Source organism: Canis aureus, chromosome 36 (genome assembly GCF_053574225.1).
Source record: "Canis aureus isolate CA01 chromosome 36, VMU_Caureus_v.1.0, whole genome shotgun sequence".
Classification (NCBI taxonomy): Eukaryota; Metazoa; Chordata; class Mammalia; order Carnivora; family Canidae; genus Canis; species Canis aureus.
In genome coordinates this window covers 4790296-5062815 of record NC_135646.1, presented here as the reverse complement: position 1 = coordinate 5062815, position 272520 = coordinate 4790296, and the positions used below count along the sequence as shown (strand labels likewise).

General features: G+C 56.9%; 13 protein-coding genes, 2 long non-coding RNA genes and 2 pseudogenes across 54 annotated transcripts; 9 read left to right on the top strand and 8 right to left on the bottom strand.

Annotated features, from left to right (window-relative positions):
- Window positions 1–9326: 9326 nt before the first annotated feature.
- Window positions 9327–13934, bottom strand: LOC144305795 (uncharacterized). Its single transcript, XM_077884885.1, has 7 exons — window positions 13919–13934; window positions 12437–12795; window positions 11537–11587; window positions 11261–11365; window positions 10124–10256; window positions 9844–9896; window positions 9327–9730 (listed from the first exon to the last, which is right to left on the bottom strand). The coding sequence occupies exons 1-5, from the start codon at window positions 13932–13934 to the stop codon at window positions 10221–10223; spliced, it is 567 nt and encodes a 188-aa protein (XP_077741011.1). The 3' UTR covers window positions 9327–9730; window positions 9844–9896; window positions 10124–10220.
- Window positions 13935–22145: 8211 nt separating this feature from the next.
- DNPEP (aspartyl aminopeptidase) lies at window positions 22146–41774 on the bottom strand. 9 transcript variants are annotated; one of them, XM_077885677.1, is made up of 16 exons: window positions 41631–41774; window positions 33381–33428; window positions 32321–32414; window positions 32145–32233; window positions 31915–32028; window positions 31546–31764; window positions 31201–31331; window positions 30839–30914; window positions 30611–30718; window positions 29799–29876; window positions 28729–28812; window positions 27344–27504; window positions 26915–26954; window positions 26715–26816; window positions 22613–22780; window positions 22146–22284 (listed from the first exon to the last, which is right to left on the bottom strand). In XM_077885677.1, exons 3-16 carry the CDS (start codon window positions 32406–32408, stop codon window positions 22234–22236), a joined length of 1509 nt encoding a protein of 502 aa, XP_077741803.1. In that variant the 5' UTR covers window positions 32409–32414; window positions 33381–33428; window positions 41631–41774; the 3' UTR covers window positions 22146–22233. The 9 variants fall into 9 exon arrangements, with proteins under 9 accessions (XP_077741803.1, XP_077741799.1, XP_077741800.1 ...); XM_077885673.1 differs by having other exon boundaries at window positions 41557–41772; XM_077885674.1 differs by having other exon boundaries at window positions 31546–31761; window positions 41557–41772.
- A 15255-nt stretch (window positions 41775–57029) lies between these two features.
- Window positions 57030–64185, top strand: DES (desmin). The gene is made up of 9 exons (XM_077885465.1): window positions 57030–57619; window positions 58584–58644; window positions 58759–58854; window positions 59010–59171; window positions 59327–59452; window positions 59853–60073; window positions 61367–61410; window positions 63094–63176; window positions 63383–64185. The coding sequence occupies exons 1-9, from the start codon at window positions 57045–57047 to the stop codon at window positions 63422–63424; spliced, it is 1410 nt and encodes a 469-aa protein (XP_077741591.1). The 5' UTR covers window positions 57030–57044; the 3' UTR covers window positions 63425–64185.
- On the bottom strand, window positions 63543–67421 carry LOC144306138 (uncharacterized). Its single transcript, XR_013373166.1, has 2 exons — window positions 67201–67421; window positions 63543–65696 (listed from the first exon to the last, which is right to left on the bottom strand). It is a non-coding gene; the product is annotated as an uncharacterized LOC144306138 (long non-coding RNA).
- Window positions 67422–71207: 3786 nt separating this feature from the next.
- On the top strand, window positions 71208–129084 carry SPEG (striated muscle enriched protein kinase). 22 transcript variants are annotated; one of them, XM_077885299.1, is made up of 43 exons: window positions 71228–71828; window positions 79715–79757; window positions 80637–80707; window positions 81276–81365; window positions 81449–81785; window positions 84639–85957; window positions 87803–87946; window positions 88271–88453; window positions 97889–98064; window positions 98287–98375; window positions 99203–99378; window positions 101888–102148; window positions 103208–103366; window positions 103468–103657; window positions 104443–104666; window positions 107132–107251; window positions 107470–107574; window positions 108147–108353; window positions 108761–108884; window positions 109004–109179; window positions 111506–111618; window positions 112067–112235; window positions 112494–112590; window positions 112734–112934; window positions 114258–114315; window positions 114787–114864; window positions 114971–115149; window positions 115654–115680; window positions 116304–116456; window positions 116676–116718; window positions 117715–117783; window positions 118048–120022; window positions 120260–120391; window positions 123678–123794; window positions 123946–124113; window positions 124225–124347; window positions 124496–124663; window positions 124770–125388; window positions 125851–126090; window positions 126194–126417; window positions 127242–127317; window positions 127515–127664; window positions 127992–129084. In XM_077885299.1, exons 1-43 carry the CDS (start codon window positions 71450–71452, stop codon window positions 128182–128184), a joined length of 9945 nt encoding a protein of 3314 aa, XP_077741425.1. In that variant the 5' UTR covers window positions 71228–71449; the 3' UTR covers window positions 128185–129084. The 22 variants fall into 22 exon arrangements, with proteins under 22 accessions (XP_077741431.1, XP_077741428.1, XP_077741425.1 ...); XM_077885300.1 differs by having other exon boundaries at window positions 71229–71828; window positions 80673–80707; XM_077885303.1 differs by having other exon boundaries at window positions 71229–71828; window positions 81449–81608.
- Window positions 129085–131495: 2411 nt separating this feature from the next.
- SPEGNB (SPEG neighbor) lies at window positions 131496–133496 on the top strand. Its single transcript, XM_077885321.1, is given in 5 exon segments — window positions 131496–131514; window positions 131517–131622; window positions 132092–132399; window positions 132946–133087; window positions 133257–133496. Coding segments are annotated over 5 exon segments (714 nt in total). The 3' UTR covers window positions 133396–133496.
- Window positions 133497–134071: 575 nt separating this feature from the next.
- GMPPA (GDP-mannose pyrophosphorylase A) lies at window positions 134072–141280 on the top strand. Of its 2 annotated transcripts, XM_077885569.1 has the most exons (14): window positions 134072–134294; window positions 134964–135018; window positions 135119–135216; window positions 136158–136261; window positions 136514–136700; window positions 137054–137113; window positions 138369–138499; window positions 139593–139727; window positions 139836–139933; window positions 140091–140137; window positions 140347–140439; window positions 140529–140697; window positions 140811–140850; window positions 140979–141280. In XM_077885569.1, exons 1-14 carry the CDS (start codon window positions 134262–134264, stop codon window positions 141001–141003), a joined length of 1275 nt encoding a protein of 424 aa, XP_077741695.1. In that variant the 5' UTR covers window positions 134072–134261; the 3' UTR covers window positions 141004–141280. The 2 variants fall into 2 exon arrangements, with proteins under 2 accessions (XP_077741695.1, XP_077741694.1); XM_077885568.1 differs by lacking the exon at window positions 140811–140850 and having other exon boundaries at window positions 134073–134294.
- A 7158-nt stretch (window positions 141281–148438) lies between these two features.
- Window positions 148439–171114, top strand: ASIC4 (acid sensing ion channel subunit family member 4). 2 transcript variants are annotated; one of them, XM_077885728.1, is made up of 10 exons: window positions 148439–149353; window positions 164483–164627; window positions 164972–165099; window positions 165294–165456; window positions 166181–166237; window positions 166621–166717; window positions 169925–170016; window positions 170097–170176; window positions 170488–170592; window positions 170759–171114. In XM_077885728.1, exons 1-10 carry the CDS (start codon window positions 148772–148774, stop codon window positions 170840–170842), a joined length of 1533 nt encoding a protein of 510 aa, XP_077741854.1. In that variant the 5' UTR covers window positions 148439–148771; the 3' UTR covers window positions 170843–171114. The 2 variants fall into 2 exon arrangements, with proteins under 2 accessions (XP_077741854.1, XP_077741853.1); XM_077885727.1 differs by lacking the exon at window positions 166621–166717 and adding an exon at window positions 168448–168601 and having other exon boundaries at window positions 148441–149353; window positions 170759–171113.
- Window positions 171115–171762: 648 nt separating this feature from the next.
- On the bottom strand, window positions 171763–176336 carry CHPF (chondroitin polymerizing factor). Its single transcript, XM_077885726.1, has 4 exons — window positions 176003–176336; window positions 174508–175081; window positions 173796–173975; window positions 171763–173467 (listed from the first exon to the last, which is right to left on the bottom strand). The coding sequence occupies exons 1-4, from the start codon at window positions 176308–176310 to the stop codon at window positions 172208–172210; spliced, it is 2322 nt and encodes a 773-aa protein (XP_077741852.1). The 5' UTR covers window positions 176311–176336; the 3' UTR covers window positions 171763–172207.
- Window positions 176337–176662: 326 nt separating this feature from the next.
- Window positions 176663–183066, top strand: TMEM198 (transmembrane protein 198). The gene is made up of 5 exons (XM_077885730.1): window positions 176663–177109; window positions 177425–177629; window positions 179951–180526; window positions 181611–181813; window positions 182161–183066. Exons 2-5 carry the CDS (start codon window positions 177464–177466, stop codon window positions 182296–182298), a joined length of 1083 nt encoding a protein of 360 aa, XP_077741856.1. The 5' UTR covers window positions 176663–177109; window positions 177425–177463; the 3' UTR covers window positions 182299–183066.
- A 906-nt stretch (window positions 183067–183972) lies between these two features.
- On the bottom strand, window positions 183973–203042 carry OBSL1 (obscurin like cytoskeletal adaptor 1). Of its 3 annotated transcripts, XM_077885731.1 has the most exons (21): window positions 202653–203042; window positions 201894–202544; window positions 199030–199299; window positions 198693–198944; window positions 198221–198523; window positions 197766–198062; window positions 196501–196773; window positions 195154–195426; window positions 194279–194551; window positions 191207–191479; window positions 190196–190471; window positions 189832–190119; window positions 189364–189639; window positions 188502–188771; window positions 188103–188375; window positions 186821–187087; window positions 185868–185980; window positions 185274–185430; window positions 184981–185142; window positions 184586–184690; window positions 183973–184250 (listed from the first exon to the last, which is right to left on the bottom strand). In XM_077885731.1, exons 1-21 carry the CDS (start codon window positions 203017–203019, stop codon window positions 183973–183975), a joined length of 5697 nt encoding a protein of 1898 aa, XP_077741857.1. In that variant the 5' UTR covers window positions 203020–203042. The 3 variants fall into 3 exon arrangements, with proteins under 3 accessions (XP_077741857.1, XP_077741858.1, XP_077741859.1); XM_077885732.1 differs by lacking the exons at window positions 183973–184250; window positions 184586–184690; window positions 184981–185142; ... (1 more) ...; window positions 185868–185980; window positions 186821–187087 and having other exon boundaries at window positions 187499–188375; window positions 202659–203037; XM_077885733.1 differs by lacking the exons at window positions 183973–184250; window positions 184586–184690; window positions 184981–185142; ... (7 more) ...; window positions 190196–190471; window positions 191207–191479 and adding an exon at window positions 193598–193900 and having other exon boundaries at window positions 202659–203034.
- Window positions 203043–204019: 977 nt separating this feature from the next.
- On the top strand, window positions 204020–207119 carry INHA (inhibin subunit alpha). Its single transcript, XM_077885729.1, has 2 exons — window positions 204020–204383; window positions 206108–207119. The coding sequence occupies exons 1-2, from the start codon at window positions 204110–204112 to the stop codon at window positions 206938–206940; spliced, it is 1107 nt and encodes a 368-aa protein (XP_077741855.1). The 5' UTR covers window positions 204020–204109; the 3' UTR covers window positions 206941–207119.
- An 8689-nt stretch (window positions 207120–215808) lies between these two features.
- On the bottom strand, window positions 215809–218317 carry LOC144305794 (UBX domain-containing protein 2B-like; annotated as a pseudogene).
- Window positions 218318–227715: 9398 nt separating this feature from the next.
- On the bottom strand, window positions 227716–228217 carry LOC144305813 (ATP synthase F(0) complex subunit C1, mitochondrial pseudogene; annotated as a pseudogene).
- A 1879-nt stretch (window positions 228218–230096) lies between these two features.
- On the top strand, window positions 230097–245743 carry STK11IP (serine/threonine kinase 11 interacting protein). 4 transcript variants are annotated; one of them, XM_077884716.1, is made up of 25 exons: window positions 230097–230191; window positions 230360–230445; window positions 233150–233355; window positions 233533–233607; window positions 233863–233958; window positions 234330–234437; window positions 234553–234624; window positions 235884–236010; window positions 236260–236363; window positions 236467–236583; window positions 236789–236830; window positions 237022–237168; window positions 237357–237441; window positions 238018–238347; window positions 238521–238726; window positions 239063–239179; window positions 239272–239449; window positions 241767–241997; window positions 242115–242218; window positions 243099–243196; window positions 243289–243467; window positions 243607–243775; window positions 243981–244051; window positions 244522–244769; window positions 245351–245743. In XM_077884716.1, exons 2-25 carry the CDS (start codon window positions 230385–230387, stop codon window positions 245498–245500), a joined length of 3321 nt encoding a protein of 1106 aa, XP_077740842.1. In that variant the 5' UTR covers window positions 230097–230191; window positions 230360–230384; the 3' UTR covers window positions 245501–245743. The 4 variants fall into 4 exon arrangements, with proteins under 4 accessions (XP_077740842.1, XP_077740843.1, XP_077740844.1 ...); XM_077884717.1 differs by having other exon boundaries at window positions 230099–230191; window positions 236488–236583; XM_077884718.1 differs by having other exon boundaries at window positions 230110–230191; window positions 243694–243775.
- A 9527-nt stretch (window positions 245744–255270) lies between these two features.
- LOC144305671 (uncharacterized) lies at window positions 255271–262289 on the bottom strand. The gene is made up of 5 exons (XR_013372679.1): window positions 261769–262289; window positions 261350–261592; window positions 260166–261173; window positions 256287–257182; window positions 255271–255876 (listed from the first exon to the last, which is right to left on the bottom strand). It is a non-coding gene; the product is annotated as an uncharacterized LOC144305671 (long non-coding RNA).
- On the top strand, window positions 259513–272167 carry SLC4A3 (solute carrier family 4 member 3). 4 transcript variants are annotated; one of them, XM_077884712.1, is made up of 22 exons: window positions 259513–259638; window positions 259834–259996; window positions 260589–260869; window positions 261002–261117; window positions 261409–261608; window positions 263130–263278; window positions 263419–263599; window positions 264069–264204; window positions 264600–264783; window positions 265212–265311; window positions 265792–265976; window positions 266657–266882; window positions 267045–267263; window positions 267614–267762; window positions 267943–268137; window positions 268606–268824; window positions 269066–269155; window positions 269619–269785; window positions 270243–270496; window positions 270758–270927; window positions 271090–271263; window positions 271879–272167. In XM_077884712.1, the coding sequence occupies exons 1-22, from the start codon at window positions 259588–259590 to the stop codon at window positions 271954–271956; spliced, it is 3687 nt and encodes a 1228-aa protein (XP_077740838.1). In that variant the 5' UTR covers window positions 259513–259587; the 3' UTR covers window positions 271957–272167. The 4 variants fall into 4 exon arrangements, with proteins under 4 accessions (XP_077740838.1, XP_077740837.1, XP_077740840.1 ...); XM_077884711.1 differs by having other exon boundaries at window positions 261382–261608; XM_077884714.1 differs by lacking the exon at window positions 259513–259638 and having other exon boundaries at window positions 259858–260141; window positions 261382–261608.
- The last annotated feature ends 353 nt before the right edge of the window (window positions 272168–272520 follow it).

Here is a 272520-nt window from a genome sequence, read left to right as displayed (position 1 = left end):
ATTTCTACTTCTTTGTTGATTCCTCAATCGTTTATCTTTTCTGGTAAATTATTTAAGATATTTATAATAGCTGCTTTTTAAAATATTTTATTTGTTTATGAGAGAGAGAGAGAGAGAGGAAGGCAGAGACACAGGCAGAGGGAGAAGTAGGCTCCGTGCAGGAGCCTGATGTGGGACTCAATCCCGGGACTCCAGGATCATGCCCTAGGCTGAAGGCAGGCACTAAACTGCTGAGCCACCCAGGGATCTCCAATAGCTGCTTTCAATTCTGTGCTAACATCTGGCTCACCTCTAGGTCTGCTTCTATTGACGATTTTTCTCTTGATTACAGTTTACATTTTCCTACTTCTTTGCCAACTAACATTTTGTTGTATGTTGGATATTTTGGATTGATGCATAGTAGAGATGCTGAATTATGTTATCTTCCTTTAAAGGGTGTTGAGTTTGTTCTGGCAAACAATTTTTTTTAAAGATTTTATGTATTTATTCATGAGAATACACAGAGAGGAGAGAGAGACAGAGGCGCAGAGACACAGGCAGAGGGAGAAGCAGGCTCCATACAGAGAGCCCGACGTGGGACTCGATCCCGGGTCTCCAGGATCATGCCCCCGGCTATAGGCGGCACTAAACCGTTGAGCCATCGAGGCTGCCCTCTGGCAAACAACTAAATTTTTGGCAGAAAACTTTGAAGCCTAGTTAGGACAGGAGTATTTTGGTTCTGCTCTTTTTTAAAATAATTTTTTAAAGATTTTATTTATTCATTCATGAGAGACATAGAGAAAGAGGCAGAGACACAGGCAGAGGGAGAAGCAGGCTCCATGCAGGGAGCCTGATGCGAGACTCGATCCTAGGACCCTAGGACCCCAGGATCCCAGGATCCCACCCTGGGCTGAAGGCACCAAACCACTGAGCCACTGGGGCTGACCTTGGTTCTGCTCTTAATCCTAGGCTGTAACTGTCAGTCCTGGGACATTGTACTTATACCTAGGGTTTGGTCCTTTTGGGATTTCAATGAAAAACCCAAAGTGTTTACCAATACCTTCTAATTTTATGGGTCCTGAACCCCACACTTGGTCTCCTTAACACACTGTGAACTGTGAAGTGTCCTTAGGAGGAAAGCCTGTTAACTGTAGGACTCACCTGTGGACTTCCTTTTATTTTCAAGGATTATAGTCCTTGTTTTTCTTGCTTTTGGTTGGTCTCCATGCTTTCAGCTATTTTTATTTTATATTTTATATTTATATATTTTATATATATATAAATGTATATATTCAATGTTAAAAGGAGACTAAAACAAGCTCATTTGTCACACCAAAACCTGGAGTTTTACCTAATTATCATTGGTTTGTGTTTTACACATTTGAAAATTATTTATTTTTATTTTATTTTTTTTTAAATTTATGATAGTCACAGAGACTATCCCTGGGTGGCTCAGCGGTTTGGTGCCTGCCTTTGGCCCAGGGTGCGATCCTGGAGTCTTGGGATCGAGTTCCATGTCGGGCTCCCGGCATGGAGCCTGCTTCTCCCTCTGCCTGTGTCTCTGCCTCTCTCTCTCTCTGTGTCTATCATAAATAAATATTTTTTTTTAAAAGGAGGAAGTTCCTTTCCCAAGGGCAAAAGACCACCAGAAAGTGTAGTGAGGGGCAGGGAATGGGTGAGGAAGGATTGCAATTCAGTTGTGGTCTTACCCTGCCTTGCATTCATTTTATGAACGATGTCTGAAAGGAGAAAGGGATAAGAAACCAGGCTTCCATCTGCACCATCACCACCCGAAGTGTCTTCTCTGTTCTGGCCCTACGTATTTTATTCCAGAGGATCTGGATGGAGCCCACTTGTCCTGCCCACAAGAAGAGTTTTGACAAAAACACACTTTAAAAATCCAGAAACAGGTTTTTCTAGAACCGCCCCTCTAGACAGCAATGCAGGGTGTGGGGAATAGGGATGCCTCAATCAGCTACAAAATTTTGCTCAGAGAAGGAAACAGTTTAAAAAGCTCTAATGTGTGGGACACCTGGGTGGCTCAGTGGTTGAACATCTGCCTTCGGTTCAGGGTGCGATCCTGGGGTGCTGGGATCGAGTCCTGCATTGGGCTCCCTGCATTCCATTTCAGATACTTCTTTCTGCTTCTCCCCCTGCATTCCCCCCTGCCTGTGTCTCTGTCTTTCTGTGTCTCTCATGAATGAATAAATAAAATCTTTAAAAAAAAAAAACAAAACAAACTCTAATGTGTAAAGTAACATGGGATTTGGAATTTGTAGGTATATGTGCTAGAGGATTCCCCATCTATAACATAAACCACCTCTCCTCCAATAAGTAATAGACTCTAATAGCAGTCCTGATTTGGGCAAGTTCTGAGGCATAGTGACTTAGCAAATGCCTGACTGCTGGCATCCCCTTGGGTCTGGTATCTGATCTTCTCTTCCCTCCTTGATTTCTCCATAATTTTAGAGCTAGTCAAGGACCCTGACTTGGAGAAGAGTGGCAGATTCTTTTATACATACTTTAGCACCATGACAACCAGTTCTCATTGTGGGGATCAGTCACTTAGTGCAGCTGATGTCACCAGAGCGACCAATCTGGGCAGATGAAGTGCAGTTACCATGGTGACAGGAGGCAGAAATTGTTTCCTTGAAAGCATGAGGGTCTGGATTCCCCCTGAGGTTCAGGCTGTCTCTGGGTAAAGTGCATGGCCAGCTGGAGGTACTCAGTTCTATGCAATTGTCCAGTTCAAGCTATCACAGTGTTCCCTAGACCAAAACAATACTTCTCAACAGGCCTGTCTGTTCCACTCTGGCCCTCTATCAATACATTATCCAGCAGTGCTAGGGTGGTCTTTTAAAATTGTACATTACATCATTCTATCCATTTCCTTATAATCCTTAGTGATTTTCTTCTGCCCTTTGTATAAGATCTAGACTCTTTACTACTAACTGCAAGGCTCCAAGTGGTCAGTTCTGGGCCTACTTTTGTTTTTGTTTTTGTTTTTTTGGGCCTACTTTTGTAACTGCATTTCCTACCACTGGCTGTTCTGTTTGTTCCTCTAATGTGCTATTTTATTCATTCATTCATTCATTCATTCATTCACTTATTTAATGTGCTATTTTAGAACCACAAATACAATAACCAAAATAAAAACCAAAAGTAAATATTGGATGAGCTCAATAACAGAATAGGAATACAGAAAAAAAGTATTAGTTAACTTGAAGATGGAATAATAGAAGTGATCCAATCAGAACAACAGAGAGGAAAACATTGAGGGAAAAAGTAAACAGTCTCGGGGACCTGTGGGACAATACTAAACATCTAACATGCATGTCACTGGAATCCCAGAAGAAGAAGAGAAAAGGGGGTAGTACATTAAAAATATTTGAAGAAATAATGGCTGAAAATTTCCCAAATTGTCAAAAGCCACAAACTTACAGATCCAATAAGTTCAGTGAACTCCACACGAAACCAGGAACCAAAAATAAAAAAATTAAAATTAAAAAAGGGACCCCTGGGTGGCTCAATGGTTGAGTGACTGTCTTGATCCTGGAGACCCGGGGATCTCTGCTTCTCTCTGTGTCTCTCATAAATAAATTTTTAAAATCTAAAAAAAAGAAACCAGGAACCAAAGGGCTAATGGGGCAGGTAAACAGAGCTGCAGTTTTGTTTTTTTTTAAGATTTTATTGATTTTTTCATGAGAGACACAGAGATAGAGAGAGAGAGAGAGAGAGGCAGAGACACAGGCAGAGGGAGAAGCAGGTTCCATGCAGGGAGCCTGATGTGGGATTTGATCCCGGGTCTCCAGGATCATACCCTGGGCTGAAGGCAGCGCTAAACCGCTGAGCCACCCAGGATACCCCAGAGCTTCAATTTTTAACCCAAATCTGATTGTTCTGGGAATGCTGTCTGCCACCATGTTTCTATAAGATCATATCCTTGCCTGACAATATGATCACCAACTGTTGATTTAGTTTTGCAGAGACTCAAGGTTTCAGTAAGAAGCTGGCCAGAACCAGTCAGGACCAATGGCCACCTCTTTGAAATGAAAGAGCAAAATGAAATTAACTGTCTCCTACTTAGTAATTTCCTTTGTCTTTTTCCAAGTTTTAATTTAAATTCATTAGTTAGTGTACAGTGTAACATTAGTTTCAGGTGTAGAAGTTAGTGATCTAGCACTTAATATACAACACCTAGTACTCATCACAAGTGCCCTCCTTAATGCCCATCATCCAGTTAGCCCATCCCCCCACCACGGCCCCTGCAGCCCTCAGTTTGTTTCTATAGTTAAGAGCCTGTTTTCTGGTTTGCTTCTCTCCACCCCCACCCATATGTTCATTTGTTTTGTTTCTTAAATCCCACATATGAGTGAAGTCATGGTATTTGTCTTTCTCTGACTTATTTTGTTTCACATAATACCCTCTGACTTCCTTTGGGGTCATGAAGCTTCTCTTTCCTTTACCCAGACCCTTTCTGCTCGCCTTTAAAAACTCTGGACTCTCCAGAATTTTGGGGAGGCAAATATGAGGCTTGCTCTTCCCTCTCCTCACTTCTCTGCCTCTTGAGTCAACCCTCTCCTTGCTGCATACTCAACATCTCAGTGATTGGCATTTACCTTGTGTCAAACAGATGAACTTGACTTTGGTTACACAAACAGGAGAAACTTGAGAAATCCATGCCCTGATGCATCCTACTCAAACTTCTAAAAACTAAAGACAAGAACAAAACCTTGAAAATAGCCAGAGAAAAACAATAAATATATCACAGGAGAACAATAATCCAAATGACTGTGGATTTTTCATCATGAACCACCAGGGGCAGAAGGGAATGGAATAATATTTTTAAAGCAGTGAAAGAGAAATCTTTTAAAAGGGGGCAGGGAGCACCTGGTGGCTCAGTGGTTGAGTGTCTGCCTTTAGCTCAGGTTGTGATCCCGAGGTCCTGGGATCCAGTCCTGCATCAGGCTCCCTGCAAGGAGCCTGCTTCCACCTCTGCCTATGTCTCTGCCTCTCTCTCTGTGTCTCTCATGAATAAATAAATAAAATATTTTAAAAAAATAAAGCAGTGAAAGAAAAGAGCTGTCAGCCCAGCATTCTATATCCAGCAAAATATACTTCAGGAACAAAGGTAAAACAAAGTTGGAGGAAAAATTAACTTGTGACCCACAGACCTGCTCTTTCTTTTCTTTTCTTTTTTCTCTATTTGGGACCTTGGTGGATTGGATGATGCACACTCACATTAGTGATTAGTGATTACTAATTCAAATGCGGATCTCTTCCAGAGACATCTGCACAGACATATTTAGATATAATGTTTTACCATCTATCTGGGCATCCCTTCACCAAGTCACACTGACACATAAAATTAACCATCACAATGGGCAACTGGGAATGAACTCTGCTGGGGACCCCTGAGGATCTGTGTAGAACTTGTCTCAGATTTACCATCCCCTCCCCAGGGACGGATCTGTTGGAATATTTATCCACTAAACTCAGTCCTTAACTGGTTGAGAGCTGCCTCTGGGGGTGTTAAGTCCCAGACCCTCAAAGCTGTCTTGAGCACAGGTAGGCAAGACCCCTTTGCATTCCAGAAAACCCACCCAACAAGAAGCATAGTCCCAGCTTGAGATGGGAAGCTGTCAGCATGTACAGACACAGTCTACCTGCAGCTACAGGTGAATCCCAGAGATGGGATATGAAGCAGGGAATCGACATGGTCTGCTATACAGATGTTCAATAAACATCTATCACATGACTATATTATACGGATAACTTACTTCCCTGACTAGGCCTCAATTGCCTCGAGGAGGCAAGACCTATGTATTGTGGTGACCAGACACCGTGAATGGATGATGGGGAAAAGTAGAGTAGGTGGTAGGGGTCAACCGAACTAATAAAAACAAGGTAGAGATAAATATGACAAGTTGAGCATTGTATTTAGCTGTGTCCTTAGGCGCACAGATACAGGGTTTAGGACATGCACTGGCAGCATGATCAGGCCTGTATTACCAGAGGAGAGTCTCTTAATTTCTCTGGGTTCTGTAAGTAAGTAGGTGCTATGATCTGAATATTTGTATTCCCCCCCCCCCGCAAAACTCATATGTTGAAATCCTAACCCTCAAGGTGATAAGATAGTATTTGCAAGTGGGGCCTTTGTGAGGTGATTAGGTCAGAAGGGTGGGCTCCTCATGAATGGGATTAGTGCCCTTATGAAAAAAGATCCCAGGGGGATCTGTTGCTTCTTCCTCCATGTGAGGACACAGTGGAAAGACAAATATCTATGAACTAGAAAGCAGGTCCTTACCAGACACCACTTCTGCCAGAGACTCATATTGGCTTCCTAACTTCTAGAACTGTGAGAAATAAATTTCTGTTGTTTATAAGCCGCCCAGTTTATAGTATTTTGTTACAGCAGCCTGAACAGACAGTAGGCTTGGTACTTTCCCACGTGTTCTCACTTGTGAGGATCAAATGAGCTAAGTGCTTTGAGAAATATAAAGCTTGAGGCATGGGATGTCTGGAGTTGGGTTGGGTTGAACAATGGTGGCTGGTTCCCCTCTCCCAGGGGCAAGGTGACCACAGGTATCAGAATGTGAAATGTACAAAGCCTTCAGTCACAGAATTCTCTGTGGGGTTCTTGGGTTTGGGGCTGGCATGACTGCTCTGTAGGGGACCCTAAAGTTTAGAGGGTACTGTGAACTTCAAGGGCAGAATGAGGTCCCAGGCCTGCCAGACCCGAGGTCTGGAGGGAAGACTTTCCTTCCACAGTTGGAAGAGAGACCAAGAAGACCATTTGAAGCCCGTGGGTGGGGATGGCGGCCCCTCCAGCTGTGATTCCATCTTGCCTTCATCTGCCTTAGGAATGATTTGTGAGGGCAGCCCGGGTGGCTCAGCAGTTTAGCGCTGCCTTCAGCCCAGGGCCTGATCCTGGAGACCTGGGATTGAGTCCTGCATCGGGCTCCCTGCATGGAGCCTGCTTATCTCTGCCTCTCTCTCTCTCTCTCTCTCTCATTAGTAAGTAAATAAAATCTTAAAAAAAAAATGATTTGTGAAGGGAGGAAGTGGTCAGAACCCAGGTGTTGGGCACAACTAGGGCTGTGCTCTCTGAATCCCATACTCAACCTTCCCTGTGTTCCCATCCCACCTCTCTCACCTCAGACATTCCAGTCAGGTCCAAACCCCACCTGTCCTGCCTCCAGACAAGTCTGTAGAAAGATTTTGCTTGAAAATCAGCTTTAATGATCCAAATTTGGGTCAGCCTGAAATGGTCCTTCTTGAGAGCATCAAGAAGGTGTGGGAGATGAGAGGCTTCCCCTGAGGACTCAATCAGCTGCGAGGTTGTGACTTGTGACTCAGACTAAGGAATGGCTCAAAGATACTCTACAAGGGAAAGAAATAGGAATTTTCAACGAATGCTCTGAAGCAGGGATTGTGACTCCTTTCCTCACCCCCCTACCCCCACCCCCGCCCAATTCAGAACAAGTTTCCCATAGCAATCTTGATGTGAATAAGTCCTGAGACAAGGGGCTCAGGCACTGTCAGACTATAGGTCTTTCCCTGGTCCCCATCTCTAATCTTCTCTCCTTCCAGGGATTTTCCATTAGACACAGGGCTGGTTGGCCGGTCCCCTGAGCCTGAAGGAGGATGGTAGCTCCTTGTTTGCACACTTGATAGAACCATGGCAACCAGTCCCCATCATGGGGTCAGTCATAGGACCAGTGATGTGGTCCAGCAACCAATCCAAGCTAAGGAGGCCTGGCTGCCATGGTGACAGAGATGACGACCAGTTTCTTTGAAAGGGGTAAAAGGCTGGAGCACCTCTGAGGAGCAGGCTGCCTCTGGATGGAGTCCAGCTGAGAGCCTCCCAGCAACACTGCCTTGGTCTTGATCCAGGGGACCACCAGGTCTCACCTGGATAACTTGGAAGCCCCGAACACTGTTCTACTTGGTCTTACTCTCGTCCATTTTATGGTCCATTTTCCTACAGCATCGCTATATCTTTATAAAATATGTATCAGATTGCTTTTCTTTTGTATATTTTTTATTAGAGTTTGATTTGCCAACATATAGTATAACACCCTCAAATTGCCTTTCCTTTGCTGATCATTCCCACTTTGAATAAAACCCAAATCCTGTCTTACAGACTATGAGCCCTGAGTAGTCCTGGCTGTTCCCCTGTCACCAGCCGTGTTGGCCCTGCAATCTCACCTAAGGGCAATTAAAAAAAAAATTTTTTATTTAGGGCAGCCCAGGTGGCTCAGCAGTTTAGCGCTGCCTGAAGCCCAGGCTGTGATCCAGGATCGAGTCCCACGTCAGGCTCCCTGCATGGGGTCTGCTTCTCCCTCTGCCTGTGTCTCTGCCTCTGTGTGTGTGTGTGTGTGTGTGTGTGTCATGAATAAATAAATAAAATCTTTAAAATTTTTTAAATTTAAATTCAATTTGCCAACATACAGTATAATATCCAGTGCTCCTCCCATCCCATGCCCTCCTTAGTGCCACTGCATCTGTACTTTTGTCTGCCTTGGGGATTCTTCCTTCAGATCTTTCCAGGGCTGCTTCCTGGTATCATTTAGGTCAAAGTTCAAGTGTCACCTCCTCCGGCTATCATTAGTGTGGAGAAGTCGATGTGTGAAGCAGCCCAACCTCTCCTGGGGCCCTGGAGAGGAAGGGTGGGGCTGGGTGGGTGCAAGTTGGGTCAGGAGACCAGGTCTGGCCCTGCTCCCTGCCTGCCCACTCAGCTTCTCAGCTCTAAAGACGGATGATACCTAATAGGTGAGTAGCCTTCGCCCCGGGCTTCCAAGAGCTCAAGTGCCCAAGGGGATGCCCGAGAGCTTTCCCCAGGTGACTTGCCCTCCACACCACAGAGAAGAGCAAGGGGGAGGCTGAATTCAAGGGCTTCTGGAAACTCCTCCCCCATTTAAGGATAGTAGCTTTAGAGCTATAGAGAGAGCTAGATATGTGTGTAGATATGTATGTGTGCGTGTGCATAGAGAAAGAGAAACTTATATAGATATGGATGGGTGGAGGGGCAAGGTAAGAATTAGCGTCATGTCACACTCAAGATTTCCTTAGAAAAACAGAGAGTTCATATTTAAGTTGTGAAGCCTCCCAAGTAGATTTCCGCAGGCCCTTCAAGCTCTGGGCCTGTGCTTGATCTTACAGAGCCAGAGGCTCCTGGAGGCCCCTAGCCCCTGCACCCTGCAGTTGCTGAAATATATGAAAAGTTGTCTGTGAGAGAGGAAGTAGGGGCGCACCCCCCCCTCCCCAGTGAGGAAAGGAAGAATTTCCCCTTACCCAGCAACCACTGGCCTTTTTCATATATTGTCTTTAAGCCACACAGCAACACCAGAGGGGTCGCCTTTATTACCATTACCATTTCACAGGTGTGGAAGAAGGGATTTGAAGGGCCTAGGCAATGTGTCCAAGGTCACAGCTGGGCAGTGGCAGAGCCAGGACTGAGCTGGCTCTGAATTAAAAGCTCTGTTCTCTTCCATCCTCCAGGCCCTCTCTTCCAGAAGGTTCTCCATCAGCCTCAGTGAAGTCTTGTCATTTATTTATCAACCAATGTATATTCCCTCCTTCACCCTGCGTCCCTCTATAAACAGGCCCTGGGTGGGCTCAGCCTTCCTGGACAAGCCAGGTCCTCACCTGCAGTGGGGCCTTGCCATGGTTGGTCATCTCTTGGTTCGGGACCTCTGAAACCATTTCAGAGTTCAAGCATTGTTCCCTGTTCACCTTGGTCACTGGGCTGTGATGGGAAGGAAGGCAGGAGTCAAAGGTGAAGAGAAAATGGTGAGAAGGCCCAGAGGAGAAGAGATGGGATCCAAATGAGGAATTTCAAAATCCCTGAGGGAGTCTCACCTTAGGGAACAACAGTCAGAGTTCCTCTTTGCACTTGTCCCTAGAAGACAAATCTTAAGCCAGGGATATCAATTAGTAGCCAAGTATCCCAATCCCCTCCCTCTGCAGACATCACCAAGGTATCATGGGATTGCTTCTGGCTGGAATCAGACAGGTGCTCTCTTCATTCTATTTACTGGACTTCAGACAGCTCCTACCTGCTGCCCTGACACTCCTTCCTTTCCCAATTGTTCTGTCTACCGGTCATGGGCAGTGTGGACAGATCACAGGCCTCACACACCTGGGCGTGGTGGTTTTGGTGGAAAAGGCTGTCTACCCATCCCTCATGCTGGTCTCTGAGGCATGGAGCCTGGGCATGTGCTCTATCTTCTGGGTCTTCATATCTTGAGTGACATCATCCTTCCAGAACAGTCCTGCAGGGAGAGAGGGAGGAGCGTAAGGTCACTTGGGACAATGGGATTGGCCCACCCCGGAAACCAGAGTGTGATATTAGAATTTCTGCTTTCCCCAAAGTGCATAAGGCACCGGGCATTGGAGGGATCCAGAGACTGGCTGGGGTATAGGAGTTTGCCTTCTGCCCTCCTCAGCATTGGAATCCCTGCCCTTACGAGTTCTGTGACCCTGGGAAACTTAATTAAGTTGGCCGAGCTTCAGTCTTCTCATCCATGAAATGATGAACCATTGTTGGGAGAATTACAGGAGATAATCCAGGTAAGTCTCTTAGCATAGTGCTTCGCGTTGCAGTAAGTGGTCAAATGTGAATTTAACAATGGTGCTATTATGAGAACCGAATGAAGTTGAGGATGTACACAGTGTTTTTAGAACTCTGAGGCACTACTTGCACATTAGACACGATGATCATTAGTAGCAGTAATTTGAACTCCAAGCAGATCTCCCCTCTGGACCCTGCAACCATGAAACCCTGCTTTCAAGGAGGGTTGGATGCTTTTCCCCCAAGGAATCCCCTCCCATTCTCCACCCCCATCCAACATGCTTCTATTTGCCATTCGCTTCTATTTGCCCCAGTTCAGAATCTGGAATATGTGGCGGGGGGAGGGAGAGGGTCTGACTGGGGATCCCAGAATTCCTGGCTCTGAGCACCTGGATAGCATGGTGGGGAGGGGTATGGGGCTAGTCCCAAGGAGATGGACTCTGGCCTCTTCCAGGGACTTCTAGTCATCTCTACTGTGCCCCTCTAAAGAAGGCAAGTGAGAACAGCTTCCCCACCAAGGCTGGGAGGCCACCACCCTTGTCTCGCTCAGGGTCTGGGCAGGTGAGGCTCCAAAGGTGAGTATGATGAGAAAGTTTCAGACAGAGGAATTTGTGGAAAATGCTTTTCATGTCAGGTTGGGCAACCCCCGCCCCTGCCTTTACATCTAACAGCCCAGCCTGTCTCTTTCAGCTCTTCTGCTCTCACCTTGAGGCACAAGCCACCGGAGCACAGCTTGCCAGTATTCGAAGACCAGGTTGATGACATCTTTCTGGGACCTGGCTGGCTGCATTCCCACCTGGCTCTGTCCCTCTAAGGGCACAGAACGGCATTAGCAGGGACTTTGGCCAAAAGCCTTCAACAGGTCCTGGTTGCAGAGAAGCAGCCCCCTCTCCACCATCACTCTCAGATCCCTCCCCTTCCCAGTTATCAGCTGTCCCTTCATCTCCACCCTTTGCTCTTTATCCTCGGGGTCTCACTCACCCTTGGCACAGACTTCCAGGTAAGAGCAGAGTCTTCAGGCAAAGAGACAGCCTATAGGTGGACAGGTGAGCAGAGCCTCAGAGGGCTACACAAGGTGAATGGACAGGCGGACAGGCTAGGGATGGGGGAAGCAGTCTGGCCGCTTCCTGGGTGGAGAGCTGCAAAGAGTTCTGGAATCCTTGGAAGCATAAACCTGGAACCTGGGTTCATACCGTTAGGGCTGGCGAGCCCAGGTTCTTACCCTGGAAACCACAGTATAACCAGCTACACGATGTGGGGAAAAACCTTTCCATCATGCAGACTCTCCTCAGTCTGGGTAAAGGGGGCGGGGTGGAGTGGGGTGCGGTGGGGTGCGGTGGGCGGCGCGGCGTGGGGGAGAAGCCAGAAGGTTAAAGGGTTCAGGCCTCTGCACCGCCGCCGCGTCGCGCCCGTCCAGCAGTCCGCAGAGTCCTCTGCACCGACCTGGGGGTTCAGGGACCCGCGGAGGACAAGGCGAAGGGGGCGGGCAGGAGTGCGGGCAAGGCCAGGCTGCCTCCCACCGCCGCCCGACCTGCCCCCCGGGGAGGGGGGAAGCCCAGGCCCCTGCTGGGCGCAGTCACCTCCCCGAGGTCGGGGGCTGGATGCCCGGGGCCTCCCGCCTGCCCCCCAGCTCCGGGCCCCTCCGCCCCGCCCTCCGCCCTCCGCCCTCGGCGCCTGCTGCGTCCCGGGCCTCTGGGCGCCCTGGCCGGCTCGGGGTCCCTGCATCCTCCTGCTGACCCGCCTCTCTTCCGCCCTACCACCCCCTGCCGACCTTTACCCGCCCCCCCCGCCCTCCGACTGGCCCCGCCCGCACGGCCCCCAGCTCGGTGCCCCCGCCGCCCCCGCAGCGCGTTCCCGGCCTTTCCCCCGCTTCCTCCCGACCTGGGGACTCGCGGCGGCCCAGCCCCGGGGGGCGGCCCAGCAGCGGGGAGCAGAGAATCCGACGCCTCCCGGGTCCCCGGGCCCCGCGCCCGCCGCGCCGCCTGCTGCACGGTCGCCCCGCGCCTGCCCGCGAACCCGCACCGCGGCCCAGGCCCGACCCGGCGGCTGCGGCGAGCGCCCCCCTCCGGCAGCTCGGCCGCGGCCCGGGCGGGTCACCAGGCCGCAACCCCGGCGCTTGGGGCCGTGGCGTCGGAGTCCTGCTTGGAAGAGGGGCTGCTCCCCAACACAGGCGACCCTCTGTTCCCTCTGCTCCCCTGCGGGCACCCCCCTCACGCACACGGGAGCATCGCCTCCGTCTCCTTATCTCCAAGGATTAGAGATGGGGCGGGGGGGGGGGGGGGGGAGTAGCACGTGCAATTGAAAACCTGCAAACAGCCCTGGGCATGGTTCTTGAGAAGTAGGATCCCTATTAGGTACTCCTTAAGATGCGCTGGGTAAGCTTGCCTGGGGTCAGACCCAAGCCACCGCAGGCAGCAGCCCTTTCACTTCCCAGGGGGCCTCAGTTCACCTCTAAGATGAGGAAGACAATACTATCTAGCTCTAGCTCACGGTGTTTCTAGAAGGACTAATTAGTATAATAGCCGGTGAAGCATTTAGAAGTAACACGGGACTGGCACATGGTAAGTGCTCGGTTAACACTGGCCATGCCTGTCCCCTGACCCTGCCTTTCTATCACCATCCCCCACGCCCACCCCCTGCTGCCCCAGGCCTTGATAAGGTATATTTCTCCCCGCAAAAATGTGCCCGTCAATCGGTCGTATCTTTTCCAAACCCCAAAACCGCGGCCCTTGTTCAAACTACCATCATCTCTTACCTGCTACTGAGATTGCGTCTCATCCGGTTGCTTGGAGTGACTGATAAATTGGGGTGTGCTCCAGGAGCCTAGATTTGGTGTTGTTCCACTCTCGCCTCCCAATAATCTTTTTTTTATTAATTAATTAATTAGTTTATGATAGTCACACACAGAGAGAGAGAGGGGCAGAGACACAGGCAGAGGGAGAAGCAGGCTCCATGCAGGGAGCCGGATGTGGGACTGGATCCCGGGACCCCGGGATCACACCCTGGGCCAAAGACAGCGCTAAACCACTAAGCCACCCAGGGAGCCCCCCAAAATGGCAATTTCATATGGTTTAATCTAATCTAAACTAAAACCATGGTAAGTTGGGGTACCTGGCTGGCTCAGTGGTTTAGCACCTGCCTTTGACCCAGGGCACAGTCCTGGATTCCCGAGATCGAGTCCCACATCCGGCTCCCTGCATGGAGCCTGCTTCTCCCTCTGCCTGTGTCTCTGCCTCTCTCTCTCTCTCTCTCTCTTTCTATCATGAATAAATAAATAAAATCTAAAAAAAAATTTGAAGCATGTTTCTTCTTTGCTTACTCCTCTCCCATGGCTTTCCTTTGTGCTTCAGACTAATCACTGACCTGTAAGGCGCAGCATGACCTAGCCTCCCTCCCTCTCCAAGTTCCAGCCGCACCAGCTTCCTCTCCACTCATGAACCCCTGAACTCTTCTTGCAGACTCTTTCCTCCTCTCCCCGACCTCACGGTTGTCCCTCGGTTTTGGCATAAATACCACCCTCTCAGAGATGTGCTTCTTCTCCCCATGCATCCTTACCACCTCACTTCTATCCCTTGTCTCCTTCACACTTACCACTATTTATAGCCACTTGTCCCTTTCTGCCTTGGAGTATAAGTTTCGAGAGGGTCGAGGGACACGTCAGTGTCTGGCTCCAGGCCCATCTCAGCGTGGACCCTCAGTATATGTTTTTTGAGCAACTGAAAGAGACTCTGGGTCCAGACACAGGCATGAAAGGTCTCGGCCTCAGTGTTCTCATCCATTAGATGGGCACCCTATGAGGGAGCCTTGAGAATGGAATGGTGATGATGGCCGTGAGAACAGTGCATGCTATACAAACACGGAGGGGCAGCGAGTGGAGTTCTGCTCCACCCCAGCGTCAGCCTTCCTGGGATGCTCAGACCACAGCCCAGCCCCATGGGTGGGTGGGAGACCTTGAAACCCAGAAGGGCAGGCCTGGTCTGGAGGAGTATGGGGGAAGGGATCCCAGCTGGCCTCGGAGCCCAGGAGCTGCCCACCCCGAGGGGGAGAGAGGGAGCTATGAGGCACCCTGGATAGGAGGCTCCCTAGGAGCTTCTTGTCTGCGCCTTATTTTGGGAAGCAGGGTCAGGCACAGAGCAAGGCGTGGGCCTCCATGACTGGGCCTCCTCGGGGATATCCAGGGAAGCAGATAAGAGCATTGTGTTGAGGTCTGCAGGACCCTTCGTCGGGGGACAGGTCTTCCCTGGTGGAAATCTGGAAAAGAGGCTGTGTGCTGAGGGAGCAGAGGAGGGATGGTCTGTGGCAGGAAGGTGAGTTCAGCGGAGAGCAGCGCCCCCTCGCGGAAGCAAGGGGAGCCGGGCCGGGGGGCAGGGGCTTTTACCCCCCCAGCCCCAGGGACCGTCTCATCTACTCTCTGCCCAGGGCCTAGCCTGAGCTGCTCTGGTGTATTAGGCAGGAAGGGGGCATCTCTTTACATCTGATATGAAGCCCAATCATCCTAGAGGAACTCTTCTCCTCTTTCCATTTAGAATGTGTCTAAGGCCAACTGTTGTGTTTGGAGGACTTTATGATCCACCCCTGTCCCCGCTTTTTTTTTTTTAAGTGGGCTCCATGTCCAGTGTGGAGCCCAACAGAGGACTTAAACCTACAACCCTGAGATCAAGATCTGAGCTGAGATCAAGAGTTGGATGCATAAGTGACTGAGCCACCCAGGTGTCCTATTCCCCTCCCCCCTTTTTAATGAGTATTTTTACCTGATGATTGTGAAAAATGATACAGATAAAAGTGGATAAGACATACAGGTGCAGCTCAACAGATTATTAGAGTGTAAACAACCATGTCGTGCTCTCTGGGCCACAGAATACTGCCAGTACCCCTAGAAACATCCCCTCGTTCTAGCCAGGTTACATCTCCCCTCCTTCCCCCACAAATTAATCACTCTCTTGACTTTGTGGGCATAACTCCCCTTCCTTATCTTGGTCGTTGCAAAACATAAGTAAAAACATATTTCTAAGGAGTAGTGTTTAGAAATGTAATTATCTGGTGTACTAGCTTCCTAGGGCTCCTGTAACAAATTACAAGCTTGGTGACTTAAAACAAATGTCCTGAGCACGCTATGAAGGCGCATAACTGAGTTGTGTCGTTCCGCAATGTCAGCTTTATTCGGTCATAAAGCAAAGTTAAATCATGATTATGAAGCAGGGAAGCAAACGCTAAGTCCATCTGTGAGCGTGCAGTTGAGACAAGGCCTGGGGCAGGTCTCTCGGCACTTATTGCTTCTTATGTTCAAGCAAGGAAGGATTTTGGTTCTGTTTGGAGATCAATCGAGCAGAGACTTTGGTGGCAGTTGCCTTTTTTAAGTGGTCAGGCATAGAGGGGTCAGATCTGAAGAGTCTGACATTTTGCTGCCCAAATCCTTCCCCACCCTTTTTTTTTAAATTTTTATTTATTTATGATAGTCACACACAGAGAGAGAGAGAGAGGCAGAGACACAGGAGGAGGGAGAAGCAGGCTCCATGCACCGGGAGCCCGACGTGGGATTCGATCTCGGGTCTCCAGGATCGCGCCCTGGGCCAAAGGCAGGCGCTAAACCGCTGCGCCACCCAGGGATCCCAATCCTTCCCTTTTTAAAGGTATTTAATTGATTTTGGGTCCCTGCAGACCTCCTCTGGTTCTGCTCATTACTGGTTCTGGGGTGTCACCTGACGTTGGTCCTCATGATATGTCCTAGTGGCAGTACCTTATCTGCTTGTGTCATGGCTTGACACAGGCCCCTGCTTAACACAAGAGGCTCCATTTTGCTCTCCACAAGAGAAAACGTATTCTCTCACCCTGCTGGAGGCCACAAGTCCAAAATCAAGGAGTTGGCAGAGCCATGTTCCCTCCAAAGGCTCTACAGAGTATCTGCTTATCTCTGCGTCTGTGTGTCCACATCTCCCTTTCCTTTCTCTTGTAAAGACACTAATGATTAGAGCCCACCCTCATCCAGAACGATTTCATCTGGAGTAGTTTAACCAATTACATCTGCAAGACCCTACTTCCAAATCAGGACACATTCCAAGGTTCCAGGGAGAGAGCAATTTTGGGGAGACATCATTCAACTCACTAAATTACAACATGTATTTTTTTTGTGCGGCCTGCTTTTTTTCAACATATATTTTTTAAAGATTTTGTTTGAGAGAGAGAGTGAGTGAGCATGAACAGGGGAATAGGCAGCAGCAGACTCCCTGCTGAGCAGGGAACCCCCCCCTCCCCACTAAACATGGGGCTTGATCCCAGGACCGAGTATCATGACTGGAGCCAAAGGCAGGTTCTTAACTGACTGATCCACCCAGGCACCCTATATTTTATTTTTCTTAAGTAATCTCTATGCCCATTGTGGGACTCAAATTCATGACCCTAAGATCAAGTGTCACATGTTCTGCTAACTGAGCCAGCCCGGTGTCCCAACACTGTATTTTCTTTATTTTGTTTTATTTATTTGAGAGAAGGCATGCAGTGTGCATGAGTGGGGTGGGGGTGCAGAGGGAGAGGGAGAAGCAGACTCCTTGCTGAACGGGGAGCCTGATGTGGGGCTTGACCCCAGGACCCCGGGACCATGACCTGAGCTGAAATCAGATGTTTAACCAACTGAGCCACCCAGGTGCCTCCCCGCAACATTAAAGACTTACCCATGACATTGAATAAAACAGTATTGTATTCATTTTCATTGCTTTATAGTCTTCCACTGTGTGATAACGTTAACACTAGGATTCAGAGTATGGATTTGGAGAATGGCTTGCTATGAAGTTGAGGAACCTCTAGCTTTGGGGATCCTTGTCTTCACAAATCCCTTCCAAGGCTCTGGGAGGAGCCCTAGCAATGTGTTCACATGATCAAATACTTTTATATGATTTGCAAAAGTAATTTGTTATAATACTCTATTTTCTCATATTAGTTATACCTTTTTCTTGCCTGATGGCCCGGGATAGAAGCTCCGGTCTAATGTTGACTAAAATTGATGAGAGCAGACATCCCTGCTTGTTTCTGATCCTTAAGGGAATAGCTTTAGGCTTTCAGTCATGAAAGCCTAAAAGCTTGTATGATATTTATCTGTGGGTTTTTCATGGATACCCTTTATCAGATTAAGGAAGTTCCCTTCTCCTTCTGGGTATTAATCAGGAAAAGACGTTGGATTTTTGTCAAATGCTTTTCTGCATCTATTGAGATGAACATGTGGTTTTTGCATATAATTCTTCCTTATGTCCTCATTCCTTTTTTTTCTTAAGATTTTATTTGTCCATTTGACAGAGAGAGAGCGAGAGAGAACGCACAAGCAGGGGGGAGCTGCAGGCAGAGGGAGAGGGAGAAGCAGGCTCCCAACCAAGCATGGGACCCCGGGATAATGACCCAAGGCTGAGACAGATGCTTAACCAACTGAGCGACGAAGGCGCCCTTTGTCCTCATTCTTAGGAGATATCTCCTTTTATTCTAAATTTTTGTTTGTAATTTTGTATTCTTCTACGTGAAGAGAGTCCCCAGATTGTATGTTTCAGCCCCAACAAAATTGTCTCTCCCAGCACCTACTCTATTTTGTATGGGCCGTTGGGTTGTTTCCAGTTTGGGAATCTTAGGAACAATTGCTATTAATATTCTTGCACATGTCTCCTGGTAGACATGCAAATGCTTTAGATGCCAGAAGGCTGGGGCCAGGGACCCAGAAGGGTTCCATAGGATGAGCCAAGAGGGTTCCTGGCTGTGCGCAGGATAGAAATCAAATGCGAGCCAGCAGGAGATGAAAGCTTATTGAAAGGAGAGAGAGAGAGAATGCGGGTACAGAGTATCTGGGAGACTCAGAAAGGAAAGGAGAGAGAGTCTCATCTTTGCTTGGGATCTGGGGTTTTTATCGAGAACTGTGGTCTGGTGTACCTGTTGTCTCAGGCATCCAGGAACCAATTAGAACAAAGACAAGGGCCCCAATATTATTCCTTGGAGCCAGGGGGTCTTGGTGTCGAGGTGTCTAGCCTGAGTTGTCTGGAATATGCATATGAGGGTTTTGTCCAAGTCGTTCTCATCTGGTCCTTCTTTAGATGTTATCTATTCCAGAAAAATCGTTAACTCTTTGTCCCCTACAAGGAGGGCATATGCTATTTGCATTATGAGGCATGTGTAGACTAAGTGTGCAGTTGTAGCAAGAAGAGAAGCAGGAGAAGGAGCAAAAAGCAATTTTTACACCATCCTTCAGTTTCCCTATCTCACTTCTACTGAGGGGTCTACAGGTATATGATAGCTGGGTCACTGAGGCTAATGCCAAGCTGATGTCCTAAACTGTTGTCACCTTACATTGTCACTAATGTTGTATAAAAGTTCTTGTTGCTCCACATCCTTGCAACACTTGGTATTGTCAGATTTAAAATATTTTTGTATCATAATGGGTGTGTAGCAGTGACTTGTCATATTTTTTTAAAGATTTTATTTATTTATGAGAGACCCAGAGAGGGAACCAGAGACACATGCAGAGGGAGAAGCAGGCTCCCCATAGGGAGCCTGATGTGGAACTTGATCCCAGGACCCCGGGATCGCGCCTGAGCCAAAGGCAGACGCTCAACCACTGAGACACCCAGGTACCCCAACTTACCATGGTTTTAGTTTAGATTAGATTAAACCATATGAAATTGCCATTTTGGGGGATCCCTGGGTGGCTCAGCAGTTTATCACCTGCCTTTGGCCCAGGGCGCGATTCTGGAGTCCCGGATCGAGTCCCACGTCCGGCTCCCGGCATGGAGCCTGCTTCTCCCTCCTCCTGTGTCTCTGCCTCTCTCTCTCTCTCTCTATGTCTATCATAAACAAATAAATAAATCTTAAAAAAAAAAAAGAAATTGCCATTTTGTAGGTCAAAATAGTCAAACAATTTCATAACTCAACCTAATATTTCTCTGATAGCTAATGAAGTAGAACATATTTTCATATATTTACTGGCTTTTTATTATGAAGTACCCATTTAAGTATTTTGCTCATTCTTTTATTCATGTCTGACTTTTATTTTTTTTCTTTTGACTTTTCTTACTGACCGTCTTATGTACTCTGAATATGAGCCCTCTGTAAATTACATGTGTTGCAAATAAGCCTTCTAATCCTCTTAATGTCTTAATTTCAATGAGGTCAAATGTCAATATTTTCCTCTATGCATAGTGTTCTTTGTATCCTGTCTAAACCTTCCCCTAACCAAGATCATAAAGATATTCTCCTTTAATAGTTCCTAAAAGCTTTATGATTTTGCTATCTATATTTAGATCTAAAATCCATTTGTAATTGATTTTGTATATTGTGGGAGGGAGGGCTCCAACCTAATTTTCCCATATGAATATCCAATTTTCAAAGCACAGTTTATGGAAAAGATCATCTGAGTTGCTTTCATCAGATACTCACTTCCCTCTGTTGATGCTACTGGTCAAGTCAAACCTTGAACCAATCACATCCTGTCTTAATCAGTTTTATAATAAGCTTTGATAATTGGTAAAGCGATTGTCTTCTTCAAAGTGTTTTAGCTATTTCTATAAATATTATAGAATCCACTTGTCAGGGACGCCGGAGTGGCTCAGCAGTTGACTATGTGCCTTGGGCTCAGGGTATGATCCCAGGGTCCTGGGATCAAGTCCCGCATCAGGCTCCCCATGGGGAGCCTGCTTCTCCCCCTGAATGTGTCTCTGCCTCTCTCTGTGTCTCTCATAAATAAAATGTTTTAAAAAAAAGAATCTACTTGTCAATTTCCACTATTTATGAAAAAAGCAGAAAGGAGCAAACCTATTACATTTTTATGAGGATTGCACTGAATCTATATATCAATTTGGAGGCTAACTAGTATTTTTACAATATGGAGTTTCACATCCTACAAACAACACCTATCTTCCCAATTATTTGGACCTTCTTTCATATAATTTTTTTCTGTAGAAATCTTTTAATATTTATTCATAGGTACTTGATTATTATGCATTGTAGTTGTCCTTTTAAAATTTTCATTTTCTAAGTATTCATTGCTGGTCTAAAGAAATTGAATTAATTTTGGTATATTGGTTTTTCAGCCAGCCACCTTGATAAAACTCTCTTATTAATTCAAATAAGAGAGCTTTTGGATTTCCTGTGTAACAAATCCTATCAAATGGAAGCTCACCTCCCCTTTTGGTATACCTTTTATCCTCTATCTCACCTTATCACCCAAGCTAGGGACCCACAGTATGATGTTGACTGGAAATAGAAAACCCGGCATCCTTGTCTTATTCTCACTCTCAAAAGAGCACTGGCTTGGTTTAGGCTTCCCCAGCAGCAGACCTGAGATCAGGATCCAGGTGCAAGTTTGAGAAATGGAGGAAAACACTGGTAGGGGCATGGGGATGTGAGACAAAGAAGGGAGGGTGGCCAGTAAAGAAAGCGGTGTGTTATCAGGCTTAATTCTGGAGTTTAATTCTGCTGGGGTCAAAGAGCCAGTGTCAACTACCCATGTCAGGGTGATCTCCCTGAGGGAGCTGGAGTCTAATTCTTAGAGTCCTGGCAGTCTCTGGTTGGAGCATTAGATCCCTAGCAGGAGTGGGAAACCAGTCAGGCAGCAAGACACCCCCAGGCAAAGAAGTGCTACTATTGGCAGGTGAAGTTGGGCCAAGTCTAGGAACTGATCACAGTGAGGGACGGAGGTGGGTTCCTAACATGTCTTCTACCAACACCTTCCACTCTTACGAACAGCCCCGGCAGTCCCCATAGGATGGCAGCAGCTGCCTGAGTCCAGCTCTCTCCAAATGTCCTCCAAACATCACTCAGTTCAACCGAAGGACAAGGAAGGAAATAAAAACACTTGTATCTCGTGCTTCCAGCAAACTGAGAAAATACTACAGACTTTGGCGATCAAGCACCGTCACCTGGTCTCTGCTATTCAGAAATCCTAGGACCACATCAACCCCGGGGAGCTTAGACCCACAGCAGTGGCTCCCGGCAACCTGGCCTCCAAGGGACCACACGGTGCAGCACGCTTAGCACTGATGAGACTACTGGGCTGGGGGTGCACAAAATAGGCAAACTGTAAGACAAAGAAGGGGGATGAACGAACACAAGAGAAGGGGCAGGAGGAGGAGGAAGAGGAAGAAGGAAGGAAGGAAGGGAAGGAAGGAAGGAGATAAAAGAGAAAAAGAGATAATGGATGGGGGAAGTTATTAACCAGAGGAAAAAATATTTAATAATAAGGGCTGGCTTATAAAAGTTAATGAGATGGGGAGGGGAGGTGGGGACACAGCCCGGGGCTGCCCAGGTCTTGTGCTGAGCATGGAGACCTCATGGCACTGAGATGGACTCAGGGACTGTTCTGGTAACAGAGGAGCATTGAGGCCGCTTCCTGGAAGGGAGGACCGGGGATGGAAGGGGGCCTTCCAACTGTGGGCCCATTTACCCGACGCCCACCTCAGGCATGGGCTTAAGGGAAAGAGGTTTGAGGTCTGGCCTGCATCAGCTCCCAGGAGCTGTGGCTACTCTAACTGACCCCACTACCTGCTCCGCTGCTCTGGTTCCAGAGGTCAAGCCAGGTTCAACTCCCACCCACCTCTCCAGTCTCCAAATAAACACAACAGAATGAGGCTGAGTGAAAAATCCACTTTAATAATCCAGCTTCAGCTCAGCTGACAACTTCTCAAGTGTAAGAGAAGTCTTTCCAAGAGGCCTCAATCCACTAAAAGGTTACGGCTCAGAGAAGGGAACAGCTCAAAGAAGCCCTAAAATAGAAAGCAACATGAGATCCGGCATCAGTGGACACCCGCTGCACGCCTCCCGCCCACACAGGGCCCAGCCGGAGGGGCACAGGTGCGTCACCCACACTTGACAAATGCCCTGGTCTTCTCATCTCTCATCTCCTCTCTGTCCTCTTATTATCCTCTGGGGACTAGTCAGGGGCCCCTGTGCCTCAAGAAGAATGGGGACCCTTCCTTTCCTACATGGTAGCACCCAGACAGCCAGATCCCATCACCCAAGCCAGCCACCTAGCGATGGTAATGTTGCCCCAGCATCCAACCCCGGCACCAGGGGAGGAAGGAGCCCAGTCACCTTGAAGAGGGTGATGGTCTGGAGGACTCCTGAGGTGCAGGCGGTCTCCCGGATGGAGTGCATGGCCAGCTGGGGGCTGCCTAAATCCAGAACCCGCAGGCCCAGCCGAGAAGCCAAGATAGGTCCGATGGTGGTCCCACAGGGCGAGTCATTCCGCACCATGAGATCCTAGCGGGCAGGAGGAGAGGCTCGTGAACAACATGTGGTGTCTGCTCATCAAACCCGAAGAGGAAGTCACCTAAGAACTGCAGGCCTAAAGGGGACCACTTCTGCCCCTCAGAGAGTGGATGGGACCAGAATGAAAATGGAAAGCCCACATTAAATAGCAGGCCCCAAGGACAGCAGATGCTGGACTGGTCCCATTCCCTCTGTCTGAACTGTTGTCACCCTAATTCCGGCTGCCGCTATCTTGCCTGCCATTAAGAATCCCTTCTCCACCATAGCAGGCAAGGGAATTAAAAACAATAAAATGTGCCGTTTATATTAACCTCTCACTTACACACACTGTGTTCCCATGTCCCCACTCCCCCAACACACAAAGAACGATCATTCAGCAGTGTTAGTGCTTTCAGAAATATTGCTATTGGCATTTTCTTTATATCCTGTTAAAAAAATAAATAAGAAAACCATGACATTCAATATTAAGATTTTCAGTGAAGGGAAAACACATTCATAGAATCAGATAAATCAAGGACGCCTGGGTGGCTCAGTCGGTTAAGCATCTGCCTTTGGCTCAGGTCATGGTCCCAGGGTCCCACGGATGGAGATGGAGTCCCACGGCAGGCTCGCTCAGCAGGGAGTCTGCTTCTCCCTCTCCCTCTGCCCCTCCCCCTCTGCTCATGCTCTCTTTCTCATATGCTCTCTAAAAAAAACCTTTAAAATCAGATCAGTAGTAACTATTATTTTTAGAATAAGAATTATAGTATTAACTCATGGTTTTTAAAAAATATATAGTATTTTCTAAGTATGTCATCAGAGATGACCCCAAAGCACTGTCCCCCCGTGATAACAATGGTGTCATGGCGCCAGACTCTGGTCTCTAAAATCACCATCCATCCAAAGCTGCCACATCTGGGTAGGACAATGAACAAGATGAGCCTGCAATTTCCTGTTATATAGAAAAAAAGAGAACTTTTGAGTCCTGTCAAAAGGACTCCCACTGGTCAAAGTTATGACAATCTGAGAATGAAATAAAGTGACTACAGCGGGAGCCTGCATGGCTCAGTCAGTTAACCACCTGACTCTTGATTTCAATTCAGGCCATGCTGTCAATTCAGGTCATGGGGTCAAGTCCCATGTCAGGTTCTGTGCTCAGTGGGGAGTCTGCTTAGTATTCTCTCCCTCTCCCCACTCTCGCAAATAAATAAAATCTTTAAAAAAATAATTATACTGCATCAGATCACACTAAACCAATGAAAATCTGACTCCATGTCAGAAGAGGAAAAGAAAATCCTATGTGTCACCATTTGAAGTGGCTGTTAATATGCTTCACCTTAAAAACTGATTATTTAAGGGAAAGAATTAGCACTTATCTGGTCTTTCCAGTAGAAACCATATTTCATGTTAACCAAATAGCCTTAGTAGATGAGAAGAAAGTTCTGCTTCCCAGAATAGCAGCTAATTCATGCAGAAGAGATGACACGTAGAAGGGATGAATGAAATTACTGATTTCAGCAAGGATTATTATTTTTTTTTAAGATTTTATTTATTTATTCATAGAGACACACACACATACACAGAGGCAGAGACAGAGGCAGAGGGACAAGCAGGCTCCATGCAGAGAGCCTGACGTGGGACTCGATCCAGGGTCTCCAGGATCATACCCTGGGCTGCAGGCGGCGCTAAACCGCTGCGCCACCGGGGCTGCCCTCAGCAAGGATTATTAACATGGTGTCAGAACCATAAGGTGTTTGCCTGGTAGGAAACTCGTCACTCTCACAGGTTACTGTCCAGCCAAAGGAGGAAACCCCCCATATGATGGAAGGATTGGAGGAAACCCCAATCAGGTGCTCAATCTTACCATTATTGAGGGCAGATTGCCCAGATAATATGAGTATGATGCAAAATTAAGGACATATCAGTCAAAATGTCTTCTGGTCAAAAAAGTTTAACTTGAATCTAACAAACTTTTATGTATGAATTCCAATTTACAGAAAACACAGGGCCTTGAGGCACCAGTTACACACCACCACGAGGAAGCAACCAGATGCATCCAGAAAGTGAGATACTGTATGAGACAATGGGCCTCATTTCTTCCAACATGTCAATGTTAGTTTATTTTTTAAAACATTTATTTATTTGAGAGAGAGAGAGAGAGCGCAAGCAAGTGCACCAGCGGGAAGTAGAGGGAGAAGGAGAGAGAATCCTAAGGAGACTATGCTGAGCACAGAGCCCGACATAGAGCTCAATCTCACAATCCTAAGATCAGGACCTGAGCTGAAACCAAGAGTCTGATGCTTCACTGGCCGCACCACCCAGGAGCCCCAAGTCAATGTATTTTGGGTTTTTTTTAAGGTTTTATTTATTTACTTGAGAGAGAGAGCACGAGCAGATGGAGGGGCAGAGGGACAAGCAGACTCCCTGAAGCGGGACTCGATATCAAGGCCCAGAGACCATGACCCAAGCCGGTCAGATGCTCAACCGACCAAGCCACCCAGGCGCCCCATCAAGGTTACTTTAAAAGGGGGGAGGATGAGGGCTGCACTACATTATGAGGCATTTAAGCAATGCATCAACCAGATGTAACATGTGGCCCTGAACCGATACTATGGTGGGACAAACCTCCATAAAGAGTATTTTGGGAATAACTAGGGAAAACTGAAAATGCTCTGGAGGGTGCCTGGCTGGCTCAGGTGGTAGAAGATGAGACTTGATCTTGGGGTCGTGGGTTCGAGCCCCACGCCGGGCATAGAGATTACTTAAAAAAAAAAAAACATTAGTGTGTTAGATTGGATACAAATTTACTATGACAAAAATGTACTGAAATGAAAAGGTAGAGAATTCAGAGTGAAGAGAAAGCAAAAAATATAACCAAAATGATTCCATTTTTAATAAAATACATGTTAAGTACACGCACAGAAAAAAATCTGGACAAATATACACAAACGCCTGCAAGTTAATGTTTTCTTATTTCTATTTTTGTTTCCTTACTTTTGTGAAGAACGCAGGTCCTGCTTCTGCTGTGAGTTACTGAAAACTCCCCCACTGTCTTCTCACGGCCTCAGAACAAAATGCAAACCCCCTGCCTCGGCCCTGCACGACTGGCCTGGGCAGGCTTCTCCCCGTCCACTCCTGCTCTCACCCCACCTCTGCCCCCCAGGCTCCATCTCCAGACAGCGCAGCACACTCCTGCGCCCCTGCGGCCTCTGCCCTCGTCCCTCTGCTGGGATGCTCTCCCTGCAGACTCACCCACGGCTGCCTCTTTCTCAACAGTGAAGTCTCAGCTCAAAGCATCACTTCTTCCACAGAGGCCTCCCCAAGAACAGAACTACTCGGGTCTACAGGGGGCGGGTTGGGGCCATGCAGCAGAGAGAGCCCTGAGCCAGGAGACAGGATGCGGGGGTCCCAGTCCTGACTCACCAGGACCCAAGTGCTATTTGTCACTGGACCACCGGGACCCAGTCCCTTAGAGCTCCACCTCTATCTATTTCTGCCCAGACGGGCCATTGCCCTGGGGAGGATGCAAATGAGCAGTTGGGAGTTCCCATCTCCCCAGCCTTGAACTTCACTTATGGAAGCCCCCAGGCTGCGTAAGAGAGCGCGTGGGAAACAGGCAGGACTAACCCACATGCCGCAAGCACACTGTACCTTCAGTTCTCACAGAAACCCAGCAGGAGAGGCCTCACTCTCAGCCCCATTTTACAGGTGTGGAAACTGAGTCAGAGAAACGAAGAGCCTAGTCGGCAGTCACGGGACTAGCCCCACAGCACAACCAGCGCTGATGCCAGCCCTGCCTAGATCCAAAACCCGTCCTCACACTACTGGAGGTGAGGGTTCACCAAGGGCTCACTACCAGGTGCCCCCCCTTCACTGGGGGCCCATCCGCTTATGCCCCCGACCCCACTCCCTCTAGCACATCCTCCCAGGCAGGACCCGGCCTCACCTGCAGGGGCACCCCGACATTATTGGCCACCTCTCGGATCAGGGCCTCGGAAACCGCATTCGAGGCATAGCGCTGCTTGCTGTTCACCTTGATCACAGGGCCCTGGGGAGACGGAGACCAGGAAGCGGGGTGAGGCGCACATGGGAGACGGGGCCCAGAGCCAGCCCTCAAGTCCCTCAGGAGAAACAGGGGCACCTCACCTTGTGGAAGAGGGGCCGGTGGTTCTCCTCATGCTTGTCCCTGTAAGAGACGATCAAAGGCCGGGATGGCAAACAGGAGGCAGGCCTGTCAGCAGCCGCTGCCGCCCCTGCGAACATCACTAAGGCAGCGCAGCATTGCCTCCCACCCCGCCCCGGAGGACCCCGGAGGACCCCGGAGGCGTGCCACACAGGGCTCCAGGCAGCCGCTAGGGGTAGGAGGGAATCAGCCTGCAGACAGAGTCTCCTTGACACACCCGGGCGGGGTATTACACGACTCTGACCGGTTGGGCCTAGGCTCCGTCTAAAGGAGGCCACCACCGACCTTCCCGCCAGGATGAGGAAGAAGGGGCAGGGGGAGAGGCTGGGGGCCCCGGGCTAGGCTCCGCTCGGGTCTCCAGCTGTGAGGACCGCCCGGCCCGGCAGACTCACAGGTAGTTGGGGTGCACGGCGTGGGCCATGTCTGCGCTGATCATGTAGGATTTGGGGATGGCTTCCTCGAAGGCCGTCAGGTGCTGGGAGGAGGCCGAGATGCGGCGCAGCACCAGCTCTGTCAGCAGTGACTGTGCCCCCTGGGCGCTCTCGGAGCCCACCTGGTGAGAGCAGACACTGGCTCTGGGGTCTGGGTCAGGGGCCTGAGCTGGAAGCCAGGGATGGGGGCCCAACACCCAGGACCCCGCTGACTCTGGATGAGGAATGCAGGGTGTTGTCAGTAACTTCCCTGACCCGGTGCCACTGAAAACCTGATGGTGGGCTGGGGCCCAACTGATCCTAAGTCCTCTCTGGGGCAGAAGGAGTACTTCCTGTGGGCTTCCTACACTGCCTCCCCTCCTCCTCCCCTGACCCTCAGCTCTGGGGCTCAGCACAGGTGCCCGACCATGCTGGCCAAGCGTCTTTTTTTTTTTTTTTTCGTCTTTTTTTTTTTAAGATTTTATTTATTTATTCATGAGAGACAGAAAGAGAGAGAGGCAGAGACACAGGCAGAGGGAGAAGCAGGCTCCATGCAGGGAGCCCAACGTGGGACTTGATCTCGGGACCCCAGGATCACGCCCTGGGCTGAAGGCGGCGCTAAACCACCGAGCCACCTGGGCTGCCCCCAAATGTCTTTTATGCAGGTAAAAGAGATGCTAACTATCCACGCCACCTTGTACGACAAAACATCCAACTGTAGCTAAGCACAGAATTGCCCAGTTAGAGAGGGCGCTCCTAGCTTCCTCCTAAACACGGCCACGCCGAGTTCCATGGACCAGGCAGTGAGGAATGCCACCTTCCAGTCCTGCCTTAAAAGGAGGGGGCGCGCACCCTCCCTCTGTCCTTCCCTCTCCTCCTGTTAACTCGGTATCCACACGATGGCAGGAGCTGGACCAGGCAGCCTGGACCCTGAGTCAGAAGCCGGGTACTCAGGATGGCAGAGTCCTGTCCTGAATTGCTACCCCTGACCCGTGCAGTTTCAGGAAAGAGAATGCCCCATGTTCAGGCTGTTACAGCATCTTAGAGCACCTAACACCAGCCCACGGTGAGGCCCCACCACGCATAGAGCCCTGGGACTACAGATGAAGGGCAAAGGCCGTGTCCTCGAGGAGCTCACTGTGTGGCACACACTGCGCTATGCGAGGCAAAGTCATGCTCCGGAAGCCAGATAAATGCTGAGCCAGCAGGGCGACCATGTGCTAAGGGAGCACAAGCAGGGCCTTCCCATCTTTGGGGCTCCCAGAACCGCCCTGGCTTATGGTGGGTGCCTGGTACAAGTTGGCTGCGGGAAGCTTCACAGAGGGGACCCTCCACCGAAGAGACCCTCCACACAGCCCTCTACGTACCTCTTCGTTGTCATAGAGAGCGATCATGCGCACATGGGGCTCCGAGGACAAAGAGGCAGGGGCCGCACAGGAGTCGATCAAAGCCTGTTTGGAGGGGGGAGACCAAGAGCATCCTCCTCACTCCTCCTCCCTCCATAACGCTGCTCACCAACACCTCAACCTCATCAGAGGGATCGTGCTCCCCTCCTGCCTCCTGTCGGCCGGAGTGAAGTGGGCTGGGGCTCTGATTGGCCGTCATCTCTCAGGGCACTGCCTGGCATGCGGGAGACCTTTTTACCTGGGCTGGGAGAACCACCCTTTGGGCCTGCTCCTATACCTTCTTTTTTTTTTTTAAAAAAAAAGATTTTATTTATTTATTCATGAGACACACACACACACACACACACAGAGAGAGAGAGAGAGAGAGAGAAAGAGAGGCAGAGACACAGGCAGAGGGAGAAGCAGGCTCCATGCAGGGAGCCTGATGTGGGACTCGATCCCAGGTCTCCAGGATCACACCCTGGGCTGAAGGCAGTGCTAAACTGCTGGTCCACCTGGGCTGTGCCTCCTATACCTTCCTGCATGAGAGGCAGGAGGAGGAGCAAGATGGGGCGGGGCGGGGGGGGGGAGCGGAGAATACTGGAAAGGCAAAAAGCCACACAATGCACATAAATTAATTGGCCCCCGTGAAAAGATTGAGGTCCCCAGAGGTCACTGGGACTCCAACAAGGTGACACAGCTGGCTGGCTGCAGAAGCTGATACAGGTCCCAGGTATGGCCCTGGTCTCTGTGGCAGCCCAAAGCCTGTCTCCAAGAACAGGATGGGGCAGGAAGGAGAGGTATGAAAAGAAGAGATGGCAAGAGGGAAGAAAGAAATAGAACTGACTAGCGTAGAAAGAAGGAAGGGACACCAAGGTGACTGGGAAGAAGAGAGACAGCCCCACTGAGACCCCAAGGCACAGAGAGAGGGCTAGGTGGGCATAAGCCTGGAGGGCAAGGGGAGCAGAGGGAAGTGGATGAGGCTGCATTAGGAGGAGCTAAGGCCCCTCCCTGAAGTGGTGTGTGCTGCCCGGGGTGCCCCAGCTGCCTACCTGCAGGGCACAGAAGCAGCTGTGCAGATTGTCCAGCCGAGGGGCAAAGATGAACTCCTCATAGGCACCACCCAGGACCTAGAAAGACACGGCAGTCAGCCCAACCTTCAACCCTCTGCCCCAACTCACCTGCTGCTCCCAAAGGCCTGGGTTCGAGCGAGCCTCGGTGGATCTGTGTATAGTGCCCCATGCCCCTCCTGCAGCTTAGGGCGCTGTGCTCCTGTTATGTGGGGCTGAGTGGACAACGAGGAATGGAGCTGGGCAGGAGCAGAGGGATAGGGGGGTGACGCTCCTACCAGTTCCTGTGGGATGGGGGAAAGGAGGGGAGCCAAACGGACAGGAAAAAAGCTAAAAAAATGAAGAGAAGAGGAGACCAGCCCAGAAACAGTGCGTATTCAAACAAGACCGAACATCCAGAAGCTTCATAATCTCCTACTTTGGGCAACTGGGAGGGACACAAGGGCAGGTTCCAGAGAAAGGGGGGCCACATCCAGGCCTTCTGCCCTCAGAGGTGCAGGGCCAGTGTGAGTCAGGGTACACAGCGACCACCTATAGCAGAAACTCCTAGGGAATCTGTGGAGGGGCTGATTCCCAGGGCCACTGCAGGTGTCCAAGTAGGCAGGTCTGGAGTGTGAAAGTGCCCTTTTGAGAACCTCTGGCCCGGAGGCAGAGGGACATGGTGTCTATTGGGAAGAAGAGGGAAGAGAGTAAATGGGGGACTGGCCGAGGAGGTGAGCGGCTTTGGGGGATACACTGGGGTAGGCTAGGATGTGGGCGATCCCCACCCATGAGTCCCTGCAGCCATTCCTCACCGCAGGCTGGGTGTCAGCAAGGCACAGCTCCATCTCCAAGATATCCTCAGGGCTCAGTCCCAGATGGGCACACAGAAGGGACATGAGAACTGAGTGGTGGCGGTCATCCTGCAGGACAGAAGCATGCTTGGAGGAAGGTCTGCTTGTTCTGTCCTCCCCCTTCTCAGAGAATCAGTCCCTTCCCCCCTCCTCTGCCCCCCACTTCTCGAGAGCAGAGGACTCTCTTACTGCAGCATTGAGAGGCCCAGGCTCAGGAGTCCCCTTCTCCAGCTCCTCCTGGACTGCTGTGGCAAGAATGGGAACTCTGTGGGGAGACACGTGAGGGAAGTGTGGGGAGAGCTGGGGGGGCAGGGCACCCCCCCACGCTCAAGCATCTCCCAATGGAAACTGTCCTTGTCCTTGGAGTCCCAACTTGCTTCCCAAATGGCAGAGCCATGAGGTTTCCTCAGATACCATCAGCTGGGTTCCAAGAGTATAACGGGGCTGCGGCTACCATTAGGTAGCAGGGTTCCAGGTCCCAGCGGGCCCCTTCCATCCCTGGGCGCCCCAGCCATCCCTCCCAGTCACCACAGCCCTGACCCCAGGCTTACAAGTGCATCTCCATGTTGGGCCCAAAGTTCTCGTTGACATTTCGCTGCAGATGGATGGCCAGGTGGGGGATGCGGAGAATGGGCCGGTCCACATGCACCAGCCGCTGTTCCAGCCGGCCTGAGGTAGGGCACTGTGGCCCCCCGGGCCAGGTCAGACCACGGTGCTTCCCTACCGCGGCTGGTTAAAACCCCCACTTCACCCAGACTAACCAACATGATCCTGGAGCCCAGACTGGCCCACTCGGCCCCTTCCCTGGGGGGGTTCTCCACAGGTCCCCTGAAGGAAGGTCACAATCGTCTGGAGCTGGAAGGTGAGAACCTCCCAGGTCCTACCCCAGTTCCCACCTTGACAATGACGCGTCCAGCCAAGGTCAGGTCCCGGTCGAACCAGGTGCTCCAGATCCCACCACCATAGGTCTCCACGCCAACCTGCTGGAATCCCACCTGGCTGCGGCGGGACCGCCGTTTCACCTGAGCGTGACGATGGGGAGTGAGCAGTAGAGAAGGTCGAGTAGCATGATTTGGAGGTGAGACAGATGAAGCAAGAGCTAAGGAAGGACACTGCTGACAGAGAAGGGCCCAAAGAATGGAAGAAGGGGGTGGCAAGTCTTCTTGCTCCAGAAATAGACACCCGCTCTGTCCCTGCCCACTCCCTTTTGCCCTGTGTTCCCCTGATGCCTCCCCTACCCCGGGGCCGCAGCCCCAGGTCCTCACCCGGAGGCAGGGGCTGTCCGTGTGGGCCCCAATGAGGCTGAAACCATTGCCAGGAACATACTGGCCTCCCACAGCAAAAGCGATGATCGTGGAGGAGTTCCTGGTCAGAAAGTACTGGGGGAAGGGGGGAGTTGGATTAGCTAGCCAGCTGGCACAAAGGACTTTGTGCCCTGGCCTAGGGATCTGCTGGTCTGCCCCCACCCCACCCCACCCCACCCCACCCCACGTACCTTGCTCTCCGGCTTGATATCCCAGCTCTCCGTCTCTTTGAGTTCATGGAAGCCAGCCTGGAGGAGGCGGCTGCGGCACTCGGCCACAGCTGCAGAAAAAGAGCCCTTTCAGAGCGATGGAAGCGGGTTAGGGGGCACAGGGGCCACCACCCTGCCCCTCTGTCCTGGTCACTTACCGTGGAAAGGAGAGGGGCTCCGGTTCACGAACTTGAGGAGTTCCCGGGCCGCGGCCTGCACCGCCTCTTTGCGGGCCCTCCCGGTCATGGCCACCTGGGGGTGGGGGGGGGGCGGTGCTGCTTAGATTTCCACGAGGTTTGGGACCCCTGATTGTTATTTTCCAGGCCCCGGGAACCGCCTGCCCCCCACAAGCCCCGTTCCCGCGAAGTGACCGACCCAAGGCGCAGACCTCCGCTCCCGCCCCGAAGCCGAGCCCTAGCCCGGCCCCTAAACCCCAGCCCCACGAGCCCGCCCAGAAACCCCGGGCGGTTCCGAGCTCCCAGCTCGCTAGCGGGCCCCCGGCTCGGAGCCGGCCTGCTCCAAGGAGCCGAAGCCCTATTGTCCGGCGAACACCCCACCTCCCCTCCACGCCCCTGCTTTCGGAGGCCACCGTGCCCAACCCCGGGAAGATCGGGTCACCGAGGCCGGGCTTTCGGTTTCGCTTTGGGTCGGGCTCAGCCCTCAGCTCGGCGCGCTGCTGCGCTTAGGCCCGGGAGGGCGCCGAGCCGGGCCCGGGATCCGAGTTAGAGCTGGGCTGGCCGTGGACGCCTACCTGCATGACCCCGCGCGTGTGCCCGCGTCCTCTAGCCCTGCCCCGGGCTCGGCCCCGCCCCCGCCGCCGGCCCCGCCCCCGCCGCCGGCCCCGCCCCCGCCGCGCCGCCAGCCCCGCCCCTCGCTGGGCCCAGCTGCCAGCCCCGCCCCCTGCTTGTCCGCGCCGCCAGCCCCGCCCCCACCGTCCGCGGAGGGCCCCGCCCCCGCCGCCGGCCCCGCCCCCGCCGCCAGCCCCGCCCCTCGCTAGTTCCCTCCGCCAGCCCCGCCCCTCGCTGGGCCCAGCTGCCAGCCCCGCCCCCGCCGCCAGCCCCGCCCCCTGCTAGTCCGCGCCGCCAGCCCCGCCCCCACCGTCCGCGGCGGTGGCGGGGGCCCTCTGCTGCCCGGGAGGTGCTACGACAGCTGGAGCCGCGCGCCCCCGGACCTGCCCCAGGTCAGAGTACGAGGGAAAACCCGCCCCAGCCCGCTCACCTGGTCCGACGAGTGCTGTACAGAGTTCTCTCTCTCCCCACAGGCACCCTTGTGATAATAAAAGCAACATGACTAGTGTTCATGGAGCGCTCACGGTGAGATAAGGCTTAACGTGTTATCTGTTTAATCTTCACACCTGCTCTATCAACTTTGTACTTTTACTGTCCCTTTTTTACACATGAACAAAACGCGCTTCAGAGAGGAATAACCTCCCCAGCGCATTAAGCGGCAAAGGTGCGGTTTGGACCCTAATTGGATTCCTGTGTTCCCCTGATGCCTCCCCTACCCTCGGGCAACAGCCCCAGGTCCTCACCCGAAGGCAGTGCCTTGTTCCAAGCCATTCTTAGATCTTTTCTGGGCCTTTTACTATGCACCTTGGTAAGTGTTCTGTTACCTGAAATGTCCCTGAGGACAGAGAAGTTAATGACTTGTCCAAGATCACACAGCCATTTGGACGCATCTAGAATTTGACTCCTATCTGCATTCTTTCTACTTCTTAAAAGGACAAAATAAAACAAACTCCACATGTTCTTGGAGGCTCCCACTATTCATATGTCGAGAGTGGTGAGTAGCAATTTAAAAAACCAAGGTACCTGCCTAGTCATAGATCAAGACTCTTAAAGGCCCCAGGGTACAAAAGAGGGCCCAAGCAACATTCCAGGGATTACAGGTCAACAGAGCAATCTGCCCTTTCTATACTGGGGTAGGAATGTTGGGTAGGGGGTAGTCAGAAAGACCCAGCAGCCCTCAATTCATAGGAGTGGGTATTGCACTGTTCAAGAATATACAGATGGTGGGGTGAATTCATGGCATTCCCTAATCGTTTACTGAAATGTCATTATGTATAAAGTTTCAGTGCTGAGTGGGTCATGGAGAGAACATTCTTTTCCTGAGAGCCAGAGGCTGGCTGGTGGGGAAGGGACACCGTTCACAGACATGACCAGAGCTGAAACAGGAGATTTAGCCTAAAATTTTTTTTTTAATAAAGATTTTATTTATTTATTCATGAGAGACACAGAGAGAGGGAAGCAGAGACACAGGCAGAGGGAGAAGCAGGCTCCATGCAGGGAGCCTGACGTGGGACCTGATCCAAGGTCTCCAGAATCAGGCCCTGGACTGAAGGCGGCACCAAACCACTGAGCCACTGGGGCTGCCCAGCCTAAAAAAATTTTAATGCTCTTCTGAGTACCAAAAAAAGAGTACATGCTAATGTGAGAAATTCAAATATCACCAAAATAGGTAACTTAAAAAGTGAAGGTAAATATTTGCTAAATTGAACATCCATTCTTGATAAAACAAAACAAAACAGAACAAAACAAAATCCTCTTAAGAAACCAGAAAGACGGGGATCCCTGGGTGGCTCAGCGGTTTGGCGCCTGCCTTTGGCCCAGGGCGTGATCCTGGGGTCCCGGGATGGAACCAGCTTCTCCCTCTGCCTGTGTCTCTGCCTCTCTCTCTCTCTCTCTCTCTCTCTCTATCTCTATGTCTATCATGAATGAATAAATAAAATCTTTGGAAAAAAAAAAAGAAAGAAACCAGAAAGAGAAAAAATAAAGGCTAACTGCCAGAAATCTACAGCAAAATAGAGTGAGGAAATGGAGAAGTGCTCCTTTCAAGTCAAGTAAGACCCTGGGGAGTTTTACGGCAAGTAGTCAACAGTCAACTTGGCAGTAACAGCCAGTGCCACAAAGCAAAATAAACTATATATATATATATATATATATATATATATATATAGAGAGAGAGAGAGAGAGAGAGAGAAATTTTACTCATTTATATATAAATTGTGTGTATATATATATATATATATATATGTAATGAGAAATTTTACTTTTCCATATATATATGGAAAGCGATTAGGGAATTCCCATTAGGGAATTCCATATATATATGGAAAAGTAAAATTTCTCATTACTTATAGGTTATTTGATTATCTAAAACCTTCAAGAATTTAAAGTGACAGCCTATTTGAATTGGTTAGGAGGAGTGACTTGATTTTAAAAATCATCAGTTTTCCCATGCAATAATCAACTAGAAAATATACTAGTAAGAGGAGTCTGGGTGGCTTAGTCGGTTAAGTGTCTGCCTTTGGCTTGACTTGAGACAAAGGGGTCTAAGATTGATGATCTCGGGGTCCTAGGATTGAGCCCTGCGCTGAGCTCCCTGCTCAGCCGGGAGCTGAGAACCTGCTTCTCCCTCTCCCTCTGCCTGCTGCTCCCCCTGCTTGTGCTCTCTTTCCTTGTCAAATAAATAAATAGAATCTAGAAAAAAAAAAAAAAAAAAAGAGAGAGAGAGAGAGAGAGAGAGAGAGAAAGAAAATGCACTAGTAAAAGAGTCCTATTTATAAGAACAAGAAATACTATTAAATTCCTAGAAATGAGTATAAGAGAGACTGGGTCTCACTATAATCAAGGAAATGCAGGTTAAAAATGAGGTACCATTTTTGATTGGTCAGATTAACAAAAATGAAAAAGACTGGTAATATGAAATGTGGGAGAAGGCCTGGGTAAAGGCATGCCTTTATATTCAATTTATGTGGTGTAAACACTCCCTGTGGCTGGTTCCAAGCTGCCAACATGAATTGAGTGTGGAGTTGGGAAGAGATGTACAAAAGCCTGCCATTGTGTACATTTGTACCATACAGCTATTATACACATAAATAACCTAAAGAGCATAGATTGAAAGTGCTAGATTTCTTAGTATTTTTATCTGCTTGTAATGTAATTTATTTTAAATTTACATAATTGAATTTTTAAATTATGGCTCCATTTAGTGACAGGATCACAAAATTCCTAGAAATCTGACAGTTCTCATGGGCTGGTCCGTGTCAGTTCTAACACACAACTTCACCACTCATACTCTACATCTTTGCTCCTCACAGTGTGATTCGTTGACTAGCAGCATCTACACTAGGCAGCTTTCTAGAAATGCAGAACCTCAGGGCTTACCCCAAACCTATCAGATCCTAATCTGCATGTTAACAAGATCCCTAGATGATCTGAATGCAAGTTCAAGTTGAGACACAGCATTTCATAGTGCCATGTAAAAAACGAGGTCGATTTTTATGTATTATCATAGAAAAAAGTGGTGAATATACTGAGTGAAAAGAAGCAATTTCCAGAATCATACTTACAGGCAAGAGCATTTAGGTAGAACTCACATAGTGAGTTAAATGTCTAGATTTTATGTATATGTATGTATGTAAAAGCATGGAGACAGGTTTGGAAGGAGAGCGGAATGGTGTTGGTTATGAAGTGGGAGGCTCAAGGCGGGATCCTAGCTATCCAAAAAGCATTTCTGAGAATCATTCTTGCCCTCAGCCTGCTGAGAAAATCTTCCCCACCAGTGTAGCCGATGTTTACGATGCTACCATCACTCATTTCTGTTTGGCTGAACAACTATTAAAGTGCAAATGCCTGTAAGTTACCATAGCAGTTGGTCACACATACTTCAGTGTGAGTTCATTTGGTATACATGCCCTTTCCGATCCCTCACTTGGAGAGAAAAGCTTCCTAAGTAGTAATTTGCCACATCGTCAAGAGTGATTTGAGGTACAGAAGACCAAAGCAATGCTGTAAGGAAGAGGAGGTGTGTGGGGTGTGTACGTGTACTGTCCCTGTCTGCTAAAATGATCTTGATTTCCTGATGCCAAGACAGTCCTGAGTATCTTGGTTGTTTAAACCATAAATAGTTTGCTTCTGGGCATCATGATAGGAGCATGCATAGGATACAATGTGTCCTACACCGTTGCTGGAAGGGCACTTTCGTTTCCAACACACGTCTTCTGCTCAAGTGTTCTTTTCCAAGCAAGATTCAACTGATTAAGAACTGCAAATCCCGGGATGCCTTGAGGTGAGCAGCTTCTGCAAGATTGTAATTTTCAACCAATTGTGTTCTAGGAGGGAGGCTTTAGGGGCGCCTGTGTGGCTCAGTCGGTTAAGCTTGACTCCTAATTTGGGCTCAGGTCATGATCTCAGGATCCTAAAATCGAGTGAGCCCTGCATGGGGCTCTGTGCTTACCGTGGAGTTGGCTTGTCCCTCTCCCTCTGCTCCTCCCACTGGTCTCTCTCTCGCCACCATAAAATCTTTTTAAAAATAATGTCCTTTGTATGGTTAAAAAGAATGTGGCACTTTTATAGGTACTGATAGGGAACAATTTCCAAGATATACTAAATGAAAAAACAAGGTGCAACTGGAGGGTATTATGCTGAGTACTGGAGGGTATTATGCTGAGTGAAGTAAGTCAGTCGGAGAAGGACAAACATTATATGTTCTCATTCATTTGGGGAATATAAATAATAGTGAAAGGGAATATAAGGGAAGGGAGAAGAAATGTCTGGGAAATATCAGAAAGGGAGACAGAACGTAAAGACTGCTAACTCTGGGAAACGAACTAGGGGTGGTAGAAGGGGAGGAGGGCGGGGGGTGGGAGTGAATGGGTGACGGGCACTGGGGGTTATTCTGTATGTTAGTAAATTGAACACCAATAAAAATAAATAAAAAAAAAAAAACAACAAGGTGCAGAATAACAGTTATGGTGTGCTCTGTTTGTGTATAAACACAGACACACACATATTCTCATATGTTTAAAAGCAGTCACAAGGAAATAGTAACTGACTCTAGGAAGGAGAAATTTTGGCCAAGGGCCTATCATAGGAGGAACCCTTCTCTTTTCCTATAAACCCTTTTGCACTTTTTGAATGTTTGTCTATATCCACGTACCACCTACTTTTAAAACTAAATAAGCAAATTTAAAAAGTATCAGGTGGATAGATGATCTTTAGGTACTTCCTGTGATCAAAATTTTTTCTTCTGTACCCTGATTGAATTACTAAGCAATTTGTTGGTTAGCATCGATCCCTAAAAACTTCAGTTTAAAAATCCCCGTGTAGGGACACCTGGGTGGCTCAGTGGTTGAGTGTCTGCCTTCGGCTCAGGGTGTGATCCCCGGGGTCCTGAGATCGAGTCCTGTATTGGGCTCCCCTCAGGGGGCCTGCTTCAGCCTCTGCCTGTGTCTCTGCCTCTCTCTGTGTCTTTCATGAATAAATAAATAAAATCTTTTTTAAAAATGCCCATGTAAAACTGTATTACTTCTGATATGGAAATTGTGTCTACATGTGGAAAGGAAAGTGGAGGGAATGTTCCTTTTGATGTTGATATTTAAACAAAAAATAAGCTGGGGTTGAGATAGGGAACCCTCTGAGAAAGGTACCCAACTCCATTAGTTCTTCACCTACATGGAACTGTGAACTACTGATCCTGTTTTCTCCCTGGTGACCCCCCCCTTTAGGATCTGCTTCCCTCTCACCCACCATAAGTCATCTGTTCCCTTGTCTTAATCATCCCTGTGCCTTGCCACTCTGCATTTTCTTGCTTGCCCGGCAGAAACCCAACCCTGACTGCAGCCCCTCCTCACCTGCTCCATGTCTGCACCTGGCACATAGTAGAGATACAATGTTTATCCAACGAATGAGATTTTAAAAAAAATTCTTTATGAAAATTTGCCCTCAGGGAATACTCCCCAGCAATAAAAAGGAACAAAATATTGAAAACTGCAACAACTTGGATGGATCTCATGGACATTAGGCTAAGTGCGAAAAAAATGACAAAATTATAGACATAGAGAGTGAATTAGTGGTTGCCGTGGGCTAGGGAGGGTGGGGGGATAGGGGTGACTCTAAAGAAGTATCACAAGGAACATCTGTGTGGCAGCGGAATAGTTCTGTATCTTGATTAGGGTAGTGGTTGCCTGACTCTACACATGTATGTGATAAAGTGAGAGTTGCTGGCTAACATGCAGGATGCTCAATTAAATTTGCATTTCAGGTAAAGAATAATTTCTTAGTATAACTATGTTCCAAATGTTGCATGGGGTATACTTCCACTGAAAACAAAACAAAAAAACCCAAAAAGACAAAATTTAACTGAGCCTCCTGAATTTTTATGTGCTGAATCTGGCAATCCTACATAACAGGGCACAGAACTATACGCACACCTTTCACCAATGTCACTTGCCTTGATGTAACATTGTCCTGTAGTTATGTAACATGTGACCATTGAGGGAAAGTGGGTGAAAGGTACACAGGACCTCTCCATACTATTTTTGCAACCTCCTGTGAATGATAATTATTTCAAAATTAAAAGTTTTTTAAGTGGCTCTCAAAAGAAAACCAGCTGCCCCTGTTGGTGATAAAAACAGAGATGAAGTACAGGCTATTAACCAGCCAAGAATTTTTATGGAGGATTGTAAAATTGGCACTTCATAACGGTCTCAAGATGTATCCCTTTCAAATGATCTCCTGTAGGATATTGATAGTACACCAAAGTGGTCATGCGTGGGGGCTCCATCAAGTGCTAGCTTCTCCACAGTTTAGCTGGGAGCCTTATTTGCAATGGGGTGCCTGAGCCAGCTCACACCCCTGTCTCTTTCCAATGCCACAGTCAGTGACAGCAGGCTGGTGGCTTGAAACCAGCCTGGGAGTATTTACACTACCGAGATTGGCAAACACTACAAATCAGGCCTTTTTTTTTTTAAATTTCTTTCAGAGAGCTAGTTGTTACCCATGTATCATCACACCATAGACGTTGAGTCTCAGTTTACACATCAATAAAATGGGGAGGATAACAGTAGTAACTGCATGATGTTAGGAAGAGTAAATGAGACCCTTAATGGTATGGGGATTAAAAAGTGCCTCGTGGGGGCTTGTCATTAAGTTTGTCAAATCGTGAATGATCAATGCTACCATTTATGATCATTTCTTTCATATTAAGCTGTGAGCAATTTGAGGTCACCGTTATGCTTATCTTGATAACTTTAGTGACTGGCTCAGGGCCAAAGAACAGCAAGTGCTAAATAAATAGTCGCTACATTAAGGAATGAATGGCATGTCATAGTGACTTGAGGTTCTACACCTCCAGGAAGTGTGCATTGTATCAGAGGCTTTTTAGGGCACACTCCTTGATCTATAAACATGATCTTCAGGCCCTGTGGCAGGCTGGCAGGGAGGGCTAGGAAGCACCCATACCCCCTAGGGTGTCTATTGTTGCAGGCCTGGCTCTGATCCCCGGGGCAGTGATCTTGGCACATGCCCCCAGATGATGGAGACGGGTCCTCAGGTCTCCTTCCCCCCGGAGCCAGGATGGAGCGTTTCTGGCTCTGAGCCTGTCTGACTAGAGGTCATTTAATCCTCGCTGGATTTGTCCTGTTTATTTTAGTGAACAGGGCTGTTTACTTTCAGTTTGTATTTCTAAGGGTGCTTGCTCATTTTGCTTCCCTTTTATTTACTTTTTGCAAGCACTGGGGTTTGAGTAAATATGTCTATAAAGTTCCAGGGACTGGGTTATTCTGTGTCTGGTATTTTAATGGCCTTTAAACAGTGTCTGCTCAGGTAAGCATTTTACAGATGGATCGAAAAGATAGAGAATTCTGTTCTCAGTGGCCTCTGATTCTTTCCAAGCTGACAGCCTATGAATCATGGCTTTTCATCAGTAATAAAAATATCAAAGCCAATACCCATTTCAGACTGAGAAACTGCCCCACCCTGGTCAGCCAGACTTGGGAACTGTAGGAGGTATTTAAACACCACAGCCAGAAACAAACAAACAAACAACACCCCAAACCACCAAAAGCCAAAAACTGAAAAACATCAGGGCAATGCTTAGGGTAAGAGTTACCTAGAGTGTTTTTTCAAATGCGGATTCATGAGCCCCATACTCGACAATTCTACTTTGGAAGGTTTGGGCTGTGGCTCAGGAAGGTGTATTTTTAACCTATGCTGCAAATTCTATCCTTAGAGCACCCTGAGAAACACTAGATTCTCAAAAACACTAGGGCCAATGGGTGAGCTGCCTTTGAGGCCTGCGCCTTGTGGGGCAACAGAGTAAGAAGCGGGGGGACCGGACAGGGTTGCTTGGAATTATTCCATCAACAATTAGCACATGGCTCCTCCGAAGTTCCTCCAAAGTTAGCCAAGAGAGGATGATGAGTATTGAGCCGGTAAAACTCAAAGGTCTTGGTCAAGGTCTAATTTGTTTGCAACTTGAGGGCAACTATCTCCCTCATCTTATCATCCCCCCGATGCTCTAGGACAACGCCGGCCTTACAGGTTGGCACTCTGCTCTGGCTCTGGCTGGGACACTCCCACTCAAGACAGACCTAGAAGACAGGCCTGGTTACCTCGGGGTAGCCTGGGAGCCAGTTGTTGGGAATGGATGTGGCGGAGAGGCTGAGCGCCATGGTCACCTGCTCACCTCCTCCCGAGCCGGACTGGGTCTGTCAGAGGCTGAATAGACACGTCGCGGGGGGGCCTTACTGCCTTTTCAGCCAGCTCCTCCCCCTACCTCTGCCCCTCTGCTCCAACTGGCAGGGTCCTCAGTCCCTGTCCCCATAGGCCTATTGTGACATCATCAATGCAATTGGAAACAGTAACGCCCTCTTAGTGCTGGGCCTCAGGCTGGCCTCTATTGGCCAATGTCTACACGATGACCCCTGACCTGGGGTTGGGAGGCTCCCCGTATCCTAGGAAGCCGCAGACAGGCTTTCTTCTTCACTTGATGAATTCCACCCTTGTTCTCTATCTGGGCCCTTTTGTTTCCATCCCTGGGACAGTGTTCATTTGCGAGGGTTTATTATTTATCCTCTCCCCTGCCCCCCATCAGAAGGTAAGCTCCAGAAAGGCTTGGCCCCCATCTGCTTTTCACAGCTGAATCCTTAATGCCTAGCACAGAGCCTGATACATAGCAAATGCTCAATGAACATTTTTTTGGGGGATGTAAAAATACATGAATGAGAGGCTTCACTGGCTCCAGCCAGACAGTCATTTATTCACTCGACAAACATGCTTGTACATCTGTTTTGGGTCTGGCTCTGGTCGACCTGAATAACTTCTTTTCTGCCCCCAGGAGCTCCCAGCCGGTGGTGGGATGCTGGAGCCTCATCCTCTGTGTAACAAGCCCCTGCAAGGGCCATATCCCAGGTCTACCAAGATGGGGCTGCAGGCAGGTTTGCGCTGTGCCCACAACAAGCTCTTAAGCCAGAGAAATGGTCTGTGGTCTGGCAGGATTTCCCCTGCCTGGTTCAGGGAGTCCTATCTGCCCTGAGGCCTCTGCCGCTGCCTCTGCTGACAAGCACTGCTGCTTGTTTCTGCTAATATTGCAGCGGGGTGCATCTACAGAAGCAATCCATAAAACACCATTTACAGCCATAACTAAACCACAAAATCAATCCCCAATGCTCACTCCCATCAACAAACATGCTTGGAGGGCCTCCTGAGGAGGCACACTGCTATAAGGTGCCATGGGAAATACAGGGATGAATGAAATGAGGACTCTGGCCCAGGAGGCTTCTAATGTCCCTCGAGAGACAGGACACATGGGGATGAGACACTGAGCCACACATAATAAAAGCATGTATGCCAAGTAGTAAACGAATGCTCTAGAATTGCCACTGCCCAGTATAGTAGCCACCAGCCAATGTGGCTACCGGGCACTTAAAAGTGTGGCTAGTCTGAACTGAGAGGTGCTACACGTTTAAAATAATATAGGCATCAGCTTATGAAAAAATATGTATCTAAATTTTAAAATACTGATTACATGTTGAAATGATAAATTTTGGATACATTGGCTTAAAATACTATGTTATTAAAATTAATCTCATCATAGGGTGCCTGGGTGGTACAGTTGGTTAAGCATCTGACTCTTGGTTTTGGCTCAGGTCATGATCTCGGGGTCATAAGATCAAGGCCCCCACCCCCCCACTCCTGCCTCGCTCTGTGCTCAGTGTGGAGTTAGCTTGAGGTTTTCTCTCCCTTTCCATCCCTCCCCCACCATGCATGTGTGAGCTCTCTCTCTCTCTCTCAAAAATAAATAAGTAAATCTTTAAAAATAAACCTCAGGGGCGCCTAGATGGCTCAGTCAGTGAAATGTCCCAGTCTTGATTTCAGCTCAGGTCGTGATCTCAGGGTCCTGAGATTGAGCCCTTGGCTCCAAGCTCAGTGGGGAGTTTGCTTGTCCCTCTCTGTTCCTCCCCACTGCTCATGCATGCTCTCTCTCTCTCAAATAAATAAATAAAATCTCAAAAAATAAAAATTAATCTCAGCTATTTCTTTTACCTTTTAAAAATGCGGCTGCTAGAACATTTAAAGTGACATATATGTGGCTCCTAATGACACTGCTGTTAGATGGGTGAGAAGTGGAGGGGACCTAACAATGGACCAGTAGCCTGTGCTAAGGCATCTGGGAAGCTAGAAATGGAGAAGTTGGGAGCAAGCAAGGTGGTGGGAAGAGATGGGAAGACATTTGAGAAGTTTGATCATGAAGGGAAGGAGGGAGGATGACAGCTCAGGGAGGAAACAGAGTCCCTGGAACAATACACACATCACCCATCAGCTCTTCCTCCTCCTCCTGTCATCTTCCCAAAAGACAAACCTTGGGCGCCTCCAGTCACCCCCCCATCCCATGCAATGACTCTAGAGTAAGGCTCCTTTCTCTCAATGCTGGACAGTGGGGAGTTGGCCACACATGGCCAGCAATCTGGGTTTGGATGCTAAGTACCAGGTAAGAAAAATCCCTAGCCTGGCCATCCATTGTAAAGGTAGCTCCCATCATCCCTCCCTGACGCCTAGAACTGGGCCCTGGGCAAAGGGGAACGGTGGGGGAAGGAGGGGAGATCCGGGACCGAGGCCCGGGGAGCTGGGGTCAATGTTTGAGACAGGGGAGGATTTCTCAGAGGAGCAGTGTGGCCCAGGAGGCACAAGTCAGCCCCCAAACCGGCCAGACAAGGCTTCCACTATGGATATATTTCATCAAGGGAAATCAAGCAGCCTGGATCTAATATTCCTGCCTCTGCCCTCCCACTCAGCCCCACAGAGAAGCTGTAAACACTCGAATGCAGGGATTAACTCTGCATGTGGTGTCTGGGACATTGTGAACAACTCTTGGCGGCTGTGTTTGTGTCTGTGTTGGATTGATCTTTTAAACCCCCAGCACCCAGGATGTGAAGCTTGGTACACAGTAAATGCTGATGGAGGGAAGGAAGGGTACATGGGTGAACAAATGACCAATCCATCAACGCATAGAAGCAGGTAGTTGGAATGGGCTAAACTTGGTCTGTGCTGGATTTCTGGGCATGGGCAGCAAGAAGGGGTATCTCACAGGCCAATAGCAGTGTCCCAGTCAGGAGAACCGATGCCCAGTGCACAGCTTTGCACCATCCTACCTCCTTGCCACCGGGCTCTGGGCCGCAGGTTTTGAGAGACACTGAACGTCCAGGCTGTAGCCCTTCCCGGGCGAAAGCTCTGCCCCTGGTCTCTTATCCTATTAAGTACTTCTTTAAAACCCCTAAGGCCTCTGTAAAAGGAAAGATAATGTGAAGAATTCCAGAAGGGTTGGCTAAGCCTGGCTGGGAGGTGGAAGGTGGGGCCGCGCTCTTTCCCGGATCCGCGGAGGAGGAAGGGCACTCCAAACTCCTCAGGAAGCCCACACTTTTCTCTTTTGGCCACTGGAGGGCACTTCGACCCCGAAATACCAGCTCCCAGCCACCGTTCCGTCTTTGGGGAGAAAAAAAAGGTTTTTAAATCATTCACAGCCATGGTTTGCCTGGGCGGAACATCCCATACAGCTCTAATGCCTTAAAAAATATAGAATCGCATTTAACATTCACTACACGTGTGAGTTATCTTAAAGCTTGTTTAAGAAAAACAGTTTGCTCAGCTAGATACCATTTGGGAGGAGGAACTTGAACCCAAGCCCTTGTGCACCGACCGACGGTAATCAAGGAGTGCACAGGGGCGCCTGGCTGGCTCATTGGGCAGAGCAGGGAACTCTTGATCTCAGGGTCTTGAGTTCAGGCGCCACTTTGGGCATTTGGGCAAAAAAAAAAAAAACCACCACCACCACCACCAACCAGGGACCAGTGAATGCTCATGGAACTGAAAAGCAGCCCGGCTACATAGATTCGTAGAGAGGAGTATGCTCCACAAATATCCTTTCTGAGCAATTTGCACACATATGAAATTGGAAGATGGCTTCCAATTTGTACATTTCATAGGTGATGTTTTTTCCTCCTGAAATGATGCTATTAAATAAATGAAGTGTTTCACAGTTCATGTCTGTCTTAACTTGGAGGTAATGGTCATTGTAATAGAAGGCAGAAAAAGATAATTTTCATTTAATACTTCAATAGCGCTCGCAATCTACCCAGAACTGTCCTAAGCCCTTACATAAGGTAACTCCATTAGTCCTCATACCTGCCCTAAGAGGGGTGCACTGGTATGAGCCCCATTTATAGGTGAGGAAAGAAGAGCCTCAGAGAGGACAGCAATGTGCCCAAGGTCGCAGGGCTAGTGAGCAGCAGAGCGGGGATGAGGCAGTCTGGTCCCAGAGTCTATAATCTAGAATTTGGGGGGTGAGGCTGGAGCTGGCCTGGAGAAGAGAGAGGTTAGAGTTCCACGGGAGGAAATGCACTTTGGAGCGGAGGGTGCTCCTGGCAGCCCCCAGGACGTTAACAAGGGCCTAGAGGTGGGGAAAGGAGGTGAGGAGTCAGGCCAGAGGGCAGGGCAGAGGCCTGCGGCTAGAGTTCACTGGGGCCTCCTAGGGGTGGGAAGAAGAGAGGCTACCGCAGGGGTGCTGGGTTGGGATGGGGGTGCTCCAGGGCAGGGAGGGGCTGAGGCCACCCTGCCCCCACTCCTGTCCAGGGACTAGTGTTTGGGAAGTGCAGTGTGTGCTCAGGAAATGGTCGGATTGGATTACAGGGAAGATTAAAGGAGCTAAATTGGGCCTGGGGCTGGGGGAGGTGTCGGAGAAGGGGACTGCTAAGGGCCAGCAGCTGGCCAGCCCCGGGAGGCTGCTGGGAGCTAGGGGTGGGGGCAGGGATCCCTGGGCAGGCAGGAAGCCCTTCTGACCCCAGCAAGGCCGGAATGTGGGGTCAGCAAGCAAGGGCATCCACACTCAGATGGAGCTGAGGGAGAGGGAGGGGCTGAGACCCAGAGAGCAGAGGGCTGGGGTGGGGGGGGAGTAGAGACAATGGGGGAAGTGGAGAGAGACTAGAAGGGAGGGGTGAGTGGGTGAGAGGGGGGTGGTTAGGAGGACCGGCCTGGAGAGGACAGGAAGGGGGCAGAGACCAGACAAGGGGAAGAAGCTGGGAGTGGAGACAGTCTGAGGCTCATCCTGAGAGGGTATCTGGCACTCCAAACCTTGCCCTGTCTGGGAAGTGGGGGGCACTGTTGCTTGTAGGGTGTTGGTAGAGAACTCTTTGCACAGAACAGAAAAGCACCCTCCCACAGTTCCAGGGTCCTCCCCCCTCCTTCCAGCCCCCTCCCCCAGCCTGATTGGCAGCACCAGCTGCAGCCCCTCCCAGTTCCCAAGGCAATTGGTCAGTGGTCTATTCTGGGGCCCAGGATGGCTGGGGAGCCCAGGGAAGGGCAGAGGGAGATCCATCTCTTTGAGGTTGGATGGGGAGGGGGCATGAGGGAGCCTCTTTGGGGCAGTTGGGGGATAGGGTTCTGACTGCCGTGGGTGGGGAGAAAAAATCCAGTGCTCTGTTTTCAACAAATTGTTATCTCTCAGGATCTTTAAAGCTGGGAATGGGGAATGGTATCTGGGACACCTCTGGGTGGCCCTGGGGCCGGAGAGCTGTGGCAGTGGGAATCCCCAACAGCTGATTTTGGACCCCAGGATCAAGTCCAGCCCCCAGGCCCAGTCCTCTAGGCAGCCTCTCTAAGACAGCACTGTGCCTGCTGTTGCCCAGGCTGCTCCCAGACCAGCTGGGGGCAGTCTGGGGCCAAGGTGCACTCAGGGGATCCTCTCCGGCTGGGGAGAGTGAGGCTGAGGGTGGCACAGAGCTTAGTGGCCCCACTGACCCCTCTATTCCCCAGATGGGAAATCTTCCGTGCCCCCAGGTCCTGTGGGCAGGAGGAGGGTCTCCTCCTCTGCTGATGGAGTCTGGCCCCTTAAAACCTGCCCCCAACAAGCCCAGTTGCTTTCAGAGGACAGTGGGGTGGGGGAGCAGAGTAGGGTGGAAGGTTGGAAAGGTTTGCCTGCTATACAAGGGACTTCTCAGTGGCGATCCCTGGATAGGACTGAGCTAAAAAAGGACCTAGAGCTGAGAATGCCAAGTCAATCGGTGGCAAGGCCTTAGAGACACAGAGAAATGAGCTGGGTTTCTAGGAGCCATCAAGGAAGGTTCAAATCCAGACTTTGGTTTTACCTGCGACGCAAACTTAGAGAACTTCCCTAACCTCTCTGAGCCTAGTATCCATTATTGTAAAATGAGGATAAGAGTTACTTCCCAATATGTGAGGCTTAGAGATACGGTGGTTTCATGTGGCAGGTGTCTGGAAAAAAATACCATGCCCAACAGAACTACCAGTTACGGAGCACCTACTGTATACTAGGCATGGTATTCCAGACACCTATCATATATCCTCACAACACTGGGAGTAACTCTTATCCTCATTTTACAGATGAGTAAACTGAGGCTCAGAAAGGTGAAGTTACTCCCCCAAGAGTGATAGATCCAGTTTGAATCCAGACAGTAGTCCAGTAGCTGCTTCCCAAATCAGCGCCCCCGCCCCGGCCCCCTCACCCATCCCTCTGCAGGGTCAAATGGAATTTTGGCCATTGGCTGGCTATCTGGACAGATGTAAGAAGATGGAAGGATGACAGCCTGGGGCTGTAAAAACACTTAGGGTCCAAGAAGGGGTATCTTCTGGAACCCGAGACTCATTTTCATTGTGTACTTGGATGGTCTGAAGAATAAAGCATGACACTCAGTAGCTAGAACGTCCCCGAGTGCTGTGGTGGGGTGTGGTCTGGACTGGCAGAAAAAGCCCTGGGGTCTGAGTGGACCCCAAGATAACTGTGACTCAGCTGGTTGGAGGAAGAGGAGGATGATCCTATAAGGCTATAGATAGCAACTGTGCATAGTGGCCATGTGAGGTCATTGCCAGCCTGCTTAGGCCCTGTTTGAAGCACTCCACAGCCTCAGAGTGATGTAGGAAACCTGGAAAGTGCCCAGGACAGCAGAGATATGACCAAACTGGAGGGGCTGAAACCAAAAAAGCCTATGAGGAAAGATGAAAGGAATGGGGATGATCAGGGAAAGAGGCTGAGTGATGGTACTAAGAACATGACAGGCTTCCAGGGAAGACAGGAAGCCGACTTTCTCTGGGTTAAGTTCTAAGAAAGAAAGACAGGGCTTGCATTTCAGCAGAGGGATTAGAGTTAGGCCTTAGGAGTCTATCTAGGGTATGAATCCGTGGGGAGGCGAGGGAGCCTATGACATCTCCTTGCGGGGAGGTTGGAGCAGGGCCGAGTGCCACCCGATCCCATCTCAGGGGCTCCCGACTCACCCCAACACCCTGCACCCTGCTTCTCAGACCCCTTCCCCTCTTCCACCCACATACACCCAAATCTGGTCAAAGAGTGTTTCCCCGATTCTGTGTGGGGGTTTGGGTTGGGAGTGGGGGTGCACGTCTGTGCGGGGACAGGGGGCTCCTCTGCCTCGGATCTCTGTCTCTTTAGGACATGGCTCAGGACTAGGTACCGTTTGGAGAAGTTCAGAGGTATCCCCTACAAAGGGCTGGGAGTTGTGCAGGGTGGCTGGTGTGCTGAGGAGAGAGATGTGCAGGGACAGCTGAGATGCTGAGCGGGTGCAGGACGTGCGGGCTGCATTTGTTTTGTTGAGCAGAACACAGGGATGGTGACAGTGACAAGGTGGGGGGGAGGACAGGAGGCCAGGGCAGGTGGGAGGAGCAGGAGGGGATGGAGAACATATGTTCAAGGAGGAAGCCGATCCCATTTGTGCTGGCTGGTGTAGCCACGTCTCATCATGGGATAGGGGCCCTTCTGGGGCTGTGCCAGAGATCTGGGTCCCACTTGATGGCGAGTCTGTGATGAGCAGAGAGGCTCCAGCAAGGCCCGGAAGCTTTGATTCAGAAGAAAAAGGCCTCTCCGACTCCTCTTCTCTGGTCGGAGCAGGGAAGAATGTCTAAGGATATTTCACTTGAAGCAAAGAGAAACTGAGACCCCGGGGAGGGACACGAGCAATCCCATCACACAGCTTATCCGGAGCTGGCCCAGGCCTCTGGCCCCCCAGATGCGGCTTGGCATGTGGATGCCTTCCCGGGGTGGGGGGGGTCTCCTAGTGCTACTGAGGCCCCTTCCCCTTCCCTGGAATTGACTTTGGCCTGGTCCTCTGCTCCTGCGTCTCCTACTGATGAAGCCTCCAGGAGGCTGAGAGTCCACAGGGCACCTCCACCTGCAGCATCTCAGTAGCCACCCCCCACCCCCCGGCCCCTCGCCCTGGAAGCTCAGCCCTACCCCCCACCCCGCACCCCCTCCGGCCTCCACAGTCGAGGTGTCCTAGTTGGTAGAATTGGGGGCTGGGAGGAGGTGAGCTTGGCCTCAGACTTCTCCTACTTTGGCAGAAACCCCGCAGCGTTCCATGGCTGTAAAAGGAGCGTGGGGCAGGCTGGGTTTGGAGCCGGGCTACGAGGCCTCCCCGGGGAAGAAGCTGGGTCAGGGGTGTGGGGGCCTCGAGGTGGGGGGGGACAGATGGGGATGGGGTGGGGATGCCCGGTGAAGCCAGGGGCCTGGAAAGGGGTCTGGGGTTACATGGAGAGGGGGCGTGGGGCCTGGAGGTCTTAAACCAGGGAGAGACGAGGGGTGCATGGCTAGCCCCGCCTGGGGCAGGGGGCGAGCAGCGCAGCATAAGGGAGAGGAGTTTCTGGGAGAATCCTGCTGCCACCGTGCAGCTGGGCCCCCCACTCCAACCTCCCCCTGGTGATATCAGGAAGAAACAATTGCCTCTGGACATTCCTTCCCTTTTACAGTCACCCCAGGCTCCTCCTCAGCAGCCTGTGGAGGTTTTGCAGCCACTAGAGCTGAGAGGAATGGGGGGGCAGTGGGGAAGGGGGCTGTTGGGGGAGGATGATGGGGGAGGGGCCTTTGGGGGGAGGGGAGTGGGGAAGGGGGCTGCTGGGGGGAGGATGATGGGGGAGGAGGAGGGGGCCTCTTGGGAGAGGGTGGTGGGGAAGGGGTCTGTTGGGGGAGGATGATGGGGGAGGGGCCTTTGGGGGGAGGGCTCTGGAAGCCCTAAGCCACGGAGGCACCAGGGACCAAGGGCTCAGCTGGGGACGACTCGCTGTTCCCACTGTTCCCACTCCTTTGGTCCTGGAGACTCAGGATGTCAGAGGCTGAGAGCACCACAGGGGTGACCTGGCCTGAGCCCCCTTCACACCTTGGCCTGATGGGTGGCAGAGGAAACCAGACTTGCCTGGGTCACACAGATGGCTGGTTGCCGAACCCCCAGGATGAGCATCACCCTCTGCGCCCACCCCCCTGCCTGAGCCCCCCTCCTCCCTCACCAGGTGCTGGAGCCGGGGCAAGAACAGGGCTCACAGCTGCACAGTCTCCAAGGCTCTTGGCAGTGGCTGCCTCCTGGCCCAAGGCAGCTCCGGGGAGCACAGGGTGCTCGGCGGGGTGGGCCCTGGAGAAAGGGACAAAGGACTCCCTGGGGGGGTCGGTGGGCGGAGGGAGGTGCCTCCCACCTGGGATCCAGGTACACCTGGGGGAGGCAAGGCGCTCCCGGTTCCTCCTTTCTGACTTCTTGCAGTTTCTCCTCAATCCAAATGCCCAATGCCGGCCAGGTCAGTGTCCCCACCCCAGCCAGTCTGTGCCAGTGCCAGTCACCTGCTGTCCCCCATCTCCGCCACCTGCAAGATCGGGGAAGCCCTATGGGTAGCTGGGCCTTTGGGTTCCAGGGAGGCCTCTGCGAGGTTCTGAGGTCGGTCTGGGCATCCCTGAGCCCTCCAGACACCGAGCTCAGGGGAAGGCAGGGGACAGCAAATGCAAAGGTCTGGAGGCTGGGAAGCGTTTGGCAGTGTCATCCAACAGAAAAGAGGACAGTGTGGCTGAAGTGAGGTGAGCCTCCAACAGGCAAAGTGTCTGAGAGGAGTGAGTTCTGCCCCCAAATATCTGAACTGTGGAAGTGGGGTTCTTTTTCCCTGCTTGGCTTCCAGGTTAGAACGAGTGGCATAGCAGAGACACATCTTCTGGTCTCAAATATAAGGACATGTTTTCATATGTATGTGTGTGTGTGTGTTTATATATATATATATATATATATATATATAGTTTTTTTTTTTTTTTTTAAGTAGGCTCCATGCCCAATGTGGGGCTTGAACTCAAGTCTCCGAGATCAAGAGCTGCATGCTCTACTGACTGAGCCGCCAGGCACCCTTAAGGAAATGTTTTCTAATACCAGAGCTGTCCACTGTCCCGTGACAAAGATGTGTGAGGTACTCAATGACTCTTAATGGAATGGAATGGGCTGCCTGGAGACACCGAGTTCCCAGCTGGACCCATGCTTGCTACAGTCACCAGAGAGATTCCAATCCTTTTTTTTTTTAAGATTTTATTTTTTTTGTCCAACAGAGAGCAAGCACAAGCAGGGGGAGCAGCAGGCAGAGGGAGAAGGAGAAGCAGGCTCCCCACTGAGCAGAGAGCCTGACATGGGGCTGGATCCCAAGACCCTGGGATCATTACCCAAGCTGAAGGCAGACACCTAACCAACTAAGCCATCCAGGCGCCCCGAGAGATTTCAACCTTAACTGAGAAGTAAGGACATCAGACTGCGGGGGGGGCCTCACGACCTTTGAAGTCATCTTCAACTTCAAGTTCTCAAGACTCTCCAAGGTCAGGGTAATCTGGGAGGATTTCAAGCAAAATTAGGACTGATTTTCTTCTTTAACTGATTCGACAAAATGTATTGATAACACCTGGTGTGCAAGACGCTGTACCACATATACAAGTTTATAAACTGTCCCATTTCTTCTGAAAAATGCTGAATGAAATGGTCTTAGTGGACCTTCCCATTTCCAACATCAATTAGCTCAAGAAAGAGTGTGACCATAAGATAATGTGATGATTTTTTCAAAATATTTTATTTATTTATTCATGAGAGACACACAGAGAGAGGCAGAGACACAGACAGAGGGAGAAGCAAGCTCCCTGCAGGGAGCCTGATGTGGGACTTGATCCTGGGACTCCAGGATAAAGCCCTGGACTGAAGGCAGACGCTCAACCACTGAACCACCCAGGCATCCCAGAATGTGACTATTTAAAAAAAATAGTTTATCAAAATTTATATATTCAAAAGTCTGTCCTCAGGGTGTTCATAGCAGCACTGTTTACTATAGCAAAAGAATGGAAACAGTATAAATGTCCGTACATTAAAAATTGGCTAAATTAATTACGGCAAATCCATACAGTGAGATGAGGATATTAAGAAGAATGACTCAAAACCTCCCAACCAAGAAAAAAGCAGGACCAGATGGCTTCACTGGTGAGTTGTACCAAACATTTCTGAAGTAACATTAATCGTTCTCAAACTCTTTCCAAAATTTGAGGAGGAGGGCATACTTCCTAACCCATTCTATGAGGCCAGCATTCCTCTGATACCAAAACCAGCAAAGACACACAAGAAAATAAATCTGCAGACCCATATCCCTTATGAATATTGGTGTAAAAAAATTCTCAACAAAACACTACAAACCAAATTCAGCAGCATATTAAAAGGATTATACACCATGACCAAATGGGATTTATTTCTGGAATGCAAGGATGTTCAAGATATGAAAATCAATCAGTTTAATATACCACATGTACAGAATGAAGGGAAAACCCCACATGATCAATTTCATTTACAATAGCATCAAACCAATAAAATACTTAGGAATAAACATAACCAATGAGGCATAAGACTGGCTTATGAAAACTAGAAAACATTGCTAAAATAAATTAAAGAAGACACAAATAAATGGAAAGACATCCCATATTCATTGACTGTAAGACTTAATGTTGTTAAGTTGTCAATACTGCCCAAAGTGACGTACAGTGGGGTATCTATCAAAATCCCACAGATATTTTTTTGAAGAAATGGGAAAAATCCATCCTAAAATTCACATGGAATCTCAAGGCACTCTAAATAGCCAAACATATTAAAAAGAACAAAGTTGAAGGCTTCACACTTCCTGATTTCAAAATGATTACAAAGCTACAGTAATCAAAACAGCGTGGTACTGTCGTAAGGACAGATATACAGGCCCACGCAATACAACAGGGAGCCCAGAAATAAATCCTTGCCCATACCACTAAATGTTTTTCAGCAAGGGTGCCAAGACCATGCACTGGGGAAAGGACAGTCTTCAACAAATGGTGCTGGGAAAACTAGATATTCCCACATAAAAGAATGACGCTGGACCCTTACTTTACACCATATACAAACATGAACTCAAAATGGATTAAGGACATGAAACTGTAAAACTTTTAGAAGAAAACATAGGGGGTAGAATTTGTGGCATCGAGTTTGGCAGTGATTTCTTGGATATGACCCCAAAGTACAGGCCATGAAAGAAAAAAATAGATTAACTGGACTCATCAGGATGGAAACTTTTTGTGCATCATCAACAGAGTGAAAAGGCAACTCACAGAATGGAACCCCTTGAACTTTGTGCCAAGTACATTATCCATCCAGATGAATTATTGATATTTTCAGTGTGTCCAATTCTCAGTATTCCCCTGGGGAGGCTACATTCTTACTCCAGAGGTGCTGCCCAGTTCAGAACGTGGTTTGGAGCACTCCTCTTTCACCTGCTGTCCAAGCCTTGGAGTGTTGTTTTGCTGCCCTCCATGGTAGCAGATTCTCAGGGTTGGAACTGAAGTTTGGAAAAAGCCCCAAGTGGTTCAGAGCCAAGTCTGGTAGATGTTGATTCTGACTAGAGAATAAGTGACATTATTTATTTATTTGTTTTCTGCTTCATTTAACCAAGGAACTGAGGCGTTGGGCTGGTCCGAAGGGCAATTTCCTTATGTGGTGTTTTCACTGTTCACAGAGAGGACTCCCAAAAATGTTCTGTCCTCCTTGGTATTGTGGAAATGGGTGCGCAGTCTCCTACAATAGATTAGTCAGGAATGTTTTGGGTGCAAGTGACAGACGCCAGCACCAAGTGCTTTAAGTGGGGGAAAAAAAAAAAGGAAAAATGTATTGGCCCCAAAGTCAGGAAGGTCACTGGGGGAGCTCACAAAATCAAGGGAAGAGTTGCAGGACCAGGGTCCCAGGGGCTGGAATTTAGGAATTCCTGCCTGGCATTCTCCTCTTGAGGTGTCTCTGCTTCTCCTTGAGTGTTAACCTCCCTTTCCCCCTGGTGTAGGAATGACCCCACTGGGCAGGAAACACGGTTGCCACAGGCTCCAGTTTACGAATTGCTGTTCCAGCTATAAATCTCAGGAAGGTCTCTGACTAGCCCTTTTCAGGCCCGGGTCACTCCTTGAGCCAATCACTGCAGTCAGAGGGATACAGTTGTTAAGACCGGCTGGGAGCTGAGTCACCTGTCCACCCACTGTGTGCACTCTGTGTGTGTGTGTGTGTGTAGCATTTGTTACCAAAATAAGGAGACAGGACAGAAAGCTTGCCGGCTACTTGGAACTATAACAAGGAAGGTTGTTGCCTGGGATATGCTAAGGATCCACATGGTCCCTAAAATTCTCCAGGAGCCTACAATCTAGTTTGGGAGACGAGACACGAAAATAACCAGAACGCAACAGCTTGCACTGACTCGAAGCCTGGATAAGAATATCTGGAACTCCCCACCCACCTCATAAGCCTGTCTCTTGGATAAAAATTAGATACTTAGTGTGGAAAGGCTTTGAGAAGACAGCAGTAACCAAGCCCTTCACAATTCACCTAGCACATTCACATTCTTTCTGGGGACAAAGCACAGCTCTGGAGTCAGACTGCCTCAACTTCCTGAGCTACACAATGGGAATGATACTAGTTCCCACCTTGTAGGGTTGTTAGAGGATTGGGGGTGCTCAGCAGAGTGGCACACAGTGGGTGTTCAGTTTACATAAGGTGTTGTGTAGTGTTATTATTATTTTTTTAAGAGGGGGACCAGGGCAAGGGCAGAGGGAAAGGGAGAGAGAGAGAATCTTAAGCAGACTCCACGCTCAGCGTGGGCTCGATCTCACAACCCTGAGGTCATGACCTGAGCCAAAGTGAAAAGTCCGACGCTTAACCGACTGAGACACCCAGGTGGCCCTATAGATCATTATTTGAGCCTCTTCAAAGCCCCGTAGGGTAGACATGGCAAGGCTGACCATTTCCGCTGTATAGTGGAGGACACAGAGATGTGAAGGACGTGGCTGCTAGTAATTGGGCCTGTGGGTGATGGCATAGCTCGGGTACAACCAGCACTCTATTTCAGAAGTTTGCATTCCGAAAGAGTCAGGTCCAAGAGAGGCCTGTACAGTGCCAGGTGGAGGTGTAGGGAGACAGCCAATGTTCATGGAGAAGTGGGGATGTCCTCAGGGGTCAGCTAGTGCCTTGTCCCCAGGAGGAGGAGGAAGGCTTGAAGGGCGGGACAAGCCCTCTGTGGGACTCATCCTGGCTGGGGGCTTGGAGCATTGCAGGGGTGAGAAGTGATTGGGGCTTATCCCTCCAAACCTTCCTGGGCCATCTGACGCCCACGCCTCCTCAGGTACAGGGTCCCCACCCCCCAGAGCGCCTCTCCTGCGCTTGTTTCCCAGATTGATGCATTCTCCTCTATAAATACCAGCTCTGGTATGCTGGGCTGGCAGCTGTTGCTGCCAGGGAGATGGCTGGGTTGACACACGGCTCCTGACAAAATACAAACCCCTGGTGTGTGTGGGTGTGTGGGTGGTGTGATAGGGGGATGAATCAGAGGAGGGGTGGGGGTGGGCACACGGGGGGCAGAAGCCAGGAGAGGTTGGTGTGTGGGGGTGAGAGTACATGGTAACTGGAAACTGAGAGAGCGCTGGACTCTTTCTGGAAATCACCCTGTTGTTTATAAACTGGAGGCTCCGCCCTGCTCCGGGGAGGGGGAGGGAATGGGCCTACTGTAGCCCAGAGGGAAACTGAGGCTCAGCGCTAGAACCTGGGTACCAGCGGACATATCCGAGTAGGCCGGCTGTCCCAGGACTGCTCTCTGCGCCCCCCCCCCCCCCGGGCTCCTCGCTCACCCTCCCTGCCCGCCTGGAGACCCTCGCCCTCTCCCCCTGCGGCGGGATGCCTGTCTTTGCCCACACCTCTCCCACTTCTAGAGAATCTTTAGGGGGGAGAAAAGGTGATTTTGAGCCTTTCCTGGGAATACACCTTGCTCTTTCGGGAAGTGACCCAAAGTCTCTCCTCAGAGCCAAAGGCACGGCCTCAAACTCTGGAAACTTCTCTCCCACTCCCTCCCCTGCCGACCCCCAGGAGGAGGGGGGGGCGGGACCCCGGGATCGCAGACTGGCCCCCCCCCCTCGGGCGCAGGGATTCCGATGCGGGCTGCCCGGTTGGGGGGGACAGGCCTGCCCACCTGCCACCCCGCCCCGGGTCCCGCCCGCGCCTCCTGGGGCCCTTGCCACCGCCGAGGGGCGCAGGGCTCTGCGGGGGAGCTGGGCTCCCCGCCCCCACGCCGGCGGCCGCCCTTCCTGGCAGGACAGCGGGATCCTGCAGCTGTCAGGGGAGGGGCGGCGGGGGCTGATGTCAGGAGGGATACAAATAGTGCGGGCGGCCGAGGGGCCCCGTCTCCCCTCGACGCCTCCGCCCTCGGCCGGCCGCCGCCCGCCGCCTCCTCCGCGCCGCCCGCCGCCCGCGCCGCCAGCATGAGCCAGGCCTACTCGTCCAGCCAGCGCGTGTCCTCGTACCGCCGCACCTTCGGCGGCGCGGGGGGCTTCCCGCTCGGCTCCCCGCTCGGCTCGCCCGTGTTCCCGCGCGCCGGCTTCGGCACCAAGGGCTCCTCGAGCTCCGTGACGTCCCGCGTGTACCAGGTGTCGCGCACGTCGGGCGGCGCCGGGGGGCTGGGGGCGCTGCGGGCAGGCCGGCTGGGCACGGGCCGCGCGCCCTCCTACGGCGCCGGCGAGCTGCTGGACTTCTCGCTGGCCGACGCCGTGAACCAGGAGTTCCTGACCACGCGCACCAACGAGAAGGTGGAGCTGCAGGAGCTCAACGACCGCTTCGCCAACTACATCGAGAAGGTGCGCTTCCTGGAGCAGCAGAACGCGGCGCTCGCCGCCGAGGTGAACCGGCTCAAGGGCCGCGAGCCCACCCGGGTCGCCGAGATCTACGAGGAGGAGCTGCGCGAGCTGCGGCGCCAGGTGGAGGTGCTCACCAACCAGCGCGCCCGCGTGGACGTCGAGCGGGACAACCTGCTGGACGACCTGCAGCGGCTCAAGGCCAAGTGAGGACCCGCAGGCGCTCCCAGGACCCGTCCCCAGGGCGCCAGGAAGCCCCCCTCCCCCCGCCCCTCCCGTGGGGACAGAGTCATCTACCGGTGTCCCCCGGCTCTCCCTCCTGCTCTCGCTCTGCAAAGGGGAAGTTTTCTGCGGGATGGGGGATGGAAACGGGGTGGAAATGAGAGCCCCGGGGACCTGTGGACAGCCCCCTGAAAAGCATCTTAAGATGCTGAGGTGGTGTCGCTGGGGGATAAGCAGATGAGCAAAGGGCGGATGCCCTGGCACAGTCAGGGGTGGGTGGGTGGGGGGCTGTTAGGAGACCAGGAAAATCTGAGGCAGGCTGCAGAGAGCCCCGGTGGGGAATCCAAGGGGTGGCTCTCAGCTCATCTGTGGTGAGGCCCAGGGGAGGTGGGTAGAGAGCAGGTCTTGGTCCCTGGGCTGGGGTGAGGCTGTGCCATTTCACAGAGGGAACGGATGAGCTAGAGGAAGCGGAGGGGGCTAGCTGCAGCCCCCCGAAACCTTGGAGGACCTAATGGTGGGCTTTACCAGGCTTCTGGCAGGAAAAGGCAACAAGAATAGAGCAAAAGTGCTCACGGGACCTGCTTCTGACAGTCCGAGTGAGCAGAAGCACCGTCCTACCACCCAGGGCACAAACAATAATTGAGTCCCTACGAGGCCTAGGGCTGGGGCTGCAAACCAGGAACAGGGGTGGATAGAACAGACATGGTTGCTAATCCCAGGGAGGTCACAATCTGGTGGGGACATAGACTTCCGGGGTGTGGCTCTGGGGAAGAAACTGGGCCACTTCCTGTCCCCTCCCTGGGTGGGCAGGGCCTCTTGTCTGCACCCTTGTAGTCAGCCCTCCTCACCGTGTCCTGAGTCCCAGTCCCTGGGCAGCCCCACCAGGCCATCCCCACTGCCGGTTTTATCCCCACCAACCGTCTCTTTCCGTCCGTCTGTTGTGGCCAGGCTGCAAGAGGAGATCCAATTGAAAGAAGAAGCAGAGAACAATTTGGCTGCCTTCCGAGCGGTGAGCCCTCTTTGGTCCCCAAGCAGTGTTACCCCTTTGACCCCTTGTGGCCCCTGGTCTCCCTCTGCCCTGGGTTATCAGTGACCCTGTCCCCTCTTGCTTGACCACTACCAGGACGTGGATGCAGCTACTCTAGCCCGAATTGACTTGGAGCGCAGGATTGAATCTCTCAACGAGGAAATCGCGTTCCTTAAGAAAGTGCACGAAGAGGTATGCCCTCAGCCTTCCTCCTCAGGGTCCTTAGGCCCTGGTGAGGACAGCCGGAAAGGGGGAGGGGCAGTGCAAGGCTCTGGGAACAGGGGCGTGAGGGGGTGCTGCGTGTGTGGGGCCGGGTAGAGCACTGAAGCCCCATCGTGCCCCCGCAGGAGATCCGAGAGCTACAGGCCCAGCTTCAGGAACAACAGGTACAGGTGGAGATGGACATGTCCAAGCCAGACCTCACCGCCGCCCTCAGGGACATCCGGGCCCAGTACGAGACCATCGCGGCTAAGAACATCTCAGAAGCTGAGGAGTGGTACAAGTCGAAGGTGGGCAACCTGGTCCAGGGCCTCCATCCCCGTTTGGAGGTGCTCCCTGGGGCTCTGTCCGTGGGGAGGACGGTGAGCCAGGGTCTCCACGCTCCCTTGCCGTCCTGACCTGCCTCCCGTAAACTCCGCATCTCACTACTCCTCCCTGCCCTTAGGTGTCCGACCTGACCCAGGCAGCCAACAAGAACAACGACGCGCTGCGCCAGGCCAAGCAGGAAATGATGGAGTACAGACACCAGATCCAGTCCTACACCTGTGAGATCGACGCCCTCAAGGGCACCGTGAGTCCCCGCCCACCTCCCCAGGCCTGATCCTTGATCCTCCGCCTGCTATGACCTTGGCTCTCATCACATCACCCAGAGAGGGCTCTGGGTCTCTTTCTCTTCAAATATCCCCCACGCATGAACACAGACAGGTGGATTCTCAGCTGAACTCTCAGGAATCATGGGGGGCTGGAGAGAAAGGACATGGATGTTTCCTTTGATCACTTCTATTCTCTGGGTTTCCACATCAGACTTCACTTGAGTTCGGGGTTCCCCTAGCTCAGACCAGTTTGCCAGCTCCCGGACCTGGCCCTCTGGGGCTGTGACCCAGCTCCAAGGCTACGACCCTCCCGATCCTGGGCCCCTAGTGCTCACCCCTCCGAGCCCTCTCCGTGACCTGGGTGTCCCTCTCCTGCAGAATGATTCCCTGATGAGGCAGATGCGGGAGATGGAGGACCGCTTTGCTAGCGAGGCCAGCGGCTACCAGGACAACATCGCGCGCCTGGAGGAAGAGATCCGGCACCTCAAGGATGAGATGGCCCGCCACCTGCGCGAGTACCAGGACCTGCTCAATGTCAAGATGGCCCTGGATGTGGAGATTGCCACCTACCGGAAGCTGCTGGAGGGCGAGGAAAGCCGGTGAGGGGCTGGTGGTGGGAGTCAGGGGAGTGCTGAGGGGCCCATTCCTGCCTCCGGGGGCGGTGGGGGGTGGTGTGTGAGACGCTGAGGATTCCCTTAGCAAGATCTGGAAATGATTTTATACAAGAGGCCACCACACCACTAATTGTAGAGAATTAATGAAGGCCACCTGGGGAAAAAGTGATTTAATTAATAGCTTTTATAAAAAGAGAAATATAAGTATTCCCTCATCTACCTTCAGAATTAAGAGCCAGCAGCATAAAACCATGTTCAGCAACCAGTAATAAAATATTACTGCTAGTCAAGGGAGAGATGAAAGCAGAGTGGGGAATGGTGAGGAAGGAAAGGGAGGGGGCAGATAGAGACAAAGAGAGAGCCTGGGACCCAGCCTAAGAAGGAGTGTGCAGAGACTTGTACCCAAGGGTACACTGCACACGCGCGCGCACACACGCACACACCTACCCTCATAGGGAAAGACAGCGTGATATGCTCAGAGCAACTCACCTCTAGATACCAAAAATGACATGACTCGAAGGCAATGCGAGGGAACTTTCTGGGGCGATGGAGACGTTATGTATCTTGACTTAGACTGGAAGTTACATGGGTGTAGACACTGATCGAAACTCATTGAAGTGCATACAAAAGATCGTGCATATCACCGTGGGTAAACCTAACCTCAGTTTAAAACAGGTCAATTACTCAAAAAACAATGATGCTCATAAAAATGATAATACCTTAAAGTTTAAAAAAATCAGCAGACGTGTAAGTACAGACCTGCACATAGAGAGGTGTCAGATTTCATAGTTACATCTCCATGTAAGGTGGCTCCAGATGTGTAGCATTTTCCCTGCACTAGGCATGTGAGGATGGCGTCTACCCTAGGACTTGCCCTCCCGTGCGTAGGCCAGAGGTTCCCAGCCTGGCTGGAGGGTGGGCATACACATGATGGATGTGGCCTACAGTTGTTATCGATACATCCTGCGGTGCCTGAGGAAGGAGATCCTGGTGAACTGGGTGGGGGGGGGAGACTAGGAGGTCGGGGTATTCACGTCAAGCCAGCAGGTCAGAGATGGAATGGGATGATCCAGAAGGGACAGTTCCTGGGATAGCTGGAGTTGCCCTTTGCCCTGTGACCCTATGCCCTTAGCAGTGTGAAAGTGGGAATGTTAGGGTCAGTAGAGCAGGGACAGCTGACGATGGCATTTAGTGAGAACCGGAGCAAGCTTTGATGGGTGGTCACAGAGAGAGATAGAGGGCCCTAACCCTTCGGGGGCTTGATCTCTCCCCTTTCAGGATCAACCTCCCCATCCAGACCTACTCTGCTCTCAACTTCCGAGGTGAGTGCATGTTGGCAGGTGGATGCTGGGGTGGCAGGGGCAGGAGTCCAGCTTGGGTACTGCCCAAGGCCAGCCAGGGAGGGGGTTTGGAACCATGGGGACAGGGCTGGGGTCCAGGAAAGAGAAAAGGAGCTGCTGCAGGTGGGTGGGGAAATTTAGGTAGAGGTACCTTCTAACAGAGAGGGGTTTTTATTTTATTTCATGGCATTATATTGACTGTGTCCCCTGGACCTTCTGAGAGTCTTGAACATCAGCACATGGCTTCTATTCCCAATATACCCCAAATCTCAAGGTACCAAGGGTGTCCTTGGGGATCTGACAACAGAAGCATCTAGAACCATACACCCTGAGCTACAAGGCACCCTCCAGCCACTGTGTGCTTGGCAAACTGTCAAGCACCCCCCACCTCCCCCTAGCTGCTTGTTGAACACCTCCAGTTTGCTGGAGCAAGATGTTGGATGCATGTTTAAAAAAAAAATGAAGCCAAACCTTAGCAAAGCCAAACAATTAAAAGAACGAGCTCCTGGGGCATTTTGCCATCCTGACATTAGTTATATGCAGATCGAGTGGCTTTCCAACCCCAGAGAGCAGAAAAACACGCTATAATGATACATTAGGAAAGCAAGTCGGAGTCCTTGGCAGCGTCGCCTTTCCTAGATCAAACCTTTTTTGTCTTCGATGTTCATTTCCATCGGGAAAAATACATGCTGTGCTCCACCGAGTTACAGCGTTCATCACAGGCTGGTTGCTCGCTGAGGAGATTCATGGGCACCAAACTCCTAATACCTGGGACCCAAATTTGACCCTCCCTATGAAACTCAGAACGTCTTTCTGCCATTTGTGGTTTTTGCAGACACCCAAGTGGGAGCCTTGCAACTGAAATTGCTTAAATGCATTTTCAAATCAATGGCTCTGCGGCCACGAGAGTGCAAGTATCATTGCTAATGTTTGATGGTGAAGAAACTGAGGCACAGAGAGTCAGGTGCCTGGCCACCTGCACAATGAATCAGTAACTGACTCCCATCTGTTTCCCTCTCATTAAGACATGGTTTACTCATCTGGATTCTTAAAAGAAAAATCGTTTATTTATTTGGGAGACAGAGAGAGCGAGGAGGGGGGCCCAGAGGGAGAGAGAGCCTTAAACAGATTCTGAGCTGAGCATGGAGCTCCATGTGTGGCTCGATCTCGTGACCCTGAGATCATGACCTGAGCTGAAGCCAAGAGTTGGACCCTTAACTGACTGAGCCAGCCAGGCACCCCTTATCTGGACTCTTAAAGGGGGCTGGGTGCCATGAGGTCCTCCAAAAGAGTATGTTGGGACAGGGTTCAGGGTTCTGTTAGGAGACAAATTCATGTAGGGCTGTGTTGGAGCCCAGGAGTGGAGAGGGAGTGAGGAAGCCTGGAGAGGGAATGTTGGGTGGCCTGGGGCCTCAGGGGTCCCCTACCCTCCTGAATCAGTCATAGCTGGAGGACATGTGTGGGCTCCCGAGCCCATCTCAGCCATGGGACTGGCCCCAGTGTCTATAGAGCCACCTGCTGGGTGCTGGCCTCAAGGACAGGTTCTAAAGTCTTGCTGAAGAAGTAATAGGCTCATCTTGAGGGGATAGGAGTCTTCTGGGCTCTACCCCACGGGACCAGTGGCCAGACTTGGTCAGGCTGAGTGTGTGGATGGATCCGTTACAGAAACAAGCCCAGAGCAAAGGGGTTCTGAGGTCCATACCAAGAAGACGGTGATGATCAAGACCATCGAGACCCGGGATGGGGAGGTGAGCCACCTGCCTGGTTCCCTTACCCTTGTGGGGGTTGTGACGCTGTCAGCCAGGTGCCTTCCACCAGCTATGCTGGTTCAAGGCCCTGCCTGGAGGGAGAGGGGGTCCTGCTACCCTGGTGTTGGGGAGTGTGGAGCAGCCCCTGGCTGGGGCTCCATTCTCCTGCCAGCACTGGTTTGGACTGGGCCTCTCTTTCTCCCCAGGTTGTCAGTGAGGCCACACAACAGCAACATGAGGTGCTCTAAAGCCAGAGACCCCTCTGCCAGCAGAGACCATCCTCGCCCCTGTCCTCACTGCCTCCTGATGCCAGCCTCCTTCCATCCCAGGGCACCACACCCAGCCACAGTGCTCCCCCTCACAGCCTCTGACCCCTGCTCACCGACCACAACTCATGGCCCCCCCGGGGGGGCATGGCCCACCCCTGCCCAGGCACAGGGAGCCCCAGCTGTGTGAGTCCTGGATGTTGGAAATGAGGGAGCCTGGCTCTTCGCTGCCCTCGGGGGTGCTGGGCAGGGCCCAGATGGAATCAGTGCCCCTGCCCCTCCCACCTCTGTGGCCCCTGTGACCTCAGGCTCTCGCCTCTGCCTTTGGAGAGGGCCCCAGAGCAGGGTGTTGGGACCCCGTGGGATGAGGATAGAACCCATAGACCTCCCACTCCCTTCTCCGTAGCATGGGTCAGAAAGAAAGGGCAGCCTCCCCAGCAAGCCGGGCAGGTGACTGAGGGACTGGCCCCCGTGGGAATGGGGGCTTGAAACTGACCCCATGGCCCCTTCCTTTCCCAGGGTGGGCTTAGAAAGCAGGGCTGCAAGAGGGAACCCCCGAAGGTGCCAGATGTGGGAGCAGGAGATTCAGAAGGAGAGAGGGTGGACGAGATGCTGGAGAGGAGAGGAGAGGAAAGAGGCAGAGAGTGGTCTCAGGCAGGGGGAGGGGTGCCCCCCTCCATGCCTGCCCCTCCCCTGCAGCAGGGGCTCTGGACAGAAACAATAAAAAGCAAAGTACTAGCCTAGCACGTCCCTGGCTGTGTTGACTGCCTGGTCTCCTCTGGGGGCCCTTCTGAGCACCCCTTGAGGTGGAGTGTGTGCTGCCTTTCTGCCCGATCAGACCGTCCCCCAGGGCCTGTCACCCTACTGTTCCCACAACCTCCCAGCCTTGCTGTGTGTCTGTGGCACACGGCTGGGGGGGGGGGCAGGGGGCTTTTGTTTAGGGAACCTTGAATACCTCCTGTTAGACCCCAATTCCTGGGCTGCCTGCCTTGGGCCCCCTACTCAACCTTCAGATCATCAGGGCCCCAGGGACACCACCTGCTGTTCTTGGAAGGACATAGACTGGCTCTGGAGTAGGGCTCCCCTATCCCTTCCCCAAAGGAGCTCACAGCCTCTTCCCATTAAAGCTGCCTGAATGCCTTCTATGGGCAAGGGCCGATTCAGGAAAAATAACAATGTTAAGAAAAATAGAAAGCTCTATCTTGTTTTTGGAGAAGAAGACTCAAACACTCTAAAGATGCCAATTCATGCTACATTAACCAGTACTTCCAACGCAATGCAGTCTCAAGGAAAATACCAAAGGGAAATTTGGGGAGCATTTGGTAAGCACAGGGGAGGGGAGTGTAGGACATATGAAAAAAAAAAAAGGAAATCCTAGAACAAAATATTAACCCAGATATATTAAAGGCTTCTGTGGGGAAAACTTAATGATTCAATATAGGCTTGGGGGCCATTGGGCAGCCACGAGGGGCAGGAATGAAGCCTGTCTCTTTTCACTCCTTCCAAAAGATAAATTCCAGATAGATCCAAGACTTAGGAAGCTTGATGGATCCATATAGGCTTCAGCCTTCAAGTTAGTCCTCACAGACTTAAGGATTGTTCTGTAAAGGAGGGGGGAAGAGGGTAGAGATCACAAACATGGTAAATTCAGACATTCTGTAGGGAAAACAAACAAACCCAAAACATAACAGGGCTTTAGTCTTAGGTTCCCTAGTCTGACATTCCTAACTGGCTTTTTCCAGAAACTTCCAAAGCCTTTCTGGTGTCTCTAGCTTTCTCCCTCTCCTTGGATGTCACCCTTGCTCACAAATTGCTCCTTACCTCTGGGTTATGGGTTACGTAGCTCCTCCCTATAAGAATGCCCCCTTCTCTGTGGTAGTCTTCATCTTTGCCCGGGGAGCATCGTGGGCACACCCCAGGTCCCCACTGTCTATACCGGTGAGTCGTGGTCGTTTCTACCCCCCTCCAGTGGGATGAATGCTGTGAGCCCCAGAAAAACTCCCAGTCAATCCCTAGTGGAATTGCAAGTGAAATTAGAAGTAACATTTGCAGTGTCTTCACCCCGGGATACAGGAGGCTGAGCGGGTGAGGGCCCCCTTGTGGGGGCTCATAATCTGAGCTCATCTCTCTGTGAGAGAAACACGCTTGGGTGAGGCTGGGCTCAGGTAGACAAGAGGTAGTGCATGTACCTGTGAGCAATTTCAGGAGCCTCTCAGCAATTTCTTCTTTCCCCTAAATGAGTATGCTCGCTCATCTAGGCCACAAAGGATAAAGGGACACCAAGGTCAGGGAAGGTCTTAGAGGCATCCTACCCTCCAAAAAAGCTTAGGTGTAGACCAGTCACTAGAGTGGAATCTAGGAATCGCAGATTCTCAGAGTCAGATGTCAAGGCCCCCAGGCGGTGATGCCCACGATCCAGAAGTCCCCTCCTGGCCTTGCGCAAACATCTTGATGAGCAGTCATCAAGCTCTGCCTGAATGTGTCAGAGAACACACTACGTCCATGGTGACCCCTTGTAGCTGGGGCCAGAAAGCTCTCCTCTTTGGCACACGTCTGTCTCCTGTGATGACTACCCACTTGTTCAGACAAAGGAGGAGACCCAGACCCACCCTGTGTCCCCAGTGGGGAAGCGTTCTCTCGGCAGAGCCTTCCTGGGAGCAGAAGTCCTCTGGTTTTTTGGGGGGGGGCCTGGCTGGCTCATTTGGTAGAGCGCCTTGACTCTTGACCTTGGGGTTGTGAGTTCAAGCCTCACATTGGGTGTTGAGATTACTTAAACATAAGTAATGGGCGCCTGGGTGACTCAGTGGTTGAGTGCCTGTCTTCAGCTCAGGGAATGATCCCAGGGTCCTGGGATCGAGTCCTGCATCAGGTTCCCTGCAGGGAGCCTGCTTCTCCCTCTACTTATGCCTCTACCTCTCTCTCTGTGTCTTCATGAATAAATAAAATCTTTAAAAAATAATAAAAATATTTTTAAAAAACCAACCCCCCCCCCCCAAAAAAAAACCTAAGTAGAAATCCTCTGGTTCCAAATGCTCTGCTTTGCTTATCTCCTTGGGAGCTGGAGAATGAGGCAGGGAATGTAGGGCAGGGGACATGGATATGGCGGTGCTCCCAAGGAACGGACAAAATAAGCCAAGAAATATTTGGGTTCCATGTGGTCATACATGTGCACCCCATCACCTCCACGGCAAAGCCTCTCTCTGTTCCTTGGGACACTCTGTTGTCTTCTCTTACAAGACTCTGAACGTCAGGGAGAAGTAAGAGAGCTCACGGATAGCAGACTAGCGTCTCATTGGGCCCGGGGGACCCATTCTAGACCATCTCAGACCCCGCCTGACGGGTGAAGTAGGAAGGATTATGGAGACAAAACGTGTCCCTAAGCTGGGAACCGAGGGCTCAAGGGACACCGTCCTGCCCTCTCCACTCTGACTACCCTCCTCCCCTCCCACCCACTCACCCTTCCCCCTTCCTCCTCTTACCAGCTTGTCTTGGAGCCTTATGCAAATATACATCTCGGACCTCTGGTTCAGCGCCTGAATGTCAGCTAATTAAGGGGAAGGTCTTCATTCTTTCACTCACCACGGGTTTCCCGGTGCCCGGGAGAGTACTTGCTCCGTAGAAGGTGCTCATGAAATATTTAAGTACTTGTTGAATGAATACCCACTGAGCACTTTTATTTACTTTTCTCCAAATTAAATATTTACTGGGAAGGCTGATGACCCCCACTTCACTCACTGATCCAACCAACATTTACTGACCTTTTACCATGTGCCAGGTCCATGGTGCACGTTATGACCCACAGGAAACTCCCCACGGCCCAGAGAGGTGGGGGGAACTGCCAAGGTCGCACAGCATTATCTGTGGCAGAGGAGGACCAGGCCCCGGGCTCTTTGGCCTCCGGAGCCCAGATCTCTTTCCATGACACCATAGGCTTGTGATCTCGAGGCGGGACAGAGTGACAACACACTCCAGGCCTGGCGCCAGGCCGCGGGGCACTATGGGGCCCATTCTGAGGGACAGATGAGCCCCTAGCTGCCAGCTGCCCTGGGTGGCGGGCCTGGCCAGAGCCCGTGGCTTTCCCTGTCACAGCCCTGGCAGGCTCCTCCAGGAGAGGGCGCCCCCGATTCACACGGGCCGGAGCCCGCCCTTCCCGGGCCCTACACCGCGAGCGCGCATCAGTGAATGCCCCCAGGCCAGACATTTGGCCAGGAGATACATAAGCCATGTTCCAGGCCCTGTGCCAGGCCCTTTTAAATAGTTAATACTCGTTTTAATATTTAATATAATAACTTAAAGCCATCACAGAAACCCAAGTCAGATCATGTGATTCCTGAACTCAAGATCCTCTGAGAGGACTTCCCGTTTTCACCAGGAATAAAAGTGCCTCGGCCTACAAGATGCTAGGCTATCTGACCCCTGCTCCCCATCTGACCTCACGTCTCTATCCTCCCCACTGGGCCCCTGGTTCTTCTTGGAGCCCTACCAGGCGCATCATCCCCTCTGCCTGAAGCAGTCCTGTCCAGACACCTGTACCATCTGCTTCCTAACTCCTTTAGAATTGACTCCGTCATTCCCAGTGAGGCTCCAGCCACCCTATCGGAAAGCTCAAGCCTCACCACACTCCCATCTCCCTTGCCCTGCTCCATTTTTCCCACAGGGGCGGGAATCCTTGTCTATTTTGTTCACTGCTACATCCCTACTGCTTAGAACAGGGACAGGCACAGAGTAGGGACTCAAAAAATGTTTGTTGAATGAATGAATGAATCAATCCTGAGTTGGGCTACCCCATTTTATAGATGAAGAGACGAAGCTTGATGATGTTAAGTGACTTGCTTAAGACCACACAGTTTGGGCACCTGGGTGGCTCAGTGGTTGAGCATCTGCCTTTGGCTCAGGTTGTGATCCCGGGATCCTGGGATGGAGTCCCGCATCGGGCTCCCCACAGGGAGCCTGCTTCTCCCTCTGCCTATGTCTCTGCCTCTGTGTCTCTCATGAATAAACAAATTAAGAAAAAAAAAAAAAAGACCACACAGTTCATGTATTCAACCAGCCAACCAACCAGCCAACCAACCAGCCAACATTTACAGACCACTTACTACATGCATTCTGAGCAAACTGGTGAGGCCCAGTGCTAGATGGCTTTGGGTTATTTTTTGTTTTAAATAGTCTCAGGGCGCCTGGGTGGCTGAGTCGGTTGGGGGTCAGACTCTGGGTTTTGGCTCAGGTCATGATCTCGGGGGTCCTGAGATTGGGCTCTGTGCTCAACAGGAGGTGTGCTTGAAGATTCTCACTTTCTGGCTCTCCTCTGCTTCACTCTTTGCATGCACATGTACATGCACTCTCACTCTCTCTCCAGTAAATAAATAAATCTTTTAAAAAAATAAAATAGTCTCTTCCTTTGTTCTTGATGTTCCATCCTCTTGCAAAGCCTTCCCCCACATTTTTACCTTTTAGAATTACATTCATGTTTAAGATTTCAATTCATCACCAGTGGTTGCCGGGGTTGGTGGAGGGGGTGTGGTTGACCACAAAGAGGATGTTCAGGCAAATATTTAGGGTGATGTTCTGTATGGTCCTGAGGTAGAAGATGCACGATTCTCTGCATTTGTCAAAACCCGAAGAACTGAACAGCACAAAGAGTAAGCTCGAATGCATGCAAACAACAAAGAAATTTCATTCCTCAAGGCTTTTAATCCCCATGATATAATTCAGTGCTTAAGCGGTCTCTTCTGTACCCTCTGTGCTCACACACACAGGCACACTTTGACTTTGGTGCCCGTGAATGAGGGTGGGGGATGAGGTGACATTGACAGTACCTTTCTCTATCTCAGGATGACTCAGGGCTCCTTCTTTGGCTTCCTCTCTGCCGTCCCAGGCTTCACCCCTCTGGGCTCAAGGTCAGGCCTAAGTCTCTTACCTGAACTTTTGTTTAACTTTTCATTTTGAGATAACTATAGATTGGCATGGGGTTATAAGAAACAATACGGGAGTACCTGGGTGGCTGAGTCGGTTAAGCATCTGCCTTCAGCTCAGGCCATGATCTCAGGGTTCTGGGATCAAGCCCTGCATCAGGCTCTCCGCTCAGTGAGGAGCCTGCTTCACCCTCTCCTCTCTGCTGCTCCCCCTGCTTGTGTTCTCTCTCTCACTGTCAAATAAATAATGTTTTTTGTTTTTTGTTTTTTTTTTTATTCATGAGAGACACACGAAGAGAGGCAGAGACATAGGCAGAGGGAGAAGTGGACTCCCCACGAGGAGGTCAATGTGGGACTCGATCCCAGGACCCCGGAATCACGACCTGAGCCAAAGGCAGACGTTCAACCACTGAACCACCCAGATGTCCCAATAAATAAAATCTTAAAAAAAAAGAAATACAATTACCTTCACTTGGCTTTCCCTAATGGTACCACCTTGTGTAAACTCCAGTACAATATCATAACCCGGAAATTGCTATTAGTCTACCCACGTTCTTGAGATTTCACCAGTTTTACATGCATTCATTAGTGGGTGTGTGTTTGTGTGTGTGTGTATGTAGTTCTATCTGTGCAATTTTATCACATATGTAGATTCATGTGACCACCACTAGTTAGGGCATGGAACTGCTCTATCAGAAGTCTCACTTGAGATTTTATTTTATTTTATTTTATTTTATTTTATTTTATTTTATTTTATTTTATTTTATTTTTTTAAGGTTGTTCCATGCCCAGTATGGAGCCCAAAATGGGGCTTTAACTCATGACTCTGGTCAAGTCCTGAGCTGAGATCAAGAGTCAGACACTTAACGAACTGAGCCATCCAGGAGCCCCACACTTGAACTTTTAAAAGCAGTAAAGTCCTATCTTGATGTTTGTCAAAGTGCAACCCTAAGAAGCATCACCATCTCCTGGACCACTTGTGAAATGTGCCGATTCCTGGGCCCTCCCAGCATCCCCCATGCACCTGCGTCTCTGGGGGTGGGGCCTGAGTGTCTGCGCTTCCAGCAGGCACCGTCCTCGGAGAACCATGCTGTAAATGGCCTCAGTCTGTCCCATCATCTCCAGTTCACCTTCTGCACCATAGCTGTCAAGAGGGAGCCTTCTAAAACACAGTTCTGACCATGTTAGCCTGCTGCTTAACACCCTGCAGCAGCGCCTCACTGCCATCAAGATACAGACCTTAGCGAGCAAAACTTCCACCTCCAGCTCAATCCCTACTCCTCTGACCCTAGAACACGTCATCTCCTGTCATCATGCTCTGATTTAGGTCATGCTGTTCCCTCTGCCCGGAACGTCTTCCCCCCCGCCCCCCTTCTCTGCCTGTTGTAACCCTTGTTCAACTACCCATTTTTACGGAGGAGGGCTTGGAGGTTGAGAGAGGTTCCCTATTACCCAGCAAGTGAGGGTGGGACCAGCTGAGAGTCTGAATCCGCTCAACTCCCTGCTCCTGGGCTTAGGGTTCACGGAGGGGGCATGGAGGCTCAGGGACACCACTGGGACACCACTGGTCCTTCTTCCTGGTTCTCTGCTTATCTCCACGGGGGCCTGTTTCCCCATCTGCCTCTCAGACTCAGGTCCAGGACCTCCTCTCCCTCTGCCCCAGCTGGGACTCAGGAGCCTGAGGAGAGGGTGGAAGGGCAGTGGGATCGAGTCCCGGGCGTAACCCGACTCCAGACTCCTGGGTGGGCAGGGGGCAGGCCTGAGCTGCAGGGGAAGGGACCTGGAACAAGCCTTCGGACCCGCTGGAGCAGGGTTTGGAGATAGGGGCTCCCGGAGAGAGGGAAGGAGGCACTGGAGTCCAAGTCCCCTCCTCTGCTGCCCCCTCCCTCCACTGCTCCCTCGCAACCCGAGCCGGGGGGCCTAAAAATAGCCCCCGAGGCGCAAACGCCGGCCGCCCTGGTGACCTTCTGGGTAACACAGGCCGAGGGCGGGCGGGCAGCAGGAAGGCAGGGCGCCGGCCCCCCAGGACCCGTCTCCCAGGGCGCCATCCCCCCGGAGTTCCAGAGACAACCCCGCAGCCCAGCTCGCAGAGGCCATGCAGAAAGCCCGGGGCACGCGAGGCGGGGACGCGGGCACGCGGGCGCCCCCCAGCCCCGGGGTGCCCCCCAAGCGAGCCAAGGTGGGCGCCGGCGGAGGGGCGGTGGCGGGGGCGCCCGCCTTCCTGCGGCCCCTGAAGGACGCGGCGGTGCTGGCGGGCGGCGACGTGCGGCTGCGGGTGGCGGTGAGCGGGACGCCCCAGCCCAGCCTCAGCTGGTTCCGGGACGGGCAGCCCCTGCCCCCGCCGGCCCCCGAGCCCAGCTGCCTGTGGCTGCGGAGCTGCGGGGCGCGGGACGCCGGCGTGTACAGCTGCAGGGCCCGGAACGAGCGGGGCCAGGCCTCCTGCGAGGCTGTGCTCACGGTGCTGGAGGTCGGAGGTAATGGGGCGGCGGGGGCGGGGGGCCGGGGGCTGGGGGGCTGGGGGCCACGTGGGCCGGTGCGTGCATCCCGCCCTCTTCCCGGGTGCTCCGGCTTCTCCGCTGCAAGGACCCAGCGGTGCCCGTCCAGAGGAAAGTGGGCATGGGGGGAGGGGAGTCAAAGTAGGAAGGTTAGAGGTCAAGGGTCAGCATTTGGTAAGCAAAACCCGAGCCCCACTCGGGCCTCTCCGGGAACTGCCCAGTGAAAGGCCTCCTGGCTTCCCTGTAGGGAGAGAAAATCGCTTGGGGGGAAATCGTCTTTATCAACTCCGATAGTTAAACGGGAGACACTTTACAGGTGTGCGTGTGTCAGAAAGAGGGGCAAGCTCCCCCGGTCAGGCTGCAATGTTGAGGGATGGGTCAGAGCTCCTGGCAGGCCATCGCTGGGGCAGGTTGGTGTGATCCACACTGGGCTAGTTGGAAGAAGCAAGCTGGTGGACTAGTATGAATAGGGTGCAGAGCATCAGGAGGTGGAGCTGGGGCTGGGGGCTCCCCAGGGTGTGTGAGAATCCATAAGCGTGTGTGTGTGTGTGTGTGTGTGTGTGTGTGTATGTACCTGTGTAGGCTGTGGAAGGGTTTGGTAGTACAAACAGCTGAGGGATGGGGGTTTGTGGAGTTGCTATGGAAAGCCAATGGGCCACTCTACCTGAGACTCAGAGGGCATGGAAGGGGGGAGGTGCTCAGGCTGGTACTTGGGCCCCTTCGTATGTGGATACAGAGTGCCAGGCTCATGTGCAAAGGGACAGATGATGATCCGAGGCAGAAGAGAGTGGACCAAGATTGGGCCTGGTACCCCTGGTCCTGCTGGGGCCAGGCCCAGGCAGATTTGCCTTGGATCAGTGTCTGGGTTTCCTTTTTAATTTTCTCATCCTCTAAACCAGCCAGTTGTTCTCTAGGGCCTTCGATAGAGCCTTGGGCTGAGTCTTGAGAACCAGAATTCTGGAGAAGTAGGCTGTAGCCGGGGAGGTAGCAAAAAGCTTGGGCATCACTGAGGGTGTCCCAGGCATTTTCAAGTGGGAACTCTCACTCCAGCTGGGTGGTGTTGTGTCAGGGTACATCCTTGGGGGCTGAGAAGGAAGCACAAGGATGGAGGACCTCAGCAGCTGGAGGGGAAAGGAGGCTCGGAGTGGCAGCATGTGAGGAGATGGAGCAGGGGCTCAGCCTCCCTCTGTCAGCACCTTGCCCTACCCTGCCCACCCTCCTACAGTCTTGAGCACTGGTTCCTTGGACTCTCTGTGGCCAAGCCTGGGGCAGAGAGGGTCAAGGCTGGCTTCTCTTGATTGGCCTTGTGCTTGGCCAGGTACAGGTTATCCCAGCCTGGAGTCAGGGGAAGGGACCCATCCTGGCAGTGCTCTGAGCTGGGGAAGGATCAGACTTCTTGGGGATCTTAGCTCTGGTCCCTTGGGCCAAAGGGGACTGAAAACAGAATATAAATCAAATCAAAGGGCATGATAGATCTGTAAGAATATGGTCTGGGAGAGAGATTTTATTTTATTTTTTAAAAAACTATTTTATTTTTAAAAGATTTTATTTACTTACTGGAGAGAAAGAGACCCAGAGCTCATTAGCCAGGGGGAGCAGCAGAGAGAAGTAGGGTCCCCATTGAGCAAGGAGCCCTACTGTGGAGTTCAGCTCCATTCCAACCCTCGGACTCTGGGATCCTGGCCTGAACCGAAGGCAGATGCTTAACCCATTGAGCCACCAGGTGCCCTGGGGAGAGAGGTTTCAGGGAAGGATAAGGAAGCTCTGAGGAGTGCCACGTTGGTTTTGAGTTGAAATGACAACAGAGAACCTCAGGTCCGAATGCTTCCTTTTGCAGGCAAGGACACGGTAGTCCAGAACAGAGGAAGATCTGCCGGAAAATGCGTTACTAGTTATGGCCACCCAGAATTAAGAACCCATTCCTCCTGGTTTCCACTCTGGGGGCTTTTTAACTACTCAAGGAATTCTGGAGGGAGGAGAGAGAAAAAGAAAGGGAGGGGAGCTGTCCATTGTATGGAGAGTAGCCCAGGCCTTCATTCTGAGAGGAGAGCACCCTGGCCTGCTTGGGTCCCCCAAAGTGGGGAGAGTGACGAGGTGCTAGATAGACACCCTCTCACCCCCCTCAAGCAGCACTGTGTTTCCCTGCAAGATGGGTTTCCTCTGTCCCTCTGTAAGCTGGCTAGCAGGTCGGCAGGACTGAATGCTGGCTGGGCATAGCTAGACAGAGGCCAGGAGGACTGCCTCCAGGCTGCTCCAGTGGAACAGCATGTTTGAGAGGCCTAGGGTAAGGAAAGGACCCTGGGTGCCACGAGGACTGGACCTGGGCCTTTTGACAGTCATGTTTAAATCGGAAGACTGAGCTGCGGCAAGTCACAGTTGAGAACTTTTCCCTGCTGATGAAATCTTTACCCCAAGCCCAATCTTATAATTATTATTAACTGGTAATAATTCTTAGTAATAATTTATAATGTTATGAAGAGCTCCATGTGTGGCAGGTGCTACACCATCACATCTTTTGACGTATCAGTGAAGTCCCATAGCAACCCTGGGGAAGCCGGTACAAAGGATGAAGTGATATTTCTTGTACAGATAGAAGGTGGGAATGGAAGCAGGGATGGAAGGAGGTCTGTTCTCCTGCAAAGAGCTATGTGCTTGACTACTACGCCCCTTCCACAGGAAAGGGAGGGCAGGGCTTTGCTCTGGAGATGGTGGGGGACTGACTGCCAGCCTGGCTGCCTCCTCCTCCGATTGCCCCTCCCCCCCATCAGTACCTGCCCAGTTACTATGGGTCTTAGTCAGGGGCAGCTGGGCAAGCTGCTCAGCAGTGCTCAGACTTACGTATGGAAAACTTTCTCAGTTGGGATCAACAGCAGGAGGACTTCAGCGTTCTCGAGGAAGCCCAGCCAGGACCTGGCTGCAGAAGGAGGCAGTTTCCTGGCTGGGATTGCCATCTGGCTCGGCAAGAGACGGTGATGCTCAGGTTCCTGGCACTCCTGAAGCCTGAGATGTTAGCTCAAGGATGGAGGGCTATCGGCATGGCTTGGGGAGGCCGGGGCCTTGAGAAGACAAGTGGGCTGCAGACTGGAGAATCTGGAAGAATGGACACAGGAGGGTGGGGTTTGGGGTGTAGAAATGAGGAAAGAATGGGAATACTGAGAATGACAGACATGCAGGCTACTTGTAGAATCTTTAACATGGGTACAGCACCCCATCTCCTGTCATTATTTAATCTTCTATGCCTAGATTCCTGTGGTGATGGTTATACCTATAAGAAAACTAGATTTCCGGGATCCCTGGGTGGCGCAGCGGTTTGGCGCCTGCCTTTGGCCCAGGGCGCAATCCTGGAGACCCGGGATCGAATCCCACATCGGGCTCCCGGTGCATGGAGCCTGCTTCTCCCTCTGCCTGTGTCTCTGCCACTCTCTCTTTCTCTCTCTGTGACTATCATAAATAAAAAAAAAAAAAAAAAAAAAAAAAAAGAAAACTAGATTTCCAAGGGTGAGTTTCCCTGAGGTCACATGGCTAATGAGGTAACAGAGCCAGATATGTTAGGGGGTTCAGGTCCACGTTGCCTGTCCTCATAAAAAGAAGCAAGGGAAGACTAAGGCCAGGACCTGCCATCATTAACCATCCTTCTCCCAATCATATCCCCGAAGTCATCTTCTGGAAAGTCTCCAAGATAGGTGGGCATTCTTCTTCAAAACATCAGGCTCCCACCTGTGTGGGCTGAGGAGCTATATGCAAACCAAAGGACCAGAACAAGTACCACCTTCAACCCTTGGGACATGTGTGGCTGAAGGGAGAGGCCTAAAGGGCAGGGAGTAAGGAGGAGAGGGCACAGCCGAGAGGAGGGGCAAGCTGACAGTGCTTACGGTGTTCACTGGCTGTTTTATAGCCAGAGTCCAGGAGACTGGTTTCAATCAGAAGGGCCAAAGGTCTACAGATAGGAGTGAACCATGTTGGGAACTTGAGGGCATGGAGACGCGAGGTTAGAGACGGGGGAGAGGGCTTCTTCAGGCAAGGAAAAGATGGGGAATGCACCAGAACCTGTGTTGAGGGATATTCTGCAGTTATCTTTTTCACCAGGAATTTGGAATGTCTGGATGAAAAGCCAGGAGGAAACTAGTAGGGGGTTGGGGATGAGTAGGGAGAGTGTTGCCATCCATTCATGCCCAGTCCTCATCAGGGAGGGGAGGAGGAGCCAGAGTAGGAGCAGTGAGGAGCCCTGGGAAGAGAGAGAGGCAGGAGCAGAGAAGCCTCCAAGAGACCTTTCCTGAAGGCAGGGCAGGCTCTCCCGGGAAGATCCTGAGTGGCACTCGAGATGGCCACTTCTCCAGCTATGTCTTAGAAAAGGCTCTGGTTCAGGACAGAGGAGGGAGAAAGCCTGGATGAATGAGCTGTACGGGAAGACTTACTACCCCTATTCCAGCCACCCCCAGCTGTGCCACTCCCTCCCATTTTATCTATGTCTATTGTGGACCAGTCACTGTTCTAGTGGCTTGGGATACATGATGGGGGTGGGGAGGGGGAGAGGAATCCCCCAAATTCCTGTCCCCCTAGAGATCATCACATCCTAGTGCATAGACAACAGGCAATAAACACGTCAAATAAGTAAACATGGTATAGTATGTCAGCAATGTAGAGCAGGGTAAGCGAAAGGAGGGAAGGGAGAAATTGGACCTTTCAGGCAGGAAAGAAAGAAAGCAGAGAGGAGGGGAGTGGGTTCATGTGGCTCAGAGCAGGGTCTGTGTGAGGGGTCAGGCCTGTCATGATGAGTCGGGTTTTCTCTGAAAGGGGAGAGGCTGGCAGTGCAGAAATTGGAAGTCTGGGGTTTGGGGAAATAGCAGAGAGGCACAGCTGCCCAGCCACGGAGGGAAAAATAGGGCAATCTAGGGCCAGCTGGGGGTGGCCCACCCTGCAAGCATGCCCCAGGCCAGCCCTGCGGGGGCGAGCAGTGCAGACCCAGAGCAGGAACACAGAATCCCACAGGCCTGTCCTCGGCCCAGCTGTCCCGTCACTCATGCCCGCTGCCCATTGGTTATTTTTGCTATGGAATGTGCCAGCCCCTCGGATTCTCCTGGAGAACAGGGGTTCAAGTTACTCCCTCTCCTCACTCAGCTCCCCCATCTGTGACTGTGTGTATTTGGGGGTGGGCAGGGAAAGTGCCTATGGGTGTCCAGGGTCCTCTAGCTGGAACCGATAATATCACACACACACGGAGGCTCTCAGCACACATCCCATTCATGCATCTGCACAGATGACATCGGTCTTTGGGGGTTTGGGAAACAGGGCCACCTGTATGCACCCAGAATGTACAAGACATGACTTTGAACCTCAAAAAAAATAAAGAAAAAGAGTCCCGCAAGCTCAAATAACTTCAGAAGCCAAGTAGAAACAGTAACGGCGAGATATTGTTGTTAGCGGCTGAACTTGAACATGCTTGTCCCACTGAAAATTTGTGTAGGCTGAGCAAAACTCATGAGTTGGCTCTGTATTTATTTTGGACTCATGTTTTAAAGAAACAAAGTTCGGGAACATACTGACCTATTAGCCTGGGAGGCTTTATGGCAGAGTGGTCAATGACTGTCACAGTAGAATCCCAGCTCTCCCAATTATTGGTTATGTGACCTTGGGCAAATAACCTCTCTGCCTCAGTCTCGCCCCTTGTTGTGACGATTGATTGAATTTTTCAATTGAACTGAGTTGATACGAATTGAATTCATATAAAAGTGCTTAGCGCAATGCTCAGTAGATACCAAGCACGCCATACGTGTTAACGAAAGTGACTGTAGTCACAGCTCAGAAACCGGGAGTGGCACCCCTTGTGTTTGCCCGGGTGGGCATTTGGATCCACAGGACAGCGGAGACACAAAACCTGCGTGGCTTTGGCTATGTGGTGGGACTTCTCTGAGCCTTAGTCACTTGTCAGTTAAATGGAGCCAGTTCCGTGTTCCTAAGGGGTTGTCGTGAACGAGGAAAACTTATAAAGCGCCTGGCACTTAGTAAATGCTTAAGAAACTTGTTTTATAATGATTGTTGGGGCGGGAGGGGCGGGGAGGCTTGAGCTTCTCTATGAAGGCAAAGTGTGCACAGGGCTGAATGGGAGGAGGACAGGGCAAGTCTGGGGAGATGCTCACCCACGAGGGAGAAGGCGGGTCCTATGGGTGCCGAGGAGGATATCGCTGGGCCCGTCGCTGGGGGGGTGGGGTGTACGCAGGGGGCAGGGACGGAGGACCCGGCATCAGAAAACGCCAGGGCCCCCTCTGGCTGTCCTCACGGTCTCTGGATCCGGGTGGCACGGAGCCCGCACCCACCAGGGCCCTTGCCCAGGGTGTGACCTAGGCGCCCCCACGGCGCCCAGGCCCCCCGCTGTGTCGGGGCCACCGCGAGCTCCGAGTTCCGCGCTGCCTGGCACCGCGGCGCGTGCGCGTGTTTGTGGGGTGAGCAAGTCGGCCGCGGCTGACCTTCCAGAGCCGCCCCGCGGGAGGCCGGGGGGTGGCGTGGAGGCCGCGGCCGGCTGCCCGGGAGAAGGCGGCCCCCACCCCACAGGGGCCGCCGCGCGCTCTTCTGTGCCTCAGTTTCCCCATGTGCCCAGGGCCCAGGAGGCAGGTGCGGGGTGGGGGGCACCCGGAGGCAGGTGAGCGCCGCCCGGGGGAGCCGGCCAGGGAGGGGGCGCCAGGTGGGGCGCAGGCCGGCGGGGGAGGGGCGGGCCCAGGGCGCGGGCGCCGCCGCCGCCGCCGCCGCCGCCCTCCCCCCGCCCGGGCTCGGCGGCCCCGCGGCTCCTCCCGCCACCGGCGCCGGCTCCCGCCCGCTCCCCCTCGCCCCCGGCCCCGCCTCCGACTCCGCCCCGCCCCCGCCCGTCCCCTCCTCGCCCGGCCGCCGGCGCGGCCCCCTCCCCCGCCATGAAGAAGCTGTGGGTGAAGAAGCGTTTCCAGGTGAGGGCTCCGGGGGCGGGCGGCGCCGGGAGGGCCCGGGGGGGGCCGGCGCCCCGGGGAGGGCGGGTCACCGCGGCCGGGCCGGGGGAGGGGGCGCCGGGGCCGCGGCCGCCGCACCCCGCCGCCGAGGGCCGCGGCCGGGCTCGGGGGCTCCGGGGCTCCGGGGGGCCGCGCCTCCGCCCTCCCCGCGCCCCGCAGCGCCCGGGCCCGCGGCCCCCGGCGACCCCCGCAGCCCCCGCAGCCCCCGCGCCGAGCGCCCGCGGGCTCCCTGCCGCCCGGCGCCCCCAGGTCCCGAGGCTTCCATCTTCCCCGGCTCCTGGAAGCCGCGCGCGGACACCGGCGCCGAGCTCAGTCCGTCCCCAAGCCCTGCCCTGTCCTCCGCGCGCCCAGGCCTCTTCCCCGCTCCTGAGGCTCTGGCCCTCGGGGGACCTCGCCCTCCGCTCCCCCATCACCCTCCCTGCCCACCTGACACCTATGTCAGGTATCCGTCCCCCCCCCCCCCGCAGGAATCTGTGTCCTCGTCCCTCCATCTCCCAGTCATCCAAGCTCCCCCCACCCCCATCTCTTCCTTCATGTCAGCCTCCCGTCTTGTGTCCTGGCTCCTAGCTCTGGGGTGTAGCTCAGGTCCCCAGTCCTGTGAGCCTCTGTGGGACTCGCAGCGTGTGCTCCACAGCTTGGCGGCCCTGGCTTCCTCCTCTGCTCCTCCCCAGGGCCCAGCTGGGTAGCCCCGAGCTCTTGCTGGGAGGGCTGAAGGGCCGGGGAGAGTGGGGACATTCCCTCCAGGGGAAGCTGCAGTTCTGTGCTTTACCTCCCCAGCTCCCCCCAGGCCCTGGAATGAGTTTCTGTTTAATAGAGGTTTGGATGGGAGGTAAGGGACAGCGCGGGAGCCAGCCTTCCCCTCAACAACTCATTCTGGCTTTTCTCTTGCAGAAAACCGGCCACTCCCGCCGGGCCTTTGGCCGACTCACCCATGGTGCGTGGACCACAGGCTCCCTGCTCTAGCCCATGCCCACTCCTTCTCTTGGTCCATGTCCCTCCACGAGGCACCCAGGCCCCAAAGACAGCCCATGAGATGTGGGATCCCCCGATACGCATCCATACCCACTCAAGGAGGTGCCCTGTACCCTGCAGCTGTGGGGTGAGGGGGGGTGGGGGGGACTCACTAGCACACCCCACCATGGGCCTGGGCTCAGGGGGCTCCATCTGTGGGGCCAAGCGGGAGGGATGAGCTCACTGCCATACGTCAGCATCCAGCACACAGCTCCTGGTTGTCATGGCACTCAGAGAAACTGAGGCACAGAACCTGCTAGAATCTGGGAAAGTTAAAAATATGCCCAGGAAACTTTGCTTATAGCCTAATCCCTGGGCATTTTTGAGGACCATTCAGCAGTAGAAGAAAAGGATTGGGAAGAGGGTACCTGTCACATCATGATGCAGAACAGGTCGGGGTGGGGGGGATTGGTTTATGAGGAAGGGTCAAGGCACAATGCAAATATTTTACGAGAGGGTGGGCCTGACCCCTGATGGGGAGCCTGGGTCTGAGACCTGGCTGAGCACAAGCAGATGTGTGTGTGTGTATGCGTGTGTGCGCGTGGCCAGTGGCAGCACCAGTGCGAGTGCCAAGGGTACAGAATCGCTGGGGCAGTTGGAATAACCAGCCAAAGCATGTGCGCTCCCCAGCTGGGCACAGTGGGAGCCTGCAGGCTGTCAGGATGAGAGATGCTTTGCCCATTCCAGGTGTCTCCCTTCCCCTGGCCCATCCCCACAGGGCCTTCCTGGGCACTGGGTACCCTCATGGCCCCTCTGTCCTGCCTTCCCACCATGCCCTGCCCCACAAACGCTCTGATAACAGTCTGTCCATGTCTCTCTCCTGCTGCTCCTATGGAAGCGAAGTTTTCCGCTCCTGCAGAAAGCAAAGTTACGGTAGGAAACTGGCTCCTGCCCTAGCCCCCTTCCTCCCTGCCCGACCCTGGCCTCTCCTCACCCCACCTCAGCTGCGCCCCGATGTGTTCCGGCTGGTTTGGGGTGGAGGACAGGCTGGCCCTGCGGTTGGTCAAGTGCCCTGACAGTACGACTCTGAGGTGACACTCCTTTGTTCCTGGGGTACCGGAACCCGAAATTTAGAGCCTTGGAACCTAGGATCTTGTTATGTGGGGGCTGCACAGGAACCTATGCTATCATCGACAGGGGAGGATGCGGAGGGCGGAGACCCTGATAATCCACTGAGTGGCTGGGAGGGGCAGTGGCAGGTGGCTTTGAGGGCCAAGGAGGCCAGGATGAGTAGCCAGGGGTCCAGAGGTGAGCCACCGGACTGGCCTGAGCAGCCCAGGATGGGCCAGGGGATGTGGGGGTAAAAGAGAAGAGAAAACAGGTGTGGAAGCCCTGCCGGTGGGAAGAGGGAGCCTGCTGCGGGGGAGGCGGGAGGAGACACAGGGAAGAGTTGGAGTCAGAGGGAGGAGGGCCCTGCCCACACAGACCCCTTCTTCTCCAGACTCGGAGACGGGCGAGGATGACATCAGCGATGTGCAGGGGACCCAGCGCCTGGAGCTTCGGGATGACGGGGACTTCAGCACCCCCACGGGTGAGCTCTCTGGGCTGCTCCAGGAGCAGGCAGGCGGGCTTCCCACAGGAGGTGCCTGGGCTTCACCGTGCTGCTTTCTCTAGGGGGCTCCGACACCCTGGTGGGCACCTCCCTGGACACACCCCCGACCTCCGTGACAGGCACCTCCGAGGAGCAAGTGAGCTGGTGGGGCAGCGGGCAGACGGTCTTGGAGCAGGAAGCGGGCAGCAGGGGTGGCACCCGCCGCCTCCCGGGCAGCCCAAGGCAAGCACAGGCGGCCGGGGCCGGGCCACGGCACCTGGGGGTGGAGCCGCTGGTACGGGCGTCTCGTGCTAATCTGGTGGGCGCAAGCTGGGGGTCAGAGGATAGCCTTTCGGTGGCCAGTGACCTGTATGGCAGCGCATTCAGTCTGTACAGAGGACGGGCGCTCTCCATTCACGTGTAAGTAACGGCCTCCCCCAGGCCGCCCTGTCCCACCTCACCATGTGTCCTGCACTGCCCCTCACCACTCCGTGGCCTCACCCCTCCCTTGCACCATCCGTCCCTCTGTGCACTTCACCGCCCCGGCTGCCACCCTGGCCCCGGCTACCTACTCTGTCCTCCCACACGGCATCCTCCCTCCTGTGCCATCACCACCCACAGCCTCCTGCTCCCACCTGTCCTGGCTCCCTGTGCCATCTCCATGGTCTCGTGGACCCCTCCATCCTTTCCTCATCCCCTCCAAGATGTCCACTTTCCCAGGGGCCCTCTCCCACCTCGCCCATTCAGGCTCCAGTTGTCCCCAGGATCCCCCCCGCCCCAGGGCCCCCTCCGTGCCTGCTGTCTCAGCAGCTGCTGCCTTTTCTTCTCCCTGCACATTCCTGTTCCCATGTGGGCCTTTTTCTGGGAGGAACGGAACCTTTTTGCCAAGCAGCTCCCGAGAGAGCAGGAGAGCCAGGGAGCAAGAGCACGGCCGGGAGAAAGAGAGTGAGGTGGTCAGGGAGCTGATGGGGCCAAGGGCCAGGAGGATGTGGGCTGTGTGGGAGGCAGGGAGGGCTGGACTCAGGGGGCTGGGGTGGAGACAGAGGGCTGGGAATGATGGAGGCCGGGAGCTCGTGAGGGCCTGGTGGGAAATGCCTGTGCAGAGTGTGGGGGGGGGGGGGTGCTGGGGGGGTGAGGGTTGTCCTGGCAGGGGATGGTGAGGAGCAGGAGCGGAGGTGTTGGAGTGAGGCGTCAGAGCCATTTTTGGAGGTTTGGGGGCTGGCAGATACAGGAGGGAGTCTATAGTAGAAGAGGGGAGTGGCTGATGATGCAGGTATTGGGAGACCTTTGGGGAGCGAGAGGGACCTAACCTGTGCCGGGTATGGGTGTGTGGGGGAGGGACCATCATGAAGCAGAAAGCAGGAGCCTGGTGGGGGAGGCTATTTGGAAGGTGGTTGGAGTGCTAGTGGTAGGCAGGGGAGAGGTCTGGGGCAGGGGCGGCTCCCTTGCTTTATCTGGTTGGCATGAACCAGCGCTCCCGAGCCCTGGACTTGCCTTTTCCTTCCCTGCCTTCCTTTGCCAGGCCTCAGCCTGAGCCTGGAGTTGCTATGGCAACTTCTGAGGAACCCATTTCCTTAGCGATGTCTATGGTACAGAGGCTGGCCTAGAGCTCAGAACTGCAGGAGAGAGGCCTCCTCTGCTGTCCCCAATTTCTCTCCCAGCCTTACCCAGTTCCCAGAGGCTATCCCTCCCCTTGGGGACTCTGCTGTCCCTCCCCCAGAGTAGACTCTGGCTCCCCGGAGGTGGCAGGCAGAGGCTCTGTTCCCTCGGGCACCGGGCACCATGGATTGCCATTCTACCCCTCACCCCTCTGCCCCTGGTCAGAGATGGGGTCTGCAGTGGGGGTGGCTGGCCCAGGTAGTCTGAGACAGCATTCCTCTCAGGCACCCCTAGAACTTCTGCTGTGGCCAGTACCCTATTTCGTGTCCGTTCTGTGCCCTCAGAATCCTAGACATTTGGGAGGGAATAGGGCTCAGGAGTCAGACTGCCTTGGTTCCAATCCTGGCACCAGCCATTTCCTAGCTGTGTCACCTTGGTGAGGTACTGTATCTCTTATGCCTCAGTGTCTTCATCTGTAAATGGAGGCGGTAACAGCTCTTAGCTCAGAGGGTTGTCCTGAGGGTTGTCGGTTGTGTTGTTGTGAGGGTTACAAGCGTGAATGCATTTTAACCCTTTTGTACAGTCCTGGCCCCCAGTAAGGATTCAGTGAGCCGTTTCCTGAGTTTTTATTAAGCTCTCTCTAATGTGTCAGGCATGGTGTTAATATTTCGGGTTCCTTTCCTTGCTCGTCGTTCTGTTTGATGTGTCCCCCAAGAGTCCAGGTGGGGGAAACTGAGGCTCAGCTCTTGGGCAGCGAAGCTCTGTGGGTGAGAGGGGTACTCTGAGCTGACCAGCTCCCTCCCTCTTCCTCTTCTGCCACACCCCCTCTTCAGGCCCACGCAGTAGTTATTTCTGAGTGGAGTTATTTCTGAGCATACCCCTTTGGGGAGCTTCTGTGCTGGGGGGTGGGTGGAGGCAGGGGGAGGGTAGGTTTAAAAAGACTCAAGGTATCTTATTTTCCCAGAGTCAGGACAAAGTCAAAGGCCTATCGTGGGGGCAGACTGATCAAAGGGAAGGGGACCCTGGCAGTTCTAGTCTCCCACCCAGGGACCTCAGGTGCCACCTGCTGTTAATGTCAGCAGCTGGTGAGGGGCTCAGGTCTGGTGAGGCAGCCCAGGTGCCAGGTAGTCCCTGAGATAGAGGCGTTGTGCCCAGGAGACTGGTGCCTGTTCTTCTAGGGGCCACTGGGAAAGGGCTGTGTCCTGCTGAGGATGGGCAGGGCTGTGGGGGCCAGCTGGGGGCAGGAATGAGTGGGAGGCTGCATTCCTGAGAGGGCCCCTCCCCATCCAACCCTCCTGCCTCTCCTCACCACTTCATCCTTTGGGTCCTAAGCTCATTCTTTTCTCCCCGCTCCGTTCTGTTTCTGCTGTTTCCCAGCTTCCGGGGCTGGGGGGAGGGGGCTGGCCAGAGCCCCGGGGTGGGGTTGGGGGGGGGGCTGAGTGTGTACCCGGGCCCCCGCCACCAGCCCAGTCTTCTGGTGCCAGGGCTGCCAGCCTCTCCCCAGCACCTGCTCTGGCTGTTCCTTCCTCCCGGGCGGGAGGGGGCAGAGGGCCTGACCCATGTCACCTCCAAGCCTTCCCAGCATGCCCCACCCTCCAATTCCTATCACTGCGCTGAAGGTCTAGGAGGGGAGACCCCTAAATCCTCCACCCCTCTTCCGTCTTGGTTCTGCAGCAGTGTCCCCCAGAGCGGCTTGCACAGGGAGGAGCCCGACCTTCAGCCTCCGCCGGCCAGCGAAGCCCCGCGGCGCCCCGCCCTGCCGCCCCCCTCCAAGTCCGCGCTGCTGCCCCCGCCGTCGCCCCGCGTGGGTAAGCGGCCTCCGCCGGGACCCAGCGCCCAGCCCCCGGCCACCCCCACGCCGCCCCACCGGCGCCCTCAGGAGCCCGCGCCCCCCGACGACGCCGAGGAGAAGCGAGGGAAGAAGTCCAAGCCGTCGGGGCCGTCGTCGCCGGCGGGCACGGCCGAGTCCCGACCGCAGACGCCCCTGAGCGAGGCGTCGGGCCGCCTGTCTGCGCCGGGCCGCTCGCCCAGGCTGGTGCGCGCCGGCTCCCGCATCCTGGACAAGCTGCAGTTCTTCGAGGAGCGACGGCGCAGCCTGGAGCGCAGCGACTCGCCGCCGGCGCCCCTGCGGCCATGGGTGCCGCTGCGCAAGGCCCGCTCGCTGGAGCAGCCCAAGTCCGAGCGCGGGGCGCCCTGGGGCACCCCCGGGGCCTCGCAGGAGGAGCTGCGGGCCCCCGGCAGCGGCAGCGTGGCCGAGCGGCGCCGCCTGTTCCAGCAGAAGGCCGCCTCGCTGGACGAGCGCACGCGGCAGCGCAGCCCCGCCTCCGACCTGGAGCTGCGCTTCGCCCAGGAGCTGGGCCGCATCCGCCGCTCCGCGTCGCGGGACGAGCTGGTGCGCTCGCACGAGTCCCTGCGCGCCACGCTGCAGCGCGCCCCGTCCCCTCGGGAGCCCGGCGAGCCCCCGCTCTTCCCCCGGCCCTCCACCCCCAGGAGCCCTCGGGCCGACAGCCCCGCCGCCGCCGCCGCCGCCGCCGCCCAGCCGCCCCCTCCGAGCGCCGCGGGGAAGCCCGGGGACGAGCCGGCGAGGCCCAGGAGCCGCGGGCCGGCGGGCAGGACGGAGCCCGGGGAAGGCCCGCAGCAGGAGGTTAGGCGCCGGGACCAGTTCCCGCTGACCCGCGGCAGAGCCATCCAGGAGTGCCGGAGCCCCGTGCCGCCCCCCGCCGCCCCCGAGCCCCCCGAGGCCAGGACCAGAGCACCCCCGGGGCGGAAGCGGGAGCCCCCGGCGCAGGCCGTGCGCTTTCTGCCCTGGGCCACGCCCGGCCAGGAGGGCGCTGCTGTGCCTCAGGCCTTGGAGAAGAACAGGGCGGGGCCTGAGGCTGAGAAGAGGCTGCGCAGAGGGCCCGAGGAGGACGGTCCCTGGGGGGCCTGGGACCGCAGAGGTGCCCGCGGCCAGGGCAGAGGTCGTCGGGCCCGGCCCACCTCTCCTGAGCTCGGTAAGGCCTCGGGGAGGGCCGAGAAGGTGCTGAGACCGGGGTGGGAGGGCGCTCGGGGAGGGGGCAGCTGCCGGGCAGGTGCGGGCTGCGGTTTCACAGGGAAGGCACAGACCCAGTTTCCCGTTTGAGTGAAGGATTGTGAAGGCCCTTGTGCTAGAGCCCGTCTGCTGGTGAGGCAGCGTGCGTTTTGGTGGAGGCTGAGTGGAGCTGAGATGTGAGCCAAGGAAGGTGCCCGGATGCCTGCCGTAGGTGCCCTGGGTCCACTGGGCTGCTGGGTCAGGGATTTAGCTACGGTGGGAGGCATTGGTGGGGACCCCACCCCTCTGTGGGGGAAGAGATGGAAAACCACCTCAATAAATAATGCTTGGTCCTGCCCAGAGGCAAGCTTTGGTCCAGCCAAGTCAGTCCCCATCCCACTTCTGTCCCCTGACCCACCATGGCTGCCAAGATTGGACCCAGTCTCTCAGCTAGCTTCTCTCTCCCGTCCTTGAATCCTTGTATGGCTGAGCTGACTGGGCACATGCCAGCCTGTGTCACCTCCTAGTCTTCCTCTGGATGGTGGCCAACTGCCACAATGCCCCTGCTCCTAAGTCTGCCCACCCTGAACATCATATAGGGGTCCACTCCTGGACGATGGCCGAGGAAGCCATCCTTGGTTTGCTCTCGGCCAGGCCGGATGCCTCCGCTCGCTGCTCCCAGCACGCCTTGTTGGGGCGGGGGGTGGCGGGGGGGGAGGTGTCTCTCTCATTGTGCTTACCACCCATTTCGAGTTTTCTTTTTTGAAATCACTCTATTTTTCATTTAAGGATTACTGTCTCAAGGTTCCTAAAGATAATTAGGTACCTCTCCATCATCCTATCAGCCACATGATTGCATACCACGACACAGGCGCCGTGTGAGCTGGGCGCTCAGGGGTGTTGTTTTATTTTAATTTGTATGCCAGCTCTGCAAGAGGTTGGGTGCGATTTATCAGCTCCATCTTACAGATAACAAAACAGAGGCGCAGAGAGGTTATCTAATTTGTCCAAGGTTATGGAGCTAGAAAAACAGCATAATTGGGATTCTCACTGTTTTTCTGACTACTACCAGACCATACCTTGTCTAGCTTTTAGAACGTCAGTTGGGAAGTACCGAGAGGGATGCAGTGCACTGGAAGTGTGTGATACCTTTGTGTGTACAAGCTTCCTGTAAGCAGAGAGCACTGCTTGTGTCTCGCATCCCTGCTACTCACACGGAGCTGGGCGTGCAGTCGGTGCGGCCCTACTGTTTGGTGGATGGACGGAATCAAAGCTGATTCCGGAGGCCTCTCAGAGGCTACTGGACCCACCTGCTGCTCCCTCTTTTGAATCCAGCGGCATTACTAATTTGACAATTTACCACATGTTGCCCTGTGACAGCAGTATTACTGCTTAGGGCTCGGGTTGCTGTTAGCTGGTACTGCCTGTTTGGAAGCTGGTAACGTCTTGTGCTGCTGCGAAGAGCACTTGCGTAGAACAGGGCCTGATCTACCAGCCCCAGTGACTGGTTTGTATAAAGACTCGCACGACACAGTCCCCGCCTTCCTCCAGAAACCATGGTGACTGTGACTGAAGTTGAGAAGCCAAGCGAATGCAGAGTGCTGGCTGCCCTGTCCTGTTTGAGAACCGCCCCCTCCCCTTCTGTCCATCTTCCCTGTCTCAGGATATTTGGGAGAGAGACCCTTTGTTCCCCAACCTGCACCTTCTGGAAGCCCTTCTCTCTGGGTTTGGCATTCTAAGATACAAGGATGCCATAATCCCCTCTCCCCCTGAGTCATCCCCACAGGGACCATGCACCCCCTTACCCTGTCACTCATGTCTCTGGCAGAGTCCTCAGATGACTCGTATGTGTCCGCCGGAGAAGAGCCCCTTGAGGCTCCTGTGTTTGAGATCCCCCTGCAGAATGTGGTGGCGGCCCTGGGGGCAGATGTGCTGCTCAAGTGTATCATCACTGCCAATCCCCCACCCCAAGGTGAGCTCCAGGGCTGGGCCAGGCTAAGGTTGAGACAGAGAGGGGGAGGTCCCCCTCAGTCCTCAGAGGCAGGGATAGGGGAGGAGGGACATCTGCTCCTTGGGGCTGGCCTCACTCCTGTGTGTGTGTGTGTTAGGGGAGCGTTCCCAGAATCCCCTGGGAGTGGGGAGGGCAGGCCTAGGCTTCTGTGAATGAAGGGGGGCATCCTCAGGATTCCCTAGGATGGGGAGTGGGGTGGTTTGGGCTCTGTGTGGGATGAAGGGGGATTTGCCCCAGTGGGCGACCATGGACGTGGCAACCAGTCACACCGCTCCTTTCCCACAGTGTCCTGGCAGAAGGATGGGTCTGCCCTGCGCAGTGATGGGCGCCTTCTCATCCGGGCTGAAGGCGAGCGGCATACCCTGCTGCTCCGGGAGGCCCGGGCGGCTGATGCCGGGAGCTACACAGCCACCGCCACCAACGAGCTGGGTCAGGCCAGCTGTGCTGCCGCGCTGGCCGTGAGACCTGGTAGGGAGCCTGTGGGCCCCGGGGCCCCGGGTGGGATGAGCAGTGACCCCACTCTAGACCAGTGTGCACAGTCTGTTCTCACAGGTCGACTCTCAGTGGAAGCATTCTCAGTGGCCTGGCCTCAGAGCAGCGGGGGCCAGATTCCCAAAGGCACACACACACCAGGCTGGCCAATTCATGAAGTCACTGAGATTTGTCTTTATGTATCCTCTAAATGCCATCCTCCCCTGGCATTTCCCTGAAAATGATCCTGTGGGGAAAGCAAATTATCCGTGAGTCTTGGAGAAAAAGTATCTCCCAGCTCAAAGCCATCAGGAGGCTTCTGAGGTCATTTCTTCTAGAACAGTACCCCTCCCCTGAGTAAAAAGGATGCATTTAAGTGCCACAACCCTTCCCCACTCCCTTGCTCCTTCTGTTGAACCCAAAGCACTCAAGAGAGGGTAGCCTAGAGCACCTCTCTGGAGATGGCTGTGGCTGAGGCCACCTTTTCTATTTTTACGAAAGCCCTCACTTGGTGTTGGACTACTTCCTTTGGGTGTAAGCCCAGTTTCTTTCAGGTCCAGGGCAGGGCTGGACTGGTGTCAGTGTGCATGGCCAGTTCTACCCATTCAGGTTGCTGGGCCTGAGAGTGTGCTGATCCTGGGCAGCAAGAGGTGGGGGAGGGGAGGATGGGTGGGGTGGGAGTGGCGGTTCGGAAGGAAAAGACACAGACTCGACCCTCAAGGCTGTTAGCCTCGGGTCATCAAGCTGGATCAGAGGACCCAGGGTGGAGGACAGTGCAGGGCAGAGGAGCCTCAAGCAGTGCGTTAGTGTTACGGGGTGCCAGATTGAGGGGCACAGGACCTGGAAGGACTTTGGGAAGTAGAGAGGCAGCAGGAGGGGCTGGGCGTGCCTGGGGGGTCCTGGGGGGGGTACGGCACCCGCTGTTCCGCTGTTCCATCCCTTTCCTTGGACACGATAGGAGACAGGTTACAGAGCCTGTCTTGCTGTGGGTCTGGGACTTGTGTGCCTTCACGATAAGGGTGGTTTTGGTGGCATGTGCCCTGAGCCCAGCCCTGCATTCGATCCTTTTCTTTGCACCCCTCCAGCTTTGCAGAACAGCCGGCCTTCATCTTCCCTAGCTCACCTACCCTTCCCAGGAGCCTGCGTTTTAGTCTTTCTCCTCCTCGCCCCTCCCAGCACGCTGAATCATGCCATCCCTCCAACAGCATGCTTCCGTCCTTCCATCACCTCTGGGATCTGGCTTGTGACTCAGCTCCCAGCTCTCCTCAGGGGGCCTGGGGCTGGCTCCAGAACTCTGGTCAATACCTGGCTTAGGCTGAGATTTGGCAAGGGGTACAGGGGGGTGCCCTGATACTGGCCTGTGGCCATTTGGGAGCCTTTTAAGGTTGGGAAGGAGGCTTGGGGCAAGGCAGCTGTCAGCACTTGACTGGGAGCTCTGTGTTCCTCGTTCTGAACCTCCCTGCCGTTCAGTTTCCTCGTTTGTAAGCCGGAGAGTTCTCCCATCCTCACGGTCAAAAGCCAATGTGTGAACGAGCTTTCTAAACTGTCAAGCTGTAGATGAATGTTAGCTGCTAGCGTACTTAAGGGGTGCTGCTGTGTGCGGGCTTCCACGAGGCCCCAGAATGCTGCCTTTTCCTTTTCTGCCCATTTTTCAGACTGTGCATTGGGGACTCCTCTGCTGCCCTTGCCAGGCCTGCAGCCCCCGCTCCTCTGTTTCCCAGCCTCTGGGTTCCTCAGTCCATCATGGCATGGCCGTGACCCCCTCCCCACACCCCGCCCTGGGGAGCTGGAAAGGCTTCATCGCATTAGTCAGTGACACTGGGCTTTGCCCCCAGAGAACAGCCCCCATAAGTCATGCTGACTCGGCCCCAGGGCTCCCTTGGTGGAAGCAGACTTTCTTCCCCTACAAGGCACTGTTTGGTCCAGAGTGGTTGGACGGGGGCCAGTGGACCTGGAGAGCAGCAGCGTGGGTGGAACTGGGGTGGGGGTGGCACAGACATTTGGCAAGGGCGGGGGGTCTCAGGCCTGGGCTGTGTGTGGAGTGAGGGGGTGGGGCTGAGAAAGCGTGTCAGGCAGTGTGGCTGCAGGTGGGGTGCAGGCAGGGTGGTGGGGGGAGCCAGCTGAGGGAGGGAGTAAGGAGTGTCTGATAGGAATAGGCCTCCTGGAACCTCCTCCCTCTCTTGTCCCTTAACCCCCCACCCTAGGACCCTGGCAGCCAGGGCTGGCTGCGCAGTGCCCCTGTGGGGTGCCCACCCCAAAAGGGCCTGCTTTGGAGAGCCCACAGATCTCAGTTCCTGGTTGGGAACGGCGGGAATAGGGAATGGGTAACCAGACAACTAGTGGCTCAGGCCCTGTGGTTTGAGGGGCAGGGTCTGGTTCTCACCTGCTCCGGCAGCCCCGCCCCAGCGCCGGGCCCCTCCCAGCCTGCCCCAGCCAGCCCACAGAGTACCCTTCCTGAGACCACGGTTGTACTCCCAAAGTGTGTGTGTGTGTGTGTGTGTGTGTGTGTGTGTATATTGGGGCGGGTGGCTGGGGAGTGTGAGAAGTATGCTTACGTGAAGCTAAGCTGCCCACCTCTATCACACAAGCACTTATTGAGTGCCAACTGGGTACCAAGTGCTACATCTCTCTGAGAGTGTCCTTTCACGCCTCTTCTCTTATTTGGGCTACATCACCCCATATGTATCCCTTGGAGAGGGACGTGATAGGCGGTGATATTCTCATTTTACAGATAAGAAGACAAAAACATAGAGAACAAGGTGACCTAGAGCTAGGTCAAGGCCAGCAGCCTTTATTGAGCACCTGTAATCTGCCTAGGAATATTGTAAGCAACAGGTGATTGGGGTGATGGAAATGCCCATTTGTGAAGCACATAGGTTTAGGGGTGACAGATGAAAAGAACATGAGTAGTTAGCATCTCCTGAGTGCTTCCTGCATACCAAGCCCTGTATTAACTTTTGTGGTAGGTTCTGTTATGATGCCCACATTACGCATGAGGGAGCTGAGCCTTGGAAAGCTTTAGCAAACTGTTCTAGAGAAATGCTGACCAGTAGAACTTTCTGTGATGAGGGAAGCGTTCCACACGTGCACCATCCAGTAGGGTGGCCATGAGCCATGTGTGGCTGTTGAGCTCTTGAAATGTGGCTAGTGCCACCAAGGAACTGGGTTTTTCTTCTCTTTCCATTTTAATCCCCAGGTACATCATCTCAGGTGGCTAGTGCCTGCTCTGTGGGGGTGCTCAGCTCTAGGAGCAGAGGGCCAATTGGGGGCTGATTATGGTTTGAAGCCCTGCCCCTGGATCTCCCAGGCCTACACTCCTTACTACCCCCTTCCCTGCCACTCCGAAGAGGTTCAGGGTTAAGGGAGAATTGTGCTCATGCCTGGGGGAGTGGGGAGGGAGGCAGAGACTGCTGATGCCCTCTATGGGTGGGCCTGATGGGCGGGTTTCTCTCCTTTCTCTCTTGACTCCCCACTCCACCATGGCTGTGGTCCTCCTTTGTTTCCCTGCATCATTTGGCTCACCTCCGCCTTGAGCTCTGACAGGAGGCTGGTCAGGAGGACGGGGGATTTGGGGGCTCCATCCTAATGCCTCCAGTCCTCCCCTCAAGGCACAGGTCTTGTATATTTGAGCCCAAGGCTCTACCATTTTCCAGCTGAGACCTCGGCTTCTCCACATTTCCTTAGCTGGCCACAGTTTTGTCATCTGTGAGGTGAGGGTCTGTATACCCTCTGTGGCTCTGTGGGGATGAGGATGTAGCTAAGGACATTTGGGCCTGACGACGTGGCTTTTCTTTTTTTTTTTAATTTTTTTTTTTAAATTTATTTATGATAGTCATACAGAGAGAGAGAGAGAGGCAGAGACATAGGCAGAGGGAGAAGCAGGCTCCATGCACCGGGAGCCTGATGTGGGATTCGATCCCGGGTCTCCAGGATCGCGCCCTGGGCCAAAGGCAGGCGCCAAACCGCTGCGCCACCCAGGGATCCCTGACGACGTGGCTTTTCAAAGCCCATTCTGGTCCCACCACATGACTGATACCGTCATAACAGAAGAGTTTGGTTGTAAGGGGTCAGGAGTCTAAAAGGGAAGGCACTAGTGTCTGCCCCGGCCCCTTCTCCTGGCCGCAGCTTCTGTAGAGTTACAGATTCGAACCCTGTGAAGGTAGTAGCTGCCGATGGAGGGGATCATGGAATGCCACATGACCCCGTTGCCCATCCCGGAAGGGGGTTTGGGCGGCATCTGAAAAAGCAGCGTGGTCTGTTGACCACACTCAGCCCTTCCTCCCCACTCCTGATCACTGGAAGCAGGTTGGCCCCGAGGGGTATCTGCTGAGGCTGCTACCCCAGAGTGGGGGTTAGCACACTCAGCCTGTCAGAAGAATGGGGACCTCCTCTACTGTGGGTGCCAGTGCTTCATGGAACACGGAGCAACCCTAAGCAATCACATGTGGGGAATTAATGGTTTGTAGGGCTAGGTCAGGCCGACTGTGGGAAGTTCTCTCTGCTTGCCTGTCCACTTGAACCCAAAACCTTAGCCCTGCTCTTCTACTCTGGAAGAGGCAGTACCCGTGACAGCACCTGTGCATTCCCAGCTGTAGGCTGGCCTGTCTCCCTTTGCCCTGGGCCTCGCTGCCTTCCACGGTGGCATGGTCACAGCGGACGTTTAAAGGAATCACCTGCGGAGGAAACTGCCGAGACAGTGCCTGCGGAGGACCGGTTGGGAATGGCCGGGCCACGTATGTGTGGTTGTCACAACTCCAGTGTGTCACCCCCACCCCCCTCAGAAACCCCAAGGAGCTCTCATTGGCCTGCAGAGTGAAGGCCACACTCCTGAAGCTGGCCTCTGCTGTCTGGCCCTGAGGCTGGCCCTGAGGGTGTCTGGAGGCAGCTGAGGCTGTGGGAGGCTGTGCTGCTTCAGCTTTGCCAGGCCCCACTTCCAGCTTTACCCAGTTCAGTAGCCAGTGGGTTGAGCTACAGTTGTCTGCATGTTCTTTTTTTTTTTTTTTTTTTTTAGAATTCACTTATTTATTCATGAGACACACACAGAGAGAGGCAGAGACACAGGCAGAGGGAGAAGCAGGCTCCATGTAGGGAGCCTGATGCAGGACTTGATCCCAGGTCTCTGGGATCACGCCCTGGGCCGAAGGCAGCGCCAAACCGCTGAGCCACCCAGGCTGCCCTGCATGTTCTTTTTGTCTCCGAATATTTGCTCATGCAGTTTCCTCCTCTGGAAAGACTTTTTCCCTTTTTCCTGCTTCAACCAAACTCTTAATTCCTATACAACCCTTTCCGTCTGTTACTCTGTCTTCCCTGAGCCCAAAGGAATCTGCTCTCTGCACTCTCATGGCCCTCATCTGCCCTTCTCTTGCCCCCTTATAGGAATAAGGGGCTCACTATTCTAGAGGTGTCTGGATTGGCCCTGTCTGGATTGGGGTTGTCATCCCTACCAGCCGGCAGTCCCCTGAGATCATGACTGTGCTTTGGCCACTTCTTAGCCCTTATAGCCATACCTGGAGGCCTTCTTGGATAGTCTGGGGCTATGTGGACTGCAAAGATTGTGTGTGAGGTCGTGATGTGGGAGGATAGAGATCTGTGGGCTTTCCCAGCCCCCGAAACAACCTGGGTGACCTGCAGAGGCTGGGCGAGACACACATCTGCAAAGGGTGCTAATGAAGATCTGCCTGAGAGTGGAGGTTGGGTGAGCACAGAAGTCCCCGGGACAGTGGTCTTGCAGGTGTGGTCCCCAGACCAGCAGCGTCCGCATCACCGTGGGAATGTGTTAGAGACGCCCATTCACATACCCAGCCTGTCACAAACTCTGGGGGTGGGGCTCAGCAGTCTGTGGTTCAAGCTCCATTCTTATACACCAGGAACGTTTTAGAACCCCTGCCCTAGAGTCAGGGACCTTGCTGAGGTCGGGGGGCCAGGTGGTGCAGTGGGAAGCACATGAGCTCTGGAGTCAGGCCTCAGGTTCAGACCCCTGCCCTGAAGTTTAGCCACCAAATGAGACAGAACTCACCTCTTAGGGTTGTCCTCCCAAGAGGATCACAGGGGTCCCTAAACTTTCATGCACATAAGAATCACCTGGACTGCTTTCTAAAAATGTAGTTTCCTGACCTCTGTTCTAGGAAATCTAATTCTTGAGTCAGAGTGAGTAAGGCCCAGAAGCTATGGTTTAAACGGGCTCCCAGGTGGTCCTGTTGTGGGCAGTGCAGAAGCCCTGGTGTAGAAGGTCTTTCATTTGGTGGCTGGAACTATATTTATCCTTAGAATGTCTCCAGGAATGTTGGGATGGGTATTGAGCTAGATGCTCTGGTCTGGGGAAGGAGGGCCTCCCCCTCTCCTCCAACCTCTAACCTTGAGGGCTCCCTCATGTATTTTCATCAAGCAAATCTAACCTGGGAACAGTGTTGAAAGGCCAAGGCCACACACGTGGACAGAGCCAGCATGTTTTGGGGGTGGTGGGGTGTGTAGGGGCAGCACTCATATGGGGGGCATATGTGCATGGTAGGTTTGGGGGACACCCTCTCCCTGCTTCCTGGCTGGTCCCACAGTGTTTCCCACAGTAAGTCAGGCCTGTTGGTGGAGCAGGGCTGAGATACAGGGACTGCTTACAAAGATGGTTTTGGTGGTGGGGCTTGTACAAAGTGGGGTGGCACCAGAGCCTGGTGTGGAACCCCAGAAGTTCTGGGAGCTGGAGACCAGTCTCTGAGGGGCCTGAAGACCTGGATTTGCCCCTGGGTGCCCCTCGGTGCCCCAGAGTGCAGTTCCCCTGATCACCACCAGGGGTCTCCAAGGCTCCCTGCAAACCGGCTCTACTCTGCTCTCCCTCCCCGGGTGGGTGAGTGCCCCAGGTGAGTCCCCCAGCGCTGTCCAGCCTCCGGGTGACCCTGGAGGTCACCTCCCTCCCCTGGCGGGTGAGTGCCCCAGGTGAGTCCTCCAGCGCTGTCCAGCCTCCCGGTGACCCTGGAGGTCATGTCCCTTCCCAGGCAGGTGAGTGCCCCCAGCGCCATCCAGCCTTATGGTGACCTTGGAGGTCACCAGGCTCCATGGTGGGAGGGGGCTCTTGCCTCCAGGGGCCATGCCTGTGGTCTCAGCATCAGCTGGTGGCCAAGCCCCAGGCACATGTTTACCAAATGCCATTCTGACTTGCTTCCCCAAGACGGCCAGCCTGAATGGTGGACCCCCCTCCCCTGCACCCCCCTCCCCTGCACCCCCCTTCACTGGGAAATACAGGTCATAGCTTGGGAATGTGGCCTTGTGTTGTGGGGGTGATAAAAGGAGAGAGAAGAGGATGGCACCTGGGTGGCTCAGTTGGCTGGGCGTCCACTTGATTGTGGTCTCAGAGTCGTGGGGTCGAGCCCCATGTCAGGCTCCGCACTTGGTGGGGAGTCGGCTTAGGATTCTCTTTCCTTCTCTTGCCTGCCCCCCCATAGTGTGCATGCAAGCTCTCTCTCTAAAATAATAGATGAATAAATCTTAAAAAAAAAAACACGGGGGTGGGGTGGGTAGAGAAGGACATATGACCTCTTCTCAACAGCTTCCCTGTTCTACTGGTCTCTAAGCCCCTGCCCCAGCCCAAGTCCAGATGGGTGCTAGTTGTGGGGGGTTACTAGAAGCAGCCCCTGCTTCATGACCCTTGGCCCGGTGGGGTGAGAGGTTGAGGGACAACTGCCAACTCAGAGTCGGGAGGAGGAGAGGTAGGTGCCACCCCAAGGCCCCCGGGGGGTCCTGAGCCAAACCTGCCATGGCAGTAGTGGGGAGGCAGAGGCAGGATTCTGGGCCCCCGCAGGTGGAGGGGGTGTTTCTGGGAAGGAGACCAAAGGTCCTGACCCCTCTCTGATTCTCAGCACCAGAGAACACACAGGGCATAGCCAGGCCTGGCTCCAATATTCGAGGCTTGTCAGCACATTGCCACATGCGGACCTTGGTTTGGTCAGAACAGGGGGCATCCTAAGGGCCATTTGCCATCAGGACCTCATCTGGTGGATGTGTCGAAGTGAGTGGCTCAGGGCAGGCATCCCGGGGGCAGCATTGTAGTGCCTCTCCCATCCTCCCCCGGGGACTGAGGCCCCAGCACTTTGAGTTGAGGCGCCACCGAGGGGGCTTCGCTCTTGTCAGGGTCCCGAAACTGTAAAGAGAGAAAAGGCAGATCCGGCTGCTTGGGAATGAGCAGGGTGGCTAAATACAGCCAGGCGGCCTCGCTCTGCCCCTCCCTTCTCCTCCCCCTCCACTCACTGCAGGGCCCGGGCTGCCTGTGGTCTCAGCAGGCACCACCTTCCCAGCCAGCTGCCTGCCTGCCACCCAGCCTGTCCCTGCCTGGCCAGCCCCCACCGCCTCCTTCCCCTCCCCCAGGCCCTCGCGCACAGCCTCCGCAGGGTCAGCCGAGTGAGTGGGGCTGGGCAGGCTGGGCTTCTGCTCCCTGGGGAGCCGGGTGGGGTGGGCAGTGGGCAGGCAGCAGGAGGGCCTGGTGCCAGGGCAGAGCCTTCAGGACAGGCGCCGCCTGGGGTCTGTGTGCAGAGTCTCGGGTGAGTTGGGGTGCAGCCTTGTGGGGGGCCGGGCCACAGGGGCTTGGGGTGGGGGAACCAGGGGGAGGGGCCAGGGGGCTGTGGCGGATTCATGTCTGTATTTGGTAGTCGGATAGGAGCCAGCTCAGTGAGGCTGGGCCCCTGGCCAGTTGCAGGGGAGGGCGTCAGGGCCCTGGGGACACCCCTCCCCCAAAACGGACACCGGTGCCCCCCCTCCTCTTCCCCAGTCTGAGTCGCCCTTCTCTGCGGATGACTCAAACCGCTTTTCCATCCTCTGAGAGTTTGGGGGTCCATGTTGTAGGGCTGGGGCCAACAGGTGCCCCTGGGGTATGTGGGGCAGGAAGCTGAGAAGGCAGAGGGGGAAGGGCAGGCTGGACAGTGCCGCCTCATTGGCCCTGGCACCGTCCGGATGGGGCTTGTCTGAGGTGTGTGTTCCTCTGCACCAGGCCCAGCTCACCCGAGAAGCGGGTGCCCTGTGTCTACCACGCTGGGGACCACCTGCATAGGGGCCTGCAGTTCCATGCCAGGAATGTGGGTTCTCTGCTCCAGTGGAATTTCATGTCTCCCATGAGGCCCAGGGCAGCCCCTCTGTTGCCCGAATCCCTTGTCCCAGCTACTCCCTAGGGTTCCCCCAGGACCCGTGTTAGGAGAGTCTATGGCAGAGTAGGATTCAGGGGCTCAGCGACAGGAAACACCTGAGCAAGGTCACACTGCAAGCAAGTAGGAGCCCGTGAAGCCAAGTCAGGGCAGGGCTGGTCTGTCCCTGGGGCTGTGTGGAACATTCCAGACCTTATCAGGCCCTTGATCTTGGGCAGATCTGATCTAGCCAGCTCTCCCATTCTCTCTGACCCCCCTTCCTGCCCTGGCGTCTCTCTGTGCCACTGTCTTTCCTCTGTCTCTTTTCTAGGCGAGTCCACATCACCTTTCAGCAGCCCCATCACCTCTGACGAGGAATACCTGAGTCCACCAGAGGAGTTTCCGGAGCCTGGAGAGACCTGGCCCCGAGCCCCCACCATGAAGCTCAGTCCCACCCAGAACCGCCGCTCCTCTGACACCGGCTCTAAGGCACCCCCCACGTTCAAGGTCAGAGCCCTGTGGCCAGCACCGAGCCCTGGGCACCCCCATTCCTTCACGTGTGCCCTTGTTCTTGGGGCCACACCAGGTTCTAGCAAGACCTAGCGCTTGGCCCCATTCACCCTTCTTATTTGGAGCCAGCCTCAGTCGGCCTGGCATGGGAAAGAGGCCTCTAGCCCAGAATCCTCTGGGCCCTGGATGTCTCCCCTGACACTTTGGGGTCGCCTTCAGGTCTCGCTTATGGACCAGTCAGTAAGAGAAGGCCAAGACGTCACCATGAGCATCCGTGTGCAGGGGGAGCCCAAACCGGTGGTTTCCTGGTGAGTAGCAGCCACAGGCCACCACCTGCCAGCTCCTCCACTGCCCCCTTTCAGCTCTAGGCTTGGCCCTGTGCGGTCTCACTTTCCCGTGACGGGAGTGGGCCTCTTGTAGACTTCCCTGTGATCTGCCCAGGGGTCTTGTCCCAGGTACAGTGGTGTCCCCCGCCCCTGCCCCGAACACGCCCCCACCTTTTGGTTCAGGCTCATGCAGGGCTTCTCCTTCCAGGACGGGTTTCAGGTAACAGAAGGTCTCCTGTCCGTTCCGCTGGGGACAAATGGGCAGGGGTCATCTCTTAGAGAAGCCTGCACGTGCGCACCCCCAGCGGGTGACTGCGGGGTGATTGCTGAGCCCTGCTCTGCGCCCGGCCCTGTGCTAGGCCCAGGCGCAAGGATTTGTTTCTGAGCTCGGAGCCTGGGGTTAAAGCCTGGGCCTTGGCTACAGTGCTTCATCCCGGGTGCCTGGAACCTTGAGAACTCTTTGCTTAGGTTCTTATTAGTTTGGGTTCTAGTTTCCATTTGTAATTAATTGTCTAATCCCCTGTGTGATGTTTTTTTTAACGGAAGTTATTTCCTTTGGGAAGCAGGAAAGCTGTCTGTTCGTTATAAAAATAAGACACCCAGATGTTTCAGAACTAGTGAAAGCTGAACAATGTGGTTAGTTTGCAAGAAGGGTAAGATCCAAGTGGGCAGAGGAGAGGGAGAGTCGGGCTGAGATCCTGGCCCTGTAACCCGGGGACAGATCCGGGAAGCAGGTAGATGATGTGAGGGAGGAGGAACCTGCAGGTGGGGACCTGGGCGCCCAGACTGAGTGTTTGTCCCTCTGACAGGCTGAGAAACCGGCAGCCCGTGCGCCCCGACCAGCGGCGCTTCGCGGAGGAGGCAGAGGGCGGGCTGTGCCGCCTGCGGATCCTGGCTGCCGAGCGGGCCGACGCCGGCTTCTACACGTGCAAGGCGGTCAATGAGTATGGCGCCCGGCAGTGTGAGGCCCGCCTAGAGGTCAGAGGTGAGTCCCTCATGCTCTCCATGAGCCCCACCCCTGTCCCGGCCCCGGCCCCGGCCCCGGCCTCATCCCTGCTCAGATGCCAACTTTCACACAACCTGAGGTCAGAAAAGGCCTTAGAGATCCCGTGGTTGGTTGCTTGTATTGTAGTTGAGTAAACCGAGGCCCAGAGAGGGGAAGTGCCTTGCCCGAGGCCACGCGGCAAATTGTTCAGTGCTCAGCTTACTACACCGTCCTGCCTTTCCTATGCTCGGTCACACCTACCCCTGATGCCAGCCAGAGAGACCCTGCTTCCTGCCACCAGCTATCCCCTCCCCACACTCTTCCAAGCTTTTGTCACCTTGCCCTTTCCAGGCTCCTCCCTCACACCCACCCTGCCTCTCTCCTCTTGCCCCTTTGCCCTCCTGTCTATCCCATTTGCTGCGCAGAAGCTGTTGTGGTTGGAGGTGGCAGTGGGGAGAGTCTGATAGCTGGACCCGTTCGGAGGGGCTCTTGGGGTGACTTGGGTTTGAAGCATTGTGGGGATCCCAGGGGTGCCCGGGTGAGCAGGACTGTGGAATGTGGAGAGGGCTGGGCCCCCAGAGTTGGGACATAAGGGCAGGGGCCTTTTGGGCGATGAGGACAGCAGGCAGGCCTTTGCCAGGTTGCCCTTGGGGCGCTGGTGGTTTTCCTCCCAAGGGCTGGCCAGTAGTCTTGCTTTCTACGTCACCTTCCCGGCGCGCAGCTCGGGGCTGGGAACCCCTCCTTAGCTCTGCACTCAGCCATCATCCCTCCTTTCCTGGTAGAGGCCGGCTCTGAGAGCTTCACAGGATACCCCAGCCCCTGTTGGAGCTCTGACCCTAATGGTCAAGGTCACCTCCACTGGGCTCTGCATGCCTCAGTTTACTGGCCCTGTGCCTCCTGTTCTTGGGTTGCCACCTCCTTGGTCTCTGAATTCTTCAGCTCTCCCCACACCCAATCTGGCCCCCGTTCCCTGGCCTGTTCCCACTTCCCCTCCAGGGTCTAGCTCTGCCTTGCTTCTCTGTGTTAACCCATGTCTCGGTGCTTCTCTCTCTTTGGGGTTCCTCCTGACATCCCCCAGGCTTTGGGGGCCCCTGATGCCTGTGAATGCCTCCTCCCACCGCCCCCCAGGGGCCCACGGCCTCTGTTTGCCCAAGAACCCCAGAGACTCACCCGCCTGGCCTCTGGCTGGCCGCTGGTCCCTCCCACGCTGACCTTGGAGGAACCTGGAAATGGCAGTGCACCCTGGCAGTTTTAGAGGCAGCTCTCCATGCAGAGGGGGCCTAGCCAGGTCTGCGTGGTGTGCGTGCCTGTGCGTGCGTGTGGGTGCGAGTGTGCTGCACTAACCTGCCGCTTGCTGACTGAGGTTTTTGTCTGTACACAGGCGAGTGAGCTCAGGGGGCCGCCTGCGCTCCCCCCGCTACCCTCCGAGCCGCGCCCCTGTCTCAGGCACTTCTCGGACCTCGCTGTGTTTCACTGCCTCCTGCCCACAGACCCCGCCGGCCCGCCGGCCCGGACCCTGTCCCAGCCTCCCATTCCTTCCCTCCCCACCTTACAGCATCCCGGGATAGCCCATGGGCCCCTAGGGACCCTCCCTTCCCAGGTGGACATATGGCTGGGCAGGCTGGGAGCCCCCCCACGTGGGCCAAGTGCCAGGAGGGGGCAGCCAGGAGGGGTATCAAGACATGCCCCCCACCCCGGTCTCTCCCTGCAGGGGAGCACCCAGCGAGCGCATGTGCTACCGCTGCTACAGGCCCTGTCTGTCTATCTGTTTGTCTGTCTGTGTGTCTGTGACAGTCAGGGAAGGATGCCCCTGAGCTGGTGTGGGGTGAGGCAGAGTGGGAGAGGTCAGGGCATGGCATCCGCAGGTTGGAGGGGCCTAGGGGGGCTCACGAGGCGGGGGACAAGGCACTCACCATTCCAGAAACGGGTTTCAAAAGGCACAACACTATTTCACAAGAGACTAAAAGCCAGAGGCCCTCGGGCCCTACGTGGATGAGGAGGCCTGACCAGGACCCACTCTGGGCAGGTTTAGGGCTCAGCTGGGGCTCCCCTCTTCACTGTCAGGGCCCGCCCGGATGCTCTGTCTGGGAAGGAGGATGTTAGCCAGGCTGGCCAGACAGTAAGGGCCTACTGTAGTGGGTGTGGAGATATTTGAAAAAAGGTGTTTCTTAGCTCAAATAAAGTCCAGTTTGTACCCAGCTGGTGTGCTGTGTTGTTTTTTTTCCGCCGCCGTTTCTGCCCCTACGTGGCCCCTCCGCGTCCCTGCCCTCGATGCCCTCCCACTTCCCCTGAGTTCATCCTCCCTGGCCCAGCTTGGGTTGCCATCCTGAAGCCAGGCCCTGGAGCTCCTTGCTGTCCTGGCCGGGCGGGCGGGCTTTCCCTGTCTCCGAAGGAACAAAATGCATCTCTCTCTCTGTATCTGTCTGTCTCTTTGTGTGTGCGTGTATGTGTCTCCCTTGCCCCGTGTGTCTTATTCCATGCGTGCCCCCTGTGGCCGCTTCCCCCCCAGCACATCCTGAAAGCCGGTCCTTGGCCGTGCTGGCCCCCCTGCAGGACGTGGACGTGGGGGCCGGGGAGATGGCGCTGTTTGAGTGCCTGGTGGCGGGTCCTGCCGACGTGGAGGTAGACTGGCTCTGTCGAGGCCGCCTGCTGCAGCCTGCATTGCTCAAATGCAAGATGCATTTCGATGGCCGGAAGTGCAAGCTGCTGCTCACCTCTGTGCATGAGGACGACAGTGGTGTCTACACTTGCAAGCTCAGCACGGCCAAAGGTAACTGCCCACTCAGGCCCTGGGGCTGCCGTGGGTGCCCAACAGCTGGAGGGCGGGGGCTGCAGGTGTAGGGGCTGGGGGCAAAGGAAGATCATGCACAGCACCCGCCTCCATCACATCTGCGTGTGGAGTGGCCCCGGGTACAGAGTGCCTTCTGGAGCCGTATTAGCCCTTGTTCCTACGGGGAGCCTGCCTGCTGCCATGTAGCAAACCCACTCTGACTTGGGTTCCAGTCCCCGCCCCGCCACGTCCAGCCACGTGACTTTGGACAAGTCACTTCATCTCTCTGAGCTTTAGACTATCTGGACAAAGGGATCATGAGACCAGCTACCTCGCAGGGGGGTCAGTGGGATTAATGAGATGATGTATGTAAAGAACAAAGAACAGCATAAGCCTGGCAAAGGGTGACACCTAATAAATGTCAGCCATTATTATTATGAATGACATCTCTGACCTGGTCCTCGTCCTCCTTTGGAGAGCAGAGGGAATGCCTCACCAGCTTGTGGTGACAAGCGCCTAAGGTGACACTGGAAGCCTTTGTGAGCAGGAGGGGATCGGGTCAGCGTAAGGAAGGGGCTGTTATGTCCCCCAGATTTTTTTGTGGGGTGATGTTTTAGGGCAAAGGAGCATTGCTCTGGGTCTGGGGTGGGTGGGAGGGAAGTGTGGGCACCACTGGGCCCAGAGGCAAGTTCTAAGGGCAGGGGGAAGGTGTGGAGGAGGAACTGGGTTTGCTTTCCAGGCCCCTCGCCTAGAGCTGAGCCGAGCTTCATCCTGAGCAAGCGGGGGCGATGACGAGGGGCTCCCGTTGTGGCAGCCACGGCCGCCGTGGCAGCCTGCCGCCCACCCTTGCCAGCCCCCACCCTCCTGAGAAGGCCAGATCTCTGGGTCATGGCCATGGCCTCACTCCAGCATCTGGGGACCTCGCTGGACTCTGTTCCATTTCCAGCTCCCGGTCCTGTTCCCCTTTCTTGCCCAGTGTGTGTGTGGGGGGGCCCTCTGGGTGGACCTGCCTGGGAGTCTGTGGCCTTCCCCACCCCAGTGCTCACCCCTCCCTGCTAGATGAGCTGACTTGCAGTGCCCGGCTGACCGTCCGGCCCTCGCTGGCCCCCCTGTTCACTCGGCTGCTGGAGGACATCGAGGTGCTAGAAGGCCGAGCAGCTCGCTTCGACTGCAAGATCAGTGGCACCCCACCCCCGGCTATTACCTGGACACATTTTGGTATGGCTGTCCACCCTACAGGTGTTGGGGGACCCCAAAGGCCCAAAGGGCAGTCTCCCTCGCTGAGCCTGCTCCGTATTCCTGCTGCTTCCTCACCCCAGGCCGCCAGGTGGAGGAGAGCGATAACTTGCGGCTCCGGCAGGATGGAGGTCTGCACTCTCTGCACATCGCTCATGTGGGCAGTGAGGATGAGGGGCTGTATGCAGTCAGCGCCACCAACACCCACGGCCAGGCCCAGTGCTCCGCCCAGCTGTATGTGGAAGAGCCTCGGACAGCTGCCACTGGCCCCAGGTGTGGTGGGGCTGGAGGGCTGGTGGGGCTGGTGGGACTGGAGGGCTGGAGGGGCTTGAGGGGCTGGTGGGGCTGGAGGGCTGGTGGGGCTGGTGGAGCTGGAGGCCTGGTGGGGCTGGAGGGACTGGAGGGTTGGAGGGCTGGTGGGGCTGGAGGGATTGGAGGGCTGGTGGGGCTGCAGGAGCTGGTGGGGCTGGAGGGCTGGAGGGGCTGGTGGGGATGGAGGGCTGGAGGGACTACAGAGGCTGGTGGGGCTGGAGGGGCTGGTGGGGCTGGAGAGGCTCGAGGGCTGGTGGGGCTGGAGGGCTGGCTGGTGGGGCTGGTGGGGCTGGAGGGCTGGAGGCCTGGAGGGGCTGATAGGGCTGGCGGGACTAGAGAGGCTGGTGGGGTTGGAGGGGCTGGTGGGGCCTGAGGCCTGGTGGGGCCAGAGGGACTGGAGGGCTGGAGGGCTGGTGGGGCTGGAGAGACTGGAGGGCTAGTGGGACTGCAAGGGCTGGTGGGGCTGGAGGGCTAGAGGCCTGGAGGGGCTGGAGGGGCTGGTGGGGCTGGAAGGACTGGTGGGGCTGGAGGGGCTGGAGGGGCTGGAAGGACTGGTGGGACTGCAAGGGCTGGTGGGGCTGGAGGGCTAGAGGCCTGGAGGGGCTGGTGGGGCTGGAGAGCTGAAGGGCCTGTGGTCTGATGGGGCAGCAGGGGTGGCAGGGCTGGCGGGGCTGCCTCTGAGGTGCCCTGGCCCCATGGTGGGAGGTGCCGCTTGAGGCCTCTGGGCAGCCATGTCGCTCTTACAGCTCGAAGCTAGAGAAGATGCCATCCATCCCCGAGGAGCCGGAGCAGGGTGAGCTGGAGCGGCTGTCCATTCCTGACTTCCTGCGGCCCCTGCAGGACCTGGAGGTGGGCCTGGCCAAGGAGGCCATGCTGGAGTGCCAGGTGACCGGCCTGCCCTATCCCACCATCAGCTGGTTCCACAATGGCCACCGCATCCAGAGCAGTGATGACCGGCGCATGACACAGTGTATGTGTCCGGCCCCTTCGGTACCCACTTAGCTTGCAGTGCCTTCACCCTCTCCCTGCCCTGAACCTTCCTTCCCTAGCCTGCTCAGGGATGGGGTGCCTGCAGGAGGGGCGCACAGAGGGGCTGGGAGGTCAGGGCCTCCTTCCTTGAGCTGCTCGGCACTACCTGCCAAGTCACCACTCCGGGCCTGAGTGGCCCCCCTAGCATGTAGTGGGCAGGCAGGCAGACAGTACAACTTGCTACTGACCAGCAGCAGGACTGTGGGCAAGGTTACAGAACCCCTCTGTGCCTCAGTTTCTCCATTTGTAACTGGCTCATTATAAGAATTAAATCGGTTAATACGTATGAAGCACTCGAGTAGGCCTGGCAAATAGCAAGTGGTGAGCGAATGTTAAATCTTGTTATTACTTCTCTTGTTGTTGCTTGTTCGTAAAGCAGTGCTGCTCACGCCTTCCTGAAGAAATTTCAGTGAAAAGGCTGGCGTGGGCAGCGTCTGGCCCTGAAAGGATGCTTGGCCAGGGTTGTTAACAATGGCAAAGAAAGAAAAGGAGCCAGGGAGGAGTACAGAGGAACGTATTTGGGACCCTATCCTTCCCGCCCGGGCTGTTTCTCTTGGAGTGTGTCAGCTCCAACCTGGAAGGAATCCTGTGTGAGCAGCTTTATCTGACCCCATCAGACAGCCCCCGCTGTGACACCCCCCCCCCACCGCCCCGTGATGGGTTCCTCTTACAGCTGCAGCACTTGGTAAGCGCCAGGCCCTGAGCACCAAAGGCCTGCCGCCCATGAGCTCAGCTTCCTCATCAGAGGCCTACAGGCCTGCAAGGCAGGTACTCTAACCCCTGTTCGCAAATGGGAACCAAGACTTACAGAGAGAGGGACATGGGCTTCCCCAAAGGCAGGAACAGACCATCTGACTTGGGCCTAGCTCCTAACCAGGATACCCCCCCGCCCCCGCCGCCCCGTGCCCTAGCTCCCACCCCATTCTCCAGTGCTGTGGCTCTGACCCTTCCCCTCGCCGCCTCCTCCTCCTCCTCCTCCTCCTCCTCCTCCTCCTCCTCCTCCTCAGGCTGTCTGCTCAGCCCACGGACTTCTTGTCTCTCACTCTGCTTGAGGCCCGGTGGGTGTCTGTCTCGGGATCTGAGCTGGCATCCCTGCTTCTGTCTGTATCTGGGGTCGGTGGCAGCCTCTGGTCTGTCTTCCTTTATAAATAGCGTCAGCAGAGATAAATGAATGCGTGAGTGTTCCATGTGGAGATAACCACTCAGAGAAGGGAGGAGTGTTTGGGGATGGCCCTGACATGCAGGAAGACAGGCTGGCCTCTTCCCCTCCACGTCCCGCCTGAGATGGCCTCCTTATCATCATGCAGGGATCACAGTGTAGAGAAAGAAGTTCAGAATCAGAGGGAAGCAAGTTCAAGCCGTAGCTCCATCATTTATTAGCTATGTCACCTTGGACAAGTCCATTAATGTCTCTGATCTCATTGGTAAAATGAGGATAGTTTTGCAGGGTTGTTGAAAGGATTATGGAGAAAAACTGCATGCCAAGTAGCTGGCGTCGACTGGGCACCACAGTCAACTCTTATTATAATTTATAATATCACATCTTCGGCACTCCCTACGTGTAAGGCATCAGGGTCTGGGCCTGACCGGACAAGTCAGCTCCGTCTTTAAGGAGCCATGGCACATTCAAGTTAAGAAGGTGGCTCACCCCAGGCCATGTGGGCCTGGTGCTGGAGGGCCTGGGGAGGGAGCTGGGTGGGGAGGTGGGGGTACAGAGGAGGCTTCCTAGGCTGGCACTCATATGAACTGTGTCTTGAAGGAGAAGGCCTTAGGTAAGAGAGGACAACTCTTGAAGGAAGGAATTTTGTGAGCAAAAACCTAGAAATGGAACTCCTGTGGCCTTTCAGGGACCTGATAGCTTGTCGGGGTGGGAGGAATAGCAGGAGACATGGCTGATGGGCTGAGGGCCAAGGGCTTTGGATGCTAGCCCGCATGCAGCAGGTGCCTTTCAGGTTTCCAGGTCAAGAGGTAACATGCAGCGCCATTGGTGGAGCGTGGACTGTACCGGTGGAGGGCTCTTGCAGGCGCTGTGTTGCAGTGGGGACCAGCAGTGGCCTTGGGGATGGAAAGGGGACTGAGAGAGGGGCCTTAGGAACAAAGTTGTGACCCCCAGAGGTGCGGAAATGAGGGGCAGCCAACAGGAAAGGAACCCACAGAGGAGGAATCAGGCTGGGGGAACAAGGAGAAATCGCTGGAAGGACAGGCCTGTAGGCAGAGGCTTGACAGCCTGGACTTAGGGTTTGCTGCAGGGTGGACATGCTTCTCGCCATCTGCCCCACTCTCGCCCCCTTGCCTGCTCCCCGCAGCAGCTTGGGGTAAAGGGCCAGGCCGGTGGTGGCATGGGCCTGGCCCTCAAAGTATCCTCCTTGCTCAGGCCCAGTGTCATTGTCTCTCCCCACCCCCCAGACAGGGATGTCCATCGCTTGGTGTTCCCCGCTGTGGGACCTCAGCACGCTGGCGTCTACAAGAGTGTCATCGCCAACAAGCTGGGCAAAGCTGCATGCTATGCCCACCTCTATGTCACAGGTGAGGCAGGCCCCCTCCTGGTCAGCTGCATCCATAGCCCAGCCTCTGGCCCTATGCAGGGGCCTGGGCTAAGGAGGGGCCTCCACACCAGCCCCCTTCCCCTTGTACCCTGGGGAGCCATCTGGCCTCGCCCCTGGCCCGCTGTCCTGAGGCTTGGTCATCCTGCGGGGCCATTGGGCCCTAAAGGATGCAGCAGACCTCCAACCTGTGTTTTTCAGATGTGGTCCCAGGCCCCCCAGATGGCGCCCCGCAGGTGGTAGCTGTGACTGGGAAGATGATCACGCTTGCATGGAACCCTCCCAGGAGTCTGGACATGGCCATTGGTGGGTCAGGCCACACAGGGCTGTGGGGAGGTTATGAAATGGGGGTAGGCTGAGGCAGGGGCACCAGGGGAGCCAGGCTCGGGGGCAAGGCCCAGAGGAGCATACCGGGAGGGGAGGAGTGGAGGCAGCACTGGGAACGTGGCTTGCATGTCTCCTCTCCAAGGTGGATAAAGCCCCGGCTCTGCATCAAGAGACTCCACAAAGGGGTCACCACACTCCTCCTCTCAGAGGGGGCCTGGGTGCTTGGGTCATGATCCTGGGAACGTCTTCCCCTTCTCCCTGCTCTGTGCCTCAGTTTCCCCACCTCAGGTAGTAGCAAGGGATTGGGATATGAGTTACGCTCCCTCCATGTCTATAGCTGGCCCCCATGCCTGGCATCCTATTGGCTCTGAGCCTGGCTGGCCAGGCCAAGTGGTTGGAAAGAATAGACAGGCGGCAGGCAGAAGCAAGAGGAGCTATTGAGGTGGGTCCTCATAGCAGACTAACGATGAGCTTCTAGGTCCTGAGCCGGCTGGATGGGGGGCAGTGGGTGTCCCAGCAATGCCCACCTCCAGCAGCTGCTTCCCCACCAGACCCAGACGCCCTGACCTACACCGTGCAGCACCAGGTCCTGGGCTCGGACCAGTGGACAGCGCTGGCCACGGGCCTGCGGGAGCCCGTGTGGGCAGCCACAGGGCTGCGTAAGGGGGTCCAGCACATCTTCCGGGTCCTCAGCACAACCATCAAGAGCAGCAGCAAGCCCTCGCCCCCCTCAGAGCCTGCACAGCTTCTGGAGCATGGTGAGTCTGGGCCCCCCTGTGGGGTGGAGGCTGCTGGGCTGGAGAACTGGGTCTTCATGGTGGAGGCTCAGGGGCTGGTCTGGACATGCTGGCTGTGGTGGAAACAGCATGGCTGGGGGCGACCTCATCCAGTCCGAGCCCTTCTTTCTCCTGAAAGCATCATGCACAGTGGGCAAGGCTGAGTCTCTGGAGGCAGACAAGCTGTGTGTGGGGGGGGGGACACAGTCCCAGCTTCGCCACTTCTTGGCTGTGTGTCCTAGACAAATAGCTGAACCTCTCTGAACCTCAGCTTCCTCATCTGTAAAAAATGGAGCTCCTGTGGCAGTTGGGAGGGTTAAAGGTCTAGAGGGTAGGTGCTAAGGACCTGGTGTCAAGCACCTCGTCAGCCTGTGCTCTCCTCTGGTCAGGCCCGCCCCTGGATGAGGCGCCCACTGTATTGGACAAGCCAGATGTCGTGTATGTGGTAGAGGGACAGCCCACCAGTGTCACGGTGACCTTCAACCACGTGGAGGCCCAGGTCGTCTGGAGGAGGTGGGGCCCGGCCCTGTGTATGCCTCACTGTCCCCCATGCGGCAATCCAGCTCTGGCCATCTTGGCCTGACCCCTCTGGCGCTGGATCTTGGGTGACCTCTCTGTCTTGTGTCTCTTAGCTGCCGAGGGGCCCTCCTAGAGGCGCGGGCAGGTGTGTATGAGCTGAGCCAGCCAGATGATGACCAGTACTGTCTTCGGATCTGCCGGGTGAGCCGCCGAGACGTGGGGCCCCTTACCTGTACTGCCCGCAACCGCCATGGCACACAGGCCTGTTCAGTCACACTGGAGCTGGCAGGTGGGTGACAGCAGGCCTCCTCCCCTCTCCTCACGCCCCCAGGTGTACACACCCCTCTGTCAGGCCCGTCCATCGAATGGCTATAATAATACCAGCACTGGTGGAAGGAACGGTGATAGTGCTAATAAGATATTTATTGAGCACACTAGTATGTGCCAGGCTCAGCGCGGAGTACCTTCCACGTGTCACCTCGTGGAATGTTACATTAACCCAGCGAGGTGGGGTTGGTTATTATCCTCATCTGACAGATGGGGAAACTGAGACTCAGAGAGTATGCTAAGGCACAGGCACAGGGGCCCACAACCTGGTAAGCACAGGAGCTGGGATTCAGGCCTGGGTGCTGTTCGCTCCTGTGTTAAACACGACAGGATGTACGTAGGACCCCAAGTATGACAAACATAGGGAGACCAAGTTAATTTCAAAAAGACTAAAAGCCCAGGCGAGCGCAGCTGATCGGCAGACTCCCAGCTCCAGGGACCCTGGCTGCCCTTTGGCACCAGCCTATTTGACAGAACCTCCTCCCGACCTTTGCGGTGAGGCCCCTTCGTATAATTTCTCCTTTAGAGATGTAGTCTCTCAACCGGGGGCACGCATTAAATAGTAATTGTCTTGTTTTCCGGTTTGTTAATTAACTCTAGACATATGTAACTGCCACTCAGAACTTCAGATCAGCGTGAGCTAAACAGTGTTACCTGCTGAGTAGATACAATTCCGACCAAATGCAAAGGAAGTGACATCTTAGCGCAGGCACTCGTACGGTAGATGAATGTACGTCTGCTGGTGCTTTTTAAAAAATCGCTCAAGTTCCCTTGAAACCTTCAGAGAGCAGCCCCTCACCACCTCTAGACTAGAAACCAGATTCCTAGAGGGGCGGGAAGGGATCTTGAAAGTGGAAGCAAGTGGCCGCAGGGTGTGTGAGGAAGATGGGGAGCCCTGCTGGCCCTGATGTCCCGTGGGGTTCCCCATCTCCCTTTTATATGTCTCCTCCCCTGCCCAGCTTCCCCCCACCTCCCCAACCCAGCCACACCCCTGGTACTTCCTTCTCAACCCTTTACTTTGCTCCTCTGAGCTTACCTACCATCTGCAAGACTCCTTGTTCTTCCCAGATACAGGAAGAACCCTAGGGTTTGGGGAGGCCCCAGCCCCTGAGAGTCCTGTAGCCCAGCCTGGCTGGGTCAGTGGCTGTGTCCCAGCCCACCAGGAGGCCGGGACTAGAACGGGCCTGGGGCTTGGATCTGCATGCCCTACCCACTGTGCTCACACACACACCCCTACCCCCAGCTCCCAGGCAGGGCAGGGGTAATGGCCTCGTTCCCTCATATCTGCCTGAAGATCACTACCTGAAGGAGGTAGTGTCTTCTTCACTCCCTTTTATCTATATAAAACCAGGTTAGGCACCAGCGATGGGTGGTGATCCCTGCCCAGTGCTCCCCGCTCTTCCCCACCAGGCCTGCTCCCTCCCACTCTTCTTAAAGCTGAGATCCTCAAATAATGCTTAGGAGGCAGGACAGCGGGAAGTCACAGATTCCTCCACAAAGCACGTTGGAATATGCATTTAATTCCATCCTGAGAATTAGAAGCCACGTTTGCGGGGAAATAACATGAGCGCATGATACGCTCAGGGAATGAAATCACAGTCACGTGCGGGAGAGCCTAAGCTGAGACTCAGCACCTGATTGTTCGTCGGACCATCTCCCAGATGGTAAAAGGCTCCTTCAACATTTAAATAAGATTCAGAGAGAAAACATCAAGACAGAGGCAATGCCATTGGTGAATTTAATTCAGGGTCCCAGCCTGAGCTGCGTGCCGGGCCGGGACCCTAGGGCCAGAGGTAGGGCCGTGCGGGAGGGCGCTCACCCACAGGGGGCAGCATGGGGCCATTCTGCGCCAGCCCATTAATGCAGCGAGGGAAGAAGCTCAGGGTGGCCAATCCCAATTTTTCCGGAGAGGCAGGAAATCCAGATTTCTTTTGTGTATGAAAATCTCCTAGTTTCAAAGCTGGCAAATGAATACTGACGAACCAACACAGCAAGGCTGCACCTTGTGGCTTAGGTTTTCTGAGATTTGGAGAACACCGTGTGTGGACACAGGGGAGAGCGCTTGGTCCAGGCTGGGAAGTCTGGTGTTCCCTGGGGGCCCCCCCTCAGTCTGAGAGCCACAGTGGGTGGGTGGGGTGCTGGGGCCCTGGGAGGCGCGGGGTGGGGTGGGGGTGTCTGGTGTTCTGTCTCAACCAGTTGCTGAGGGAGGGTTGGGAGCGGGACTGAGGAGGCAGGACTTGTGACCTCAGTGTTGTCACCCTGTCCTCCACCCCCGTGTTGTGTTTCAGAGGCCCCTCGGTTTGAGTCCATCATGGAGGACATAGAGGTGGGGGCTGGGGAAACCGCTCGCTTCGCTGTGGTGGTGGAGGGGAAACCACTGCCGGACATCATGTGGTACAAGGTCAGGGGGTGTCCGAGGCCTCAGGGGGCTGTTAGCAGGGGGCTGGCTGGGAGCCTGCGGGGAAGGAAGCAGGGATTTCTGCACAGGAGGGGTGTTGGCGCCTTAGGAGGAGGGGAGCCTGGACAGAGTAGGACAACGGTGTTGGCAGAGGTGCGGCTAGGAGAAGAAAGCAGGACCCGGGGATCTGTGTGATGCTGGGCGGGGGTGGGGGGGGCTGTTTCAGGAACCAGGGCACTAATGGGGGGGCTGCAGGGCTCTTAGTGGGAGATAAAAGTAGAGCTGATTTGGGGTGCTGAAGGCAGCAAGGCTCCTGGGGCTGGGGAGCGGGGCCCTTGGGTGGAAGGGCTCCTGGCCCCGAGGTAGGGATGAGACGGGCTCTTAGAGATAAGGTGGGTCCCAGGTAGAGGCAAGGCTAGACCCCAGCTGGAGGTGACGGCCCCCTCTGCAGGACGAGGTGCTGCTGGTGGAGAGTAGCCATGTGAGCTTCGTGTATGAAGAGAATGAGTGCTCCCTGGTGGTGCTCAGTACGGGGACCCAGGACGGAGGCGTCTACACCTGCACCGCTCGGAACCTGGCTGGGGAAGTCTCCTGCAAAGCCGAGCTGGCTGTGCGGTCAGGTGTGCTCAATGCAAAGGGAGAAGGGGAAACAAAGCACTTACTTCCATGACTTACTGTCATGAGCCCCGGGCCAGGAGCCGCACACCAAACCCCTCACTCCTGACCCACCACTGTCTCCCAGCCCTGGCACCCCACCTCGAGCCCCCACCATTCCTCCTCTTCTTTTGTCTCCGCCCATCTGCCTGCCTCACCCAGTCTCTGCCCTTTTTCTTCCCCTTCCCTCCTCCCCCACCTAACACTTGGCATCTCTTCTCCAGTCCAGACAGCCATGGAGGTCGAGGGGGCCGGGGAGGCCGAGGGACAGCGAGGAAAGAGACTCAGTGACTTCTATGACATCCATCAGGAGATCGGCAGGTGTGGGGCTAGGAGGGGCGATGGGGCTAGGAGGGGCGATGGGGCCCGGGAGCCCGGGGGGCCTGGGCCTGAGGCTCGGAGAAGGCCGTGTGCCAGGGCTCCAGCAATGACCCAGCCCCTCACCTCCCTGTGTTGTCCCCCAGGGGTGCCTTCTCCTACCTGCGGCGCGTGGTGGAACGAAGTTCTGGCCTAGAGTTTGCGGCCAAGTTCATCCCCAGCCAGGCCAAGCCAAAGGCATCAGCGTGGCGGGAAGCCCGGCTGCTGGCCCGGCTTCAGCACGACTGCGTCCTCTACTTCCATGAGGCCTTTGAGAGGCGTCGGGGACTGGTCATTGTCACCGAGCTGTATCCTGGGATAGGCTGGGTGGGTAGGGGACACGTAGCCAGTTAGCAACAGGTTTTATGCTTTAAGAAGTGGTCCCATTGACAGTCAGGAGGCACTGATCACCATCTGTGAGGTGTTCCCATTGACCATCGATAGATTGGGAGTTCTGAAGGCATCTTGGGAGTAGAGGCTGGAGACTTTGGCGAAAACCAACCATTTTTAGCACCCCTCCTCCAAACACCTTTTTCTTTTTTTTTTTCAGCTTAAACTTACATAGCATTTAATGTGTTCCCGGCAGCACTCTAGGAATTCGAAGACTATTAACCTATTTCATCCTCCTGTATACCTATCTCATGGAATTGTTTTTATCTCCATTTTTTTAATAGGATTTATTTATTTTAGAGAGATGAGGGTGGGAGGGGCAGAGGGAGAGGGAGAGACCCTCCCCCCCCACCCCAGCAGATTCTGTGCTGTGGGCAGAGCCCAAGGCAGGGCTGGATCCCACAACCCTGAGATCAGGACCTGAGCTGAAACCAAGAGTCGGATGCTCAACCTACTGAGCTCCCACAGGCACCCCTTTTATTATATCCCCATTTTGCAAATGATAAAACTGAGGTATAGAGAGGTTAAGTAACTCATCCAGAGTTACAGGTTACCCAGCTAACAAAAGGTGTGCGCACGACGTGCAGTACAGTATATCCGGGGGTTCAGAGCGACCCTGTTTCAGATGAGCATAAGCACTAGCTGTATCTGGGAGGCTGTTTTCATAAAGAATGGATTTTTATCCTTTCGTGAGAGCTCTGGTTAAACAGAGGCACACCGTGCTAAGGATGCTGGGTGGTCAGCTTGTCCTTCCCGTTAGCAGGGTGGCCGCATCCTTCATTCCTGCCTCCCAGTCTGCACTGTTAGAACCCGGCCTTCAGCAAAATGCCCAGCTGTTACATGTCGTAGGCTTCTAGCTCATTCTCAAATGGAGGCAGGAAGTTGCATCCATGGTCAACAAAACTCTGGTCTAACTTGATTTTGTTAAATACCTAGCAGGGTGGTTGAGAGATGTCATCCCTGTTTTACACCTGAGTCAGCCTGAGCTCAAAGATATTGGGTAACTTGCCTGAGATCCCACAGCAAAGGAGAGGTCAAGCAGGGGGGTCTTCTCTGTGCCCCCCACCTGATGATGGGGGGAAGGGTAGAAACATGCCTGCGAACTGGTATTAGATGTGCTTTAAGGGGAAGGAGAACCGTGCAGACCTGGGGTCTGACTTGAGCTCTAGGGGTAGAGGGCACTGCCCAGGGAGGGCCCAGAAGTTGGCACTGGTCACTGTTCTCCTTGATCCGGGACACAGATGCACGGAAGAGCTGCTGGAGAGAATGGCCAGGAAACCCACCGTGTGTGAGTCTGAGGTGAGGGCAGAGGGTGGTCGGGGTCAGGTTGGGCACTGCTGTTTACCCACCTGAGCTCTGAGAACCGAGGGGTGGGTCCTGGGCCTGCCATCGGTGCCCATGAATAGGCCTGGGATGGTGGCGGCCCCTACCTCTGTTGCTACCCAGTTTCCTCACATAAACATTCCTCAGACATTTCTCTCCGAAGGAGCCCCACCTAGACTCTACGCAGTCTCACTGCTGTCCTGCCATGTAGCGCGGTGTAAGTTGTGCACTGCACGGTTCTATTTATTATAATGCACATGGCTCCCTCCGTAATTGAGCTATGCACCACCTGTGCAGCTGTACTTGGAGGCCCTAGATCTCAGACCTGCACCAGCCACCTGAAGGCCACTTCTCAGGCCTGGCCTGGCCTCTTGCCACAGTTCTGGCCATGATCAAACGTAATACCCCACCCTTTCCCCACGGACTTTGGGCCTCCCATTCCCACAGATCCGGACCTACATGCAGCAAGTGCTAGAGGGAATATGCTACCTGCACGAGAACCACGTGCTGCACTTGGATGTCAAGGTGAGGTGCAGATGGGGTGAGGGGAGCAGGCGCCTGGGTGGGAGGCAGGTGGTGCTGCATCCTCCCCCCTTGGCTCAGCTCCCATGCCCTTCCTTGTGCTCCGCAGCCTGAGAACCTGATGGTTTGGGATGGTGCCGAGGGTGAAGAGCAGGTGAGGATCTGTGACTTTGGGAATGCCCAGGAGCTGACCCCGGGGGAGCCCCAGTACTGCCGATACGGCACACCTGAGTTCGTGGCACCTGAGATTGTCAACCAGACCCCTGTGTCTGGGGTCACCGATGTCTGGTAATGTGGGCACGCTGGGCTGCTGGGGTGGACCAGGGTAGCTCCCCTCCGTGCTGCGCTGGGGCCTGGCTCCCTGGTGAGTGGGGCTTACCAAGCCCAGCTCCCTTCTCTGATAGGAGGTTGGTGGTATAGCTCCCAGGCACCCTTGCCCCTGTTACTACCTGCTGCTCATCAGAACTGACCTGATCATTCAAGGCCTTCTCCTGTCCTGTCTTGGCTCCTGATTCCCCTAGATGGGGGCCCTCTCTGCTGTCGTGAGGCAGGCACGGCCCCTTGGTCCCCAGACTCCTCTATGCTTGCTGGGCTGGCCCCGCCATGACCCTTGACTCCTCCAGGGACCTGGGGACCTCTGGGTTGAGAGTCCCCCTGAAGGAGGCATCCTGGTGCCCATCTGTCTCAGCGAGGTCCCTCTTCCCTGGATGAGGGGGAGCAGAGGTCCACTCCCTTCTGGTGGGTGGTGGGCCGCCATCTACTTACCCACCTCTTACTCTCCTTTTCCCACAGGCCTGTGGGCGTTGTTGCCTTCCTCTGGTAAGGACCCCTCTGCACTCAGGGCCCCAGTTTCTGATGGTCTCCTAGCAAGCCCACCCCTAACATCTGCAGTTTGGGGCCTGCCATGTACCCCTGCTCCACACCCCTGCTCCACATGCACCACAAGGGGCCTCATGAGCATGGATGTGGATGCCCTAGTCTGCGGGTCCAAGCTCTGTCTACCACCATGCTCTTCCATAGGGGCAGGCTCGCTGGCAGCCTGTGTGCGTGGCTGCGTGTGGGGCTTAGTGCCATCTAGGCAGGGGACGGTGGGGCCCTGGGTGTTCAAACAGGCATAGAGTGGGAGGCTCAGGCTCAGGCTCCTCACCTCAGGGACAGGCCACGACTGGAGGTCCTCTGAAGGATGGGCCCAGGGCAGGGAGCTGGGGGCCAGGTTCTCAGGGCAGTATTGCTGCCTCCCCTGCTGGGGGCTGGAGGGTGGGCAGCACAGGCAGAAGTCTGAAAGAGACTACCTACCCTCTGCTCAGAGGCACCCGGCCTCTGCCGTTCCCGTAGCCCCAGGGCTCTGTCCCCAGCCCCGCATGTCCCCTGGCATCCCTCGTCATCTCTGCCTCAGCCCCAGGACCCTGCCCACCTCCTGCCAGCCCTCTCTTCCTCTGCAGTCTGACGGGGATCTCCCCATTTGTTGGGGAAAATGATCGGACAACATTGATGAACATTCAAAACTACAACGTGGCCTTCGAGGAGACCACATTTCTGAGCCTGAGCAGGGAGGCCCGGGGCTTCCTCATCAAAGTGCTGGTGCAGGACCAGCTGTGAGTACAGGGTCCTGGGGAGCCCCTGACCCACAGAGTCCCCTCCACCCCCACTCCTGCCCTAGTCTCTGCCCCTGGACAGTCATCCTCCCGACTCTTCGCAGGCCCCGTGTTCCCGTTTATGGGCCCGACTCTTCGCAGGCCCCGTGTTCCCGTTTATGGGAGGGCTCACCGCATGAGTGATAAATAAATCCCTTCCTAATCCTCATTCCCTTCTAGGAGGCCAACCGCAGAGGAGACCCTGGAACATCCTTGGTTCAAAGTGAGTTAGTCTTGCAAAGTAGTGTGGTACCAGGGGTGGGAGGAGGGGGACCGTTATTAACAGCCCCATTGATTGAGTGCCTACTGTGTGCAGTAGTCATGATAGGCAGTTGATACATGCATGGTCCGTCAGCCTCACCATAGCTCTGCAGAGAGACTTTATACATTACTTCTATTTTGCTGATAAGGAAACAGGCTTAAGCTGGGGTATCATGGACTCCAAAGTACAGTTCTGGGTGCCCCCCCACCCCATCCTGGGGGTTCCTCATCAGGCTTTCCCCTGCCTCTCAAGTCCAGCTCGGGTCCTGCTCACTCATATGTGTCCTGCACTGTGGTGGGTGGGTGGCCTGGCTGGCTTGGCCTCCTAGTTCATGTGGCCAGAACTCTCTAGACTCCAGGACTGCAGGGAACAATGCCAGGCAGAGGGGTGGAGTTCAGCAGATGACCCAGAAGGAGTGAGTGAGCCATCCATTGAGTGTTGTGCTGGGTCAACTGAAGGTTGAAGTTATCCCGGAATCTGTCCTTTGGAGTGTGAGCCTGGCCTCTCAGATCATAAAGCCTGGGTGGGTGGCTGGGGGGAGCATCTGTGTTGGTCTGGGCCACCAAAGCTCCAGATGTCTGGGATGCTGGCTCTACCTGGGGACAGGTGGTAGGCTGGGGGAGTGGAGCCCAGGCCAGGGGCCTAATAAGCACAGGCTCCTGAGGGCAGCCAGTGTACCAGGACAGGGCCCTGAGCCCCGGAGTAAGCCCCAAAGCCCACTCCGAGAGCCACTCGTTTTCTGCCTCCCCACCTATGTTCAGGGATTTTGTCCAACCCCAGGCACCTTGGCTGTGGGAGTTGTGACAGATCTAAGGAGAAAGGGGGCCCCAAGGATCCCGGACTCGGTGCTGCTCAGGCCACTGTCCTCTCCTGTGGACTTTGTCTCTCCAATGCCACACCTTGAGGATCTAGGTTGATGGAGGACTTTCTCTCAGGCCCTCTTTCCTGGGTTTGCAGACGCAGGCAAAGGGCGCAGAGGTGAGCACGGATCACCTAAAGCTGTTCCTTTCTCGGCGGCGGTGGCAGGTGAGTTTGCCCGGGTGCTGCCTCCGTGCCTCCCACCTTCTACTCTAGTTCTGCTCTCCGGCCCTGCCTGTTTCTATCCTGTGTCCTCACTTCCTGCTCGTGTATCTTCATCCACTTTGTGTTCTCTCAGCTCCCAGCTTCGCTTCTGTTCCCCGACCCTCTGCCTGCCCTCTGTCTCCTCCCCGAGGGGCTGAGGTGGGCCTGAGTGGGCCAGTCTGGCCCTAGGGGGCCCTCTTGGGTCTGACCGCAGCACCCTGTCCCCAGCGCTCCCAGATCAGCTACAAGTGCCACCTGGTGCTGCGCCCCATCCCTGAGCTGCTGCGGGCACCCCCGGAGCGGGTGTGGGTAGCCGTACCCAGAAGACCACCCCCCAGTGGGGGGCTGTCATCCTCCTCTGACTCAGAAGAGGAAGAGCTGGAGGAGCTGCCTTCTGTGCCCCGGCCACTGCAGCCCGAGTTCTCGGGCTCCCGGGTGTCCCTCACTGACATTCCCACTGAAGATGAGGCCCTGGGGACCCCAGAGGCTGGGGTGGCCACCCCCATGGACTGGCAGGATCAGGGAAGGGCCCCCTCTCGGGAGCAGGAGGCCCCCAGCCCTCAGGCCCTCCCCTCCCCAGGCCAGGAGCCCCAAGCTGGGTCCAGCCCCCAGCGGAGAGAGCTCCGGAGGGGCAGCTCTGCCGAGAGCGCCCTGCCCCGGGCCGGGCCAAGGGAGCCGGGCCGGGGCCTGCATAAGGCGGCCTCTGTGGAGCTGCCGCAGCGCCGAAGCCCCAGCCCGGGGGCCACCCGCCTGACCCGGGGAGGCCTGGGTGAGGGCGAGTACGCCCAGAGGCTGCAGGCCCTGCGCCAGCGGCTATTGCGGGGAGGCCCTGAGGATGGTAAGGTCAGTGGCCTCAGGGGCCCTCTGCTAGAGAGCCTAGGGGGCCGGGCCCGGGATCCCCGGCTGGCACGGGCCGCCTCCAGCGAGGCAGCACCTCGCCACCAGCCCCCACCTGAGACACGGGGCCTGCAGAAGAGCAGCAGCTTCTCGCAGGGTGAGGCGGAGCCCCGGGGCCGGCACCGCCGCGCTGGGGCGCCCCTCGAGATCCCCGTGGCCAGGCTTGGGGCCCGCAGGCTGCAGGAGTCTCCCTCCCTGTCCGCCCTCAGTGAGGCCCAGCCACCCAGCCCGGCGAGGCCCAGTGCCTCCAAACCCAGTGCCCCCAAGTCTTTGCAGCCTGCCGCCAGCACACCCAGCGATGCCCCGCAGCCCGTGGCGCCCCAGCCTGCCCAAGAGAAGGCCCCAGAGTCCAGGCTAGAGCCAGTCCCAGCCCCCAAGCCTACACAGCCTGCCCTGGCACCTCGAAGCCCAGAGCCCCCCCTCACACCCTATGCCCAGATCATGCAGTCCCTCCAGCTGTCAGGCCACACGCGAGGCCCCCTGCAGAGCCCCGGGGCACCTCCAGCCGAACCCAGGCCCCACCCGGCCGTGTTCGCCCGCGTGGCCTCCCCACCCCCGGGGGCCTCGGAGAAGCGCGTGCCTTCGGCTGGGGCGCACCCCGTGCTGGCCGAGAAAGCTCGGGTCCCCACAGTGCCCCGCAGGCCAGGGAGCAGCCTCAGCAGCAGCATCGAGAACCTGGAGTCAGAGGCCGTGTTCGAGGCCAAGTTCAAGCGCAGCCGCGAGTCGCCCCTGTCGCGGGGGCTGCGGCTGCTGAGCCGCTCGCGCTCCGAGGAGCGGGGCCCGTTCCGCGGCGCGCAGGAGGAGGACGGCATGTACCGGCCCAGCCCGGCGGGCACGCCCCTGGAGCTGGTGCGGCGGCCCGAGCGCTCCCGCTCCGTGCAGGACCTCAGGCCGCTCGGGGAGCCGGGCCTCGTCCGCCGCCTGTCGCTGTCGCTGTCCCAGCGTCTGCGGCGAACCCCGCCGGCGCAGCGCCACCCGGCCTGGGAGCCCCGCGGCGGGGACGGGGAGAGCTCGGAGGGCGGCAGCTCGGCCCGGGGCTCCCCGGTGCTGGCCGTGCGCCGGCGGCTCAGCTCCACGCTGGAGCGCCTGTCCAGCCGGTTGCAGCGCAGCGGCAGCAGCGAGGACTCGGGGGGCGCGTCGGGCCGCAGCACGCCCCTGTTCGGGCGCCTGCGCCGGGCCACGTCGGAGGGCGAGAGCCTGCGGCGCCTCGGCCTCGCGCACAACCAGCTGGCGGCCCAGGCCGGCGCCGGCGCGCCTTCCGCAGAGTCCCTGGGCTCCGAGGCCAGCGCCACGTCGGGGTCCTCAGGTGAGCGCGGGGCGCGGGACGGCAGGGGCGGGGCGGGGCCCGGGAGCGCTGCAGGGCGGCTCTGGAAGGGACCCCCGGGCTTGGCGGGCGGGGGCGGCGGCAGGCCGAGCGGCCGAGGCTGGTGCGCCTGGTGCGCCTGGTGCGGGGCCTGCTGCACCTCTGCTGCTCTGGGCTGAGCCCCGCAGGGAGCTTCCTAGGACTGGCTGCGCGAGCGCTCATGGGTCTGGGTCTCCGCAGCTCCTGGGGAAAGCCGAAGCCGGCGGCGCTGGGGCCTCTCCCGGCTGCGAAAGGACAAGGGGTTATCACAGCCCAACCTGTCCGCCGGTGCCCAGGAGGACTTGGGGCACCAGTACGTGCGCAGTGAGTCAGGTAATAGAGGCCTGCTGGGTGCGCCGCCCCCTCCCGGCCCCAGGGGCAGGCATCGCGGGTGGAGCCCCCCTGAGGAGCCTGCGCAGTCGTGGAAGGGCCCTGGAAGCAGGAAAACCATAAGAACGGCGTTAACTGGTTCCATCAACTAGTGATGCTGCCTGTCCTAGAATCGCTTTGGGAGCGCTGCCTCCTCCAACCCTCCCACGTTGTTTAGGAACTATTCTCACCACTGTCCCCATTTTACCGGTGAGGAACCGGGCTTAGCCGCGCTAAGGAGCTCATCCAAGTCACAGAGCTGGTGTAGTAAGTAAGTGGAGCAGCCAAAGAGTTGGGCTGAATGGTCCTCTGCAGCCCGACCCCAGAGGTGGCTTTGGGACACCAGACTTATGCCTCTCTTGGCTAGCCTCCTCGCTCACCAGAGACCCTAAGAGACCCTAACAGGTGTCTGTAAGTGAGCAGCGATCTGAAGGAGCATAGGATAAGGCTCCCCTGACCCCACAGCTCCCCTCCAAATGTGTGTGTGCTTGAATGCACGCTCAAGGACACTCTCTCTCCCAGCCCAGAAGCCCACAATCTGTACTGTGCCCCCAATTCCCCATTCCTCCATAGCCCTGAGCACCCTGGCTGTCCTTCCCCGTCATCCTCCCTGCCCCCACAGAAGGGACAAGCAGCCATCAGGGCTTTTTGCTGCGGGGAGGGGGACTTGGGATATGCCCTGCTCTGTTTCTCTGCCCAGGTGTCCTGGGGCTGCAGGGAGAGAGGTCTTCTCCACCTGGGATCACCCCACTCTCCCACTCGAAATGGGATCATTACTCAGGGACCATAAGCAAAGGCTTCAGGGACCAGGTGTCCCAGACCAGCACGCAGATAGGAGCGGGCCCACCAAGCCAGGCTGTGTGCAGGATCTCTATCAGTCACCAGTTCCCTAATAAAACCCCTCAGCGCCGTCCCTGCCGTGCCGCAGCTGTGCTTGGGGTGATTGTGTCCAGCTTTGGCCAGGGGAGCTGGGGTGTCTTCCTTGAGGCAGCAGGGGCTGTAGCCAGCAAAGAGGAGGGAAGGAGGCCAGCCAGTGGGGGCAGGGGTAGAAAAGGCAGGGAAAGAGAGATAAGCCAGCCCTGAGGCCTGGGGACAGCTGACTCCTTCCCACTGGGGCTACTCTCCCAGCTCCATTTTGCTTGTGCAGCTAATTCCCTGCCGAGGCAGTGTCCCCTTACCTCATCCTCTCCCCCCTCCCTGCCGGCAGAAGGCTGTCCCTATCCACTTTAACAACTTGGGCTGGCCTCCGAGGGATTGGGGTGGGACTGGCGGGGCTGAGCTGGGGTTACCTTTCACCTCTCCTCCTGGTCCCCCCTCTCTGTCCCCTACCCAGTACCCTCACTTGGTCTGGAGGCAGCCACTGATGAAACTATATTTACCTTGTGTCGTTGGAGCCTTGGTGTGGGACCCCTCCTTGGGGACACTGGGGTATAGCATGAAAGTGAAGGGTCGTGCTAGGTGTCCTAGTATTTTTTTTTTTAAGATTTTATTTATTCATGAGAGACACAGAAAGAGGTAAAGACACAGGCAGAGGGAGACGCAGGCTCCCTGCAGGCAGCCTAATGCGGGACTCAATTCCCGGACCCCAGGATCACACCCTGAGCCGAAGGCAGACGCTCAACCACTGAGCCACCCAGGTGTCCCTGTCCTGGTATTCACTCCGGCTCAGCATTCCTCCCCTGCTCAGGTCGTTCCCACCTTCACTCCCTCCCGGTTCTTCAGACAGGCAGTAACTGGGGCTCCCAGGGGTATGGTCCCCTCAGCTCTCTCTGCCCATGGGGAATAATGTACCCCTTACCCCACACCCCAGGGGTCTGGACCAGATTGGGATTTTTCTAAGGAGACTTCCCAGAGAGCAGGAAGGCAAATCTTCATGACACCAAGGAGCCACAGGTGGGCTGCAGTGCAGGGAAGACCTTGGCCCGTCCACAGCTCAGCCACGGGCACGTTCACCAGCCGGCTAGGAGGTCAGCTTTGCTGAAACAGCCTCTTTCTCTGGGAGTCTGTCCCTGACTCCTCTCCTGGGCACGCAGAGGCGCAGTAATCACAGCAACAATAAAAGCTGACACGTATGAGTGTTTGTCATATATTAGACCCGTGTGAAGCACTTCACATGCCTCTTAATCCTCACCAAAGCCTAGGAGCTTCGTATTGTGGTTTTCCTCAATTTACAGACAAAATATGGTCCAAGGTCATCCAGGTACTGTCCCTTGTCCCTCCAGAAGCTCTCACTACTTAGCTGACCTGAAGGAGTATGTACAAGACCCCAGGTGGGACGAGGGGCCGGGGAGGCTGACACACTTCCGGGGTGTGCCCTGTTTGCCTTGACTTTAGATCTTTTGAGACTGTACATTTTGTGTTTTTTGTTTTGTTTTGTTTTGTTTTGTTTTGTTAGGATTTTATTTACTCATGAGATACAGAGAGAGAGAGGCAGAGACACAGGCAGAGGGAGAAGCAGGCTCCATGCTGGGAACCCGACATGGGACTAGATCCCTGGTCTCTAGGATCAGGCCCTGGGCTGAAGGTGGCACTAAACCACTGAGCCACCTGGGCTGCCCTTAAAAAATCTTCTTAAAAAAAGATTTTATTTGTTCATTTGAGAGAGTGAGCGCGAGAAAGAGAGCACAAGAGCATGAGCAGCAGAGAGGAGCAGAGGGAGAGGGAGAAGCAGGCTCCCTGAGGGAGCCCAACATGGGGCTTGATCCCAGGACCTCAGGATCATGACCTGAGCTGAAGGCAGATGCTTAACCAACTGAGCCACCCAGGCGCCCAGAGACTACCCCTCTTGATTGAATGTTATGTTCAATCCCAGGAGTCTCTGCTCAGGTCACTGGATCCTGTCACTTGCCCTGTGGTGCCTCAGAGGGAATGGGCATTGCAGAATCTTAATCAGTATAGAATCTTAATCCATATTTATTTTTATTTTATTTAACAAATGCTTATAGAACACCTACTTCGTTCCAGGCCCCGCTCCAAGTGGTTTAGAAACCTATGACATAGCTCACAAGCATCTTTCATAGTCAATGAAAGGAAAAGATAGCACTACACCCAGGAAAGATGATACTGAACCCAAAGAAAATTCCTGAAGGCATGACTTGGGGTTTTCCTTCCCACATCTGACTGAGAAGAGACAACCTTCCAATCTGCTCCCCACTGGCAGCACCAGCCCTCATACACGCCGTCCCCTCCCTCAGCCAGTCAGTGAGCCAGGGTTCCCACACACCCATGGCTATCTCTGTCCTCCCGCCAGATTTCCCCCCGGTCTTCCACATCAAACTCAAGGACCAGGTGCTGCTGGAGGGAGAGGCAGCTACCCTGCTCTGCCTGCCAGCGGCCTGCCCCACACCCCGCATCTCCTGGATGAAAGGTAAGAGTGCTTCTCTCACGGTGGCGGGGAGTAGGCAAGTGGCCCCAAGGCCAGGGGATGCTCAGGGGAGGTGGCAACTCAGGGCAGGGGGGGCCGCTGCAGGACCCCATGTGCTGTCTCAGCAGCCCCCTGTGCTCCTCCCGGCCCCTAGACAAGCAGTCCCTACAATCAGAGCCGTCAGTGATCATCGTGTCCTGCAAAGATGGACGGCAGCTGCTGAGCATCCCCCGGGCGGGCAAGCGACATGCTGGGCTCTACGAGTGCTCAGCCACCAACGTCCTAGGCAGCATCACCAGCTCCTGCACCGTGGCTGTGGCCCGTGAGCCTGGGGCAGGGACTGAGGGGGGCAGTGATGGCACGTGGTAGGGTAGGGCTGGAAGGGCCTGGAGCTGCATAGAGGGGCTCACTGGGGCTCCCCTCCTCTTGCCAGGCATCCCAGGAAAGTTAGCTCCTCCTGAGGTGCCCCAGACCTACCAGGACACGGCGTTGGTGCTCTGGAAGCCGGGAGACAGCCGGGCACCTTGCACGTACACGCTGGAGCGGCGGGTGGATGGTGAGGGCGGTCAGGCCGGTGGGAGGAGGGGGTGGGGGGCGGAAGGCGCACAAGCCCTGGGGACCATCACCCTCCCTGGGCTCCTCACAGCCCGGAGGGCTTGGGCCACCCCTCCTGTGGCCTCAGCCCCTCCCCCGTGCTGCCACAGGGGAGTCGGCCTGGCACCCCGTTAGCTCAGGCATTGTCGACTGTTACTACAACGTGACCCACCTGCCGGTTGGTGTGACCATGAGATTCCGGGTGGCCTGCGCCAACCGTGCCGGGCAGGGGCCTTTCAGCAACCCCTCTGAGAAGGTCGTCGTCAGGGGCGCGCAAGGTCAGTGGGGCAAGTAGGGGGGTGGCCAGAGAACAGAGGGGCCCCTGAGCACCCTGGTTTCACCAGCGCGGGGCAGCAGGTGACGATTTTCTTTGTCTTTGCTTAGATTCCTCAGTCCTGCCATCTGCTGCTCACCAAGACGCCCCTGTTACCTCAGGGCCGGCCAGGAGCCCGCCGCCTCACTCTCCTACCTCACTGGCCCCATCCCCCACCCCCACCCCAGCTTCCACTCCTGCTCCTGCAGCCCCTACGCTGGCCACTCTCAGCCCCTCGTCTCCTCCAGCACCCCCCAGCCAGGCCTTGTCCTCACTCAAGGCTGTAGGTCCGCCCCCCCAAACTCCCCCACGAAAGCACAGGGGCCTGCAGCCTGCCCAGCAAGCAGAGCCCACCCCACCCAGTGCCCAGGCCACCCCGAGTGAGCCCAAGTCTTCCGTCCCTGACACTGGGACCCCAACCCCAGCCTCCACCCCTCCGGGGGCGAAACCAGCGGCCTCCTCTACTCCCCTGTACATGGTGACCTCCTTTGTGTCTGCGCCCCCAGCCCCTGAGCCCCCAGCCCCCGAGCCCCCTCCTGAGCCCAAGGTGACTGTACGAAGCCTCAGCCCGGCCAAGGAGGTGGTCAGCCCTGCTGTGGGTGGTCTCCCCAGCTCTCCTAGTCCGGAGGCCACCACTCTTCGACAGGGGCCCCCGCAGAAACCCTACACCTTCCTGGAAGAGAAGGCCAGGCAAGTGGGTCCAGGAAGGGGAGGAGGACAGAGTGGGGGAGCAAGTGGGACGCAGGGAACACAGGCATTCAGAGAGAAGACCAGGCTGCCCTGGACGGGGCTGAGGAGGGGCTGAGATCCGGGTGCCTGGCATGACTGAGTTCAGATTTCCTCTGTGGGACACGGTGCTAAGCTCTTTAACAAGTGATGTCACTTATTCTTCGCAACTCTGAGAGAGAGAGAGAGAAAGAGACCATTACCATCGCCTGTTTCACAGATGAGAATACTGAGATGGAAAGGTTATAGGATTGGCCTGAGGTACAGAGCCAGTGAGGGGCGGAGCTGAGACTCTAACCACAGTTCCTAGGACTGAACTTCAGGGGCCACACTCAGAACCACTGCATACTTGCCCCCAGAGGTCCCTGTTCCTTTCCTCTGAGTGTGTGGTGTGTCCTCCCCGCCTCCCCCACCCCACACATGTAGGGGCCGCTTCGGTGTGGTGCGAGCATGCCGGGAGAACGCCACCGGGAGGACGTTCGTGGCTAAGATCGTGCCCTACGCGGCCGAGGGCAAGCGGCGCGTCCTGCAGGAATATGAAGTGCTGCGGACACTGCACCACGAGCGGCTCATGGCCCTGCACGAAGCTTACATCACCCCACGTTACCTCGTGCTCATAGCTGAGAGCTGTGGGAACCGGGAGCTCCTCTGTGGGCTCAGTGACAGGTGCCTGGGCCTTCTGGGAGGTGGGGGGGGGGTGAGGGGCAAGAGTAGGGGGAGCTGAGCTGGGGTGTCACCTGCTTTGCCTGGGCACCGCCCCCACCCCCAGGTTCCGGTATTCAGAGGACGACGTGGCCACCTATGTGGTGCAGCTGCTGCAAGGCCTGGACTACCTCCACGGCCGCCACGTACTGCACCTGGACATTAAGCCCGACAACCTGCTGCTGGCTCCTGACAACGCCCTCAAGATTGTAGACTTCGGCAGCGCCCAGCCCTACAACCCCCAGGCCCTGCGGCCCCTTGGCCACCGCACAGGCACGCTGGAGTTCATGGGTGAGGGCGCTGTGCCAGCCAGGCTCGGGGCTCGGGGTTCTACCCAAGGGACAGCGGCCAGGGCTCACTCCCTTCACCCACACAGGTGCAAGCACCCAACTCAGTCCTCTCTGTGCATCTTCTTTTTTCAGTTTACCTTCAGGATAGCCCTGGAGATTGGCATAACGTTACCCTCATTTTACAGACAAAAAAGAGGCGTGGCGAGGTTAGGTATTTGTCCAATGTCGGTTATAAATGGTAGAGCCAGGGTTTGGTGACACTGGACAGAGAGTCCATGATTAACAGATACATAAGTAAGGTAAACCAGCTACCCTTAAGCCACCTACTAAGTACCTGACGTTCATTAGCTCTCCTCCTTGGCGTTACTCTACAAGCCACCCTTCACGGATGAGGAAGTGGGAGAGCCAGTCAGGTGTAGTACTCGCCAGCCTCCCAAAGCTAGAAGGCACAGGCCTGGGATTAGAACCAGCCGGACGGATCTCCAAGGCTCTTTGCCGTGGGGTTGGTCATGATCTTGGTGAATGGGTGTCCTGCCTCTGTGCTGATCTGAGGGAACTAGTGACCCCAGTACTCAACTGTTCCTCTCCGGTTCTGGGGACCCCACCATTCAGTACCTGGGCTGGTTCCTCAGGTGGCCCACATCTCCCCCCGGGGGCCACCCTCACTCCCATCTGGCCTGCTGGGTCCAGGGCCTGTTGCTTTGGTTGTACCCAGGGTCTTGTGACCTGGGCATTGCCCCGCTCCTCAAGCCCCCAGGGGCCTCCCCTGTCTCTCCTGCTCCTCTGCCATCAGGAAGCTTCAGCTTGGCCTCTGTCTCCTGTCAGCTCCTGAGATGGTGAAGGGAGATCCCATCGGCTCTGCCACAGACATCTGGGGAGCAGGCGTGCTCACTTACATCATGTGAGTGCCCTAGGATGCACCTTCCGCCTCTACCCTGTCCCTCTCAGCCTCCCCAACGTGGCGTGTGTGGGGAGCCCAGGCATGCAGTAGACCTGTCTCTGAGCACTGTGCCCCTCTGAACCCCCACACTGACGTCCCCCTGGGGCTGTGAGCTGACCTACAGTCCACATGTGTCAACTGAACTGTTTCCACAACAGGCTCAGTGGACGCTCCCCGTTCTATGAGCCAGACCCCCAGGAAACAGAGGCTCGGATTGTGGGGGGCCGCTTTGATGCCTTCCAGCTCTACCCCAACACCTCCCAAAGCGCCACACTCTTCTTACGAAAGGTCCTCTCAGTACATCCCTGGTGAGTAGGCCCCAAGCTTGCCACCCCCCAGCATTACCTGCCCCCACTGCCGCCTCAGAATCCCAAGCCCGAGCCAAAGATCCCCCAATTCCTCCCCGGCCACCACTAATATACCGCTGTTGCTATCACTAAGTGGTTGTTCTAAGCCCACCATTGGTGCTTCTAAAGCCCTGTGAGGTAGGCCGAATCACCTTCCCCATTCCAGAGATGGGGAAACTGAGCCCAAGTTGGCCAGGATCCCTGGCATGGGGATGTGAATGGGACTGGGACTTGGGTCGGCGGGAGGCAGAGCCTTCTAGGCTCACTGGCCCTGGCCGGGCCTGGCAGGAGCCGGCCCTCCCTGCAGGACTGCCTGGCCCACCCGTGGCTGCAGGACGCCTACCTGATGAAGCTGCGCCGCCAGACGCTCACCTTCACTACCAACCGGCTCAAGGAGTTTCTGGGCGAGCAGCGGCGCCGCCGGGCCGAAGCTGCCACCCGTCACAAGGTGCTGCTCCGCTCCTACCCGGGTAGCCCCTAGCGGCTCGGACCATAGCCCGGCCTCGGGCTTCCACTCGGGGTTCCGCTGTGGCCGCGGGACATTCCAGGGCCCATCCAGAGCCAGGTGGGCCCGGGGCTTCGGACATCACCAGCAGCAACATCCAGCCGGGCTATTACCTCATGGACCTGCAGGGACAGAGGCCCCGGGCTTTGCCGATGCCACCCCGGCCAGAGCCTGAGGGCGAGACCCATGGGCCAGGCTGGGTGGGGTGAGGGCGCAGGAGCAGAGGAGCAGGAAGGGCAAGAAGGGAACCGGTGAGAGGTCAGGAAAAGAAGCCAAGGGGTAGGGAGAGGAGACTTGAGGAAGCTTCTGGGGGTAGCGACGGTGTGTCCAGGGGAGAACGGACTGGGAAAGGTATGAAGAGCTGGAGAGGAGGGAAAGGAAGGAGCCCAGGGTGTCGGGGCCACGGGCTGGGAGTGAGTGTTGGTGAAGCAGGGACAGGACATGGAGACAGTGCTAGGGAGCCAGAGCTAGCATGTGAAGGAGGGCAGTGAGGCGGGGCGGGGTGGGGGGGGGGGAGAGAGGACCTAGGTTGGGTGGGAGGAGTGGGCTAATTGCCAGCATCCCGAGAAGGAGAAGCTGGAGGGCTAGGGAGAGTCAGGAGGCAGGGATTACTGGAGCCAGCACTTTCCTGTCCTCCCCGTCCCAGTGGATGCAGCTCTGAACACTCTGTGCTGGCCCAAGGAGGTCCCCACCACCCCCTGTGGCCTTCGCCCTTCCTCCCATTCATATTTATTTATTTATTGACTTTTATGAAATTTCCCTTCCATCCAATTCCTATTGCCCGTGTTGTCCAGACCATCCCCTCACCCCAGCCATCCAGCTGTCTGTGCAGCTGTTTGTCTGTCACAAGGAAAATAAAAATGGCAAGCAGCAGGACCTACGTGTGATCTGTGGGAGAGGGAAGGCTGGGGGTACAGGATTGCCGGGGGTGCCAGCACGAGGGCATCTCAGCCTTCTCTCATCCAGTGAGAGCTTTAACAAGGCTCCTGACCCTGACCCTGCTGGGCCCTCACCTCTCCCTCATTCCTAGAGGGAGGAGGGGCTTCTGCCTCTGCACCAGAAGTTTCTGGAGGCCTGGCAGGACTCCACCACTACCCTTTAACCAGACTCTGGTGGCCCCCACCTCTTTTCACATTTGTCATTGCAACTTGGAATGCGCCAGCCCACACCCCAAGGCTGGCGCGGCCCCAGAGACAGGCTGGCTCTGGTCCTGGCCCCGGAGCAGGAGGGGTTTCATCATGATGACTGGCGAGATCGCGATGACGGTGTGAAGCGCCACAGAAGAAACCAGGACAGCTCCAGCTCCATGCTTTGGTGTTCGAGCGCCGATCGGGGCACGTGGGGCATCAGCTGCGCGAGGCTCTGGTCGCTGTGTCTGCTGAGGTGGGGCCACAGACGAGCATCTCCTAGAGCCAGGGGACACACGCACTTGGACATCCCTGTCCTCGTGGCATGCCAGGGAGTCTGATGGGTGCTACGGCTGCTTGACTGCAGCTGCTCCCCTGCAAGACCACAGACTGGCTACTGGGTTCTACAACTGAGCTGTCCTGCCCAGAGGTGGAGGCGAGGGGGGAGCCAGTTCTCCTTGTGTCCAGGGAGGGGGCTGTTTCCGGCCTCTCCCCCAGCTTGGGAGCTCCGTTCCTGGCAAAGGGAATGTAGTACAGTCTCCTCCCACCCGGGGCGGAGAGGGCTAGCGCTGGTGTGTTGCTGATTGAGGTTGAGGGTCCCTTGGCTCTGGCCCAAACACCCTTTTGCCCAACCTGGCCCAGCCCAGCCTCTGTGGCTTCTCAGGACCCCAGGGAAGAGGCAAGCCCCATCATCATAAAATAACAGGCTGTTCAAGCCAGCTGGAAGGGACTAGAGGGACGTCTTGCCCACCTGTCACTTTAGCGATGAAGATATACAGTTTGCCTGTGAGAATCTTTAATCCCCTACTCACTGCAAGTGTTTTCATATAAAAATGAGGTGCCTGAACTCATATCTTGATAAATGGTAAAATTCCTCTCCCGTCCCCACTCTGATCTCGAGCTCCCTTCCCATCTCCATTGAAAATGGCATGTGAACTGCTTGTTCCAAACCCGGAGGAGCAAAGGTAATTTATGTCAGCAGAGCTGTGTCAAAATTGCTCTGATCAAAAGGTGACAGTGCTCTACACCTGGGCAGGCAGTTACAAGGTGTGGAAGCAAGGCTCCATCTGGTTCCCTAGGTTGGGTAGCCTGGACTCCAGGTAAGTCCCAGGGGGGCAAACCAAACCCCTTCTTCTCCCAGGCAGTCTCATGCCCCTGTCTACTAGTTTACGACCCAAAAGGGGCTTGGGAGACCCTAGAACTAGAGAGTCAGTACTAATGCCCATCCCCGGGGGCAGTCAGACCCAGCCCAGTCAGACCCTATCGTGTCACATGGAAGGAAGTGAGTGGGACTAGGGTGGTAGGACCCGATGCTGTTCTCAAAAATCTTTACCATCCTCTAGATTGATCTCAGGTTGCCGCCAGGGGGCACAGTGCAGGAATGACAAGGCTGGATTCCACGGAGGGGGCGGGGGGGGGGGGGGGGGGAGTAAAGGCTTCTGGATGGGTCCTGACAGCCACACTGTCCCCTCATGATTGGCTGGATGGACAGTGAAGTCCCTCCGGTACTCTGGCTTCATTCAGGGACACCTCACAAAACTCGTTCCCTTTAACTGACAGTGTCCAGGGAAGGGCATGTTGTCCAACTGTCTGGGGACTGACCCAGAGGGTAAAGCTGCTCCAGTGGGGAGCTGAATCTCTTGCCAGCCTGGGCCCTTGTCTGGGACTACCAGGAGTGGGATGGTTACCCCCTGCCCTGGGAGGGGATGGGGCCGCATCCAGCTGCCCAGCTGTCCAGGTGCTGACATGAAGTGCACCCCAGAGCTGCTCAGGTTTCCCCCTCGGGCCTGCCCCAGCAGCTGAGCCAGCATCCCAAACATCCTCAGGCTAAATAAGGAGCCCCGGCTTGGGTCAGGGGGTGGGGCTGGGGTCCCTGGGGGGCTTGGGGCAACCACGCCAAACAAGGCAAGGAGAAGAGCGATGTATAAAACCAGGGCCCTGGGCTGAGCACCTGCCCGTGCTCCTACTGTGCCTTCCTGAAGGGCTCTGTTCCACCTGCTACCCAGCTAGTCCACCCAAGTCCGGAAGTCCACCCGCCCGCGGTGAGTCCCTATTCGCAGACATTCCCATTCCCCGGGATGCTCTGAATTGACAGGGGAAAGGCTGAACGTCAAAGTCTCTGCGTCAGCCTAGACCCCATGTCTGTTTTGCACTCCCCAGATGTCCAAGGCAGCTCCCGCCAAAAACCAGCGGCTTCGGCCCCGCCTCGGGGATGTACCCTGGATATCAACGACCCCCAGGTCCAGAAAGCGGCCATTCGCATCCAGGCCTCTTACCGGGGCCACAGGTGAGGGGGCCTGGGACGGTCAGGAGGAGGGGAGCTGGAGCTGCAGAAAGCCAGTGCTGCGTGAGGGTGGGTGGGCGCTGGGCAGTGTTAGCCACCCGCTGGGGTCACTGGACTCAGGAGAGCTCCGGGAGCAGGTGCAGAAAGGCGGCCGACAAGAGTAAATCCTCTCTTCAGGGTAACAATTCAAGAGCAGGCCCCTCCCGCCCCACCCCCACATTTTTTTTTAAAGATTTTATTTATTCATAGAGACACAGAGAGAGAGAGAGAGACAGAGACAGAGGCAGAGATACAGGCAGAGGGAGAAGCAGGCTCCATGCGGGGACTCGATCCCAGGTCCCCAGGATCACGCCCTGGACTGCAGGCGGCGCTAGACCGCGGCGCCACTGGGGCTGCCCCCCACCCCCACATTTAAAGTTCTAGTGGGCGGCGGGGGGTCCCGGGCCCTGACCGCGCGCTCGCTCTCGGATAGGTCCCGGAAGGAGCTGCGCGAGAAGGGGCCGCCACGCGTGCTGGAGCCGCTCAAGGACGTGGTGCTGATCGAGGGCAGCGCGGCCAAGCTCACCTGCCGCATTTCGGCTTTCCCCGACCCGTTCATCCGCTGGAGCAAAGACGGCAAGGAGCTGCGCGACGGGCCCAAGTATCGCTACGTCTTCGAGGACCCCGACGTGGTGGCCCTGGTGGTGCGCGACGGCGAGCTGGCCGACTTGGGCCAGTACAGCATCAACGTCACCAACCCCTTCGGCCAGTGCTCGGACTCGGCGCGCATCCTCGTGGAAGGTACGCGCGCCCCCGCGGCGGCGCCACCCCGCGGAGCGCCCCCGCCCCCCCCCCCCCCCCCCCCGCCTCCCCGCGCCGCGCGCGCTCCCCGCTGGGCCTGGCCGAGTCCCGGAGGCGCCGGGGGCACGGGCTGGGGCCCGGCCTGGCTAGCCCTCCCCGCCTCAGCACCCCGTCCCCCCCGGACCCGGACTGCAAGTCCCGCTGTGGGCTCCGACCACCCCGACTCCCCCGCCGCAAGGAGGGCGCAGGTCTCCGGGCTCCGACCCAGGGGCTGCGCACTGTCCGGAGCTGACCCCGGGGCCCCGAGAGGTGTACCCCGCTCCCGGGCTTGCGCTCATCCCACCGTGGGAAGGAGCAGGGCTGCCACGAGTCCGATTTAACCGCGCAGGAAATGAAACCCCAGAGAGGCCAGACATGCCCAGTGTCACACTGCGAGCTTAGAGCCATCTCCTATTTAGGGCCGGGTGTTATCCGGGGAAACAGGCCGCTGCCCCGCCTCACCCCTAAGGACCCTCGCCGGGTCGCACGCCCTTTCCCTTCTTCCAGTCCCTGCGAAGATTCAAAAGGGCCCGGATAACACTAAGGCGCGCAAAGGCGCCACGGTGACGCTGACCGCGGAGATCATGGGCGAGCCTGCGCCGGACGTCGGCTGGACCAAGGACGGGGAGGACATCGAGGAGGATGACAGGCGAGGGCGGGGACCTGCCCTGGGGCGCAACGGGGCCCCGGAGCCTCGCGGGCCGGGCCGGGCCGGGGGCGGGGAGGGCGAGGCAGGCCCGGAGCTGGCTGACCGGCCGGGCCCGGGGGCCGGGAACCTGACCGCGGCCCGCCCTCCGCACCCCCCCTCTTCCCGCCAGGGTGTTCTTCGAGATCGGCAGCACCACCACGACGCTGACCATTCGCCGGGCCACGCCCGAGGACAGCGGCAAGTACGAGGTGTACGTGGAGAACAGCCTGGGCATGGACCAGAGCTTTGCTCGCGTGGACGTGGCCTGAAAGGAACGCTCGGACCTCTCGCCCCGGCTCCCAGCCCCGGGGTGGGTGGCACCCACGACCCTCCTCCGTCTTGCTTAATAAAGCTGCTCTCTCTGACCCTCCGCCTGTCTTGTCTTTGGGGCGCCGCTTCCTCCGCGCTGCGCTCGCACCCACGCTTCCTCCTGATGCACACACCAAGGTCGCGGAGCCTTAAGGCAGGAACGTCTGGAGAGGGCCTGGCCCAGTGCTTGAGCGCACAGACTGTAAACCTGAGCTAAGCTCGCGCCGTCCGGGCTCCTTCACTCCCCGCGGGACAGGCGCGGGGAGCTTACGACTCCGCCTTCTCCTTCTCCGCGTGCCTCAAGCCCCACCCACTCGCGGCGGTTCGCGCCCTCGCCACGCCCATCCCGAGGCTGGCCACACCCCCTCTCGTCTCGAGGCCCGCCTCTCCCTGTGACCCTGATCCTACTCTCGGACTCCTGGGCCCAGTTTAGACAGTTCAGGGTCCGATTCGTAGCTCCAAGCCTGTGCCTCTTAGGCCCCACCCCTTTCTCGTTAGCCCCGCCCCTAGATCCCTTGGCCACGCCCCTGTCCTCCCATAAGTCCCGCCTCCCTCCTCTCGTGTAGTCCGGAACGGCTACGGGAAACTACAGGATCGTCAGAACTACCATTCCCGGCATACTCCGCGGGGCAGTTCTCGCGAGTCGCGAGAAGACACGTGCGCGGAAGGAGCAAGCGGGCTGCAGAGCTGGCATACAGGGTGCTAGTGGTAAAGGGTGCTGCGGAGGGGCGGCCCGAGGGGTGAGGGCAGGGCCCGGCGGCCCCGCCGGCCTTCCGAGGTCCCTCGTGTTCGTGCCGCCGCCCCTGGCTCCGCGAGTCTAAGGGTTATGAGGCCGAGTCAGTTGTGCCCCCGAATCCAGGTTCAGCGCCCATTGGCCGGTAGCGGGCGGGGAGGCGGATCCCGTGTCTGCGCTGCCGAGGGAACCCCTTGACTCAGGGTCGGTCGCCTCGAGGTCGGTTGTAGGAGTCGAGCATAGGCAGGGGTTTTGCTCGGACTTGGGATTCATCGATGCCGATCGGCGTGAACTTCATGGCTTGGGATTCACTCCCCGGATTGCAGTTAAATAGCTGGGGCTCCCCCAGGATCCGAGACTCGGCAGTCAGGGCCCACTGTTGGGATTCAGGGCTCAGCGTCTATAGCGTAACAGTTGGGAGTCAGGGAGTTTGGGGTTTTTTTTGAAGTTGGGGACCTACATATCTATTGCTGAGTTTCCGAGTTTGCTGAATTTGTTTATGGCCAGAGGGAAGTCTGTTGGGTCAAATTGTGTGAGGTGCGAATCTCAGGAACTAGGAGAAACAACCACTGTGGGGTTTTAAGGCCAGTTGGAATCTGGGTTGGGATTTGAGATGTATGGGATCTGGGAGGCGGTGTGTCCGAGGAGGGACTATATCGAATTTGGGATTTACATCCTGTGAGAGGGCTAAGTGTTGCCCTCTAAGGGTTTGGGGTTTGCTTGGGATACGAGGGGGCTTCTCGGGCTGGGCTGTGGGATCTGAGCCTGATTTCTCTGTTGGGATTTGAGGTTTAGGTAGCAATTGCCATCATGCTCAAAGCTGTGATCCTGATTGGAGGCCCTCAAAAGGGTGAGGAGCCCAGGGAAAGGGGTAGGGGGGAGGTGGGGTGGAGGGGGTTGGAGGCAGAGGGAGGCGGAAAGCTGCAACGTGCTTCTCTCTCCTGTCTCAGGGACTCGCTTCAGGCCTTTGTCTTTTGAGGTGCCCAAACCCCTGTTTCCAGTGGCGGGGGTCCCTATGATCCAGCACCACATTGAGGCCTGTGCCCAGGTAACCCCACAGGCTCCCCGCTCCCACCTCCCGTCCCGCTGTCTCCTTCATGCTGTATTTCCCCCCCTTCCAACCGTGCCCTGTTCGCACCAGGCATAACTCCAGGGATTACCATTTATAAATGACAGTGTGAATGGTGTCCGCCGGAGTTGTGCAGTGCAGCTGCCCTGCTGTCTTCGCTAATCTGGTCTCTCATCTGGCCTCTTCTTCTTCATATTTCACTCCTATTTTTAAAGCACGGACTGTGAGATCAGGCAGGAATCCTAGAGACCATTTAAAGCTGTAGCCTGAGGAACCTGAAATGATAGCAAAGCACGAACTCAGACCTTTGCTCTCGGTGGAGTTAATTTCTTTATTGCTTTTGGCATTGGGACAGGCAAGGTTTTATCTGAGGCCAGTCTCCGCCTCTGCTATAAGGACTTGAGTACATTCCTCACCTTTTCGGAGCCTTGGTTTCCTTACTCATCAAATGGGGGTGATTCATCCTATTTTGTGGGGTGCAGGGCTTAGAGATGATGTTGGTAAAGTGCCTCGTGCAAAGTGGGCACTTGATAAATGGTACCCTTATCTCATGCTGATCTCAAGCGCAGATTGACAGATAATAAATACGGGGCTGGGCGGGGCGGGGGGATGAATGGGAATGAATGGGTTATCCTCGCATGCAGCTTGGTAAGCAGAATCTTTCCTAGGGTCATCCTCAGGTAGAGGGTGGGCTGGGGGGAACCACAAAATCATAAAAGATTGAAAGATTAGGGACAGATTCCTCTCACTTCCTTTTTGTCTGGAGGAAGACACAGGCCAGAGTGCTAACGTGAGTGCCCAGGGGCCCCACAGCTCAGACCAGAACTGTGGTCTCTGGACTAGGGGCCAGTCTAGGGGTTTCCACCAACATTCCTTTCAATCAGAGGCTTTATCCTCCCAACTTCTTCCCTTGTTCTCAGGTCCCTGGGATGCAGGAGATTCTGCTCATTGGCTTCTACCAACCTGATGAAGCCCTTACCCGGTTTCTAGAGGCTGCCCAGCAGGAGTTTAACCTTCCTGTCAGGTGTTTATATGGCGGGTTCGGGGGGTGTGGGACCCCCGAGGCCTCAGAGTTCTCGTGAGGGGGTTGAGTCGGCATTTGGCAGACTGCACCCTTAGACGCTAGGAGGGGTCTTATTCGGGCATCTCTGAATCCCTGAGTATGTTGGCCTCCAGCCAGTATACTTCTGGGAGCAGGAGGGGTCTGATGCCCAGGCTCATGCTTTCTGCCTCCTCCCATCTCACCCAGCTGGTTCTGGGGTCCCCGGGGGGACAGGTACCTGCAGGAATTTGTGCCCCTGGGCACAGGAGGTGGTCTTTACCATTTCCGAGACCAGATCCTGGCCGGGGGCCCTGAGGCCTTCTTCGTGCTCAATGCTGACGTCTGCTCTGACTTCCCTTTGAGTGCCATGTTGGCTGCCTACAGACGCCAGCCTCACCCTTTCTTGCTGCTTGGCACCACGGTGAGGGGGGCCAGGAGGGCTGGAGGGTGCAAAGGGGGTGATCCAGAGGAGTCCTTGGAATGCAGAGTGTCAGGGAGGCAGGGGCAGCCCAGAGAGTCAGAGTGGGAATGGGCATCGACAGGGAAATGTGCCAGAAATCCCAGCACGTAGCGGAGGTGGCGGCGGAGCCCCTGAGCCCTTTGGCTGCTCGGAAGTAGGGAGGGGGGAGGGCAGCTGTCAGTTCTCCCCCTGCGGAAGGCCTGTCAGTGGCAGAAATACGTGCCAGGTGCTCTAGGGGAGGGAGAGAAAGAAAGAAAACAGACCTTGCTGCCCTAGAGCAGGCAGGTCATTGTTGTGGCGTGTCTGTCTTTCAGGCTAACAGGACACAGTCCCTCAACTACGGCTGCATTGTAGAGAACCCGCAGACGCACGAGGTGAGCGAGGGACCCGGCTGACAGGGGTCTTACTCTGTGTCGTCATGCCCCCGCCCCTCTGCCTCCGGAGAAGGCTGGAGTGCTATTGGTGGGCTCCAGTGCCGTCAGACAGGTGGGGCATAGCCTTGGTTGTTCATCTTCTATCCTTTCTAGAGAGATTGGCAAAGAGCAAAGGGTAACGTTAATCTCCATGGGTGCAGCGCCCCGGAGATGTATGCACAGTGAGTGTGCTGTGGGAATGCAGCAGGAGGCCCACCCCAGCCTTGCCTGGGCGGGGGCGGGGAGAGCGCCCTGGAGGAGGCAAGGCCAGAACTGAGTTAAATTCCTGTAGATGAAGGACAGGAAGGCGTTGCAGGTAGAGGGAATAGGGTATGCGAAGGCACAGAGGCGGGAAACCATACAGGGCCCTGAGAATTACAGAGGTGGGAGCGTCATCAATAAGGCAGGGGGGTCTCAGTCCTTGTTTGTGAAACTCCCTGCTCCTGAGCCTAATGACTTTCACACAGCCCTTTTATTTGTTCAAGCTTTATTTTTATTTTGTTTTATTTTTTAAAGATTTTACGTATTTATCCATGAGAGACACAGGCAGAGGGAGACACAGGCTGCCCGCTGAGCAGGGAGCCGATGCGGGACTCGATCCCAGGACCCCGGGATTATGACCTGAGCCGAAGGCAGACGCTTAACCGACTGAGCACACAGGGGCCCCCAAAATACACTTAAACAGACACAGACACATAAATATGTGTCATTTTTTTTTTTTTTAAGTTTTATATTAGGCACTAGTTAGATGTGAGAGAGACAGAGCTAAAGAAATGTAATCCCTGCCTCTCAGGAACCCCTGTCAGTGGGAACGACAGTCAAAAATCAACCATTGCAAATGACAGAAGGGTCACGGTGAGGTGTGGCCAGAGCCCAGGGCTACCCAGACCTAGAAGCTCACTGTAGGGCAGGACACGCACAGGTTCATGGAGAAGTGGCGATGTCGACTGGGTTTCGGAGGCCGAGTTTTCCAGATGAATCACTGAGAAAGGGCGTCCTAGGCACAGGCATGCGATGGCAGTGAATAGTGTCCTGGGGGTGCTGGGAGGTGAGGAGGATTAGAAGGGAAAAAACAGGCAGTTGGGACTTACTTGAAGGTGAAGGGCAGTGACTCTGCATTTTAGGAAGACGACAGCCGGGAGTACCTGGCGACCCAGAAGGTCTTAGGGGATGGTGACGGGGGCCCTTCCTCTGCGGGACCTTGCCCTGTCCTCAGGTCCTGCACTACGTGGAGAAACCCAGCACGTTTGTTAGTGACGTCATCAACTGTGGCATCTACCTCTTTTCCCCGGAAGCCCTGAAGCCTCTTCGGGATGTCTTCCAGCGGAACCAGCAGGATGGGCAATTGTGAGGCGGGCCCCAGGGCCCTGTAACCCCAAGTCGTCCCCCCAGTCACAGCAGCCCCGCCCCCAGGCTCCGCAGGCTCCCTCTCCACCTGCTCACCTTCCTCCTCCCTTTGCCTTTCCACTTGTCATCCCCAGCCAAGCCTTCCTGTCCCCTCCCCTTCTAACCTCATTCTGTCCCTCTTCCTTATCTATCCCAGTTCCTCCTCTGTCACTGCCTGCCCACTCCCCTTCTGGTCCATTTCTCTCAAGCCCTGAGTGTCCCGGAGACGTCTTTCAGAACAGACGGCAACACACACACTTGGGCGCACACACGCTCAGGCGCAGAGACCTGCAGAGAGAGAGAGAGAGAGAGAGAGAGAGAGAGACACACACACACACACACACACACACACACACTGTCAGGCTGCGGCTCCCCCCCCCCCCACAGCGCAGCACCCAGAGCCCTGCCGGCCACAGTCCCCCGCCAGGTCCTTCTTGTCAGCTGGGAACCCTGGCCCCCCCCCCCCCCCCCCCGCAGGTCCTGGCCTTGGCTCCCGCCTCCCCCCTGGCTCCCCATCTCATGCCCCGCTCACTCCCATCCATCTCTGCTTCTCTCTCAATCTCTCCTGGCCTCTGTCTGTTTCTGCTGAGCTGGCATCTCTACCATCTCTCTCTCTCTCCCTCTCTTTCTGTGACTGTCTCTGCCCTCACCAGCTGTCTTCCTTCGGGGTGAGTGTCTGTGTTTCGTTCCATCCGTGAGAGGGCGGGTGACCGGAGGTGGGGTTCGGAGGAGTGGATGGGGAGAAAGGATAATGGGCGGGGGTGGGGGAGAAGCTATATCTGGGTGAACTCCCTGGACACGGGGCAGAGATGGGTATGGGTCCATGCCCAGGGATCCCCTGGGATAGCACCCCAGCTCGGGGTGGAAGGGTGACGTGGGTAAGCCCACTGGGGAGAGTTTTCTGGGACATGGGTATCCCTTTGGAGAAGATCTGGCCAGGCCTGGAGAGGGAGGGGGTGGGCTTCCCTCAGATCCCTATCCTTGGGACACCGTGGTGGTGGCCTCCCAGGCAGGCTCAGCTGGGGAAATGATGTCTGCATCTCCTCTCTGCCAGGGAGGACTCTTCAGGCCTGTGGCCAGGGGCGGGCACCATCCGCCTGGAGCAGGATGTGTTCTCAGCCCTGGCTGGGCAGGGCCAGATCTACGTCCACCTCACTGACGGTATCTGGAGCCAGATCAAGTCTGCAGGGTATGCCTCTCTGAGGTGGCTGGGGCACCTGGGAGTTGAGACTTTTGGGGGGTGGGCACTTGCTGGGCCCTGAATCCCCTGCTCCACTTTGTGACCCCACCCCCCCAGCTCAGCGCTTTATGCCTCCCGCCTCTACTTGGGCCAGTACCAGCTCACGCACCCAGAACGCCTGGCCAAGCACACCCCCGGGGGTCCACGAATCCGAGGTATGCCCCCCCACACCCCCTTCCTCATCATTGCCCCCAGCCCCCTCTGAGCCATGACTGCTGACCTCAGATTCAGAGGTGAAGCCCCAACCCTTGCACCCACTGAACCAGGTATGGTTTGGGGTCATCGCCCCCAGATCTTCTCTTCTGCTTCCAGGAAACGTTTATATCCACCCAACAGCTAAGGTGGCCCCGTCGGCAGTGGTAAGTGGTGGGCCAGGCTGTGGGGACGGTTGGGTTGGTGCCGAGAACTTCTGAGCTCCCAGTGCTGGGCTCTGCTTTGCATTGCCCCTGTGTGGCCCCAAGCAAGTCTCCGCTCCCTTGCCGGTTCTATGGTTCTATCAAGGGGTTTGGGTTTGGATTAGGGTTTCTTCAAGGCCCTGAGGGCTTAGGGTATACGTTTCTCTCTACAGCTGGGCCCCAACGTCTCCATTGGGGAGGGGGTGACCGTGGGTGAGGGTGTGCGGCTCCGCGAGAGCATTGTCCTCCATGGAGCCACGCTGCAGGTAGGAGCTGCACAAGCAGCACGACCACACCCCCCACTCCCTGCTGCTGCCCCTTCTCCTCCCTCTGCTCATACCACTGTGTTTGGTAGGAGCACACGTGCGTTCTACACACCATCGTGGGCTGGGGGAGCACCGTGGGGCGCTGGGCCCGTGTGGAGGGTACCCCCAACGACCCCAATCCCAACGACCCCCGAGCACACATGGACAGTGAGAGCCTCTTCAAGGATGGGAAGCTGCTGCCTGCCATCACCATCCTAGGTACGACTTCCCAGGGAACTGGGACTCTGCAGGTGATGGCCTCGCCCTGTGGGGGTTGCCCGCGCGTGTGCACACGCACACATGCCCGAGTGCATGTTTGTTTCTTCCTTCAGCAAACGTGTACAAAGTGCCTGCCGTGTGCCAGGCCGTGTTGTGAGTCACTGGGAGCACGAGGCCAGGGCGCAGATGGGCAGGGAGGGATTCCTGCCCGATGGCAGTGGCCCCAGCTCCTTGCCTCTGGCCTTCCCCTCCCCATGGCCTCCTCCTGGTCCCCACTGCAGGCTGCAGGGTCCGGATCCCAGCTGAGGTGCTCATCCTGAACTCGATTGTTCTGCCCCACAAGGAGCTGAGCCGCAGCTTCACCAACCAGATCATCCTCTGAGGGGGGCTGCCAGGAGGCCCCCACCCCCCAACTCCCAGCTCCCAGCCGCTCCCCTTGAGGCTGCCGCCTGCTTGGCCGGCCTCCATCCGAGAGGACCAGAGGAGAGGAAGCCGGGCAGGATCGCCACAGGCCAGGAGCGCCCTGGGTGGCCGGAGGACTCCTGGCCTCTTCACCCTCTAATAAACCCCGGTGAACCTTGGAGCCAGCGCGGACTCCGGCTTGTGCCTGGGCTGGGGGTGAGGGTGGAAGGGGGGCAGCTGAGTCAGGCCCCCCCACATTAGCATTTAAATTGGAGTCGTTGCTGCGGGCTCATGAATAATGAATCTGGAGCCCTGGTGAATCTCCCCCTCCCACTGCCTTTAGCCTCTCGCGCCGCTCTGCTTGGGAGGAAGGCCCCCGAGGCTCCCGGCTCCCAGCTCCCAGCCTGTCTGGCCCCTGCCTTCACCCCTGCCCCTGCGCGGCCGGCTTGCCCGCCTTCCTGTTCCTCTTCACTGGGCCTGGCTCGGGCTCCGAGTGTAAGGATCCTGAAAGGAAGGGTGAAGGATTCCAGTCGGGCCACGGGGTGCTGGCGGTGGGCTCGGCTGAGCGCCACAGGCCTGCTGTTGGATCACCCGGTGGTTGCTTTCCTCAGTTCCTGCCCAGCCCGGCCCCAGCCTGTTTTCCGCTTTGCCAGCTCCATCTGCTCCTAGCCTGGCTTTTGGCGGGGTGGGGGTTCTCCCTGCCTGAGGCCTGGTGGGTGTCTGTCTCCTACTCCCCTGGCCGGTGGGGCAGACCTAATCTGGTACCGGACCCTCCCAGAACGCAGTGTTGGGGGGGCCCTTGTGCTGGCCACCTCCCACCGCCCTGGCTCTGCCCTTTGGGAGGTCTCAGTCTTCTCCACATTCCTGGAGCCCCAGAGAAACCCAACCATCTATCATGTTTGCCCATGACCCCCATGTGCCCCCTCTGGGTGCCCCCCTTTCCCCAGCTGTGGGTGCGGAGCTTGGTTGCCAGATGAGCTGGTAATGATCGTAATCTGCTAATTGAGAGGAATCTAATTACCCAAAGAGAATGGGGGGGTAGGGTGTGGGTGGGAGGGAGGAGGGGGTCCTGGCAGCAGGCTGGGGTGGCAGGCGGCAGGGTGCAGGGACCTTGTTGTCAGCACCAGGGTCTGGGACAGAGCCCAGGATTTCATAGCCTCGAAGCCGGGCAGTTAGGAGGAGGTGCTTTCTCAGGAAAGGAGTATGGGCTGAGGGGTATGTGGGGGATTGGGCTGCTGTGACCTCCCAGCCCCGTGTGAGAGCCTGCGGGAAAGGAGCTGGGTTTTAGCCGTCATGGCCCGCAGCCTGCCTTGACTCACTCAGCCTCTTTCCCACCTCCTGTCCCTGCCTCCAGCCCAGGCCTTCCATTATCTGCCTGGGGTTCGGAGGGGGCAGCAGATGCCTACTCTGGGCCTGGGGTCAACTCCCTAAGGAAGAAGCCGGGAGAGGGATGGGCTCCGGGGCCAGGGACTGGGTCCCTTCTCTGCCCTCCCCCCAATCCTGACCCTTCTGTTCCAAGTGGTTGGCAGAGGCCATGGCAGCTCCATCATAAATATGATAATTTAATTATTTTCTCAGCAAAACACCGTGAAATCCAATAAGTCTGTGTCAGGCCCTGGCCCCCGGGACCCCCCTCCTAGGCCCAGTGGGGGTGGGGAGAGGCCCTGGAAGGGGAAAGGGTCAGCATTTGAAGTGGGGGTTGGTTAGTGTAGCTGAGATCTTTGTAACATGCCCCTTCCCACCAGGCTGATGGAGCCCTGCTGTGTGTTCAAGCGAGGGTGGGGGTCTCAGAAGGGGCTGTAACACCCTCCACCCCTCTCCAGCCCCAGGAAGGACCTAGGCCCCATCCACCTCTGAGGGCACAGCTCAGGGCCCAGGATTTGGGGGCCCCCTTCTCTGCCACCTCTAAGTGCTCATCGGCCCTGTAGGGGTAAGAGGGTGCTGGCCCCCAAAGGGTTTGAGGAGGGAGAAGGAAAGGAACAGGGTGGGAAATGGGGGATGAGCGGGGGAAGGGATGCGGGGGAGGGGTGCGCTCCTGCCATTAGTGCTTTTTTAGGTTTCCAGAAAAAGATTATTCTGTAAAATCAGCGAGGGGGAGCAAGCTGGGGGCTGGGGAGGGGGGGCAGGTCCCTGGCACCGAGCTGGATGGGGCGACGGGAGGAGGGCTTGGGACGGGGACTGAGCTTGGAGAGAAATTTGGATGGGCTTCAGGAGCCAGCGAGGGGGAGAGGCCGAGCCAAGAACACAGCCTGGGGGGGAGGCTGGCGGGACCGGGTGGGGGCGGGGCCGTCCTCGCCCTCCCGTGCCCCCGGCGGGGCTGACCGGCCCCCCCTCGTCTCTGCCCCTCCCCCCGGCGCTTAGCAGCCATTATCGGGGGAGCAGATTGCAGCCCCCTCCCCCTCCCCGGGAAGCAGGCACAGCTGGGGCCCCGCCACATCTGCCGCATCAGCACGGAGCACAGCTGGGTGTGCCCAGAGCCGCGCGCCCCAAAACACAAAGGGGAGGGCGGGGGCCGAGGAGAGCCCAGACCCCGGAGACAGACACACTGACACCTCTGCCAACAGACACACGCTCCTCGAGGCGCCGCTACACCCACCGCCACGCACGCGCTGCCTCGGTGCCGACGGGAGAACCGACAAACACGCAATTACTCGGCCCCGCCCGCCGCCCCCGCTCGCTCCCCGCCCCTCCTCCTCCTCCCCTCCGCTGCCTCGGCCCCCCCGGCTCCGGTGGAGGGAGCAGGGCCCCCCAGCGCCGCACACCTTCCGGGGCAGGTGGCGCAGGTGGCGAGGGGCCGGGCCCTGGGCGAGCCCGGCCCCCCCTCCGCGCCCGGACGCCCTCGGAGGCGCTGCCTGGGGCCGGGCGCTGGGGGGACCGCCCGGGCCGCGCCCCCGACTGTGGCGCCCGCCACGGGTTCCCCCGGCCGCCTCGAGGGGGCGCTGCGGGCCCGGTTCTCTGCCGGGAGCCCCGCGGCCCCCAGCCCGGCCCGCCCAGCGGGCACCCTCCGCGTGGCCCCGCCACCCTCGCACGCGCGGGGCGCGGGGGTCGCCGGGGACGCCAAAGTCCCCGTCCCCAGGGGACGGGGCCGACCGGGCGCCCCCCGTTTCCGCTCCCTGCCAGGCCTCGCCGCCCCCTGCCCCGAGTCCGTCGTGCCCCCCTCACAGCCCCCCGCCCCGGCCGGCGCGCGCCCCCGCCCCTGCCCCTCGGAGCTTTAATCCCTCCCGCTGCTCCGCCGCCTTATCTGCTCCCAGCAGCTTTCACTGCTGCAAAGCCCTCTCCCCCTCCTTCCCTGGAGCTTCTCCCCCTCCTTCCCTGGCTCCCTCTTCTCTCTGACCAGCACCCCCACTCCCAGCCCGTCTCTGCCTCTCAGGCCCCCAGGATGGCCCCTGGGTGACACCAAACTTGCGCCCCGGTGCCCTCTGCCCTCTCTCCAGGCTCTGCCCTGAGGTTGCCGGGCGCCCGCCCACTCCCACACTGGTCTCTTGCCCCCCAGCCCGCCCCCACCGGCCCCCAGACTTGGGCAGTTTCTGCGGAGCCAAGAGGTCTCCTCTTCCACCCTCCTTCCCCCTCCCTGGTCCCCTCCAGCTCCTCGGGTCGCCGCCCGGGGTCTTGGACCTGGTGCCCCTCAGCCCCAGTGATGTGTGGCCTCGGCTCGCGTCCCCAGGAGAGGACGGGTCAGGCCGGCGGGCCCTGGGCGGGGCAGGGGTGCGGAGTGCGGGCCGGCAGTGGGGGCAGGGCGCGGCGGAGGGCCGCTAACCCTCTTCAGTCGCCTCAGATCACGTCCCGGCCTCCCCACCCCCCTTCGCTGGAACTCTCATTAACCGCTTCTCCTGCCTCGTCCGCGGCATAAATAACCCAGATAAATCAGCCGCCGTCCGCCCCCCGCCCCTCGGCCCCCGCACAGCCCGTTTGTCACCGCTGCTCGCTCACCAGCCAGGCCTGGCCCAGTCCCGGCCTCCGTCCCCCCACCTCGTCCCTTCCCGCCCACAGCTGTCCCACACTAGCTCATCCCTTGGTCCTCACCGGAGCCAGGGCCGGGACAGGTGTCTGGGCTGGGAGGGGTGGCAAGGAGGTGTCCCCTCTGGGAGCAGGGGGAGGTTGGGGACTCCCTGTAGGAGAACGCTAAGAGTTTGGGGGTCACGCCATTTAGGAGTTGGCCACCCAGGAGGGGAGGCTGGGGCCCACACAAGGTGAGAAGGGGCAAATGCAGGCCACGTGGGGGGTCCCTCTGCTGGGAAAACAGGCGAAGTCCCAAAGCTGGGGAGGGGGTGGTGGCAGGAAGGACCTCGGAGGCTCCCTTCGTGGGTCCCCCAGGCTGGATCACGGGAGGCCTCCGGGTCTGCCTTTGGGGCATCTTGCCCAAATAAAACCTGCCCCTTTCGGCAGAGCCCTCCTGGCCTCCCTGTCACCTGCCCCCCTTCTGCCCCCCCATCCCCACGCTCTGCCTCGTCTGGCTGTACAGACGCCACTCTGCCCGTGGTCCATCCACCGCCATCGGGGAGCCTTGTCCACCCGCCAGGGGGTGGCGGTGGGTGGAGAATTGGACTGGGAACAAATCTGGGGAATGGGGACAAGTGGAGAGCAGAGGGAGCCTGGCCCTGCAGCCCCCTCACCCCGTGCCTCTCCCGCGCCCCACACCCCTTCCCACCCCGTGTCCCTCACGCACCCTCCCCCTCGGCTCACACCCAGCTCGGCCCTGGCCAAGCACACTTGGCCCTGATGCTCACTGCAGGGGGGCAGCTGGTCCCAGGGGAGTAGGTGGGGGAAGCCAGGAGGGGACGGGAGCTTGGGCGCAGGGCTGGGGGTGGGGGTGGGGAAGAAGCTGGGCCGGGCCCCAGGGACCAGCTGGGCAATGAGCCGGGGAAGCAGCCGGGAGGCTAAATGAGGGAGATTATCACCCAACTGCAGCCGGGCAGAGAGGGAGGCAAGCAGGGGAGCGGGGAGAGGGAGGGGGGAAAGGACGGGGGCCAGAGGGGAAGGGGTGTAGGGGGGCAGGGGAGACTGCAGGGGGAGGCGCAGGGTGGGCAAAGGGGATGTGGGAGGGGACTCCCACCAAGCATAACCGGATTCCTAGGGGTCTGGAAGGCTGGATGATGGGGACCTGGGGACGATTGGAGACTGGAGACAGCTGGCGTGGGGCGGTGGGGGTGAGCACAGTTAACTGCTGCTCCACTTCCCCATGGCCTGGAACTCCCCTCCCCCGCATCCCCCCAACTTCATTCCTTCAGAGGCTTCCTGCCCGGCCCTCCGCAGGAAAGAGGGTGTGATTTGGGCTGTAGACCGAGGCCAGTACGTTTGGGGAGTATGACCCTGTGACCCTGGTGGATCACAGGGCAATTTAGGGACTTGCATTGAGCCTGGGGTAGCAACGGAGTGCTGGGGAGAGCTTAGGGGGTAGCTCCCCGCTTTCTTGGCAGAGCCCCAGACTAAAGTAACCTTAAAAAAGCAATTAAATCACCTTTAAAAAAAGAAAAACCAGTAAAGAAAAATCAATACTAGGAGAAAGGGGAAGAGAGGCTGGGGGAGGAGGAGGTGGGGCGGGAGTGTTAGAAGGGTCTGGGAGTCTGGGGGGCTGGCGGGCAGAGCGTGGCAGGGGGCCACCCGGGTCCGGGGCACTGTCTGTGGTCACCCGAGGCTATGGGTGCTGACTCAGCAGCTGCTTCCCATGCCATCCCCTTTCCTCTCTGGGCCCCTGCCAGTGGGAGCCCTGACCCCGGGGGTCTCGTGTTCCCAGCTGGGGGAGCCCAGCCACAGGGCCCCCGAGGAAGCTACTTTGAGGACGGGCTGGAGGCAGCCGCAGCAGGGCGCTGACGTGGCCGGGGCCAGGGCTTGGTGGGCTCCGTGCTGGGCTGACTGGTGACCCGTGGGGCCTGAGCTGGCCTGGCTGCCGGGGTGGGCAGTGACTCCCCGCTCCCCAGGGTGGCCACCCCTCGGCCCCTCCTCTGGGTCCAGGCGGGGGCTGCGACTGGCAGGGCAGGCCTGACGCAGGGGAGGGGTGGCCTCTGGGCAGCGGGTGGACCTGGGGCTCTAATCCCCAGCAGCTGCCGTTTCCCTCAGATCGATTCCCTTCTCACTTTTTTTTCAGCTGCTGGTTCCGCGGCTCGGATCGATGGAGCCGCCTCCCCCGCCCCTCTGAGCTTCCTCTCCCTGCTGCTCATTAGCGCCCCGATTAATCAGCCCCCCCTTTCGTCTGGGGGACAAGTGCTTCCTCCCCCGTGAGGGCTCACGGTCTCACTCAGGGGGCCCCCCAGAACACAAGCTGCTCCCTGTGACCACCCCGCCCCGCGGGCACCCAGGCATTTCCTCCCCCTGGGCTGCCAACTGGGGCCCCAGCCCCACCCGCAATAACGGCCCAGGTGCCTGCTTCCCCACCGCCAGTGAGCCAGCCAGGGCTCCCCTGCCCTACTCGGCCGCCCCCCCCCCTTCTGCCTCTGGGATAGTGCTCCCTCCCCTTGGAGCCCGCACACTTCTCCTCCCTCCCAGATCCCTGTGTGGGCTCTTCCCCTCCCTCCTTTCCACACCCTCTCCCCACCCCTTCATACCTCTTCTCTGCACCCTGGCCTGTTCACCCCCCCCCCCCACACACACACACCCCCCGCAACCCCCAGCCAGGCTTGGCAAGGGGTCTGGGAAACGTGTGGGGTTAGCCAAGTGGCCATAGGTGTGCAAGTCAGCCAGGGTGTCCTCTGTCCCAGACCCACAAGTGACTGAGTTTGGGGGGATGGGGAGGGGGCGGCCAGCATCCCAGGGTGCGCAGGGGTACAGTAGATGTTGAAGTTGGGAGCAATGCTCCAGGGAAGCCACGAATCTTGGTGGAGTCACGGACGTCCCCTTGTCTGCCTTGCCTGCCCTCCTCTGCCCCCCCCCTCATTCAAACAAGTGGCTCTCCCAAGGAGTTTCTGGAAGCCGCTGTGAGTGGGGCAGTGGGGGCAGGTGGTGGTGGCCAGGTGCTGGGGTTCAGGAGTCAGGGAGGTGGGGGATGGCGTTGGCTGACCCTTCCGGGGCGTGGTCCTATAAAGTGGCCAAACGGGCTGAGGACTCGGGTGCAAATCTCTTCCCTGGGTGGGCTGGGAGTGGGGCCGCCTGGGGACCCCATGAGTGCCTAGGGTGCAGCTAGAGTTTGGGGGCAGCCCCATGAAGGTCTAGGGCAGGGGCTGGGGATCCCTGTCCTGGGTGGAAGGGGGGTGAGTGGGGGGCTCCCCCGCCCCCGGCCTGGCTCTTGCCGCCAGTGGCGCCGGTGAAACGCTGTTGACATGTCCTGAATTATTAAGCACGGGGTGGGCTCCGGAGCACATGCTGCGCGGAGCGGCTGGGGCTGCGCGGCGTGGCGGAGCAGCGCTCACTCCCTCGCTCGCTCGCTCGCAGGGACACACGCAGGGGCTGACAGCTGTGCTGGTGCTGATAAGGGAAGCCACAAGGAGACGATCGAGGAGAGAGACAAGCAGCAGCAGAGGCAGCAGCAGCAGAGGCAGCACCAGGGCTGCGGAGCTGCTGGGAGTGGGAGTGACTCCCCCACCTCGGGCCCCCACCCCGTCCCTGTCCTCCTCCCGCTTGCCCTGAGTTTAGAAGAGCAGCCGCCGCTGCCACCGCCACTCCGGAGGGCACCGGGGGCTGCTGGCCAGGGAGGGACAGGGGCAGGGAGGCTCCGGCCAGTCCCAGCAGCCGGGGACAGATGCCGATCGAGATTGTGTGCAAAATCAAATTTGCAGAGGAGGATGCGAAACCCAAGGAGAAGGAGGCAGGGGATGAGCAGAGCCTCCTGGGGGCCGCACAGGGGGCGGCAGCCCCCCGGGACCTGGCCACCTTTGCCAGCACCAGCACCCTGCACGGGCTGGGCCGGGCCTGTGGCCGGGGCCCCCACGGACTGCGCAGAACCCTGTGGGCACTGGCCCTGCTCACCTCGCTGGCCGCCTTCCTGTACCAGGCTGCCGGCCTGGCCCGGGGCTACCTGACCCGGCCTCACCTGGTGGCGATGGACCCCGCCGCCCCAGCCCCAGCGGCGGGCTTCCCGGCTGTCACCCTCTGCAACATCAACCGCTTCCGGCACTCGGCCCTCAGCGACGCCGACATCTTCCACCTGGCCAACCTGACGGGGCTGCCCCCCAAAGACCGGGACGGGCACCGTGCGGCCGGCCTGCGCTACCCGGAGCCCGACATGGTGGACATCCTCAACCGCACCGGCCACCAGCTCGCCGACATGCTCAAGAGCTGCAACTTCAGTGGGCACCACTGTTCCGCCAGCAACTTCTCCGTGGTGAGTCCTGCCAGCCGGGCCACCTGCCTGGGGCGGCCAGAGGCCACTGGGGGGGGGCCGCGGGGACGGGGTGGCGGGCAGGGGCATCCTCGACAGGGCTTCCCTCCCGGCCGCCGCCAGAGGCCGGCCTCGTGTCCCCCCACGCCCAGGGTTTCCCTCAGGCTCCCCGGCCACGGAGCGGGGGATGCTCCTGGGGGCTTACCCGGTGCCGCTCCTCTTCCTGGCTCCGCGGCGGCTGCAGCGCCCAGGTCCGGGGCCGGGGAGGGGTGCGGGAGGCCCTGGACCCGGCCCAGGGGCCCCTGAAGCCCGGCAGTTCGCGGGGGGAAGGGAGGCGCCGTGCCAAGGCTGGACCCACTGGCCCCCACTTATCTCTGGTTGCCTTTTTCTTCTGCGGCTACTGGATTCTTCTCCCCCGTGGATGAGGGTGATGGGCAGAGGGAGTCTGGGGGGCTCCAGCAGGAGAGGGACTCGGGGCTGCCTCCCGGGGAGCTGGCGCCACCGGCAAGGCTGGATAGAAACGATCTTGGTCCTCGCGTACACTGGGCGCCAGTGTCTCTTCTCTGTCTCTGTGTCTCTCACACACACCCCCTTTCACAGACTCGCTCACACACGCTCTTTCATGCTGCCCCTCCAGCGTCTCCCGCCTTCCCTCCCTCCGTTTCCTGGCTCTTGCTGTTCCTGGCCCGGCGCTGGCTCGTACACTGAGAATCACTCATTCACTCTTATGTTCACGGCTCACCCTCACTGCGACCCGGCACACGCGCACACGCGCGCACACACGCACGCGGGCACACACCCCAACCCTGGGGGCAGTTTCCTGCACCCCCCCCCCGTCTCATACTCAGTGTCCCCATCACCACACTCACGTGCACACCTGCACACCCACACACTGAGCGCGCCTCATCTCCGTGCCCACATCCCAGCTCTTACTTGGCTGCTGATGGCAGGGCCACACGGTGGATGCCGTGCCCTTTGGTGACGCTTCCCCCCCATCTACCTCAGTCCCTGCTTCCCATGTGGGGCCTGCTGGTGCCACATCTCACACGTGTGTGAACACAGACACACACACTCATTGGGATTGGAGTGCCGGCTTGGGCTGCCCTCCCATGCACACCTCCCAGTCAGGTGTGAGCGTGGGGGGCGTGTCTCGTGTGCAGTCTGTCTGTGTGTCGGTGCTCCGTTCACCCATGGTCACGGGGTCTCTATTATCCCTGGTGCTTGAGATGCCTGTCCCCAGTCCCCAGGTGCCTCCCAGCATTGTGTACATGCATGTTCGCATCCTTGTCACCACTGCCCAGCACATATGCAAATACGTGGCATCAACATGGTGCCCGCTCCAGCCAGCCTCCCTCCCATGGCCTGGCCCCAGAGATGGGGTGGCGGCTTTCCTTCCTCCTGCCCAGGTTCCCATTCACTCACTGCCTCGGCGTCAGCGGGAAACATGCCCTACTAGGCCTATGGGCTCCTCTCACCACCACCCATGCCTGCAGCCTCCGGGTCCTCCTGCCATTGGATGTGAGGGGAGTTGGGTAGAAATGGAGGAAGGGATAGAAAGGAGGGATTGCGCGAGGTTGGGGGCCACGGAGCTTTTGTGGGGCTGCACACCCCTCTTCTAGGAAAAAAAAAATCACTGTTCCCAAATCCAGGACTGCGGGAGTCCCCAAGGAGGTGAGGTGCTGAGAGTGTGCATGTGGCCCTTGGGTCCCTGGGGCCCCTCTGCTGACATGCTCACCCTTCAGAGCTGGGGGTGGGGGGGTCCAGACAGAGCCCAGTCTCAGGCGGTGCTGTTGAGGCAGGAATCAATGAGAGCTTTGTGTCTCTGAGCAGGAGTTTGCATCTCTGGCCCCAGTTGGGGGTAGAAAGGAAAGAGGAAGTGTGTTGAGACCTCAGTGGGAAGGAAGGAGGGGAAAGGGGAGAGGGAGACATGGAGAAGGGGAAGTTAGGTGAGGGGAGCAGGGGTTTCCTGCCTGGCTCTAGGAAAGGAGGTTCCTGGAGGGCAAGGGAGCAGGGAGTCTGGGAATCCTGAGGATGGCTCAAGGTGAGGATGGACATCCCACAGGCCTTCTCACACTCTGGGGCTGCGGGGAGGAGGGGAGGAGAAGTTTGTGGGCTTCAGCTCTGGGGTTGTGGCAGGCCCGAGAAGAGCGGAGGGGCAAAGCAAGCCCAGGGAGACAGGAATTCCCCTCTGGGTCCTGCTTTCCGTGGCTGCCCCGCCTGGGCTAGACCCCAGACCCTTCTGCCCACACCCCATCCCATTCCCCATTTGCTGAGGGTAACTTCCCTTGGACCTGGCCTTTTAGGGTTGAGTCTGCTGCCAGCGGGGTCTGGGATTATCAGCTGGGATGGCAGTCCGTGACCCAAGGCAGTGGGCCAGAGCTGGTGTTCTGTGGGGCCACTCTGGAGAAGGGGCAGCAGGTGAAGACACGGGGTCTCTGACGTCAACTCCACAGCAGACCCCGTGCTAAGAACACAGAGCTCGTGAGGGGCATCTGGTAGGGAGATGGTTAGGGGACCAGCTGGCAGGAAACCCGCCAGGGCACGGGTGGTGACACGGTCAGTGACAGCGACAGGCTTTGGGGAAGGGGCTGCGATGTGTTTTCTGTTACTTTCCGTTTCCTCCCTCCCACTCCCCACTCTGCTGTGACCTTTCCTCCAGAATCCAAGTTAATAAATGTCACATTTTCCAGCCTATTTTTACTCTGGGTAACGCGCCCTCCCCCAGTGCCCTAAGCTGCTGCTCTTGCCTCTGTTACCACCGCAGTTGCTTTCGCCCCCACACTCCCTGGTACCCCCTCACCGACTCCCAGTCCCTCACCCAGTCAACACTGAGTTCTGCGCACCTACTACGAACCTGCGGGGCCTGTGGGGACGAACAACGAAGGGAAGCCCCAGACCCCAGTCCCCAGTCCCTGTCCCTGTCCTCAAGCAGCCTCCACTTTCGCGGTGAGGCTGACACAGGGATGCTCAAAAGCTCAACCAACCATGTGAGGGTTAACCAGCCGTGCAAGCAGGGCCAAGAGGTGCCAGGGTTAACTGCCAAAAGAGGTGCATGGAGAGTAGGACCTGAGTTCAGAGAGAGAGGCCACTCTGGGCCGAAGAGGATTGGAAAGGTTCAAGGGATGAGGCAGGCCTGGGAGGTTTGGAGCTGAGAGGAGGGGAGAGGAGGAGAGTGGAAGGGGAGAGGGGAGAGGAGCTTTGGGGGGGCGGGGCGGGATGCTCCCCACTCCACCCAGTTCCCCTCCACCTTGCTCACCCAGTCCCTTCCCCTCATCCCCTCCCCCTCCTCGCTCAAGCTCGTCCCCACCCACCCACTCCCACCTCGCCTCCTGCTCTCACCACCTATATGTTCTCTGCCTTCCTCCCGGTTCCCACCGCCATCTGCTCCCCCCACCCCGGTGCTCCGAGCCCCAACCATGCTTTCCCCATTGCGGCTTGCTCTCAGCCTGCCCACTTACTAGAAGGCAGAAATCACTCTTTCTCCCCAGGCTTCATTTCTTTAGCTGTAAAATGCAAGGGTGGCTCTAAAATTCAGCATCTCCTCTCAGCTGGGGAATGCACGGCGGAGCAGTCAAGTGTGCGGCTTCCCGAGCCAGATCGGCTGGCTGGATTTGAACCTCGGCTCTCCCCTTTCAGCTGTGTGGCCTCAGACAAGTCAGAGAGCTTCCATGAGCCGCAGTTTCTATGTTCAGTAAATACAGTAGCAGAACCTAAAAGATTCGGGCAGTTGTGAGGCTTAAAAAGATGGCTGCAAAGAACCTAGCACGCTGCCTGGCAAGCACGCAGTGTGTCTTCTGGAAGCGTCTGCTGTTCCACGGCTAATACCCCACTGCCTGCTGTCTCACCTGACTGCCCAGCACCACCTGCTGTTTCGGACCCCCTGTGCGGGCAGCTCCGCTATGGGCCCTCACCTGGCCTTCCCCTGCCCTGACCCCCCCTCCGCTGTTCCAGCATTCCCAGCACTGCGGCTACCCGCCCCTCCCAAATATGCATGCGCGTGCATGCGTGCGGGAAGCGTGCACACCCGCTCTCCAGAACATTTCCGGGGTGATGGACGTGTTCTGGATCTGTGCTGTCCAGCAGGGTGGTCACTGGCCACACCGGCTGTTGAGCATCTGACAGGTGATTAGCGGGACATGAAAATGAACGTTCAATTCAAACAGCCGCACGTGGCTAGGGGCAACCGTAGTGGACAGCATGGCTCTCGGTGGTCCTAGGAACGAGCTTCGGGCTGCCACAATGGGCAGGGATGGGGATTCCGACTGGGGTCAAAGGATGTAAGGTGGTGGCTGTGGGCTCTGGCCAGAAGCCCCACCATCTACCATCTGGGCCGAGGTCTCGGGTTGAGCTGAGCATAGGGTCTGGGTCTAGGGACAGTGAGGTGTCTGGAAACACCAGATGAGCAAATACATATACCTTCCTTCCGAGGAGCAGGCCACGACCTTGGTCTTTTCTCTTCCATTCTACGGTCTGGAAAACTGAGGCAGGGGGGAGGTGGAGAATCCTTGAGGAGGCAGGAGGTAGGATTTGGCCCCTCAGAGGGGTCGTCAGGGGTCCAGACAGTCCCTGGAGGGGCAGGCCACCAGGAACCTGTGGGCACTTCATGGCCTCCATCCCCTCTTGGCTCTCAGACTTCCCTCCCCCTCCCAGCCCTCCTTCCCCACTCGCTGGTGACTGCCGTGACTATTAATCACTCGCCCTGTTCTCTTCCTCTCTACTAATCAGGCACAATTAGACAAGGCCTCTTCCAGCTGGGCAGTCCCCCTCCCTGCCCTCCTCCCTCCCCTCCCAGCCCCACCCCAGCTGCCAGCCAGGACGGCTCCCTGGCAGGGGGAGCCAGGAGGGGGTGGGGATGGCTCTAGCACTCCCTGGCTCTCCCATGCCAGATCCGAGGCGGTCCCCAGCCTTCCATCCCAGCTGCCTCCTGAGCCAGTCTCCCCCCTGGTGCGGCCAGGCCAGTACGATCATCTGTGCCCTGCCTCCTTGGTTGTGGGAGGGCCACCCCAGGAACATCACAACTCCAGACCTTTGCTGCAGGCTCCAAAGGGGCCCAGGGCTGCCCCCTGCCCCCTTGACCCAGGAAGGGGCGGGCTTACCTCTTATCCTCACCCTCTGTCCAGCCCTGTCTCCTCCGGAGGCATGAGTCTGAAGAACGTTTAATCCAACTAACCCGGGTTGGTCCTGCCATCAGGAGGAGCCAGGCAGGTCAGGTCGGGGAGGGCACACAACAGGGAAGGGTGGGATTTGAGCAAAACTGAAGATCACCTGCTTGAGGGGAACAGTGCTCTCAGCCCCAGCTAACTATGGCCCTATGGTCAGGGATGCCCAGGGGTGTGTGTGTGTGTGTGTGTGTGTGTGTGTGTGTGTGTGTGTGTTTGGGGGGGTTTCCAGAGAAGCCCAAGTCTTGATCATTTTAATAAAATCTTTCCTAATTTAAAAAATACTCTGAGGATTACCTACAACTCCTGGATTGCAGAACTCAAGGGTTCCCTTTCCCCACCTCCTGCCCCAGTGCTGGCTGCTGTCCCTCAGGCCCTCCTGGAGGGGGTGCTCCCAACCTCAGGCCCTCCTGGAGGGGGTGCTCCCAACCTGGCTGCTTCCCTTTGGCCAGTGGAGTTGGGGGCCCCGGGATCTGAGTGCTGCAGCCAAGCATCCAAGGGCAGAGGCTGCTATTGTTACAGAGGGCCGGTCTGCAAGGGCAGGGGGCGGGCTGGGAGGGACCTGCCCCACCCGGCCCCACTCAGCAGCCCCGTGGCCTCTTCATTAATCAGGAATCAGCCCCGAGCTGGGCTCATTATCAGCTCAGCTTCTTGTGGCACTGCCGGAAGATGCTGATTAGCATTTGAAGAAATGGCCCCAGTGTCCCCCTCCTGTCCTTCCTCTTTCTCCCCTCCCTGTGCTCCTTCCTGGACCCCTCACCCCTGCCCCTGTGCTTTCCGGGGAGGAGGAATCTGCTCCTTCTTGGGGCCCAAAGCAGGGCTGCCTCTGCCCGGCCCAGGCCTGTGGGGGGCAGAAAGGATCAGGAGTGGGCAGCAGGGAGGCGCGAGCATCCCAAGAAGCACCAGGAGTGCTGAGCTTCAGGGCTGCCCAGGCCAGGCCGCGGAGTCAGTGGGTGCCCATGCGGAAGCTAATGCAGGGTGGAGGCAGGGTGGTCAAGGAGAGACGGACTGGCACCCTGGAGGAGGGGATGAGGGGAGCCTCGGGCTGGTGAGTTAGTGTTTCCAGGCCCTTCCAGGCTCACCCGGCAATGCCACCTCCTTACAGCAGCTGTAGAGGGGGTGGGGACAGCCAGAACCAGGGAGGGAGGCCTGAGGGTTAGGGTCTTCCAGAGGACGGAGGCGAGGTTCAGAGTGCCATGGGTTTCCGGAAAGGGGGGAGGGGGTGGAGGGGTGTCTGCACCCCTCCTCCTGGCTCCCGGGCAGGGGGCCCGCAGCGCCGGAAAGCCAAGCCACCCCCTAAATGTTCACCTTGCCCTTGGGACACCGGTTTGGGATTGGAGGGGGGGCAGCTCCGAGACGGGCATGGGCTGCAGCAGGCGAGGCAGCGGCGAGAGTTCAGAGAGGAGCCACGGGATGATTAAGGGGAAATGGAGGATTGATTTAGGAGGAAAGATTAAAGGAGCTAAATCCGTGGCGCTTGGCTCAGCGGTGACTAAGCGTGGACAGGATAATAGCTTACAAATGTGTGAAAGGTGTAAATACCAAACGGGGGGAGGGGCGGCGGCTCGGCGGGCCGGGGGCGGGGGACCCCCGGGCCCCTGCGGCCTGGGCTGGTCCCTCCCCGCAGGGCTGCGTGCGGGGAGGGGGAACGGGGTGTCGGGGAGGCCCGGCCCCAAACAGGGGTTCCGTGGCTGGGGCGCAGCTCCGCGAGCCCAGTGCCGCCCTCCACGTCCCGCTCCCAGCCCCGCGGGGGATCTGAGGTCCCGGGTTCAAATCCCCTCGGAGCCCGTCTGCGCCCCTCGGCCCCAAGGCCCTTCCCGCCGCCCCCGAGCCCGCCGGCCGCCCCCGCGGCGCCCCGGACCCCGCCGTCCGGCCTCGCGCCCCCTCGGCCCTCCCCGGGCGCGGCGGGCGGCGGGCGGCGGGCGGCGTGTCTCCCTCCGCGGTGGAAGCCTCGGGCGCTGCTGTGCGCGGAGGTCACTTTGCCGAGGAGCCGGGAGCCGGGGGAATGCAAATGAGGCAAACCCGGGGAGGGGAGCCGAGCGCCCGGGGAGGCGGGAGGGGGGCGCTCGGGCGCGTGATGGACGCCGGCCCCGCGGGAGGGACGGGCGCGCGGCGGGGGTGCGGGCGGGGGTGCGGGCCCTGGGTGCGGGCGGCCGGGCCGGACGGCGGGGGCGGGGCGGGGCGGGGGGCACCCCCCGTCCCTCCCCCCCTCCCCCCACCCCCGTCCTGGCCCCGAACTCCCGCCCGGCCGGAGTGCGCTCGCTGTGCCAACACAACTCTTCCCCGAGTAACTTTGCGTCGGGGAGCGGCAATGTCAGGGAAGGGCCTGGCTACGCAGGGGAAACACTGCCGCCCGGAAGACGACTCGACTCGGTGGGGTCCAAGGCCCAGGTGGTCGCTCCCGGGGCGGGGCGGGGCTGCCCGCGCCCTCCCCCCTCCCCCCTCCCGCCCTCGGCGCCCGCGCCCGGCTCCCGCCCCCCTCGCCGCCCCCGCCCCGGCGCCACCCCGCCCCGCGCAGCCCACGCATTTACATTTGAACGAACGGGGCTCCTCTTCCCTCCCAGGCCTGGGCGCAGGGGGCGGGGGGCTGTGGGGTGCGGCGGGGCGGAGGCCAGGCCTGCTGGGGGGCGTCCTCCTCCACTCGGCCCCGGCCCCGGGCCTCTGAAGCTCCCCCGGGTGGGGGAGCGGGCTCGCCCTGGGCGCAGGGCCTCTCCAGCCCAAACCCAAGTCTTGTCCCACCGCCCGGGGGACTTGTGCGGGTCCCCTCGTCGCAGCAGCAATCACAGCTGACAACGGCCTGCCTGGCCCTGTGGCCGCGGTTCTGTGTCGGCCCCCGCTGCTGTACACCTGCCTCGGAGTGTAGGGGGCTCAACAAACACGTTTTGAATGAATGAATCCCTCTGCAGCCAGACGGCAGAGTCCCTCAGAGCAGAGATTGTCTGTTTTGTTCTCTGAACCATCCCCAGCGCCAAGCAGAGTGCCCGGCACAGGGCACAGGGCTCGCAGAAGAGTGTCGGATGCGTTGTTTGAACACCTGCCATTTCTTGGGCACCTACTATTTGTTGGTGCTGTGCCAGGGGTGTGTCATCACACAGTGGCTATAGCACAGACTTGGCCACCAGACTGCCTGGTACCTGCTGTGCTGTGTTAATGTGACCCCGGCAGGTCCCTTACCCTCATTGGGCCTGTATTATCTTGTCTGTAAAATGGGGATAAGTGACCGCTGTATAGGGTTTTTGTGAGGATTGAGGAGTTAGTTAATTTATATACAGTGCTTAGGGCCGTGCTTGGCATAGGGCAAGTACTAAATAAGTGTTAGATGTTGCCATTATTTGTGTCTATTATCTCTTTCCTCATGGCACCTCTGACGGGTGTCTATTATTATTCCCATTTTACAGGTAAAAAATGGAGGAGCAGAGAGGTTAAATGACTGAATTAGAATCCCACAGACCGTAAAGGCAGGGCCCAGAGACAAACCAGGGTGCACTGCAAGCCTGTTGGGTCACTGCTGCTAACTCATCAGTAGGGAAGCCAGTGCCCCCTCGTCAGTGCTGGGGGGTGTCTGTTCTGACGGAGCCCCGTCCTCTAGAAAACACAGGCTCTCCCAGATTGCCGAGACAGCCTTTACCAAGGTGCTTGGTGCCCTGGGGATGGGACCAGCAGGAATCCAGGATCAAAATGCTGCACCAATGTCAAGCATACTTCAATATTAGAAAGAAAAGAGAAAGAAAGAAAGAAAGAAAGAAAAAAGAAAGAAAGAAAGAAAGAAAGAAAGAAAGAAAGAAAGAAAGGAAGAAAGAAAGAGAAAGAAAAGAAAGAGAGGGGTGGGGAGAGAGAAAGAAAGAAAGAAAAAAGCTGCACCATTTGGCAAGAAGCTCCATTCACAAATCTACACCCCATATCGCCGCCCGCTGCCTTCCTTGAGCACCCTACCACGCATCACTCTGAACTTATCTCTCATCCTCACAACTAACTTTAGGAGGAGAAATTACCACTTCCCTTTAACAGATGAGCAATCCTAGGCTCAGAGAGACTAAATCATGCACCAGCACCCAAGGTGGTTTGCCCGAGTTTGGTGGCAGAGCCGGGATTTGAACCCTGTTCTCAAGGACTCCAAAATAGGTGCCCCTTCCCCAAGTTAAGAGGCTATGACATGTGCATCCGTTTCCGGCACCACCTCCAGGGGCCGATCTCTGCCCCAGGTTCTTATGGGTCTCTACCACTCTTATTGCTAATGTTGAGGCCTCGTGCACACGATTTCACTTTGCACATGGCTTTTCCCTACGTGCCTTACAATCACCCCGTGACATAAATCGGGCAAGAGTTTCCCCTACCCGCGTTCCCACCTGACAGATGAAGAAACAGGTCCAGAGAAGTCGACACATCACTTTACTGGCCAGAGCTACACAGGCTGTCCGTGGCAGAGCTGCGGCTGGCACTGGGGTCTACTGACTCCCCAGGGTGGGTGGTTAGAGGAGAGTATTGGGGCCAGTGCGGGAAATGGACTGGACTCTAGTCCTTGGATGTGTGCCTCGCCACCCCCAGGCTTCTGTTTTGGCCTTTGTATGACCAGACTTGGACTGAGTGGCCTCTAGGTTCTGATGGGCACAGCCACTCCAGGTGTCTCCAACTGGTTCCCTCTTTTTTCCCCAGTGAGGATAGAGAAGCAGGAAGCTTTGAACTTGGACGCTGCCCCCCCACCCCAGTGTTGTTCAGGAGTTGTTCAACCTGCCATGCTAGTCACAGTTTAGGATGAAGATGCACCCCCTTCCCCTGGCACCCCGGGGGCTCATTGATGGGGGGTGGGAGGGCAGGGTGGAGTGGCTAAGTGAAAGGCTTGGAGCTGGACCACATCAGGGTAGGGCTAATGGAATGTGGGGGGATGGAGCTCCTATGGAAGAGTGTGGGGGGGAGGTGCCAGGGCCTTAGCGGAGGCAGGGTGCCCAGAAGGCCAGTGGAGATAAAAGCCCAGGCCGCAGATTAGCTCCAGGATTAGTCCAGCCTCTCGGCTGCTCCTGGCTGCTTCTTATCTCCTGGAGGCCCAGGGCCCTCTCCCCCCACCGCTCTGAGCCCTGGCCCTGCTAATTGCCTGTTAACCCCGTGGGCTCCGTGGCTGCAGAGAGGATGAGGGCTGGGGAGGGCTGGGGGTGCATGCAAGCCAGGCAGCCAAGGAGAGCTTTCTGGGGAAATGGGACCCGTGGATGGATGGAACCCAAGGGGCTGTGAGGAGCCACTGCTCCGAGTGGAGAGCTCTGGACAGATTTCTCCCAAGCTCTGATGTCATCCAGGGGAGACCTGGCCGAGGGGGCAGGGAGGAGAAGGAGGGAAGTACATCTGGCGAGGGGTTCCTGGCTTGACAGGGGCCGCTTCAGGCACAGGGAAAAGTCTAGTAGGAAGACAAGAGACAGAGACTGGACACCTCAGCTAAAGATAAATAGGGTGCAGGTGCAGAAGGCAGAGGAACAGAGAGGACAGGGGGCAGTCAGGCCAATGGGGAAGGATGACAGAGGCCGGGGTGACAGACAGAGAGACAGAGGCCAGATGGGTCATTTCTCAGATGCCAAGGACAGCCAGACCAGGAGAACAGCGAAGGCCCTTGGGACACACACCAAGATCAGGGGACAGAGACTCGGGAGGCAAACCCAGGCCAGGGGCCAGGCCAAGAAAGGGTGAAGCGCTCTGAGAGGGACGGGCAGAGGGCTGGCCAGAAACAGGGAAGGGAGGGATACCAGGGTCCACACACAACGAGGGAGAGTCCCGTCTGGAAGCTGTCCAGCCTGGGCCCAGGGTTCCGGGAGGCCATGCGCTTAGCCTCGGGTCGGGTGAGAGGGCCTGGGAGCCAAGACGGAGGGCCGAGATGGGGACAGGGCTCAAAGGCTGATGGGGGATCATTTGGAGAAGACCTGTGGCCCGTCAAGGCACACGCTGGCCCTGCCTGGCCCCTCGCCACGGCTGGGCCCAGGACTCTCCCGGACACACACCCTCGTCCGGGCCAGTCCGTAGAGAGGAGAGCAGTGGCCAGCCTGTGGGACCTTGAGGCGGAGCTGCCGTGCCGTCTCCATGGAAGAGGCTGTGGGCTGTGCTGCCACCAGACTTCTGCCACTTAGGAGCTGGCAATTCCACCCGCCGCTGCCTGCCTGGCCCGAGACCGTCTCCGGGGCAACGCTCCCTCTGCCCAGCAGTCGGGCCTGACCTGGGCTGCGCAGGTGGCCCTGCCAGTCTGGCCCGTCCAGTCCCCGCGGAGTGTACCCACCAGCCCCTCCGCCACCCCCACTCTGCATCAGCCCCTCAAGGTCAGGGGTGCCAGGCAACTGCCCCCTCCGGAGGCTGGGCCTCGGGTCGTGCACGCAGCCCGTGTCCCCGTGGACCAGGAAGGAGGCCACCAAGCCCTGCCCCGGGTCAGGAGCCCACGAGAGTCATTTATTCACTGAATCCCTGCCAGGGGCTTATAGGCACCAACCCCGCCTTGACGTTGGGCTCGGTTCTGCTAGAGTCTCTGTCCTTTACTTCCTGTGGGCCCTTAGCCAAGCCACTTTCCCCTTCTGAGCTTCCTCACCATTAAACGGGGGCACCAGGACTTCCCTCCTGGAGTGTTCTTGAAGGCTCAAAGGAGAAAATCAGAAGCACCCTAGCACCGGACCTTTGGGAGGCTTCACCTGGCACTCCTTTCCTCCACTCACACCTCCTTCCGCAAGGCGTGCTGGGCTCCTCGCAAGCCAAGGCCGCCAACTGTGGCTCCCGGCCACGGGGAGTCCACAGTCCCAGGCTTGGGCTGAGCTGCAGAGAGGCCCTGAGGGTTCCTGGTGATCAGGGAGAGCCGAGGGGGTGCAGCACCCTGGGGGTGGGGGCAGGCAGGGGGCCGAGGGCAGCTCCCTGCCTGGGTCCCCCATGCAGCCCATGCCTTGCTTAGCCTCTCAACTAGAGCGTGTCTAAACCGGCTGCATCGGCAAGAGCTGATTCCAGCATCTTTTTTGGCCCTAAGTAGGAAGAGGGTGGGTGCCTTGAGATTTGAGGCAAATACTTCTGTATTCCCCCCATCTGTCTTTCCCACACCCCCTGGGGATCTAGGAATTTCGCACCCAGCCTGTTTGGGGGGGGGGTTCCCCTCCCTCCAGTGACGTGTTGTCAGAGCACAGGTCTACAGTGGAGCCGGCTTACTGGGCTACCGCCCATTCATTCAGGGCCTTCCTACTCAAAGGGCAGCCCATGGACCCGCAGGCTGTCAGAAACGCACAATCTCAGTCTTGCCCACCCCCCTCTCCCGCCAACACACATTACTGAATCAGAATCTGTGTTCTAACCAGGTCCCCACGGGCTTTGTGTGCACATTGAAGTTTGAGAAGCACTGATCTTGGAGACCCTGGTCATCAGCCCACCTCTCTGAGCCTCCATCTCTTCATCTGTGGGGATGCCATTGGAAAGGCCATGTTAAGCATTTAGCTTTAATGCAGGGGGGATGCGGCAGGGCCGCAGACTGGAACCCAGAAGTTGGCCAGGGGGCAGAGCAGGACGGGGGCACAGGTGAGGATGGGAGAAGCAGCAGAGACTGAGGAAGGTGTGCGGGAGTGCAGTGGAAGGGAAGGAGGGAGAGGGGAAGAGGGGACCGAAGGCTGTGGGGTCACACACCTGTCTCATTTCGGCTGGGCTTGGGTTGGCGGGTGGGCAGCTGCCGGCACTGGGCTGTGGGAACAGCTCAAGTCTGGCATCCAGATGAATTCCAGTCCTCCCACCGTCTAGCTGACTGGCTGTGTGACTGGAGCAAGTCACATCACCTCTCTGAGCTGTCCTTTCCTGGTCTATAAAAATAGGGTTCATTAACCCTATCCATGCCAGAGCTGCTGAGTGCAGGAAATGGGGTGGGGGGGGTGGTGCCACATTTTGTAGGTTGCATGGGCCCATTGTTTTTTAAAGATTTTATTCATTTATTCATGAGAGACAGAGAGAGAAAGGCAGACAGAGACATGGCAGAGGGAGAAGCAGGCTCCACGCAGGGAGCCCGATGTAGGACTCGATCCAGGGACCCCAGGATCACACCCCAGGCCGAAGGCAGATGCTCAACCGCTGAGCCACCCAGGCGTCCCTATGTGCCCATTTTTGTTTGAGGACTGAGAGGCAGGGTGTTTGGGTGAGAGGAGAGCACCAAGGGGGGTGGGTATTGATTATCCTAGGGGGCATGGGAGCCCTGCCCTCGCACCCCCGGCCCCACTTAGAGATCCTCGTCCTGCGGCCCCCACCCCAGCCTCTCTCCCTCCTGCACCCTCTGGGAAGCCAGGCATCTAGGATATCTTCTCCCCAACACCGACGAGCCTTTGCTCCCAGCTCTTACCGGGCCAACCGTTCCCAAGGAGCGGGGAGGGGGAGCGCGCGAGTGATTGAGGGCACGGACCCCTTGCCCCCAGGGAAGGTGCTGCCTGTGATGGGTTTGACCCGGGGGCTCGTCTCTGTGGGGTGAGCCTGGCTGCCGGGCCTCGCCTCCGCCTCTCCTCTGACCCCGCCGGCGGGGCCTCGGCCTCATCTCCGGGGCGCCGGCGCCATCTGGTGTCCATGCCCGGGAACCGTCCGGGAGCGCGGCAGGCACTGCTTAGACGCGCCCCTCGTGCTGGGCTCAGGCCTGGCTGGGGACACCAGACAGGCTCGTTGCCCCCGTGGGGCATAAACCTCCCCGGGGAGAGGTGGACACTGGACAAGAGGACAAACAGAGGAATGAGATCATCTCAGGTCTGGATGAGTACTGAGCAAACCGACCGACACCGAGCCCCCCGGGGGAGGGTCGTGCTGCGTGTGTATGTGGTGTGTGCACATGAGTGTGAAGAGGGGACACTGCAGCTGAGACTTAAAGGATGGGGTTGGGGGCGGCCTTCCAGGCGGGGGAGCAAAGGCCAGGGGAAGGAAGGGCGCCATACGTTTGAATTTGTCACGGAGACCTAGGGGTGGGGTGGGGTGGCAGGAGAGATCACACCGCATGGAGACTCTCAGGACGGGAAAGGAGTTTGGTTTTATTCTCCGGGAAATGCTGGGTTTCGAGCCAGCAAGGGACTTGATCGGATCCATGCCCTTTACAGTGGGCGCTCTGGCTACTACATGGGGAAGGGCCCGGAAGGATGAAGGCAGCCCCATTAGGAGCCCACCGCCAGGCCAGGTGGGAGATGATGGTGAGAAGGAGGGGCACGAGATGGAAGGAAAGTGGTGGGATTCTTTTTTTTTTTTTTTTTTTAAGATTTTATTTATGCAGTGGAGACAGAGATAGAGAGAGAGAGAGACAGAAACAGAGACAGAGACAGAGTGAGCGGGGGAGAGGCAGAGGGAAAAGCAGGCTCCCTGCAGAGCCAGACGTGGGACTCGATCCCGGGACCCTAAGATCATGACCCAAGCCGAAGGCAGATGCCCCACCATCTGAGCCTCCCAGGCGCCAGGAAAGTGGTTGGATTCTAAATAGATTTCCGAGGTAGAATTGCCCGGCACACATGCTGGATTGGACGTAGGGGTGAGGGAGAGGGAAGTGTCTGGGATTCTGACTTGAGAAACTGGAGGAGGGCACAGGAGTTGGGAAGATAGCAAGAGCTTTCCTATTTTTTTTTTAAGATTTTATTTATTTATTCATGAGAGAGACAGAGAACGAGGAGGCAGAGAGACAGGCAGAGGGAGAAGCAGGCTGCCCACTGAGCAGGGAGCCCGATGCAGGACTCGATCCCAGGATCTCGGGATCACGCCCTGAGCCGAAGGCAGACGCTCAACCGCTGAGCTCCCCGGGCGCCCCAAGAGCTCTGCTACTGAGATGTTACGCTGGAGATGCCTTTTGATCATCTAAGAGAGGATGTCACTAGAAGCTTGCGGGAGAAGCTTGGGGGAGAGAGAGGCTGGGCTGTGGGGTCCAGCAGGTGCGGCGGCCTGCTCGCAGGACAGGAAACCTTGAGCTTAAGAAATTGTCTTAGTCCCTCCATCCATCTCCTCTCCTCCTCTCTTTACCCGGCAGGTCTATACTCGCTATGGGAAGTGTTACACCTTCAACGCGGATCCACAGAGTTCACTGCCCAGTCGGGCGGGGGGCATGGGCAGTGGCCTGGAGATCATGTTGGACATCCAGCAAGAGGAATACCTGCCCATCTGGAGAGAGACAAGTATGCCGGGAAAGGGACTGGGGCCAACTTGGGGGGCTCCAGCCTGGGCCCTCTGCCGGGGATGGGTTTCCTTTCTTTTAATTTTGTTTAAATTTCTACATTATTTTTTATGTTTTGAAAAAGATTCCATCTATTTATTTGAGTGTGTGAGCGAGAGACAGCACAGCCCAGAGGGAGAGGCAGAGGGAGGGGGAGAAGCAGACCCTCCTGAGTGGGGAGCCTGAGGCGGGCTCGATCTCAGGAGCCCAGGAACATGACCTGGGTCAAAGGCAGACACTCAACCCACTGAGCCACCCAGGCGCCCCTGGAATGGGTTTCCAAAGGTCCCCATCTACACTGTGCAGACGAGACGTCGTTTGAGGCTGGCATCCGAGTGCAGATCCATAGCCAAGAAGAGCCACCCTACATCCACCAGTTGGGCTTCGGCGTGTCCCCAGGCTTCCAAACCTTCGTGTCCTGCCAAGAACAGCGGGTGAGCACCTCCCTGGGTGGGGCCCTGCACGGGGCATTGGGCAGGGTCTTCTGGCCCAGAGGGGATGCTGACCGGACATGCCCGTCGGAGGCTCACAGCCCCCCAGCCCCCCACCGTGGCCTTTGCTGGGGCCGTGGGCAGTGGAGGGCCAGGTGGGACTCTTGGGCATGACCCCATGTGCCCACCCTCTGCAGCTGACCTATCTGCCCCAGCCCTGGGGCAACTGCCGCGCGGAGAGCGGGCTCAGGGAGCCTGAGCTGCAGGGCTACTCAGCCTACAGCGTGTCTGCCTGCCGGCTGCGCTGTGAAAAGGAGGCCGTGCTTCAGCGCTGCCACTGCCGGATGGTGCACATGCCAGGTGGGCACCCTACCCTCCCGCCAGCCCTCCGTGCCGCCCGGCCAGGCCGCAGAACCTCCCGGGGCAGGACGCTGCTCATGTGCACGAGCAAGTGCATGTGTACAACAACCTGTGTGCGTGTCTATACTCATGTGAGTGTATGCGTATGCGTTTGGGATTTTTTAAAAGAGATTTATTTATTTCTCTGAGACAGAGAGAGCTCCAGTGCACGAGAACGGGAGGGGGGAGGGGGAGGAGGGAGGGGCGAGGGGAGGGGTGCAGAGGGATAGAGAGAGAAGCCGACTCCTTCCTGTGCACACGGAGCCATGGGGGGCTTGATCTCAAGGCCCCGCGATCGATCGTGACCGGAGCTGAAAAATGGACACGTACACGATGGGGCCCCCCAGGCACCCCTGTTTGAGATTTTCTGTTTTCACATATGCATTTGGGAATGCACACGTGCATGCTTGTGGGCACGTTAATGTGTGCGCATACGTGTGCTTACGTACATTTGTGCTTGTGTGCCTGTGCTTGCACGCACGCGTACCGGTGTGTGTATGTTGGCACGCATATATGCATGCGTACATTTGCAGGTGGACATGCACAAGCGCGTACAAGCTCATGCACATATAGGGATGCGCGAACGTGTGTGCATGTGTGTGCACGTGTGTGCCCACATTTGGGGATATGGTGGGGGAGAGGGGGTGGAACCGTAGACTCCAGGAATAATCTTCTCTCCTTTCAGGCAACGAGACCATCTGCCCGCCCAATATCTACATCGAGTGTGCTGACCACACACTGGGTCCGTGCTGCGCCTGCACACCCCCCCCCCCACCGCCTGGCTCTCCACCCTCCTCCTCTTTGTCTCTCTCTGTCCACTGTTCCCCTCACTGCCTTGCCCCACCCCCAGTCTCTCCCTGGCTGGTACCTCCCCGGGGTCGAGCCTTATCCCATACTTCCAGGGGTTCTGAGGACTTTACGGGTGTGGACACTTGGGTAAGTGGAGGCAGCAGGGTGGGGGTGAGTGCAGAGAACTCAGGACCGGGAGTGAGGGGCTGGGCTTCTGTCGTGGCTCAGCAAACGAGCTCTTGTTCTCTGGGAAAGTGCAATGACTTCTCTCTTGGTCCGAGGGGAGATGCGCTGCTGAGCATCCATGTGGGTCAGGCAAGCGCCACCTGTCCGTAGGTCTCCCGCGGGCTGCGATTCACTCATCCACCCATCCGTCCATCCATCCATCCACCCCTTCTTCTGCAGATGTTGCCAGCGTGGGCTGGTGCTGGAGGTGAGAGCGGGGCCAAGAGGCTGCCCTCCTGGAGCTTCCTGGCCAGCAGGGCTGTGGACGGGGACTGCGATGGCCTTGGAGAGGGGACGACGCTTGTCCTTGGAGAGGGGAATCTCAGGGCTGCTACAAGGCCCCAGGGAGGAGCCTGCAGCTCCACCTGGGAAGGCGGGAGGATCCCGGGAGGAAATGATTGATTTGCTGAGGTTGAAGGGTGTGGAAGAGCCAGCCTGGTGAAAAGCAGGGGGCATGGTGTAGGCAGTGGGAACAGTTCCATGCTAGATAAACATCGGGGGCCACAGAGAGCCAGAGAGTGTGTGTGTGTATTGGGGGGAGTAGGCTGTGCACTGAAAGGTCAGTGTGGCTGGCGGGCAGAGAACACAGGAGGGGGCAGCAGGAGTGGAGGAGGCTCCAGGAAGCCCACAGTGGCTAAAGGCAAGCCAAGAATGCCATCTGATGTTAGCAAGGTGACTCTGATCAGCTGCGGAAAAGGGATGGCGAGGACTTGGAGCAGAAGCAGGGCAAAGGGTCGGGAGACCATTGCAATAATCCAAATGACGAGGCTTCAGGGAGGGAGAGAGGACGGGCAGGGGAACCACCCCAAGACCTTCTCTGTCCCGCATCCCAAGCGCATCAGCCAAAGGGGCAATGGAAGTATGGCCGATGATGAGGCAGATGTGCGAGGGGGGACTCGGGGACCACAAGGATGGTGAAACCCCACAGAACTAGCAACACCAGGTAGACTTTAGTTGCTGGGGCCTGGGGAGTTAGGGAAGGAGCACCCCTGGGGCCCAGGCAGCCATCTGTGGCTCTCCCAGAGGCCAGATGCTGTGGCCACAAGAGGGAGAAGCAGCCTCAGGCAACCGGTGCCTGGTGGAGAGGAAGCAGGGAAAGAAGTACCCTGGCGTCTGTCCCCGCCTTACCCTCTGACCCTGCTGGGGTCTCTCCCATTGGCCCGAACCCAACCCAAAGCCAGAAGACAAGGGAGTCTAGGTGATGCTCCCGGCAGAGAGCCCCGCCCCCTGGGCTCGGGGAAGTGATGGACCGGACCGTGGAGAGTGGATCTGAAGAGGGGAACAGAGAAAACCCACATATTTTTAAAAAAGATTTATTTATCTATTTATTGGAGAGAGAGCAAGCATGTGCACACGCACAAGCCAGGGGAGGGGCAGAGGGAGAGAATCTTCGAGCAGACTCTCCGCTGAGCCGGACCTGGACCTGTGAGATCACGACCTGAGCCGAAACCAAGAGTCGGATGCTTAACCGACTGAGCCTCCCGGGCGCCCCGAGAAAATCCAGCACATTAAACATAGCATTTGTCCCTCTGCCCATCTGTCCATCCATCCGCCCACTCATCCATCTGCTCATGTAAAAACAAGCATATGATCCCATTCATCTGGCATCCTCCCGAGCCCGGTGTGTGTCTTGAGGCCTCGTGTGATTGATTAGCTCCGCTGCATGGGCTGTGTCCTCCGTCTGAGCCGTGAGGACTTCTCGGCCCCGGGGGGCTGGGACACAGAAGGATAAGGCTGCAGGAGGGTGCTGGGTTTCTGTCCTCACCCGCTTTCCTAGGGAGTCTCAGGGAGGCACCCCAGCGAGGCTCCCCTAGGCAGTGGGGCCCTCACGGGGACGGGGACGATGCCTGCGTCGGGACAGCCCCTGCGCCTTCTCCCAGCAGCCGGGCCCCTGGGCCCCCACCCTCCCCTACTGCAGTTGGTGCCTCTGTGTTGCAGACTCCTTGGGTGGGGGCTCCGAGGGCCCGTGTTTCTGCCCTACTCCCTGCAACCTGACTCGCTACGGGAAGGAAATCTCCATGGTCCGGATCCCCAACAGGGGCTCGGCCCGGTACCTGGCAAGGAAGTACAACCGCAACGAGACCTACATCCGGTGCGTGTGTGCGCGCGGGTGTGTGCACGCGCGTGTAGTGGTTGCCACGCTCAGCAGGGCCGGCGCCTGGTGGAGACCGGGAGGGGCTGCATCTTTCTTGGGAGCGAGGCTCCCGCCGCCAGGGCTGCCTTTCACAATCCTTTTCTTCTAATTAATCCTTACCCATCCTCCAAGTCACTCCTGTGTCCCCACCTCCGGGGAGGCTTTTTTTTTTAAATAAAAATTTTTATTTATTTATTTGAGAAAGAGGGAGCATGAGCAGATGGAGGGGCAGTGGGAGAGGGAGAAGCAGGCTCCTTGAAGAGCAGGGAGCCCGACGTGGGACACAATCCCAGGACCCTGGGATCATGACCTGAGCCGGAGGCAGATGCTTTACCGACTGAGCCACCCAGGCGCCTCCAGGGAGGCCCTTGGAGATCCAAACGCCTTTCCTCTGAGCTCCCACAGCAGCCTGTACCTCTCTCTCTCTCTCTCTCTCTCACTGCACCCACCTGTCGGCTTACCACCCTCTGCTCGTCTTCCTCTCCCAGGACCCTGGGGACCGTTAAATGCACACTGAGTGAATGGCGTGTGGAGGGAGAGGGACAAGGTGGCCGGCAGGAGAGGCCTCACCGAGCCTGGGGTCTGGTCCCCTGTAGCCGATGTACAAATGCTCAACAGCCTGTGGCTGCCAGGGTGCCAGGGTGTGGGTCCTGTGGGGACAGAGCTGATGGCTCCACGAAGCTCCCACCACAATGTGTGGATGAGGCCATATCTGATGGTGTGCTACTGACTGTCAGGCCGCCACTGAGATTAAAGGGACGAAGCAGGGGAGGCAAGAGCCGGGCCTCTGAGGAGGAGGAGGAGGGAGGAGGCGTCCCAACTAGAGAACTGTGGGATCAGCCTGAGCTGCCAGCAGGCTGTGTGGAGAGAAGCAGATACGAAAGGAGTCTGGATAAGAAGGCTCAGGTCATGGGTGGTCTTGGAAGTCCAGAAAAAGAATTTGGGGTGGATTCTTGAGCAATAGGGAGCCATTGAAAGTCCTAGAAAGGTATTGTGATGATGCAGAGTGAATGCCATTTTCACTTTTACAGCAGGAGGCAGGAGGGACTCCTTCAGGTCCAGGGATTTTATTTTGCTCTCCCAGGCCCTTGGCTAACTTCGAAATATGACACAGACATGCATGTGGGACTGTCTCCAATCACAGCCTTCGGGGGTCTGAGGGTGGTCATGGGCTTCCTGGTGCGGGGGACCTCGGATCAGAGTCTGCTGGACCCAGATGTCCCTGCCAGCCCCCTTTTCAGGACACAGCCCAGGGGAACACCCTGCTTCCTGTCTCCACAGGGAGAACTTCCTGGTCCTAGATGTCTTTTTTGAAGCCCTGACGTCTGAGGCCATGGAGCAGCGAGCAGCCTATGGCCTGTCAGCGCTGCTGGGTGAGACATGGCCCTGACCCGATTCTGTGGGGGTGACTCAGCCTCGCCTGTGCCTCTGACCTCGCTCTCATGCCCCCCAGGAGACCTCGGGGGACAGATGGGCTTGTTCATCGGGGCCAGCGTCCTCACACTGCTGGAGATCCTAGATTACATCTATGAGGCAAGGGCTGGGGGCCTGGGGGGGCCACCCAGCAGGGGTGTGCAGGTGGGAGGAGGGGCTGTGGGAAAAGCAGGGGGAGGGAGGGCAGTACAGGTTTCCTGATGCAGCCGGCCTGGCTGCGAAGCCCAGCTTGGGGTTTCTGGTCTCCTGATCGGCTTGAAGGCGTGAGGGTGCTGGAGTTAGGAGAAGGGGATGGGCGGGGAGGATTAGGGAGTCCTGCTGGGGGTGTGGGGCAGCAGGTCCTACGTGGTGGTCCTGGGCCTCTACCAAGTTTCCTGAGTCCACTGCTGTCCCTTCCCCCGAACCCCAAGGTGTCCTGGGACCGACTGAAGCGGGTGTGGCGCCGTCCCAAGACCCCCCTGCGGACCTCCACCGGGGGCATCTCCACGCTGGGGCTGCAGGAGCTGAAAGAGCAGGTGAGGATGAGCTCTGCTCTGCAGAGGGTAGCCAGTGGCCTCTCCTGGGACCCAAGGCCTCAGCAGCCCTCAAGCCCTGGCCCCGGGGCACGAGGAAAGGCTGGCTGTGTGGGGCATGGAGGTCTGGCTCGCATGGTCCACGTCTCACTCCCTCTTCACCTTGCAGAGTCCCTGCCCAAGCCGTGGCCACATTGAGGGTGGGGGAGCCAGCGGCCTGCTCCCCAACCACCACCACCCTCCGGGCCCCTGAGGAGGCCTCTTTGAAGACTTTGCTTGCTAGGATGGTGCTGTGTGGAAAAAGACCCAGGAGTCTGGGGCCCCTCCCAGGATCCCCAACAGTCTCCTCCTGCTCCTGGGACCCAAGGCCTGGGGGCAGCCCATGGGGAGGGGGAGGCAGCGGTGCTCACCGGGAGGGCAGGGACTCGGTGCAGGCTCTCACCAGCTCTGGCACCAGCTGCTTTGCACAGGGGCCCTTCTTGTCCATCGCCCTCCCACCCACCCCCAGGCTGGTGGTGCCCGGGGAGGGCTGGAGGGGTGGGGAGGAAGGGGCCCACTCCAGTAGGGGTGGAACCCCCTGTACATTTGTATATATTTAGGGAGGAGGGGGTGGGGTGGGGGTAGAGATGTAGAAGCGGGTGGGGCTATGGGGGTGGGTGAGTCAGGGACAGCCAGGGACCCAGCCCGGGAAACCTCAGCAGGAGAGGGAGACCCCCCAGGACTCAGGAGTGCTGGGCTGGTCCTACTTCCTGTCCCTCTCCAGGCCCAGCTCCCCTCTCGGCAGGGGGACTGGGTGGCCCAGCAGGCCTGGCGCAGCTCCCAGTTCCCCCTGCCCCAACTCCACCTTCAGAATCCCCTCCACAGGGAGCAGACCAACCTACCAGACCCTGGCTGAGCTTGGGGGCCAGGGAGGGAGCCTTCTCCCCAGGCCTCTCTGCCTCCAGTCTGGTTTTATAAGGCGCTGACGAGACTGAGAATAAAGAGGCATAAAGAATTCTCTGTGCCTGTATGACCAGGTGGGGAGCTGGGGCAGGGCTGGGCACAGTCATGGCTGAATCCCCAGGAAAAGGAAACCCGGGCCCCAGCCAGGACTAGGGAGTCTCCGTCCTCACCGCCAGCCCCCCTGACCCCCCCGAGTCCCTGTGCCACCTTTTGAAAACTCAGAATCATTAGTCCACACTCAACCAGTTTATTAAAGGCAGGGACCTTCATCCAGGTCCAGAAGGGAGAAGCTGGGAGATACCCCACCTTCCTCTCTCGGCTCCCCTCGTCCCCAACCACTCATCTACAGCCCACTCCCAGGAGGTCCTAGGAGATGGGGCTGGCGTCAGGCAGACTGCACTGCATAAATACTCAAGGGGCCACAGCCTGAATCAGCAGCGTCAAGGGTGGGAGACAGGGAGACCAGGTTGGGGGTGGGGAGGGGTGGCTCCGAAGGTACCTCCCCCGGGGGGCCTGTCCTGAGCCCGAGGACCCACACAGCTAGAGAGTGGGGCCCGCGGGCTGCCCTGGGATCCGAGGCCACGGCCAGCCCTGTCCGGCGAGGCTGGCAGGGGGCTGCGGATCGTTGGGGAGGAGGGGGTGCCGCCGTGCCGGGGTTCCGGGGCGCGGGGCGGGCTCAGGTGCTGTTGCCCTGCTCCTGCTCAAAGAGCAGCATGGCCAGCTGGGTGCGGGAGCCCAGGCCCTCCAGCTCGCTCTGGCGGCAGCGGTGGTACAGGTCCTCGCTGAGCCGCGCGCTGCACGCCTGCGCCCGGTAGCGCTGCAGCAGCGCTGGTTCCACGGCGCGCAGCACGTGTAGGCCCGAGAAGCGCAGGAACAGCTCGTACACGTCCGTGCTCTCCAGCAGCTCCTCTTCCTGCTCCGAGGCCGCTGCCAGCCGTCCGCGGGCTGCCACGTAGTCGGAGTTGTAGAAGCAGGCCTCGCTGGCCGCCTGGCGGTCGAAGCGGCCCGTGTCTCGGCCCAGCTCCGGGGGCCCGGGGCCCTGGGGGGGCGCCACGGCCGGGTGGAAGGCCTGGAAGTGCATGGGGAAGAAGGCCTGCCAGCCAGAGATGGCGTGCATGCGGCAGCGGTTCAGGAAGTCGGGCGTGAGCACCGTGTCGGGCCCGGCCAGCAGGAACAGCGTGTCCAGCGGGTGCTTCTTGGAGAGCAGGTCCATGAGGCGCAGCGGCGAGGGTGCAGCTGTCTGCACGCTGAGCCAGGGCACCCGGGCACCCGGGAAACGCCGCTCGAGTTCCGCCACGTGGGCCTTGACAGGCGCAAAGACATCTGCGTGGGCCGCCCGCTGGGCCTGTCGTGGCTCGTACAGGAGCAGCAGGGTCAGGGCTGCAGCCGCGTCACCCGGCTCCAGCGCCGCGGTGGCGAAGGCCTCCAGGAAGCCAGGGGCCAGGTCCCGCTCGGCCGCAGCCAGAGGCAGCAACACGGTGAGACGCGACGCCTCGGTGACGTAGGGCACAGGCAGGATCTCCACGCGGCTCAGGGGCCGCAGCAGCTGCACCCGGCGGGTGAGGGGCCGGCGGCCGCCCTGCGGGGTCAGCACCTCCAGCTGCAGGTCCAGCGTGTACTCCATGCCGCGGGCAGGATCGAAGCGCCGGTAGCCGTTGACCAGCTGCTGCTTCTCGAGCCGCAGGGCCGGGTGGTAGCGGCGGTTGAGCTCTTCCAGGGCGGCACCCAGCACGTCGGCCACGTCGGCCCGGTCGGCCCCTCGCAGCGGGCAGCGGGGCGAGCCGTCGGCGCAGGAGAAGGCGTGCTGCTCTGTGAAATAGTCCCAGCGCAGCACCTCGAAGCGAGAGGCCGGGCGGGATGGTGCGGGAATGCCCACGGGCCAGGCGGCCGCCCGCTCGCCGTCAGCTGCCAGGTGGCTGGTGTTCTGGATCTCCCACTAGGTTGGAGAAATAAGACCATGAGCAAGGCAAAGACCACGGGTGCCGGCACGTAGCCGGAGGCCTAAGCAGCCAGCAGGTGCTCCCTGGGGAGCCTGGCCCCCCGCCAACCTCCGCTATCCCAGCACCCTCACCTATCCTTTTCCCAGATGGGGGCAGCCTAAGAGTTAAAAAGGAAGTTTCTGGAAGAGCTTTTCAGAAAAGGCAGAAACAAACAGGCACTGGGCAACCGGTTTGTTCTCTGACTCTACTGCTAGTTTTAATTTCCCTGGGATCTCTCAGATGTCTTGGGATATGTCCCCTCCATTCCCCGGGCCCAGACCATACCTGCAACTCCTGGATCTCTTGGTATGTGCGTTCCAGCTCAGCTCGGGCAAAAGCTTTGTGCAGCTGGTACATGTGCACGGGGTCATGCACAGGGTGGGCGGTCAGGGCACTGCGGAAACGGGGGTCTCCCTCCTGCACATGCTCCCCAGGGCTCAGCTCCAGGTAGCTATAGTGTACTCCCTGGCGAGAGGAAGGGAAGGGGGTCCGTAATGGGAAGAGCGATGGGACAGCCTCCCCACCTGCCTCCCAGCGTGGGCCTCAGTTTCCCACCCTATGACCTGTTGTGGACCTGGAGTCAGAATTACCAGGTTGAAGGCTACCTTGACCAGTTGTGACCTTGCGTGACTTTGGGCAAGCCTCTGCTGGCTCATCTGTGCAATGGGCATACACATCCTACCTCAGAGCTGTGCAGGGGCTCAAATAAAATAATAACAGCCAACACTGAACCCCTACTCTGTGTGAGACTAATCCCTCACGTTGTTTTTTCCAATCCCCACGACCCCTGAGCAATAGTTATTTTTGTTGGTATGGAGGAGGATGCCAAGGTTCAGGAGGTGCAGTGATTTACCCAAGGTTACAGGGATACGAAGTGACAGCACTGTCATGGAAAACCCAGACCCCTTACTTCCCACCACCCCTTCGCCTCTGGGGGAGGGGGGGCGGGTGCACATGCTCAGACGGGAGGCCCCGGCGGGGCGGCTTCCGCGCGCACCTCGTGGTCGCCGGTGCAGCCCACCCCCGTGGCATCCAGGATGCAGCGGCCCAGCCACTCATCGGGGCGCGCACTGACGATGTCGTTGCGGCAGCCTTCCAGGTGGGGGCGCAGCTGCTGCAGCAGTGTGCGGGACAGCAGCACCCCAAAGCCTCCGTGGCAGTAGCGGCCTGGGGCGGGCTCTCCCCCGATGAAGTCCTGCGGCCGGCCCAGGTAGAGGTGCGCGGCGGCCGCCAGGCTGAGACGGCCGGCCAGGCGAGCCAGTCCGTGGGCCTCGGTGTAGGTGGCATCGGGCACGATGAAGAACCAGTCAAAGTCGTCGCCGTGCTGCTCCAGGAGGTGGCGCAGCGCCAGGTGCAGGCGCCCGATGGGCCGCTCCTCGCCCAGGGTCACCACGGCCATGCCCGGCGGGGCCCGGCGGCCGCGAGAGCCGGTCAGGAAGACCACGCGCTCCAGCCGGTGGCCCAGCGTGCGGTTCACGGCCACTCCCAGCGTGGGCAGCGTGGCTTGGGAGGTCAGCACGGCCACAAGCAGCCTCTGCCGGATGCCCAGCTCCGTGCTGATGTAGCGGGTCCTGGGGGAGAAGAGGGCGCAGGGTCATCAAAGAGACAACAGGGCGGGCGCGGGAGAGGTGCACGGGCCGCGGCAGGTCACATCCCCTCCGGGCCTGCTTCTCCGCCTACACGGAGGAGGACGAGAAAAACAACTGTGTCCCAGGGGTCACCGGGATTTCCCCGAACTACTGGCCTCGCCCGCACAGCGCTTTCCGGAGGTGCCAATATCCACGCAGACGTGAGAGACACATTGTGGGTCTGACTCTGTTTCGCCACTTAGAACTTAGCTTGTGCCCTTGAGCAGGTAACGTAACCCCCTGAGCCTCACCCAGCAGCCTGCTCCGTGGAAAGGGGTTGGCGGCATCTAATCACAGCGCTTAGCCAGGCGCTCAGCTCGCCGTCTCTACTGATTTCTAGATAAAGATGCCATTGGCCACAAACGCATGGCACAAATGACTCAAGGGAATACCTGGCACAGGACTGTGGTGTGTTTGGGACAAGGGTGAACTGGGGTCGGGGGCTCCAGTAACTCACCTTCCGTAATGCAGAAGGCAAGTGGCAAAACTGAAATCTGAACTCGGCGTTACTCGGGAGAAAATCGTTCCCATTCGCGGGCGGGGGCACTGATGCCCTGGGTCCCTCCCCCGGCCCCCAGGTGTGGATCCCAGTTCTCGCTCTAGGCACCCGACGGCGCCAACCGGGGAGCCAGCGGGGTCGAGCCAGCGGCGGCCGGAGGAGGGCGAGCTCGGCCAGCCCTGGCCCGGCCCCGGCAGGGCCTCGCACGCGCTCTCCCTCCGGCTCCCTCCGGCTCCCTCCGGCTCCCTCCGGCTCCCGGGGAAGCGGGGCCGTCGGAAGTCATCGGCGCCGAGGACTTCCTGGCCGCGGCCCCTCCTTCCGGAGCCCGACCCGGCCCCGGCGGCCTCCCCGCGGCCCGCCCCTACCTGACGGCCTTCTTGGCGGCCTGGCCGGGCTGCGCGGGGTGGTAGGGCAGGACGCGCGGCTCCCAGCTCTCCGCCGCGCCCGCCGCCGGCCGGTCGCGCTCCGCCCCGGGCTGCACCGAGTTGGGCCGGCGCGCCGCGTTGGTGTTGCCGCGCGGCGGCAGCTCAGGGTCGCCGGGCTGCGGCGGGCCGGGGCCGCACGGCTCCTCCACCCAGGTGACGCTGAGCAGGCTCAGCGTGAAGCCCAGGGAGATGCCCACGGCCACGGGCCCCGCGGGCCGCAGCACCGACAGCAGCAGCGACGCCCGCATGGCGCCGGGACCGCGGCGGCCGCGGCAGGCTCGGAGGGGGCGGGCCCGGCCCGGGGAGGGGGCGGATCCGGAGGGCCCGGGCCCCGCGGGCCGCCCGCTCCCTCCCCGCCGACGCGGACGCGGCCGCGGGCCTCCTCGGCTCGGCGCACGGGCGCAGCGCGGCGCGGCGCGCGGGAGGCTCGGCCGCGGCCGCCGCTGTCCGACGTGTCACTGCGAGGTCCCCGCCCCCGGGGCGGGGTCTCGGGCCCCGGCGACCGGAGGCGGCGCAGGAGGGGGAGGTTAAAGGGGAAGGACCCCCGGAAGTGCCCCCTCCTCAGTGCGGGCGAGGCAGACGCGGGGGGCGGAGTCCCCCGCCTGGCCGGCGTGGTTGGTGCGGCCCGGGTGACGTCAGGAGCCGCCCGCCCCCGCCGGGATGGTGCGCCCCGGGTGACGTCAGGAGCAGAGGCCGGAGCTGTCCATCAGCACCAAGGGCCGCGGGCGGGCTCGGGGCATGGGGCCGCGGCTCCGGGGCAGCCCGAGGCCCTGCCGCCGCCGCTCTGCTTCCCGCGGGCGCGGCCCGAGCCCCCGGACTCCGCGGGCCTGGGGTGCCGGCCGCCGTCGGAGGCGGAGCGGCGCCGCCGCCGCACGGAGACCAGCCGCCCCGGCCCAGCAGCCCCCTTCCCCGCGCGGCGGACTGGCCTCGGACCCCAGCCGGCCGGGGCCCCCGGCGCTCCGCAGCCCCGGCCCCTCCGGCCCCTCCGGCCCCTCCGGCCCCTGCGCGGCCTCCCTGGCTCCGGAGCTCAGGTCGCCTCCAGCCCAGGTAGATCGTGGACGACCCCAGGCTTGGCCGCCCGCCGAGGGGTCCCGGGCTGCCTCCTCAGCGGCGGCTGCTGCGCCCCTCTCCCCCAGCCCAGGGCCCCCTTCTAACTTCTTCACCCCGGCCTCCCGTAGCCGGGCACTCTGTTGCCCTTTGTCTTTTGCGCCACTTCAGAAATGCCTCCTGAGCTGCACGACATGGGCACCACCACTCCTTTGTGCACTGGTGTCCTTGCCTGGTTCCCCCGTTCCCATCCTCGCCCCCGTCCTGGTGGAGGGACCCGGGACTCCTCCTTGACCCCAACTTCCTCTCTGTCAGGCTGACTTGGGAGGGTGACTCCCTTCCATCCCCGGCACTATGCCAGGCACCGTGGCGACCCTCCGGTTCCAGCTGCTGCCCCCCGAGCCAGATGATGCCTTCTGGGGTGCGCCCTGTGAGCAACCCCAGGAGCGCAGGTACCAGGCACTGCCGGCCCTCGTCTGCATCATGTGCTGTCTGTTTGGAGTCGTCTACTGCTTCTTCGGTGAGACCCCTATCTCGTCCCTCATCTGGGCTCCCCACTGGTTCCCCAAATTATTTCTCTAGGCTCCCCAGATCTCTACAACCTCAGAACACCACCACCACCACGAATAGCTATCTTTCTTTTCTCTTTCTTTCATCCCACACATGTTCATGGATCATCTAGACTCTAGATCCTAGAAAACACAGATTTTTGAATTAGGCATGCTTGACTTTGAAACTGGCTCTGCGCCTTACTAATTGTGACACCTTAGCACGGCAACCTGTCTGAGCCTCAGTTTTCTCATCTGAACAGTGGGGATAATGATATTCGTCTCACATAGGGCTGTTGTGAAAATAGTAGACACTCAATAAATAATAGCTGTTGTGGTGAAGCTGAGTTTGGGTCACTGTGCTACGTGGGCACTGAAAACATTTAGCAGGGTGATTGAGCCTAGGCCTTTGCCACAGGGCATGTTGTCCGATAGCGGGGAGACTTCTGGAACATTCACAGCTGTAATACATGTTAGAATGTGCTGGACAGTAGTCACATACAGGGAGATAGCCTATAAGGTAGGTTCTAGTAATCAGGGCTGCCCTGAACAGTTGTATAGGATGGGCACCGCACAAGGGAGTTCAGTTGAATAGGCAATTGGGGGCTGAAATCCAGCCCATGCTCACTTGCCAAACTCTAGGCCTGGGCACAGACTGCTTTGCCTAAGGGAAGACATGACTTTTTCTAATTTGCACAAAGGTGCCAGATGGGCTAGTGGAGTAAGTGCCCGGTGACTCCAGCAAGTTACAGAATTTCAGAGAGGACAGCAAACTCCATGGGCTGGGGGCCTCCAGGGGGAGCATCAGAGGCAACTGGAGGAAGTACAGAGGTCTGGATTCCAGGCTGAGCAGAGGTGCCATAAGACCAGTGCTCTGCAGCCTCTATACGTCCCCCCCGACCCCCGCCCCAAGAATGGCGGCACAGTAGGCCCGGATGGGAGCCAGATGGTCCCTCCCCTTCCACCCCCAAACTCTAGGCTGAACAACTGCAGAATGAGCAAGAGGAAGTGCCCTTCCAAGGGTTCAGGACACATTCTGGGTCTCCAAGGAGTCTGTCCCCTCATGCCGTCCACTACCCATACCCACTCCTTCTGCAGTGGGTAGAAGCACACAGTGCAGCCCAACATTCCCCCTCTCCTGGGCTTCCCCGTCACCCTACCCTCCTCGATGCCCTCGTTCCCAGGATCTTAGACGCTACGCCCTTGTGCATGTCCTATTCCTCTTTCTACTCTTTCTAACCCCAGAACCCCCCGGGCTCTGACGCCTCCCCTCATTCCTAAAGCTGAATCTCCTCTTTATGAACTTTCTCTTTGGTGCTCCCTGACCCCTTGACCTCCATCTCTGACTTCCATCTTCCCAACTGTTCAGTATCCACAAGTCCAGGTACTCTACCTTCCAAGTTCACTATCTACCTTCCAGGTCCTCTTAATGGGTGTAACTTCCATTTTGCTGAAACTATGACCACTGTCTCCCCTTATAATCCTCTTTGACACCCTGTGACCCTAGTGACCCCCACCCATCTCCAGTTATCTCATTACCTTCCATCTCGCTGTCTCCTTCTATTATTCCTAACACTTTGATCCCTGTGATGCCATTGTTGGCCCCTCTGCCCCGCCCCACCATTTCCCATTTCTCTGCCCTCAATGTTACCCTCTCTCAGAATGCCTTTAATATTCTCAACGATTCCATGCCTGTCAATTCCCCTACTTGCAATGACCTCATCTTCTGGAACCCCTCCCCAAAAACCCTGCTTCTCCATTCTCTTTGTCATTTTGTAATAATGTCATATCTCTGAAGCCCTATGACCCCTCAGAGACCGCATCTTTCTGAACCTGTGTGACCCTCATCTCTCAAGTTCTGACTTCTAAATACCTCATTTCTCTGAACAATCCCTCCCAAGGCCCCAATGATTCTAATTGCTGATCCCCTTGTGACTCTAATGACCTATCTCTCTGACCCCTATTATTCCAAGGATCCTAACGACCCTATCACTGATTCACTCTTGACAGCAATGATTTATCTGACTCCTCTGACCCTTAAAGACCCAATGCTCATCTCAATAACTCTATCTCTCTGCTTTCCCAGGGACTCCCAATGACCTATCTCTCTGACCTCTCTGGATCTCAGTGGTCCCATAACTGATGCCCTCAGGACCCCAGTGGCCCCCAAGTCTCTGATCTTAGCATCTTGGTCCTGGTTCCCATGTGATTCCATGTCCATGACCCCTCCGATCTCCTGCCTGGAGCCAGGTGCCCTCATTTTGGCCCCTCACTAGCCTTTGTTCCCCTCTAGGTTACCGCTGCTTCAAGGCAGTGCTCTTCCTCACTGGGCTGCTGTTTGGCTCGGTGGTCATCTTCCTGCTGTGCTACCGAGAGCGGGTGCTGGAGACGCAGCTGAGCGCCGGGGCAAGTGCGGGCATCGCGCTGGGCATTGGGCTGCTCTGCGGGCTGGTGGCCATGCTGGTGCGCAGCGTGGGCCTCTTCCTGGTCGGGCTGCTGCTCGGCCTGCTGCTCGCTGCTGCCGCCCTGCTGGGCTCCGCGCCCTACTACCAGCCGGGCTCCGTGTGGGGCCCACTAGGCCTGCTGCTGGGGGGCGGCCTACTCTGTGCCCTGCTCACGCTGCGCTGGCCCCGACCACTCACCACCCTGGCCACCGCCGTGACCGGTGCTGCGCTCATTGCCACTGCTGCCGACTACTTTGCAGAGCTGCTGCTGCTGGGGCGCTATGCGGTGGAGCGACTGCGAGCCGCCCCAGTCCCTCCCCTCTGCTGGCGGAGCTGGGCCCTGCTGGCACTCTGGCCCTTGCTCAGCCTGATGGGAGTTCTGGTGCAGTGGCGGGTGACAGCCGAGGGTGACTCCCACACAGAAGGTGAGAGGGCCCAGGCCAGGGTGGGTGAGAGAGAAACGAGTGGCCAGGGATGATGGGTGGGGGGGACGGTGGGTACGGGGTGTGGGGGAAGGAGCCGTACACACCAGCGGCCGAAGGCCTCAGTACGGTTGGAGAGCTGACTGGCTCAGGGTCTGGGGAGACAGTACCTCAGTCCCACCATCCATTCTGTGACAAGGTGTGGGGCTGTGTGGCTTTGAGGCAAGCCCATTACAGGCACAGGGGATACGACCGAAAAAGCGCCTGCCCTCAAGGGATTATATTCAGGTGGAGGGAGACAGACACTGGCATGCAAACAAACTGGCTAATTCCAGCTCTGCGGTGATATGGAAGAGATATGCAGGGCAATGTGAACAAGGGACCTATAGAGGCTATTACAGATAGAGTGGTCGGGGAAGGCCACTTGGAGGAGGTGACATGTAAGTAGAGTGCTGGAGGTTAAGAAGCCACATGCAAAGAGCTAGAGAAGAGGGAGCAGCAAGGGCAGGTCTCCAGAAAGAAAGAGCTTGGTTTGCTGAGGAAGTGGACTGGGGGGTGGTGTGGGGGGGGTGGAGGCATGTCGTTTGTGTGGGCCCCGTAGGCCACGATGAGGACCCTGGATTTTACCAGGAAGGCAGTGTGATGCGACTGCAGGTTTAAAGCTGGGGGATAGACTCTCATTGAGGGTTTGGGATGCTCATGCTGGCTGCTGAGTGTAGAAAACATCGGGGAGGGCCAGTGTGGAAGGGTGGCCCGGTGAGGAGGAGGCTGTGGTCGTCTGGATGAGAGAGGATGATGGCTGGTTTACGTGAGTCACTGGGGGCTCAGGGTGGGCAAAGGGATAACAGCTGGCAAGGGAGTACTTAGAAGTCTAGGAATCTTCTACCATATGACCTTTGGAAGAAAAAAAAAACAATTGCCAGAAATCCCATCTGGGGGGTGGGAGACCAGGAAAGGAAGGGGGAGTGGGGGGTCCCAGACAAAGGGAATCCGGAAGCCTGGAGCCCTGAGGTGGGGAGGAGCGGGGAGACTTGGGGGAGACAGGCCCGTGGGCCCATGAGACCCTTCTCTGCCCATCCCCTCACAGTGGTCATTAGCCGGCAGCGGCGACGCGTGCAGCTGATGCGGATCCGGCAGCAGGAGGAGCGCAAGGAGAAGCGGAGGAAGAAGAGACCCCCTCGGGCACCCCCCAGAGGCCCCCGGGCTCCTCCAAGGCCTGGGCCCCCTGACCCTGCTTATCGGCGCAGGCCGGTGCCCATCAAACGCTTCAATGGAGATGTCCTCTCCCCGGTGAGCACCCCGAGCCTCTCCAGCCCACATGGGGGAGAGGGGAGTGCTGCAGACTCTGCGAGCAGGAGAGGGCCTTCCTCCCCGGGGGGCTCACCACACTCTAGAAGGCCTAGCATTTGTCCACCTGTTGCAACCCCTGCACCAGGAGCCTGCCGGCCGGGCTCTGGGAGGGAGAGGAAAGGTGTCCTGAGTATGAATATTAATGAGGTACGGTAGAGGGGTGCGGTGGCAGGGCTGGTGCGGAGAGGTCTGGGGTGAGTCTCAGGCTGTGGGCTGCAGGGACAGGATGTTGGGCTTTCTGGGAGGGTCTGGGGTGCCCTCTCACACCTGTCTTTCCTCTCCCGCAGAGTTACATCCAGAGCTTCCGGGACCGGCAGACAGGGAGCTCACTGAGCTCCTTCATGGCCTCACCCACAGATGCGGACTATGAGTATGGGTCTCGGGGGCCGCTGACGGCCTGCTCAGGACCCCCAGTGCGGGTATAGCAGTACTGCTGCTCCCACCCACCTAGACTCTACGGTCACCAGCTCCGCCAGCTTGGGGAAGCCTGCTGGGCCACCACCCAGCCCGCCTGGCCTTGTGGCCTTTGGCCGTTCCCTCTCCCCACCCTGAAGAGGGCTGGTCTGGCTACAAGAAGGGAGAACCTGTCTCTGGCTAGGCCTGGCCTAAGGGGAAAGCCTCTTCCCAAGCTCCAGAGGGGCTCCCGAGGGATGCGGGGTGTGAGCCCTATTGGGGTGTGCTCAGGGTTGTGAGTGTGTCGCCTGTGTGTGTGTGTGTTGTATGTATGGAGGGGTGGGCTTGGAGGGGACACTGGGACCCTTGCCTTAGACTTCTGACTGGTAGGGCTTCTCTCTGAGGTTGGCCCTGCCTCCTCTCCCACTGCTGGGGTCCCACAGGCCACTCTCCTGCATGTCTAAGTGGAGGAGGTCTGCCTTCCTCCCCCATCGCTCCACCTCTCACCCAGACTCACCTAAGGCTTCTTGTCCTTGTCCATGGGGCAAACGGCAGCACCCTCCACCCTGGTCCCCTGTCCTCTGCAAAGCCACCAGCCTGAGAGCAGTGGCAGGGAATGGGGGTGGGGGGTGCTGCTCTGGGCTGGGCTAGGGAGAGGGGCTGGGGGAGGGGGCCTAAATGCACGGTGCATGTCTGGTGTCTGTCGTGCCACCCTGGACACCTCATGCTTCTGTCTCCCCTCACCCCACCCTGTTTTACATATTTTATAAACGTGCCAAACTGTGTGGCTTCTGCCAGGAGCGGTGATGGTCTTCAGTGGCTGGCACTTTCGAGGGCCAAATGGGAAGCACTGCCGCCCTTGGTGTCCTGTGTCGCTGGTTACACAGGGGCTCCGGGCAACTTCTGCCCTCCCACATCACACAGAGAGCCAGGGGACAGGACTGTACCACTTTATTGTCTCCCGACACCTCTGGTTCCCCTGCCTCCCCACCCCTGCCCAGGGTGTGGGCACACGCCTTCCAAGCTGTCCGGGGGCACCTGCCTGGCCTGCTTCGGTCCTCCTAGCTACCTGCAGAGGAATGACTCGGCGTGGGGCTGGGCAGACAGTGGGCACCACCATCCTCTCCCCTGGCAGAGCCTGGGCACCCACGCAGGAAGAGCTGGGTCCTCACCCTCTGCCCCACCCTTTCTGGGCCTCTGCCGGGGTGTCTGTGGGGGCAGGAAGTGGGGGTCAGCCCCCAGCTAGGGGTGGGCAAGGCCTGGATCCGGAGGAAATGCAGGAATTCAGGCGGAGGGTGGAAGAGGAAGGGATTGAGACCAGCTCAGGAGCCGGCCGCTCAGACGGCGGTGGAGCTCGCTGAGCCAGGCCGAAGTCCGGTGGGCAGAGAGCAAGGAGGGGGACGAGAGGCAGGTGGGGGCCGGTGGGTGGCAAGGACGGGAAGTAGGGCACAAATGGGGCATTCAGGAGAGGCTGATGCGGTCCGAGCCTGAACGGCAGAGGGCAGAGAAAGGTGGGAGCAGCTGACCTGAACCAAATGGCTCCGGTGGAGAGCATCGGGCCCCCTCCTCTCCTCAGCCCCTCCCCCACCCCCACGTCCAGCACACCCCAGAACCAACCGGCCAGCCCAAGTTCTGGAAAACCTGTGGTAGGTGTGTCTCGGCCCACCGGCTCCCGGGCGCCCCCTCTGACCTCGGCCCAGTCAGCCTCACTCACCCTCTACCAGCAGCCGAGTGTGGGCGCTGTCCTGGCCGGCCTGGCAGCAGTAGGTGCCCTGGTCCTCAGGTCGCACGTCATGGATGACCAGGCTGTGGGTGGGGCCGTGGCTGCGCAGCTCATACTTGTCTCCGGGGCACAGCTCGACCCCCTCCCGCATCCAGCACACGTGGCCCCCCGAGCGGGACACGGTCACCTCCAGCACCGCCCTGCGGCCCACCAGAACGGTCTTCTCTCGAGGGGGGCGGCGGCACATTTGGAGAGGCAGGGCTGCGGGTGAGGGCGAGGGCTCAGGTTAACAGGGACACGCAGGGGCCCCAGGGGGAGGGGGGCATCTTCCCTCCGCCTGCATTCTCCCGGTTGGTCCCGGATCGCCAGGGCACCAGCCCGTTCCTCTGCACCCCTACCTCAAAGTCTCCTCCCCGCCCCCCAGGAACGCGCTGCCTGCCCTCTGTGACCCTCCCCAGAAGAAGAGTCCCTCGAGGGAGGGAGGTGGGGAGGCAGCGTTCCCAGGACCAGCCGCCGGCCGGCCAGTCCCGGGGGTGGGGGGGAGAGATGGTGCCCACATGGTGCCCACTCCCTACCGTCCCTCCCCAGTTGCTTACCCTCCACCTCCAGCTGAGCCACGGACTGGGCGGGTCCCGCCTGGAAGCGGACCTCACCGGCGTCCTCCGGGCGCAGCTCGCTCAGCACCAGAATATGTTTCTTCCCTGGGGGCGGGGGAAGCGCTAAGCGAGCAGGAGCCGCACGGGGGGGGTTCGGGGATGAGGGCGGGCCGGAGCCGGTCCCCGGGTCGGTGTGGACGCGGCCAGTGTGCGCGGGGACCGATGGGGAGGGAGGAGCAGTCCAGGACCGAGGCTGGCAGCCGAGGACCCGGGGAGACCGGGAGACAGCGCGCAGGGCCAGGGGGCGGGGCCCACCGGGGCGGGGCGGGGCTTAGCCTCTGGGCGGGGCCTTGCGGGGCAGCGGGGGGCCCGCGCGGGAAGAAAGTCGGGCCGACCTTCCTGTCGGATGCGGACGTGGCCTCCGGGCCTCAGCGGACGGCCTCCGAGCTCCCAGCTCCCCGCGGCCTCCACCTCCGACACGGTGCACTGGAACGTGGCGCCGTCCCCCTCGCGGGCGTGCACCGGCCGGAGCCCGGAGAGCACCGACACGCTGCGCTCTGGGGCGGGGCCGGGGCGTGAGTCGGGGCGGGCCGGACCCCGGTCCCGCCCGCGCCCCGCCCGCGCCCCGCCCCCGCGCGGGAGGCCCCGCCCGCCGCAGTGCCCGGCCCGGGCGGCGCCCCGCACCCACCGCGCACGAGCAGGCGGACCGGCCCGGCGCGAGCCGCCCCCACCGCACAGCTGTAGGTGCCGGCGTCCAAGGGGCCGCAGCGCCGCAGCTGGAGCAGGCGACGCGTGCCGAGGGCCTGGAGCCTGAGCCGGGGGCCGGGCGTGAGCGGGCGCCCGTCCTGCGGGGAGAGTTGCAGAGGGTCGCGGTGACCTCGGCTGGACACGCGCGGGAGGCCGCGGCGGCGCCTGTGGATGGATGTCGGGCGGCGTCCCGGCGCGGCGAAGGCCTTTCGGGCCCCAAGCTGGGACCTGGCTGTCCGGAGCGTCCTGGGGAGGCCTCCTTGGGAAGGTGTCCCCATCGGGGACCTCAGCGCTCTGCCCCTTTTGTCTGCCCCTGGGCAGCACTTCACCCCACTGCGCCCCAGGCTCCTTAGGGAGCACGTGCAGAGAGCTAAGCCTCCCTCACAGGGCCGTCCTCGTCGTCGGAAGGATCAGCCCGATAGGTGTAAACGTAACTCTGAGCACAGTGCCAGGCACGTCCCTCCAGTGAGTGTTAGTGGTTCGGTCTGGGGCACTGTTACTGGCCTTATGATGCCAAGGTGGGCTGGGCTCTGACCTTCTCCCAGGTGACATCGGCCAAGGCCTGGGAAAGCTCGCACTCCAATGTAGCTGTGTCTCCCTCGGTCACCTCTAGGTCCTGTGGCCCCCTCACAATGGTCACTGGGGCCTCTGGGAACAGGAGGAGAAAGACACACTTGGACACAGAGGTCAGTGGTGGACACAGCTAGGAAGGGTGATCAGTGGAGGCCACTAGTGGGGGATGTGCTGGGACAAGTGGTCCAAGTGGGATGCTTGTCAGTGGAGGACACGACAGGGCCACAGGGGTCAATGGGATAGGAGTGGCCAGCTGGGGGTGACATACTTTAAGGCGGCCAGTGGGGGACATGCTGGGGCTAGAAGGGCATGGGGGGGCAACCAAAGCAGAGATGCCAGTGGAGTCATCCTGAGGCAAGCATGGTCAGTGTGGACCACACTTTGGAGGAATGGACAGATGCCACTGCCCATTGGGGGACATGATGGGCTCAGAGGAGCAATGGGGGTAACTTTAGGGCAGATGTGGTCAAGGGGCACATGGTGGGACACTCAAGCAGAGTGCTAGTGGAGTCACCCTGAGGCAGTTAGTGGGTTCCTGGGACTTGAGTGGCCAGAGGGACACACCGAAGCAGGCAGTGGGGGTCACAGCAGGCAGGTGCGGTCAGTGGGGTCACACTCAGAGTGCTCAGTGAGGCCGTGGTCAGGCAGGCAGACAACAGGCACCACACTGGCATAAGCACGCTCACGGTGGCATGGTCAGTGGTTCACAGGGACTGGAAGGTGAAGGGAGTCACACTGGATGATCGGATCGGTCAGAGGATCCATGCTCAAGCAGGGCAGTCTCTGGGGCCACACAGGGCCAACGTGGCAGGGGTGTCACACTCTGACAGGTCAGTGGGGGCCAAACGGTCAGGGGGATCAGTAGAATCACACTCAGCACAGTGGGTAAGCAGGCAGTGGTCCCAGAATCCGCACCTCTCACAGTGAGTCTGGCCGCACAGCGCAGGGAATCCGCCGTGAAGGAGATGCAGCCGGAGTCGGCCAGGCCCAGGCCACTGAGTACCAGGCGGTGAGTGCGGCTCTCTGCATGCATGTGGCACTTGGGGCCCGGCTGCAGCCAGACTCCACCCCGGGCCCACTCCCCAGTCACACCCTCCTGGGACAGCTCCAGCTGGAAGGTGGCACTACCCCCCTCAACGATGGTCACATCCTCCAGAGGCCGTAGCACCCTCAGCTGCTTCGCTGGTTGGGGGAGACGGGGAGAGAGGGAGAATGAGGGCTCCAGCTCTGGGCAGGGGTTTTGAGGGCTCACACACCCCTTGGCCCTGCCTGTACCACCTCTAACACCCAACCCGAGCCCCTACGGAAAGAAGCCCAGAACCAGAGTACAGGGAGAAAGGAGCACAGCAGGCCAGTGTGGGGGAGGGGCCGATTGCGGTCAGGAGAGGGCACCCACGAAGGGGACAAGCTGTGTAGATAGAGGGTTGAGGAGTCTGGGTGAGGGGTGCTGGGACACCGAAAGGAGCACAGAAATTGAAGTCAGACACACTGGGATTGGACCCTAGCTCTGCCCACATAGCGTGTGCACTGTGTGACCTTTGGCCAACGGCTTGACTTCTCTGGGTCTTCGTTTCCCCAGTTGTACAAGGTGACTAGCATTGAGACATGGGTTTATTGTGATTAAATGAATGAAATAAATTAGAAAAGAATACATGTCAGCGACAGCAACCGTTTACCAAGCTCCGTGTGGGCATTTCTCAGGTTCTCTCCGTGTGTGTTCCCAAAGGCCCTTGAAGTAGGGAGGGGCCCTCTTCTTAAGAAGCCTTGGCTCAGAGAGGTGAAGTGACCTGTGTAAGGTCTCACAGATAATAGAAGGTTCCAGCTTGTGGGGTGGGGTTGCTATTGGCCACCTGGGCCCGTGTATCCCGGGGCATGTGACTGAGGGAGAAACACGGCAAGGGCTTTCCGGAGTATAACATTTATGTGTACAGCAAGGCCAACTCGGACGTGTGAAATGGAACGCAAAAGCCACACGGACTTCTAGGGTACGTAGAAAACATTAGAAAAAGGAGAGTTTTGCTTTGGGCAGGCTGCTTCCGGTCACACTTCTAGAGGCCAGGCAGGGTTGACTTGCCTCAGTGGCGAGGGGCACTTTGGTGGGGACCTGAGCGGCCCTGGGCCAGCCAGGAAAGGCTGTGCGGGGCGGGGGGTGTGGGGGGACAGGCGGCGAGGCGTTAGGAGAGGACAGGACACTCACGCCTCACGCTGAGCCTGGCCAGGGTGCGATCGTGGCGGCTCTCACAGCCGTAGGTGCCCTGGTCGGCCAGCACGACGCCGTGGATGAAGAGGCTGCAGAGGTGGCCATCCTGGGCCACGGACACGCGAGAGTCGCGGGGCAAGGGCTCCCCACCTCGCACCCAGCGCACGGCCCCTGCTGCGCCCACTCGACCTGTCTCCACCTGGAGGCACACGTCCTGGCCTTCCTCAGCCCGCACATCCTGCAGGCGCCGCAGGAACAGCAGCTCCGTTTCTGGGGAGGGGGGGGAGAGGGAGGGGGCGGGGGTCACGGAGCCCGACACCCCACTCCCTGGCCTCTCCCTGGGCAGGCGCGGACAGGTACGGGAGCCAAGGCCGTCCACCCCCCCCAGGGCCAGACCTCGAACGTGGAGCCGGGCGCTGGTGGCCGTGCCCCCTGCACGGGCAGTCACGGTACCCGCGTCGTCCAGCTGGCAGCCCCGCACGGTCAGCGTGCGGCTGGAACCGTTCTGCGCTATCTCTAGCTGGGGCCCCGGAGTGACGACGGTCCCGTTGCGTAGCCAGGTGACATCGGCGTCTGGTGGGGAGACCTCACACCGGAACGTGGCATCGTCACCCTCGTGGACAGTTAATGGTGTCAGTTCTGAGACCAGCCTGGCCAGCGGAGGCTCTGGGGGGTGGGGTCAGGCAGTGAGGTGGGCTGGGTCTTCCCCTCTCCCTCCTTTCCATCCTCTCCTGGGGGTACATCTCCCAGTTATTCGGAAGATCCTTCCCGAGGCCCGTGGGGGTGTCCCACAGGACAAGATGCCAGCGCCCTGCCACTCGTAGCCACCTCCTCTCAATCCTGGCCCGGCTCCCTACCCCTCTGACTCCCCAGTGGATAATTTGCCACGGACCCTATTTATCTTATTTAACTGTCACCGCAGCCCTACAAGACAAGCACTGTCCCCCCACTTCAGAACTGGGGCTCGGGCAGGCAAAGGCGCTGGCCAGGAGCACATGGGGCCAGCAAGCACACCCCACGTGGGAACGTGGGCCGGTTGACGCCAGAGCCCCTGTGTTTAAGCACCAGGCTATGCCTCCTCCAGGGGGTTCTTGGAGAAAGGAGGCCTGCCTCCCTCATCCAAGTGAGAGCCGTGCATGCATTGGTGGGAACCAGAAGTAGCAAGGAGGGGGTTGGGGGATGAGGGCATCCCGGGATGGTGCAGGGGGGTGGTCTTTGGGGTACCAGGGCCCACGGGGTGTGAGGGGAGCACTGTTACCTTCCACGCTGACGAGGAAGATGCGGCTGTCCTGGGGCGTGTCGCACAGGTACTCCCCTGCATCCCCGCTCCGTGCCCCCCGCACCCGCAGCACCTGCCTCGCCCCGGCCTGCTCCAGCTGCACCCGCCCCTGGCTCGCCAGTCGCTCCCCATCCTTGTACCAGCGTGTGGGGCCCCCCGGCCCTGAGAGGTGCACCACCAGCTCCAGGTCCCCGCCTGGGGTGCTGCGAACCCTCGTCTGGGCTGCCTCGGGGGCCACTATGCGCACGGGGGGCTCTGTGGGGTCAGAGCTGGGGGTCACTGGGAGGGAGAGGCCTGAGGGCTACGGGGCAGGGGGCGAGCAGGGAGTGGGACGTAAGATACTGAGAGGTGGGTGAGGGATGGACGAGGCATGCTAGAGAAGCGGGGGAGACTCGTATGGGTTTGGGGGTACAACTCTCTCAGGCTGTCTGCCCGGGCCGTACTTACCAGCCACTTGGACGGTGAAGTTGAGGCTGGGGGCCTCGGGGGCCGACCCGGACTGGCAGGTGTAGAGGCCTGCGTGGGTCAGGTCTGCAGCCGGGATGTGGAGGATGCGGCGGGGGCCCTCGGCACGGAGCTCCAGGCCCTCGCCCTCCTGCACCGGCCTCCCGTTGTGGCTCCAGAAGACGAGGGCGCCAGCCCGGGACAGTTCACAGCTCAGCACCACCGGCTCCCCAGGGGCCACACAGAGGGGGGCAGGGGCTGCATCTGGGGCAAGGAACTGGACTGGGGGCTCTGGACAGAGAGAGGAGCTTGTCGGCTGGGGTCCACTACCCCATCCCCCGCACCCAGGCTGGCAGGAGGCACCCACCAGCCAGGCTGACATTGAAGGTGACGGCTTCATCACGCGTCTCGCACACGTACTCCCCGGCGTCCTCAGGCTGGGCGTGGGGCAGGGTCAGGGTGCGAGCAGGCCCCTTGGCTCCCAGCTGCAGCGTGTCGGACGCTTCCACCTCCAGCCCATCTTTGTACCAGCGCACCTGGGACCCAGCAGGGGCCACCTCGCAGCGCAGCTCCACGCGCCCCGGAGCCCTGAACTGCAGGTCCAGGGAGCGGGCTGCCGGGTGCACGATCCTTGCTGGCGGGGCTGGCGGACAGAAGGGAGAGGTGCTCAGGCTCAGCCAGCAGGCCTCCACCTGCCTGGCCCCCGGCTCCTCAGCCCTCTCTCTTCCCAGCGCAGCTCTTGGGTCTGGCCCCAATCCATGGGCACCTACTGCGTGCCAGGTGCTGTGCTGGGCACCCTGAGCTCTTTCCACAGCTATTCCTGATTCCCTAGAAGGGCGCTAATGTTGGCTTCACCTTACAGATAAGGACTCGAGGACTCTTTGGAGGAAAGTGGCTTGCCCAAGGTCCCACGGACAGAAAGAGGTAGACCCAGCCCTACCCCAACGCACACCCCTCCCTAAGCCATGCCCACTCCGTACCCCCTGTCCCCGATTAGCCTCTGACGGACTTATCACCTACTAGTTGTCTGTCCGTCCTCGAATCCTCGAATTCTAGTGGAGAACTGGAGCTTTGCTCTTACTGGCTTGCTACTCTGTCAGCATTCAGAACTGGGCTGAGCACATAGTAGTTGCTCAATACATATTTGATGAATGGATGCTCCTAACTGCTGGGCTGTCCTCACCAGACCTCGAGTCACTGTCATGGCCTGATCTGGGCAAGCCAGCGCTCTCAGATGGCTGAGAATGAGGAAGTTGGGGGAGGGCAGGTTTCCTGGGCCAGATGGGGGGCCCCTAAGATGCAGGAAGTGAGGAGGTCAGGTGTCTGTCCCTTAGCCTCCTGCGTCTCTAGCTCCCCAGGGGGCCCAGAGACGGCCCACCTGTGACAGTGACAGTGAAGAAGGCAGAGTCATCTCCGGCGTCACACACGAACTCGCCCCCCTGCTCCGGTTGGGCCGCGGGCAGCACCAGGCGGCGGTGTGGCCCGTCACTCTCCAGCACCAGGGCCTCACTCTCCTCCACCTCCAGCCCATCCTTGTACCAGCGCACGGGGGCATCCTCCCGAGACAGCTCACACGTCAGTACCACGCACTCCAAGCTCACGGCGATCAAAGTCACCTCATCCCGGGGGTATATGATGCGCACGGGGGGCTCTGTGGGGTGGAGGTGGGGTCACAAGCCGTCACAAACTCACCACCCGCCTCCCTGGCAGCTCGAAGTTCCTGTCGCTCACGGTAATAAGTGATAAGGATCACCATCTGAAATCCCTGAGGCCAGGGCTGTGATAGGACCCAGAACGCTTCAGATCCCAGAGATGGCGCATTAATCGTAGATCACAAATCCTAGATCACCTGCTCCTCCTACCCCTCCCTGCCCCAGGCGTGCTCCCCACCAATGACCCCGCCAACTTCTCTGCAGTGTAACACATGGACATGCTCTCAGCAGGAGAATTAAAGAGTAGAACCAGTTTCACAGCAGTTAAGCTCAGGTCCTACTGCCATGGCTTTGAACCCCAAACTTGCAGAAAGACTTGCTTTTAAGAAGTTTTTTTAGGTCAGAGCTGTGAATAAGAGACCCTGGATCTGTAACAGCCAACAGGCTCCAGAACAGGCCTGAGCGCTTTACACACTGAACCCTCACAGCAATCTGGAGAGGTAGGTAGGGTTTTATCCCTGTTTTCCAGATGTAGAAACTGAGGCACGGAGTGATCACCCAACCTCTTTCAGATCACAGCAGACTACGCCTACTCTGGGGCAGGAGGAAGAACTGCCATCTGCGAAAGGGAGGCTCCGACTCTGCAAGCAGTGGTAGGGATCGCAAGCCAAGGCCGGCAGAGCCCAGTAACGATGTTTGCATCTGGGCCTGCGGGGGTTGCCCACACCTGTCTGAGATCCCCGGGGACGCTAAACCCTGATTCTGGGAGTTCATTTCCAACCGCTCAGAACTGGTCACTCCTCCACAGAAAAAGGATCTGTGTCAAGCCTGGAAGTGACTGGTGCGCCGGGCCCCAAGGTAGCTCGAGCTCCCACGCACCCTGGACGTCTCCCAGATTCTAGGTTCCAGGACACTATTAGGACGCCTTTACTGCTCAGCCGCCTGGCGGCGAGGCTCGGGAACTGCCAGCTTCCCGGCCCCACTCTTTGCGCGCGGGCTGACGTGCTCGCCAGCACACACTCAAGTCCTCGGCCTCCGCGCCCCACCTCCCTAACGACCCACCTCCCTAACGGCCTGTTCTAGAGTCCAGAGGATGCAGGCTGGCTCCCTGGCAGATTGCAGAGCGGGGCTGCCTGGGTGGGGGAGGGGAGGCGGTGGGCACAGTCGGTGGAGACAGGGTGTGGGGCTGGGGCTGGGCTGTCTGCACAGCTGTGGGACCTCAGCTTGGCATCACACTTGATCCTCCCTGGCCCAAAGCCGAGGTGGTGCTTGTGTCAACTTCCCTGCGAAGAGTCTGGTGTTTTGTGGGGAGGCCAAGTGTGGGCTGAAATGTGTGTAGCTGCCATTATGTTTGGCCAGAGCCTGAAGGTCCTCGCTACAGGGTGGAACGTGTGCAGAAAGGCGTTGTGGCTGGTGTGTGCCAGGCTACACTATCTGGAAGGCAGGGGGTGCGGGAAGGGGGGGCTAAATCACTCAGTCTGGACCGAGGCTCTCGACGTAGGGCAGGGCACAGGGCAGCAGGACGGCGTCAGGTGCCGGAGGGATACTCCAGTGTAGCCAGCGGGGTTCTTCTGTGCCCCCCCCCCCCGAGCTGCCTAGGCCCTGCAACATCCACCCCCCCCGAAAGCCCACCTCATACACACACATGCACGCACGCACACACGCACACACATGCTGGGATTGGCACTGTATCGGCTGCAGCCTCCAAAGTTTCCAGCACTGAATGAAGCACCATCACTTCCACAGTCGTCCTATGCTTTTCCAGCTTTGAACACTCCCCAGGTCAGACCAAACCTGACCCCGCTTGGCTAACTCAGGCCCTGCCCCAAGTTTCCGGTTTGGAGGCACTTCCCGCCTGCCCAGAGGTCAGCAGCCCCGAGGCCCCGCAACACCGGACCATCCACAGTCTGAGACCCTCTAAAGAGCCTGGCTTTCCTGCTAGGCCGTGCGCTCCTGGAGGGGAGGGGGGCATGTCTGTCTGTCTGCCTGCCGCCGGGCGTCCAGGGCTGGCTCCTTCGGGGGGCATCCACTTTCCCCGAAGCCCTCCCTGACTCGCCTGTTCTCTCTCGAGCCCTCTGCTCTCATCCTTCACGGCACTTGTCACGAGGTGTCCGCTGTACATTTATTTGCGCGTTTATTGGTTTAACACAGGGGTCGCAAACTCAAACGCCCACGGGGGCCGGGTAGGTAAGGTCAGTGGCTGAAGCAGTCTGGGGAGAGGCAAAGAGGAACGGCGGCGGCGGGGGGGCGGGGGGAGGACAGAGGAATGTGGGCCCCATATTAGGGGGGCAGCTGCTACTCAGCACCAGCTGTTCGTCGCCATGGGGGGAAGCGGGACCAGAGCCGCCGGGTCTTCGGCTTTTTCAAGAGGACGCATAACTCCGGATTGTTATTTGAACTGTCCTGACTTTGGTAAGACTCTGCAGGCCAAACAAAACACATCTGTGGGCTGCATGGGGCCCTATGGACTGCCCGTTTGCGACCCCTGGTTAATAGCTGCCTCCCCAGCTAGGCTGGCGGCTCTCGGAGAGCAGAGACCACGCATGTCCGCGGCCCCCGGCCGTCACGCAGGAAGTGCCCGGTAAACGAGCCAGTTATTCCTGGGCCTGGTGCTGGGGAGGAGATGGCTCACTCGGACAGGGGCCCCGGGGTCTTCCGGGCAAGGAGCCTTGGCACATGCACCACAGCCCTACCTCCCTCCTCCCCAGTGTGCTAACTAGGGAGTGGGTGGCCAGCTCCCCCCAGGGGCTCAGGACCGTCTTTTGGTGCCCCCCGGGGCAGCTGGGGTGAACCCACACCTGTGACTGTGACGGTGAAGGAGGCCGACTCGTCATCGATTTCACACAAATACTCGCCGGAGTCCTCAAGCTGGACAGCGGGCAACACCAGGCGGCGGACGGTGTCCTCCTTCTGCAGCAGCAGCGCAGGACTTTCCACCACTTCTTCCCCGTCCTTGGTCCAGCGCACCTCGGCCCACGGCCGGCACAGCTCACAGGTGAGCACCACGCGCTCCAGGCGCACGGCGGCCACGTATACCTTGCCGCTGGGGTACACGATCCACGAGGAGACATCTAGAGGACGGGGACAGTCACGGCTGGGACTGATGGCCCCGGTGCCTCCCCTGATCCGTGCCTGCCCCCTCCTCCTGGCACGAGGGCCATGCATTGAGGAAGGGAGCCTGCTCTCACATTAGGTCTCACAGCCGCTCCCAACTGGAGAGACAGCTATGGTCACCGACACGCATCACAGGTGCAGTGGCGGGGTGGGGGCCACGGGGTCAGCCTCTGCTATAGAAACACGCCCCGTTCTCGGGGTCAGGACGGGGACTGATGAGTGGGACCCGGGAGAGGACAGCTGAGTGCCCAAATGGAGCCTGGGTTTCCTGTAGGCTTTCGAGGCCTTCTCACCCTTCTAGCACGGGATGCCCCGCTCCGCATTAGGGTTGCCCTTTGCAGGAGCATGGAGAGAGCGGAGCTTCCCTGGGGATCCTGTAGCCCTGGCCAGGGTTAAGGACAAGGCATTTTCTGTGGGTGACTGAACCTTAGGGTGCAGACCAAGAAGGAGACACGAGATCAGCTGGGGGGAAGGAAGCAGGGCCAGGGGACGGTGGCCCGGGGCTGAGAGTGTGACAGTGGGCCCGGGCGGTGTCACATGGGCCCGCCTGGCCCCCCACCTGTGATGGTGACCGTGAAGTAGGCGCGCTCGTCTCCAGCGACACACTGAAATTCGCCCCCATCCGGGGGCTGGGCGGCAGGCAGCACCAGGCGGTGGTGGGGCCCTTCCTTCTCCAGCACCACGAAGTCACTCTCCTCCACCTCCTGCCCATCCTTGTACCAGCGCACGGGCGCATCCTCTCGGTCCACCTCACAGGTCAGCATGACACACTCCGAGGTTATGGCGTGCACGAACACGTGCTCCTGGGGGTCCAGGATATGCACCGGGGGGTCTGGTGGGGGGCAGAGACGTGGTCACATAGACACCCCCCCACACATACACACCAGACAGCTTCCTGCCCGGAGGACACTGGGAGGGTGAAGGCCATGCTGTGCGAGGCCTACTGAGTGTGTGGCAGGTGAGGCAACGCAGACTATGTGGCACCTGAGTGCTCCGTGAGTCCCCAGAGGGTTGGGGCAGCTAGGGGGGTACACTGGGGGAGGGGGGCACAGACTACCTTTGTCCCCGCTGAGAGGAGGTCACTATCATGGGCCACATCAGGGCCATGCTTGCTGCTGCTTTTGTAAGGGAGGCTCCGAGCCCTGGCCCCAGGACGGGCAGGAGGTGGCAACGACTCAGCAGTGCCACCGTGAGATGGCTGCCTCTACAGGTAGTAAGTTCCCCATCACGAGGAGCATGTAGGCAGCAGCTGCAGGACCGCCTGGCAATGCGGCTTAATTAGGATTTCCACTCAAAGCGAGAAGATGAGCTGCCCTCCCAGAATGGAACCCCAGGCTCTACCCTGGAGAGTCTGGTGCTGCAGGTCCGGCATATGCATTGAGAACAAGCTTCTGGGGTGGTTCTGAAGCAGCCAGAGCATGGCCTGGCTTGAGAACCACTGCACCACTGCACTTAAAGCTTCTCCTTGCCTCGGGCCACCCGAGGCAGTGGGATAAGCAGACCTGGGTGTGAGCCCAGCTATGGTGTTTGCTGGCTGTGATCATGAGTACATCACATAACCTCTCTGAGCCTCAGTTTCTTGCCCTGTGACCTGGAGATCTTCTCATCCAGTTGTGAAGGTCACACGAGATCGTATACACGTGAAACATTTAGTATACGTTGGGCTCGTGGTAAGTACCCAATCGACAACCAGCACCTGTCTCCCAACCCCCTACCCAGCCGAGGACACGTGGAAGGTGAGTGTGCTGGAGGGTGTTGGTGGTGGGAGGATTGAGAAGTACAGGATGATTTGAAAACAGGTCCCCTGGGCCACCGGGCTCTTCCCAGAAGGGACCCCAAGCAGGCGGACCATGGGGCAGGGTTGCGTGGCCCCCCGAGTCAGCCCCAGACCACCGCGGTTGCTGACCTCGGACGGTGACACTGAAGAAGGCCGAGACCCCTTCCGTCCTGCACTCAAACTCGCCGCTGTCCTGGACCTCGGCGGCCGGCAGGATCAGGCGGTGTTTGCGCCCCTCCATCTTCACCACCAGCGATTCGCTTGGCTCTAGCTCCTGCCCATCCTTGTACCAGCGCGCGGGGAAGTCCACCCGGGAGAGCTCGCAGGTCAGCACCACCCGCTCCGAGGTCGTGAAGGTCAGCGCTACCTTGTCCTGGGGGCTCAGGATGTGCACCGGGCTCTCTGTGCGGGGAGAAGCGTTGGCATGGGCAGCGCCCTGTCACGGTCTGCCTAGGATGCGTACCCCTCTCTGGTGCGGGGCTTGGGGGTGCGCCCGTCAGGCCAGATGACTGTGGTCAGGGGCAATGCCTTTGTTGGAGTTAAAAAAAAAAATCATCTGGGGCTTCCACAGCAGCTCTCGAGTGGTGGTTTGAGTGTATGGGATTCCTGGGAGGCTGCTGAAAATGCAGATTTCTGGGCTCCGCACATGCACGTGAGGGCCGGTGAATCTGCCTTATAAACCAGCCCTCCAGGCGACTCTGATGTCGGGGATCCCAGTTCGCATCCTGGAAATGCGAGCTGGTTGGTGGTTCTCACTCCGCCCACCTGCAAGGATGCTGGCACCTGCCTGCCTCCCGGCTCTGTTCGTGGGCACTAATTCCTCCACTGGCCTTACAAATCCATTGGTGACATGGCAAATGCCACATGTCCCCTGCACTTTCAGATGCACCAAGAGCTGCCCTCCTCACGGTGCCTCATCCCCTCCCCTCCCTGTTTCCACTGGTGGCACAGGGTGACTCTGGGGCCAGAATGCCTGGCTTCATAACCCAGCACTACCACTCACAAGCTCGGTGGCCCTGGGCAAGTCACTTAACCTCTCTGTGACTCAGTTGCTCCATCTGTAAGGAGCCTACCTTATAGGGCCGATGAGAGACCTGTGTTAATTGAAACAATGTACGTAAAACGATAAGGATTGTGCCAAACACTCAGGAAGCTGCTTTGATCACGTTACTGATTAGGTGATAGGGCAGGAAGCAGTCAGAGGCTAGGGACCAGGGTCCAGGGCTTGGAGATCTCATATGTGATAGAATTCCCTAAGCCACAAAGGACCCCAGAGAGCGTGGCTACGAGGCTGATGAAGATAATAAGGAGTCCCCTCTGCATTGCATGTAGGCTGACATGGGCCTTCCGTGTCTTGACCCCATCTGTCCACCCTGGTCCCCACCAGCACCAACCTTGGATGGTGAGGGCGGCTGAGTCCTGTACGCCCGGGCAGCTGAAGCCAACCAGGGCCCCGCTGTGCTGGTGCTGGACGGCCCGCAGGAGGAGTCTGTGCTGTAGGCCCTTCTGCTCAATCAGGTACCGCAGGGCCCCGGGCTCCACCTGGCCCTCTGGCTCGTGACTCTTGAGCTCTTCCCCGTTAAGGAACCAGGTGCCCTGGATGATGGTGGAAAGATCCAGGGAGAAGACAGCATCTTCCCCGTCGTAGACCTGGACATCCTCCAGACCTGCCACCAGGCGAGCTGTGGGCACTGCCACGGGGATGGAGTGCAGCCATCAGAACCGGAGGGGTGGCAGGTGGAAGGCATGTAACAGGCCAGGGACCAGAGGCTGGGGACAGGAGGAGAGATGATGGGGAGGACGCGATGGGTGTGCCTGCTGACAGGCTGGGGCTGTGGCACGGACTCACCAAGGTGGGCAGACCCATGGAACACGACGTGGGGGCTGCGGCCGTGTTCGCTGACCGTGCAGACGCGGAAGCGGTAGTCGCCCTCCGATGGCACACAGTCTCCGGGGACCTCCACGGCTCCGGCTTTCTCAATGCTAAAGCACTGGATCCAGTCTTCGGAGCCCACTTCCTGTCGCTCCAGCCGGTAGATGAAGGGGGTCTCCGGAGCAGGGTCGGGAGGCTTCCAGGTCAGCAGGACCGTGTTCTTATGGCCCTTGAACATCTCCGCCAACACGGGGGGCCCGGGGGGACTGTGCTTGACACCTGAGACGGAGGCAGGGTTTGCATTCCAGCCATGCTCCCACCTCCCCACGGCCCCCCCACCTTGAGTCCGCGTCGCCACCCGGGGCTGTGGGATCGATCTGGTCACCCTCCTGCCAGAGCCTCCTGCCCAGCCCTTGAGGAGTCTGCCCCCGGGCTCTCACGCCCTCACATTTGACTCTGAGCAGGGTGGTGGTACGGGAGTTGCCCAGGCTAAAGGTGACCTCGCCAGCATCTTCTCGGGTGACCCCTGGAAGGACCAGGGCATGCATGTGGCCAGAGCTGCTCTGGCAGGTGGTCGGCAGGTCCTCCCCATCGCGGCTCCAGCGCCCTTCAACCCCAGCTTCTTGGGTCTCCACCAGCAGCACCGCATTCTCTCCCTCCAGGACGTCCAGCTTTCGGGGCAGTCGCTTCAGGATGGGCCCTGAGATGCGGACGGGAATCCCTCAGCCCGGGGTCTGGGCATCTGCCTGCCTCAGCCTCAGCATCCTCCTCCCGGCCAGCCGCACCTTTGACTGTCACGTTGGCCACGGTGCGTACCCGGCCCCGCATCTCACACAGGTAGACCCCGTCATCGTCTGCCTTCAGCCTGTGGATGATGAGGCGCCGGACAGTGCCCTCCTCGATCTGCTCGTACTTGCGGCAGGGCAGCAGCCGCTGGTCCTCTCGGAACCAGGCCGTGGGAATGCGAGAGTTGGGCACTTTACACTCCAGCACGGCAATGCCGTGCTCGCGGCCTTCCACGTCCTGCAGGGGTCTGGTGAAGCGGAGGCGGGGCTCTGCGGAGAGGGGAGAGACAGGAGAAGGCTCGGGAGAGGGCCGGGCCAGGGGAAGGACTCCTTGCATCATCAACTGCCTACACCCACGGTAGCCTCCTGCCACTTTTCTCCCAGGGCCAGCAGGTGTTCTGGAATCACAGAAAAAGCACCGGAAGGGAAATCAGATGGCCTAAATTCTCATCGGACCCTGACACTCATCCGCCACGTCACCTTGAGCAAGGCCATTTTAGTGATCCTGGGCCTGAGTTTCCTTTGTTTTTGTTCTAAAAAGTTTATTTATTTATTTTAGGGGGAGAGGGCAGAGGGAGAGAGAATCCTGCAGGAGAGTCTCTGCTGAGTGCGGAGCCCCATGCGCAGGGCTTGGTCCCAGGACCCTGAGATCATAACTGGAGCCGAAATCTAGAGTCAACCGCTCAACCAACTGAGCCACCCAGGAGCCCTAGTTTTTTTGACTTTAAAGTGGAGAAAGAGATGGAGGACTTGGTCATATGAGTGATTTTCAAGCTGCTTCCTGGGTCCCCTCGGAGGCTTGACACAAATCCTGCAAGGATCTAAGTCCAATTTCTTTAAAAAAAATTTTTTTTAAAGATTTAATTTATTTATTCACAAAGAATACACAGAGAGAGGCAGAGACATAGGCAGAGGGAGAAGCAGACTCCCTGCGGGGAGCCCAATATAGGACTTGATCCCAGGGCCCCGGGATCATGCCCGGAGCGAAAGGCAGATGTTCAACCACTGAGCCACCAGGCGCCCCTGGTCTACGTCAAATTTCATTTTTAAAGTACTTCAGTCAGGGACGACTGGGTGGCTCAGCAGTTGAGTGTCTGCCTTTGGCTCAGAGCATGATCCCAGGGTCCTGGGATCAAGTCCCACGTCTGGCTCCCTGCATGGAGCCTGCTTCTCCCTCTGCCTGTGTCTCTGCCTCTCTGTGTGTCTCTCATGAATAAATAAATAAAATATTTAAAAAATAAAATAAAATAAAGTACTTCAGTCAAAAAAAAGTTAAAAAAAATAAAGTACTTCAGTCGTTTTCATATGGATGGAGCTAGAGAATAGAATGCTGAGTGAAAGAAGTCAGAGAAAGACAAATACCGTAGGATCTCACTCACATGTGGAATTTAAGAAACAAACGAGCAAAGGCGGGGAAAGCGAGATAGAGAAACACAAATCAAGAAACAGATTCAATTATAGAAAACGAACTGCTAGTTTCCAGAAGGGAGGGGGGATGGAGAGGAAGAATAGGGGATGAGAATTAAACTGTACAATTATGTTGATGAAAATCAATTAATTAAAAATGATTTTAAAAGTACAATTAAAGTTTTAAAAAGATCAAGTACTTTAGTCATTTTCGAAATTGCATTTCACAAGAAGAGAGCATGATGACGGGGAGCAGCTGGGTGGCTCAGTGGTTGAGCGTCTGCCTTTTGCTAAGGTCGTGATCCCAGGGTCCTGGGATCGAGTCCCGCATCAGGCTCCCCGTAGGGAGCCTGCTTCTCCCTCTGCCTGTGTCTCTGCCTCTGTGTGTCTCTCATGAATAAATAAATAAAACCTTTAAAAAAGGAAAGAAAGCATGATGATGGACGTGACGAGTGGGTGATGAGGCCGTTGGAGCAGCAGGTTTGTCCTGCAGCTGTGGGAAGCTCTGCCTCCCCACGGGGTTAGTGTGGCCCCGGCGGGGCTGGGCACATCAGACCTCAGGCAGCACAGGTGCCACATGGCTGACTGCGTGCCAGGCAGGGCTCAGGAGATTTGCCAACTTTTGTTCCTCGGAGGGAAGGAGGTAGGTAGTAACTAGTAAAGAGGTATAATCCCTCGAGTTGTGATAAACTCCTACTACTGAGAGCTTTAACCTCCAGTGGGAGTTGGCGGTGGTGGTGTTTTTTTCTCCTCTGAGTTTTCTGCGTATGAGCAATGTTAAGTGTTGGCGAGATACTGTCACGGACTCAGCTTTGAAATAGAAATGTCCTCTCGTTCACCTTCTGCCTTCAAACTTGGAGAGCAGTATCATAAAGGGGCACGTTTCCTCCCTCAAGCCTACTTTTGGTGGGAATCGGGAGTTGCTCAGGGTGTCGCCTGCAGCCCCAGACTTCCCCGCAGGGTTCCGGGATGAGACGGGTTATGAGTGCAGCCTCGTCTTAAAACGTGTATGTTCAATAACACAGCACCCTTGTTCCCACTGATAGGCTTTAGAAGTACAGGGCATAAATGTGGACCCAGAAAATGTTCCTTATGCCAGTTGTGATGTGGGGGTGGGGGTGGGGGAGGCCCCCATGGGATTTCCGCTGAGGGAGGAGTACAACAAAGAAGCTGACATGCACTGGCCTAGAAGGGCTCCCTCTGGGGGGGGGTGTACATGGATCAGTCCTTAAAGCGGGTCATCAAAGGGTCGATTTACACCCGCGGGCTCCGAATCACCCCGGGGGTTTGCTCCAGGTTCCCAGGTACCCTGGAGACCTACTGAATGCCCCTCGCTGGCCTGGCGGGCGGGCGGGCGGGCGGGCGGGCAGGAGGCGGGCAGGCCTTGGTCTGGGCCCACCTGCAGGCCCCCCACCGCCTGGGCCGCGCTGGGGGCCCCTCCGCAGGCGCCTCAGTACCTTTCACGTGCAGCTGCACGGCGCTGAGCGTCTGGCCCGCCGAGTTGCGCGCGGCGCACACGTAGAGCCCGCGGTCCTTGGCCTGGCAGTAGAGCACCTTGAGCACGAAGCCGCCGTCGCGGTCGCGGTACATGAGGCGGCGGCGGTCGGAGAGCAGCGGGCGGCCCTCCCAGTGCCACTCGATCTCGGGCTCGGGCTTGCCCATCACGTAGCAGCGGAACTTGGCGTGCTTGCCCTCGTTGACCCAGAAGGTCTTGGGCGCGCACTTGAGCGGCTCCAGCACGGGCTTGGGCGCGTCGTCGGGGTCCTGGGGCGGGCTCTCGGGGGGCTGGTGCACCTGCAGCAGCGCGCCCACCTGCGCGTGGCCGTGCGCGTTGCGCGCGTGGCACACGTAGACGCCCGAGTCGGGCAGCCGCGCCGCCAGGATGCGCAGCGTCAGGCCCGCGCCCCCGGCGACCTCGGCGCGGCCGGGCTCGAGCGTGAAGTGGCCGCTGTCCCACACCTCGTCCAGGGCCATCCCGTCCTTCTCCCAGTGGAGCGCGGGCGCGGGGAGGCCCCCCACCTGGCACGTCAGCACCACCTGCGCGCCGCGCAGCACCCACTGGGAGCGGGGCCCCTCCAGGAACACCGGGGCGCCCTCCCCGGCCCCGGCCCCGGCCCCGGCCCCGGCCCCGGCCCCGGCCCCGGCCCCGGCCCCGGCCCCGGCCCCGGGGGGCTGCAGCGGGCGCGCGGCGGGCGGGGCCGGGGATGGGGGCGCGGGCGCGGGCGCTGGCGGGGCCGGGGCCGGGGATGGGGATGGGGATGGGGGCGCGGGCGGCTGCAGCACGGTGAGGGCGGCCGCCGCGTAGGCCTCCCCGGCGGCGTTGCGGGCGCGGCACACGTAGACCCCCGCGTCGGCGGGCCGCGCGCAGCTCAGCAGCAGGCCGTGCTCGGCGCCGTCGGCCGGGAAGCTCAGGCGCTCGGAGGCCGCCAGCGGCCGGCCGCCCTTCTCCCACACCACGGTGGGCGGCGGCTCCCCCAGGACCACGCACTTGAGCTCGGCCTCGGCGCCACTCACCACCCGCACGGGCCGCGGGAAGCGCAGGAAGCACGGGGGGCTGCCCTGGTCCCCCGAGCCCGCCTTCATCGCGGCGGGGGCGGCGGGGGCGCAGGGGGGCGGCGCGGAGGGGCCGGGGCCGGGGCCGGGGCTGGGGGGGGGGACCGCGGAGCGCTGCCCCCGCCGCCCGCCGCGCGCTCGTCCTTACCGGGGCCCGGAGCTGCGGCCGTGCGGCGGGAGGCCCGGCCCGGCCCGCCGAGCGCTCAGGGGCAGTCCTTCCTGTCCGCCTCGCCGCGAGGGGCCCCGCAGCCGCCTCTGCCCGCGGCCTGGCTTCCTGCGCCCGGGAGCCTCGCCTCCCAGCCCCCTCCCACAGCCTGGGCCTCTTCCCCTCCTCCCTCCCACCTCCAGCCGCCAGGTCCCCAGCCGCCCGCCAGGCTTGGGCCTGAGTGGCAGAGGCGCCTGCAGCTGCCAATCCCAAAAATATTCTCTGATGACACAGCTGGAAGGACGGGAGCCCAGACTGGCTCCTCCAGGGCTAAGTTTAGAGCAGGCGGGACCACCTGCCCCCCACCCTAGCCCCGGCTCTAGCCCCAGCCTCAGCCCTCCCCCCCGCCCCAGGCTGGCCCAGCGGCTGCCTGCTGGAAGGGGGCCCCAGAAGGGCTGAGGGGCTGGCCTAATCTGTCTCCCCGGCGAATCCCACTCTTAGGGGCTGGGAGACCCCAGCTCCCAGGCTCCTGAACCACCCGATGTCACCTGGGCCTGAGCGCTGGGATGAGGCCTACTGTGTGTATATATATGTGTGTGTGTATGTGTGTGTGTGTGTATGTGTGTGTGTGTGTGTGTGTGTGTGTAGGGGGCAGGGGGGGAAGGGGTGGTATGTGCGGGTCAGGTCACCCGGGGTGAAAACCCTCTCTAGCCCCCTCCCCCACACGCTTGGCAGGAGTGGGAGATAAGGCTCATGGCCAGAGACATCTGCGTCAGAGATAGGAGGTCTCAATGCCACGGGCAGGGGCCACTCTGGATTGCAGGGCGTGGGAAGGCCTGGGGAGACCAGGATGAGAAGGGTAGAAGAGGGCGGGTGGTGGGATGGGGAGGGCAGAGTGGGGAGGCCTGGGGCAGACCCTGACACAAGGGGCACGGGGCCGGGTGCGGGTTCACCACTGGCAGGCCTAGGTGAGCTATGTTGCCGCAGCTGCTGCTCCTGCTCCTCTTGCTGCTGTCCCCAGACAGTGGCCATGGCTGCCACGGGCCAGAGCTGGACCGGGCACTTGTCCTGGCCAAAGTGAGGGCCCTGTTCATGGATGCTTTGGGCCCCCCGGCAGTGGCCGGGGAAGGTGGGGATCCTGGAGTCAGGCGGCTGCCCCGAAGACATGCCCCGGGGGGCTTCCGGCGCAGAGGCTGGGAGCCCAGGGAGGAGGAGGATGTCTCCCAGGCCATCCTTTTCCCGGCTACAGGTAATGAGGGCGGGAAGTGGCAGGGCGACTTTGAGGAGCAGTGCGGCAGGTACAGCACGGGCTCGGGAGCCAGGCAGGTCTGGCTCTGAATGTCTAGTCTGCTCACCTGGGCAATAATGCCTGCCTGTCAGGATGCAGCGAGACGCCGCAAGGCTCAGCGGTGGCATTTGGGAGACATCTGTTTGGGGGACCAAGAATCTCTAGAGACAGAGAGATTTGGACTTGGGCCCTTTTCTGCCACCTTTCCTTCTCCCTCTGCCTCTGCTCCCTGCCCCAAACCTCGTTTCTTTAGCCCCAATTAGCCAAGATTTGAGAAGATAATCAGAAATGCAAGGATGAGATGAGTTGGGAACGTTTTCCAGGAAATTAGTCTACTTTCCCTCGATTCCCTTCTCATCTCATTGTGCGTGTTCCCATGTTCCACTGACTGAACCAGGAAAGCCGTCTTCCAGGTGACTTGCAATCTGTAATCCCCTTCCCCTCAGAGAGGAGCGCCTGCCTCCCCGTGCCATAGTCCTCGTGTGGCACCGTGACTTAGTGTGGCTGTGGAATCAAGCACGATCCCAGCCCGGCCGCTTAGTAGGTAAATGTCACTTCCCCTTTGTAACCCTGTTTCCTTACCTGCAAAGTAGATCAATCGTGAGATTTCTAGCGAGAGCATCCGTGTGACGGTATAGTCCCAATCTTCCGTCCTTTACCTACTCATGATTGCTTACCGTAGTCTGCGTACCTGTCGGGGAAGGTTGCCAATTGCTTTTCTTAGAAAGCACTGCCCTCCTGGGTTATATGCTTTTCCCTTCTCTTCCTTTTTCTTTCTGACATTAATCTATTTTTAGGTGGAATGTCTCAATAGATCTATTTATTTATTTGGGAGAGAGAGAGAGAGCATGCTCCCACTGCTTACAAGATCTTGACCTGAGCCGAAACCAAGAGTCAGATGCACAACAAACTGCACCCCCCAGATGCCCCTAAAAGTGGAGTTGTTTTAAAGAATTTATCATGCAATATTTCTTTTTTTAATAAAGATTTTATTTATTTATTCGTGAGAGACACAGAGAGAGGCAGATACACGGGCAGAGGGAGAAGCAGGCTTCCTGCGGGGAGCCCGATGCGGGACTCGATCCCCAGGATCATGACCTGAGCTCAAGGCAGATGCTCAACCACCGAGCCACCCAGGCGTGCCTGTTATGCAACATTTCTGACATGTAAAAAGATACATGGGGTGAGGTGCTTGGCTAGCTCAGTTGGAAGAACATGGGACTCTTGATATTGGGGCTGTGAGTTTGAGCCCCACTTTGGGTGTAGAGATTACTTAAAAATAATATCTTTAAATAATTTTAAAAAATATAGAGAGAGGGAGAAAACAAATACCTGTGTGTTCAAGGTCCCGTCATTCAAAACAAAAATTCAGGTCTAACGATTCCAAGTGTTGGTGAAGGGAGAGGGTGGGCAGAGCCTCTTACACATCGCTGATGGAAATGTTAATTGGTAAAACCATTTCAGAGACCTTGGCAACATCTTGTATTTTTTTTTTAAGACCTCTAAGGATGAAGTAGCAAATGGAGAGCCTGTGTGTCAGTTGTCTCGGGCGGAGCGAGGCCCCAAGCCCGACAGAGCCCTCAGTGTGGCTGGCTGTGGGACGCACATCCCTGCTGTTGAGGAGGGGAGAGGTCCCAGGCTCCGCCAGTCTGGGCTGCCCTGTCCCTTCCCTCTGTCCCCTGCAGGTGCCAGCTGTGCGGACGAGCCGGCCGCTAGAGAGCTGACCCAGAAGGCCGAGGACGGCCTCTTCACCTACGTGTTCCGGCCCTCCCAGCACATGCGCAGCCGCCAGGTGACGTCAGCCCACCTGTGGTTCCACACGGGACTGGACAGGCACAGCACAGCAGCCTCCAATAGCTCCGGGCCCCTGCTGAGCCTGCTGGTGCCGTCATCGGGGGTCCCCATGGCTGTGCCCACATCGGTGGGCCAGGCCCCCCCTCGCTGGGCCGTGCTGCATCTGGCCCCCTCCGCCCTCCCTCTGCTGACCAGCCCCGTCCTGGTGCTGCTGCTGCGCTGCCCCGTCTGTTCCTGCGCAGCAGGGCCCGAGGCCACCCCCTTCCTGGTGGCCCACACGCGGGCCAGGCCGCCCAGCGGAGGGGAGAGGACCCGCCGCTCCGCCTCCCCGCTGCCCTGGCCGTGGTCTCCGGCCGCGCTGCGCCTGCTCCAGAGGTCCCCCGAGGAGCCTGCCGCCCACGCTGACTGTCACAGGGCAGCCCTCAACATCTCCTTCCAGGAGCTGGGCTGGGACCGCTGGATTGTGCACCCTCCCAGTTTCATCTTCCACTACTGTCACGGCGGCTGCGGGCTGCCTGCCCCACCGGACCTGCCCCTGCCGGGGTCTGGCGCTCCTCCTACCCCAGTCCAACCCCTTTCTTTGGTCCCCGGGGCCCAGCCCTGCTGCGCCGCCCTCCCCGGGACCATGAGGCCCCTACGCGTCCGCACCACCTCAGATGGCGGTTACTCCTTCAAGTATGAGACGGTGCCCAACCTGCTCACGCAGCACTGTGCTTGCATCTGAGGGAGTCCTGCTGGGGGCCAGGCCCCCGCCCATCAACAGCTGGAGGAAAGGGCCGAGCTCAGAAAATGGATGGCTCCCATCTCCCCCTCCTTGCATCCCTCTCTGCCTGAGGGCTCCCTGCCCCATCCTGCCCCTGTCCCATGGGTAACATGTGACAATAAACAACACAGTGCATATGACTTGGCATGCATTCTCTGGCTTCTCTGATATGGTGGGGGGCAGGTCTGAGCCCCAGGAACATGGGATTGTAGGATCTCAGGTCACACAGCCTCACTTGACCTCAAAGACGGGGCGTTCCAGGGCCATGATGGGATAGGCTCTGGTGGGAAGCTGCATCAGTTGGAGGAGACACAACACAAAAGTGCTCTGAGCCCTTGACACCCACTCTGGAGACTGCTGGCTGCTCCCCTGCTATTCTCCGCCCTAGCTCATGGCCCCCTGGCCCAAGGTCGGGTGACTTGTAGACAGGCCAGAGGTCAGGGTTTGCAGGGCACCCCGGAGATAGACGTGCAGAGCAGCTTCCATCTGGGGTTTCTCGGGACCTGGGGCAGGAAAGGGGGCGAAGACGATCAGTCGGCAGGGCCCAAGTGTTGACCAGGGCAGAGAGGGGGAGAACGAGACCTGAGGATGTCAATTTGCTGAGGCTCCCCCGGGACGCCTTTGCTCTGGGTGTAGACACTGTGAGGCACCGCGGGCTGGGAGCCAGGTCCCGAAGGCTTTGTTTCCCTGTGCCCTGCGTATCTTTACCCTGACCCCCTACCCGGTCCCGGGCGTCAGACAGGCCGAGCCCTGCCAGGGATGCGCCCTTGGGCCAATCTGCACCCACACTTGGTGCAGGTGCCCAGAGTCCAGAGCTGTTCTCTTCGGGGGGGCTCCCCTCAGCCCATGCCTGCCTGCCCTGGCTGGCCCGCTTCTCCGGCCTTCCTCCCCGCTTTGTCCGCTCCCTCCGTCTGGTTATTATCTTGCCCTGCCCCAGGGTCCTGGCTCTCAGCCAGGAGCTTCCATCCAGCCTCCCTTTCCGGGGGATGCTCAGGTCCCCAAGACCCGGAGTTGGAGCGCGCTCTGGCACGGACCTCACGGAGACTTCTCCAGGCCTCCTTCCTACCAATGCAGCTTCCCAGGCAGGTCAGTGCCTGCCCCCAGGGAGGGGCTACGGAGAAGAGAGGCTCCCCGTCCTTCACCCTTAGCCTCCCCCTCTCTGAGCTGAGCTGAGTGAGCACAAGAGAGCAGCCCACCTCCACACTCCCCAGCTGGCCCCAAGCTCTGTTGATCCTCAATCCCCGGGGAGGCTGCTGCAACTCCACTGGGGCAACCTGTCTGCTCACAGTCTCCAGTCTCTCCCAGTACCTTCATCTAGACCCAGCATTGCAACTAGTCTGTGCTCAGGGCTCCCGGGGTCCCTACTCTGGTGGTGGACTGGCCACAGGTGGGAACGGGAGATTTTCCTCAAGTCTCTCTGAGCTTCATGCTCTTACTGCCTGGCTTCCCTTGTCAGATCCTCCCTCCCTTCCCCTGGGATCTGCAATCTTCCCCCTGGGCCCGGGACCCTGTGTTGTTCAGACTTTCCCTGTCCCAGGGATATGGATGACACTGATGGGTGGGGACCCCGGGATCACAACCTGAACCGAAGGCAGACCCTCAACCACTGAGCCACCCAGGTGCCCCCAAAGGTATCCATTCTAAAGGGATATCCTTTGTTTGAAAGTTATCCTGTGTGTGCCTGTCTATCTGTATGTGTGTGAGAGCGTGAGAGTGAGCGAGTAAGAGAGTAAAAGTATTCTTTCTTTTATGATGTTTTATGATATGATATTCTTTTATGATTACTTAACAAAATTAAAACTTGAGGATTCGGAACGCCTGGGTGGCTCAGTCGGTTGAGCGTCTGCCTTTGGCTCAGGGTGTGATCCCAGAGTTCTGGGATAGTCCCACATCAGGCTCCCTGTGAGGAGCCTGCTTCTCCTCTGCTTATGTCTCTGCTTTTCTCTGTGTTTCTCATGAATAAATAAATAAAATATTTAAAAACAAACCCTTGAGAATTCTAGGGGCCCCTGGGTGGCTCAGTCGGTTGGGTGTCGATCTCCTGGTTTTGGCTCAGGGCATGATCTCAGGGACAGGCTCTGTGCTCAGTGGGAAGTCTGCTTGAGATTCTTTTGTTCTTCCTCTCCCTCTGACCCTCTCCCTGCCCTTTGCACACTGCCCCCAAATGAATAAATAAATCTTAAAAAAAAAAAGAAGAAGAGAAAAGTAACCAACTTGGCATTCTAATTGGATTCTAAGATTTGTCTCTGTAATTTTGCTGCTGAAATCTGTGAAATTCCAAAGCCTGGGAGTCACATTGGTCTGGGCCACCCCTTCCAGAATCTCTAAAGCCTTGTGAGATTTTGTTAACTTAGCAAATCAGAATGATACACCCTCCCCTTCTTAAGAGGCCTGACTGACAGTGGCTAAGGACATCTTTTTTGTCACTTTTTGCCATGAGACTAAAAGCAGTAAATTTCAGAGATTCTCCTGGTTCCCAGGGCTGATTATTACAAATGTTCTGAATACTCTTTTTTTGTTGTTGTTCTGAATAGAATACTCTTAAATCAGAGTCAGTGTGAACAGAAAACGCAACTCAAACTGACTGAAACAAAACTAAATTTAATTTAATTTAAAAATCACTGGCTCGTGAGAAGTCTGTGGCCACAGCTGGCTAAGTTTGGGTTGGATTTGGGGCTGCCAAGATGCTGCCAAGATCCAGCCACGGCTCACCTTCCCTGGGGCACACGGCGGCTTGAGCAGCTCCAGGTTCCCATCATCTCGCACCTGGCCCCAGGAGGGAGTTGGCTTCTGGATGTCTCAGGATGGGTCTTGGTGGCCTAATCGTCCTTCTTGGGGTGCTCCTCCAGGAAAAGTGGCAAAAGGATCAGAATGAGTTAGTGACTTACATCCTGTGTCCCACCTGGGGAGCCCAGAGCCCACAGCACAAAGGCTAAGGTGAAAAAAGGTGGCTCCCCAAAGTGGGATACAGTTACCACAAAAACGGGGAGTCGATGTTGAGTGGCAGGGAAGCCTCTTCTCTGTCCCTACAGAGACCCTTTTCTGTTGTTTCTGGGGCAGTTCTTGGGGGGCAGTGCAGCAGCCTCCTTCACCAGTTCCTATGCAATCATTCTGTGCCTCTCGGGTCCACTTGGCACCTGGCTGCCCAAGGGCCCTTCTCTTGCGATTGTGTCCCTAAAGGGGCTTAAAAAGTTATCTCCACAATGTTCAGCCCTTTCTGTGCGTTCAGCGGCCCTCTACAACCCCCCAATCCCATCTGCACAGCCCCATCCCAGACCTGTCCCTCCCTGCCTCTCCTCCCCCAGAACTCTGTTCAGACAAATTCCGATCCTGCCTCAAATACATCATTTTATTCTCCAGCTGCCTCTGTCTTCAGCGATCTCTTTCCCAGGCAATGCGTCCTTGAAGATCCAATTCTGATGTCCTGTCATCTGTGACTTCCCTTGGCTCCCGGATGGCAGAGCTAGCTACTCTTCCCGCCTGCTTCCTGGGCGCTGGGTTCTTTAACGCTGATTTTCAAAAAACGTTTCACAAAGAACACACAGATATGTTCTCATGGTAACGACTCAATTATGGAAGATGATGCCGAGGTTCTCCTGGGTCATCTCCTCCACGGAGCTGAGTCCTGCCAGACACATTTCTAGGAGTTTACCTGCAGACGCATACCTTGTAGAAATAGCTTTTTCCCCCACAAATGGGCTCATGCCTTGTGCACTGTACTGAAATTCTTCTACTTTACGTTCTAAGGGCTTTCTTTGACTTTATTTCCAGTCCTACCGTTAACTTTCTTTCTTTTTTTTTTTTTTTTTTTTTTTAAATCACACTCCCTCGGGGCAGCCCGGGTGGCTCACTGGTTTAGCACCTGTCTCCGGCCCAGGGCCTGATCCTGGAGTCCCAGGATCGAGTCCCACATCAGGCTCCCTGCACGGGGCCTGCTTCTCCCTCTGCCTGTGTCTCTGCCTCTGTCTCTCTCTATGTCTCTCATGAATAAATAAATAAAATCTTTAAAAAAAATCACATTCCCTCCATCAAATAATCTTCTTTTGTTAATTTAATTATTTGTATAAGAAACACATATACAGGACTTCCTTTGTGCCAGGAACGTTACAAGAAAAAGCTCATGCAATCCTCATAACCATCCTATGAGGTAGGCACTGATATCATACCAGTTGCACAGATGAGAAGACTTCCCTAATAAGTGGTGAAGCTCACATTTGGACTCCAGAATCTGGTTCCAGAGTCTTTGTATCCACCCCTGAGCTACATTACCACCCGGCCTCTCCTTCCCACTGTTCTTCAAATACTCCCTGCTGAGGAGATGAAGCTGTCTACCTATAAGGAACACATCCTATGCGGAGAAAAGGGAACCCTCTTACACTGTTGGTGGGAATGTGAACTGGTGCAGCCACTCTGGAAAACTGTGTGGAGGTTCCTCAAAGAGTTAAAAATAGACCTGCCCTACGACCCAGCAATTGCACTGTTGGGGATTTACCCCAAAGATTCAGATGCAATGAAACGCCGGGACACCTGCACCCCTTTGTTTATAGCAGCAATGGCCACGATAGCCAAACTGTGGAAGGAGTCTCGGTGTCCATCGAAAGATGAATGGATAAAGAAGATGTGGTTTATGTATACAATGGAATATTCCTCAGCCATTAGAAACGACAAATACCCACCATTTGCTTCAACGTGGATGGAACTGGAGGGTATTATGCTGAGTGAAGTAAGTCAATTGGAAAAGGACAAACATTGTGTGTTCTCATTCATTTGGGGAATATAAATAATAGTGAAAGGGAATATAAGGGAAGGGAGAAGAAATGTGTGAGAAATATCAGAAAGGGAGACAGAACATAAAGTCTCCTAACTCTGGGAAACGAACTAGGGGTGATGGAAGGGGAGGAGGGCGGGGGGGGGGGTGAGGGTGACTGGGTGACAGGCACGGAGGGGGGCACTTGACGGGATGAGCACTGGATGTTATTCTGTTCGTTGGTAAATTGAACACCAATAAAAAATAAATTTATTATTATAAAAAAAAAATTAAAAAGGAACACATCCTAGCCCCAGGACACTTCTGAAGATGGTAATTTCTTTCTTTTTCTGCTTTTTGAATGAGAATGTCTATTACTATTATTCTAGAACTGTCTTACCATTATATCTGGGAGCTGAGAATTTGTTTTGCAGGTTCACAGGTGCACAGATGGAGAGGGATTGTGCCCCAGGAATTATACCCGAATCCTCGCCCAAACTTTAGATAATTTAAATAATATGATTTGAGACTTTCAAGATGGTGAGATTCGGATAAAATTTTGGTCTTTGAGGGACACCTGGGTGGCTCAGCGGTTGAGTGTCTACCTTTGGTTCAGGGTGTGATCCTGGGGTCCCGGGATCGAGTCCCATATTGGGCTCCCCGCAGGGAGTCTGCTTCTCCCTCTGCCTGTGTCTCAGCCTCTTTCTCTGTGTCTCTCATGAATACACAAATACAAATCTTAGAAAAATTTTTTTTGGTCTTTGAGCTGATGCTGTAAAGGGTTGAGACTTGTGAGCACTTTTGGATGGGGTGAATTTTTTGGGATGGATGTAAACTTTGGGGGCAAAGGTAGATGATGGCAATCAGAATAATGGCCTTCCAAAAATGTTCATGTCCTAGCCCCCAAATCTGAGTAGATCTCAGACTTGTGGAATCAAGCTCCACCTTGAGCTCCTTGATCAGTGGGGAGTCTGCTGGGGATTCCCTCTCTCCCTCTGCCCATCCCCCCCAAAAAATAAATAAATCTTTAAAACATGTAATCACAAGGATCTGTAAAAGAGGGAGGAAGGAAAAATCAAAATTGTAAAAGATGTAAGGCCAGCAGCAGAGATTGCTGTGATATGGCCTTGAGCCAGGGATGCCAGCAGCCTTTGCAAATTGGAGAGGCAAAGGACAGGTTCTCCACTGGAGATCCCAGAAGGAAACTGTGATGTGTTAATTAACATGGCAAAGGCCACTGGACTTTGCAGGTGTGATTGGGGTTCCTACAGACTTTAAGATGGGGAGATAATCCTGGATTGTCCAGTAGGCCAATCTCATCACAGGAGTCCTTAAGAACAGAGAAACTTCTCTGGCTGTTGCAGACACATGGGATTATGGAAGAAAGGCCAGAAAGATGCTAAACTGGGGCTACAAGCCAAGAAATGCCGGCAGGTTCTAGAAGCTGATTCTAGGGCCTCCAAAAAAAAAAAAAAAAAAAGAAAAAAAGAAAAAAAGCAGCCCTGCTGTCACCTCAATGTTAGCCCAGCAACACCCATGGGGGCCTTCTAACGTATAGAATGGTAAGACTAGAATATAGAATGGTGTTATTTTGAGGCACTAAATTTGTCGTAATCTGTCATGGCAGAAATAGGAAACTAATCAGCAGAGGCAACCAGAGATGAAGTGGTATCTGGGAAGAAGAAAAAGCTTTTCTATCATTCCTGACGTAGCCTCATTCACAAAATGCTTGGCTTCAGCAGAAATGCCAACACTGACGAGGGTCATTCCTTAGCTCCAGGGCATCTGACAGAAAATACATCCCTGAGTTTCTCCACTAGTTTTGTCCTGGGATGGAATATATTCTGGGCTGAGCAGTTAGAATAGTTTTCAGTTCATATAGTAGTTTCCCTAGAAGACTGTGTTGAATGAATAAGTGAATGTGACCAGGGGGCTCCAGAAGGACTGTAATGACTCCATTTTAAAGTGCTCTTGGGGGTGGCTCCGTCCGTTAGGTGTCTGACTCTTGATATCCACTCAGGTTGTGATCTCAGGGTCCTAGGATTGAGCCCCAAGCCAGGCTTCCTGCTCCACAGCGAGTCTGCTTGTCTCCCTCTCTCTCTGCACCTCCCTCACCCCCAATAAATAAATAAATCTTAAAAAAAATAAAAATAAAACCTTAAAAAATAAATTAAAAAATAAAGTGTTCTTTAGTACATCTTCTCAAAGACTGCTGACCCTACGTCCTTTTGTTTCTGGTTTATGATGGTCACAGCTCTATAAAATATGATGCCAAACTATATTTTTTGAAACCAGTAATGTAGCTAAGTGGATAAGTAAAAAGGATGCCTAAAATCTAAATAGGAGAAATAATTATTATACGGTCAAACTATTTCAAGATCAGAATACAGATACTTTTCAGTGTCTATCACAGAAAAACTTTCAACTTAATTTCATAAAAAGACTTCTTAATGGCTATTGATCAATGAATCACCAAGAAACGTATACAAATTCTACCAAGTGCATTTATCAAAAAAGGGGTTTGTTCATTTTCTGCAAATAGATGTCGTTACGCCAACACTGAGCACGTAAGAAATTGGGTTGCCTAGGTATTTATAAGCTATCAACTATGGGGCACCTGTCTAGTTTAGTTGGTACAGCATGTGACTCTTGATCCTGGGGTCATGAATTTGAGCCTTATGTTGGGTCTACAGTTTACTTTATTTATTTATTTTTAAAGATTTATTTATTTATTCATGCTATACTATGTCTGGAAGACAATGTAAGACCAAAATGTATTTATAAAAGTATTAAACATAATTTGATTGTTTTAATGCTGAAAGTATTTTCCTTATTAATAAGGAAACATAATAAGGAACATAATCTTTCCTACCTGCTACTTCATGGATATGAGCAATATTATTTTATTTTATTTTATTTTATTTTGCAATATTATTTTAGTTGCTGGAGCATCATAGTACAGTTGATCCTTGAACAACATGGATTTGAACTGTGAGAATCCATTCTTACATAGATTTTTCCAGATAAACACAATATAGTACTGTAAGTATATTTTCTTTTCCTTATGATTTTCTTGATAACATTTTCTTTCCTCTAATTAATTTATTATAAGAATACAGCATATAGGCAGCCCCGGTGGCACAGCGGTTTAGCGCCGCCTGAAGCCCGGGTTGTGATCCTACAGACCCGGGATCGAGTCCCTGGAGACCTGGGATGGAGTCCCACGTCGGGCTCCCTGCATGGAGCCTGCTTCTCCCTCTGCCTGTGTCTCTGCCTCTCTCTCTCTCTCTCTGTGTCTCTCATGAATAAATAAAATTCTTAAAAAAAAAGAATACAGCATATAATGCATATAATACACAAAATACATGTTCATCAACTTTATGGTATCACAAGGCTTCTGGTCAACAGTAGGTTACTAGTAATTAAGTTTTGGGAAAGTCAAAGCTATACATGGATTTTCAACTGAGGGGGAAGGTGGACACCCCTTCCCCCTGCAATGTTCAAGGGTCATCTGTATTAAGAATATTTGCTTCTTGTGCTAGGCTTTTCATCAGCTCTCTGTTTGGAAATAAAGTCACTAAGAACAAAATCAAAAGTTGCAAAATAAGGAGGAAACTGTACAGTAAAGTCCCCAACATCCAGGAATCTGTCTGCACTATTGAATCTTTGTATCAAATGTCTGTCATCTGCTAACCGGAATTGAAAAAAAATTTTTTAAAGTAATCTTTGTGCACGATATGGGGCTCAAACTTATGATCCTGAGATCAAGGGTCGCATTGTCTACTGACGGAGCTGGCCAGGGGCTCTGTTTGAATTTTTGTTGCTGGATTTGAATCATCAATAAGCACAACTACATTAAATAGTGTCTTCTCTTCCTCTTCTTGGGGAAGAAGATGCATTGATTATACAGCAAGCCTTCTGAGTTTTTGTCTTTGTCCACTAAAAGCCTTGAACCTCATTTTAGGTTTTAGGTCTGCTTGAGCTTGATGACCTTCCATCCAAATCTACTTGGTCGCCATGAGCCAGTCACTGAAGTTCCAGGGGAGGCTCTTTTGAAATCTCCTACCAGCATTAATGTCACTTTACAGGCTTTCTAATATAAGTTGCTGGATTTCAGGCATACATGAAGAGTCACCCTTCTCTTAACAGATTCCAGAAATTGAACATCTGTTGGGTCATTGTATGGTTTCAACTCACCATCATGTAAACTGAAGCAAAATCTGAACATCCTGTGGCTGATTTTCTGCATAGATATATTTAGACTGCTTACACAAGGAGTGTGCCCCAATCTGTACCCTCTACACATAAATTACTTTGATTTGTCATCACTCAAAGCTCTCACGGCTTCATTCAGAGGGATAGCCCCAGCTTCCCTTGCCTCTCTGAAAAGTTCATTCACATTTTTTTTCCAGTTGAAGGTTGAATTACATGTGATCCCCTGACTCATGCTCTTTTGCTTAGAACCTTTCAATGGAATAATGTGGTGGTCAGCACCTCAACCAAGGAAACATATCTCCAATAACAGGAAAACCTTTGAGGTAGTATGCAAGTGCTTTTAAAGACTATAACTGTAAGCCTGTCAGATTTGGAAGATTTGCATTTCACTTCATTTTCAACTCATTCTGTCAAGGCCTATTTATTTATTTATCTATCTATTTATCTATTTATTTATTTTTAAAGATTTTATTTATTATTCATGAGAGACAGAGAGAATGGCAGAGACACAGGCGGAGAGAGAAGCAGGCTCCATGCAGGAAGCCTGCCATGGAATTCCAGGAATTCCAGGATCACACCCTGGGCCAAAGGTAGGCACCCAACGGCTAAGCCACCCAGGCATTCCCCAATTTATTTCTTGATACATATTCACTTTGGTTGTTTTCAGGTTTCTTTGCAAGGTCTTCACTTTTTTTTTTTTTTTTTTTTTTTAAGTAGACTATACACCCAGAGTGGAGCCTAATGTGGAGCTTAAACCCATGACACGAGATCAAGATCTGAGCTGAGATCAAGAGTCAGATGTTCAAACAATTGAGCCACCCAAGTGCCCCAGGTCTTCACATTCTCATTACATTCTGTAAATCCTGGGGCCCCTGTCTGGCTCAGTTGGTAGAACATGTGCTCTTGATCTCAGGGTCTTGATTTCAAGACCAACTTTGGGTGCGGAGTCTACTTAAAAAAAAAAAAAAAAAAAAGTTCTGCAAATCCTGTGTGCTTGGAGGCCTTGACCCTGTAGATCTCCTCTCCTACCCTCCCGTCTCCAGCCAGCTCCTCCACTCTTATCCTTTGACTGTTTCTTTTTTTTTCCCTCCCTCCCTCCCTCCCTCCCTCCCTCTCTCCCTCCCTCCTTTGTGTGCCTGGGTGCCTATTTTTTCTTACTTTTTAGTTTGAATGACTTTGCTAAAGTCTTTGCTTACTGCTGTTTGCCTCCTCACTTCTTCCTCTTGGATTCATTTTTTCTTAGCACTGATCTATCCTCCTTCATATTTACTTCAGAGTAAGCTTGTAAGTGTTAAACTTTTGGGATCCCCTCCCAAATGAAAAAAATCTTTTATTTTCACACTGGAATGATGTTCGGGCTGTGTATATAATTCAAGATTCAAAGAGATTTTTCCTCTTGGACCACCTGGCAGGCTAAGTCAGTAGAGCATGTGACTCTGGATCTTGGGGTCATGAGTTTGAGCCCCACATTGGGCATAGAGCTTACTTTAAAAAATAAATAAATAAAGCCCTTCTCCCATTAAAAGAAAAAAGATATTTTTCCTCTGAACTTTAAAAATTCTCTCTCTTTTTTTCTTACCCCTGTTTTTCAATGAGAGACTTCCTGTCAATACAAGGGTCAGAATCTTGTGGTTCATCTTTATTTTTTTTTCCTCCTTGGAAGTTGTCAGGCTTTCCTCCTTACCTGGTATCTGCAACCCCATCACAATAGATCTGCATGTTAGTTTTATAAAAGGATCCTGACTGGCATTTGGTGTACCCTTTCCAACTGAAAGGACATTCATGGGACATTAATCTTCAATCCTGGGATATTTTCCTTTTTTTTATTTATTGAATAGAACTTCCTCTCACAACTGACAGACTAATATCCCTGATAAACATGGATGCAAAAATTCTTACCAAGATACTAGCCAATAGGATCTAACAGTACAATAAAAGGATTATTCACCATGACCAAGTGGGGTTTATTCTTGGGCTGCAAGAATGCTTCAACATCCACAAATCAATCAATGTGATATACCACATTAATAAAAGAAAGGACAATAACGATATGATCCTCTCAGCAGATGCAGAAAAAGTATTTGACAAAGTCCAGCATCCTTTCTTTTTTTTTTTTTTTTAATTTTATTTATTTATTCATGATAGGGGTGGTGGTGGGCAGAGACACAGGCAGAGGGAGAAGCAGGCTCCATGCCAGGAGCCTGACGCGGGACTCGATCCTGGGTCTCCAGGATCACGCCCTGGGCCAAAGGCAGGTGCTAAACCGCTGAGTCATCCAGGGATCCCCTCCAGCATCCTTTCTTGATTTAAATTCTTCACAGTGTAGGGATAGAGGTAACATACCTCGATATCATAAAAGCCATATACGAAAAGCATGCAGCAAATATCATTCTCGATGGGGAAAAACTGAGAGCCTCTCCCCTGAGGTCAGGAACATGGCCGGATGCCCACTATCACCACTGCTGTTCAACATAGTACTAGAAGTCCTAGCATCAGCAGTCAGACAACAAAAGAAATGAAAGCCATATACGAAATTGGCAAAGAAGTCAAACTCTCATTCTTTGCAGATGACATGATACTCTGTATGGAAAACCCAAAACACTCGGCCCCAACATTGCTAGAACTCATATAGGAATTCAGCAAAGTGTCAGGATATAAAATCATTGCACAGAAAACAGTTGTTATTTCTATATACTAACAAACAAAAAAAAAGAGAAATTAAGGAGTTGATCCTATTTGCAATTCTACCAAAAATCATAAGATACCTAGGAATAAACCTAACCAAAGACATAAAGGATCTATAATCTGAAAACTACAGAAAACTCATGAAATAAATTGAGGAAGACCCAAAGAAATCGAAAAACATTCCGTGCTAATGGATTGGAAGAACAAATGTTAAAATGTCTATGCTACCCAGAGCAATCTATACATTCAATGTAATCCCTATCAAAATACCATCAATTTATTTCACAGAGTTGAAATAAATAATCCCAAAATTTATATGGAACCAGAGAAGACCCTGAATAGCCAAAGGAAGGTTGAAAAGAAAACCAAAGCTGATGGCATCACAATTCCAGACTTTGAGCTATATTATAAAGCTGTGATCTTCAAGATAGTGTGGTACTGGAACAAAAACAGACACATTGATCAATGGAACAGAATAGAGAACCCAGCCATGGACCCTCAACTCTATGGTCAACTGATCTTTGACAAAGTAGGACAGAATGTCCAATGGAAAAAGACAGTCTCGGGATGCCTGGGTGGCTCAGGGGTTGAGCATCTGCCTTCGGCCCAGGGTGTGATCCCGAAATCCCAGGATCGAGTCCCACATCGGGCTCATTGCATGGAACCTGCTTCTCCCTCTGCTGGTGTCTCTGCTTCTCTCTCTGTGCCTCTCATGAATAAAAAAATAAAATCTTAAAAAAAAAGAAAAGACAGTCTCTTCAAAAAAAGGTGTTGGGAAAATTGGACACCCACATGCAGAAGAATAAAGCTGGACCATTTCCTCACACCACACACAAAAATAAACTCAAAATGGATGAAAGACCTAAATGTGAGACAGTAATCCATCAAAATCCTGGAGGAGAACACAGGCAGCAACCTCTTTGACCTCGGCCACAACAACTTCCTGCTAGACACATCTCCAAAGGCAAGGGAGACAATGCCAAAAATGAACTATTAGGATTTTATCAAGACAAAAATCTTCTGCACAGCAAAGGAAACAGTCGACAAAACAAAAGACAAACCTACAGAATGGGAGAAGATACTTGTAAATGTCTTATCAGATAAAGGGCTAGCATCCAAAATCTATAAAGAACTTGTCAAACGTGACACCCAAAGAACAAATAATCCAGTTAAGAAATGGGCAGAAGACACGAACTGACATTTCTCCAAAGAAGACATACAAGTGGCTAACAGACACGTGAAAAAATGCTCAACATCACCCGGCATCAGGGAAATACAAATCAAAACAATAATGAGATACCACCTCACATAAAAAAAAAAAAAAAGAGAGAGAGAGAGAGAGACACAGAGAGAGAGATACCACCTCACATCAGTCAGAATGGCTAAAATTAATAAGACAGGAAACAACAAATGTTGTTGGGGAGGATGCAGAGAAAGGAGAACCCTCACGCTATTGGTGGGAATACAAGCTGGTGCAGCCACTCTGGAAAACAGTAGGGAGGTTCCTCAAAAAGTTAAAAATAGAGCTACTCTACAACCCAGCAATTGCACTACTAGGTATTTACCGCAAAGATACAAATGTAGTGATCCGAAGGGGCACCTGTACCCCAATGCTTATAGCAGCAGTGTCCCCAGTAGCCAAATGGTGGAAAGAGCCCAGATGTCCATCAACAGATGAATGGATAAAGAAGAGGTATCTATATATACAATGGAATACTACTCAGCCATCAAAAAGAATGAAATCTTGCCAGGATGCCTGGGTGGCTTAGCAGTTGAGTATCTACGTGATCCTGGGATCCGGGATCGAGTCTCACATGGGGCTCCCTGCAGGGAACCCGCTTCTCCCTCTGCCTGTGTCTCTGCCTCTCTCTGTGTGTCTCTCATGAGTAAATAAATAAATCTTAAAAAAAAAAAAAAGAATGAAATCTTGCCATTTGCAATGACGTGGATGGAACTAGAGGGTTATTGTGCTAAGGGAAATAAATCAATCAGAGAAAGACAATTATCATATAATCTCACTCATATGTGGAATTGAAGAAACAAAATAGCAGAACACGGGAAGGGAGGGAAAAATAAAATCAGATGAAATCAGAGAGGGAGACAAACCACAAGAGACTCTTAACTATAGGAGATAAACTGAGGGTTGCTGGAGGGGAGGGGGGCAGGGGGATGGGGTAACTGGGTGATGGGCATGAGGAGGGCACGTGATGTAATGACAAATCACTGAACTCTACCTCTGAAACTAATGCACTATACGTTGATCGATTGAATTTGAATAAAATAAAATAAATTTAAAAAATAAAAAACTTCTCACATTGTATTTTCTACCTCAGAACTCTTTTTTAAAAAGGTTTTATTATTTGAGAGGGAGAGAGAGTGGGCAGGAGGGGCAGAGGGAGAGAGAAAAGCAAACTCTGGTGAGCATGGAGCCCAACGGGGGACTCACAATGTGAGGCTGGATCCCAGGGGGCTGGATCCCAGGACTGGGATCATGACCTGAGCTGACGGCAGATGCTTTAACCCACTGAGCCACCCAGGTGCCCTCTACTTCAGAACTCCTATTAGCTGATATTGGATGTTTTAGATTGGTCCTCTGTATATTTTAGATTTTCTTTTCAATGAATACTTTCCGTATTTTGTCTTGCGCTGTGTGATACAAAAACAGATGCCCATTTTGGTTGTACTGTCGAGGGGTTTTTGTTGTTCCATAATCATGTTCAATTTTTCGTATGTCGAAAATTTCGTGAGTAATCATGTTCGTATTTTGTCTTGCACTGTGTGATACAAGAACATAATGCCTATTTTTGGAGTGTTCTACGGAGGTGTTTTTTTTGTTTCATAATCACGTTCAATTTTTCACTTGGGTTTTTAAAAATGAGTACACATTCATTTTTGGCATATCCTTTTGCCTCCAAGACTGATGATAATTATTCTGAATTCCTGTTCCTGCTCTATGAGCTATTTCAGTGGGTGGAAGTTCTTCTCCAGGCTGGATTTGAGAGCTCTTTTAAGATGTTGATTTTCTTCTAACGTTTGGTAATGGCTCCTTAGACCCTCATCCTTTACCTGGGATTTCCTGTGAGGCCATTTGCACTTGCCATTTCTAAACCCCCTTAGCAAAAGGGGGATGGGACAATATCCTGGTGCACATTGTGATGCGTTGCCAATAACTGCAGGGGGCATATGCTGATGGGGGGCATATTTTGGAGCTCATCTTCTGCAAGGGGTGCTTCCCTTTCCTCCTAAGTGTCACCAGCCATCAAGAACACCGTCCTTTCTTTCACCTAATGTTCTCATATCCACTGCTCTCACCTGGAGGCAGGTAGTCTTGCTGGAGTTTCTTGGCCCCAGGAGACAAGAAGGGGGAGTGTGTGTGGAGTGGTTAACATGCTTGACGGTGTCCGTGGTGGCATCCTGAGTCATCAGCTCCCCGTTGGTGATTTCTGAGTCCCAAAGCTCTCAGGATCCACCCTCTTTGAGCTCCGAGTGATTTTGGTGCTTTCAACTCCCGTGGGGATCTATTGCTACGCACATTTTAGGCTGTGATTTTCTTCTCTGACCAGTTCCTACCTGCCTTCCAGCTGTCAGGGGATTCTCGTGGTTTCTGGTCCACCAAGGGCTCTCCTCGTTGGCCAGGGTAATTATGGAATTATATATATATTTTTAAAGGATCTGGGGCAGGGCAGCCCGGGTGGCTCAGCGATTGAGCACCACCTTCAGCCCAGGGCCTGATCCTAGAGACCAGGGATCGAGTCCCACATCGGGCTCCCTGCATGGAGCCTGCTTCTCCCTCTGCCTGTGTCTCTGCCTCTCTCTCTGTGTCTCTCTCATGAATGAATAAATAAAATCTTAAAAATAAATAAAATATTTTATTATTTTTTAAAGTTTTTTATGTATTTGACAGAGAGAGAGAGACAGAGAGCACATAAGCAGCAGGAGCAGCAGGAGCAGCAGAAGGAGAAGCAGACTCCCCAGCAAGCAGGGAGTGGGACAAACACACAGGGCTTGATCCCAGGACCCTGACATCACGACCTGAGCCAAAGGCAGATGCTTAACCAACTGAGCCACCCAGGCGGCTCAAGGTTACTTATTTTGATAAGTATGTTTTCATTTCTAACCACTTAGGTTGGGAGGGGGAGGCCAGAGCCTGTATTCCATTTGCAGCGTGGGACTGGAACCATCTCCCATCACGCTACCTCTACCGTAGTACAGGGTGTTGATGGAAGCAGATTATTGGCCTCCTCCTCCCTTCCCCCAAGATGTCTGTGTCCTCAGCCTGTACAAATGTTATGCCAGAGAGCAAGGGAGAAGTAAGATTGCAGAAGGAATGAAAGTTGCCAACAGGGAGATTATCCTGGATTATCTGGGTGGGCTCGGTGTAATCACCAGGGCCCTTAAATATAGAAGAAGGAGGAAGGAGAGTTAGTGTCAGAGGTGGTCGTTGCTGGCTGTGAAGTTAGGAGGGGGCCAGGGAAGTGGGCAGCCTCTTTAAGCTGGAAAACTCAAAAAAGCAGATTCTGGAGCCTCCAGAAAGGCACACAGCCCCTGCCCACACCTTTATTTTGGCCCAGTGAGATCCACTTCGGACTGCTGACCTTCAGAACGGGTAAGATAACCAATGTGTGCTGTTTTAAGCAACTAAGTTGGGTGTAATGTGTTACAGCAACAATAGGAAGTGAACACAGTGTTGAAGTGTGATAGTGGGTGTCTGTCCTTGCACCTCGCTGCCAGCTTCTCGAGAACAAGAGCCGTACTGTCGTCTCCTTTATTTACCGGGACTCCAGCGCAGGCTCTGGCACACAGTCAGGGCTCAGTCAATATTTGTGGAACTAACGAATGAAAGAAGAAAGGCTGCTCTCACTTTTTTTTTTTTAAGATTTTATTTATTTATTTGAGAGAGAGAGAGAGAGAGAGGGAGAGCATGAGCAAGGGGGAGCTGGTGGTAGAGGGAGAGAGAGAAGCAGACTGCCCGCTGAGCAGGGAGCCTGGTGATGCAGGACTCGATCCCAGGACCCCGGGATCCTGATCTGAGCCGAAGGCAGAGGCTCAACGGACTGAGCCACCCGGGAGCCCGCTGCTCACTTTTTTGTGCTTCTACACAGGCTCGGAGATTGCAAAGCAGCCAGTGCCTTTCCCTTTCCCCAAGCCCCGGGGACCCTAAACCCTCTGACCTCCCGTTTCATGGGTTTCCTTGTCCCCCATTGCAGGTCTTACGCTGGTCCTCACTGTGGAGCCTGGCCCTCCCCTCTGCAGCCCTGTGTGCAGGAGGAATTGAGATGGAAGACACCTGTCACCTGTGTACCTGACCATGCCCGCAGGCCTCCTGGGGCAGGGGTGGGGGGTGGGGGGGCAGGTTATGCTGGAAACTGGTTTCTCCCTCTCTAGGATCCTGCCTGCTTTCCTCTCTTCTCTGTAGCTGCCTCCACTCCCCCCCAACCCCATTCCCCAGCTGGCTTCGAGCTTTTCCAAACCCCTTGAATGAGGGATGGAGCTTTTGGTTCATCCCTTTCTTTTTAACCACAAGTCTCCCATCTTTCCTTCTTCCTTCTCTCTCTCTCTCTTTTTAATTCAGTACAGCATTATCTTTAAAAAGTGTTAATCTGACAACAGCCCAAATTCCTAACAAAAGGGTAATGCGTGAAGTGATCTAGTTCTTACATGGGGTAGCTTCAAAGTATATTTAATGACCTTAAATCTCAGAGAGCGAAGGGGACAAGATGGGTTCTCATCTGTCGTAGAGCACTTCGCAAACCCCTTCTCATAGGACTCCAGCTGCTTCCAGGAGAGACAATGAAAAGAATTAAAGGCACTCTCGAGCTGCCTTGGGGTTCACTAGAAAGCCACCAAGGGACCCCCTCAGTTCACTTGAGGCAGCGCTGCAAACCCCCGCAGGCTGGGCTCAATATTGCTCTTTTGCTGCTTCCTTTCGGGTCAGCCGGCCTGTGGCCCTGGCTTCCCTAACCTCGCCCTGAGCTTGGCTTCTGCTGCTCTTGCTTTGCTCCACGGGCCTTGTGCTCGGTCCGTCCTGGGCCCAGGCTCTGATGGGCTCGTGTGGTCACGGCCTAACGCAGCCTTCTCATGCCAGACCTCCTGTAATGCTGCTGATTTGTTCCATATGTTCGATTCTGGTGGCTGGGCCAACTCCTGGGCAGTCTTTTGTGGCTAGGTCAGGTAGCAGAGCCAAGAGAACCAACGTGTGGCACCTCGTGCAGCAAGAACGGCCTCCGACGGCCCCGTCCTGGGGCTGCCTCTGCCCGGCGCACGGCCGCCCCTCCAGCACAAACCCTCACCACAATTCTGGTTTTGTAGGTGATATTCACACCTCCTCATTCTCTCCATCTGCCCCCCTTCCCATGCCATGGAGATACCTAGTTAATGAAACAAGCAGGGACACCTGGGTGCCTCAGCAGTTGAGCGTCTGCCTTTGACTCAGGGAGTGATCCTGGAGTTGAGTCCCACGTAGGCTTCCTACATGGAGCCTGCTTCTCTCTCTGCCTGTCTCTGCCTCTCTCTCTCTCTGTGTCTCTCATGAGTAAATAAATAGAATCCTTTAAACGGAAAAAAAAAAAAAAGAAAGAAAGAAAGAAAGAAAGAAGAAAGAAAGAAAGAAAGAAAGATCGTCCAGTTTCACCCTCCTTACCCACAACTCAGTTTCAAGTGCGAAATTTTCATTTTGGAGGAATCCTGAGGTCTCCATCGTCTGATCTGCTGCAGGAGGCTGGAGCCCCACAGCAGTGAGGTCCATATCTAGGACAATGGCTCAGGTCCTAACAAGGAACCGTTACTTCTGTTCCCGTGTGGGCAAGAGTCTAGGGGCCTGCATGCTTCAAGGGTCAGAAGCAAGCAGGACCAGGACTCTGAGGTCTGTATTCTCTGGTAGCTGACTTTGTCAATTAAAAAAAAAATTAATTTTACAATTTTAAAAATTCAAATTCACTTTGCCAATATATAGTATAACATCCAGTGTTCATCTTAAGTGTGTCAATTTTTTATTTTTATTTTTTTTAAGATTTTATTTATTCATGACACAGAGAGAGAGAGAGGCAGAGACACAGGCAGAGGAAGAAGCAGGTGCCATGCAGGGAGCCTGACGTGGGACTCGATCCTGGGACTCCAGGATCATGCACTGAGCCAAAGGCAGATGCTTAACCGCTGAGCCACCACCTAGGCAGCCCTAGTGTGTGAATTTTTTAAAAAAAAAATTATTTATTTGAGAGAGGGAGAGAGAGATCATACACAATTGGAGGGGAGGGGCAGAGGGAGAGGGAGAAACAGATTCCCCACTGAGCAGGGAGCCTGATGGAGGGCTCAATCCCAGGAGCCTGGGATCATGACTGAGCTGAATGCAGAGGCTTAACCGACTGAGCCAGCCAGGCACCCCCGCCCCTCTTTTAAAGGTTTTATTCATTTATTTTAGAGAGAGAGGCAGAAAGAGAGAGAGAGAGTGAGACAGAGCGCACCAGTGGGGAGCAGAGGGAGAGGGAGAAAGTCTGAAGCAGACTCCCTGTCGAGCATGGGGCCGAGGAAGGTGCTGGATCTTACAGCCCCGAGAACAGGACCCGAGCTGAGCATCAGACACTCGACCAATGGAGCCACCCAGGCGCCCCTGACTTTGTCATTCTTGTATGAAGACTCTTTCCTCCCTTCTAGAACTCCACCCCTGCTGCCTAAGCTAGTAACCAGCTCACCTTACCTCATCCCTTTGATCACAAGCATTTTGCAGAGGCCACCCCAGGGAAATTAAAGGTGTCATGAGTGCTACCAGTGGCAGCTGCTTACCATTCACTTCTCTCATGAAAATTAACACGGCAATGAAACCTGAGGTGGCTAAGCTGTACCTTCCCAGTACCAGATCCAGGGAGATTTTAGTCATATGCCTGGAAGGTGCAGCTGAGCATTTCTGATTTTAGGAGGAGTGTTATTCTTGAGGAATAAAACTCTGAAGACTGTTTATAAGTTAAGAGCATGATATCACAGCATTTCTTTGAGAAACACTATTTCATTCACGGTATTATAAAATTATGTGATAGTAGGTGATATGTGTGACTTTCTAAAGAGTTTTTTTTGAAATGCATTGCATGCCTTTTTAACACAGATATTATCTGTTTAAGTAGTGATTTTGAACTTCAAACTTTATTTTTAAAGATTTTAAAATTTATTTATGAGAGACACACAGAGAGGCAGAGACATAGGCAGAAGAAGCAGGCTCCCCATGGGGAACCTGATGCAGGATTCAATCCCTGGACCCCGGGATCATGACCTGAGCCAAAGGCAGACACTTCACCACTGAGCCACCCAGGCATCCCTGTACTTCAAACTTTAAAGAGTCATTAGATTTAATTTTTTTAACTTAACTTTTTAATTATTTTTTTAAGAGAGAGTGAGTGAGAGGGAGTGGGAGAAGGGGCAGAGAGAGAAAGAGAATCTCAAGCAGACTCTGCACTGAGCTTGGAGCCTGATGTGGGGCTTGATCTCAGAATCCTAAAACCATGACCCGAGGTGAAAGCAAGAGTTGGACACTCAACCGATGGAGCCACCCAGGTACCCCTGTCTAACTGTTTAATCCTTTTGGAACTTAATGTGCATGCCAGGAGAGAAGAAACTTCCCTTTCTCTGGTTGGACAGCTCATTGTCCTCAAGCTATTGAACAACTTATTAGTTAGATCATTAATTTATCACATATAGCAAAAAAAAAAAAAAATCCATGTAATCATGGTTATTCCTGCTCAATCGATCTACCCATTTTTGTCTGCCTCTTTGTCAGTATCATGCTGCTTTGGTTACTGTTGCTTCCTTTCTTTTTTAAACAAATTTTTAAATTAAATAAAATTTTAAAAAGATTTTATTTATTCGTGAGAGATACAAGGAGAGAGAGAGGCAGAGATGCAGGCAGAGGGAGAAGTAGGCTCCACGCAGGGAGCCCAATGTGGGACTCCATCCCGGGTCTCTAGGATCAGGCCCTGGGCTGAGGGCAGACGCATAACTGTTAAGCCACCCAGGTGTCCCTAAATTCTTAATTTTTAATTTTTAAATTAAAAAAAAATTTTTTTTAGAGAAACATTGTGTTTAATGGTAAAGCTTAACACATTCCAGCACCAGGCATGGACTAAAGTCGAAGCAGCAGGGATGGGTAGGTGACCCTCACAGAGCTTCACATGGTGAAGAGGATGAGGAAGGCGACCATCAAACAGAAGAGCCCCATGGCCTCAGACAGGGCAAAGCCCAGAATGGCATAGGAGAAGAGCTGCTGCTTGAGAGACGGGTTCCTGGCATAGCCAATGATCAAGCTGCCAAACACTGTCCCAATACCAGCCCCTGAACCAGCCACACCAACTGTGGCAGCCCCAGCGCCAATAAACTTGGCTGCTGTGTCAATGTCCCCGGAGACAACACTGGTCTGAAACTCCCGTCGGGCCACCTGGAGTGGGGAGCTGCTGTAGGATGGCTGTTTAGATGGGATCTCTGGCCTACTCAAGAAGGAGGCAAAGGCCTGATTAGATTCCTGGTACAGCAGCGGATGAGAGCCAGAGGAATGAGTAATGCCCCGGTGGTCTGCATTTTCTCAGTCTCCCGGCTTTAGCTCTACGTCTCCATTTTTAATTTTTTAAAGAGTTTATTTCAGAGAGAGAGAGAGAGAGAGAGAGAGAGCGCAAACATGAACAGGGAGAGGGGCAGAGGGAGAAGTGGGCTCCCTGCTGAGCAGAGAGCCCTATATGGGCCTCCATCCCAGGACCCCAGGATTATGACCTGAGCCAAAGGCAGACACTTAATCAACTAAACCACCAGGTGCCCCTTCCTGCTGCTTTCTTTACAGGACATTTTGCTACTGTTAGGGCAAGGCCCCCTATTAGTGCCTCTTATTTTTTTTTTTTTTTTTCCTCAAAATGTTTTGGCTGTGCTTATGTGAGTCTTCCAGAAGAATTTCATAATCAACTTGTCAAGTTCCAAAAGCTCCCCATTGGGATTTTGATGAAAATCGCATTAAACTGACATCCTTATAATGTCAAATCTCATCAGGAACATGTTGACTTTTCATTCATTTAGGTCATTTTTAATGTCCTTAAAGTTCTCTGGTTTTCTTCACATATTTCTGGCATATTTCTAAAAATGTTCCAAGTATCTATATACACACTTTGTTTCTGTGAATGGGATTTTTTATTTTTCCATTTCAGACTTCAGTTTTCAAGAAAAGTTTTTGTCTTAGTCGAGGTTCTTATGGTAACAATTTACAGAGGTACACTCTGTACTTTTTGAGGCAAACAACAACAAAAAAAGTTGGGTGGGAATTCTTTGGAAGGTGGCCAAGGCCTCCTCTGCAGCCTGAAGGCAGAAGGGGGAGTGGGCCCCGCAAGAGGGCCTGGAAACTAGGACTGCTTGGTCTCCTGGGGCTGCTTCTCTGGGAGATGTTTTTCCTCTCCCAGAGTTTGCAGCTTTCCTTGCTGCTCTCTTTGTTCCACTTTTCACATTTCTGGGAAGCAAAGCGACAGTAGAGCGAATCTGGCTACAGAGGCCATGCATAGGAGTGGAGCAATTCTGAGAGTCTGCGGGCTGCGGAGACCAGAGAGTGTCCGGGATCTCCAGACAATCTGCCCCTTCTCCCCTAGGAGGGCCCGTTGGCAGTGACGGCACAGACACCCTGCTCCTTAGTCCGGGTGACCCAGAAGCAGGGACTGGCCGTCCTGCTGCCCTGGGATTAGCGGTCCAGGCCCTCGCGCTTGCTCTCAGCTGAGCCCCCTCCGCTCTGGCTCCATCACACAGCGGCCACCGGCGCGCGGCTGTGTGGTCGGGGGCGCCAACTGCCTGCAGTTTCACATTATTTTGCCTTTAGGAAAAAAAAAAAAAAAAAGAAAAGATCCTTCCAGTTCTGCAACTTGAGATAAAGACTGTATTGCACCCTCAAGCGGCATCTGATGGACTGTCCCCGCGGGGGGCCTGCCTCTCCCTCTGCCTCTCTGTGTCTCTGATGAATAAATAAATACAATCTTTAAAACAAAAACCAAAAAAAAAAAAAAAAAAAAAAAAAAAAAAAACCACAGGCAGCCCGGGTGGCCCCAGCGGTCTAGCGCCGCCTGCAGCCCAGGGCCTGATCCTGGAGACCCCGGATCGAGGCCCGCGTCGGGCTCCCTGCGTGGAGCCTGCTTCTCCCTCTGCCTCTCTCTCTGTGTCTATGAATAAATAAATAAAATCTTAAAAAAATAAAAAAACCCCCACAAAACCCAATTCTCCTTGAGAAGCCAGTTCCGTTAAAAGACCCCCAGTCCGGGAGCTGGGGCGGGGGCGTGGCTTGGACGGCGGGGGCGTGGCTGGGGCTGGGGGCGTGGCTTGGACGGCGGGGGCGTGGCTGGGGCTGGGGGCGGGGCTTGGACGGCGGGGCCCCGCTGCGGGCCGGTGCGATGGCGGAGGGACCGCCCCCGTCAGGCGCGTCCGCACGACTTGGGGCGTGGCTTCCGGCGGCGCAGGCGCGCTTTCCGGCCGTCCCGCCGGCCCTCCTTCCTTCCGGGGCGGGACTTCCGCCCTTATTGATAGGCGCCGGGCTGCACAACTGGTGGGAGGAGCGCCCGGGAGGTCGGTCCGGGTGTCCTGGCCTTCGCTTCTCGAAAGGGAACCCGGGGGGACGCTCTTCCCCGCTTTCTTTCTTGCTTCTTTCTCCGCGCGAGGCCTCGGTTTGCGCGGACACCCTGGGCTTTTGGTACGACCAGCCACCTGAGGCTCTTCCGCTTCCTCTTTTCCCAGGCCCCGCCCCCGGCGTCCCGTGGCCATGACGACGGCCCAGCGGGACTCCCTGGTGTGGCGGCTCGCGGGGCTGCTGCGGGAGTCGGGTGAGTGCGTCCCCGGCGAGCTGGGGCTGGAGCGCGGTGCGGGCGCGCCCTGCCTTCCAGGGGCGCCCCCGTCTTGGGAATCGTGGACTTACAGCTCTTCAAGGTCACGACGGTTCGGGCGTCTATGCATTTTTTTTTTTTTTTTTTTTTTTTTACGGTTCCGGAGTATATTCTCCGGTGAGTGACGCTGCACACCAGCCGTCCTTCGGGACCCCGCTCCGGTGCCGCACCCTCTGATGCTTCCAGAGAACAGCGAGCTTTACTTGGCTGCGGGTCTCTGGAGACCAGGGCCAGGCATCACCACTGCTGCGGGGCAGGGCGCTCAGTGCACGAGGTTAGGGAGTCAGATTCACCGGGGTCGGGAGCCCGACTCTTTCAAACGTGGTGACGTTGTTAAGTTTTCTGAGCTTCAGTCTTCCTCGGCGGGGAAACGGCATAACGATCGCACTTAGACTCAAAAGGTGGTTGTGGGGTTTAATGTTAATCCCCAGAGAGCATTTGGGGCGGTGTTTGCGGAATGAGTAGAGGCTGGACCCTGGTAGCTGTGGTTTCTCCAAGTTGTCTCGGTGCTGGGCGCGGCGGAGCCACGCTGGTTGGTCACTGTGGTTGACGTTAGTGTGATAGAACAAGCTTTGGCTTTTTTTTTTTTTTTTAATTTATTTATGATAGTTACACACACAGAGAGAGAGAGAGAGAGAGAGGCAAAGACATAGGCAGAGGGAGAAGCAGGCTCCATGCACCGGGAGCCCGACGTGGGATTCGATCCCGGGTCTCCAGGATCGCGCCCTGGGCCAAAGGCAGGCGCTAAACCGCTGCGCCACCCAGGGATCCCCAAGCTTTGGCTTTTTAAAAAAGATTCATTTTTTACTTTTTTAAAGCTTGGCTTTGAGATAAGACAGAAGTAGCAACTTGCTACCATAATCTTACTGAGTAAGATTATAATCTCAATCTTACTGAGTATTGTTCTCCAAGACCCCGGTTTCCATCTCTTTAAGAGGTGGTCAGTGGTGCTTCTCTTCAGGACATTCGGTGACGTTTAAATGAGGTAATGGAGTGGTCTGCGGCCTCCCACCTGATTCCTGTTAGCTGCCTCCCCACACGTTGTACCCAGTACTCCCGTTGGTGGGGTCTGTGGAATCTCTCTTTAGAGCAGTTGTACTTTCTGGTTTGCCCCCCCCCCCCCACCTCCCCGCCAAAGATTTTATTTATTTGTTCATGAGAGACACAGAGAGAGAGGCAGAGACACAGGCAGAGGGAGAAGCAGGCTCCCTGTGGGGAGCCCGATGCAGGACTTGGTCCTGGAACCCTGGGGTCATGACCTGAGCCAAAGGCAGATGCTCAACCACTGAGCCACCCAGGTGCCCCTCTGGCTTGTTTTGCTAACTGTATACATGTTTTATTATCTCTTCCACGCCAGGAGGCTCTTTGAGGGTGGGAAGAGTCTTTGAACCCTGTCCACATCTGTCCCTGGTGTCCAGTACCTGGAACGTCTTTCATGTAACGTTGCAGGATTTACCAGTTTGTTTGGCACCAATCTGGCCTGGTGCTCCAGGGGTTAGGGATGATTGGTGTGTGTGTGTGTGTGTCTGTCTGTCTGACTATAAGAGATGGCAAGAGAGGGATTTTTATGGTGATGGAATGGAATAGTTTTGTATCTTGGTTGTGATGTTGGTTACAGGGATCCATACCAAACAACAAAAGTGGCATAGAACTGTATGTGCGTAGCAGCATCAGATTGCTGACTTTGATATTGTACCACATCTACATAAAATGTAAACGTTAGTGGAAACCAGGTGAGGAATCTAGGTTATCTCTCTGTAATATTTCTGCAACATCTTTCAACTCTATCATGTTTTTGTTTTTGTTTTTAAAGTAGAAAAATATTTCTCCCTGCCTACCTCGTGGTTGTACTTTTGAAGGTGCAGTGATGGATACCAAGGTGAATGAAAGATGTCCTCAAGGATGACAATCTCATTAGAGAGAGCTGTTTTAACATGGAGATTGAGAATAATACCCATTTTATAATGAGCGGTTATTTTTTCTCTGGCATGCATTTTGGGATGGTTTGAAAGTTTCTCTAAGTGCTCGTGTTACTCTTGCAATCAGAAAAAGAAGTAAAGATCAAAGATATGGGCCGTCTGGCCGGATCAGCAGTGGAGCATGTGACTCTTAATCTCGGGGGTTGTGGGTTTGAGCCCTATATTGTGTGTAGAGTTTACTTAAAAAAAAAAAAGATGAAACGCTCAACTGGCTTTTATGTAAAGTGAGTGATGATAGTGTAAAAGGGCAGCAGTGCTTGCCTAGAGGAGGAAGGTCTCTTCCTCCTCAAGTGGTCTCTTGGTCTCTTCCCACTCAAGCTGGGCAGAATGTGTCAGAAATAAGGCCTCTGTGAATCAAATTGACTGTATTCCCAGCTCTTTGAGTAGACCAGACTCTCTTGAGCAGATGGTGAAAGAAAATTTGGAAAAGTTGGTTGGATGTAGTGAATGCAAAGTCATATCATCAGGCTGGAGAGTTAAGACTTTTTGTGGAGACAGAGGGGAGCTGCCCAAGACTTGTGAGCCGGGAGGAGATGGGATGACCCTGGCAGTGGAAGATCTACAATGTGGAGGGGACTGGGTGTATCCTGTGGTCACAGAGTCTCAGAATAAAGGGAAAGAGCCCTTTGTTATGTCCTCCTCCCTGTCTGCCCCTTTCCCTGCAGGCGACGTGGTCCTGTCTGGCTGTAGCACGCTGAGCCTGTTGACTGCCACCCTGCAGCAGCTGAACCATGTATTTGAGTTGCACCTGGAGCCATGGAGCCCTGGCCAGACAGGCTTTGTGGCTCTGCCCTCTCACCCCGCCGACTCCCCTGTCATCCTCCAGCTTCAGTTCCTCTTCGATGTGCTGCAGAAAACTCTTTCACTCAAGGTCCTGCGCTGGGAATGGAGTAGGATGCTTGGGGGTGTGGGGGCAGGGGGCCTGGGCACATGAAGTCTGCAGGGCCCAGATCCAGAAGATGTGGGAGCTGTAGGTGCCTGTGTGGAGGAGGAGGGGCCCAGGAAGGGGAGTTGTGCTGGCCTCGGTGACAGAAGTGTTTTCTTTTAGCTGGTACACGTCCCTGGTTCTGGGCTTCCAGGGCCCATCAAGATTTTTCCCTTCAAGTCCCTTCGGCAGCTGGAGGTACGGTGTGTTGGGGGATGCTGGCACACAAAACCCAATTTGAGGCAACCTTTTGGGAATGGGGAAAGAGACGGCCCCCTTTGGTGGGCAGGCCAGGCCTGAGCGTGACGCACCATTCATCTCGTGCATTTAATGCTTCCCTGAACCATAGTTGGATTTGTCACCTTTTCCCTCCCTGTAAAAAGAGGGAAGTGGGATGAAGCCTCTGCCTTTTGTGAAAGTGTCTCCCAGCCTCCCTCCCTTCCTCCACCTCAGCTCCGAGGTGTCCCTCTTCACTGCCTCCGGGGCCTCTGTGGCATCTACTCGCAGCTGGAGACCCTGATTTGCAGCAGGAGCATCCAGGCCCTAGAGGTAAGGAAGATAAGGGCTGGGCCTGGATCCCTGTTCTGGGGACACAGAGAACCAAGCTCTGCTGTTCCCCTTCTTCGCAGCCTTCCCCGCTTCCCTGCGGACAGTGTCCTTGCCCCTCTGCTGTGCTCCCGTGGCAGCACCATGTTCCTATGGGTGTTGATGGTCCCACCTCCCGTCTTGTACTCAGTATTCTCATGTCCAGGTCCCCATTCTTCCACAACAAACTCCTGGGGGCAGGGCCCTGGGCTTGTTGTCCATCCATCTCTCCAGACCAAGCTTAGTATATAAAGAACAAGTGAATGGCTAGGGGACAGCATGGCCTTGGAGCAGGGAGGAGGGGACAGCGGATGTAATGGAGCACCCTGTCTCAGGAACTCCTCTCAGCCTGCGGCGGTGACCTCTGCTCTGCCCTGCCCTGGCTGGCTCTGGTCTCTGCCAACTTCAGCTACAATGCACTGACTTCCTTAGACAGCTCCCTGGTGAGTGCCTCCGAGGGAAGGGGGCTTGGGGGAAAGAGGGAGGGCCCTTAGGGAGGAGGGCCAGCTGGCTGCCTGAAGGTGTCTGATTCTTTGCTGCTCCCCCCTCTCCCCCCAGCGTCTCTTGTCAGCTCTCCGCTTCCTGAATCTGAGTCACAATCAAGTCCAGGATTGCGAGGGCTTCCTGATGGTGAGTCTGAGCAGGCTGCTTGGGGCTGGCACCACGTGGGTCTGTGATCATTCTGCTCCGACTCTCCTGGCCGGGTTTTGCTCCCACCTTACTCCTGTCCCACACCATCCCCCAGGTTGGGCTCACCCTGGAGGCAGTACTCTTTGGGAATTCAGGCCGTGGCATAGGAGAAGCCAGTGTTCAGATCTCAGCTCCTAATCCTTGTGTGACTTGGGATAACCAGCCTTCAAGTTTCTTAATTTGTCAAGCAGAAATCATAGGAGGACCTGCTTTTATAGTATTAAAGTGCTCCGGGAGGTTGTGTGATGTTACATAGCCCTGCATCTAGCTCAGGAAAGGTAGCTTGGGGATGATGGTGGAGAAGCTTCTCCCAAGTCTCATGCTCAGAGACAAAATTGGACAGTAGGGGATCCCCGGGTGGCTCAGTAGTTTAGTGCCTGCCTTCAGCCCAGGGTGTGATCCTGGAGACCTGGGATCGAGTCCCACGTCGGGCTCCATGCGTGGAGCTTGCTTCTCCCTCTGCCTGTGTCTCTGCCTCTCTCTCTCTCTCTCTCTCCCTCTCATGAATGAAAAAATTAAAAAAAAAAGTTAGACAGTAGTTAATGTGGTGAGGACAGATTTTAATCCATAATACACCACTGCGGTGGTAATAAGCTATCATGCTGTGTAATCAGTAGTAAAACATTCTAATTTGAGATAAACTTCAGCATGAACTGAACTTAAATTTGATTTGTGCAGAGATTACTGGGCATTTTAAAGGGAGAGTGAGGGAGAAGGCAGAGGCTTGAGCAGAATCTCTCCTTGACCAAACTAGTCTGTTTCCTCTGAAGTCAAGGAAGTGGAAATTTACAAAAAGCAGGAAGGGGGGTTGTTGGTCCACGTGAAATCTGTCGGGGTTCAGGCTTGCCGGAGTTGGCCGCCTACCTTCCCACCTAGGCTGGGAGACAGGGGCTCTGTCTTCAGCTGTTGATTGGACCAAACTAAATTCTCCTGGCAGCCTTGGGTTTTCCTAGGAGGGAAGGTAAGGGAGCTGGAGTTGTCTTCCCAAGGATGTGACCTTGAGCTATTAGGAACTATGCTGGTATTTGTTCAGCCCTGTTAACGTTGGTAGGGGGTGGGGTGGAGGACCCGAGAACTCATTTGTGGTGCAAGTGTGCAGTCTTTATAGAACAGGGTTGAGGCCTACTCGAAGAGAAGGCTCAGAGGAGCCCAGCTAGGGTCTGGTCAAGGAGAGAACCTTCATCACCACTCCTTCTCAGGACTTGTCTGAGCTCTACCATCTGGACATCTCTTATAACCACCTGCGTTTAGTGCCGAGAGTGGGACCCTCGGGGGTGGCTCTGGGGACCCTGATACTGCGAGGCAATGAACTCCGGAGCCTGCAGGGTGAGTGCAGAGCATGGGGAGGAAGGTGGAGGGCTGGGGAGTGGGGGAGGGTGGGGCAAACATGTAGGGGTGTAGGGGCGGTGTGAGACTCAGGGTGGCCTGGGTCCCTGGGTCCCGTGTGCATCCAGAGCCTAATGTGGGCCTGTGGGTAGGTCTGGGGTGCCCAGGCTCGTCTTTCTGCTCTATGCTCCCCCAGCACCCTGCCTCCCCCTGCAACACGTCCTTCCTCCCTTCTCGCCTCTGCCCCAGGCCTGGAGCAGCTGAAGAACCTTCGGCACTTGGACTTGGCATACAACCTACTAGAAGGACACCGGGAGCTGGCGCCACTGTGGCTGCTGGCTGAGCTCCGCAAGGTGAGCGCTCCGAGCTGGCAGCCAGCTTTGCGCCTCTCCCTCCCTCCCAGGCTGGTTGGGTTCGTGCCCTTCCTCACACAGGGAGGCCTGAGGCCCGTCTCAGTCTCCTCTTCCTGCCCGTCAGCTCTACCTGGAAGGGAACCCTTTGTGGTTCCACCCTGCGCACCGAGCGGCCACCGCCCAGTACTTGTCACCCCGGGCCAGGGATGCTGCAACTGGCGTGAGCAGTCTTCTCCTGCCCACTCTGCTCTCCCTTTCCTGCCTGTCCTCCTCCCCATCCTCTCACCACCCGATCCCAGGGGAGGGAGGCCTCGGCCCTGGGCCCCTAGCTGAGCCCATGGGTCCCTGCATGGCCGGCAGGGCCCCCTGGGTGGGCAGCAGGCATTGCACCACCAACACGGCCCCTCCCCCCTGTCTTTGCTTAGTTCCTCCTTGATGGGAAAGTCTTGTCAGTGACCGACTTTCAGGTTAGTGTGCTGGGAGCACCGGCAGGAGGAGGCCATCCGAATCCACTTGGGAGGACAGGAAAGGGGAGGGGGCCCCTGGGTAGGGGTTCCTTCTGGGCAGCTACACAGTAGGCCCCTCCGTTGGCTCGCCCAGTGGGCAGAGGTGCACCTCTGGCTCCCACCTCACCCTCCTTCCTGTTGTCACACGCCAGACCTCCACGTCCTCGGGGCTTGGCTCCTCGGCCACACCTCTGCATGGGCCAGCTGGGAGTACTGTCGAAACCTCAGGTGGCCCTGACCTGAGTGACAGCATCTCCTCTGGGGGCATTGTGGCCCAGCCGCCTCACCGGAAGGTCAAGGTAAAGAGCGTCTCTGTGCCTGGGGTTGGGGCCTTTTATGGGGGTCCTGGGTTATGGATGGGCTGGGAAGAGAGAGGCCACCTCCTTGCCTGTGGGGGTTTTTCTGGGTAAGGGTGGGTGTGTGGCGATGGACGGCGGGGTGGGGGGCCCTGGCTCTCAGAGAGCGTTGGTCCCGTGTCCACCTTCAGAGCCGGGTCCGTGTGAGGCGGGCAAGTATCTCAGAACCCAGTGATACAGACCCAGAGCCCCGGACTCTGGATCCCTCCCCGGCTGGTAAGTGTGCTGTGGCCCGGCTGCCCTGCCCTCCGTCCTGCCCTCTGTCCTGCCCTCGTCCTGCGTCAGTCCTGCCCTCTGTCCTGCACCAGTCTCTGAGCGCTGCAGTGGAGCAGGGCGCTATAGAGGGCCTCAGTCCTTCTAGTTTAAGGAAAGAAGAGACTAAAAAAAAAAAAAAAAAAAAGGAAAGAAGAGACTGCCCCTGGGCAGCATTTTCCAAAGGGTTTTTCAAGGAACGTGAATTGTGGGGCATGTGGAAGGGTCACTTGATGAAAGCTGGGCTGACCAGCGTTAACTAGGCGTGCTCCCTCCGGGACATCCCAGGACCCCTGTACACTCCCAGGTATCCCGAATCCCTTCCTCAGCAGCATGTACTGCATGGTTCCCACCAGCCCTGAGCACGGTGTTCCCTGGGGCACGCTTTGGGACACGCTGCTGAGGAGCAGCCTTTGGTCTCCCTGTGATCCCCCCATTACATCACTTCACCTCGAGGAGCAGTGGGAAGAGAGGCTGGGGTCGTTGGGGGTCATGGGGAGGCTGCAGGCTCACTAAGCGGTCCGCTCCCCACTGGCCCAGGGCGGTTTGTGCAGCAGCACCGGGAGCTGGAACTCTTAAACAGCTTCCGGGAACGGTTCGGCTGTGACTGGCTGCAGTACAGGAATCACCTGGGGGCGTCTGGGACCCCTGTTGTGGCTACGTCCTCCAAGACCCCTGCCCTCAGCACGCTGCCCCTGAGCCCAGGGTCTGTGCCCGGACCTCCGCCCCCAGAGAAGGAGTCCCCGCAGGAAACGGCGGAGGAGGTCAGGCCAGAGCCGGAGCTCCAGGAGGAAGGGGGGCTGGAGGAGCAGGGGAAAGAGGAAGAAGGAAAGGAGGACGAGGAGGAGCAGGAGCCCGATGAAGTGGAAGGTGAGCGGTGAGCGCTCGCTTGGCAGCTGCCAGGGAGACTGGGCCAGGTGCTGCTGGTACATCTGGGAGAGTTGGGAAGACCAGGCTTGGTGGGGGTTGACCCCTTCTGGAGGGAGGGCCAGAAGTTGCGGAGACCTGTCCCTCTCACAGGATTGCTCTCCTGGTCTCCGCAGTGGAGCTGTGTCGCCCCATGTTGGTGTGTCCCCTGGAGGGGCCGGACGGTGTGCGGGGCAGGGAATGCTTTCTCCGGGTCACCTCCAGCCACCTATTTGAGGTGGAACTCCAAGCAGCTCAGACCCTGGCCCGCCTTGAGCTCCAGAGCCTGGAAACGGCTGAGGTGGAGCCTGAGCCTCAGACCGAGAGGCGGGCAGCGCTCGAGGTGAGCGGCGGTGTCCGGGGTCCTGGCAAGGGTGCTGGGCTCCCTGCAGGATCCGACTGGGACAGCTGGGTGCTAGGTGCCAGGCACCGAGTGGCGAGTCTCCCCAGCCTCTCATGGACACTTGGAGCAGCGCAGCAGAGCTGTGGGGTCCAAGACGTGGCCCCAGACGGCCTGGAAGGCTGGACTGAGGGGTTGGGCCGCTGAGCTAGAGTGTGGATGTCAGCAGGCACATTTTCACGACGTCCGGAGCTGATTTTCTTGCACGCTGTCAGTATAACCCAGATGCCTCCAATCTCTCCCTTCTGTTTCCTGCCTGGTCCCCCTCTGTGTGTGCAGGGCTCAGATCCCCTCCCTGGGGCCCCTGTCCTCGTTCTTCGTTTCTCCTACATTTGCCCTGACCGGCAGCTGCGTCGCTATGTGGTGCTAGAGCCCGACGCCCATGCAGCTCTCCAGGTAACCGCCTCAAGTGAGGCCCAGGAGGCTGGGGGAAGACTGGAAGGCCGAGGGCCGTTGCTCACAGCCTCTTCCGGCCCACCCTGTTTCAGGAGCTGCTTGCTGTGTTGACCCCAGCAGCCACCACGGCTCAGCGTCAGCTTGGGGAAGCAAGAGACCCGCTGCGGGGCAGACTCCAGTGTCTCCGCTGTGGCCAGGAGTTCAAGCCAGAGGAGCCCAGGTTGGGGTTGGACAGTGAGGAAGGCTGGAGGCCTCTGTTCCAGGAGACAGGTACACGTACCTTGCCCTTGACCTTCCTGCACACAAGCCTCCCCCCCTCACCCGTTTCAGAGACCGTGGCTTCGAGGAAGGGAATGTGGAGGGGGAGCCCCCGGGAAGGAAGGAGTGGGCACCAGTTCTTCTGTCTGGAGGAGAAATGAAACTGTCTGCCGGATACATTAAAAAAAAAAAAAAAAATCCAAGTGAAAGAAGAAATTTTATCCTTTTTTTCTCTCTAAAAGTCAGGAAACGCAATCTCCGTAATTGTTGAAACGTACTCACTATTTTTTCATAACTTGCAGGCTTTTTCCACTTTTTCTGGGCTGATACTTAGAAACTTCATAAAAGCTCCTTAGCCCTCACCACAGCGTGGGTGTAGTGCTGTCCCCAGAGCATGTTTGGCTGTTGAATAAGATGTTTTGGAGGTTGGCTGAGGTTGTCCTGCCTGGACTGACCTTGTTGGCTACTTGAGATCGAGGGGTGCCTCATGGCATCTCTTCACATGCTCTTCCTTAAAGCGAGAGAGTTTTCTACCATGGATCAGTCAGGAAGCAACGTCTTTGTAGATGTAAAACAGAAAAGAGATATTCTTGATGCTGTCTGTGTTGAAACGTGTGACTTACTAGCTGGTTTGGCTGCTTGGCAGCAGCTGGACAGGACGAAAATTTTGAGCAAATAGGCCCCTCTCCATCCCCCACCCTGAACCTCTGCGGTGGCACCAGGTGTGCGGTGGAAACAGCCCCATCCCCTCCAAGACCTCCCTGTACCGCGTGGGGTCATGTGGCCCCTGAGTTCTGAACTTTCGGGGGTCATTATTATTGAATGTTCCCCTGTGCTATGTTCTTCTGTTTGAGCCTCGGTTACCTCATCTGAATAGAGAAGAGAGTGAACTTGCCCTCCATACTGTTAGGAGATTTATTTATTTATTTTTTAAAAGGTTTTATTTATTCATGAGAGACACAGAGGGAGAAAGAGGCAGAGACACAGGCAGAGGGAGAAGCAGGCTCCATGCAGGGAGCCCGATGTGGGACTCCATCCCAGGACTCCAGGATCATACCCTGGGCTGAAGGCAGGTGCTAAACCGCTGAGCCACCCAGGGATCCCTCGTTAGGAGATTTAAATGTGATAAAAGGACACCAGGCACAGTATCAGCACAAAACAAAGGTCCTGTGTAAATGGTAGCTGCCGCTGCTAGCCTCAACTGGACAGTCGAGGGTAGGAGGTGTCGATTTTTTTTTTCTTTAAGATTTTATGTATTAAGGAGAGTGAGAGCACAAGCAGGGTGAGGGGCAGTGGGAGAGGGACAAGCAGACTCCTAGCTGAGCAGGGAGCCAGACGCTAGGCTCGATCCCAGGACCCGGAGATCATGACCTGAGCCAAAGGCAGACACTTAACTGACAGCCACCCAGGTGCTCCAGGTTTTTTTTTTTTTTTTTAATTTATTTTGAGAGAGTAGGAGAGCAGGTGTGCATGAGCAGGGAGCAGAGTGGGAAGGAGAGGGAAGGAGTCTCAAGCAGACTCCCTGCTGGGCGAAGGGCCTGATGGAGGGCTGATCCTATGACCCCAAGGTCATGACTGCAGATGAGCCAGAACCAAGAGCCATCTGCTCAACTCACTGAGCCTCCCATGTGCCCTAGGTTGTGTTAGTTTTTTGACGGTTGTTTTCCTCATTTGCACATTGGGACCCAGAGAGTTTTGATTCTATTGTCAAAGGGTCCCGCGTGTGCCTGCTGTAGCTGCTCAAAGAATGTTTGTTCTCACTGCCGATCCACCTGCCCCCCGCCCATCCTTTATTCTTTACCTGACCGTTCACCCATCCTGACCACCCCATAGGACAGGCACTGGCATCACTCCATTCCAGAGGAGGAGCTAGGCTCCGAGAGCTTAGGTGACTTGTAATTGGATAGCTGACACCAGTAAGTGACAGAGCCTGGAATTGGACCCACACCTGGCTCCCTGCCTTCCCGATCTGTTGATTTGGGGCTTTCAGATGTCGCTGGTGGAACCTCAGAGCACATGACAGCCCGAGGCTGTGGGAGGGGCCAGCGCAGGGCCTGGCTGAGGTTGGTCCTCTTTGCAAAGGCCTGAAATCAGAAGGTGGGGTGTTATTTTGAGGAGGTTGTGGGCCATGGTCTGGGTTGGTTCCTCCCTCACTGGGTTGGAGAGCGGTGGGTTAGCAGGCCTGCAGAGGAGGTGGGGCGGGTGGGAATGGCAGGGAGTGTATGCAGCCAAGGTGAGTCCAGGAGGGGGCGGGCAGTGTTTATGAGCTTGGGGGGGGGACTGTGGCCTTCTGTGGGGGTGCTCACAGGGATGGTGCTCATCCCTGCAGAATCTCCAGCTGTGTGTCCACACTGCGGTAGTGATCATGTGGTTCTCCTGGCTCTGTCTCTGGGAGCCACCAGCAGGGAGCCTGGGCAGGGAGAACAGTCGCCAGCGCCCTCGCAGACGGTCAGCGCCGTCCCCGACCCTCCGGGGCACAGTGACCCCGGCAGCAGGGCTGACAGGGCCCCGTCCCCAGCACCGGTCTCCCAGGATCGCCACAGTTGGAGCCTCAGTCCCCGTGAGTAGAGGTGAAATGAGACAGAGGTGGTATCTGGGGGCCGGAGGAGGCCAGCCAGGGAGGTGAGCTGGTGCTGTGGTAGCCGGGGCTGCCTGACGGCCCGCTGCTTGCCCCTAGCCCCTGAGCGCCATGGCCTCCGCTCTGTGGACCACCGGCTCCGGCTCTTCCTGGATGTCGAGGTGTTCACCGATGCCCAGGAGGAGTTCCAGTGCTGCATCAAGGTCTTTGCCCCTAGCTCACCAGAGTGCCCACTGTTTCTGCCGTAGCAGGCCGTGTCAGAAAGTGGCTCGAGAAGCTCCTGGTTTCAACTCTAGAGGTCACTTGCAGTGGCTCTGGACACGTTCCTTTGGTACCTAAGTCTGCTGTTGCCAGTCTACACCAGGGATGGCACTGCCTGCCTTACAGGGTGCAGTGGTATCTGCGCACCGGCGTCTGGCAGCTGCCTAGCTCAGTGCCAGGCCCTCACGTGGGGCCTCCCGTCACTGTTAGAAGTGACAACGTTATTGGTGTCTCTGTGGGCACCTAGCATTTGCGAGACACTAAGGATTCAGAGTAAATCAGTCTTGCCATCTGTCTTCTACTCTGGTGTGAAGAACCCCATGACTGTGAGAGATGAAAGTGCTGGAATCAGGCTGAGGCGTTGGACCCAGCCTGAGGGACAGTGCCTCCCCTTTGAGGGGAGCAGATGTGCGATGGGATCCAGGTGTCGAAGGATGGGTTGGAGGGGAGCAGGGAGAGGAAGCAGCGCATGTGTGGGGCCTGAGAGGAGCTGGCTAGTGGGGAACCTGTTGCTCTGGGGGCAGCAGGAGGTGGGGTGGGGGCAGGTGCCCTGAGACAAGGCTGAAGAGGCAGGCAGGGCCGGTTGGGGGCAGCCTCAAGTGTCTGCCAAGGAGTTTGGAGCTGATCCCGAGGGCCGCGGGAGCCCCAGAGGCAGGGGAATGTGGAGAGTGGGTCGGAGTGGCACGATGCTAGGCGGCGGGTTCCCTGTGAGCCGACTGCAGGTCCGGATGCGGGGAGGAGGGGAGGGCCGCGGGGACTGTGCTCTCAGCCCGGCAGCCGGCTCCCGGGTCCCCTCTCTCCTCACCTTCCTCTCCCCCTTAGGTGCCGCTGGTGCTGGCCGGCCACTCTGGGGAGTCTGTGTGCCTGGTGGTGGTGTCTGACCACAGGCTTTACGTGCTGAAAGTGACGGGGGAGATATGGTGAGCGAGCAGGGCCACGGGACGGGGCAGGGCTCCCCGTGGGTCTCGCTCCGCTCACCTGTTGCCACCACTCCGGCCCTCCCTCTCCACAGTGGGCCTCCAGCCAGCTGGTTGCAGCCAGCCCTGGCCGTGCCCCTGCACGACCTGAGTGGCATCGAACTGGGGCTGGCGGGACAGAGTCTGCGGCTGGAGTGGGCTGCCGGTGCAGGCAGCTGCATCCTGCTGCCCCGAGATGCCAAGCGTTGCCGGGCCTTTCTGGATGAGCTCACCGGTAAAAGAGGGGGAAGGGAGGCGCAGGGCGGGCGGGTGGGGGCCGAGGGGTCACGGCTGCCCATGTCTGGGAGCCGCAGTGGAGACAGACAGGTGATAAGGCTTGTCCCTTGTAGAAGTTTCTGATCTCTATAAATCAGGAGAACGAAAGGTCTTGAGAGGTGGAGAGGTTGGGATAGAGGAGAGGGAGCGTCTGAAGCTCCCCGTCCCTGGCTGGCTCTGTCCAGATGTCTTGCAGGCTCTGCCCCCCAGCTGGAGGAGCGGTGTCAGGGCCACAGAGGAGGAGGTGACCCCGAAGCACCGCCTCTGGTGAGTGGATAGGAGGTCGAGGCTGCAGTTGGTGCCCACACAGCTGCTCGGAGTGCAGGCCTCTCTACAGGCCGCAGCCACGGCTGGGCCCTGAGCACCTGGGTGGCCGCCTGTCCTCACACGTGACCCCGCCCTGGTTGCTCCTCCCTGCCCCCCTCAGCATTTCCTACCCCCTGGCTGACCAGTCCTTCCCCCCCGCCCCCAGGCCGTTGCTGGAGAGAGACTCTTCCTCCAGGCCTCCCCTGTTCTTCTACCTTCGGGTGTTCCTGGTGGAAGGTGAGGCTCCTGTACCCTGTCCTGCCCTGGCCCCTGGCAGGCCCCCCAGGGCCGCTGTGTACAGTTTCTAGAATCTGGACATCCTCTCACAGCCACATCCTCCTGGCCTCTCTGAGTGGGGCCGGGAGGTTTCCTGGGTCCTCAGTTGCTTCGGGGTACAGGCTTTCTGTGAGTGGAGCAGATTGGCTGGGCCTGCCCCTCTCCATCTGCCCCTCTTTTACCTGGAGAGAAAAAGGTCAGAGGAGGCCGGGAGGCTGTAGGGTTCCCTTTGTCTTGGGTCTTCGAGGTTTTGGAGGCTAGAGATGCCTGGAGTTTGGAAAAGGGAGAGCTGTGGCCTCCAGGGGCACAGGCTGCCCAGTGACCACCTTGGCAGCATGCGGTTTGCTCCTGCCCTGGTCCCGGGATGCCGCCCCAGGGCTCTGGGCTCCTCTGTGGCTTCCTACTCTGGGCCTCGCCCTCTTTTCCTCTAGGCTCCGAGGCCTGCCCTGTGTCCCTGATGATGACTCTGTCCACACTGTACCTGTTAGAGGAGGATCTTGTGGGGTCCCAGGTGGAGCCCGCTCTTCCAGCAGCATCTGGTGAAGCCTCTGAGCAGTCCCTGCCCTTGGGGCTGGGCCCTTCTGTGCGCATCAGGGAGCAGTGGCCCCTCAGCAGCTTGAGCTCGGTGCTGCTCTATCGTACGGCCCCAGGGGACCTGAAGCTGGTCTTCTACGATGAGGTGTGTGAGAGAGAGATGTGGGGAGTGGGGAGCAGTCGTGGTGGGGGGAACACGGAGAAGCAGGGCACAAGGAGCTGGGGGCTCGCTGGGTTTGGATGAGCAGCAGGTAGAGAGGGTCGGGGCTGGCAGTGGGGGCGGAAGCTCCGGGGCGGAAGCTTCCGGGCCTGGATCCTGCCTTGTGTTGAGGGACACCTTTCGTGACGCACTGGCTGCTGCTTGGAGTCCGCATTTGTTCAGAGGGAGCCAGCCCTCTGATCTTCCCAGCTTCCGTGGGAAGAGGTGCTGTCGTTAGGCTTAGGACGGATGGAGAAACTGAGGCTCAGAGGCAATTAACCAGTGTGTCTGGGTCACAAAGGGTAGATCCAGGAATTGAACTGCATCCTTGGAATTGACTCCAGAACGTAAGTTCTGGAAAACAGGGCTGGGAGTGGGCAGTGGTTTAACGAAACAAGACTGAAGCCGTGGGGGTTCTTTCAGTAGGTGTTCTGATTAAGCAGCTCCAAGTCGGGTTTTCTGAGGACTGACAGGCTCGGGGGCAGGAAGGGCCCCCTAGCCTCAGCTCACCACGCCCGCTCTGCCAGGTGTCCCGGCTGGAGAGTTTCTGGGCGCTTCGTGTCGTGTGTCCAGAGCAACTGACGGCACTGCTGGCCTGGATCCGGGAGCCCTGGGAGGAGTTGTTTTCCATCGGACTCCGGACTGTGACCCAAGAGACTCTAGATCTTGACCGGTGAGGCTTCTGTGCCCACCCCGCCTGCCTCGGGAGCCGTGGCTGCAGATGCTCCCTCCTCGGACCCCTTCTGCGGACTTTGGCAGCCTTGGGGGCTCGTCAGTGAGGCCCCGGTGACCCAGGGCACACGGGCAGGGTGAGAGGAGTCGCTTGGCCCGGTTGGCCCCAAGGGGCAGGCTCCGTGGTTGGTAGGAATGTTTCTCTTGCACTTTGTCTCAGGTATCAATAAAATTGCTTCCATTCCGGATGCCACGGGGGTACATCCATGTGTCACTCTGCAGCCTGCTGCTCCTTCAGCTCTTCTAACACACAGCACCCCGCCCACAGCTCCCCCTGCAGGGGGCAGCCCAAGCAGCCTCAGCCTTGTCTATCCAGGGAGCCCCCTCTGCCCCAGCTGAGGGGAGCAAGTAGGACCCCTGACCCGTGGGTACCAGGCCTCAGCGAGCCAAGCCTGTTAGGGGGCCCGATGTGGATATCACTGCCCAACAAATGGGGCCAGTTTGGTTCTAGGTCTCAATTTACAGCTGGGAAATAATGAGTATCTCCGGTGTGGGCAGTGGGCGCTGGGGGTGAGGGGTGTCTGGGGAGGAGGCGGGTGGACATGGGCTGTGGAGGGAGCGCTTGCCCCCTCCTCATGCAGCCTGGTCCTTCACCTTCACCTCTGTCCCCGCAGCCACAGTGATCTGTCCAGAGGGGCTCACGTGCTCGGTGTGGCTGCTGGAGCACCCAAGAAAGAGGCTCACTTTCCCCGTGAGGGGTGCTGAGAGGGTAAGCCTGGAGCTGTGGGCCACGAGGGGGGAGCTTTCCTGAGAGCGGAGCCGTGTAGAGAGGTGGAGGCGGGAGTAGGAGCACGCAGGGCCGTGTCCTGCTGGTCTCTCCGGGGTCCCTGGACCAGCTGTGCCTGCAGGCAGTCCCTGGAACTTCAGGTTATGTGAACTAAAGGAGGTCCCTTCCCGTTTCTTCTCTCTCTCTCTCTCTCTCTCTCTCTCTCTCTCTCTCTTGCTTACGCTAATTGGAACCAAATAATGAGCCGCAGAAAGGGTCCCAACTACATAAATCCCCACTCTAACTTGAGCCAGTGTGACTTGGGATTTGATCTTTGCATCTGAAAATGGACACAGCAGGACAAGTGGCCCCCACGTGTCTGTGCAGAGGCCCTGGGAGGAAGGCTCGGGCTCGGAGCATTGGAGGCTCCAGCCCAGCTGCCCTTCGGCCCAGAAGCTGGGCTCTTGCTGAGTCTGCTGTGTGGTTGTGGGGTGGCTCTCGTCTATGGAGCAGTGACATGCCGGGCGCTGAGCCAAGTGCCTAGTGATGGTATCTGCTCCTCACGGGGGTCTGGGAAGTGGGTGGCTTCTTGTTACAGGAAGTGGGCTTAGAGGAATTAAGTGACTCGTTCAAGGTCACGTCAGTAAAGGGAGGAGACCTGATGTGTCCAGGATCATATGACCTCACGGCCTGGCATTCAGCAAACCACAGAGCCCCACGGCCTCCCCTTCCCTGCCGTTAAAGGGCCTCCATGCCCATCCCCGCTCACGGGGTGGGACCTCGGCCCCCCCTGCCCTGCACAATCCTGCACTTGTCCAGTACAGGCGAGCCGGATGGACCGTACGTATCTGAAGTCATGTCATGAGATGTTAGGTGAAGTATTGATCCATGGGGGATTTTCAGCCCTTCCGGCTGAACAGCAGAGAACAAAGATGCCAATCTTCAGGCGTTAAGTGGAAGGACTAAGTGGTAAGAAATTTGAAAGGGTCATAAAAGGGTATAAAGAGCTCTGCAGTGGGATGAGGGGAGAGTTATTTTTTTGACTCTTATTTTTTTTTAAAGGTTTTGTTTATTCCTGAGAGACAGAGAGAGAGGCAGAGATGCAGGCAGAGGGAGAAGCAGGCTCCCTGTGGAGAGCCTGATGCCGGACTGGGATCACACCCTGAGCCAAAGGCAGATGCTCAACCACTGAGCCACCCAGGCATCCTGTGAGGAGAGTTTTTAGAAAAAGGCATTAGGAGCAGGGTAGGAACAATTCCTTCTAACACTGGGCACTTCCAAGTGCAGGGCCTGTGCGTAGCCCTGTGTTTGGAATTAGGGAGGACGATGACATGTCAGATGCTCCCTATGCCACCAGGGCACATGGAGACGGTCTTTAAGGTCTCAGCAGGTTAGTTGCCCAGATTTCTCTTGAATGGAAAAGGAAGGGAGTCCAGAGGACCCTATGGGCCCCTGGAGTCACATGGAAGTCAGCTGAGAGTGTGCTAGCGAGCTTGCCCCTCGGGCAGTCCTTGCTGGAGCGCAGCAGGAGGGTGGTATAAGCCCAGCCCCCAAATGGGGATGTGACCAAGTCAGACTTGAATAGATTGAATTGAAATCAGTGATTAAGCTAGTTTGACTTGAATGTTACCAGATTAACTTCTCTGTTGGTTAGAGATGGGAGCTCATTACGAGGATAATAACAATAAGGATATAGTTGGGGTATCAAGAAAAAAGTCATTTTTGCATACCTGAATTTGGAGGACTGCCATGTTCCTGGAATTCCTATTATCATTGGTCAACGTAGGAGGGTTTGTAAGGTGTGGACCTGGAGGGCAAGGTGTGTGTGTGGTTTCTTGGGGTTACTCCTTTCTCCCCACTAGAAGGCCTTTGACTTAGGGCTCATGGGGGAGATGTGCTCTGGAGACTTGGTCAAGCCTCACTATAAAGCCATTTTGGGGGGCAACCCCGATGGCCCAGTGGTTTGGCGCCGCCTTCAGCCCGGGGGCATGATCCTGGGTACCTGGGATCGAGTCCCGCGTTGGGCTCCGTGCATAGAGCCTGCTTCTCCCTCTGCCTGTGTCTCTGCCTATCTTTCTCTGTCTCTCATAAATAAATGAGTAAAGTCTTAAAAAAAAAAAAAAAAAGCTATTTTGGGGAAGTCCATGGTGGGGCCTAGGGTCGGGTAGGCCAGAGAAGACTTAGGCTCCTGGGGCCCACTTCTTCCTGTGACCCAGCCAGCCTTCTGCAAACCCTGGGGCCCCAGAATATGGAATCGCATGGGAAGTAATCATTGTCACTGGAGGACGGTCACTCAGCTTCCTGCCCTAACTCACAAAAGAGCAAAAGTACAATAGAGAAGGCCCTGGATTCTGAGGACGAGAAGGAGCTGATATTGGTAAGAGTCCCCTGCCTTTTTTTTTTTTTTTTTTTTTTAAGATTTTATTTATTGTAGAAAGATGGTGAGCATGTGTGCACGACGTGGGGGAGGGGCAAAGGGCCAGGGACAAGCCGACTCCATGCTGAGTGGGGAGCCCGCCGTGGGGCTTGCTCCCAGGGCCCCAAGATTGTTACCTGAGCTGAAGTCAGATGCTTAACCAACTGAGCCGCCCAGGCGTCCCAGGCCTGCCTTTTCTGACCCTCGTGTGGGTCAGCATTGTTCCTGTCCTGAAACACGCTCAGTACGTAGCCATTCATGAGTACATTGAACGGGTGAGTTTATTTATTCCTTCACTTGACAGAGATTGATAGGACACAGGTTCTACTGCAGAGCCTGCTGGAGTCTGTGTCAGGGCAGGAGGGTTTCTCCAGTGGCTCATAAACTCCTCCCAAGAAAGCAACTACCTTCTCTGGGCCAGGGCTGCTGGGAGGGGACGGTGGTGCCAGCATCTCCTTTTCCCAAGTGTTTCCTACAGTCCTTTGATCCCAAGATATGGAGCCACTGAGGTTGAGGAAGGAGCCTTCTGTGTATGGAAATGATGCAGACCCGGAAGACTGGTGTTGAGGTCCCAGAGAGGGGGCTTCTCCCGTGTTGTGGAGCCAGATGGGGTCTCTCTCTCCCTCCCCCAGCAGGACCCTGGTCCCTCTAGCTGGAGAGCGGGGAGGAAGCCGTGTGCATCTTGGAACTGGCCAGTCGGGAAGTGCTGGCTAGGGTGGAGGGCCCAGAAATATTGGTGCAGAGGTTCAGAAAATAAGTTCACCTACTTCTGTTTGCTCAGAGCTGGCCTGAATTTTTAATTGAAGCAAATTAAAACCTCCCAAAAATACTAGTCCACTTTGCAGGCGGTGCGCACACCCCCTTCCTCGTCCGCGCTCCCGCACACTCTGCAGACAAGCCGGGACTGGCCCTGAGAAGTACCTTGCGCAGCCCCCGGCCCAGAGCTCCCTTTCAGAGGGGCCAGGCCCACTTACAGGCGCCTCCCCCGGAAGGCCCACTGGGTCCTGGTCCAGGTAGGGCAGCCTCCCCTGGAGTCCTTTTTTTTTTTTTTAAAGATTTTATTTATTCATGAGAGACATGGCAGAGGGAGAAGCAGGCTCCCTGCAGTCCTTTTAGGATGATTTGCAGAGACGTGAGGCTGGAGCCATTGAGGAGCTCCCTCCATTTCTTGGTGCTTTAATTCTCTGCAGGCGGCTTTAACAGTGTGACAGAGTCCTCTGCACCCCTTGTCCTGTGGGTGCTCTTTCCTTGGTGACCTGGAAGACAAGGGCTGGTATTGGCCCCCAGGGTAGCGGCCAAGGGTGAGGCCATTGCCGCCCCTGGAAGCGTCTGGCCTTAGCTCTGCACCTCACCAGGTGCCAGGATGCACCTGCTTCTGACGCCCTGCCTCGCCCTGGGACTGCTTTGCTACTGACGCTTGTGCACAGATGTCCGCCCGCGAGCACTTGCCTCTCACACCCTGGGCCGGCCCCAGGGATTGACTGGTCCACTCACTCTGGCCTTCCCCCCTCCCCCAGCAAGTGCTTATTGATCGGCTGTCTGGCCTTGGGCTTGCTGGCAGTGCAGGCCTGAGGCATGCAGGCCTGAGGCAGTGGGGAGAAAGGATTCACTCCCTGAAACTGTGACAGCCCTCTGCCACCTTTTTCTGTAGAAATAAGGTAGGATGGGATACACTCGTGTTTGCTTGTGTTTGTATAAGTGAGTTCCAGAGAGACAAACAAATTGGTGGTGGGGGAACAAGATGAGAAGAGCGCAGGAGTCAGGGATGGTATTGAGGCTCTGTTACTTTTGTTTTAAAAAGATTCCTAAGCCCCCGAACATCTTTTGATTCAAAAATAATAATTAAAAATTCAGATGAGGCTGTAGGGTGTCAGTGGACACAATTGAATGATATATTTTTATTTTATTTTTATTTTTTTTGAATGATATATTTTTAAATGTATTTTTATTTGTTATTCTTTCTTAAATTTTCTTTTTTTTTTAAAAGATTTTATTTATTTATTCATGAGAGAGAGAGAGAGGCAGAGACACAGGCAAAGGGAGAAGCAGGCTCCATGCAGAGAGCTCAATGTGGGACTCGATCCCGGTACCCCAGGATCACACCCTGAGCCGAAGGCAGACACTCAACCACTGAGCCACCCAGGTGCCCCTAAATTTTATTTCTTTACGTAAACTCGACCCTCAGGGTGGGGCTTGAACTCACAAGCCTGAGATCAAGAGTGCCCTGCTCCACTCACTGAGCCAGCCAGGCACCCCCGAAACTGAGTGGCGTAGGTGTTGACCTCTGAGACTTCGGAAAGTGGAGAGTTGCTCAGCTTGAAAGCTCTGCCTTTCTTTCTCAATGGGAGGAGGGGCCTCCTAGCTGATGGGTCATTTCACATGGAATGAAGGGTGACATCCTTCCTCCGTGGCCAGGATGCCACAGTGGCTTCTGACCTTCCGCGGTGGGAGGTTCAGCCACAGGATTGTGCTGGGCCTGTGTCTGGGTGTCTGCAGGACTTTGCATCTTCGTGCTCACGAGTCCGCGTGGAGCAGTGGTCGTACAGGGGAAGGCACAGTGGTTTCCATCTAAAAGGTCCGCGTTTATGCCTCGTGTCTGTGGCTCACTGTTGAACCCCGGGAAGGGACTTGCCCTTGCCAGGCTGTGGCATGCTCCTCTCCATCCATCGAGGATGAGCCTCATCAATAACTAAACTGGAATGCTGTCACACGCGGTAGTGCCATGTGAACCGTGAAGCATCAAATCCGTGCTGGTTTAACAGAACTGCCCGTGAGTTATTCCAACCCACTTTGTGGCCTCGGAATGCCCTTGGTGATCACAAGAAGAAAGCCTGCATCTCCCTGCCCGTGCGTTGACGACTGGATATTTCCCCAGTGGGCCTCAGAGGGAACGTCAGATGCGGCCCGGCTTGGGAGCGAGCCACGGCGTGTCCTCTCTCGGCCCGTCCTTTGTCATTTGATCATCTCGGACTCTGACTTCTCTGTCCTCCGAAGAAGCATTCCTCAGTTTATTAGTTACTATAATTACTCGCACACTTGTGTTCAATTCCACGACATTTATTGAGCTCTTAAAACGGGCCAGGCTGTTGTGAGGAGGTGGGAGGGTGGACTGTGCGGGTGGATGGGAGCCTGCTCCTGCTGTCCAGCAGCTTATAGTCGGGGGTGGGGAGGGCGGGGACAACCGGCTCAGGCCCGGCTCGGGACGGCTGTGACTGCAGGCCGGGAGTGTCCTACAGCGCCGCTTGGGAGCACCTGCTTTGTGCCACTTGGTGATCATCCCTCAACGCCATTGGCTCTGTACAGCCCCAAGGGAAAAGCATGATCTCTCTCTTACAGGTGAGGATGCCGAGGCTCAGGTTCAGAGTCTCACCGAGCAGGTGCAGCCTCTCCCATTCAGGACCTCCCTCTCATTCCTCAACGGTATTTATTGCCTCTTAGACCTTCCCTGGCTCACCTTCCATCATTTTAGTTTTTTTAAAGATTTTATTTTTTAAGATCTTGAGATCTTAAGAGGGAGAGGGAGAAGCAGACTCCATCCCAGGACCCTGGGATCATGACAGGAGCTGAAGACAGACGTTTCACCGACTGAGCCACCCAGGTGCCCCTAAAGATTTTATTTTCTTAAAGTAATCTCTACACCCAATGTGAGGCTTGAACCCACAACCCTGAGGTCAAGAGTTGCACGCTCTACTGACTGAGCCAGCCAGGCGCCCCCACCCTCGGTCAGGCCCTCTGTCCATGCGTCACCCTGTGGCCCCCGGTTCTAGGGCTACCACAACCTACCAGAAGAGCACCTGGACCCAGATCCTCAGCACCCGGACCTCCAGGCCTGTTCTTTCCTGCCACATCCCGTTCCTAGGCCCTGCTCTCTGCCCGGATGCTCCCCCTTGCCCTGCTTCCCCGACATACCCTTTGTCCTGCGGCCCACTATTTTGTGTCCTTCAGATCTTTGCTCCACTGTCCCCTCTACAGAGCGCGTCCTTAACCATGCCACCGCAGTGTTCTCTGTAACGGCCACTTGCCATACCTTATAATCACAAGTTCATGTGTCGCTTGTTTGGGGACTGTGAAGGGCCCAAGGGCAAGGACCACGTCAGGTTTTTTCCCTGATGTGCACCCAGAGCTGGTGTAGAGTGAGTGGGTTTCGGCTTACACACCTGGGTGTGCAGGAAATACTGCTTTACAGCATTTTCAAAACCTTTTATGTCAAGCCCCCATCCCCTGAGGCCGGCAGGACTCCCTGACCTCCCTCTCCCCACCGTCCACACCTTGGGGGCAAGACAAAGGGTCAGGGACAGCTTCTGGCCTCTCCCCCCACTTCTGGCCAAGACACTGCATGTCTTGCTAACCCTTTCTTTTTCCTCCTCTGCAACCTCCCTAGGTTTCCTGAGACTTTGACTCTGGGTGAAAAAAAGACAAAAAAGCGGGGCACCTGGGTGGCTCAGTTGGTTAAGCGTCCGCCTCCAGCTCAGGTCATGATCTGGGGTCCTGGGATGGAGCCCCACATCAGGCTCCCTGCTCAGTGGGGCACCTACTTCTCCCTCTGCCTCTGCCGCTCCTCCTTACTTGTGCTCTGTCTCAAATAAATAAAATCTAAAAAAAAAAAAAAAAAAAAAAAGACAAAAAGGCTTATGTTCTATTCATTCTCAAAAAACAACATTCAAAGCAGGCTAGCTGCTCAGGTGGTTGGGGACCAGAGAGGAAGGGCACAGACTTAGGAGTCAAAGTGTCGGTCTAGCCACGAGTTTGCATCTGAGCTGCACGGTGGGCTATGCAGGCTGAGAGAAGCTTGTGGAATAGGCAGTGCCCTCCTGAGATTGGATTTGTTTCAGATCTGAGTCCAGGTTTACTGAGGGACACTGGTTATGATAGGAGAAACCACTGCCGGCCAACAGCGAGAGTAAAGAAGAATGACATTTGTTGAGCACCTGTTCCGTGCCAAGCATTGAACTGGTATTTCATTTTTATTTTAGCCTTTCCAACTCCAGAGTTGGGGCTCTTTCTCAAGCCCTGTTATCTCTCTTGTAAAAATAATGTCTTACTCACCACGAGGCCAACCACAAATGGCGCTGGGTGCTCGGCTCTGGGGAGCAGGGAGAAGGGTTCTAGGCCGGTCTAGGTGGCAATGGGGGGCTGAACCCACACCCTCCCACCTTCCAGAAACTCTTCAGTCTGCCGGGTGAGGATTACAGATGCAAAGACTGGTCCGTTGGCCAAGGAGTGTGAGAATCTATCCTGTTCTGGATCCCTCTGTCTTGGAATTTGCATGATTAGTATCTTCCAGTTGGGCCAGAAGACTTAATTGTCCTTGTAAGTGTAAGATGATTTCCCCTTATTTCATGTGTGGACATGTTATGTTTCACATTTGAAGTCACTCAAGGTCTTTTCGGTACTGTGTCTCTTAAATTTGTAGTCGTAGTGAAGCTGGCTCATATTTATTGAGCATTTACTACGTGCCAGGCACTGTTTCAAGCACTTTACATGGATGAACTCATTTCTTTCAACAACCCCAGGACTGTGAGGCCCAGAAAGGGTAAGTAACTTGCTCAAGATCATGTGACAGTCAGGTGGCAGAGCTGGGCTAGGACCTCAGGCCGCTCCCCTGTGCAGCCTCTAGTAGCAAAGATGGAATTTCTAAAAAAAAAAAAATTTTGCCTGGAAAGCTAGCGGTATATTTCAGTTTGTGCTCATAGCTTGGGAAGTTCAACCATTGTAGGAGGGCATCGGGATATGGTGGTGGGGGCCGCCGGCCCCTATAATGTATAGGGATAAATATAACACAGGAATCCAGAAGCCCCTGGACTTTAATTTTATTTTTAAGATTTTTTTTTTTTTTTAGATTTTTAAGTAATTTCTACACCCAACATGGGGCTCACATTTACAACCCCAAGATGGACAGTTGAGCCAGCCAGGTGCCCCACCCCTGGCTTCAGTTCTTGGCTATGCTGCCTACAGAGCCGTAGACCACAGGCAGATCCCTTCACCTTTCTGAGCCTTTTTCCTGTTGCCTGTCAAATGGGATTGAGACACTCCACCTCAGAGGGTTGTTGTGAGCTGATGAGAGTATGAATATCGAAGCGGTTTGTAACCTGGACAGCACTACCTACATTTGAGGTAATGAAGTCATCATTGTGTTAGCATTAAGATTCAGGAAAGGAGGGCAGCGCCGATGGCCCAGTGGTTTAGCGCCGCCTTTAGCCCAGGGTGTGATCCTGGAGACCTGGATAGGGTCCCACATCAGGCTCCCTGCATGGAGCCTGCTTCTCCCTCTGCCTGTGTCTGCCTCTCTGTGTCTTTCATGAATAAATAAATAAATAAAACCTTAAAGAAAAGATTCAGGAAAGGAGAAGCTTTAGAAAAATTTTAAGAACTCAGTTATCTTGGGGCACCTGGGTAGCTCAGTCGGTTAAGCATCCGTCTTTTGTTCAGGTCATGATCTCAGGATCCTGGGAGGGAGACTGCCCTTGTGTGGGCTCTTTGCTCAGTGGGCAGTCTCTATCTCCCTCTGCCTCTGCCCTCCCCCTGCTCATGCTTTCTTTCTCTCAAATAAATAAAATCTTAAAAAATAAAAGTTTATGGGGCCCCTGGGTGGCTCAGTTAAGTGCCTGTCTTCTTTTTTATTTATTTTTTCATTGGAGTTAAATTTGCCAACATATAGCATAACACCCAGTGCTCATCCCATCAAGTGCCCCCCTCAGTGCCCATCACCCAGCCACCCCATCCCCCCGCCCACCTCCCTTTCCACTACCTCTTGTTTGTTTCCCAGAGTTAGGTGTCTCTCATGTTCTGTCTCCCTCACTGATATTTCCCACTCCTTTTTTCTCCTTTCCCCTTTATTCCCTTTCACTATTTTTTTTATATTCCCCAAATGAATGAGACCATATACTGTTTGTCTTTCTCCGATTGACTTATTTCACTCAGCATAATACCCTCCAGTTCCAACCACGTCGAAGCAAATGGTGGGTATCTGTCGTTTCTAATGGCTGAGGAATATTCCATCGTATACACAGACCACAGCTTCTTTATCCAGTCATCTTTCGATGGACACTGAGGCTCCTTCCACAGTTTAAGGGCCTGTCTGCTATGCGGGTCATGATCCTGGGGTCCTGGGATGGAGCCCCATGGCAGCCTCGCTGCTCAGCGGGGGAGCCTGCTTCTCCTCCTTCCTGCCGCTCCCCCTGCTTGTGCTCATTGTCTCTCTGTCAAATAAATGAATAAAATCTTAAAAAGAGAATAAGAAAAAAGTTTATTTCAGTAATCTCTACACCCAGTGTGGGTGGAGCTCGAACTCACAACCCCCGAGATCAGGAGTTGCATGCTCTTCTGAGTCAGTCAGGCACCCCGAATAAATAAAGGAAAAAAGATCGAGGAGTTGGCGAGGAGTGACGTAGTAAGAGGGGCAGGGACGGCCCAGGCCTGCTAATAGGCTGGCCATGCCCCCACGGGCTTGCTGCCGGTGCCCTGGTAGTGGTACCACTCATACTTGCCGCCCGCCTGGCCCGGGGCCTGGACCCAGGGCGTCTCCCCGACTCCATCGATCAGGATGCTGAGCTGCCAGCAACAGCTACTCTAAGCTGGAAAGGAACTGATAGAAGGAAATAGTGAGTACCAGGTGGTGTTTCGGGGAGGAGCCGAGAGCTAGGACTGAGGACCAGCCAGTCCCGAGAGCCGCGCCCGCAGAAGCACCGCCGCCGCCCCAGAGGACCCGCACGCCCCCACTCCCGGGCTCGCACAGGTGCACATTGCTCACTTCCGACTTCAGCTCTTGGGCAGGCGAGTCAGCTTGATGGAACCAAGTGGTGTCTGTACCCTCACCTCAAGGGAGTCCCGCGAGGGGCACGGGGCTTCGACCTTGGAGAGATGGTACTCATGGGACGTGACCAAGGTGTAGAGGGTTGGCCAACGTTAGGGCGGCCGCAGATGAGAGACATCCTCTCCATCAGTCTCGTCCCCCACATGCTTGATCCCAAGACAGCGATTCCAGGGAACGGCTGCGAGAGGAGCCCACCCCCACAGGGCTCCTGGCGCATTTGCGAGGACCCCAGAGGATGATAGGCTTGTGTCTCCACATGGGGGTGGTGTGGTCGGATGGCTCCTGGGCTCTTGGACCTACGGGACAGACCTTGCTGGTGCTGTATGTGTCGGGCCAGCGTCCTGGGCCTCAGCATGCAGGGTGGGGGTGCTCACGCCAGGCTGGGCCGAGGAGGAGGGTGCGAGGAGGGCACTCCGGGCTTCTACCTCTGTTGTCACCTTTCCTGTCCCATTCTCCTACACACGTGGCAGCCATCCTTTGTGTAGGCGAGCAGGCCTCTTGTCACGGAAATAAAGACCCCACTGGGAGCACTGTACGGGGGCCTGATGATTACAGGTGCAGGAGAACACAACTGGAAAGGCCTCCCGGAGGCCAGGCTCTCCGAGTGGTAACGCTGAAAGCGGGCGCTGACGTCCGAGGGGATGAGCTGGCGTGAAGCAGCTGGTGGCCGTCAGCATCTCCTCCAGCTCCACCTGCAAGGAGACACGACTCGCAGCATCTGAAGGTCCCTGGAGGGGGATATCGCCCCATCATCCCAGCAACGGGGGGATAAGGGGAGGGGCTTCCAAGGCTACAGCCCAGAGCTGCCCACTCCGGGTGGGGTGAGAAGGTCCGGGAGGCTGGGGGGTCCGGGAAGATGAGGGCCTGTGCTCAGCATGCTCCCCGGCGAGGGCAGGGGCCTCAGACGCAGGAGTCACGTGGGGCTTTTAAGGCAACGGCGTGCAGGGCCCAGTAAGTTTGGCAGGACCCTCCCCAGGCTACTGTCCAGTGGCTACTGCGCAGCTTTGTAGCCCAGAGGCCAGGGGCCGGGGTCATGAGGAGGACCAAGGTGTTGCAGGTAGACCCGAGAGAGTCCTCTGCGATGTTCCTCACTGCGAAAGTCTCCAAGGCTCCCCAGTATCTCTCTGGAGGTGTAAACACTCCTCAAGGTAGAGACTTGGAACCGAGTCACCTGGCTCGGAATATAAAGGTTTGGGACGGTGTCTCTGCTGTCATGAAATACCACAAACTCAGTGGTTTAAACCACAGATATTTATTATCTCCTGCTTCTGGTTCTGGAGGCTGGAAGTCTGAGATCGAGGTGTCAGCAGGGCTACGTGCCCTCTGCAAATGCGAGAGAAGGACCTGTCCCAGCTTCCGGGGGTTCCTCGGCTTGCGGTGTCCTGACTCCATCCTCCCATGGTGTCCTCCCTGAGGGCACGTCCTTGTCCACATTTCCCCTTTTCATAGCGGCACCAGTCATATTGAAAAAGGGAGCCCACCCTGACCCTGTATGACCTCACCGCAAGGTCTCTAACTAGGCGATTTCCATATGAGGAACCCCAGAGGTGCCCGGGATCAGAACTTCAACACATAAGTTTGGTGGGGACATAATTCCATCTGTAACACATGGGTCTCGCACCCCGAGTTCTGGGGCACAGTTCACACGCTCCACTTACACAGCTAGTGACTCACCCTGCGGTCCTGACTCATTCGCTCGGCGCCCTGCGAGAGGGGGAGGCCAAGCACATGTCCTTTGGTGTTAAGAGGTGGGGGGGGGCAGTTAAATGGCTCGGGCTCCCACAGTCACCTTGTATACACCCCTGATGCCGGATGGGCAGCCTGCTTCCCAGCTGTGACCACGGCAGGGTCACGCATGTCTGTTGTGGGGAGGCCGACCTGAGTATGGACAGGGCCTGGGGCGGCGCAAAGCCAGTGGGTGTTCTCAGACCCGAGGTGCCCTCCTGGTGTCCCCTTGGTGTGGCTTTGAATGTAGAAAATCTTCCTTTGGGGTTGAGCTGAGACCCAGATGAGGTCCGGGGTGGGAGTGTTACACGCTCAAGGTCACGGGGTGAAACCTGCTGCTCACGCAGAGCACCATCACGTCCAGCACCCTGCCTGTCCCCCACACCCCCTCTGCAGTGTGTTTCCCTCTCTGAGCTGCCCACCTTCATCTGCCCCCACATCCTCTTGTCTTCCCAAGGACTCAGGGACCTGGCCTCTCTAGGGCCTTAAGGCATATTAAGGACGTGGCCTCGCGCTAGGGGCCCCGTTTCAGCCAGACACCAGAGGATCAGGGTGGCATCCCGCAGGTCCTTGCAAAGGCCTTTGCCCTTGGAAAAGGAGGTGTGAGCCCAGGGGGTGGAGGGTGGGAGGGGAGGTGTGGACCCTGAGCTAGGGCTGGAAGCACCCGGGAGCCCAGTCCCGCTGCAGGCCGAAGGAGGGGGAGCCGGAGGGCAGGTAATGCGCCAAGGTCGGGTGCGGGGGCGCCCACCGCGGGCAGAAGCAGGCGTCCACGGCGGGAGGGGCGCTGCTCCCGCGCCGGTGAGCTCGTCCGCTGGCCCGAGGGGCTCGCGCCGGGTAGGGGGGTCTCGGGGCTCCCGCGGGGGGGGCGCAGCGAAGTGGGGGAGCCGTCCGGGGATCGTGCGACCGCAGGGCCGCGCTCCCGTCCCCGCCCGGCGTGGGGCGCCCCGGGGAGGGCTGGCGGGGGGGCGGGGGGGGCGCGGGGCCGCGCGTGGGGCCGGCGGCCGGGGCGGGGGGAGTCGCGGCCCGCCCGCTGCCATTGTGCGGCCGGCGGCGGAGCTGCGGAGCGAGCGCGAGGAGGTGGAGCCGGCTGCGGCGGGCTGGGCGCCTGCGTCTGTCCGCTCGCGGCCGCTCGTGGGGCCCGGGGAGCGCGCGGCAGGGCGATGGGGCGCGGCGGCCGGCGCAGGCCCCGCGCGCGCCCGAGCCCCGAGGTAGCGCGGGCCGGGCCGGGCCGGGCCGGGGCGGCGCGGGCGTGGCGGGGCCTCGCGGGGCGCGGGGCGGGCTGCTGACCCGCGCTCCCCCGCAGGGCCCCCCGCGCGGCCCCCGCAGCGCCCCCCTCTTCTCGGCCGGGCCGCGGGCCCCCCAGTGAGCGGCGATGGCCAACGGAGCGATCCCGCCGCCCGGGGGCGCCTCCCCCCTCCCCCAGGTGACGGCCGCGCGGGCGGGGGGGGCGGGGCGGGGCGCGGGGGGCGGGGGGCGCCCGCGGGGCAGGCGAGCCTCGGACCCGGGACCCCGGGACCCCCGTCCCCCGAGCGCCTTTGGGATTTCTCGGCGGGCGCCGGCGGGTGGGGGCGCGGGGGCATCGGGCCAGGGTCCTTAGGAGACGCCCGCGAGCCCGCAGGTCCGGGTGCCCTTGGAGGAGCCGCCCCTGAGCCCAGACCTGGAGGAGGACGACGACTTGGGCAAGACCTTGGCTGTGAGCAGGTTCGGGGACCTCATCAGCAAGCCCCCGGCCCGGGACCCCGAGAAGCCCAGCCGCAGCTACAGCGAGCGGGACTTTGAGTGTGGGTAGCCCGGGGCCCCCAGGGTGGCCGCCCTCACCACCATCACCTTCATTGCCACCATCTCCGTGCTCACCACCGGCTTGGTCACCCAGTGCCATCTTGTGCTGGACGCTGTGCTGGACGCTGTGCTGGGCCACCATGCCATGTTAAGTCATCCTGCCTCACTCACCCATCGCCTGTCCGCCCTCCAGGGGAGCCGGGCCCCAGACACAGGGGAGACGTAGGCAGAGGACCCGAGGCCCACCTCGGTGACCTTCATCTTCCCCACCGTGGCTGTGCCCTAGCTCGCCGCTCTCTTGTCCCTGCCCCCTCACCTCCCTCACCTCTTCCCCGTACCTCCCCCCGCCCTTGCCGTGTCGTGGCCTCCCACACCCCCCAGGCCCCGTTCACGACTCCGGACTCCCGGTCCCCCCTCTGCCAGGCCTTAGCAGTGGCTGGACGTGGACACAGGTGTCAGGGGGAGCCTGGTCCTCCAGGAAGGACTAGGGTGACCTTGTGTGAGGCCCTGAGCTAGAATAAGGCGTGTACCCCCAGGGTGGTGGGGGGCCCCCTTGTGCTGTGGGGACCCCAACCGGCTCTCCTGCACCCCCAGTTCACCGGCACACATCCCACCACACCCACCACCCGCTCTCGGCGCGCCTGCCTCCGCCCCACAAGCTGCGGCGACTGCCCCCCACCTCTGCCCGGCAGACCAGAAGGAAGAGGAAGAAGGAGAGAACCTCGGCTCCCCCCTCCGAGGGGACCCCTCCCATCCAGGAGGAGGGGGGAGCCGGAGTGGAGGAGGAGGAGGAGGACGATGAGGAGGAAGAGGAAGGGGAATCTGAGGCAGAGCCCGCGGAGCCCCCGCCCTCAGGGTCTCCCCAGAAAGCAAAGGTAGGGGTGTGCCCTTGAAAGGGGACTGGCTTCTGGGGGGTGCAGAGAGGACGCAGCAGAGGGGTCCGGGCTGCCTGGGGGCGCGGGGGCTGGGGCGGCCCAGTGACCCAGGGCACCTGCATCTGTCCCCAGTTCTCCATCGGCAGCGATGAGGAAGACAGTCCTGGCCTCTCCGGGAGGGCCGCCTGCGCCAAGCCCCCGGCCTCGGGGGGCCCTGGCTCTGACAAGAGCGCCCCACCGGCAGTCAGGTACTGGCCTCCAGCCGCAGCAGGCCCCAGGCTCCCCGGGGTCCCCGGGGACTGTCCTGGGGAGGAGAGGGGAGGGGACGGGGATGGACCAGGAGGAGAGAGAGGGTGTCCCGGGGGAGGGGGTGGGGGGCAGTAAGATGGGGGCGGGGAGGCGGGGGCGGGGGGAGCGTCCTTCTCCGCCCAGGAGGACTCCAGGACCCCAAGCTGGAGAAGGGCGAAGGACCCCCCTAACCTGGCCCGTCTCCGCCGTGGTTCCCCATCAAGTCCAAGGCTGCCATGGTGCCTCCTCAGCTCCTCGAGCCCCCGGGCGCGGGTCCCCCGAGTCGCTGGAGAGAAGAGCCGGCCCTGGAGCCCGTCGGCCAGCTACGACCTGCGGGAGCGGCTGTGCCCCGGCAGTGCCCTGGGCAGCCCAGGTGGCCCGGAGCAGCAGGTGCCCACCGACGAGGCGGAGGCCCAGATGCTGGGCTCCGCGGACCTGGACGACATGAAGAGTGAGTGACACCCTGTGGCGACCCCCATGGCCCACCCCTTTGGGCGCCCCTCCCGGGAGGGGCCTTGGAGAAGCTCTGTGCTCTCCCCAACCCAGCGCTGAGTCCCCTCGGCCGTATCCCCATCTGCTGGCATATGGCCAGGGAACGGGGAGCTCACTACCTCACCAAGCCGTCTCTCTGGCTGCCAGAGTTGAGATTTCACTTCGTGACACCTCTGCCCTTCTGTCCTGATTCTGTCCTCTGAGTCACCCCCTGAATAAGGCAACCCCCTCCTTCCACGTGACATTTGGGGACATTATATCCCCCACCCCCAAGGCTTCTCTTCTCAGGGCAAACTCTTCTTTGTCTTCTTCATGCCAGCCCCCTGAGGGTGAGCCACTCTTCCAGGTCCTGCTTCTCCCTACATTCGGGGGGGCGGGGGAACCCTGCTTCTCACACCACCCTCGGCCGGGCCTGGCTGTGATCTCGGCACATTCCTTCCATCTTATCAGCGCCCTGGTTTCTGTACCACCTGTCATCACCCACGGGGCTCGGTGCCCAGGCCGGGGGCATCACTGACCCCACCTCCCTCCCCCTTGGAAGCATGGCGTGTGGGCGGGGGTTGGTGGGGAGGGCTTGGAGCTCAGTACGTCATGGAAAGTTGCCAGGGCCTGAGGACAGGGACAGGAACAATCCGATGGCAGCAGTGGGGGGGGGGGGGTGGGGGGGGTGGTCAAGGGGGAGGGCGTGTTTACAGACTCAGGGTGGGGGCTGGAAGCAGCAGGGAGCAGGCCTGGGGCTGTGGGAGGTCAGGAGGCTCTGGTTGAACAAAGACCACTGGTCCAGGCTGCCACCCTTTAGGAGAGCCAGGGCTCTGGGAGACAGCGGGCAGGGGCCAGGGCTCGGCCGCTGGGAGAATGATGAGCTTGGTGGAGGAGGCCGCAGAGCCCAACAGGCCGCAGGGCCCTGGGCCTGGGGAGGCCGAGGGTCGGGGCCCTTGGATGGCCCCAGCCCCCAGCACGCGAGACTCTCTGGCCTCAGAGGACTTGGAGATGTTGGTGCTGGACCTTGAGGACGGTGACCTGTGGGAACCCCACCAGGGCCAGCTGAGCCCCGTGGCAGGGGGACCAGCTTGTGAGTAGCAGGGCAGCTGGCCTTTCCGCAGCTGCTGGCCTGGACGGGCAGGCAGGGAGGAGGGGACGGAGCGCTGCCTGAGCCTGCCCGTTGTGTATCTGCGCGGGCGACGTGGGCGCTGAGAGCGGGCACCGGGCAAGTGCTGGGGGCCTGGTGACTCGATGGAGGTGGTGGCCCCAGAGCGAGAGGCGGGGGCCGTGGGGCAGGGCAGGCAGCGGGGGCCGTGGGCTGAGTTGGGGTTTGCCTTTTGACAGCGGCTTGGCCAGTGGCCTCTGACGTGGCCGTGCTGGACCCCGTGGTTGTGTAGACGTGGCCTCTGGCTGGGCAGAGCAGGGGGCTGGCGGGGTCGGCCGTGCCCCTGAGGCCCCCAGCCGGACCCCTGGGACCAGCCCCCCGCCTTGCCTGCAGGTCACCGGCTGGAGGACAACCCTGGCGTGCGGCGGCACCTAGTGAAGAAGCCGTCTCGGACGCAGGGCGGCAGGGGCAGCCCCGGTGGCCTGGCCCCCGTCCTGCGCAGGAAGAAGAAGAAGAAGCAGCTGGATCGGAGGCCTCACGAGGTACAGGAGGCTGGGGTGGCCCGGGCCCCTCTCCCCTGTCCTCCCCAGAGGCTCCCTTCCCCCTGCTGGAGGCCGCTGACGGCCGGCTGCCCCCCCCCCCCCCGGGCGCCCAGACCCTCACCCTGGCGCCCTGGCCCTAGGTGTTTGTGGAGCTGAATGAGCTGACGCTGGACCGCAGCCAGGAGCCCCACTGGCGGGAGACGGCGCGCTGGATCAAGTTTGAGGAGGACGTGGAGGAGGAGACGGAGCGCTGGGGGAAGCCCCACGTGGCCTCGCTCTCGTTCCGCAGCCTCCTGGAGCTCAGGAGGACCATCGCCCACGGTAGGACCATCGCCCTGCGGGCCGGCGCCGGGCCCTGCCGCCTTCACAGCCCGCGGCGTTGGCCGCAGCAGCCCGGGCAGCCCTGGGACCTCCCCACCCCCCCCCGGGGTCCCGCGCCCGGGCCGGCCTGGCACGTCGGCTGCCTGCGTGGCCGTAGGCTCCGGGCGCGGGGCTGTGCCGCGGGGACCCCCACAGCACCTGGCCAGAGGAGGCCCCAGGCCACGTGCCGCAAACTAACAAGGGACCCCCCTCCTGGGTTTGGGGGGGCCGCGCCCTTGCTCTTGTGCCCCTTCGCACATCCCCCCCCCCCGCCCCGCCTGTGTGGCTCGGCTGTGCCGCGTGGCGCTGCGTGTCTGCCCGTGCACGTCGGGCGCTTGGCTCCTCCGGCCTGTTTGCCTGCCCTCGGGGAGCAGGGCAGCTGGGGTGGCTGCTCCCCTCTGATGGGACCGCCCCCCCGCTGTGCCCCCAGGAGCCGCCCTCCTGGACCTGGAGCAGACCACCCTGCCGGGGATCGCGCACCTCGTGGTGGAGACCATGATCGTGTCTGACCAGATCCGTCCGGAGGACAGGGCCAGCGTCCTGCGCACCCTCCTACTGAAACACAGGTGCCGGGGCGGGGGCGGGGGGGCTGGGAGGGGCCTTCCGGGAGCACAGTCTCCCGTGGGGCCTTCTAGCCTCAGCCTGAATGACCCAAGCCACGGGGATCTCTCTCCTCGCGCGCGTTTGGACAGCACCAGCCAGTAGACGGTTCCTCCTTACACTGGGCGGGTGGGGGGGGGCGGGCGGGGGGAGAGGCCCTGACCCTCCACCGCTCAGCCCCCAGGCTGCCTTACTTGCAGCTGACTTACTTAAGGCCTATTTCTAGTTCAGGGCAAGCCAGGGACTCAAATCCAAGTGCCCTGCCAAGCATGACAGATACCTAAAAAAAAAAAAAAAAAAACAAAAACCAAAAAAACACCTCTCTCCCTAACCTGCCTCGCCCCCTCTGCCCTCTTCACAGCCATCCCAATGATGACAAGGACAGCGGCTTCTTTCCCCGCAACCCCTCCAGCTCCAGCGTGAACTCGGTCCTGGGGAATCATCACCCAACCCCCAGCCACGGCCCTGACGGGGCGGTGCCCACCATGTCCGATGACGTCGGGGAGCCAGCCCCACTCTGGCCTCACGACCCCGATGCCAAGGAGGTCAGTCGCCTTGCTCAGACCTGGGCTGGGGAACTGAGGGGGCTTCTGGTTTCACTGGAGGCCACTGATGGCTTCCCTGCGCCGGTCAGGAAGGTCGGGTGCCTGGCACCATACGGGGCACGTGGGGGGATCTGTAGCAGACATGCGTGGAGGCCCCTGCCCTAAAGAGATGGAAGGTGTGGATGGGATGATGCAGCAGATCCACGGGACCCGTTTCTACCAGACGGGGCCGGGGTGGTGGGGGGCAGCTTGGAGGAGGCGGCCACAGCCCGCGTGGTCTCCTCCTGACGTGGGGCACATCATCGACGGTCCCTCTCCTGGCCGGGGAGGGAGAAAACGGCACAGGCCCAGGGCTGGAGCAAGGGATGGCAGGGCCTGCCACGGCTTCCGGTCAGGGTCCCAGCCCTATTCCAGTTCTGCGTCCTCAGAAGCCCCTCCACATGCCCGGGGGAGACGGTCACCGGGGAAAAAGTCTGAAGCTGCTGGAGAAGATCCCCGAAGATGCTGAGGCCACTGTTGTGCTCGTGGGTGAGGAGGCAGGGGGCCCCCTCCCCGGGTGCGGGTGCTTCCGCCGTGTCTGCGGGTCCTGGGCTCTGGCCTGCAGCTTCTCCTTCCAGCCCCAGCCAGGCCCCCGACGACATGTCCCTCCTGCCTTTCCCGACAGCCCGGCGTGCCCCCACCCCAGCTCGCTCTTTCACGGTCCTCTGCCTGCTTCCCGTCCAGCGTTCCGCTCTCTTGGACTGCTTGCTAGTCCATGTAGCACTTTTGTGAGAATTAAAAAGAAATGCTTCTTCTTGGAGACTGTTAACTTTTCACCTCCTGGTGAATCATAATCAATACGTGAGCGTATACGCGAATAGGGTTTCCTTAGAATGGGGTTTCTTTGTGCAGTGCACAGCCTGCTCAACTGTACGGCGTGGCCACAGGTGTTTTCTCCGGGCCCAGCCTGGACGGATCCTCTTTGCCCAGTGCCCCCCAGCCCCACCCCGTGCCTTACTCTTTCCCCAGGCTGCGTGCCTTTCTTGGAGCAGCCGGCGGCAGCTTTTGTGCGCCTGAATGAGGCTGTGCTCTTGGAATCTGTGCTTGAAGTCCCGGTGCCCGTTCGCTTCCTCTTTGTGATGCTGGGTCCCAGCCACACCAGCACTGACTACCATGAGCTTGGGCGCTCCATCGCCACCCTCATGTCTGACAAGGTGGGTCCTGCAGACCCGGAGCCGGGTTCTCTGGGCCCGTTCGCCCCCGGGGCCTCCTCTTGCCCTGTCGCTCACCTGCCCGCCTACACTGGCGCCCATGGGTGCGGGGGCGCGGGAAGCCCTTCTGGGTGGAGGCTGTGCTCTGGGGCAGTGGGAGGGGGAGCTGTTGGCCGAGGGGAGAAGAGGGAGCCCTGGGCTGGGCTGTGGGAAGAGGAGGTGGCTGATGGGGGAGAGAAAGGCCAGGCCCCCAAGTTTGGATGAGACATGAGACTCGACGGGGGCGCTGGCTGTGTTGTCCGTCTCCCCTGCGGCTGCCCCTCGGCCTGGACAGGAAGCTCCCGGAGCTGGGGGGTTGTTGGAAACACTAACTGACCGACCTGTAGGGGTGAGAACTCCAGTCTGGATGGTTCTGGGGGCCCCTGTGGTCGCCCCTGTAGTCGTTGCATCGTGGAAAAGCCTGGAAGCTCGTGGAGGAATAGAAGGCCCTTGGAGGTTCAGGGTTGTGGCCCGTCGCCAGCCGGCAGGGACAGGAGTCAATGTTTTGTTGACAATCGCACTGGATCCGTGTACGTGGCCAGACGTCCACCCTGCCTCTGGCTCTGTGACGGCCCAACGCCTCCTCCCGGAAGCCCTCCAGGGGCTCTCTGGGCGGCTCAGCCCTTGCCTCTCCTGCCCCCCAGCTGTTCCATGAGGCCGCCTACCAGGCAGACGACCGGCAGGACCTCCTGAGCGCCATCAGTGAGTTCCTGGACGGCAGCATCGTGATTCCTCCATCCGAGGTGGAGGGCCGCGACCTGCTGCGCTCCGTGGCCGCCTTCCAGCGCGAGCTGCTGCGGAAGCGGCGGGAGCGGGAACAGACCAAGGTGGAGCTGACCACGCAGGGGAGCTATGTGGCCCCCGGGAAAGGTCAGAGCCTTTGGGGCCCGTACCCCCCGGACCCCACAGCTCATGAGCCCAGGCTGTCCTGACTCCCTAACTCCTGGGTGCCCCCATGGGAGGGACTGAGCCCGGGACTCCCTGGCAGGAGGGGTGGGTGGCCTGTGCTCCAGCGGCCCCTTGTTCCCCCAGAGCTGTCTGTGGAGCTGGGTGGCTCCGAGGCAACCCCCGAAGATGACCCCCTGCTGCGGACTGGCTCGGTGTTCGGGGGGCTCGTGCGGGACGTGAAGCGCCGGTACCCACACTACCCCAGTGACCTGCGAGACGCCCTGCACTCCCAGTGCGTGGCAGCCGTGCTCTTCATCTACTTCGCCGCCCTCAGCCCTGCCATCACCTTCGGGGGGCTGCTAGGTGAGGTGGAGGGGGGGCCAGGGGAGGGGACCCAGTGTCACCTGCAAGTCTGTGGTCACGGGACCTTAGTGATCCCCTCAGGGTGCTGATGGGTGAGTGGGGATAGCCTCCAGCGTGACCGTCTCAAAGAGCTGCTGGTCAGGGGATCTAGAAAGTGAGAGGGGGCAGGAAAGGTGCAAGGGGTGGGGGACCTGTGATGACGGGGCGGGGGTGCTGAGGGGGCTGGGCTGGTGGTGAGGGAGCTGGGAGGGATGGGCTGCTCTGTTGGAGTTGGGTCCCCAGGTCAGGGTAAGCTAGATGGAGACGGGGGGCCGGGCCAGGGTGCCCCCGCTGACCCTCGTCTGTGCCAGGGGAGAAGACGGAAGGGCTGATGGGCGTGTCGGAGCTGATCGTGTCCACGGCGGTGCTTGGCGTCCTCTTCTCCCTGCTGGGGGCCCAGCCACTGCTTGTGGTCGGCTTCTCGGGGCCACTGCTGGTCTTCGAAGAAGCCTTCTTCAAGGTGACCGCCCCCCCCGCAGGGATCTCAGGTCCCGTCCCTCGGCCCAGGCGATGGGTCCCTGCGGTCTCTCCCCCGCTCCCCCTGTGGAGCTCACCCCTGTCCCTGCCCGCCCGTCCCCCGGGGCCCAGTGTCCCCCGGGCAGCCCGCTGTGGGTAACCGCACCTCCCTTCTGGCCTCCAGTTTTGCCGATCCCAGGACCTGGAGTACCTCACCGGCCGGGTGTGGGTCGGCCTGTGGCTGGTGGTCTTCGTCCTTGCCCTGGTGGCCGCCGAGGGCAGCTTCCTGGTCCGCTATATCTCACCTTTCACCCAGGAGATCTTCGCCTTCCTCATCTCGCTTATTTTCATCTATGAGACCTTCCACAAGCTCTACAAGGTGGAAGTCCAGAGAGGTCTTAGGGGAGGCGTGGGGGGGTGCTGGGCAGCACCCTGGGGAGGAGAGCGTGAGAGGGGGCGGCATGGAGCCCTGGGAGCAGAGGGTACAAGGAAGAGGGCTCCGCGGGTGTGGGCCTGAGGGGTGGGAGCCCTGGGCAGGTCAGAGCTGAAGGGCAGGGAGTCGCACCAGAGGGTACAGGTTAGAACCCCAGCAGGGCTGCACCATGTGAGGGTGTGGGGCACGGTCAGCGCCATGGGGCTCCTTCTGTAGGGGAGTGTGTCTGTGTGTGCACATGTGTGCATGTGCATGCGTGTGCGCGTGTGATGTAGTTGGATGTCGTGGAATACTGTTGCCTGGTCAGGTACGTGAGGGGTCAGTGCGGCCTCCTCACAACTGTATGAAATCAGGCTGATAAAATTAGGGTCACCTGCCCAGGTGAGTGCTAGAGCAACCTTGTAACCCGTACAGGTGTTCACGGAGCACCCACTGCTGCCATTCTACCCCCCCGAGGGGGCGTTGGAGGCTGGGCTGGAGCTGAACGGGAGTGCCCTGCCCCCCACCGAGGGGCCACCCGGCCCCAGGAACCAGCCCAACACGGCCCTGCTGTCCCTCATCCTCATGCTGGGGACCTTTCTCATTGCCTTCTTCCTGCGGAAGTTCAGGAACAGCCGCTTCCTGGGTGGCAAGGTGCGTGGTGGGGAGCCCCCATCTGGAGTTCTCCAGGTCAACCTGTGGCCCTAAACCAAATTGGTGCAGTCCCTCCCGGTCAGGAGCTCCAAAGAGGTTTAATCAGGCCGGGGTGCCCTCTTGAGCTGGGCGGCACCCCCGTGGGATTTCGAGGGACCAGCTCAGACCCCAGAGAGTTGGGACTGTGAGTCTCCTGCCCTCACTTCCACCTTCCGCTCCTTTCCCCCGTGGCCCCCTCAAGGCTCGCCGCATCATTGGGGATTTTGGGATCCCCATTTCCATTCTGGTGATGGTCCTCGTGGATTACTCCATCACAGACACCTACACCCAGGTGAGCAAGCCCCGCCTCCCTCCCACCTGGCGTCTTGAGAGGGAGGCCACGACACATTCCCGTTGCCGCAGCGGCCACCATCACGGGTGGGATTCAGCTTTTTTAGTGAAGTAGTGACCTGCTGGGGCCCCGCGGGGTGGGTGGGCTGGGGGCAGCTGAGGAGGCCAGCCAGGGATCTACGTCCATGTAGGGCCCTTGGCCGAGATTCCTGGGGCAGGTATGGGGCTGGGGCCCAAATGACAGGCATCCCTGGGGCTCGGGGAGAAAGGATATCATCCTCTGTCCTCTGTCCTTGGGGGGACTTTGGAAGACGGACAACTAATTTCCTCCAAACCTGTTCACCTTCAGGTTTCCTGGAACGCTGGTACTGGGAACACAGAACTTGGTGGGAGCAGCTGCTCCGTGGGGTCCTTACCCTGGGGAGGTGGTGTCCCTGAACCCTGTCTTCCTTCCCGCCATGCAGAAGCTGACAGTGCCCACGGGGCTCTCGGTGACGTCCCCTCATAAACGCACGTGGTTCATCCCGCCCCTGGGCAGTGCCCGTCCTTTCCCGCCCTGGATGATGGTGGCAGCTGCCGTCCCCGCCCTCCTGGTCCTCATCCTCATCTTCATGGAGACGCAAATCACTGCGTGAGCGCTGGGGGACCCCGGGTGGGGCAGGTGGGGGAGGAGCGGGAAGCAGCGGGGTGGTGGCCCGGGCGCACTTGGCCCGGGGCGCGGTTTCCCTGCAGTGCTGTGACGCGGTCTCCGTCTGTCCCCGCCAGCATTTGCAGGGCGGCACTTGGCAGTCCTCGCAACGCTCTGGCAGTGCGTCCTCTCACCCAGTGATGCTCACATGTGTCTCATTTTGGTTAAACCACAATGTGGTGAGACAGAGCATCTGGCTTCGGTGGTGTTTTAAATATCCACGCGATGAGGTTTTTAGCTCACATTTGCTTAAATGTGAGAACACCACTTTGGGAACTGGAAAGAGGAAGCTGGCAGATCGTTGGGGGGCGCGCCTCAGTGCCTGTCCTTGCCCTGCGCTGGCCCCAGGGCCGGCCTGGCCTCCCCGCCGCTCACCCCGCTCCCTGGCCTGGCCCCGCAGGCTCATCGTCAGCCAGAAGGCTCGCAGGCTGCTCAAGGGCTCCGGCTTCCACCTGGACCTGCTGCTCATCGGCTCCCTGGGGGGGCTGTGTGGGCTCTTCGGGTTGCCCTGGCTCACGGCTGCCACCGTCCGCTCGGTCACGCACGTGAACGCACTGACTGTTATGCGCACGGCCATCGCGCCCGGCGACAAGCCCCAGATCCAGGAGGTGCGGGAGCAGCGGGTCACCGGAGTGCTCATCGCCAGCCTCGTGGGTGAGGGCACCCACCTCGCCGGGCCCCCGCGCCCCCGTCCACACGTTTGCCTTCTCGTGGTCCCTGTGGCCTTAAATCCGCTCTGTCTCCCAGGCTCGGCTCAGGTCCCTTCTGAGTCTGCAGATGCATCGTGTCCCGTACCCGCTCTGACCCCAACCTGCCCCATAACACCCTATGAGCTCTTTACCCCTCTCTGCCAGGCCCGTCCATCCTCATGGGGGCTGTCCGAGGGGTCAGGTAGGTCCGTGTCCCCTCCTCCAGGCCTGTCCATCGTCATGGGGGCTGTGCTGCGCCGGATCCCCTTGGCTGTGCTCTTTGGGATTTTCCTGTACATGGGGGTCACGTCCCTGTCCGGTATCCAGCTCTCCCAGCGTCTGTTGCTTATCCTCATGCCGGCAAAACACCATCCCGAGCAACCCTATGTGACCAAGGTAGGGCCGGGGGCATGGGGGCGAGGAAGGGAGTGATAGGGAGGGGGTCCGAGGGGTTCCTGGGAGGGAGACGGACAGAGTGACCTGCGGAGCCGGGTCCCCCAAGATGTGGGTGGGAGCAGGCCGGGCGCTGTCCCGTGAGACTTGAGGCCCATTCTGCAGGTGAAGACGTGGCGGATGCACCTGTTCACCTGCATCCAGCTGAGCTGCATCGCACTGCTCTGGGTGGTCAAGTCCACGGCGGCCTCACTCGCCTTTCCCTTCCTGCTGCTGCTCACGGTGCCCCTGAGGCGCTGCCTTCTGCCCCGGCTCTTCCAGGACAGGGAGCTGCAGGCGGTAAGGGATGCTGCTTGGGGCCCTGGAGTCAGGGAGGCCTGGGTTCCAGTCTCTGCCGCGCCACCCGCTAGGGGTGTGGCCAGAGCGAGTGATGTAACCTCCCGACAGCTTACCTCCATGGCGTTAATGGGCTGCTGAGGGAGTCTACCTTAGACAATCCTTGGGAGGGTGAAGGACTAGTCCAGGTAAAGCACGGAGTGCGGTGGGTTCGGTGGCAAGTGAGCACGGGACGGCTGTGCAGGCTGTGTCCTGAACAAAAGCACGCAGCCGAGGGACGCGCAGGGGGTCGAATGGCACTGAACCCCTCTGTCCGGAGCCCTGTGTTTGTGAGCTGGAGGAGGGTTTTGAAAAGTCACCCGCCCGAACGTGGTGCACAGAGGCGGCACAGGAGCCAGGAGACGCCGCTGGGAGTACTGATGTGTGGGCGTTGCTGTCACTGTTACTGTCATCAGGTGGTGTCACTGGGGCGGTGACCGGAGGGTTTTGGCCGGAGGGAAGTGCTTGCGGCTGGGGTCTCGTCCTGGCAGCCAGCGAGGCCTGGGCTGCAGGAGGAGTTGCTGGGGGGCAGGGGGGGAGCGCCTCCTCCCCGCCCCTCCCACCCTCTCCTCTCTGCAGCTGGACTCCGAGGATGCCGAGCCCAACTTCGACGAGGACGGCCAGGATGAGTACAACGAGCTACACATGCCCGTGTGACCCCCCACTGGGGTGCCCCTCAGAGACCCTGACACCTTAGTGATCCACACCCGGGCCCGGGGCCGGCGGGCCCCTCATGACCCAGAGGCGTGCGGGAACCACTAACGCCGCGGCCCGCGGACTCTGCCCAGGGCCCTGACCTTGGCGCGCCCGGGCCCTCGCACAGACCAGACCGGCACAGGCTTTGAGCTCATTATAACCACACTCCGTGTCTTGTGTCCGCCTCACTTTCTTGGTTCCACCTCTGGTCGGTCTGGTCATTCTTATCCAACTGGAATTAGAAGAATTCTATGTTCAGGGTCATCAAAACCAGGGAGAGAGGCTCAGGCAAGGACAGAATTCTTGGCGCGGCGGGAAGGGAGGGACTCAAGACCACAGAAGGTCGGAGCTGGACCTTATCATTACCCGCCCCCCCCAGCCCTTGCAGGTCCAGCTGGGGAGCGGGGGAGGCTCAAGGTCTGGCTCAAGGTCACCTGCTGCTGATCTACCCCCTGCTGGGACGGGAGGGCACAGGGGAGGGGACAGGGCCAGGTCGCTTTGCCTTCACCTTAGAGAAATCAGTGT

Coding starts and splice junctions, on each gene's coding strand:
- LOC144305795 (XM_077884885.1), bottom strand. Junction 11,366..11,536: donor CCTGGAAGTCTGTGCCAAGG/GTGAGTGAGACC, acceptor CTGTGCCCTTAG/AGGGACAGAGCCAGGTGGGA. Junction 10,257..11,260: donor CCGGTGGCTTGTGCCTCAAG/GTGAGAGCAGAA, acceptor CTCTCCCTGCAG/GACTGTTCTGGAAGGATGAT.
- DNPEP (XM_077885673.1), bottom strand. CDS start 41,616: ATGGCGCTCAGCCTCTCCGCCACATCCATTCCCAACAACTGGCTCCCA. Junction 30,915..31,200: donor CCCAACATGGAGATGCACTT/GTAAGCCTGGGG, acceptor GTCTCCCCACAG/AGTTCCCATTCTTGCCACAG. Junction 29,877..30,610: donor TTGCTGACACCCAGCCTGCG/GTGAGGAATGGC, acceptor GTGTCTTTCTAG/GTCCTGGGTGGTGCCTATGA.
- DES (XM_077885465.1), top strand. CDS start 57,045: ATGAGCCAGGCCTACTCGTCCAGCCAGCGCGTGTCCTCGTACCGCCGC. Junction 57,620..58,583: donor CTGCAGCGGCTCAAGGCCAA/GTGAGGACCCGC, acceptor TGTTGTGGCCAG/GCTGCAAGAGGAGATCCAAT. Junction 59,453..59,852: donor TCGACGCCCTCAAGGGCACC/GTGAGTCCCCGC, acceptor CCTCTCCTGCAG/AATGATTCCCTGATGAGGCA.
- SPEG (XM_077885299.1), top strand. CDS start 71,450: ATGCAGAAAGCCCGGGGCACGCGAGGCGGGGACGCGGGCACGCGGGCG. Junction 85,958..87,802: donor GCCCACCTCTCCTGAGCTCG/GTAAGGCCTCGG, acceptor TGTCTCTGGCAG/AGTCCTCAGATGACTCGTAT. Junction 127,665..127,991: donor GTCCTCTCAGTACATCCCTG/GTGAGTAGGCCC, acceptor CGGGCCTGGCAG/GAGCCGGCCCTCCCTGCAGG.
- GMPPA (XM_077885568.1), top strand. CDS start 134,262: ATGAGGCCGAGTCAGTTGTGCCCCCGAATCCAG. Junction 135,217..136,157: donor ACATTGAGGCCTGTGCCCAG/GTAACCCCACAG, acceptor CCTTGTTCTCAG/GTCCCTGGGATGCAGGAGAT. Junction 140,138..140,346: donor AGGTGGCCCCGTCGGCAGTG/GTAAGTGGTGGG, acceptor TTCTCTCTACAG/CTGGGCCCCAACGTCTCCAT.
- ASIC4 (XM_077885727.1), top strand. CDS start 148,772: ATGCCGATCGAGATTGTGTGCAAAATCAAATTTGCAGAGGAGGATGCG. Junction 165,100..165,293: donor TGTCCTGCCAAGAACAGCGG/GTGAGCACCTCC, acceptor CACCCTCTGCAG/CTGACCTATCTGCCCCAGCC. Junction 170,593..170,758: donor TGCAGGAGCTGAAAGAGCAG/GTGAGGATGAGC, acceptor TTCACCTTGCAG/AGTCCCTGCCCAAGCCGTGG.
- CHPF (XM_077885726.1), bottom strand. CDS start 176,310: ATGCGGGCGTCGCTGCTGCTGTCGGTGCTGCGGCCCGCGGGGCCCGTG. Junction 175,082..176,002: donor GCCGCCAAGAAGGCCGTCAG/GTAGGGGCGGGC, acceptor CTTCTCCCCCAG/GACCCGCTACATCAGCACGG. Junction 173,468..173,795: donor AAGAGATCCAGGAGTTGCAG/GTATGGTCTGGG, acceptor TCTCCAACCTAG/TGGGAGATCCAGAACACCAG.
- TMEM198 (XM_077885730.1), top strand. CDS start 177,464: ATGCCAGGCACCGTGGCGACCCTCCGGTTCCAGCTGCTGCCCCCCGAG. Junction 177,630..179,950: donor AGTCGTCTACTGCTTCTTCG/GTGAGACCCCTA, acceptor GTTCCCCTCTAG/GTTACCGCTGCTTCAAGGCA. Junction 181,814..182,160: donor ATGGAGATGTCCTCTCCCCG/GTGAGCACCCCG, acceptor CCTCTCCCGCAG/AGTTACATCCAGAGCTTCCG.
- OBSL1 (XM_077885731.1), bottom strand. CDS start 203,019: ATGAAGGCGGGCTCGGGGGACCAGGGCAGCCCCCCGTGCTTCCTGCGC. Junction 198,945..199,029: donor GGCCAACGTGACAGTCAAAG/GTGCGGCTGGCC, acceptor TCCGCATCTCAG/GGCCCATCCTGAAGCGACTG. Junction 198,524..198,692: donor CACCCTGCTCAGAGTCAAAT/GTGAGGGCGTGA, acceptor CCTCCGTCTCAG/GTGTCAAGCACAGTCCCCCC.
- INHA (XM_077885729.1), top strand. CDS start 204,110: ATGTTGCCGCAGCTGCTGCTCCTGCTCCTCTTGCTGCTGTCCCCAGAC. Junction 204,384..206,107: donor CATCCTTTTCCCGGCTACAG/GTAATGAGGGCG, acceptor TGTCCCCTGCAG/GTGCCAGCTGTGCGGACGAG.
- STK11IP (XM_077884716.1), top strand. CDS start 230,385: ATGACGACGGCCCAGCGGGACTCCCTGGTGTGGCGGCTCGCGGGGCTG. Junction 236,011..236,259: donor TGAACTCCGGAGCCTGCAGG/GTGAGTGCAGAG, acceptor CCTCTGCCCCAG/GCCTGGAGCAGCTGAAGAAC. Junction 244,052..244,521: donor TCGGGTGTTCCTGGTGGAAG/GTGAGGCTCCTG, acceptor CTTTTCCTCTAG/GCTCCGAGGCCTGCCCTGTG.
- SLC4A3 (XM_077884711.1), top strand. CDS start 259,588: ATGGCCAACGGAGCGATCCCGCCGCCCGGGGGCGCCTCCCCCCTCCCC. Junction 261,118..261,381: donor AGCGCCCCACCGGCAGTCAG/GTACTGGCCTCC, acceptor TTCCCCATCAAG/TCCAAGGCTGCCATGGTGCC. Junction 271,264..271,878: donor AGGACAGGGAGCTGCAGGCG/GTAAGGGATGCT, acceptor TCCTCTCTGCAG/CTGGACTCCGAGGATGCCGA.